The sequence below is a fragment of the Vulpes vulpes genome, chromosome 4, assembly GCF_048418805.1.
Source record: "Vulpes vulpes isolate BD-2025 chromosome 4, VulVul3, whole genome shotgun sequence".
Lineage (NCBI taxonomy): Eukaryota > Metazoa > Chordata > Mammalia > Carnivora > Canidae > Vulpes > Vulpes vulpes.
The window spans coordinates 54,558,471-54,802,263 of NC_132783.1; the positions used below are offsets into that span (position 1 = coordinate 54,558,471).

General features: G+C 37.2%; 3 protein-coding genes, 2 long non-coding RNA genes, 1 other non-coding gene and 1 pseudogene across 29 annotated transcripts; 3 read left to right on the forward strand and 4 right to left on the reverse strand.

Annotated features, from left to right (window-relative positions):
• Positions 1–41,802: 41,802 nt before the first annotated feature.
• On the reverse strand, positions 41,803–42,532 carry LOC112919612 (large ribosomal subunit protein uL30-like; annotated as a pseudogene).
• Positions 42,533–83,454: 40,922 nt separating this feature from the next.
• Positions 83,455–97,102, reverse strand: DMP1 (dentin matrix acidic phosphoprotein 1). The gene is made up of 6 exons (XM_025998064.2): positions 96,671–97,102; positions 91,614–91,688; positions 90,895–90,942; positions 88,336–88,368; positions 88,098–88,145; positions 83,455–85,849 (listed from the first exon to the last, which is right to left on the reverse strand). Exons 2-6 carry the CDS (start codon positions 91,665–91,667, stop codon positions 84,482–84,484), a joined length of 1,551 nt encoding a protein of 516 aa, XP_025853849.1. The 5' UTR covers positions 91,668–91,688; positions 96,671–97,102; the 3' UTR covers positions 83,455–84,481.
• Positions 97,103–113,937: 16,835 nt separating this feature from the next.
• On the reverse strand, positions 113,938–178,060 carry DSPP (dentin sialophosphoprotein). Its single transcript, XM_025998065.2, has 5 exons — positions 177,833–178,060; positions 121,182–121,255; positions 119,844–119,930; positions 118,518–119,507; positions 113,938–118,111 (listed from the first exon to the last, which is right to left on the reverse strand). Exons 2-5 carry the CDS (start codon positions 121,230–121,232, stop codon positions 115,889–115,891), a joined length of 3,351 nt encoding a protein of 1,116 aa, XP_025853850.2. The 5' UTR covers positions 121,233–121,255; positions 177,833–178,060; the 3' UTR covers positions 113,938–115,888.
• Positions 120,619–120,724, reverse strand: LOC112919769 (U6 spliceosomal RNA). Its single transcript, XR_003234964.1, has one exon. It is a non-coding gene; the product is annotated as a U6 spliceosomal RNA (small nuclear RNA).
• A 9,714-nt stretch (positions 178,061–187,774) lies between the features above and the next one.
• SPARCL1 (SPARC like 1) lies at positions 187,775–231,694 on the forward strand. Of its 24 annotated transcripts, none has more exons than XM_072754963.1 (13): positions 187,974–188,365; positions 189,196–189,324; positions 199,659–199,759; positions 213,653–213,717; positions 216,543–216,716; positions 217,080–218,072; positions 219,673–219,745; positions 220,492–220,610; positions 221,090–221,210; positions 222,694–222,830; positions 224,876–225,024; positions 225,639–225,787; positions 231,233–231,694. In XM_072754963.1, the coding sequence occupies exons 3-13, from the start codon at positions 199,711–199,713 to the stop codon at positions 231,259–231,261; spliced, it is 2,058 nt and encodes a 685-aa protein (XP_072611064.1). In that variant the 5' UTR covers positions 187,974–188,365; positions 189,196–189,324; positions 199,659–199,710; the 3' UTR covers positions 231,262–231,694. The 24 variants fall into 24 exon arrangements, with proteins under 24 accessions (XP_025853901.2, XP_025853902.2, XP_072611066.1 ...); XM_072754961.1 differs by having other exon boundaries at positions 188,171–188,365; positions 231,036–231,324; XM_072754959.1 differs by lacking the exon at positions 231,233–231,694 and adding an exon at positions 226,151–226,177 and having other exon boundaries at positions 188,171–188,365; positions 225,639–225,816.
• A 3,788-nt stretch (positions 231,695–235,482) lies between these two features.
• On the forward strand, positions 235,483–241,141 carry LOC140598423 (uncharacterized). Its single transcript, XR_012000852.1, has 5 exons — positions 235,483–235,593; positions 237,325–237,369; positions 238,363–238,389; positions 240,889–240,918; positions 241,004–241,141. It is a non-coding gene; the product is annotated as an uncharacterized lncRNA (long non-coding RNA).
• Positions 241,142–241,818: 677 nt separating this feature from the next.
• LOC140598424 (uncharacterized) lies at positions 241,819–243,525 on the forward strand. Its single transcript, XR_012000853.1, has 2 exons — positions 241,819–241,936; positions 243,331–243,525. It is a non-coding gene; the product is annotated as an uncharacterized lncRNA (long non-coding RNA).
• The last annotated feature ends 268 nt before the right edge of the window (positions 243,526–243,793 follow it).

Genomic DNA, 243,793 nt, shown 5'->3' on the forward strand with positions numbered 1-243,793 from the left:
GTGTTTCCCCTCCCTCCTCTTCATCGCTCTGTACACTCACTCTCACATGGTCACACTGCCTTCTCGCCATATCTTGAAAATGTCAAACATGCCCTCACTGTTACTGTTCTCTTACTTTCAGTCTACCCTTCAATATGCTTTGTCTTGAGCCATCATTTCCTTCAGGTGTCTGTTCACTCTAACAGAAAAGCTTCTTCTGATCATGATCATCCTGTGAAAGAGCAGGCTTTTGTCTCAGTCATTCTTTAACAACACACCCATTTTATTTTTCTACATGGCATTTACCACCATCTGATATTATAAAATATTCATGCATGTAGATGCACACACACATTTGTTTACGAGTCGATTTCTGCCTCACTCTTCAATAGAGTGTGAACTCCAGAAGAGTAGGGACATGATTATTTTTGTTCACTGTTGGAACCCATAGAGTCTAGAACAGTGATTGGCATATAGAAATAAGTGAAAATGAAATCAGGAGATCAAACACTGTTAATGAATAGGGCTCTTTCCTTATAATAAGATAGATCTTTTTCTTGGCTTTCCTCTGTAGTTTGGCCCTATTTTTTTTTTCTATTGCTGACACACTTTCAACAATTGGCTGCCCAAAGTTTCATATTCAGATTCTCCCCTCTGAGGAAATCCATGCTGATTTGAACAGAATCACTTGGAGAAATTGAGGATAATTGCAAGAAAGGGAAAGCAGCATTTGGTCCCCTAAAGGCATGTTATCTCTAGTCTAGAGCATGAAGTTATTTAAAAAATCTTTACCAGGTTTTTGCTTTTGATAACTTGCAATTTCCTTTAGATTGGCTATAGTTTGTGATGTATGAATTCTTCAAGGAGACCTTGAAGGATGTATGTTTCCTGAATCTTTGTATTTTCCAAACCAACTCATCCTTTTTCTTTATACATGACATACATTTTGGCTATGTATGACATTTTTGGATCATATTTTCTTTATTTAAAAATTTTATAATTATCTTCTGACACAGTTTTGTTGTCAAGAAATCTGAGATCATTCTGATTTTTTTTTCATCTTGTAAGTTAACTTTTCTTGTTTGCCTAGATATCCAAAAGATTCTTTAGAAGTTTAGTAAACTTAATATTCTTTAGGGTTGACCATTTTTGATCAACTTTTTATATCATGGTGTCCCTTTCCAATACCTAGACCAAGTTTCCTTTGATATCAAAAAATGTTTCCTTACATATTTTTTCTGTTCCATACTTTGTTTTCTTCTTTGATACTCATGGTTATGTGTCTTGATGCTCTAATGCTTATTTTCTAGATCTACCATAGTCTCTCTAATCCTTTTAAATTCTCTACTTCTGGTCCAATTTGCCTCTTTTCTCATTTTTATCTTCTGTGTCACTTATTGTGGTTTTTTTTTTTTTTTTTTACAGTATCTCTTCTCTCTTTCTCTCTCTTTTTAAAAGATTTTATATATTTATGAGAGGCATGGAGAGAGAGGCAGAGACATAGGCAGAAGGAGAAGTAGGCTACCTGCAGGAGCCTGATGAGGGACTCGATCCCAGGACCCCCGGATCATGTCCTAAGCCGAAGGCAAATGCTCAACTGCTGAGTCACGTAGGCATTCCTATCTCTTCTCTTTTAATGTCCTTTCAATTTTGCCCTATGTTTGTGATGGTTTTTATTTTATTCTTTCACTTTTTTCCTGAGCACTGCCCTCTAAAGTTTCAAGTCCATAGGTTTTTGGGGTTTTCTTTTTGGTTTTATGGGTTTTTTTTTTTTAAGATTTTATTTTATTTACTCGTGAGAGAGAGAAGCAGAGACACAGGCAGAGGGAGAAGCAGGCTCCATGCAGGGGGCCCGACGTGGGACTCGATCCCAGGACTCCAGGATCACACACCCTGGGCTGCAGGTGGCGCTAAACCGCTGCGCCATTGGGGCTCCCACGTCCGCAGGTTTTTGTATGAATATTTTCTTTGTTGCTTTTAAAAGCAGTTACCTAATTACATTTATCTAGATTAATGGTAAAATATAGTTCATAATATTAATCTGCTTCCTTGTAGCAGTTTTCTGATGAGTATTCTTCATCTGTTATTTTCTTTGCTTTTTTGGGTTTTTTCCTCATGGAATCTTTGTATAGATTCCATGCTGGTCCAGGATCCCTGGGTGGTGCAGCGGTTTAGCGCCTGCCTTTGGCCCAGGGCGCGATCCTGGAGACCCGGGATTGAGTCCCACGTCGGGCTCCCGGTGCATGGAGCCTGCTTCTCCCTCTGCCTGTGTCTCTGCCTCTCTCTCTCTCTCTGTGACTATCATAAATAAATAAAAAATTTAAAAAAAAAAATTTAAAAAAAAAATAAAAAAATAATAAGATTCTGTACTGATCCTTTTCAACTATGCATTATTAAAGATATTTGTTTGTTGATTTTATGAACCAGCTCTTTGAAGAGTTTATGGGAAAGGTGGATGCCATAGCTTTATTCCAGGGTACTTGGGATTTTGTTTTTCTTTTTAGGATTTTATGAGAGCATTTATAAAGCCTTCACTATTTCCCAAACAATTGAGATAGGCAGTATTTTTTCCTTTACAGTTCATATGTTGTATTCTTCCCTGCTGCTATAGAGAAACACTACTTCCTTAAAACGTGGCTTATCTGTGTGACATTTCATTCAACCATACTTGGTCTGCTTCTGGAACCAAGTAAAGTAGATGAGGTCTCTGGCTTCTAGCTGTAGCCCAACTCTACCACCTACATTCCTGAAAACTAGGGATATTATTTTTGCATTTCAAGGTGTTAGTATCTGCTTTACAAAGTATTAAGTTTGCATTTTTTAAATGATATCTATAGTAAGTAGATGCTATCATCAATTAATTCTCTCACTGTGTTATCTTCTCCCAATTTCCTTCCTTGTGATACTGTTTTCCATTCATCTTGCGTTTTGGGGATGATGGAAAAATGCTGATTTCATATCAATATGTTTAATTTGAGATTCCTTGTACATTAACTTTCTTGAAGCATTCTAAAATGGCAGTACAATAAGGTGAAGATAAAAGTAAAATGTAGAATTAGTAGCTCTGTTTGTCACGTGCCTGATACTTCGCTAATATTGCTAATAAAACATTGAACAAGACAGACACAGTTCCATGGAGCTTATATTCTAGTTATAGAAATAAAAAAATTAGTAAAAGGGCTTAAATGAAGTGGTTGAAAGTTACAGTAAGTGCACTGAAGGAAAGAATATGCCAGTTACAACTTTGAATCTGACTGCCAATGTTGCCAGGTTCAGGTTAGATTGGTTTTGGTTTTGGTTTTGGTTTGGCTTTAGAAATATAGCTACAGTAGCCTTTAAAATTCTAGGCAACTTCTGTGTTTATTTGACAAATTTGGAAATTTATGTTCTATCCATTTACCAAGATTGGCTTTGTGGCTAGCCAGAAATTTAAGAGAAGGTTTGAGTAGCCCACAGTTTCTTTTCCATGGAATGCCACAACATTAATGAGTTATCTTTCTCTTTGTGGAAAGTTATTTCTGACTTAAAAAAAAATCGAAACATCATCTTTCTAGTTGGGTAAAAAATAAAAGGAAAAGATAACAAGCCTTAAAATCAAGAGCTCCCATGTCTATGATCCTTGTTAGGTTGTTTTAAATATATTTTCTTTTCCACTGTGAGGCACTCATTTTTTTAGAGGTTAGTTATATTTAAGGCATTTTATCAGTTCTTGATAGAGATTAGAGAAATGACATTATTTTGACCTATAGGTTAAGTAAGTAGCTCTGTTCTAGAAGATGTTTGGATGTTAGGAAGAATTTTAGAAAAATCAGTCAAAGACATTTGAAGGAAGTAATGTAAATATACTAAAGAATGCAAAGATGCAAATTCTAAATTAAGATCTGAGTATTTTCTCTTCTTCAATTAATTGCTTGGGGATTTTGTAAATTTATGTTCACTTGTATTGAGTTCTTCCACAAAAGCAAATAATTAAGGATATGTTTCTTAGCATACTAGTTCTAGGAAAGAATTTATAGATTACTAGAGTATCAGTTTTCATGTACTTTCTATTAACGTTAGTCTATTTTGGGAAGAAAAATGTTCTAGAAAATAATAAAAACATTTTGCATACCTATTGTATCCTCTTTTAATAAAGCAAATTCATTTTCACTTTACTAGTATATGGTGACATTTAAAGCCACTGAAATTATCCACTGAAGTTTAGTGTCAGAGCACTGAATAGTAAACACTTCAGGGGACTATCAAAACTAGTTAAGCTAAAGGATTCCAAAGAAATTGGGCTGTATTCTAACACTTATATTATTCTCTTAACCTTCTTACCTGCAGACTTCTTCATTATATATCATATGATTAATTAAAATATTTTCAACTTAGTTTCACATTGTTAACAACCAATTATATCTCAAGCTCGGAAGTATAATTCACAAGGGATACCTCCTTAAACTTAAATCACTGATGTGCTCTCACTATAGTCTTATGAACTTAGTGCTATTGTTTATTTTTCTTACATTCTTAAAGAAATTTAGTTTTCATTAGGTTAGATGGCATAAGGGGCAAATCTTTCTTGACTTTATGAAAACCCAATTTAACTTTTATTTTTCCCTAGAATATTTATTCTTTTTCTGACATCATAACACATCTGTGATGATGTTTTTATTTCCACTGTATTACATTCAAACCTCACCACCCATATTAGTGCTAAAAAGAAGAGCTTCTGGTTGCTCTTAGAAACTGGAAAACGACAAATGTTGGAGAGGTTGTGGAGGAAGGGGTACCCTCTTGCACTATTGGTGGGAATGTTGGGAATGTGAACTGGTACAGCCACTCTGGAAAACTCTGTGGAGGTTCCTCAAAGAGTTAAAAATAGATCTGCCCTATGACCCAGCAATTGCACTGCTGGGGATTTACCCCAAGGATACAGATGCAATGAAACGCTGGGACACCTGAACCCCAATGTTTATAGCAACAATGTCCACAATAGCCAAACTGTGGAAGGAGCCTTGGTGTCCATCGAAAGATGAATGGATAAAGAAGATGTGGTCTATGTATACAATGGAATATTCCTCAGCCATTGGAAACAACAAACACCCACCATTTGCTTCAACGTGGATGGACCTGGAGGGTATTATGCTGAGTGAAATAAGTTAATGAGAGAAGGACAAACATTATATGGTCTCATTCATTTGGGGAATATGAAAAATAGTGAAAGGGAATAAAGGGGAAAGGGGTGAAAATGAGTGAAAAATATCAGAGAGGGTGACAGAACATGAGAGACTCCTAACTCTGGGAAATGAACAAGGGGTGGTAGAAGGGGAGGGGGGCGAGGGGTTGCGGTGACTGGGTGATGGGCACTGAGGGGGGGCACTTTACGGGATGAGCCCTGGGTGTTATGATATATGTTGGCAAATCTAACTCCAATAAAAAGTATATACAAAAAAAAAAAAACTGGAAAACGTTGTACTGTAAAATATGACTGGAATAGAGTTATCTTATGGTCTTCCTGGGCAAGGAAACAAAATGATTTTAATTGTCACTAATTTTAGGAAGTTTTACAATTTCATTTAGTTTTGCCTCACACAATTCCAATTAAATTTAGTTGGGATGGAACTAGAAGGAAAATAGCATATGCAATGGACCTTTATATCAGTTGGGACATGTTTAGTCAGTCCAGACTGCCATAGACTAACAAATACCATAGACTAGATGGCTTAAACAACGGGAGTTTATTTATCATAGTTCTGTAGATTGGAAGACCATGATCACAGTGCCAGCAGGGTTGATGTCTGATGAGAGCTCGTTTGCAGATGGTTGCCTTCTCACTGTGTCCTCACATGGTCTTTCTTCAATGGATGTGGGTAAAAACAGAGAGAAAGGAAGTAAATGCTAGCGTTTCTTCTTATAAGGGCACTAATCCCATCATGAGAACTCCCATTCTCATGACCTCATTTAGTTGCCCCCAAAGGTCACATCTCCAAATACCATTACATTGGGAATTAGGGTTTCAATATGGGTTTGAGAGAACATAATTTGGCCCATAGCAAGATTTATGCAGATAATCAAGCAGTCATAAGAATATGTACACCCAGTCTCTTTCTGATTGTATGATTAATGATGCAAGGTATTTTTGTTTATAACCTATACGTTTTAATCTGATCTTAAAATCATCTAGAAAAGGTGAAAGGGCATTTTCTCTTATTTATGGCATGAAGATATTTTAAAATGTGGACTTTCCCTTTCATATTTCCTCTCTTTTGCTTCTGTTTGAGGAGCTAAGTTTTTTCTGAGCTTATTTCCTTGCAGATGGAAACATATGAGGTTGCAGGAAAAAGGGGAGTCTTCCTTGTTTTGGTTTTCAAAAGCCAAAATCTTAAGGAGAAACAAGAATATTTCTGGTATAGAAAGATAGTTTGAAGACTATTTCACAAGCCACATGTAGAGAAGAGATCCAGAGTCAGATCTAGGAGAATTAAATTATGCATGGGAATCAGAATTGAGCCTTGTTTTCACCCATTTTATGGAGGTGTGTCCCTGAAAGGTATAAGATCCTTGAGAGACTTTGGAGAGACTGAGTGAGAAACTCTTTCCCACCTTCTGGTTTAAAGCCCTGGTGAGGTGGGAAGACTGAAGAAATTAGAGGTACCTGGGAGCAGAGGGCATGTATTACCTACTTTCCATAGTACAAGTCCTGATGAGGTAACAGAGCTGAATGTTGAGTCTAGGTCCAGTGAGCCAAAGAGAAAATTAGATTCCCATGCTGCAGACCATGACAGAAGCAGTGGAATAGTCTTTGTTTCTTAAGTATGATGAGGGAAAAGAAAAAAGAGTTGCTATACCTGAAAGATTCATGTGGACAGCACGAGTAACATCCCATTACAACCTGGCAGATTGAGGACTAAGGACTAGAGAAAGAAGCAAGGTGTCTGTGGATAGTCGTGTAGAAAGATGATGTTGAAGAACATATGCCTCCCCACAGCAGGACCTGATACCACTCAAGCCCCTTGTTTCAACACAGATCTGGAAAAATTTCCAGGTTTCTGACTATAGTTAAGTTTGGACCACCCAGTGGATTGGACACTCAAATTAGAAATTTTAAGGGAAGAAAGTATGATGCATTAGGCCAGTTAGTCCATCTTTTCCCAGAGACAAGCTCTGAAATCCAAGAAGTATTGTCAGCCCACAAAATATTCTGTTAGATTTTTCCCTCAGTGCAATAGATGCCTGACTGCCTCATGGTTACATAACTGCACCATAAATTCATATGTCCAGCAGACCATTGAACATTTTTAAGTCTCAATGGAATCTAATACTCAATATATTCAAAATTACACTCATAATCTTCCCCAGGCTCTCCTCAGTGTGCCCCGTCTCTGTCAATGGGACCCTTTTTAACCTTAGGGCAAGCTACCAACCTCATTCCTGCTCCCTGACAGCTCATTCTCCGTCACCACCCATCTTCACCCTTGTGCCTCTCTCCATTTCTATTTGAGCGCATGCTACCATCATCTCTTCCTCTAGTGGAGTCTACCTGCATTTACACAGTTCCCCCTTAGTCATTCTCCGCACTGCAATCTGAATGGTTTTCAAAGTAAAAATGATCCTATTCTCTGCAACTCACTCCCAACACCTCACACAGTTCCATTGTGCTAGTAACTAACAGGGTAACAGAGTCCATGTGAACTGGCTGCTATGTTTTTATACAACCTCATCTTAAACCATGCTGCTCTTACTTTCTGTACCCCAGGTACACGGGCCTTCTTTCCCTTCCTTAAACGTATAACACCCTTACTGCCTCGGGACCTTTGAATGTCTGTTCCTTCAGCCTGGAATGCTGTTCTTCACATCTGAACTAGCCAGTGTCTACTGACACCTCAGATCTTAGTTCCTTATCCCTGATCCTGCCAACCAGTTAAACCCCGCATTTGTGGTCTCAAACTACTGGATGTTCCTCCTTTATAGTAATGAGCACAGTTGAACTGTTCATTTATTTTGTGATTATTTTATTACCCTCTGTTTTCTGCATTAGGCTCTCAATTCAATGAACAGTGAGAGTAAATCTGTACCCTCACCTTATCCACAGTGACCTGGGCACATAGTAGACATTCAATAAATTATTGAATGACATTTGAAGTCTTCTCAAGTGACACTTCACCACAATACCAGTTGGCACTCTGCTTAGTTTGTGCCAAGCACTATTAGAAGCACTTGCTACATGTGTTAGCTCATTTAACTCCCACAACAACCCTGTGAAGTAGGCAGTGCTATTATCATCTCTAGTTTTCAAATTGATAAACAGGCACAAGCCTTTGTGAACAGCTGGCATGAGGCCCAGGGACTGTGCTCCCCATGGCCAGCCTGCACTGCCTTGGAAGTCTGTTCCACAGTGAGCTGCTATGCTCACCTAAGAGAGGCAGCTGCTGACATTCTATTTATTTTTTTTAAGATTTTTAAATTTATTTACTCATGATAGACACAGAGAGGGAGGCAGAGACACAGGCAGAGGGAGAAGCGGGTTCCTTGTAGGGAGCCCGATGTGGAACTTAATCCTGGAACTCCAGGATCATGCCCTGAGCTGAAGGCAGGCGCTCAACCACTGAGCCACCCAGGAGTCCCTGACATTCTATGTCATGACAAATGATGGAGTCAATCTATACCAAATTATATTAATTATAAGACCATAGAAGACTTGTATACATTAAAGTCTCATTGAATTAGGTTCATTCTCTATTCATTTGTTTAATTAGTGTATATTCAAGACTTAGCAAGTGACAGAATTTGTGCTAGCCTTTAAGAAATATAAAGGAGAATGAGGTGGCCTTTGTACTTTAGGTGCTCCAGGACTGGTGAGCTAATTGAAGACAGAAATAAATCATTTGGGGACACCTGGATGGCTCAGCACGTCTGCCTTCGGCTCAGGCTATGATCCTGGAGTGCCAGGATCAAGTCCCACATCGGGTTCCCTGCATGGGGCCTGCTTCTCCCTCTGCCTGTGTCTCTGCCTCTCTCTTTCTGTGTCTCTCATGGATGAATAAATAAAATCTTTAAAAAAAAAGAAATAATTTGGTACAATTTGATGAGAACTGTTGCGAAGAGGTCTACAGAGTGCTAGGGAAAGAAAGGGAAGGACAAACAAAACTTGGTGCTTCTTCTGAGGATAACCTCCTTCAGGAGGTGGGATGGTCAAGAAAATAATTTGTTACCTCTTAGATTTCCTATATGGAAAGTGACTAGAGTGAGATAATAAGCCCTTGTCAAGGATTCCTAATATCACTTAACTCTCATCTATTTTTCTGTAGCTCCAGAATGTTTGCTAGGGCTGCCAGAACAAAATACCATAAACTAAGTGCCTTAACTAACAGAAATTTATTATCTCACAGTTCTAGAGGCTGGAAGTCTGAGATCAAGGTGTTAGCAGGGTTGGTTCCTTCTGAGAAGTGTGAAGGTGAATCTGCTCCATGCCTTTCTCTTAGTTTGTGGTGGTTTGCTGGCAATCTTAAACCCTTCAAAGAGTCAAAAGCATCATTTTACTTTACTCTCTTCAAGGTTGTCTTGCTTTAATAGTTGCATTTTATGAGGCATAAATTTATTCACTCTTGTTATAGTCTTTTTATAAAAATTGCTTTTTGGTGTTATAATGTAAATAGTACTTTTAAATATATATATATAAAATTCTGTTTTATAGGTTCATCCCCACCCCAGAAATGCAGTCATTCATGCCTAATTAGAATACCTGGTTACTGTGCCCCTAAAATAAAATAGGCAAAACCTGCCATAGTGTACGTCTCATGCATTTGTATCCTTCTACTGAAATATGACCAGACTATACTATTCTTTGGGAATAGTCTGCACAATGTGTATTTCTTTAGCTGATTGCAACCCTGATTCTCACATTTACTCTCTTGCATTTATCAGAAATAACTATGTTCTCTTCAAAGAATCGTTTGTGTATATTCCCTCCGTCTCTCTGCCCTATCTCTTCATGTTTTCAATCCGTGCCTAAACCCAAAACCCACCCTAACATGGCTGATCTGCTTCAGGCTACTTTTATTAATATATCTGTAAAATGAAAGAGATAAGCTATCAGGGAGCATCGGTTCAAACCCTACTAAGTGCCAGTGGTCTGCGGCAGTGGTGGGCTCTCAGAGGCTAGGTCTGTAGTCCAGGTGCCATCCTGAGGGTCCTGGACTGATTGCCTGCTACCTCTGCTGGGATGAGTATGTGCCTAGAATTACCACCTGTGGAGCCTCAGCATTAAGATCCAAGGCCACAGCAGCAGTCAGCCTTTGTGCTGGTAACCCCACCACTGTTCTTTTGAGTGGCACCACACTCTTGTGTTTTGGTTTCCCTCTCCTGGTCATCAGACCTTGCCCAGGTAAGGGGTCCACTCAAAAGGCACTTTAAGCTTTTTACTTTTTAACTAAATTTTAACAATTTATTTGAGAGAGAGAGTGAGTGGGGGTGGGGCAGAGAGAGATGCTTTTCAAGCAGACTCCCCACTGAGCACAGAGGCTACCAGGAGTTCAGTCTCACAACCCATGAGATCATGACCTGAGCTGAAACCAAGAGTCAGAAGTTTAACCACCTGAGCCACCCAGGTGACTCCACCTGAAGCTTTTTAAAATGTCAGTCTTATTAAGGCAAAACTTATATCCAGTAACATGCAACTGGATATTTTGATAAATGCATTCTATCCTGGAACCATCACCACAATCTAGATATAGTATTTTTATCACCCTGAAAAGTTTCATCAAGCTCTTTTGCAGTCAATCCTCTTCCCTACTCCTGGGCATCTAGTAGGTAATGAATAATTGATGAGCAGTTTTTAGTTACCTACTGCACATGGTGAATTCTAACCTCCAATAACTAGAACTCAGTCCAAATACCACAATAACAAAGAAACCAGTCATTTAATCCAGGAAACACAAAATATATTGGAAAAAAAGAACAGCACCACCACCAACAATAACAACAAATACCAAGAGGCTAACAAATGTTCCAGTGAAATGGTTATTTTACATATTTTACATAACCATAAACTTCTACAGTTCTTGAAAAAATCTGGAAGTTCAGTTTAGAGTATCCAAAGAAGGGCCTCTCTACTTTTTTTTTTAATCATACTCTGATTATAACTGTTTTTTCCTAAGCAGCAATATTTACAATAAAATTTTTTAAAAGTTATTGATTTGAGGAGTTAATAACCAGTGTAGTTGGTATTCAATTTTCAAATGGGTTGTGGTTCACAAGTTCAGTTGTAAGTCAGATGTTTCTATCTCAGCAGGTATTTTTTTAAGTAAACATAATATTCCAAAAAATGAGTATTCATATATTATCTAGCTATGGTATTTTAATATTTATTACTTGCCTGAATTTTAGATTCTAGAACCTAAGGACCAAGAAATACAAAATCAAGGTAGAGATAAAATAAATATTTAGAGAAAATGATCAGGACTTGAAATATCAAGTTGGAATATAGAAGATGAAATTTATGGAAGAATAAAACAGTGGCTCCTATGATTCAGATTTCAAAACTTAGGTGGATGGCGGTGCTGCCAATGAAGAGAGGGAACACAGAGAATGAGGAGCAGAGCTGGAGTGAGAGTTGCATTTGATGTGTCTGTGAAACATCCCATAAGGTCTAGTTGCAGTTGGATAGGGAAATCTAAAGTTTGGGGAAGAGGTCATCTGCATATAGGTGGTCACTGAAACCATGAGATTTAATAAGATTTGCTGAGAGTCTGGAGAGTGAAAGATGTAATTCACCAAAATTCCAAGGAAACTTTGATATATAAGACATGGCAAATAAGAGAAACCCATAGAAAGAAAAATCAGAGATACTTTTTGGAATATCATATTATTCTCAAAAGAAGAACAATTTAAAATACTCTAAATAAATCTGATTTAAATGCCACATAAACCTAAATTTCAGGTCATGAGACAGAGGTGTCAAGTGCTATCCAGTCTTCATTGAACACTACAGTCTGCCAATCTCCAGCCAGTTCACCATAATCACCTGGAAAGCTTTTCAAATATTTCAAGTCCCTTGCCTATATACTTTGGAGGTGTTTCATGAGGCAGGGGTATTTTTAAAAGCTTCCCAAGCCTAACATTCTACCAGTTTTGGAAATTTCTTCATAATACCTTCAATCCTCACCACCTCAAGTTGCACACTTAACATTTTTTTCTTAGAGAAGAAAATAAAGATCAGTGTATTTCTCGAACTTGAAGGTGTATGGCTGAAGGCAGAAAGTACCTTCCATACTCCTTGTAGTCACGAACTTTTGTGACTAAGAGAAACGTATAATTGTCAAGCTCAGAAACACCTGGAAATAAAAAAGGTGGTTATTATAAAAATAAGCACCTGTAGACAGTATTTATTTTATTGAAAAAATAATGGTTTAGAGGAAGAATCCAAGCTATAATAAAATTAAATATTATTCTGCAAACCATCTTAAAGGAGGGTTTCCAATGAAGAGGGTTCATTGTCACCATTCAGCTATGCACATGGATGCCCGTATACTAACTACTGCAGCTGCTTTTGACCTGAATTATCTGATAATCTGAATGGTTCCAAACAGTTTCACTCATCCAGGGGTCCACAGAATGCTGATTTTTCTCAAGATGTTACTAGATGGTCCACTAAGTTACTATTTGTCACATAATTTTAAAAACTATTCACTCGTCCCTTTTGGAGTTTCACAGTGAATATTAGCATATTAAAGGCCCTGTATAGTCCTATAGCTGAAAGCTCATTAATGTTTTTTTATTCTGTTGTTTATTAAGTTTATTTGACACACTTTGGTTTCTATATAAAATACAGTCTTAGAAATTGGTATTGTACTCTAGGCGATACCATGACAAACTTCAAAATTGCAATGAGATCAGGAAAAAAGTAAATTAGTGATCAGCTCTTGATCTGTTTGGGCCCATGTGGAGATCTAAAATAGTTTGTTGAATCCTGGCCATAAAACATTGAGGAGGTTCAAAATGTAAATCCTCTAGACAAAATAGGGTTCGTTAGGGATGCAAAAACTTTTGGCCTAGCAATAACACTTTCTGTCAATGAAGAACATAAAATTTGACAGCAATGTAAATGCAATAACACAGTAGCAGTGCTCAACACTATGTATTTATTCATACAATTCTCAAAATTATGCCCAGGAGATAGTTACTATTATTATCCTTACCATTCCATGGAGATGACACTGAGGCACAGAGAGGTTTAGTAGTTTGTCCAGTGTTAATACATCTTGAGTAGTAGAACCAGAATCCAACTTCTAGATTCATCTTGAGGGTCAAAATAGAACCAGCAGCTGCTATGGGTGTGGAGCTTATGGGACTAGATTACCTGTTTTCATAGCCCAGTATTAGGTAAGATATTTTCTTCTTTCTGTCTGTGTTCCCATTTCTAAAAATATCCTATAGCAGTTTCAATTATCATGTTCTTTGTTGAGCCAATCTGGCCGCCTCAGGCTCTACTTGCTAGAATGAGTTCTTTTGTCCAGTCTTTCAAGGTAATTTGAAAGTAGAGAAGGATTTACTTTGTGGAGGGCCATTCCACCTTAACAATTGGTCCCTGGAGGTTGCTTTTCATTTGAGGATTCCCAGTCCTCTATGTGCAAGGTGTGATGTTTCTTGCAATACAACTCCCATAAAACTGCAGTCAGCCACTTGTTTATCTTGTTTTTAGGATACAAATCAACATAAGAAAGGTTTCTCGGGAGGGGTGCAGGGCAAGATGGCGGAAGAGTAGGGTCCCCAAGTCACCTGTGCCCCCAGCTGTGCAGATCCGTGCCCCCCGCCCCCGGCTCCCAGAGCATCCAGGCCCCTGCGGACTGAGACCAGCAGTAGTGACTGCGGGAGCTGACTCCAAGGCTGGAGAGCTGGCCGCTGCCACTGTTGTTCCTCCTGGTGTCACCTTGTACCTGGAACTGGGCAGGGGCCTCACAGGATAAACAGCTCCCACTGACCCATGCACCTGGCAGGAGGCTGGGCAGTTCCCCCAGGTGCACACACCTGAGAATCAGCACAGCAGCCCCTCCCCCAGAAGACCAGCTAGAAGGACAGGGGAAAAGCATGTTATTGACCAAGCAGCAATGGAAAGTTCCAGGGGAAGTCGAGGGATTTACAGTATATAGAATCAGAGGATACTCCCCCTTGTTTTTGTTTTCTGTTTGGCCCCCCACCTTTTTTTTTTCCTCTTTTTTCTCCTTTTCCCAGTACAGCTTGTTTTTGGCCACTCTGCACTGAGCAAAATAACTAGAAGGAAAAACTCACCACAAAAGAAAGAATCAGAAACAGTCCTCTCTCCCACAGAGTTACAAAATTTGGATTACAATTCAATGTCAGAAAGCCAATTCAGAAGCACAATTATAAAGCTACTGGTGGCTCTTAAAAAAAATATAAAGGATTCAAGAAACTTCATGACTGCAGAATCTAGATAGAATCAAGCTGAAATTAAAAATCAATTAAATGAGATGCAATCCAAACTGGAGGTCCTAATCATGAAGGTTAACAAGGTAGAAGAACGAGTGAGTGACATAGAATACAAGTTGATGGCAAGGAAGGAAGCTGAGGAAAAAAGAGAAAACCAATTAAAAGATCATGAGGATAGGTTAAAGGAAATAAATGACAGCCTCAGAAGGAAAAAAATCTACATTTAATTGGGGTTTCTGGGGGTGCTGAAAGTGACAGAGGTCCAGAAACTGTATTTGAACAAATCATAGCTAAGAATTTCCCTAACTTGGGAAGGGAAACAGGCATTCAGATCCAGGAGATACATGCCCCCATCTAAAATCAATAAAAACCGCTCAACACCTCGACATTTAATAGTGAAACTTGCAAATTCCAGAGATAAAGAGAAGATCCTTAAAGCAGCAAGAGACAAGATATCCATAACCTTTATGGGGAGAAGTATTAGGATAACAGAGACCTCTTCACAGAGACCTGGCAGGCCAGAAAAGGCTGGCAAGATATATTCAGGGTCCTAAATGAGAAGAACCTGCAGCCAAGAATACTTTATCCAGCTCTCATTCAGAATAGAAGCAGAGATAAAGAGCTTCCAAGATAAGCGGAAACTGAAAGAATATTTGACCACCAAACTAGCTCTGCAAAATATTAAGGAGGGCCTTGTATAAGAAAGAGGAAGCCCAAAGAAATAATCCACAAAAACAGGGACTGAATAGGTATTACGATGATACTAAATTCATATCTTTTAATAGTAACTCTGAACATAAATGGGCTTAATGATCCCATCAAAAGACGCAGGGTTTCAGATTGGATAAAGAAAGCAAGACCCATCTATTTGCTGTCTACAAGAGACTGATTTTAGACCTAAGGACACCTAGAGCCAGAAAATGAAAGGTTGGAGAACCATTTACCAATCAAATGGTCCTCAAAAGAAAGCTGGAGTAGCCATCCTCCTATCAGATAAATTAAACTTTATCCCAAAGACTGTAGTAAGAGATGAAGAGGGACACTATATCATACTTAAAGAGTCTATCCAACAAGAGGACCTAACAATCATGAATATTTATGCCCCTAATGTGGGAGCTGCCAAGTATATCAATCAATTAATAACCAAAGTTAAGACATACTTAGATAATAATACACTTATACTTGGTGACTTGAATGTAGCACTTTCTACAATCGACAGGTCTTCTAAGTACATCTCCCAAGACACAAGAGCTTTAAATGATACACTGGACCAGATGGATTTCACAGATAATTACAGAACTTCACATCCAAATGCAGCTGAATACACATTCTTCTCAAGTGCACATGGAACTTTCTCCAGAATAGACCACATACTGGGTCACAAATCAGGTCTTAACCAATACCAAAAGATTGAGATCGTCCCCTGCATATTTTCAGACCATAATGCTTTGAAACTAGAACTAAATCACAAGAAGAAGTTTGGAGGGATTTCAAACACGTGGAGGTTAAGGACCATCCTGCTAAAAGATGAAAGGGTCAACCAGGAAATTAAGGAAGAGTTAAAAAGATTCATGGAAACTAATGAGAATGAAGATACAACCGTTCAAAATCTTTGGAATACAGCAAAAACAGTCCTGAGGGGGGGAATGCATAGCAATGCAAGCATCCATCAAAAAACTGGGAAGAACTCAAATACAAAAACTAACCTTGCACCTATAGGAGCTGGAGAAAAAACAGCAAATAGATCCTACACCCAGCAGAAGAAGAGAGTTAATAAAGATTCGAGCAGAACTCAATCAAATAGAGACCAGAAGAACTGTGGAACAGATCAACAAAACCAGGAGTTGGTTCTTTGAAAGAATTAATAAGAGAGATAAACCATTATCCAGCCTTATTAAAAAGAAAAGAAAAAAGACTCGAATTAATAAAATCATGAATGAGAAAGGAGAGATCACCACCAATACCAAGGAAATACAAACAATTTTAAAAACATATTATAAGTAGCTCTACACCACTAAATTAGGCAATCTAGAAGAAATGGACGCATTTCTGGAAAACCACAAACTACCAAAATTGGAACAGGAAGAAATAGAAAACCTGAACAGGCTGATAACCAGGGAGGAAGTTGAATCAGTCATCAAAAACCTCCCAAGACACAAAAGTCCAGGGCCAGATGGCTTCCCAGGGGAATTCTATCAAACGTTTAAGGAGAAACCATATCTATTCTACTAAAGCTGTTCAGAAAGATAGAAAAAGATGGAGTACTTCCAAACTCGTTCTATGAGGTCAACATCACCTTAATTCCAAAACTAGACAAAGACCCCACCAAAAAGGAGAATTATAGAACAATATCCCTGATGAACACAGATGCAAAAATTCTCAACAAGATACTAGCCAATAGGATCCAACAGTACATTAAGAGGATTATTCACCATGACCAAGTGGGATTTATCCTTGGGATGCAAGGCTGGTTCAACACTCATAAAGCAATAAGTGTGATTGATCAAATCAGCAAGAGAAAAAACAAGAACCATATGATCCTCTCAATAGATGCAGAGAAAGCATTTGACAAATACAGCATCCATTCCTGATCAAAACTCTTGAGAATGTAGGAATAGAGGCAACATTCCTCATCATCTTAAAAGCCATCTATGAAAAGCTCACAGCAAATATCATTCTCAGTGGGGAAACACTGGGAGTCTTTCCCCTAAGATCAGGAACAAGACATGGATGTCTACTCTCACCACTGCTATTCAACATAGTATTAGAAGTCCTAGCCTCAGCAATCAAGCAACAAAAAGAAATAAAAGGCATTCAAATTGGCAAAGAAGAAGTCAAACTCTCCCTCATTGCAGATGACATGATACTGTACATAGAAAACCCAAAAGCCTCCGCCCCAAGATTGCTAGAACTCATACAGCAATTCGGCAGTGTGGCAGGATACAAAATCAATGCCCAGAAAGTAGTGGCATTTTTATACACTAACAATGAGACTGCAAAAGAGAAATTAAGGAATTAAGAAGTCAATCCCATTTACAATTGCACCCAAAAGCATAAGATACCTAGGAATAAACCTAACCAAAGAGGTAAAGGATCTATACCCTAAAAACTATAGAACACTTCTGAAAGAAATTGAGGAAGACACAAAGAGATGGAAAAATATTCCATGCTCATGGATTGGCAGAATTAATATTGTAAAAATGTCAATGTTACCCAGGGCAATTTACACGTTTAATGCAATCCCTATCAAAATACCATGGACTTTCTTCAGAGAGTTAGAACAAATTATTTTAAGATTTGTGTGGAATCAGAAAAGACCCCGAATAGCCAGGGGAATTTTCAAAAAGAAAACCATAGCTGGGGGCATCACAATGCCAGATTTCAGGTTGGACTACAAAGCTTGGTCATCAAGACAGTGTGGTACTGGCACAAAAACAGACACATAGATCAATGGAACAGAATAGAGAATCCAGAAGTGGACCCTCAACTTTATGGTCAACTAATATTAACAAAGCAGGAAAGAATATCCACTGGGAAAAAGACAGTATCTTCAATAAATGGTGCTGGGAAAATTGGCAGAAGAATGAAACTAGACCACTCTCTTGAACCATACACAAAGATAAACTCAAAATGGATGAAAGATCTAAATGTGAGACAAGATTCCATCAAAATCCTAGAGGAGAACACAGGCAACACCTTTTTTGAACTTGGCCTCAGCAACTTCTTGCAAGATGCATCCATGAAGGTAACAGAAACAAAAGCAAAAGTGAAATATTGGGACTTAATCAAGATAAAAAGCTTTTGCACAGTAAAAGAAACAGTCAACAAAACTAAAAGACAACCTACAGAATGGGAGAAGATGTTTGCAAATGACATATCAGATAAAGGGCTAGTATCCAAGAGCAATAGAGAACTTATTAAACTCAACAGCAAAGGAACAAACATGCCCAATCATGAAATGGACAAAAGACATGCACAGAAATCTCACAGAGGAAGACATAGACATGGCCAGCAAGCACAGAGAAAATGCTCATCACTTGCCAACAGGGAAATACAAATCAAAACCACAATGAGATACCACCTCACCCCCAGTGAATGGGGAAAATTAACAAGACAGGAAACAACACATGTTGGAGAGGATGTGGAGAAGGGGGAACCCTCTTGCACTGTTGGTGGGAATGTGAACTGGTGCAGCCACTCTGGAAAACTGTGTGGAAGTTCCTCAGAGCAATTGTACTGCTGGGGATTTACCCCAAGGATACAGATGCAATGAAACGCTGGGACACCTGCACCCCGATGTTTCTAGCAGCAATGTCCACAATAGCCAGACTGTGGAAAGAGCCTCGGTGTCCATCGAAAGATGAATGGATAAAGAAGATGTGGTCGATGTATAAATGGAATATTACTCAGCCATTAGAAACGACAAATACCCACCATTTGCTTCAATGTGGATGGAACTGGAGGGTATTATGCTGAGTGAAATAAGTCAATTGGAGAAGGACAAACATTATATGGTCTCATTCATTTGGGGAATATAAAAGATAGTGAAAGGGAATAAAGGGGAAAGGAGGAAAAATGGGTGGGAAATATCAGAAAGGGAGACAGAACATAAAGACCTCTATGTCTTCCTCTGTGAGATTTCTGTGCAGATGTTGACAAAAATTCTTGCACCTATAAATTCAGGAATCTACTATGGTATCCCTCACATTCCATACCTCTCCTTCTTCCACCCTGCTTTAAGAATGAGTGTGAAATTTCTCACCTGTTACAGACAGACACATGGGAATGAAATTCATTTTCAGCATGCTTTGTAACATCAGAGACTTCTTTAGCTATTCAAAGTGAAAATGCTGTTCAGATTGGAGCTCAGTTAGAAATCTGAGCTCTTGCCTGGTTTGGCTGTATGGTCCCTTACTAAAGGTACAATGATGCTCTATGTGGGACTACCAACATCAAGGAGAGAGCCTTTGAAAGGAAAAGAGAGTGAATAAATTTTATACAATTTTATCTTAATTTTTTGATCATTTAATTTTTTTAAAGAAACTCATATTTAACAATCTCAGACTTGCAGATGAGTTATAAAATGCTGCAAAAAAAACTCTTTTATGCTGAACCATTTGAGAGTAAGTTGCCAAAATGCCCCATCACTCTTTTTTTTTTTTAAGATTTTATTTATTTATTCATAGAGATGCAGAGAGAGAGAGAGAGAGAGAGAGAGAGAGGCAGAGACACAGGCAGAGGGAGAAGCAGGCTCCATGCAGAGAACCCGATGTGGGACTCGATCTAGGGTCTCCAGATCATGCCCTGGGCTGCAGGCGGCGCTAAACCGCTGTGCCACCAGGGCTGCCCCCCATCACTCTTGAATACTTGGGTATGTAATTCCTACCAAGATTACTTTCCTATAACTACAAAGTGCCATCAATATTAGGAAATTAGCACTGATATAATACAACGTCTAATCTCCAGAGTCCATTAGAACTTCCCAATTGTCCCAGTAATGTCTTTATAAAGAAAGTATCCAGGCTAAAGTCCCATGTTACATTTAGTTGTCACATCTCTGTAGACAGCTTCCATTTGGAACAGTTCTTTAGTTTTTCCTTGATTTTCATTACTTTAATACTTTTAAAGGTTACAGAGCAGGTTATATATTGTAGAATGCCCTTCAAGGTGAGTTTCTCTAATGTTCCTTCAGGATTAGAGTCAGATCATAGAAGTGATGCTATGTTCCTATTGCCTGTCAGGTGGCATATAGTTTTTTTTTTTTTAAGATTTTATTTATTCATGAGAGACACACACACACAGAGAGAGAGAGAGAGAGAGAGAGAGAGGCAGAGACACAGACAGAGGAAGAAGCAGACTCCATGCAGAGCCTGATGTGGGACTTGATCCCAGGACTCCAGGATCAGGCCCTGGGCTGAAGGCAGCACTAAACTGCTGAGCCACCTGGGCTGCCCAGTTGGCGTATAGTTTTGATTTATCTCCACTATATGAAACTCCAACAAAACTGGTGTGGGTTTTTTTTTAAGTATTTTTAAAATTGAAGTATAATTGACACACAGGGATACTCAGTTTCAAGTGTACAACATAATGAAACCACTAGTCTGTACATTATGCCATACTCACAAGAAGTGTAGCTTCCATCCATCACCATACAATGCTATTACAGTACCTTTGACAATATTCTCTATGTGCCTTTTATCTTAGTAATTTATTCATTCTATAATTAGTAGCCCACCCTCCTTCACCCATATTGCCCATCTCCCTACTCCCCAGCTCTCTGGCAGCCATCAGTTCTTTGCATTTATGGGTCTGTTTCTGCTTTTTATTTGTTTGTTTTATAGTTTAGATTCCATGTGTAAGTAAAATCACATGGTATTTGTCTTTCTTGATTTGGCTTATTTCACTTGGCAGAATACCCTCTAGGTCTACCTATATTGTTGCAAATAGTAAAGTGTCATCTTTTTCATGACTAAGTAATATTCCATTGCATACATATATACTACAGCTTCTTTATCCATTCATCTATCAATGGACACTTGGGTTGCTTCCATATCTTGGCTATTGTAAATAATGCTGCAGTACACATAGAGATGTATGTATCTTTTCAAGTTACTGTTTTTATTTTCTTTGGATAAATACCTAGTAGTGGAACTACTAGATCATATTGTATTTATATTTTTAATATTTTGAGGAACCTCCATACTGTATTCCACAACAGCTGCACCAGTTTACATTTCCACCAACAGTGCATGAGAGTTCCTTTTTCTCCACATCTCGTCAATGCTTGTTATTTCTTATCTTTTGATATGAGTCATTCTGATAGCTAATTGTTGTTTTGATTTGTATTTTCCTGATGATGAAAGATGTTGAGCATATTTTCATGTATCTAATTGCCATCTGTATCTCTTCTTTGGAAAAATGTTTATTTAGGTCCTTTAATTTTTTTTTTTTTTTTTTGGTGTTGAGTTAGATGATTTCTTTATATATTTTGGATATTAACCCCTATCAGATATATCACTTGAAAATATCTTCTCCCATTCCAAAGATTGACTTTTCATTTTGTTGATTGTTTCCTTCATTGTAGAAAACTTTTTATTTTTGATGTAGCCCCAGTAGTTTATTTTTGCTTTTGCTTCCCTTGGCTAAGGAGACATATTTAGAAAAATGTTGCAATGGCCAATGTCAAAGAAATCACTGCCTATGTTTTCTTCTAAGAATTTTATGGTTTCAGGTCTCACATTTAGGTCTTTCATCCATTTTGAGTTTATTTTTACGTGGCATTAGGCAGTGGTCTAGTTTTATTTATTTATTTATTTTTTTTGCATGTATCTGTACAGTTTTCCCAGCACCGTTTGTTGAAGAGACTGTCTTTTCCCTATTGTATATTCTTACCTCCTTTGTCATAGATTAACTGACCATATAAGTACAGTTTTATTTCTGGTCTCTCCATTCTGTTCTGCTGATCTGTTTGTTTTTGTGCCGGTAACACTTGTTTTGATTACTACAGCTTTGTAGTATATTTTTATTTTTTAATTTTTTATTTTTTTGTAGTATATTTTTAAATCTGAGAGCATGATACCTCTACCTCTAGCTTTGCTCTTTCTCAGGATGCTTTAGCTATTTGGAATCTTTCATGGTTCCATATAAATTTTAGGATTACTTGTTCTATTTCTGTGAAAAATGTTGGTATTTTGATAGGGATTGCATTAAATCTATAGATTGCTTCGGGTAGTGTGGACATTTTTTAAAAAGATTTATTTATTTATTTATTTATTTGAGAGGAGAGGGGCAGACAGAGAGCATCTCAAGCAGACTCCCTGCTGAGCACAGACCCCATTGTGGGACTAGATCTCATGACCCATGAGATCATGATGTGAGCTGAAACCAAAAGTTGGATGCTTAATGGACTAAGCTACCCAGGTGACCCAGGTAGTATGGACATTTTAACAATAGTTGGTCTTCCAATCCATGAATGTGGGATATCTTTTCATTTGTTTGTGTTGTCTTCAATTTCTTTCTTTTTTTTTTTTTTTTTTTAAATTTTTTTTTTTTAAATTTTTATTTATTTACGATAGTCACAGAGAGATAGAGAGAGAGGCAGAGACACAGGCAGAGGGAGAAGCAGGCTCCATGCACCGGGAGCCCGACGTGGGATTCGATCCCGGGTCTCCAGGATCGCGCCCTGGGCCAAAGGCAGGCGCCAAACCGCTGCGCCACCCAGGGATCCCTTCAATTTCTTTCATCAATGTTTTTATAGTTTTCAGAGTACCTGTCTTTCACCTCCTTAGTTAAGTTTATTTCCAGATATTTTATACTTTTTTGGTGCAGTTATGGAACTGTTTTCTTAATTTCTCTTTCTGCTACTTCACTAGTAGTATATAGAAATGCAACAGATTTTTATATTTTAATTTTGTATCTTGCAACTATACTGAAATCATTTACTACTTCTCATAGTGTTTTGTTGGTGTCCTTAGGGTTTTCTCTATCCAGTATCAATTCATCTGTAAATAGTGACAGTTTAACCTCTTCTTTTCTTTTCTTTTTCTTTTTTTTTTTTTTTTACCAATTTTGATGTGTTTTGCTTTTTTATCTTCTTTGGTAATAAGTTAGCATTCTATGACAGACACTATCTGCTCATAGCCCATCAACTACTCTGTTTCCTATACAAGCCAGAAGCAATGCAACTCTCCCTCTCTCGGGATCTTTTGGGCTGCAGGAGCATGGTGCCACCCTTGCTCAGGGCATAGGGGAGTAATACTGGGGAGTTAATGTTCCAGATGGCAATCTTCAGTCAGTGAAGGATGAAAATTTATTGGTCACAGCCTCTGCCAGCTTCCTTGCTCTGCAGGTTGAGTAACTCTGAGCATGTTCCACACTGTCTTCCAGAGTTTTTCAGAGGAATTGAGCCCAGTTACCTGCATTAGTACATTGCTGAGTAACATACCCTTTATTATTACTCCTTTCTTTTCTTGTCTGAATTTCCCAGCTCCTACCTCTGCTTCCTGGGATCACCTCCCAAAAAGCTACATTCACTCAAATCATTTTCTCAAGATCTGCTTCTAGAGTGCTTATCCTCAGACACATGTGATGAGTATATTATGCTAAGTGAAATAAGCCAGAGAAAGACAAATGATTTCACTCATATATGGAATTTAGGAAACAAGACAAAACAGAACATACAGGAAGGGGAAATAAAGAGAGAGAGGGAAACAAACCATAAGAGACTCTTAACTAGGAAGAACAAACTGAGGGTTGCTAGACAGAAGGTTGGGGGACGAATGGGTTGAATGGTTGATGGGTATAAGGAGGGCACTTGTTATGATGAGCACTGGGTGTTATATGTAAGTAAATAATCACTAAATTCTACTCCTGAAACCAATATTACAAATGTGTTATCTAGAATTTAAATAAAAATTTGAAACAAACAAACAAAAATACATGTCATTCCTACAGTACAAAAACTTTAAAGAGATTTTGCTGTGATGCACAAGGCCAACCTTGTGTTTGCAAAACATTGTTACAAGATGTGCACATGCCATCTAGTCAATCATCTCATTAAAGTTAGAATGCTATGCAATTATTTTCTTATTCTTTTAGTCAGTCCCTGAGTCTGACCAAAACATCTGTTTCCCCTCCTCCACACTGTGCTTCTACCGGGAATTACCATTTTTACTTCATAAAAGTAAATGCATACAGTGCGTGGCATTTTTTTGAAGAGAGGGCTGAAAATAATAATAATGTACTTGTACTTGCTATTCTTAACCCTCCTCAAAACCACTTAGTACAAACAACTTCTAGACCAACTCTGTCTGGGAAGAGCAGATTTAGAAAGAAGGGAGACACTATAGACAGTACCACATAGGAGAAAGAAAATATAATGTCTCGGCCTGATACATTGTGGGATGCTGCAGGATGTTGACTCACTTTGCAACTATAGTCCTTGCTGAGCATAGAAAAAAAAAAAACCTAGCCTTTTATGCAATAAGTTCAGCTCAGACAAATCTCTCTTGACCTGCATTGATACAAGAGTAGCTGCCACCAGTGTTAATATCTGTGTTAGATGCTCTTGGGTAGTTATTTTTCCAAAAGACCAGACCAAATAATTTCTCAAGTAAGGAAAACTCTCTGTACACGCAGTACTCTTCTGTACAAGTAACAAGGATAGTTGGACAAACAAACATGAAATATTGATGACATTCAAAAAATCACACATAGCTCCTCCCTAAAAAAAGAATATATTTGCAAATAGCACAACCTGCCTGTGAACTCTTGCTGGCAAATAGGGTAGATCAAAACAGCCCATCGGCCTCTCTTGAGGGAACTTTGAGTTTTCATGAAGTTCCATAGTTAAAAATAAATGTTCCAAACATCTCTATAATTACTTCTTCTAAAGTATTATCTGGGCAGAAATTCATTTTACCTAGAGTATATTTTATAATTGACTGGTTGTAAGGAATTTCATCCAAGAAAGGCACATTTTAATTTAGGTAGGAAAAATTAAAAACATGCCACCCCCTTCTGCAGGGTGGGGAGCATTTCCCACAGAGTTCCACCTCTTCATCAGAGCCAGCAGAGGTTGGCACGTAGGACCACAAATCAAATAAGTGCCCTCAACACCGTTCACTTCTCCACAAAATCTGCAATTGAAGGATACTTCCCACTCAAAAGTGCATTCCCCAAAGAAATAGTTTTGAAGAAACTAATACCCAAATCTTCAGCTCCTCATTCTTGGCTTGGGGGAAGATGTATGTATTTCCAATGAGGGAATCCTGGGAGGAAATAGAAGAGGATTTTTTTGTTTGTTTTCATGGTCTGAATAGTCTGGATGCTTCTACATTCATTCATACCAGGAATTCAGAGGGTGAATTGTTGGTTTTCCTGGACTTCTGGTTATATCTAAACTGCCAGTTCATATGATTTGGCTTTGTGAAAATATCCTCTCCCACAGATATCCTTTTTCCATAACATTAAAAGCAAGTGTGTGAAATGACTGAATCACACTTTTTAAAGAAAGTAAAAATGACTTTTTAAGAAAAGATTTTCTAGGTACTTGATAAAATTTAGGAAGATATTTCTGTAAGACAAACTTTAAAAATTTATAATGGAAAAATTAAGTTAATATAATAAATATTAAACATTTTTATGGAGTCATCTATATCTTCTCTTATAATAAATATTTTTGAAGATGAAGTTAGGGTCTGTAGTATTAGCTTTAGACCAGTACTGATTTAGAGGAAAGGAATATTTTCACTAAATATCATGCCATCTAATTAGACTCTACTTTGCAATTTGAAAAAAAGTAATTCTAATGAAAGTTGACAGAAAAATATATAACAGAACTATTATATATAATTTGCTTATTTGCCACTTGGCTATTTATTAAATACTCTTTTTGTCCACATTTATGCTGGAATAAGAAATAGAAAGAAGTACAAAAACTTCAGTGAACTTGCTGTGCAATTAGAGGAGGGATGCAAAACACATTTCTGATTGTATCACTTCAAAAGCTTCTTATGATCCCTCTCTTACCTACCCAATGACATCATTACACTCTCCCATAGTGTTAAGGGCCTCCACCGTGTACTTTACCCCCACATCTCTCTTTGACACACTCTGAAGTCCAGTCAAACCACAGCTTCTTGCTACTCTTTGACAGTGCCCTCACCAACCTCTATGTCTCAGGCAGTGCCTTCCAGTTAGAATACCCTTTCTGTCAGTACCTATTACCAGAATCTTATATCCCAGTTCAATGGAATCATCTCTCTTCATTTCCATCTAGAATGAATTAATTCTTCCCTTGTCTGAATTCTTTTAGCTGTTTCTCACAGTGCTTTTTTTATTCAACACAGTACTATAGATATTTGTGTACATTTCTTATTTGCCCTACTAAAATTATCTTAAATCATTTTAAGTAGGTCGTCTTTGTATCTCCATATGCATTGCCTAACTCATTGTCTAATTCATAATATGTATTCAAGTATATAGTAGTTGAATAAATGAGTGACTAAGTACTTGAAACAACTAGAGAATAATTAAGAATAATAATTGTGTGGCAATGGATGCAGAGTAATAGGAGAGGAAAAGGAATTTGGAAGAGGGAATAAAATAGCTTGAATAAGAGCTGGAATAGTCTAAGAAGGCTAAATGGAGGAGTTAAACTTGATTTGTCCCTTTAGGGATGATTATATCAAACAATGGAACCAGAGTTGCTAAGAACAACCTAGAGTAGAAGTCAGACTGACAGGTAAGAAAAAAAAAGAATGAATCAAAAGGTAAGATTGTAAGAGGAAAGTTTCAGAAAACTTCCAGGCTAAGCAGGAAATTTACAGGCTACAAGAAACACCTGATTAGCTGGAATCCTGGAAATTAAGCTCTGCTTCCAGGACCCAGATTTGCTTATTTGCCATTTGGCTATTTCTTTAAACATGTTAAAAAGTAACATGTTAAAAGTAACATATTCAGGGGCAAAAGATTGTGTTTTGAGTTAGGAAGAAGGGCTGGGTTTGATTTCAGTTTTACTGTCTATTGTTTTTGCTGGGCATGGGATTCTTGAACATTGTGTTTTCTCATTGATAAAATGGGAGTTATAATTCTCACCCAATTTGGTTGTAGTTAAGGGTTAAGTAAGATAATATTTGCAAAGTACTTGACATATAGAAAGAACTCAGTAAATGGCAACTATCATTTTGCCTGGGCTCCAATTTGAATACAGATCTTCCTTGATTTGCAGTGGGATTATATCCTGATAAACCCATCATCAATTGAAAATATCTTCACATTGATAATAATACTGTGCATTTCTGTGCTATGTTTTCTAGCTGAAATTTCCCCTCAGATAAAGCACATCTAATGCAGAGATGCCTTTAATTGGTGGTGATCTTCATTGTTTCCACTCTATGGAACAAGAAGAAACTCTAAAGCTTTGCTGTGGGTTATGGTATCCTCCAACCATATAACATGCAGTTATTTAGGTTAATTAAAATTAAATTAAAAATTAAATTATTTGGTTGTGCTAGCTACATTTTGGCTACAGTGGCTAGCAGCTCTGAGTGGACAGTGCAGAAATATAATATTAATATCATTGCACAGAAAGTTCTATTGCTCCAAGATGCCAGAGACATGAATGGAATGGTCTTTCCTTTAGCCAAATTATTATCTGGAAAATGATTATTCTAGTGCAGAGGAGTGGAAATTGCTTTGAATAAGTGTCATCTGATGGGCTGTATCACCCAGAGCCAATCCCTTCACATCTCTGTCATTTGAGAATGAGAGCCCTGGCGGTTCCACAGGGTCCCTTTCACAGCCAGCCACCGAGAGGGGGAGGAGCAGGGAGGCAACCAGTCAGTAGCACTTGGGGTTTCCCCAGGGCTGGCTCCAACCAGAACAGCTTTATATTGGGCTTCTCTGAAAGCTTTTGCTGAAAGAAGGGGTTCCTTGCCTAAAAAAGATGTGAAGACTACTGGTCTAGATAAGTTCCAAGTTTGTCTCCTTTTTTTCTTTAAAAAATATATCTATATAAAGATTATATATAAATGTTATAATTTATATATATTTAGTATATATATTTCCTACTGCTACATGTAATATGAGCTCAGAGAAAAGACATTTATAAGTTAAATTTCTGATTTAAAACAAAGTAATATGAAGACAATATAGATGAACAAAACAAACAGGTTAAACCCCCTAATAGTCATAATACAGATAACCAATTCATCTTCAGAGGTATCTCTTTGTAACTTTCCCGTATTTCCTACTAGCTCTAAATTTCTAGGTTTCTGGAAGGTTGAGCTCTTCACTTATCTCCTAAACATAATTTAATAATTTATACTGTCTTAACTTTATGGGCCATATTTATTCTATGTAAAGGACACCAATTCTTGCCTCAAATAGTGTGACCTCTATCTTTTTTTGGATAATGCTAATTTTTCTGGCTTATTATTGTGCTTCCGTATTTGTTTTCTCAAATCAATTGGAAGACAGACATGCCTATACACACCTACTTGCACACCCAAACACATGCAGCAAAACTTCTCCTAATGTCTTCATTAGACAATCTATTTTCAGACCCCAGAGAACACCAAGCAGGTCTTTATTCTGTTCATCTGGGATTGAACTCTGTGTATCTTTTAGCCTGTCTCCTCAGGACAATGCCCATTTGTTGTTTCGCTGGCACAGTTTTACCTATTTTGGAGGAGGAGCATGTACATCTATGGTGCTGGTCAAAGAGTTATAATAAAGGGTTTGATTTGGTCTTGTGTTTGGTTAGAAAATTGTTATCTAAAGTCAGCTGACAAGCATAATAGATCCTAAACAGCAAAAAATTTTCTTTTTATAATGAGTTTCTTAGCAAAATATCTTAGGATATATTATGAATATTATGGTCATACAAACTATCCAGTATGTGAGACAAATTTTAAACTTAGTAAAGCAATTCCATCTCAAAGGATGGAATTTTCTGTGTCTAGCATACTATGTTAACTCATGGAAAGAAAAAGTCACATGACTTCACAGAATTCATTTTACATAAATGATAATGGCCTAGAGCATTATTTTATTTTATAAAAAATATAATTTGGTGTTAAAAGCACATATTTACTGAAAACTATACAATTCTTCCTCAACTTGCAACAGGGTTATGTTCCAATAAACCCATTGCAAGTAGAAAATACAGTAGGTCAGTCGCGCCTATGTAGTGCAGTTGGTTAAACATCTGACCTTGATTTCAGCTCAGGTTGTGATCCCATGGTTGTGAGATTGAGCCCCATGTTGGGCTCTGCATTTAGCAATTTAGCAATTTAGCAGGGAGTCTGCTTAAGGTTCTCTGATTTTCTCTATCTCCCTCTCCCCCTCCATCCTGTTCGTTCCCCGCCACCTCATAAAAAAATCTTTAAAAAATATATGGTAGATCAAAGATGCATCTAACATACCTAACATACTGAGCATCATAACTTAGCCTAGCCTATCATAAACATACTCACGTTAGCTTGCAGTCGGGTGAAAGCATCTAACACAAAGCCTATTTTAAAATATGTTGAATATCTCATGTAATGTATTGACTGCTGTACTGAAAGTGAAAAACAGAAAGCTTGTGTGGATACAGAATAGTTGAAAGTATATCAGTGTTTACCCTCGTGATCATGTGGCTGATGGGGTGGTGTGACTCACTGTTGCTGCTCCCATCATAAGACAGTATTATACCACATATCACTAATCCACAAAAAGATCAAAATTCAAAGTATGGTTTCTAGTGAATGCATATCACTTTTGCATTATCATAAAGTCAACAAATCCTAATATAAACCATCTTAAGTCAGGGACCATCTTTACTTGTTAGGTATGTTTGTTACTAAGCCTGTTTGTGGCCAGAAGGTCTCTGAGACTTGAAGCCTATTCCTAATTGCTTCAGAAGAACTTCTCCTGGAATTGGGATGGAAATCTTAATAGAAGTGATGATGCTTATGATGATAACAGAATTTATAGCAGCTAATGTTTATTGATTGTGTGCTCTGTACGGGAGCCAAGCTAATTGCCTCATAAGAATTGCTGCATTTAATTCTAACAAAAATGCATAGAGTAAATAAAACAACTGGGACTGATATTTGGGTTTTCTTAGCAGGAATATTCTTGAAACAAAATGTGTCTGAGTCTCAGGAGTTCCGGTCACTGGGAATCAGAAGTCAGGGCAGGGTGACAAGGGACAGCACAAAGGCACACAGATGTGAAGCTTTTCTGACAATGGAATCCAGGATACAGTAGTTAAAAGGTGTGATAGTCCAAGATCTGATCCAGGCAAGCCTATATTCTAAGGACTCCAGCCAGCCTGGCAATATAAGTAAGGGTAAGGGAATTTCGAGCAGTGGGCCCTACTTAAAGCCAGACTGTGATTCTTAGAAAGACTCTTATTGGTAGCAAGGAGATACAGGATGCAAGATGCAGCCTCCCTGGGGAAGGAGTATGGCAAGAGCTGGGCAGGTTAGACAGATCCCATCATAAGAATTATGGCAAGGATGGCAACATTTTCTTCTCTTGCACATTTCTGAAAGGGCAAATGATTGCCTAAAACCTTGTGCTTAAGACCAAATCTAGGCTTATCAATAAAAAGTATTGTGATCAATTAGTGTGCTTCTCTTGAGCACTAAGGGAAGAAGTGGCAGCCAGACTGGTTGTGATTCTTGGGTTTAATGGAAGAATGAGGACAGACTTGAAGAAAAGAGAAGAGGAGCTATTACGTAAAGGGAGTATGCATGACTTTTAGGAGAATGTGAATTGGGGCCCATCAGTTCTGCTTAGAACTACACAGAGGGGAGTATACCCATGGTGATTATACATTGATTATACATACCTTCTTTCCCCAGTCTGTTGCCATCTTGGGAACTGACTGTAGCATTTTAACACCCCTACTGCCCATGTCTCCCAGAGTAAAGGCTTAAAGTTAGGTGTCCCATGGTGACAATTTGCTGTCTATAAAGATCCATGAGCCTCTCAGAAAAACTTCAATATTCATTCTCAGGAGAAAACTATATTGAAAAATAAATATTGATGGACAAAATAAATATTGTGGGTCTGATTCATTTTACATTTTTTATAATTCTCATAACAAAATTTGGTGGTGCTGTTTTGAAATACGTCAAAGGAACAATTGTATTTTGCTTAGAGTCCTATTTGAGAACTATATTTAAATTTCAAAGTTTTATTTAAATAAGAATGTTTATATTTAAATAAGAATGGACACAAATGCCAGCAGAAGGAAACTTCTTAAGATATTTCAATATATATTATAGCAAATTATTCTTAAGTGAGGAACTGGGAAGTAGATATTTGAACATTTTTTTCTTCTTGAAACCACATTGCTGTGGCATTACCCAAATTAAATCTTTCAGTCATTGAAAGTGGAAAGAGAAAATTACTATATTAAAACCCAACAGAAAATGAATCTGGATCTTTTTATTATATTTCTCTAGGTCTGTAACTTCCCAACCTGTTCTGTTTGTGAAAGTATACAAATATAACTCTCCACAAGAAGAAATAGCTGTCAGTCTTATAAGCTCTGTTTTTTAAAGTAGACTTTATTTTGAGGAACTGAGAGCAAGGTAACTATATGTAGAAATGCCTATTTGAAAACCCCTGTTCTATTTGTGTGGTAGCCTCTCAATTTATGTGTTACTTGAGGAGAGAGAAAGAGGGCCACGTATGAAATAGAGTTTTATTTTTTCAAAATTTTTAAGTATAGTCCACACACAATGTTATATTAGTTTCAGGTGTATAACATAGTGATTCAACATCTCTGTACATTATGCTGTGCTCGCAAGTATAGCTACGCTCTGTCATCATACAACACTATTGTAATATCATTGACTGCATTCCACATGCTCTACCGTTTATTCCTATGACTCATTCATTCCAAAGCCGGATGCCTTTATCTCCCACTCTCATCTACCCATTTTGCCTATGTGTCCTCTGGTGTCCATCAGTTTGTTCTCTGTGTTTGTGGGTCTGATTCTGTTTTTTGTTTGTTCATTCATTTGATTTTTAGATTTCACAAATGAGTGAAATCATGAAGTATTTTTCTTTCTCACTGACTTATTTCACTTAGCATAGTACCCTCTAGATCCACTCATATTGTCACAAATGACAAGATCTCATCCTTCTCATCCTTTTTATGACTGCATGATATTCCTGTGTGTATATGAATATTATATATATATTTATATACCATCTTCTTTGTCCAGTCACCTATCAGTGGACACTTGGATTGCTTCCATATCTTGGCTATGGTAAATAAATAATGCTTCAATAAACATGGGGATGCATGTATTTTTCAAATTAGTGTTTTCATTTTCTTTGTATAAATACCCAGTAGTAGAATTATTGGATTATATGGTATTTTAATTTTTTGAGGAGCATCCATACTTTTTCCACAGTGACTGTACCAATTTACATTCCCCTCAGCAGTGCACAAGAGTTTCTTATTCTCCACATCCTCACCAACATTTGTTATTTCTTGACTTTTTGATTCTAAGCATTTTAACAAGTGTGGGGTGGTATCTCATTGTGGTTTTGATTTGCATTTCCCTGATGTTTAGTGAATTTGAGCATCCTTTCATATGGCTGTTGGCCATCTGTAGGTCTTCTTAGAAAAATGTCTATTCAAGTCTTCTGTTCATTTTTTAATTGGATTGTTTCTGTTTTTGCTGTTGCGTTGTTTAAGTGCATTATATACTTTGGATATTAATCCCTCATCAGAATATAACTGCAAGCAAATATGTTCTCCCATTCAGTATGTTACCTTTTTGTTTTGTTGATGGCTTCTTTTGCTATGCAGAAGGTTTTTATTTTGATGTGATTGCAATGGTTTATTTTTGCTTTTGTTTCCCATGCTTTAGAAGACATATGTAGAAAAATGCTGCTATGGCTGATGTCAAAGAAATTACTGCCTATGTTTTCTTCTAATAGTTGTATAGTTTCAGGTCTCACATTTAGGTTCTCAATTTATTTTGAGTTTATTTTTGTGTATGGTATTAGAAAGTGGTCCAATTTTTATCCTTTTGCATGTAGCTGTCTAGTTTTCCCAGCAATGTTTATTAGAAAGACTATCTTTTCCCTTTTGTATATTCTTGCCTCCTTTGTCATAGATTAATTGACCATATAATTGTGGATTTCATTCTGGGTTTTCTAGTCTGTTCTGTTGATCTGTGTGTCCATTGATCTGCTGTGCCAGTACCATAGTGTTTTGATTCCTACGGCTTTGGAGTATATCCTGAAATATGGAGTTGTGATGCCTCCATCTTTGTTCTTCTTCCTCAGGATTGCTTAGTTATTTGAGCTTTTTTGTAGTTTCATACATAAAATAAATTTTAAAGCATAATTTTTTTCAAAAATTTATGTCATTAAAAGAAAGTAGTATAGTTATATAGATTATATAGATTTCTTAATGTGTCTTTTCATTTAACAACTTTAAGTTTTGAACTGCTGTGTTATTTAACATAACAGAATTCTGTCAACATGCAGAAAAGCAGCAAGCATGATGTATTATCTACAAAGTGAACTTACAAATAGAAGGTAACAAAGATATAAAAACAAAACATTTCTTATCATCTTTTGTGCAAACACATCTGTTCACAGAGTTCTTTTTTCTCTTGCACTCATTTAGTCATTCATTTTAAATACTTTTTGCTAATTGAAATTGTAGCCCCCACAAAATATATATCAACCCAGAACCTACGATTGTGACCTTATTTGGAAAAAGGTCTTTACTGATCATCTTGGATTGTCTGACTGGGCCCTAAATCCAATGACAGGTGTCCTTTTAAGACACAGAAGAGAAGACAAAGAGAGAAGAGGAGAAGGCTATATGAACTTGGAAGCAGAGATAGGAGTTACTTAAACACAAGCCAAGGAACTCAAGGAACCATCAGAAGCTAAAAGAAGCAAACAAGGATTCTCTACTAGAGCCTTCAGAAGGAATGGATTGATTTTAGACTTCTAGCCTTTAGAACTGTGAAAAATAATTTCTATTGTTGTACCCCGTTTGTAGTTACTTGTTATGGAAACCCTAGGAATTTAACACAGCATCTTTGAGCACCTTTCATGTGCAAGTATATTGCTAAGCAAGCATAATCTATGAACAGAAACTAAGCTATCATTTTGTCCTGGAGAGAATCATATCTGGTGCATGAAGCAGACATTTAACAATGTGTATTCTTTTTTTTCTCTCTTCAAATTTGTTTTAATTGAAGTATAGTTGACATACAATGCCCTATTTGTCTCATAGTGATTTGATAGTTACACATTATGAAGTGAGTCCCACAGTAATTCTACCTACCATCTGTCACCACACAAAGTTATTACAATCTTATTAGCTATATTCCTCATGTTGTATATTACATCCCCATGACTTACTTATTTTATAACTAGAAGTTTTTATATGTTGATCCCCTTCATGGATTTTGCCTGCCACTCAAACCCCACCTCATTCTGGTAACCAACAGTTTGCTTCCTATATCTATGAATCTGTTTCTGTTTTTTGTTTTCTGTGTTTTTTAGATTCCACATATAAGTGAAATCATACAGTATTTGTCTTTTTCTGTCTGACTTATTTCACTTTGCATGATATCCTTGAGGTCTTATCCATATTGTTGCAAATGGCAAGATTTCATTCTTCTTCATGGCTGGATAGGACTCCATTATATATATGTACCACATCCTCTTTATCCATTCATCTCTCCATGGACACTTTTAAGTTGCTTTCAGATCTTGGCAATTGTAAATAATTGTTTCTTAATTTCTCTTTTTGACAGTTCATTAGTGTATAGAAGTGCAACTGACTATCACTGACGTCTTTTCTCTTATGTCTGTTAATATTTGCTTACATATTTAGGTGCTCCTATGTTGGGTACATAAATATCTATGAATGTTATATACTCTTCTTGGATTAACCCCTTTATCATTATGTGCTGCCCTTCTGTATTTTTTGTTACAGTCTGTTGTAAAGTCTGTTTTGTCTGATATGAGTGTTGTTACTCCAGTTTTCATTTCCATTTGCATGGAATATCTTTTCCATCCTTTCACTTTCATTCTCCATGTGTCTTTAAATCTGAAGTGATCTCTTGTAGGCAGTGTATAGATAGGTCTTGTTTTTTATTGATTCAGCCACCCTATGTCTTTTGATTAAAGCATTTAGTCCATTTACATATAAAGTAGTGATAGGTATAAATATATGTATTTTAAATGAAGCTTAAACCAAAGGATGGTGGGTGTCTGAAATGGGAAGGGAGGGTGGGTCTCAGTTACTGAGAGCTTTCTGTTGTATATGAGCACATTGTAGAGGTTAGGTATCTTAAAAAGTACACCAAGACACCTGAGATTGTAGGGGAAGCTTCCTGGGAAATACTGTATCTCAGCATTCTATCTAGTCTTGAAGAGCAAACAGGAATTTTCATGATGAAAAGTTAGAAGTTGTTTAGAAGATACCAAGCTGAAGGAATTGAAAGTATTAAAGGCACAAAAATATGTCAAGGTAAAATAGAGAAGTTCAGCCTTGGCATAAGGTAAGTAAATGCATTGGTTGAATCCAACTTGCAAGAGGTATGTCGCCCTGTTAAGGAGTAATGGCATTGAGTGAAGGGGGACTGAGGTGTTTGCTGGAATGTCATGGGTTAGAGAGATGGCATGGGGAGACAGTGGAGAATTATAATTAGTCAAAAGGATGTGACCCAGGTTAATTTTAGGAAAGTAACTCTAGTGGGATTTTTCTCTTAGTTATTAATTTATGTTTTCACCCATATTTTCCTCTTTATTTCTTCCCCTATTCATGTAGATCAAGGCATCTTCCTTGCCTTGAGGAAGGTGTGGGGCATGCCTCCATGGCTATTGTTTTCAAAATCTTAAATCTACTGAGAGAATAGAGTGTGGGAAAGGTGCCTCTTGGAAAACGAGACATGAAGATAGATGATTGATTCATTGGTAGTAGGTAGGTTGTTAGGTTTCCCAGGCTAAAAAGTTTTTCTACCAGTTTGGAGAATTAGAATGAGACTGATGATTTGAGAGCAGTACAGAACAAATGAACATATGTTGCACTTGGGATGTTGAGTCCTGGGTTTGAATCTCCAGCTTCACTGGATACTGCATGCCAGTAAAGGCAAGGAGCAGGGCAGCAGAGTATCAGATTGAAGGATCCCTGCAGGCTGGGATGGCAGTGTCAGCAGGAACCAGCATGATCTGATGACTGACAGTCAGAGGGACCTTGTCAAGCTTTGGCATTACGTAAGACAAGATCCTAAATGCTTGGTGCAAATCCAAGAGAAGCGAATGCTAAGAATGAGTAAGGTTGAATTTTCCACAAGCCCAACCAGATGGAGGCTTTGCAGCTAATTTAAATGAAAAGTAAAATATGATATTTTACTGAGTCTGTAGACCAAAATTATGTCCAGTAATTGGCAACAGATTTATGACAGAGACTACTAATTGAATCTAATATCTCTTCTTTTCCTTTCCCTTACAATTATAGAACTCCTGAGTGTGGCTAGGTCCATGGGCACTCAGAATAAAAAGTCGATTTCCCAGCCCACATTGTGGCCCTGTATGGGCATCTGAATAAATTCTTGGATTTGAGTAGGATAATTTGTTCTGCTTATGGCTTATGTCTTGTGTACTCTTTCCTTTCCATAAATTTGAGTCAGAGCAAGGCAGAAAGATGGTGGGGAAAATAATCAGAGGAGTTATAGAGCCACAGGACAGAAGGACTCCAGACCTCTAGCAACTTTGCAGAATGGAAGTCTCATACAAGCTAAGAATTTATGTGAAATAGAAATAAAATTCTGTCTTGTAGACCACTGATTTTCATGTCCTGGTCAAATAAACTGACCTAAATTCTTACTAACACTAGTCTGAAAAAAGGAACAGAAATGGGGCAAGATTGCTGGTAGGGAAAATTGTTAATTGGCTGTTATTGTAGTGAGAGACTTAGTGGCCTGAATTAAGATAATATGAGAAGGAGAACAGGGCTGGAATGAAGACAGAGCTCGCAAGACTTGAGCACTAAAGTATGTGCAGAAGACAAGAAAGAGGGAAAAAATGTAATTCTGGTATTTCAACATGGGGACTTGAGGTTAGTGGTGATGGCATGTGTTGAGATAGAAAACAATAAAAAGGTAAGTCTTGAAAAGAAGGTGCATGAAATAAGACAAAACAAGAAGGCATGGGGCCTAGCAGTGAAGAAAGCCTATTTTCTGCTGGTTTGCTTCTTTCTACTAAGGAAAAAAGTTACTGGAAGTGAGTACATAGTAATAACAATAGTCACTGACAATCTGTTCAATATTAAGTGGATGTTTTCACAGTTTCTTTACTTTCTGATAGTTTTTGTCAAAGACTGCAGTCACTTTTCCTGTTTTGCTCCATAATTGAGCTCCCACAGTGCTTTCAATGTAAGGCATAAGTGAGCCTTGTATGAAGTTAAGTATATAGAGCCACTTACTTGTTTCACTAATATAGAAAATTATGATATGGTAATGGTAGATATATGTTGTTACACATTCTTTCAAAACTCATAGAATATACAGCACAAAGAGTGAACACAAATGTAAACTATGGACTTTGGGTGATAATGATGTGTGGATTTTGGCACATTGACTATAACAAATTTACCACAATGGTGTAGGATGTTGATGATTGGGGAGGCTTCCTGTATATGAGGAGGGAGTATGTGAGAACTCTGTAATTTTATGTTCAAATTTTGCAGTGAACCTAAAACTACTCTAAAAAAATCAAGTATTAATTTATAAAATGTATCTGTACTTTTATTTAACAAATAGCAAATTACATTTATTTTCCTTCCTTCCTATTCCAGTTTAAGGAAATCAATTTATTTTCCCTTTAGAAAAAAATCTAATGCAAGACTTTCAGTTTCCCCATTCTTGGGTTTGAGGATATAATAAAGATGACTTTAGAGCCATTACATACATCCACCAGGCTTTTCAGAGGTAGTGAGCCCATAAAGATTGCTGTATTTTCTGTTATGGAAAATAATTATCACGGGAAGAAATAGCTTTAGTTATATAAGCAGTTTGTTTAAGTACAAAACAATCAAACTAGCATGGTTTTTAAGTTTGCTCTGGAGTTTTAATCCGGAGTTCAATTTCTGGCTCAACCAATCATCAGATTCTTGGGCAAGACTTTGTTACACTCTAAATTTTATTTTCTTCATTTCTCAAATGGTATTAATAGGAATATCCATTCTTAATTGATTTATTTGCAAATTAAGTGAGAAAATACATGTAAAGCATGTAGTATAAGTCCTGGCATAAGAAACTGCTCAATAAACATGTATTTTTGTGATGGAGGATATCGTCCAGTCACCAAATAACTGTCTTGGGGAATATCCAATTATTTAGTGAGCAAGAAATGAACTGAGTTTTAACATCTTAACTTCTGGCTCTACCTATAATTGGCCTGGGGTAATGGAGCCTGAAGAGACAGCAGCAATATGAAATAGCTGGCCATGTGAAACAGAGTGTGAGGTTTGGGACTACTGGAGGAGCCCGATTTTGATATCAGAAATAAGAGAGCTTAGCAGAAAGGGAGCCCCATTAATCTACATAGGTGTCCTTGTGAATCTTTGACTTAGTACCTGTGCATGCATATAGTCAAACTGGGAGAAGCCTAGTAAGGAGCAGCTACTTCAGGAATGTGAGCTGAGTGTAAATACCAGAGAATACATAGTGCTGAGAGATAGCCCACTTCTCTCATGACCAGAAAAGTCATGATTTAGGAGGAGGACTACTATAACCCAAGCATAAAGGATACTCTGGACCCATTCTAACAAAATTTAAAACCAAGCCTTAGGAGAAACATGTGGAACTACCAGTAAATTAATTCTCTGTCAGAATAAAGTCCAACATTCTTTATAAGAAGACAAATTTTAAAAAAAGATAAATTCAGACTTTAGACAATAGTACTCCATTTCCAGCATAAAAATGTTTAGGCAGTTGAAAAATCAGAAAAATATGACCAAAATAGGAGGAGGGTGAAAACAGAAAAAGACTCAAGGGATGATAGACATATTGGAATTAGTAGACAAAGATTTTGGGCAGCTATAATAAATATGATCAAAAAACTAAGAACAGGGGATCCCTGGGTGGCTCAGCGGTTTGGAGCCTGCCTTTGGCCCAGGGCACGATCCTGGAGTCCCGGGATCGAGTCTCACGTCAGGCTCCCTGCATGGAGCCGGCTTCTCCCTCTGCCTGTGTCTCTGCCTCTCTCTCTCTCTCTCTGTGTCAATCATAAATAAATAAATAAATAAATAAATCTTTTTAAAAAAATCTAAGAACAAAGGTGAATAAATGAGTGAACAGGTAGAGGAAACTCAGCAAATAAAAGGAAACGGAGGAAAGTAAATGAAAATTGTAGAACTAAAAAATATCTGGAATTTTAAAAATTAGCATAATTAGACTTCAAAAGTAGTTTGTGTACTGCAAAAGAAAAGCTCTGTAAGATAGGTAAATGGGAACTATGCAAACTGAAACAGTGAAAGAAAAAAAGAGTGGCAAAAAAAAAATGATCAGAACTTCAATGACTAGTTGAGTATTATAAAGTCCCACATCTAACATATGTGCAATAAAAATTCAAACAGGAGAAGAAAAATTTTGGCAGGGGAAAAATGTTATAAGAGTATTAGTCAAAGAAGTCTCCAAATTTAATGAAAAACAATCTTCAGACAACATTGTTTATTACCAAATAACTAATGTCCCCAAGGATATTTATATTCATCCCCTCAGCAAGAAATGAACATTTAAAAACTTGGTTTTGAAAATCTCAACTCTCATTCTGGTCATGATGGAGGAATGAACCACAGCAAGATAAACACAAAGAAAACCACATCTGGGTATAATTGCTTTAAACCAAATTAAAAATAAAAATCTCAAAACATACATAAGAAAAAGACATACTACATACAGGAAAGGAACAATGGAACATCCACTGGATTCTCATCAGAAAAATGTAAATCAGAAAACAATGGAATGACAGTTTTTTTAATTTCATAACCTCTTATTTATTTACATAGAATTCTAAGTTTAAAACTATTATTTTGCTTAAAACCCTTGAACAATTATATGAGTGAGGCACACATGCTGGACTATATTAGCCCCAATTTGTGGGCAAGAATGGAAACATTATTCTTGTATTTAGTATGAAACAGATCTGGGATAGAAACTCTAGGCTTTCACATTTACAGCTGCTCTTTTTCTGTACATCATTTTAAAGAGATTTCACAGTGTTTTAAAGTATAGGAATAAGCTCTAACATCTATTCCTGGCAAGTTAACTCTTGAGCCAACCAACTTAATTACCCCATAAGCTGGTACATTTTAAAGCATTGTTATACTTCTAACTCAACCTCAAGGCTTCGTTTGAGGGCCACATGAGCCAAAAGTGCAGCAAAGCTTACGGGACCAAGGGACACACTGGTTAAGTATATTTTCAAGTCTTTTATGCCTGGCATACCCTCACCAGCTACTCAGATGGCAGTTGAGGCAACAAAGTGACAGGAGCAGAGGAAGGCCCACCTAAAAAGGCCCATGTATCATCATCCACCTGATAATAACACAGGCAGGATCACATCCCCTTTTTAGGTCTCATGTTTCCAGGAGCTCTAGTGTTAGTCTAGTATATCATTATCAGAAGGGTAGAGGGAAATACTTTTGGAGTCTAGGCTATGCAAGGAGAGTCCAATTAAACCTATTTGGGGCCTAAAAGACCTAATAGTACTAACTTCATCCATGCCAAACCAAGAAAATCCCATCTTAAAACCCAGCAGGAATGCATGGTGGGTATTTTCCTTAGTTAGATGATTAGGGGAATTGGGAATCAAACACTGTGTTCCTAATAGGAAACACTCAATTGACTCCAAGGAAAGAACAATCTTGGTAAACTTTGGTCTTCCACAGACATAGAACCACAGGAGACTAACAAGGTCAGGACTCAGGGGACCACTCCTGATAGTGCAGGACTTCCTCACATAAGATGCATAGGTTCCTAAGAAGAGTCTATAAACAGGGAATCCCTGAGGGGCTCGGTGGTTTGGCACCTGCCTTTGGCCCAGGGCGCCATCCTGGAGACCTGGGATCGAGTCCCACATCGGGCTCCCTGCATGGAGCCTGCTTCTCCCTCCTCCTGTCTCTCTCTCTCTGTCTATCATAAATAAATCTTAAAAAAAAAAGAGAAGAGTCTATAAACATATAACTTCCAAGTAAAAATTTGAGTGTATGCTTTTTCCTGGGAAAAGGATCCTTCCCTTCCCATAAACCCAAGAATAGGTTAAAATCCTGAGCTAGAAAAAGGAACTGATCCAAGTATGGGCTAGGATAAGGAAGCCACCAGATACACTTAGGAGCCAGCCAAGCCTGAGAACCCATAAAGCCATCACTGAAAAAAGTTAGAACAATAGACTTATAGCAGAGACAACTGAGCACTATTTTGTGCTCCTCTTTGTAATTGTATTTCAAGTTCCTTCCAAAACAAAACCCAAGGAACCCCCAGGTTCAAGTATGTCCCTGGTCTTGGTCCTCTACTGTCTTGTATTCATGCTTGGGTATTCATTCACCAACACTAAACCCCAGGATAGAAGATATGACATAGCAGGACTCCCTCCTCCATAGCATGAGTCCTCTGCTGATTTCAGAGGCGGTAGTGGCAGACAATATGGAAAACACACTGGAACTTTTCATTGGAACTGGGCTGTAATGAGAAGTGCCACCAGAAACATCATCATCTTTTTCCCGACCCTTCTATCTAGTTTCTGAAGATACAGCAGAAAATAATCTTTTCTGAAGATACTGGATAACAATTCCAAAAGACAAAACACATGCCTCCACTGCACTGTGCTTTCAGAGTTCTCAGTTTAGTTCAGCAGCCAAATGAGTTGATTGGTGCATTCACCTCCATAGCCAAGTAAGCCCACCTCTTTGAGAAGGCCCACTCTCTTCTTGGTAGCATGAGAGATGGAAAGGCATTAAGAACTCAGAAATTGCCTGGAAATTCTTCCCCAGAAAGGCAATTTCATGAATGAGGTCTTCCAGCACATAACACCATACTTCTCTAGGTGCTTCTCAATCACTGTGTTGTCTGTCAAAAGGATGATTTTGTTCTTGATCTTGCTTTGTCCATGTTTCAAGATGAGTTCCCAGACAGACTTCAGATTTGGAAATCCTCAGATAATATAAGGTTCCAATATACACAGTATTTTTATGGTCTGGGGAGTAACTTTGACAAAGACACCACTGAAAAATCTTTAGGCTAACCTTGCAGTGGTCCTCTGCACTAGTAAACTCATCCCATTAATACTTTGGGTGTATACAGTAAAGACCAAGAAATGTTTATCTGGCACTTCCTAGCCATGAGGTTTCACTTCTTTCTAGTTGTCTGAGTTGGGCCCTGTCATGTTGTTGCTTCCAGGAATCACTTAGGAACCTTTACAGTTGCTGAAACTTGAGTTCTTTTCCTTTCTTTGGCTCCTTCTTGTTTAAAAGTGCCTGCTTTGTTTGAATGGCTTTGAGGGTCTGATAAGCCTTCCTCTTTTTCAGGAGATTTTCTAGAACCAAAGAGATCTTTTTTCTTTGCTCTTGCTTCATCTTTCCAAAACTGTGGCTACTGCTATGCACAGTCCTACCACCTAGGGAAGAGAAAACCACTTTATGTTTACTTAACAATAGAGACGTCCCTTCTAGCTCACTACTAGCCAGCCAGCCAGCCAGTGCCCAGTTAGTTGAGGTCTTGCTAACACTGATTCCTGCCAAAAGTTACACAAAGGTTCCTTCACACTGCTTCCATGCACTTTAGAGCCATCTTCAAAATGCCAACCTCTTCATTTTCACTATATTGACTTAATACTGGTGACTGGGCTATAAACAAAGAAATGCTTCAGATAATGCACCTATGACTTCTGGTGTGGAATGACAATGTTAAAATGCTAGGAAATAAACTGTGAATTTAGAATTAAAATCAACCAAAATTTTCTTCAAAACTTAAACCCCAAAATATCTTTTAGATATCTGAAAGATCTTCTTTTGCTACAAGAAATGTTAAGTGAACTTATTCAGGTTAAAGGGGAAAACTCAAATATAAGTGAATAGAGAACAGTCAATATTTTTCTACTTAATTTCTTTAAAAAGCAGTTGACTATTTGAAGAAAAAGTAACAATGTGTTGTGGAATTTATGATATGTAGAATACACATGATGAATAGCACAAAGGGAAGGTAAATGGAAGTATATTTATATATGGTTTTTATATTATATGTGAAATGTTATACTATTAATTCAAGGTATATACTATGATAGGTTAAAGATGTATATTGTGACCACTAAAAGGAATCACTAAAAAAATAGAACAATGAGATAATAAGCCAAAAGAGGAGTTATTATGTAATACTGAAAAATACTTAATTTAAAAGGAAACATGAAAAGATGGAATAAGAAAAAGAATAGATGGGAAAAATGGAAAACCAATAGTAGACTTAAACCTAACCAAATCAATAATTATGTTAAGTGTAAAAGTACAAGACAACCAATTAAAAGAGAAGAAGATCCAAGTATATGTTGTTTTCAAGATACATAGATATGGGTAAGTTAAAAAATGAAAGTATAGAAAAACTATATACCATGACACAATAATTATAAGAAGGCTGGAATAACTGTATTAATATCAGACAAAGTATACCATTTGCAATAGCATCATAAAGAATAAAATACTTGGGAATAAATTTAATCAAGGAGATAAAAGATCTAAACATTGAAAAGTATAAGAAACTGATGAAAAAATTGAGGAAGACACAAATAAATGGAAAGATATTCTGTGCTTATGGATTAGAAGAATTGATATTGTTTTTTTTTTTTTTTTAATTTTTATTTATTTATGATAGGCACACAGTGAGAGAGAGAGAAGCAGAGACATAGGCAGAGGGAGAAGCAGGCTCCATGCACCGGGAGCCCGACGTGGGATTCGATCCCGGGTCTCCAGGATCGCGCCCCGGGCCAAAGACAGGCGCCAAACCGCTGCGCCACCCAGGGATCCCAAGAATTGATATTGTTAAGTGTCAATACTACTTAAAGAAACCTACAGATTCAGTGCAATCCCTATCAAATTCTAATAGAATTTTCACAGAAATAGAACAAATAATTCTAAAATTCGTATGGAACAACAAAAGACCCCTAATAGCCAAAGCAATCACTTTCAGAAAGAACAAAACTAAAGATATTATGTTTCCTGAGTTCAAATTATATTACAAAGCTATAGTAATAAAAACAGCATGGCATTAGCATAAAAACAAACACACAAATCAGGGAAATAGAACAGACAGCCCAGGAATAAACCCACACATATACAGTAAACTAATTTTCAACAAAGTCACCAAGAACACACAACGGAGGAAGGATAGCTTCTTCAATAGTGTTGGGAAACTATATATCCACGAAAGAAAAAAAAAACAAAACAAAAAACTGGACCCCTATCTCACACCACTCACAAAAATGAACTTGGAATGGATTAAAGACAAGTGACTTCAGGTCTTACATTTAAGTCTTTAATCTATTCCTTGGAATCTTGTATTTTCTTTATAAATTATTTATAGGAACATATATATTCAATATATATAATATAGTATATATATTCAAATCATTTTCATTCATTATTTTATTTATTCAACAACTGAATATTTTCTATTACCTTAGTTTTCAGATAATATATTGATAACAAGAATGAAGAAGGAATTATATGGTTGATTTGGCAAGTCTACATGTTACTGAAATGATTAATTAAAAGAATACTAAAGAAAAATAATCCTTATATTTTCACTTCATTTATTAAGAAAAATATTTTTTAAATTGGGGTCTTTTTTTCACTTAAAAATAGTAGAAATAAAAGTAATATTTAAAACTTCTTAAAAAGAATTTCATAAAAAAGAAAACTTCTTGGCTAAAAATTATGAAATCCTGCTAAGAGGAATTAAAATTTTTAAAAATCAGGGAGATAATCTATGTTGATGGATTACAAAATACAGATGTCAAGCAGATGCATGCTGCTAGTGTCAAATGTCCCCAAATTAACCTATTGACTCAATGCACTCCAAAAGTCCCAGATGATTCTAAATTATATATAAAAATACAAATAATATAGTATAGTTCAAAACATCTTGTAGTAGAAGAATAAAATTAAGGGCTTTTATTACTTAATTTCAAGATTCACTTATCAAAAGATAGCCTTAGATGAGAGAAGAGAGCAAGAGAAGAACAGAGAACTACAAAAACACCAAAAACAAGTAACAGAAAAGCAATATGTACATATTTGTCGGTAATTACTTTGAATGTAAACAAACTAAATACTCCAATCAAAAGACAAAGGGTGATGGATTAAAAAAAATCAGATCCTTGGGGCACTTGCATAGTTTAGCCCCTAAGCATCCAACTCTTGATCTCACTCAGATCTTGATCTCAGGGCTGTTTTTTGTTTTGTTTTGTTTTAAGATTTTATTTACTTATTCATAAGAGACACACAGAGAGAGGCAGAGATGCAGGCAGAAGGAGAAGCAGGTTCCATGCTGGGAGCCTGATGTGGGACTCCATCCCAAGATCCCTGGGATTAGGACAGGAGCCAAAGGCAGACACTCAATCACTGAGCCACCCAGGCTCAAGGCTGTTTGAAAAAAAAGGGGGGGGGGGGCAAGACTGCCTACAAGAGACTCATTCTCAAACCTAAAGATAAATGCACATTGAAAGTAAAGGAATGGAAAGCATTTATCATGCAAATTGAAGTGAAAAAAAAAAGGTGCAGTAGCAATAGTTATATTGAACAGAATAGACTTCAAAACAAAGATTGTAACAAGAGACAAAGAAGGACACTATCTAATCATAAAGGGAAGAATCCAACAAGAAGATATAACAACTGTAAAATGGGAACTCCCAAATATATAAAACAGCTACTAACAAACATAAAGGAAGTAATCAATAGTAATACAATAATAGTAGGGGACTTTCACACCCACATATATCACTGGATAGATGATCTAAACAGAAAATCAGCAAGGAAACAATGGCTTTAAATGACACATTGGACCAGATGTATCTAACAGATATATTCAGAACATTCCATCTTGAAACAGTGGAATACAAATTTTTCTCAAGTGTATTATGGAATATTCTCCAGAATAAATCACATATTAGCCCACAAAACAAGTCTCAACAAATTAAAAAGGATGGAAGTCATACCATGCATCTTATCCAATCACAATGCTATGAAACTAAAAATCAATCACAAGAAAAAAAATCTAGAAAGAACACAAAAACATGGAGATTAAATATCATATTATTAAGCAATGAATGAATGGGTCAATCAAGAATTCAAAGAGGAAATAAAGAAATACATGGAGACAAATGAAAGCAAAACCACAGTGGCCCAAAATTTGGGGGATACCACAAAACTTTTCTAAGGGAAGTTTATAACAATACAGGCTATCTCAAGAAGCCAGAAAATTTTCACACAACCTAACCTTATACCTAAGGGAGCTAGCAAAAGAAGAACAAACAAAACCCAAAACCAGTAGAAAGAAGGAAATCATAATGATTAGAACAGAAGTAAATGAAATAGAAACAAACAAAAACAAAACAAAAACCCCCAATGAAACATATTAATGAAATCAGGAGCTGAGTCTTTGAAAAGATAACAAAATTGATAAACTTTTTGTCACATTCATCAAAAAAAAAAAAAAAGAGAGAGAGAGAGAGGATGGACTCAAATAAACAAAATCAGAAACAAAAGAGGAGAAATAACAACCAACACCAGAGAAGTACAAAGAATTATAAAAGAATATTATGAAAATTATAGGCCAATAAATTGGACAATCTAGATGAAATGGATAAACTAGAAATATGCAACTTCCCAAAACTGAATCAAGAACTAAAAAATTTGAACAGACCAATTACCAGCAAAAAATTTGAGTCAGTAATCAAAAACTCCCAACAAACAAAAGTCTCAGACCAGACAGCTTCACAGATGAATTTTAGCATTTAAAGAGTTAATACCTATTTTTTCAAACAATTCCAAAAAATAGAAGAGAAATGAAAGCTTCCAAATCCATTCTATGGGGCCAGCATCACCCTGATACCAAAACCAGATAAACATACTACCAAAAAAAAAAAGAGAACTGTGGGTGAGTATCTCTGTTGAACATGAAAAATCCTCAACAAAATATTTGCAAACCAAATCCAACAATACATTAAAAAAAAGCATTCATCATGATCAAGTGGGATTTATTACTGAAATACAAGGGTGGTTCAATCTTTGCAAATCAATGTGATACATCACATCCATAAGAAAAGGAATAGATTTTGGAAACTAGCTCTTTATCTGATATGTCATTTGCAAATATCTTCTCCCATTCTGTAGGTTGTCTTTTAGTTTTGTTGACTGTATCCTTTGCTGTGCAAAAGCTTCTTATCTTGATGAAGTCCCAATAGTTCATTTTTGCTTTTGTTTCTTTTGCCTTTGCGGATGTATCTTGCAAGAAGTTACTGTGGCCGAGTTCAAAAAGGGTGTTGCCTGTGTTCTCTTCTATGATTTTGATGGACTCTTGTCTCACATTTAGACCTCTCATCCATTTTGAGTTTATCTTTGTGTATGGTGAAAGAGAGTGGTTCAGTTTCATTCTTCCGCATGTGGATGTCCAATTTTCCCAACACCATTTATTGAAGAGACTGTCTTTCTTCCAATGGATAGTCTTTCCTCCTTTATCGAATATTAGATGACCATACATTTCAGGGTCCACTTCTGGGTTCTCTATTCTGTTCCATTGATCTATGTGTCTGTTTTTGTGCCAGTACCACACTGTCTTGATGACCACAGCTTTGTAGTACAACCTGAAATCTGGCATTGTGATGCCCCCAGCTATGGTTTTCTTTTTTAAAATTCCCCTGGCTATTCGGGGTCTTTTCTGATTCCACACAAATCTTCAAATAATTTGTTCTAACTCTCTGAAGAAAGTCCATGGTATTTTGATAGGGATTGCATATTATTAAACTCAACACCAAAGAAACAAACAATCCAATCATGAAATGGGCAAAAGACATGAAGAGAAATCTCACAGAGGAAGACATGGACATGGCCAACATGCACATGAGAAAATGCTCTGCATCACTTGCCATCAGAGAAATACAAATCAAAACCACAATGAGATACCACCTCACACCAGTGAGAATGGGGAAAATTAACAAGGCAGGAAACAACAAATGTTGGAGAGGATGCGGAGAAAAGGGAACCCTCTTACACTGTTGGTGGGAATGTGAACTGGTGCAGCCACTCTGGAAAACTGTGTGGAGGTTCCTCAAATAGTTAAAAATAGACCTGCCCTACGACCCAGCAATTGCACTGTTGGGGATTTACCCCAAGGATTCAGATGCAATGAAACGTCGGGACACCTGCACCCCGATGTTTCTAGCAGCAATGGCCACAATAGCCAAACTGTGGAAGGAGCCTCGGTGTCCATCGAAAGATGAATGGATAAAGAAGATGTGGTTTATGTATACAATGGAATATTACTCAGCCATTAGAAACAACAAATACCCACCATTTGCTTCAACGTGGATGGAACTGGAGGGTTATTATGCTGAGTGAAATAAGTCAATCGGAGAAGGACAAACAGTGTATGTTCTCATTCATTTGGGGAATATAAATAATAGTGAAAGGGAATATAAAGGAAGGGAAAAGAAATGTTGGGAAATATCAGGAAGGGAGACAGAACATAAAGACTCCTAACCCTGGGAAACGAACTAGGGGTGGTGGAAGGGGAGGAGGGCGGGTGTTGGAGGGGAAAGGGTGACGGGCACTGAGGTGGACACTTGACGGAATGAGCACTGGGTGTTTTTCTGTATGTTGGTAAATTGAACACCAATAAAAATTAATTTTAAAAAAAGGAATAAAAACCATTTCAACAGGTGAAGAAGAAGCATTTGACAATGTACAACATCCATTCATGATAACCCACAACAGAGTGGGTTTAGAGGGAATATACCTCAACATAATTAAGTCTATATATGAAAAACCAACAGCTAATATTATACTCAATGGTGAAAACCTGAGAGCTTTTCCTGTAAGATCAAGAACAAGGGAAGAATGTCCACTCTCACCACTTTTATTCAACATAATACTGGAACCCCTAGCCACAACAAATCAGACAGGAAAAAAGAACTAAAAGGCACCCACATTGGTAAATAACAAGTAAAACTATCACTATTTGCAGATGACATGATACTATATATAGAAAACCTGAAAGATTCCACCAAAAAACTACTAGAACTGACAAATAAATTCAATAATGTTGCAGAATACAAAATCAATATACAGAAATCCCTTTCATTTCTATACACTAATAATGAAGCAGCAGAAAACAAAATTAAGAAAGCAATCCCATTTACAATTGCATCAAGGAGAATAAAATGCCTAGGAATATACTTAACCAAGGAAGTGAAAGACCTGTACTTTGAAAACTATAAAACATTGGTGAAAGAAATTGAAGATGACACAAAGAAATGGAACGATATTTCATGCTCACGGATTGGAAGAACTAATATTGTTAAAATGTCCATGCTGTGAAAAGCAGTCTACAGATTTAAAGCAATCTCTATCAAAATACCAACAGCATTTTTCACTGATGAGAACAAATAACCCTAACATTTGTATGGTGCTGCAAAAGATACCAAGTAGCCAAAGTGATCTTGAAAAAGAGGAACAAAACTGGAGGTACTACAATTCCAGATTTCAAGATATAACACAAACCTGTAGAAATCAAAACAGTATGATACATGGACAAAAACAGACACGTAGATCAATAGAACTGAATAGAGAGCCCAGAAATAAACCTACAATTATGTGGTCAATTAATCTTCAATAAAGGAAGAAAGAATATGCAATGGGAAAAAGTCTCTTTAACAAATGGTGTTGAGAAAACTGGTCACTTACATGCAAAAGAATGAACCTGGACCACTTTCTTATACCACACCATACGCAAAAATAAACTCAAAATGGATTAAGAGCCTAAATGCGAGACCTGAAACTCAAAATTCCATAAAAGAGCTAAGGCAGCAACTTCTCTGACATCAGCCATAGGAACATTTTTCTAGATATGTCTGCTGAGGCAAGGGAAACAAAAGCAAAAATAAATTGGGACCAAGTCAAAATAAAAGGCTTTTGCACAGCAAAGGAAAAAAATCAACAAAACAAGAAGATAACCTACTTAATGGGAGGAGATATTTGCAAGTGACATATCTGATAAAGTATCTTAAATATATAAAGAACTTACAGAACTCAACACAAAAGAACACAAATATTCCAATTTAAAAATGAGCAGGGGCAGCTGGGTGACTCAGTCAGTAAAGTGTTTTATTCTTGATAAAGCGTTTTACTCTTATTTTACTCTTTCAGCTCAGGTCTTAAGCTCAAGGTTGTAAGATGAAGCCCTGCATTGGGCTGCCTGCTCAGCGTGGAATCTCCCTGGGATTCTCAGTCTCTCTTCTTCTGTCCCTCCCCACGTATGTTCTCTCTTTCTTTTTCCCTCTCTCTCAAATAAATATATCTTTAAAATAAAATAAAATAAAATAAAATAAAATAAAATAAAATAAAATAAAAATGGCAGAAGACATGAACAGACATTTCACCAAAAAAGACAGACGGATGGCCAATAGACATGAAAAGATGCTCAACATCATCCACCATCAGGGAAATGCAAATCAAAACCACAACAAGATATCACCTCATCACCTGTCAGAATGGCTGATAATCAAAAACTCAAAAAAACAAGTTTTGATGAAGATGTGGAGAAAAAGGAATTCTTATGCAGTATTGGTAGAATGCAAACTGGTGCAGTCACTTTGGAAAACAATATGAAGTTTCCTCCAAAAATTAAAAATAGAATGATCATATTATCTAGTAATTCCACTACTGGGTATTTACCCAAAGAATATGAAAACACTAATTTGAAAAGATATGTGTATTCCTGTGTTCAATTCATCATTATTTATAATAGCCAAACTATGCAAGCAGTCCATGTGTCCATCAACAGATGAATGGATAGGGATGCCTGGGTGGCTCAGCGGTTGAGCGTCTGCCTTGGCTCAGGGCATGATCCCAGGATCCGAGATCGAGTCCCGCATTGGGCTCCCTGCAAGGAGCCTGCTTCTCCCTCTGCCTATGTCTCTGCCTCTCTCTCTCTCTCTGTCTCTCATGAATAAATAAATAAATAAATATTTAAAAAAACAGATGAATGGATAAAGAAGCTGTGAGATATATATAGATATAGATATGGAATATCACTTGGTCATAAAAATAAATGAAATCTTGCCATTTGCAGCAACATGGATTGATCTAGAGAGTATAATGTTGAGTGAAATAAGTCAGAGAAAGACAAATACCATATGATTTTACTCATATGTGGAATTTAGAAACAAACAACAACAAAAAAGACAAACTAAAAAAAACAGGCTCTTAACTATAGAGAATAAACTGATGGTTAGGAGAGGAGGTTGGTAGGGAAATGGGGGATATAAGTGAAGGGGATTAACAGTACACTTATAATGATGAACACTGTGTAATGTACAGAATTGCTGTATCACTATGTTGTACACCCAAAACTAATGTAACACTGTATGTTAACTATACTGGAATTAAAATTTTTTTAAAAAAGAATTAAATGAAATGAAGATAGTGCTAGAATATAAAAAAATAAGAAAGTATTCACAAGACTTAAACCCAATAATGATTTGTATCCAGCATATATATATATATATATATATATATCTTAATGATACAAAGCATCTAATAAAATTAATGAGTAAAGGACTTGAACAGAGAGTTGCCAAAAGGTATGTGCTGACCAATATGCACAAAAAAAGTACTGAACGTAATAATAGTCATTGGTGAGATACAAATAAAACCACAGTGAGGTATCACTTAAGCACCTGCTAGAATGACACCACCAAATGCTGGCAATGATGTGGAACAATTATAACTTTCATACATTGTTGGAGAAAGTGCAAAATGGTACAACTGCTTTGAAAAACTAGCAACTTATAAACTGGAATATATGACTCAGGAATTCCACTCCTTGGTGTCTACCCCAAGAAAGAAAGCATATATTTGGTAAAATGCTAGTAAATGTTTAGACATTATCTCTAAAAGAAATCAATAAAAATCTAAAAATTTTAAAGCTCTGTTTTGTACCATATGCACTACGTACTATTTATATATGCAAGAATATAGGGGAATTTCATAGACATTATACTGTGAAAAAAAGACGTAAAAGAGTTTACTATATGATTCTATTAATTTGAAGTTCTAAATTTGGTGAAACTAATTTATAATAGTAATCAGAACAGCAATTATCTCTAGTGATGGGGTGGGCAGTTGACGTTGACTGGCAAGGGAGCACAAGAGAGATTTCTGGGGTAATGTGAAATATGTTCTATCTTAATGTCAATGTGGGTTATATGTGTGTATATATTTGTCAAATTTCATCAAACTATACACTTAAGATATGTGCATTTATTGTACAACACTTAAGATATGTGCATTTATTGTACATAAAGTGTACTTAAGAAAAATATTTTTAAACTTTAGTTTTGCTTTTGTTATCCTTTCTCAACCAAGATTTCCATTAAAAGTTGTAAAATATATCTCTGGTAAGATAATATGTGAAAATGTTTGTAAATATAATAAAACACAAAGGACTGGCTTTGGGTACAATGTTAGAAGTGGTAACTAGGCAATTGGAATATGTGAAAATTTTAAATTGCTTTGGAAATTTTAAGGTTTAGTTATTTTAAAGAAGGGGAGAAAATGAGAAGAGATTTTTCCAGAGTTTCTAATACTATCCATTTTTTAATGCTCAGTGTTTTTATTTTATGACTGGGTAGGATAATACTACTATTTTAAGTAACCTCACAAATATTAAAATATTGAATCATAAAACAAAATGTAATTTTGGGTTTCCCAATTGATCTATCCCTTTAATACATTTGATCTTAGCCAAAAGGCTGAGAAGCAATGATCTATTATTTTAAATAGACATTACTTTGTTAATAGATGTAATTTTTACATTTATAAAGTGGAAGAACAAAATGGAAATATACTCTCATCATCGGCCTGAGACCCTTGGCTACCCTAGATTTACATTTTCTCTTTAATCTTTTCCAAATCTCTTTCTTTCGACCTCATCAAAATGTATCTGTCAGTCAACGTTTAGGAAAACAGCACAGATCTATATTTAGATGAGAGACTTAAAAGAGGTACTTGCAATAAGCTATTATAATTACTATTGTTACAAGTGGTTTTGTTGGATTACAGAGGGTGACCTTGAAGTGTTTTTCAAACACGAATCAAATTCAAAACATGTTTTCTCCCAACTGGTGTATCTTAACTCCCTTAAACATGGGAGCATTTTTTAAATGCAATACAAAAGGCTTTCAAGTTGTTTTATGTTCATTTATGCTTGTCAAAACATTATTTTCAAGTAATTACTTAAATGCAAATATTCTTCTAAGCTTTTTTCCTTAAGGAAGTAAAAGTAAAAAAGTCAAAGTTGTAGTCAGATTGTTTAATTCAGAGTTGTAACCTGATCAAATCTCACTTTAAAATAGATTTTTTCCTAGAACTTTAGAATATATATTTACTTTCTCCTATCTATTCTATATTGTTTTTCAAGATTATGTTAATCTATAAATATTGCAAATTTTTGACTAAAGACTATTTAATAGGCTTTGGTGAAAATATATCAGGTTTTGTAATTTGAAAGTGTGCCTAAAATATGTTCCACATATATAATGGGAGATTTTGCCTTAGGAAAATATTTCAGGTGGACATAGTCTCCATTTCATCTTACCTGTAAGTGGAAGAAAGATGAGTTGCCTATAATGATAGTCTCTGCATCATCCTTGCTCTGTTACCATCTATTTTTGATCAATGGAAAGCAGCATATCAGGAAATCAGATGGTGAGAGAAGAGAGAGGTCAGGGTATTAGCATTCCCATTCCCTCCTTGTCTTGCTGTGGTCACCAACCGACTAGGCAGCCCCTATCAGAGACCCTGATAGTTTAATCTCTTCCCAGGTTTGGCAATACTATTTCCTCCTCTGAGCATTCAAGTCCATGAATGGTAACAACTCCTCACTATTGTAACAACCTGACTGCCTCACCATCCCTTGTATTTTACGCATGCCCATTCCCCTGTAAAAAAAAAAAAAAAAATCTTTTCATTAGATTTTTTTTTTTAGATGCATATTTGTAAGGTGCCATCTGTTTCCTCCTTGACCACCAGCTGGCACAGTGATTGGTACTAGGTATGACCCCAGGAAACAGACCCTCAAGGTAGAATCAAGTTTTGAGGGAAGAATCAGAATGCCTCTATGATGTCTTTTTTTTTTTAAATTCATGTTTCATGTAACTGTAAGAAAAACACGGTTAAGGGTCTTACCGAAAACCTGATTGAGGCTGCAGAGGTTATAAAACTATTTATATAAGCAATTTTATGAAGGTATACTAAGGTAAGAGCCTCGAGTGGGAAGAAATGGATCTCTGAAACAGAATGGGAACATTTAGGCAGAAACAGACCATGCTGAGAACTCAAAAAAACCCAAATCTCTCTGAATCTTCCTTGCTAACTGAAGCAGCCTTTCACTTTCTCTAAGAGAACAAACCTCCCCTGCATAAAATAATTCAAAGAATTTACCTCTGGCATTTTCTTTCAAGAAGAGGTACTAATTCTCTTCAGATACTCCCTACCACCCCACCTTGCTTCCAAATCCATAGTAGAAATCAGCATAGTCCAAAGAGAGTCTGCTCTAGGAGGAGATAACACAGACACTGATGAAATTGTAGAGTCTTTTGTAGAAAGTCTGTAGGGTCTACTAATTTGTTGTGGTGATTCCATAGACCTTGCATTGAAGTGGACTCCTAGGATGTCAGAAAATGAGAATGAAATATGCATTGGATTGGACCAAATTTGTCAATATGGATGCACATGTCTTGATATTTGGAATGTAATGTGTTGCTTCAAGCGTTTGGCAATGATGCCAGCAATTTTCTATTGTTAAATGAAACCTTGTCTCAATGGCTATTGCTAATATGGTTGAGATGCCAGATTTTCTCTGACTTACTTTAAAGAAAGGAGTGCAAGGCTTATGAGAATATTGGAATGTACCTATTATGTCCAATTTTATGTCCAATATGAGAATATTGGAATGTACCTATTATGTTTAATCTGCTCACCCACTAATGATACTCTCCAGAAGGACTGATAGACCTTTCTGCATCAAGACATTCATTGGTGAAAGTAGCACTAGCATCTTTGAAGAGCAGGTCTGGTTTGCCACCAGGACTGAAAGAGATCAAATGCCTAAGCCTGGCATACCACGCAACCATGTAACCTGGTCTTCCTGTCATGAACTGATGTTAACTGTTTCACAAATCATAAAGTTAGACTTGTAGAGCATCATTCTCTTATTATATGGAAATGATGTATGAGACCAGGCATAAGCAAATCCATAAAGAACAAATAAATTACATAAGCAAGTGGCTCAGGATCTCATTAGGCTCTGATAACAAAACTCTCTCCCTTGGAGCTTTCAGACCTAAGAGTGATGATGATGTCCTGTTGTTGCTAGTACCTGGATACCTCACCACCTTCTTGGGATCCTTAACCCTACCTATCCCTGTAGGTAATTTCTTTATTATATTCTTTTCAATTAAATTCTTTTGAGTCAATGAGCTTTCTGCTACTTGCTGGGACTCTGATTGAGTCACTGCATAAAATACACACACCACACACACACACACACACACACACACACACACAGAAATCCCATTATCCAGGATTATTTATAGCCAGAAGGAGGAAAGGAACCTGGATGAGTTGAGAGAAATAATGTGCTGTTGTGGGAAGGAGATCATCTCTGGAATTACATAATCTGAAACATAAATCATTATCTAATTTTGGGTAAATTCCTTTCCTCTTTGCACCTCATTTATTAATCTGTAATGAAGAATAGTATCTCATTGATTCATTGTGATGATTACATGAAAAAAATGTGTTATATAAAGTACCTAGAATACTGAGTGTGTAATAAATTTTTTTTCCTCTATAAAGGACTAGGTTTTTTTTCTACCTTTATTTTTTTATTATAAAAAAAGTGTCCCTCTTTTATTTTTTTATTATAGTTCAATTTGCCAACATATAGCATAACACCCAGTGCTCAACCCACCAAGTATCCCGCTCAGTGCCCATCACCCAGTCACCCCAACCCATTCCCACCTCCCCTTTCACTACCCTTTGTTCATTCCTAGAGTTAGGTGTCTCTCATGTTTTGTCACCCTCACTGATATTTTCATCCCTTTCCCCTTTATTCCCTTTCACTATTTTTTATATTCCCCAAATGAATGAGACCATGTAATGTTTGTCCTTCTCTCATTGACTTACTTCACTCAGCATAATACCCTCCAGTTCCATCCATGTGAAGCAAATGGTGGGTATTTGTCATTTCTAATGGCTGAGTAATATTCCATGGATTCTCTATTCTTTTCCATTGATCTACGTGTCTGTTTTTGTGCCAGTACCACACTGTCTTGATGACCACGGCTTTGTAGTACAACCTGAAATCTGGCATTGTGATTCCCCTAGCTCTGGTTTTCTTTTTTAATATTCCCCTGACTATTCAGGGTCTTTTCTAATTGCACACAAATCTTAAGATGATTTGTTCCAACTCTCTGAAGAAAGTCCATGGTATTTTGATAGGGATTGCATTATGTGTGTAAATTGCCCTGGGTAACATTGACATTTTCACAATATTAATTCTGCCAATCCATGAGCATGAAATATTTTTCCATCTCTTTGTGTCTTCCTCAATTTCTTTCAGAAGTGTTCTGCAGTTTTTAGGGTATAGATCCTTCACCTCTTTGGTTAGGTTTATTCCTAGGTATCTTATGCTTTTGGGTGCAATTGTAAATGGGATTGACTCCTTAATTTCTCTTTCTTCAGTCTCATTGTTAGTGTATAGAAATGCCACTGATTTCTGGGCATTGATTTTGTATCCTGCCACATTTGCTGAATTGCTGTATGAGTTCTAGCAATCTTGGGGTGGAGGCTTTTGGGTTTTCTATGTAGAGTATCATGTCATCGGTGAAGAGGGAGAGTTTGACTTCTTCTTTGCCAATTTGAATGCCTTTTATTTCTTTTTGTTGCCTAATTGCTGAGGCTAGGACTTCTAGTACTATGTTAAATAGCATTGGTGAGAGTGGACATCCCTGTCATGTTCCTGATCTTAGGGGAAAGGCTCCCAGTGTTTCCCCATTGAGAATGATATTTTCTGTGAGCTTTTCATAGATGGCTTTTAAGATGCTGAGAAATGTTCCCTCTATCCCTACACCCTGAAGAGTTTTGATCAAGAATGGATGCTGTATTTTGTCAATGGATGCCATGGATGCTTTCTCTGCATCTATTGAGAGGATCATATGGTTCTTGTTTTTTCTCTTGTTGATGTGATCTATCACATTGATCGCTTTACGAGTGTTGAACCAGCTTTGCATCCTGGGTATAAATCCCACTTGGTCAAGCTGAATAATCTTCTTAATGTACTGTTGGATCCTACTGGCTAGTATCTTGTTGAGAATTTTTGCATCTGTGTTCATCAGGGATACTTGTCTATGATTCTCCATTATGGGTGGGTCTTTGGTTTTGGAATTAAGGTGATGCTGGCCTCATAGAATGAATTTGGAAGTATTCCATTTCTTTCTATTTTTCCAAACAGCTTTAGTAGAATAGGTATTATTCCTTCTTTAAACGTTTGATAGAATTCCCTTGAGAAGCATCTGGCCCTGGACTTTGGTGTCTTGGGAGGTTTTTGATGACTGCTTCAATTTCCTCCCTGGTTATTGGCCTGTTCAGGTTTTCTGTTTCTTCCTGTTCCAATTTTGGTAGTTTGTGTTTTTCCAGAAATATGTCCATTTCTTCTAGATTGCCTAATTTATTGGCATATAGCCGCTCATAATAAGTTTTTTAAATAATTTGTATTTCCTTGGTATTGGTGGTGATCTCTCCTTTTTTCATTCGTGATTTTATTAATTTGAGTCTTTTCTCTTTTGTTTTTAATAGGGCTGGCTAATGGTTTATCTGTCTTATTAATTCTTTCAAAGAACCTACTCCTGGTTTTGTTGATCTGTTCCATAGTTCTTCTGGTCTCTATTTGATTGAGTTTGGCTCGAATCTTTATTAACTTCTTCTGCTGGGTGCAGGATCTATTTGCTGTTCTTTCTCCAGCTCCTATAGCTTTTGTATTTGAGTTCTTTCCAGTTTTTTGATGGATGCTTGTATTGCGATGTATTTCCCCCTTTGCTGTGTCCCAAAGATTTTGAACGGTTGTATCTTCATTCTCATTAGTTTCCATGAATCTTTTAAATTATTCTCTAATTTCCTGGTTAACCCTTTCATCTTTTAGCAGGATGGTATTTAATCTCCACGTGTTTGAATTCCTTCCAAACTTCCTCTTGTAATTTAGTTCTAGTTTCAAAGCATTATGGTCTGAAAATATGCAGGGGAGGATCCCAATCTTTTGGTACTGGTTAAGACCTGATTTGTGACCCAGTATGTGGTCTATTCTGGAGAAAGTTCCATGTGCACTTGAGAAGAATGTGTATTCAGTTCTGTAGATATCTATGAAATCCATCTGGTCCAATGTATCATTTAAAGCTCTTGTTTCTTGGGAGATGTTGTGCTTAGAAAATCTATCAATTGCAGAAAGTGCCATGTTCAAGTCTCCCAGTATACGTGTATTATTATCTAAGTATGTCTTAACTTTGGTTATTAATTGATTGATATCTTGCAGCTCCCACATTCGGGACATAAATATTCATGATTGTTAGGTCCTCTTGTTGGATAGACCCTTTAAGTATGATATAGTCTCCCTCTTCATCTCTTACTACAGTCTTTGGGATAAACTTTATCTGATATGAGGATGGCTACCCCAGTTTTCTTTTGGGGACCATTTGAATGGTAAATGGTTCTCCAACTTTTTATTTTCAAGCTTTAGGTGTCCTTAGGTCTAAAATGAGTCTCTCATAGACAGCATATAGATGGGTCTTGTTTTTTTATCCAGTGTGAAACCCTGCACCTTTTGATGGGATCATAAAACCCATTCACGTTCAGAGTTACTACTGAAAGATATGAATTTAGTGTCATCATGATACCTGTTCAGTCCCTGTTTTTGTGGCTTGTTTCCTTGGACTTCCTCTTTCTTTTACAGAGTCCCCCTTAATATTTCTTGCAGAGCCGGTTTGGTGGTCAAATATTCTTTCAGTTTCTGCCTATCTTGGAAGTTCTTTATCTCTCTTTCTATTCTGAATGAGAGCCTTGCTGGATAGAGTATTCTTAGCTGCATGTTCTTCTCATTTAGGACCCTGAATATATCTTGCCAGCCCTTTATGGCCTGCCAGGTCTTTGTGGAGAGGTCCACTGTTAACCTAATATTTCTCCCCATATAAGCTGGGGATCTCTTGTCTCTTGCTGCTTTAAGGATCTTCTCTTTATCTTTGGAATTTGCAAGCTTCACTATTAGATGTAGAGGTGTTGAATGGTTTTTATTGATTTTAGCAGGGCATCTCTCTATCTCCTTGTTCTGAATGCCTGTTTCCCTTCCCAAGTTAGGGAAGTTCTCAGCTAGGATTTGTTCAAATACCCTTTCTGGTCCTCTGTCCCTCTAGGCGCCCTTGGGAACCCCAATTAAATGTATATTTTTCCTTCTGAGGCTGTCATTTATTTCCCCTAACCTTTCCTCGTGATCTTTTGTTTTTCTTTTTTCCTCAGCTTCCTTCCTTGCCATCAACTTGTCTTCTATGTCACTCACTCATTCTACCTCATTAACCCTCGTCATTAGGACTTCCAGTTTGGATTGCATCTCATTTCATTGATTTTTAATTATAGCCTGATTAGATCTAAATTCTGCAGTCATGAAGCCTCTTCAATCCTTTATGCTTTTTTCCAGAGACACCAGTAGGTTTATAATTGTGCTTCTGAATTGGCTTTCTGACAATGAATTGTAATCCAAATTCTGTAACTCTGTGGGAGAGAGGACTGTTTCTGAATCTTTCTTTTGTGGTGAGTTTTTCTAGTCATTTTGCTCAGTGCAGAGTGGCCAAAAACAACAAGTTGTACTGGAAAAAGAGAGAAAAAAGAGGGGGAAAAAAAGGTGTGTGGGGGGAGAGTAAACAGAAAACAAAAAACAAGGGGGAGTATCCTCTGATTCTATATACTGTAAGTCCCTCGACTTTCCCCTGGTGCTTTCCAGTGCTGCTTGGTCAATAACTTGCTTTTCCCCTGTCCTTTTAGCTGGTCTTCTGGGGGAGGGGCTGCTGTGCTGATTCTCAGGTGTGTGCACCTGGGGGAGCTGCCCAGCCCCCTGCCAGGTGCACGGCTCAGTGAGAGCTGTTTATCCTGTGAGGCCCCTGTTCCTTGGCGGCCCGCTCAGTCCCAGGCACAGGATGACACCAGGAGGAACACCACCACTGGCGGCGTGCAGCTCTCCAGGCCTGGAGTCAGCTCCCACAGTAACTACCGCAGGTCCCAGTCCACGCTGGCCTAGATGCTCCGTGGGCGGGGGGGCGCTGATCTGCACAGCTTGGGGCGCCCAGCGGCAGGAGCGTCCTCGCTGCCCTGTGTCCTCCCAGCCTCGGCCTGTCCTGTGGGGAGTGCGGGATCTTGGACTCCAGGGCCTGCACCGCTGGAACCGTGCTTCGGGGCGTGCAGCCCCCTCCGTGGAGCCACCGCCTGAGCTGCTCCAGCTCTTTAGGGAGCTCGGCCCGCGGTGTGTGGGGCGCTCCCCCCTGGGGCACAACTCCCCTGTTAGTGACCCCGGGGACCTGGGGGCTCCACCGCCCCTCCTGGGATCCTGCCCGAGTTCCCTGCGACTGCCTTTCCGTCCAGGAAGATTGGTAAAGCTCCTGCTTTTCCAGGCCTGGACTTTTCTGTCCTGGAGGCTCTCCCCGCCCCCACCCCCACCTTAGCCTGGCTCCTCGCAGGGCCCCTCCCCCTTGGATGCTTTTTTATTTCTTTATTTTTTTTCCCCATCTTCCTACCTTGATAGGGCTCCTTCTCTCTGTACCGTTCCAGCTGTTCTCTCTTTAAATATCAGGCCGAATTCATAGGTTTTCAGGATGATTTGAAAGTTATCTAGGTAAGTTGGTGGGGACAGATGACTTGGGGAAGCTACTCCTCTGCCAGCTTGCCCCGCCTCCCTGAGTGTGTAATAAATTTTATTTCATTAGTTGTAGAAGTACAGTAGAGGATAATTTATGCAGGAATCTAAACACTGGAAACCCTCAAACTGTGGAATCTTTGTCAAAGCATTTGCTTTATGATCACTTATTTTTTAAAACATCACATCAGTCTAATAACTGAAGAACAGGTTGCTGTGATTCATTTCACAAGGTAACAGTAAATTTCTTCCAGACTGAGGAGGATCATCCAGTGTTATAACCTATGCTACCCTTGCAACGTGGTGGAAATCACAGTGGTAGAAATCAGTGACATTTTGGTTATCTGGCTAGTACAACATGATTTATGAGAGAGTTTGTAAAGAAGATGGTTGTTCTTTTACATGTTTTTCCAAGTCATTTTATGATCATTCTTTTTGGATATAAAATATCAAAATTCTGGCAAAAACTAATTGCGAAAATGTTGGGTCCTTGGCTTTCTAGATAACCTCATGTGCTTTGCAGTTGGCTGGCTGCTGGTAAAGTCTATACTCACTTTGAAGTAGGGGATTATTTTCCCCCTAAAAGAACCATAAATGCCCAGTAAGATAATTGTATTATTATTTAATTGGGTTTCGCTCTGTCTTTATAAAAGGGTTTGAGACAGTTTACAAAAGTACACAAATGGGGAAAAACTAACTAGATGAGAGAATCTGAGTAAAGGGGAAATATGGGTAGGAAAATAAAATAAAGCCAAGTAAAAGTTTCATGTATTAAAAAATCTGTGTCATGACGTGCCTGGGTAGCTTAGTCAGTTAAGTGGCCAACTCTTGATTTTGGCTCAGGTCATGATCTCATGGTCTTGGGATCAAGCCCCATGTCTGGCTCCACACTCAGCAGGAAGTCTGCTTGAGATTCTCTCTTTCCTCTCCGTCTCCCATTGCCCCTCCCCACCACTGCATGCACAAATGCACTCATTCACTCTTTCTCTCTCTCTCAAAAATAAATAAATGTTAAAAAAAATCTAAGTCCTAAATTACTATGCACTTATTAATATTGGGCCCTAAGTATTTCTCTAAACGTTCTAGTAGCAGAAAAGGGAGAGAAACATTACTGGTTATGGGATTCACAGAGTGGATGAGTTAAAAATAAATCAGTTGCCCAGGAGAGACAGCACTTTCTGATAATGAAAACCAAGAGCATTTTCTCTGTGTTATCAATGTAAGGGAGACTATAGAAAATTGTATCTTTCACAACATTCATTACAATAAATATAAGAGTTAGTGTCATTTCATGTAATTATTTCATGTAAATTTCCATATATATATTCAGTAGAAGTTATTCTTCCAAGGTCAAATGATACAGTCAATGTTCATAAGATATGTGTGGTCTTGTTTATTAGTAGGAGAGCAAAATTAGAACACATAGAAAAAGCTAATGTAATACATATACACCCTTAAGAATTAGCAAAAAATTCAAGTTGATATTTTTTAGGATCTAATCTAACAACTTAGAGGGTAGACATTTGTTTTTTTGTTTTTTGTTTTTTTTAGATTTTATTCACTTATTCATAGAGACAGAGAGAGAGAGAGAGGCAGAGACACAGGCAGAGGGAGAAGCAGGCATCATACAGAGAGCCTGACGTGGGACTCGATCCAGGGTCTCGAGGATCACGCCCCGGGCTGCAGGCGGCACTAAACCGCTGCGCTGAGCCACAGGGGCTGCCCGAGGGTAGATGTTGGGTGTTGCTGAACTAAACCCATATGCTTTTATTATCAATTAAATGGTGGCAAATAGGTTTTTTTTAACATTTGTGAATGTTCATAAGCCCAGCCAAAGCATGTGACTGACCAGTTGACGATCCTGCCTTTATAAGAGAGGATTTACAAGGAAGAGCAAATTTAACACAAGAAATCTTTTAATGAGAGAATTGCTACACATATTCTATTGCTCTTTTCCTTTATTTCCAATTTATACTCTTTTAAGTAGCTTTTTGAGTAGAGGCTGAACTTACACAATAGGTTTCCAGGAGATGTAGTATTTCCTTTCTTCTTTCTTTCCTCTGACATTAATTAATTATTATAAGTTAAGCACTGTTTTGGGTAGTGGGAATATAATGATGAGGAGACATAATTAGTGCCCAGAAAGCCTAGATATACAGACATATGTATAAACAGTTCTTCCAATATAGTCTGATACTATACAAGTCAACAAAAACACTTTTTTTTGCAAAAAGAAATTCAGGGAAAACTGGTCATAGAAAAAGATGATGACTATGATGAATTTTGAAAGATAGTTGAGAGTTTGCTGAGTGGAAAAGAAGGAGTACTGAGTAATAGAAAATAGCCCGTGGAAAAACACAAAGTGAGACTACAGTGCTTCAAACATATTATGGAAAGGCACAAAACTGAGAAATACACAACAAATTTGGCAATAGCAACAAATTCAGAGAAGAGGATGTACAAGGACAGGAAAGGAAAGAATAAGGACTGAAAGTTGCCTCCAGCCAACAGCCAGCAAGGAACTAAGAATTCTAGAAACTTCTAGAATTCTAGAGCAACAGTGAGGGACTGAATCTTACCCATAAGCACATGAGTGAACTTGGAAGCCGAGCTCTCTCCCCAGCTCAGGTTTGTATCATGGCCAGCAAGAGCCCCTAAAGTAGACAACTCAGCTTAGCCAAGCCCAGGTTCCTGACCCGCAGAAACTGTGAGATAATAACTATTTTTGTGGCAAGCCTCTACATTTGGGGTGATTTGTTAACCAGCAATAGTTAACACTCAGAGGTTTTTAATTTCTTATTCTGAAGTCTAAAGCAATTTCTGCTTCTGAAGTTTCAAATAATAAAAAATTATCCCATGTTCCCAAGTATTTTCTGTAATGATAACAATATAAATACATTGTTTAGGATGGTCAAGGACAGGATGGAAAATGAAAGAGCAGTTCAAAGGAAAATTAAGTGGTACAAATCAGAAATCTCACCTGTATGGGAACCAATATAGGATATAAAATAACCCATAGCAGCAGAGTAAAGGAGAAAAATAGGACGGTTTTGAATGAAAGAAATGTAAGCATGATAGGACCAAACCCTCCCCAACTTGCTAGATACTTAATGCTTTTTGAAGGAAGAGCTGCATGAGTAATGCTTGCCATATATCAGGCAAGATTCCACAATGAAGACACTATGTGATTTTATAGACTGTAAAATAGTAAATTATGAGGTAGAAGCAAGTCAGTTGCTCAAGATAGTTCAGTGCCCTTCTACTGGAGTAGAGCACTGAATTAAGTTTTTAGATTTAGTGCCTTTGCTCTGGTAAACCACAAGATCTTTTAGTGCAAATTTAATAGAATACATGGGGCATTTACTATAGCTACACATTGCATATAGTTATGATTCCTTTCTATCTTTTATTGCTCAGTCTGAGTAATACTGGTAATGTTTCTTGTTTTTTCTTTATTTCCTTTTATTCCAGTTTTATTGAGAAATAATTTACATATATATCACTGTATAAGTTTAAGGTATAAAGCATGATAGTTTTTTGGGTTCCAGATATAAGCAAGATCATGCAGCATTTGTCTTTCTCCAACTTATTTCACTTAATGTAGTTTCTTCAAGGTCCATTCATATTGTTGCAGATGGTAGGATTTCCTTGCTTTTTTATGACTGAATAATAATCCATTGTGTATATTACCACAACTTCTTTATCCATCCATCAAGGCAATGTTTCTTAAATAAATAAAGGGTTCAGAGTTCAGTAGAGCCAAATTAGACCTGAATAAAGAACTCTTTGATTTAGCCCTCTAGGCTGTCTGTATTTATGCAAGTAAAAGGACATAATATTGGACTGAAATCCTGACTTCATTATATTTTCTATATTTAAAGGGACCCCATTCATCTCCTTTCTTTTTTTTTCTTTTTTTTTGTCTCCCTCTGAGTGATAATTATCTTTATGATTTATTTTATGGTTTGTGACATTGAGTTTGGGAAAAAATGCCTATTAGAAATAGAACTAATGCTCCTGGAAAGAAAATTGCCACTCTTAGGTTCTTTTTAAGATTATATGATTCACTATGATGCTTCTGATATATGAAGCCAGTTCATATATGACTTTAAGAAAAATAGGTTTCAAAATTTAAAGCAATTTCTCAAGTTATTAATATGAGTAAAACTAAATTAAATCTCTTCTTGACCATTTTCAAATCTTCCACAGTGATCCTAGTGGACTTTCCAAGTCGGTTCAAATGGTCTGTGTCAAGTCACTATCATGATCACCATCTTCCCCCATACCTCCCACATCTTTATCTTCTTGTGTGGATTTATTGAACTTGGAGATTTTTTTTTGATGCTTCCTTTTACCTTCTATCAATCATTTTCCATCTCCTACAGATTATTTCTTATCTATACCCCTTTTTGTTGTTTCCTCAACATTACCATGGTTATATTCTACTATTACTTTATGCCTAGGACGCACCATGTACTACCCACCTTGTGGGATCTGTGCAGCCCAACCCCATTTTCCAGAAACTGACCTGCTTCTCTTATTTACATGATTAAGGCATGTCTATTTTATACAATTTGATCCTATCCCACTGGGTACAGGTGCTAGATCTAGACTAGGCCAATAAATCTTTCTCTATGGCTGACAAAAAGTCAGTTTCTGTGGTGGCAGAAAATGTAGGGCCAGGCTATGTTTCTCCCACATATACAAAAGAGAGAGCCCCTGTCTTCAAGAGGGAGACAGAGAGTCAAATACACAGACAGAAGCTGAGACAAAAGTCAGAGGCAAAAGTCTGATAGTGGCCACCTTCCTAGTTTACATAGTTCCTTAGGCCTGCTGCATTCCGGTCCTTTGACTTTCTTTCTTTCTTTTTTTTTTTTTTAATTAATTTTTATTGGTGTTCAATTTACCAACATACAGAAAAACACCCAGTGCTCATCCCGTCAAGTGTCCACCTCAGTGCCCGTCACCCATTCCCCTCCAACACCCGCTTTTTAGAGAAGGAGTAAGGGAGGGCCAGAGAGAGAATCTTTTTTTTTTTTTAATTTTTATTTATTTATGATAGTCACACAGAGAGAGAGAGAGAGGCAGAGACATAGGCAGAGGGAGAAGCAGGCTCCATGCACTGGGAGCCCGACATGGGATTCGATCCCGGGTCTCCAGGATCGCGCCCTGGGCCAAAGGCAGGCACTAAACCGCTGTGCCACCCAGGGATCCCCTCCTTTGACTTTCTTATAGTGAATTCCTTTAAACATTTCTTGAATAATTTAAATAGTCCTAACTAAAACTGTGGGAGTCCCCTAACTATTCTCCCTGTGTCCTGTCTTTTCCTGTTCTTATCCATCTCACATCTCACTGACAGACAAAGGGAACTACTGTATAGTTGTGAAAGGTGCAGGGGAGGGGAGGAGTTACATTTTTCAGTAACAAACTGCAGTATGAGAAATAGTTTGAAAAATTATTAGTGGCAAACAAGGGACTGCATCTCTGTAATGCAAGGGCTGCACACGTTTCTGTCTGAGTTGTCCTAGGTTCTGAATTCCACCGTTCCAGCCAGACGGTGACCACAACAACAAGCGACATTGCCACCTGCTGGGAGTTAGAGAAATTACAGACCTGGGTTATCTATTCAAATATTCTTGAACTCCAGGGTTTGAAACTATCTTACAGAATCCTGTTTTGTTTTTTTTTTAAATGTAAATACAAATTCTAATTGTGTTTAATGATAATACATATCATCTAGGTCATAATGCTATTGTTCAATTATGACTCTCAGATCTGAACTCTGGAAAGGCTGCAATTTAGGAATTAAGGTTCTTGTTGAATAATTTACATTTTTACTCTAGTTGGTGCCACTAAATTACAAACATTAAATCAAGCAACTTATAGCCTAGTTATGTGTGTATTGCAATAGAGGGAGGTTAAAAAGACACATGTGATTCTCCATTCAGACTGAATGGAAAGATATATGTAGTTAAATTAAAAGACATCTAGTCAAAAAGAAAGATTTTTCACTGCTACTCTGGTAAGGATTGGTCTTTTCTGTAGTAAATTGAAAGTGGGTAATCTAAGGTTGATAAGTAACAAAATAATATATTCATAAACTTGTTCAGTGTTTCATTTCCATTAATAAAAGGCAAAAAGAAAAAATGAAGATGTATAGGCAATTTAGGTAATTTATGATAACTTGAAAACTGTAAAATATTAAAAATATGTAAGGTGAGAAAATTATAAGTCACTGTAACTATGGAAAAATATTCATTCTTACAGTGTGGTGACCAGGAGGTCAGGCTATGAAACCACTGATGGAACTCATCATGCCAAGTCATGTTAGGGTGAGCTTCTGAGGCTAGTGAACATTTTCATTTTCTTTGTGGTACTGCTCTTCTGTATCAGATTCTGAACTACATGAATCTAGTTTTGGCCACGGTGTGAAGTGTTCTGTCCCACTTTCTTGAATAGAACCTTTCCTTGCCCTGTGACCCTAATGGATTGGACTTCAGTTTGCCATAATCCCTCAGAATTGCTGCAGTCCCCTTAATCCTCTCTTTAATATTTGAAAAGTCAGGAAGGTACAATCTACTGCCAGAAAGAAAATCTTAACATTGCCCCTTCAAGTACACATGTAATTTCTAGGAGACAGTGAAAACAGTTCTTTACTTTGCTCCTCAGGACAATTATCAACAGATATGGAATCCAATTCTCATGGTCATAAGGGGATCCTTTCTCTCTGGTCTCCCTTCTCTGTCTTCCTCTTTCTCCTCTTCTCTCCATTTATCCTTCCTCTCCATTACTTTAGTCTTTTTTTTTTTTTCCCCATGGAGTCATTTGATTCCTTCACGCTTTCCCTTTAGTGAAGCTGGAGCTAAGATAAGTGGAGAGAATAATTCAGATTCTTTGAGTCTTGTGTAGGGCAGGATACAAATAATACTTTGAGGTTCATCCTCAGAGTGGAACATCTAAAGGGCAAACAAAACTTTCTTTTACTAATATTGTCACTGTTTTAAAGCATAGCAAAGTTTATCCTTTATCTACTTATGTGAACTCCATATTTATTACCCTAGTTTAGTATCAACTTGGAGAGGGGCAGGATGGGATAGGGAAACAACCACCCCAGGGAGGAGATGAGTGAGCTTTGAAGTTCTGTTTGAGGCGGACATGGATCTGACTCAACCATATCCCAGTCAGACTTCCTGCACCCTCCCTGCTGCTATTCCCTTCTTCCCCAGAGGGGACTTCCAGACAATCTGCTACACCTACCATATATAGAGGATGGCTTGTGTTACAGAAAAGAAGGGTAATGGTCTCTTTCATATAAGTTACAAAGTAAAGTCTTTGACCAAACACTACGTTTATATTCAGTTGCTTAAAATGATAGTTATAATCTGTGCCAAAAAGGGAAAGCCAGGATTTCTGTTTTGTGTGTCTCACCATGAGATCTACAGTCTGTAGATATTTCTCCTGCTATAATTTCTTCCATCTGTTATATCTGTTAAATTGCCATGCAAGCACAGACGGAAACCATTCATGAGCTTAAGCAAGATTTATTTTAATGGCAAGACACATGCTGATAGAAAGCGAATGAGAGTAAAACTCAAGAGATGCTGTATTCTGACTGACCTTGGGATAAGCAGTTGCCCAAAAAGCAAAAATATCCATATATTTTTTAGGATAACTCATCTTAACTAGTTACCATCTGGGAGCTGATGATAATTATATGTTCCAGTTACTCAAATGTTGTGCCTACTTATGTGTTGACAGAGGAAGCAGAGAATCCTGATGTAAGAATTCAACTCATTATATAAAATAGGGTTGAAATTTGGTTAGTGTTTTGTTTCCAAAATTAGACCTACAACTGGACCCCAAGAATGGCCTAAAGTTTCCAGAATTAACTATTATATTATTGTAGGGGTTCTCAATGTTGGCTACATTTTAGAATTATTTTGGAGTTTAAGAAACTAACAGTTCCAAAGGCCAAACCTAGACCAATTATGTCAGACTAGACTTAATAGACTAGGATAGAGCCTGGGCAAAGACTTAAAAAAAAAAAAAAAAAAAACCTCCTCAAGTAATATACAGCCAGGGCTGAGCACCAGTACTATCAGACAGTTTACAGTAGAATAGAAGCAGGTCTACATACTTCCTTCATTTTCAATACATTCATCCATAATGACCAGGTTTGTAAATTGTACTTGAATAATGAAATGAATTTTCAAAATGAAAGTTTGACCAATAATTTTAGTCCTTGTTGTAGACCAAATGGTGTCTAGCAGTTTCATGAAATATTGGTATAATCATCATTTATTTTCAAGGAATAGTTTATATGCAGAGGCATTTTCTTCATTTCCATATAGGCAAAGGCTAAGTATTTCATTTATTTTGACAGGCTCCATAGTGTATTTTTTTCTGTAGCACACTAATAATTTGAGTCTAAAAATTAATTTCACTTAAAGGATACTAAAGCCTATGAGGGGGCAGCGCAAGTGGCTCAGCAGTTTAGCTCCGCCTTCAGCCCAGAGCGTATCCTGGAGACCCAGGATCAAGTCCCACATCAGGCTCCGTGCATGGAGCCTGTTTCTCCCTCTGCCTGTGTCTCTGCCTCTCTCTCTCTCTCTTCTCTCTCTCTCTGTGTCTCTCATGAATAAATACATAAAATCTTTATTTAAAAAAAGCCTATGAAGTACACATAAAAATATTATGAGAACATAATTGTAAAACACTTTTTCAGTTATTAGGAAAGAAAAGGTGACTCAATGTTTATGGTTAGAAATCTAAAATATTATGTGGTTAGGGATCCCTGGGTGGCGCAGTGGTTTGGCGCTTGCCTTTGGCCCAGGGCGCGATCCTGGAGACCCGGGATCGAATCCCACATCGGGCTCCCGGTGCATGGAGCCTGTTTCTCCCTCTGCCTATGTCTCTGCCTCTCTCTCGGTCTCTCTGTGACTATCATAAATAAATAAAAAATAAAAAATTTAAAAAAAAAAATAAAAAATAAAATAAAATATTATGTGGTTAAAATTATTTTCACATGGTCTCTAAATGTATATATACATGAGTTAGTGAGAATATGGATTAAGCTGCTATAATAAGGAGACCCCCCAAATATAATGGATTAAATAAGATTGAACTTTATTTTCTTCTCATGAAACAACCAAGATGAGGGCGCCTTTTGTTACAAGGAGGCTATTTCAATAGTTGCCAGTTTCCAGCGGGTGGGAAGAATAGAAAGGAAAGGGGCAGAGTACCCCACTGCTGTTCACTTCCCATTGGCCAGAACCTAGCCACATGTGCATGCCTAGCTGCAAGGAGGCTGAGAAGGAAATGGAGTCTTCTGAGCAGCTATGTACCCAACTGAAAACCAAAGATTTCTGTTACTAACACAAAGAAGAGAAGAGTGGACACTGGGACAATTCTCAATCTCTGTAATATCTACAGACAACACGGAATCTAAATATACTTGGAAAACAAAGGAACTTTATTGTCTAAAAATTTTATTTTGATAATATTTATTTTCATTATGTATCTTATTAACATTTAAGAAATTCAAAATTTGTGTTCTTTTGAGGGAAGGCAGTCCAAGATGGTGGCATAGGAAGACTCTAAAATATTTCCTCCCACAGACATACCAAATTTATAGCTACCTATGGAACAATTCCCTCTGAAAAAGACCTGAAAAGTAGCCGAAAGCTCCTTCACAATGAACAATAGAAGGGCCACATTGAGACAGGTAGAAGCAAAGATGCAGTCTGACCAAATATCCTACTTCTCATCACAATTAAGGAGGGATCACACAAATCCAGAACTTCTCACTGAGGAGTGTGGGGTTCATGCCCCACATCAGGCACCCCAGTCTTTGGGACCTGCACCAGAAAGACATGTGGGTTTGAAAAGCAATGAAGCTGATGTCCAGTTTCGGGCACTGAGATACTGTTCTTAAAGAGCTTGCATTGGAGGAGGGGCGAGATGGCGGAAGAGTAGGGTCCCCAAGTCACCTGTCCCCACCAAATTACCTAGAAAACCTTCAAATCATCCGGAAAATCTACGATTTCGGCCTGAGATTTAAAGAGACACCAGCTGGAACGCTACAGTGAGAAGAGTTCGCGCTTCTATCAAGGTAGGAAGACGGGGGAAAAAGGAATAAAGAAACAAAAGGCCTCCAAGGGGGAGGGGCCCCGCGAGGAGCCGGGCTGAGGCCGGGGCGAGTGTCCCCAGGACAGGAGAGCCCCGTCCCGGAGAAGCAGGAGCTGCACCAACCTTCCCCGCGGAAAGGCCTCCCGGGGAATTGGAACAGGATCCCCAGAAAGGCAGGGATGCCCTCGGGCTCCCTGGGACAGTAACAGGCACCTGCGCCCCGGGAGAGTGCGCCGAGCTCCCTAAGGGCTGCAGCGCATGGTGGGACCCGGAGCAGCTCGGAGGGGCTCGGGCGGCGGCTCCGCGGAGGGGGCTGCGGGGCGGGAGCACGAATCCAACAGTGCAGGCCCCGGAGCACAGGGCACCGGGAAACAGCCCAGGATCCGGCCTCCCCCTGGACAGGCAGAGGCCGGGAGGGCCCAGGACAGCGAGGACGCTCCTGCCCCGAGCTGAGCAGATCAGCGGCCCCGCCCGGGAGCCTCCAGGCCCTGCAGACGGAGAGCCCCGGAGTTACTGCGGGAGCTGACTCCAGGGCTGCAGAGCTGGCCCCGCCACTGCGGTTGTTCCTCCTGGGGCCTCACGGGGTAAACAACCCCCACTGGGCCCTGCACCAGGCAGGGGGCAGAGCAGCTCCCCCAAGTGCTAACACCTGAGAATCAGCACAGCAGGCCCCTCCCCCAGAAGACCAGCTAGAAGGACAAGTTCCAGGGGAAGTCAAGGGACTTACAGTATACAGAATCAGAAGATACTCCCCCGTGGTTTGTTTGTTTTGTTTTTTTTCTTTTTGATTTGTTTGCTTCCCCCACCCCTTTTTTTCCTTTCTTTCTTTTTCTTTCTCTTTTTCTTCTCTTTTTTCTTTTTTCTTTTTCTCTTTTCTTTCCTTCTTTCTCTCCTCTCTTTTTCTCCTTTTCCCAATACAACTTGTTTTTGGCCATTCTGCACTGAGCAAAATGACTAGAAGAAAAACCTTACCTCAAAGAAAGAATCAGAAACAGTCCTCTCTCCCACAGAGTTACAAAATCTGGATTACAATTCAATGTCAGAAAGCCAAATCAGAAGCACTATTATACAGCTCCTGGTGGCTCTAGAAAAAAGCATAAAGGACTCAAGAGAATTCAAGACTTCAGAATTTAGATCCAATCAGGCAGAAATTAAAAATCAATTGAATGAGATGCAATCCAAACTAGAAATCCTAACGACCAGGGTTAACAAGGTGGAAGAACGAGTGAGTGACATAGAAGACAAGTTGATGGCAAAGAGGGAAACTGAGGAAAAAAGAGACAACAATTAAAAGACCATGAAGACAGATTAAGGGAAATAAACGACAGCCTGAGGAAGAAAAACCGGTGTTTAATTGGGGTTCCTGAGGGCACCAAAAGGGCCAGAGGGCCAGAATAGGTATTTGAACAAATCATAGCTGAAAACTTTCCAAATCTGGGAAGGGAAACAGGCATTCAGATCCAGGAAATAGAGAGATCCCCCCCTAAAATCAACAAAAACCGTACAACACCTCGACATTTAATAGTGAAGCTTGCAAATTCCGAAGATAAAGAGAAGATCCTTAAAGCAGTAAGAGACAAGAAATCCCTGACTTTTATGGGGAGAAGTATTAGGGTAACAGCAGATCTCTCCACAGAGACCTGGCAGGCCAGAAAGGGCTGGCAGGATATATTCAGGGTCCTAAACGGAAAGACATGCAACCAAGAATACTTTATTCAGCAAGGCTCTCATTCAAAATGGAAGGAGAGATAAAAAGCTTCCAAGACAGGCAGGAACTGAAAGAATATGTGACCTCCAAACCAGCTCTGCAAGAAATTTTAAGGGGGACTCTTAAAATTCCCCTTTAAGAAGAAGTTCAGTGGAACAATCCACAAAAACAAGGACTGAATAGATATCATGGTGACACTAAACTCATATCTCTCAATAGTAACTCTGAATGTGAACAGGCTTAATAACCCCATCAAAAGGCGCAGGGTTTCAGACTGGATAAAAAAGCAGGACCCATCTATTTACTGTCTACAAGAGACTCATTTTAGACAGAAGGACCCCTACAACCTGAAAATAAAAGGTTGGAGAACCATTTACCATTCAAATGGTCCTCAAAAGAAAGCAGGGGTAGCCATCCTTATATCAGATAAACTAAAATTTACCCCGAAGACTGTAGTGAGAGATGAAGAGGGACACTATATCATTCTTAAAGGATCTATCCAACAAGAGGACTTAACAATCCTCAATATATATGCCCTGAATGTGGGAGCTGCCAAATATATAAATCAGTTAATAATCAAAGTGAAGAAATATTTAGATAATAATACACTTATACTTGGTGACTTCAATCTAGCTCTTTCTACCCTCTATAGGTCTTCTAAGCACAGCATCTCCAAAGAAACGAGAGCTTTAGATATATCTTTTTTTTTTAATTTTTTATTTATTATTTATGATAGTCACACAGAGAGAGAGAGGCAGAGACATAGGCAGAGGGAGAAACAGGCTCCATGCAGCGGGAGCCCGACGTGGGATTCGATCCCGGGTCTCCAGGATCGCGCCCCGGGCCAAAGGCAGGCGCCAAACCTCTGCGCCACCCAGGGATCCCAGAAACGAGAGCTTTAAATGATACACTGGACCAGATGGATTTCACAGATATCTACAGAACTTTACATCCAAACTCAACTGAATACACATTCTTCTCAAGTGCACATGGAACTTTCTCCAGAATAGACCACATACTGGGTCACAAATCGGGTCTGAACCGATACCAAAAGATTGGGATAGTCCCCTGTATATTCTCAGACCATAATGCCTTGAAATTAAAACTAAATCACAACAAGAAGTTTGGAAGGACGTCAAACACGTGGAGGTAAGGACCATCCTGCTAAAAGATGAAAGGGTCAACCAGGAAATTAAGGAAGAATTATAAAGATTCATGGAAACTAATGAGAATGAAGATACAACCGTTCAAAATCTTTGGGATGCAGCAAAAGCAGTCCTGAGGGGGAAATACATCGCAATACAAGCATCCATTCAAAAACTGGAAAGAACTCAAATACAAAAGCTAACCTTACACATAAAGGAGCTAGAGAAAAAAACAGCAAATAGAACCCACACCCAGCAGAAGAAGAGAGTTAATAAAAAGTCGAGCAGAACTCCACGAAATCGAGACCAGAAGAACTGTGGAACAGATCAACAGAACCAGGAGTTGGTTCTTTGAAAGAATTAATAAGATAGATAAACCATTAGCCAGCCTTATTAAAAAGAAGAGAGAGAAGACTCAAATTAATAAAATCATGAATGAGAAAGGAGAGATCACTACCAACACCAAGGAAATACAAACGATTTTAAAAACATATTATGAACAGCTGTACGCCAATAAATTAGGCAATCTAGAAGAAATGGACACATTCCTGGAAAGCCACAAACTACCAAAACCAGAACAGGAAGAAATAGAAAACCTGAACAGGCCAATAACCAGGGAGGAAATTGAAGCAGTCATCAAAAACCTCCCAAGACACAAGAGTCCAGGGCCAGATGGCTTCCCAGGGGAATTCTATCAAATGTTTAAAGAAGAAATCATACCTATTCTACTAAAGCTGATTGGAAAGATAGAAAGAGATGGAGTACTTCCAAATTCGTTCTATGAGGCCAGCATCACCTTAATTCCGAAACCAGACAAAGACCCCACCAAAAAGGAGAATTACAGACCAATATCCCTGATGAACATGGATGCAAAAATTCTCAACAAGATACTAGCCAATAGGATCCAACAGTACATTAAGAAGATTATTTACCATGACCAAGTAGGATTTATCCCCGGGGCACAAGGCTGGTTCAACACTCGTAAAACAATCAATGTGATTCATGATATCAGCAAGAGAAAAACCAAGAACCATATGATCTTCCCATTAGATGCAGAGAAAGCATTTGACAAAATACAGCATCCATTCCTGATCAAAACTCTTCAGAGTGTAGGGATAGAGGGAACATTCCTCAACATCTTAAAAGCCATCTACAAAAAGCCCACAGCAAATATCATTCTCAATGGGGAAGCACTGGGAGCCTTTCCCCTAAGATCAGGAACAAGACAGGGATGTCCACTGTCACCACTGCTATTCAACATAGTACTGGAAGTCCTAGCCTCAGCAATCAAGCAACAAAAAGAAATAAAAGGCATTCAAATTGGCAAAGAAGAAGTCAAACTCTCCCTCTTCACCGATGACATGATACTCTACATAGAAAACCCAAAAGCCTCCACCCCAAGATTGCTAGAACTCATACAACAATTTGGTAGCATGGCAGGATACAAAATCAATGCCCAGTAATCAGTGGCATTTCTATACACTAACAATGAGACTGAAGAAAGAGAAATTAAGGAGTCAATCCCATTTACAATTGCACCCAAAAGCATAAGATACCTAGGAATAAACCTAACCAAAGAGGTGAAGGATCTATACCCTAAAAACTATAGAACACTTCTGAAAGAAATTGAGGAAGACACAAAGAGATGGAAAAATATTCCATGCTCATGGATTGGCAGAATTAATATTGTGAAAATGTCAATGTTACTCAGGGCAATTTACACATTTTATGCGATCCCTATCAAAATACCATGGATTTTCTTCAGAGAGTTAGAACAAATTGTTTTAAGATTTGTGTGGAATCAGAAAAGACCCCGAATCGCCAGGGGAATTTTAAAAAAGAAAACCATAGCTGGGGGCATCACAATGCCAGATTTCAGGTTGTACTACAAAGCTGTGGTCATCAAGACAGTGTGGTACTGGCACAAAAACAGACACATAGATCAATGGAACAGAATAGAGAACCCAGAAGTGGACCCTGAACTTTATGGTCAACCTATATTTGATAAAGGAGGAAAGACTATCCACTGGAAGAAAGACAGTCTCTTCAATAAATGGTGCTGGGAAAATTGGACATCCACATGCAGAAGAATGAAACTGGACCACTCTCTTTCACCATACACAAAGATAAACTCAAAATGGACAAGAGATCTAAATGTGAGACAAGAGTCCATCAAAATCATAGAAGAGAACACAGGCAACACCCTTTTTGAACTCGGCCACAATAACTTCTTGCAAGATCCATCCATGAAGGCAAAAGAAAGAAAAGCAAAAATGAACTATTGGGACTTCATCAAGATAAGAAGCTTTTGCACAGCAAAGGATACAGTCAACAAAACTAAAAGACAACCTACAGAATGGGAGAAGATATTTGCAAATGATGTATCAGATAAAGGGCTAGTTTCCAAGATCTATAAAGAACTTATTAAACTCAACACCAAAGAAACAAACAATCCAGTCATGAAATGGCAAAGACATGAAGAGAAATCTCACAGAGGAAGACATAGACATGGCCAACATGCACATGAGAAAATTCATCACTTTCCATCAGGGAAATACAAATCAAAACCACAATGAGATACCACCTCACACCAGTGAGAATGGGGAAAATTAACAAGGCAGAAAACCACAAATGTTGGAGAGGATGCGGAGAAAAGGGAACCCTTTTGCACTGTTGGTGGGAATGTGAACTGGTGCAGCCACTCTGGGAAACTGTGTGGAGGTTCCTCAAAGAGTTAAAAATAGACCTGCCCTACGACCCAGCAACTGCACTGTTGGGGATTTACCTCAAAGATACAGTGCAGGGGATCCCTGGGTGGCGCAGCGGTTTGGCGCCTGCCTTTGGCCCAGGGCGCGATCCTGGAGACCCGGGATCGAATCCCACGTCGGGCTCCCGGTGCATGGAGCCTGCTTCTCCCTCTGCCTGTGACTCTCTGCCTCTCTCTCTCTCTGTGTGTGTGTGACTATCATAAATAAATAAAAATTTAAAAAAAAATTTAAAAAAAATTAAAAAAAAAAAAAGATACAGATGCAATGAAACGCCGGGACACCTGCACCCCGATGTTTATAGCAGCAATGTCCACAATAGCCAAACTGTGGAAGGAGCCTCGGTGTCCATCGAAAGATGAATGGATAAAGAAGATGTGGTTTATGTATACAATGGAATATTATGGAATATTCCTCAGCCATTAGAAACGACAAATACCCACCATTTGCTTCAACGTGGATGGAACTGGAGGGTATTATGCTGAGTGCAGTAAGTCAGTCGGAGAAGGACAAACATTATATGGTCTCATTCATTTGGGGAATATAAAAGATAGTGAAAGGGAATAAAGGGGAAAGGAGGAAAAATGGGTGGGAAATATCAGAAAGGGAGACAGAACATAAAGACTCCTAACTCCGGGAAACGAACTAGGGGTGGTGGAAGGGGAGGAGGGCGGGGCGTCGGGGTGAATGGGTGACGGGCACTGAGGGGGGCACTTGACGGGATGAGCACTAGGTGTTATTCTGTATGTTGGTAAATTGAACACCAATAAAAAATAAATTTATTTAAAAAAATAAAAGCTTGCATTGAAGATTCACTTGCCTGGCGTCCAATGCAAAAGAAGCAGTTTGAAAAGCTCCCTAGATGAGGGAGCTTTGACGTTTGACGTTCTGTTTGAAAAGCAACCAGACTATATGTGAAGGAGATTCATTTGCTAATCTTTAAGTATCTATTGGACAGGCAGGGGTCTGTTGGGACTCTCCAGGTATGGAGGTAATGGTGAGCACCAGTTCTGCACTGTTCTACATTATTGGCACTTGTAGACATGCACAGTCACTGCATTCTCCTGCTACTCTGCTAAATAGAGTGGAAGCACCCCAGCCCTATGCTCTTCCACTACCACACTAAAGCTAGCAAACACACACAGTCCACACAGAGGGTGATCTTTAATCACCTGGCTCTGGTTGCCCAATTAGTAGAAGAAAGGAAATAATAAAGATCAGAGAGGAAATAGGTTAAATATGGACTAAAAAGACAATAGAAAATATCAATGGAACTAGAGCTGGTTCTTTGAAAAATTGATAAACTTCAGCTAGACTTACCAAGAAAAAGAAAGAGAAGACTCAAAATCAGAAATGAAAGAGAAGTTACAACTGATACTACATAAATACAAAGGATCACAAGAGACTGCTATAAACAATTATACACCTACATATTGGACAACCTAGAAGAAACAGATGAATCTGTAGAAACATACAATTGTCTAAGACTGAATCATGAGGAAAAGAAAATCTGAACAGATTGATAACTAGTAAGGAAATTAAATCAGTAATCAAAAACCTCCCATCAAACAAAAGTCCAGGGGACCAGATGGCTTCACTGATAAATTCTACTAAACATTCAAAGAAGCTGTAATACCTACCCTTCTTAAACTTCCAAGTAATTGAAGAGGAGGGAATACTTCCAACTTCATTTCATGAGGCCAGCATTACCCTAACACCAAAACCGGACAAGGACAAAAAAAGAAAATTACAGCAAATATCCCTGATGAACATATATGCAAAAATCCTCAATAAAATATTAGTAAACCAAATTCAATAATACATTAAAAGGATCATACACCATAATAAAGTGGGATTTATTCCAAGGATGCAAGGATGGCTCAACATTTGCAAATCAATCAATATGATACACCACACTGACAAAATGAAAGATAAAAATCATATGGTCATTTCAATGGACATAAAAAAGCATTTGACAAAAATAGTATCCATTTATGATAAAAACCCTCAACAAAGTGGGTATAGAGGGAATGCACTGTAACATAATAAAGGCCATATATTACAAGCCCACAAGAATTAAATAAGGATGCCCATTCATGCCACTTTTATTAAACATAATATTGGAAGTCCTAGCCAGAGGACTAGAAAAAGAAAATAAAAGCCACCCAAATTAGGAAGAAGTTAAACTATTTGTAGATGACATGATTTTATGTACAGAAAACCCTAAAGACTCCACCAAAAAAACTGTTAGAACTAATGAATTCAGTAGAATTTCAGGACAAAAATCATTATACAAAAATCTGTTGTTTCTATATCTTAATAGCAAACTATCAGAAAGACAAATTAAGAAAACAATTTCATTTACAATTGCATCAAAAAGAATTTAAAAAGCTAAGAATAAATTTAATAAGGGAGGTGAAAGACCTGTACTCTGTAAACTATAAGACACTGATGAAATACATTGAAAATGATACAAAGATTGTATTCATGGATTGGAAGTATTAATGCCAAAATGTCCATAGTACTAAAAGAAATCTATAGATTCAATACAATCTCTATTAAAATACCAATAGGATTTTTCAGAGAACTAGAACCAAAAAAACCCCTAAAATTTGCATGGAACCATGAAAGATCCTGAATAACCAAAGCAACCTTGAGAAATGCATCCTTGTGCATTATGTATCCTGATTTCAAGCTATATTACAAAGCTATAGCAATCAAAACAGTATGGTATTGGCATAAAAAATAGATACACATAGATCAACGAAACAGAAGAGAGCCCAGAAATAAACCCAGGCATAGATGGTCAATTAATTTATGACAGAAACGCAAGAATATTCAATGGAGAAAGGACAGGAAGTTGCAAGTGTTGACAGGGATATGGGAAAAGAGAATCCTCATACACTACTAGTGGGAATGTAATTAGTGCAACCACTATGGAAAACAGTATAGAGGTTCCTCAAAATGTAAAAATACAACTGCCACATGATTCAGCAATTCCTCTTCTGGATATTTATGTGAAAAAAGATGAAAATGCTAATTCAAAAAGATATATGCATCCCTTTGCTCATCACAGCATTTTTTTTATTACCCAAGATATTGAAATAAATCTCCATCAGTTGATGAGTGGATTAACAAGATATGGTGTATATATACAGCGGCATACTACTTGACATAAAAAAAATGAAAGCTTGCCATTTGCAACAACATAGATGGACCTAGAAGTTTAGGTTAAATAAAAAGTCAGACAGAGAAAGACAAATAACATATGATTTTAGTTATATATGGAATCTAAACAAAACAAAACAAAATACATTGATGCAGAGAACAGAATGGTGGTTACCAGAGGGTGGAGGACTTGTGGGGTGGGAAAATAGGTGAAGGGGGTCAGGAGGTACAGACTTTCAATTTTAAAATAAATAACTCCTGTGATGTAATAAACAGTGTGGTGACTACAGTCGGTAGTATTGTAGTACACATTTGAAAGTTGCCAAAATTTTCAGTAGCTCATCATTGAACAAAAATGGAATCAGACTCTGCTATTTCTTGGATTATCAGGTAGGATACTTAACTTAGCTTTTCTGTGTTTCATTTGCTATTATTATATATTTTTAAATGAGGTAGAGAACTTATAATATCCATATCAAAGGTGTTTATGATATGTTTATCATATATGAAAACTTGGCTCCAGGAAGGTACTTACTAACAGTGAAGGCTCTTCTCCTTAATCTGGCATTCAGAGACTTCACATATCACTTCCCCTTTCTCTTTCTCTCTTACCAATGCTTTGGCAACACACGATTTTTTTAATAATACATTAACTTGCCATAAACAATTTTTGTACATTTACTTCTCTGTTCCCTGTGATTGGAGTATGCTTCTCTGTTTTCTTACTCATTTCCCAAGGTTTACATCAGTTTTCCCAGTACGTCTTCAACTATCTAAACAGATTAATTATTCCCTTCATGTACACTCATGGAAACTTAATTAGAGCCTTATAACTGCTCTGTAACAGTTCATATACTTTTATCTCCTTTTATTCTTAAGGGCAGAAATCATATCTCATTCATCCTTCTATAGATATAAGATGTGCTCCATAAATGTTTGAATGACTCAGTGAGTAAATGGGAAAAATTAGAAATCATCAATTTGTGTTTATTTTGGAGTCATAGAGAATGCCCACATCACTTCAGGAACTAGGAACAATAAAGTAAGATTGTAGTTTAGGAACTAAATTTTTAGATCTACATAAATATGCAAAATCATCTGGAGAAGACAGAATGGCTCCCAAGCCAGCAGGACTCCACAGAAACCAACTTGACTGTTGTACTAATACTCTATGTAAAGAAAGAATGGGCCATTTAAAGAAGAGTGGATTAACCCTAGTAAATTTAGAAAATAAGGATTACTGTGGCAAGACTTGATCATGGCTCTTGGAGTACTTTCCAGGAAAGCTTCAGCTTTCTAGAGTTTAAGTCCCAACTGTAAGGTTTTTCATGGGGCATCATAGAAACATCATCTTATTTTAGTCCAGTGCTATTAAGCATTCATGTCACATAGCTCTCATTTATGTTTTCATTTATACTCACCTCATAGCCTTTAATTCTTCTCATTATAGATTTAAAATTGATTTCTGATTGTGATTTGGCTTCTCTATCTATTATAGACTTCAGTGAGGAACTCCATGAGAAAATTTATACACCTTCAAAGCTAAAGCCCCAGTCTGGCCAACTTTCCTTTGAATAATATTTCTATACCATTTTTTATTGCAAAATAGACCACTGTCTATACCAAGTACATAAAATGAGTTGATGAGAACTTAAAACTCTCCCACATCTAAGATGATTTCTATCAATAACAAAGCTAAAATTCTTATCATTGTTCTTCCTTCTAAAAGTCCTGTTAATTAACTTGGTAAAGGAGTTATATGACCTAGGAATACTGGCTGAACTTAATAGCTAAGGTTATGAGTCTGAATTCATTAGGCATTTTGTTCACAAGTAACAAAGACTGACTCAGTTTATCTCAAGAAAGGTGAGTGTATTGTAAGGATACAGATAGCACTTAAAAGGAAGGAACATCATAGGAATCCAAGAAGGCCTGGTGAGCAATAGGAGAGTCAAGATCCAAGTATGAGAACAAGAAGGTTATGATTTTACTTCTCAGCATTGAGAGTTCAATAATTTTCAGTTCTGTGCTTCACCATTAACAGACTCTTTTTAATGCTGTTTTAATCTCTCTGTATTCCTTTCTATTTCTGTTCTGATTACTTGTCGATATCTGTCTTCATAAATATTCAAATATTCAGAGAGGGAAATTCATATTAGCCCCCAAGCCACTGTTATTTATGTTCAGGCAAAACCTTTGTGACATGTCTCATCTGAGGCTGCTGGCCAGCCTATAGGCAAGTCCCCTGAGGTCAGGTTCTCATCAAGATAGTCACTGTGGTGAGGCAGGGCAGTTGAATGGTTAGAGCCTGATAGCCTGTACCTCAGGTCCAAACATGAGGCAGTTCTCCTTACAAGAAGCTGTGGTTGGTAGGAACCTACAGGTTAATACAGGTAGATAGTTAGTCCATAGAGCCAGAGAACTCAAATGTGAGTATGTGGATGGGCTACATCAGAATCTCCTGGGATCCTTCTAAAAATAGAGAATTTGGGGTTTCACTTTAGACCTACTAAATTAAAATCTCAAGGGGTAGGATTACAGACTATATATTTATTCTCCAAGTGATGACAGCTTTGACATTGTGAGGGAATGGAACTGTGAGAAGGATGGGAAGGATCAGACTGAAAATCTTCCTGGGGGTGCCCGGGTGGCTCAATCGGTTAAGCTTCAGCTTCTGACTCTTGATTTTGGCTCAGGTCATGATCTCAAGGTCATGATATAGAGCCCCGCTTTGGGCTCTGCATTGGGAGTGAATCCTGCTTGAGATTCTCTCTCTCCCTCTCCCTTTGCTCTTCCCTCACCTCAAGCACTCACACACATGCACATGCTGCACACTCTCTCAAAAAATAAAAATAAAAAATATGAATGAATGAAAGTTTTCCTGATTCTCTTAATAAATTTGTAGGGGAATTCTGATGTACTCTACAGTGGTGGCTGTAGAATGGTGGCTAAAAACAAATTTGAAAAGTAAAAGTGCTGAGGTGCAGTAGTTTCTCACAAAGAATTAAGAATGTAAGGAATATGTTTCCCTATAGATTCCAGAGTTTACACAAATGACAGACCAGCAAGAACTATTGTTAAAGCCAAGAGCTGTAACTTTTGGCAAGGCCTTCAGCAATGTTGAGAGCTTGCTTCATTTTCTTTTTTCCTTATCTATAACAGGTATATTTAGTGAAATAGCGTAAGCAACACATAAAGTAATTTTATCAAAATGCTACCTGAATTATACACAAAATTTTCATGAATAATTTAAGAACATCTTTTAATGGAAGAAAGGAAACTATTCTTTAAGGTTTTAAAGGAAAGGTTACTTAATACAGATATTTCCTAATAATATTACTATAAAAATAAGCACATACTTCTTCTAGATATTATTATCTTTATTACAAAACATTTTTTATGTTGAGGTAACATTTCAAAGGATATTTGGCAAAAATCAATTGAATTCTATAAACAGAATTCTACTATGTGCAACATATGTAAAGGACTCAGAGAATAGTTTTTCTAGCATGCACATAGACTGATTTTGGAAAAAAAATAAAGCTAAAAGTTATCTATTTAAAGAGAGATTTCTTTCTACTACCCACCCCCACCCAGTCTTCCGTATCATATCTCCAGTGGTGCGTGAGGCAGTGTTCATGGGAGTTCCACAGAAAACATCAAAAAGGGTGTTTGAAAACCAAGTTTTGTTTTTCAAAATACCTCACTGTGCCATAATTTGAAAGTGCTTTCAAAAACTAAATATTTTTATCATATAGGATTCACTATTGCTTATCCCAAGAATGAATAGAATTCTCTTGTCTTCAATGGAGAAATCTTATGCAGTGCTCCAACTCTATTGTCTTTTCTGCTGGGAAGTCCTCCTTGATTTATGCAAGACAAAATTGGTCCCATCTTCTGTGCTCCCATATATTTTGTTCATACCTCTTTCGGCACTTACCACACTGCATTGTAATAATTCTTGTTTCTCTCATATGTATCCCTGTTTAGCTTTTTAACTTTATTTAACCATCTATAAGCTCCTCAGGAGCAAGAAACAAGCCTTAAGCTTCTTTATATCCCAGCACCTAGCACAGTGCCTGGTACATAATAGAACCTCAATAACTGTAATGTTAATGAGTTAGTAACTATTTCAGTTGTGAAACTATAATGCACATCTTTCCTTGCTTCCAGTCTCATTGAGTGTGTTCTGGTGTCATCTGACAGTATTTAAACCCCTATAAATTGGTGACACCCTAGAAACAAATACATCCAGCATTTCCTTTCAGGAAGAAATGGCCTCTTGTTGTCCTTCTGATAAAAAACATCAATAAATTATAGTTGTAATTATTTCTCTATTCTCCAACCCCCAAGCCTCCTTTAGGTGAGAGCCACTTCGTAGGAAAGCTGATTCTAATAGCCATCTTGGCAGTCATTGTCATCTTGATCCCCAATGGGTTTGTTGTGATAAGTGTCAACTATTAATTTTCTGCTTTCTATCTCAGTGTTTTTTGACTGGCCATCTTCCTCACTGCTTGATTTGCTCTCAGTTGAGTTGCTGTCTTCTTTTAATTTGCTGCTGTCCTGAGAATCACTGGCATCATCTTCCTCAGACTGGCTGTCCTGCTCAGACTGGCTTTCTTCACTCTGGCTCTCTGCTGAGGCACTGTGAGACTGCAGGTCCTCCTGGCTAGAACTGTTCTCCTCAGTGGACTCTGGGCTTTCCTCTGAGGATCTGAGGCTTTCGTTGGATTCACTGTCAGCCTGCTCCTCTGTGGATTCACTTTCTGAACTGGAGGGTTTATTCAAGCTGTTCTCTTCACTGGAGTCACTATCTTCCTGATCTGAGTGGCTGGTGGTGTTATCTGGGTTGTCACCCCTGGACTCAGTCACTACCTCTTCCTGAGATTCACTACTATTTTCTTGAGATGGGAGATCGACCTCTTGACTAGACTCACTACTGGGGTCTTGTATATTTTGACTGTCTTCTTGGGACTGATTCTCCTCACTCTCTTCTACAGATTCGCTCTCACTGTTTTCCCTGGATTGGCTGAGGCCAGTTTCTTTGGAGTTGGCGTTTTCTGTTGAGTCACTCTTGACGTCTTCCATTGTGTTGCTATCATCAAGCTCACCTATGTCATCTTCTTCAGAAATGCGGGATTTTCTGAAAATTTTCCTCCTGGGATACTCCATTGATTGGCTGTCACCTGAATCCTGAGTGCTTGCTTGCTCATCACTGTTTCCTTTTGATTCTTCTGATTTGACACTGGCACTATTCATTCTGGAGTTGCCTCTCTCATTCCTGATAGTATCTGGATCATCATTCTGCATTTCTTCATCACCAAACTCAGAGCCATCCCCATGGCTACTATCCCCTTCACTGCCACCTCCTACCCAGTGTTCCTTACTCTCACTCTCTTGAACAGAGTCACCTCTCTCAGGCCTGCTGTTCATCTCATCCTCATTGTCAAGGTCCCTGCTTTCACTGGTGGTATCTTGGGCACTATCTTCCCCTAGTGGGGGACTATCTTCCCTGGATTGTGTGGAGTCAGCTGAGTCTTCATTACTTTTGAGTCTGGATTTTCCTCCTTGTCTTTCTTCAGGTCCTGGGCCATTGTCATCATCTCCAAAAGTGTCATCTCCACTGTCATCTTCATCATCATCTTTATCATCTCCTTCTTTTCCTCCACTCCTAGAAAGGCCACCAGCTGGTCTATGCATATATTGATGATCATCAAGGCTGTCCTCCGATTCAGCACTGTCACTGGAGTCTTCATTTGCCTGGAGTTTGGGGTTAACAAACATAGTCAGTACTCCAGGGGCTGATATAGAGGGTGTTATCTGGGCTTTCCTACTTTTTTCTTATGTCTCTCCTTCTAATCCATGATCAGTTTTACTGCTCAATAACATCTCTGCCAGGGTTAAAGAAGGAAGGAAGAGGAGTTGTAACTCAAGTCATTCCATTTTGTATAGGCACAATTTACTCAGTGCTACAGAAACTTTCTTAAAAAGTTATATAGAGGGGTACCTGGGTGGCTCAGTTGGTTAAATGTCTGCCTTCGGCTCAGGTCATGATCCCAGGGTCCTGGGCTTGAGCCCTGCATCAGGCTTCCTGCTCAGCAGGGAGTCTGCTTTCCCTCTCCCTCTGCCAGTCTCTCTCTCTCTCTCATAAATAATAAATAAATAAATAAATAAATAAATAAATAAATAAATCTTTTTTTAAAAAAGCTCTATAGAAATCATATTTATGAAACTCAAATTATATTGTAAGTCTGATTCCTGGAAGAAACTCTCAGAGATTTTTTTTTTTTTGTATGTTTAAAGAGATAGTTTGAAATACTCATCAAATTGTTTGGCTTTTAGTTTTAAAAAATATTGGGTGAATTTTGAAATGACCCAAATATTTTTTCTTTTCTTTTCTTTTTAAGATTTTATTTATTCATGAAAGACAAAAAGAGAGGCAGAAGCACAGGGAGAAGCAGGCTCCCCGCAGAGCAGGGAGCCCAATACATGACTCCGTCCCAGGATCCCAGGGATCACGACCCCAGCTGAAGGCAGATGCCTTCAACATCTGAGCCACCCAAGCGCCCCCAATTTTTTTTTCTCTGGCGGGGGGGTGGGGGGGGGAATGTACTAGGGCAGTAGAATGAAACCTTTAGCTAAAATGAAAGTAACATATTGTGGTAACATATACATCTCACCCAAACCATATTTACACCTCATTCACATAGGCAGAGGGTTGCCTGTAGAAGGCTTAGCTAGAAGACTACAACTTTTAGGACTATAGGGAGGCTTAGTTCTAAGTGTGAGTCCAGAGAGATTATCCTCATAAGTCAAACAATTGGATGCTCTACACAGATAAGGAAAGATAAATGAGTCTTCATTCATTATGCTCTGGAAAAATATGCTCTCTTTACCATACCCTAAAGCAGAGCATTCTTGCCAAGTTTGTTTTCATTTTTCCACTTGTCCCTATAGATCAATGTCTGACTTTCCAGTTGAGAGTACAGAATGATGACATCTCTTCCCATTGCTAGAGTTTACACTGGTATTGCTGGAACAAAGCATCTTTTTAGCTCCCCATACCTCAATAGGCACATATTGCATCCTTCTCAGCAGGTACAATTACTCTCATTTGAGACCTCAGAGAATATTGAAGCAATAAATCAAACATCTCCAAAAAACATACCCCAAATCTATGCTTATAAATTTCTAGAATGTTCCTCAGACAAACCCTTAGTAAATAGTGAAAAAGACTAATAATTCAACTTCCAACTTGTTAAGTATAGAATACAACATGGATCAAAGCTTCAGTGAGAAATGTGATTCCTGGATCTCTGGAGCCCCAAGGTTTTGGTTTGGTTAAAATGATAGGACAGTCAAGAAAGTAATGACATTTAGCTTTAGGAAAATGAATAAAAAAGAGTACATACATAAGAGAATGAAAGCGAGTTTTTTATTAACAGGAATATAATTATAAGCCAGTTTTTCTCGTTACCCGGGTCACCACTGAGACTATTTTAAAGACAAATCATTATTAAAGGAACTGTTTCATTAAAGTTTCTTCAGGGCTTTCCTGTTCCCTCCTCCATCAAGATCCTTAACATGGAGGAGGTCCATAGGCCCAGCAGGTACTTCTTGTTAACCATAAAGTTTTCTCTGCCTGATCTGAAACACTCTAATTGTAAAAGCAACATTTTAGAATGATAAATGAGCTATTATTTGTCTAACATAGTCTATGACCATGTGTGTGTGTGTGTGTGTGTGTGTGTGTATTCTTTTTAACTAGAGGACATCTGGGGCTACAATGTCTACCAATCTGGCCCCAGTGATAAATATGGAATGAACAGCATGTCCACATCTGAACTCTCCCACTCATTTTTCTCTTCTTACTTTTTGGGATGATTTAGCTAGCATAACCAATGGTTAGCAAGTATTACATTTAGCCTGGTTGCAGGTAATTTAATCTAACATCATTTCCTTCAATTCCTAAGTAGCCTGAAAAGTTAAGAAAGGTCTGTTTAATTACCTGTTCCTCTGAGCTAACTTTACTTTCTTCCGATGACTCACTGTTCTCCTAAAAGGAAAAAAAAAGTTGTTTGTTTCCCTTTTAGAAATTACCAAGGAAAGAAAAATACATGATATATACATCAATTGCTTGTGGTTTGGATTTACTGCTGTCCAAATGGCCTAAAGTGATGAGAAGAGTGTTAAAGTAAATTTACTGTATAAGATGTCTAGGACAGAAAAATGAATGAGATAGTTACCAAAGGTGGTGTTGGCGTCTGAGCCAAGTGACCCTGTAAAAAAAGGAAGGAAAATAAGTTACTCCTTCACAGATGGATATCTTGCAGATATTTAAAATAATTTTAGATGATTTGTTTTTAGTTTCTTGATATATATTTTATATTTACATGAGTAATGATGACATTTTTATGGTGAAATGGCTAAAAAGAGAAAGTGAGATGGCCTGATGGCCTGGAAAGATCTGTGATCTAACAGACCTAAAAGATTTTTGGGTTTCTGATACTTGACTCAGAGAAAAATATACTTTCTTTGAAGCTGGTTGTTTATACAACCTAAACAAAATGTGACATAGGAAAAAAAACAGCATTGGAATTTAGAACCCAGGTTTAAGTCTCAATTAGCTCTTTTGTTTTTGTTTTTTTTTAAAAAAAGATTTTATTAATTTATTCACGAGAGACACAGAGAGAGAAGAGACATAGAGGCAGAGACACAGAGGGAGAAGCAGGCTCCATGCAGGGAGCCCGACGTGGGACTCAATCCCGGGTCCCCAGGATCACACCCCGGGCCGAAGGCAGGCACCAAACCGCTGAGCCACCAGGGCTGCCCCTCGGTTTTGGTTTTAGCCCTGAAAACCAACTGTCTTGGTTTTAGTGCTGAAATTCGTATGTTCCAAGAAAACCCTAAGTCTTGGATAAACTGTGATGTTTGGTCACTCTATGTGAATCTGGGCAATTCACTTCACCTTTCCAATGTCAATAAGAATATTAGTAACCACTGTGCATACTCCACAGAGTTGCTGTGAGGATGAAATTGGAAACATTTTGAGAACAGTTCAATATGATAAAACTAAAGAAATAATCCATTTTGAGGGATCCCTGGGTGGCTCAGTGGTTTAGTGTCTGCCTTTGGCCCAGAGCGTGATCTTGGAGACCGGGATCAAGTCCCACTTTGGGCTCCCTGCGTGGAGCCTGCTTCTCCCTCTGCCTGTGTCTCTGCCTCTCTCTCTCTCTCTCTCTCTCTCTCTCTGTCTCTCATGAATAAATAAATAAAATCTTTAAAAAAAAGAAAAGAATCCATTTTGAAAATACCACTTTATAAAATTCAGTGGTAGATAAAACTGAATTGAGAAGGCCATTATACCTTTCTTGAATCACATAAGATCACACACACACACACACACACACACACACACACACAAAATAAACCCGAAACTAATTAGGCATAGTTCTGATTTATTTCACTTTTTTTATCTAATAACTCTAAGATTGCCTGAGCCACCTCTGGTGACTTCTCTTCATCTACAATGCCTCTTCCTCTTGAGCACAGCAAAATCCCAAAATCCCTGCTAAGCCATGGGTGTGAAGATGCATAGAGTAAAGCAGGAAGGAGCTGCTATCAACATGTCTTCAACAAGCCTCTCAGCAATGCTAGGCAGCGCTATGTCCCCAGAGGAAAAAGCTATAATCACTTTAAGTCTTTGCCCTGTGACACTACAGGCAGGCACAATGGCAGACCTTCAGAAATAACTCTGTCAGTTATCATTTGGAATTAAGGGATGGAAGGGAACAAGACATTGGTATTTTTCTCATGCCAAAGCTAAACTTGAGAACCTAACATATTTGTGGTACTCTTAGAGTCTATGGTTGAATGAAAGACAGGATCTATAGTGGCTGCTTTACAATTAATCAGCCTAAGGACATCTCTGATGCAAGTTCATATAAGAAATCCTGCAGTGCCAATTCCATCCGCAGGCAGGAGCAGAACCTCATCTCAAGCCTTGACATTATCTGGCAACCACTAATAATGTTGTTCCCAAGCTGTATCATATGCAAAAGCCAGCAGGTAACAATGTCATTACCAAAACACTCTGACTTAGCATAAAATTTTAAGCCTTACTTGTAGTTTCAGTCTTGAGAACCTGTTGCCCTCTTAGACTTAGCCGCTTCCTAAAAAAGTTATAATACCCTGATAGAGAATGTGGATTCTGGAGCCAGAGTGACCTGGGTTTAAAGTCTGGCTTTAACACTTATTTATTATGTAACCGAGACAGACTAGGTTATTCTCTGTGTCTCAGTGTTCTCATGTAAAGCACATAGAACAGCCTGGCAATGATTCTTGAGTTCTTGAGAATTAATCACTATTGAGTTATTCAGAGTCAACACTAACAATTATTCCACAGACTCTAATATTCTCTCCTTCTGTCTTTTTTCACTTTCCAGGACTTGACCTCCTGCCTACCAGACATCTCCTGGTAAAACAGATTTGTAGTCCTAATCCTTTAATAACATTCTTGGTTCACTGTCATTCATCCCCTTCTACTGTGCACATCCATTATAAAAGTAAACTTAAAGGGAAAAAATGCCTCCTCACCAAATTATACTATTAAGTTGAAGTTGAAGCATTATATGAACTAAATTTTTTCACATGAACTAGAAATTATAGCCCTTACTACCTATATCTTAGGTTATTAATGTGTTCATTAAATCATTAACAGTTTAAACATTTGCAGCAGAGCCAAATTGGTTATACTAATAATATATTAAATTAAAAATATTTTTTAAAACTTTATTTCTACTCACCTTCCATTCTTCAGAGCTCTCAGATTCAGTATTTTGATACCTGGCTACCTAGAAAATTTAGTACACATGATTAGCCCACAGAGAAAATTCCAAGGCAATAGCTATTAGCACTATACATACTTAGGAGCAGTGGTAGTCAAATTTTAGCATGAATCAGAATCAGCTGGAAGCCTTTTATTTTATTTTTTAAAAGATTTTATTTATTTATTCATAAGAGACGCAGAGATAAGGAGTGGCAGAGACACAGGCAGAGGGAGAAGCAGGCTCCATGCAGAAAGCCCGATGTGGGACTCCATCCCAGGTCTCCAGGATCACACCCTGGGCTGAAGGCAGGCGCTAAACCACTGAGCCACCCAGGCTGCCCAGCTGGAAGCCTTTTAAACCACAGATTGCCCCATCCCTAGAAAGTCCTGCTCAGTAGGTCTGAGGTAGGACCCAAGAATTTACATTTCTAACAAAATCCTAGCTGATGCTGATGCTGCAAGTTGGGGGATGGCACTTTCAGAACCACTGGTGATGAAGAAAAATGAGAATCATAGCTATATGAATAAAGAGAGTAAGGAATAACTCGGATGATGTTGTAAAGAAAACAGCTTCCTAAGAAACTACTATTTTCATCTGACCAGAACGTATACAGCCAACTTGGCTTATAGTCAGTGAAAATTGTGGAATTTGGGATATAAAAGGTTTATTTCATATATCCTTATTCTGATACTTACTGGGAGTGCACAGGACAACCCCCAAAGGAACATAAGCAGGATGCTGGTCTTCATAGCCGGGTCTGACCCCTTTACCTGTGATGAAGAACAGAAGATGTTTTCCTCTGTGCTAAAGAAATATAGGAGCTTTAACTTTTTAACAGTTTCTTCTATTAAAAAGCACAACTCATCCAAATGTCCATCAACTAGTGAATAAATAAAAGATACTGTATCCATACAATGGAATATCATTCAGTCATAAAAAGGCATGAAATACTGATACATGGCTACAAAGTAGAGAAACCCTGAAGACATTATACTGAGGGAAAGAAGCCAGACACAAAGACCACATATTGTATGATTCCACTTATATGAATTGTCCAAAACAGGCAAATCTAGAGGGAAAGTAGGTAAGTGCCCAGGGCTGGAAGAGATGGGAGTTTGGGAGTGCCAGTTAAGGGGTGAATTTTGGAGGTCATGAAAATGTTCTAAAATTGATTTAGGTGAAGATTGCACAACTTTGTGCAGTGGCTAAAAATTATTTAACTGTACACTTCAAGTGTGTAAAGTATGTATTGAATTATATCTCAATAAACAAGTTAAAAAGAAATCTTACTTCTAAGAGATTAAGAGATAAATTGGAAACATGTCAATGAGGATGCCTATAAACACTTCTTCCCTAATACATAAAATATGTTAAATAGAGGAAAACCTAAAGAAAGAAGAATAGAGAAATTTCTGACCTTTCACTTTTATGATAATTATGCACCTTAGTATGGCATAGCAACCTGGCAAATATACACATAAAACAAAATTTAATGATACCATTGATGGTCATCAACATTTGTCTACACACACACACACACGCACACAAATTGCTTCTCAGTCACATTTATAACTTCATAATAACATTTAGATAAAATAGACTGATTTTAAAGTTTTTTTCTTAATCTGAAGAAGTATACTACGGCAGGCTTCATATTACAATTCCAGAAAACTCTTAATGTCTACTGTGCTACAATTGGTCATGCATTATAGATAGATTATGCTAAATCCTTTTAAATGTCATTTGTGTTACTGAAGGATCTCAGGAAGATTAGAGGTTTGGGATATACTTGTGAATCACACTGAGTGAAACATGCCAAATCAAACTGTATTTTCCTGGATGGTGGTTTCATTTCACACTTCAAGAACTGGTGATTTGAAAAACAACTTGTTCTATATCTAAAAATAGATGTACTACATGCTAATATAAAAAGTTGAAATGATTTAAACGGAAAATTATTTGCCCTGCACTTGTAAGCCCTGTGGCTGCCCTAACAATTTGTCAGATGGACTTCCATACACTTTGTGGAAAATCCTGCAAGTTTATTTCAGACTTCACTTTGGTTTTTAAGGTGCTCCAAATGATTTTAACCGCTGATCTAGAAAATAAGAATACATAGCTCACTAATGTCTGAATATGCTGAATAGTGCCTGCAACATGGCATCAAAAGTCATTTAATATTTTTTTTAATTTATTCAAGAAAACAGTAGAATTCCTAATAAGACTAAGAATGTTCCTCATTTCTATGTTGATACAGCTCAAATAGTCCATAGATCTTCTCATTTTATATCATCGACATTATCCCACTTCAACAGTTTATTCTTCATTTGTATTTTCTTTATTCTAATTCAGCATAGTTCATATTAGTCCTTATATTTTGATATTTTCTTTTTCAAATCTGCCTATATTAACAAAGAAAACATAAAAATTCTCAACTACATCTAAAACAAGCCTAATTCAAAAAGATATTACTTCTGAAAGAAACCAGAATATCTTACATCCCAAAATATGCCTCTTTCAAATAAAATTATTTTGAGCTAAAGGCCCTTGAGAAACAGCAGATGCAAGAAAGATCTATGATCCTCCTTTTTCTTTCTAAAAACAGGAAACTCTCATGTGAAAGGTGTACTCAGAGGAGGGAAGACATCTCATCCTCAAAGATGAAGGGTCAAGGCTGAGAGAAATCTGTACAAACAAACCTTGTTAAACTAATTCTATCTTCCCAATCACTTCCCTACAATTTACTGCCCCAACCTAAGCCCCTTTGTTTTGTCAGTTCTTCACAGAAGTATTGTTTCTTTATCTAAAAGGTAGAAAAGCTTTCTGCTCTGGTCACTCCTTCAGGTCTTCATTCTCTTATGAAGGCTAACATGTACATGTAAAAATTTTAATAAAACTTTCATGCTCTTCTCCTGTTAACATGACTATGTCAGTTTAATTCTTAGGCCAAATGGAGATGCTACAAGAGCAGAAGAAAAATTTTCCTCCCCTCTATTTCCCTTAGTTCCCATAATCAAAACTTTTTGCTTTAAGTTCTTAAGTTTATTTCTTAAGGAAAGGAAAGTTTCCCCTAAATATGATACTCTCAAAATAATTACATGTCTATGGTTTTGGTGTCATGGGTCAAAGGAAAATTAGGCTGTTTTTAATTTTCAAAGTGAAATTTGAATAGGGTGATAATCTCATGATGTTCTGAAAGCTAGCAGTATCCCGGAATCAATACAAGGCCAGTAAATACTGAGTTCTCCTCTTGTTTTTTTGTCTTGTTTTAGTTTTTTGCTTCTCTTTTATCTAAATAACAAAAAAAAATTAAATGATGCACTACACTAATGAATGTTGGACTTTTTACAAAGGAAATGTGTGCTTCCAAGTTTCTTAGGGATGTGAATGAAATATTATGAAACATAAGAGAGATGCAGTAACTTACTTGTGCTTCTAGAAATACCATTTAGCACCCTAACCTACAGCAGTAATTTCCCAAACAAAAATAAAAGACACCTTGGGGTCCTGAAAGAGCTAAAGTTGCCTCTCATAGAATATAGTCTGCCATCAAGCATTAAAGGAAGTCAGATCTTAAACCCTATATTAGGCTCTCAATTAGTATTTTTATAGAATACAAAATATGTATACATGTATTAGAATTAAACTGACATAGTCATGTTAACAGGAGAAGAGCATGAAAGTTTTATTAAAATTTTTACATGTACATGTTAGCCTTCATAAGAGAATGAAGACCTGAAGGAGTGACCAGAGCAGAAAGCTTTTGTGAAGTGTATTCCAAATGAGAGCTGCAAACTTTCATAAACTTTTTAGCTACCATCCTGAAAAGGGTAGAAGCAGTTATGCAGTAACTCTATTCTGAGTAATTAATTAGCAAAATAGCTACAAGCCTGAAAGAGACAAGTCCAGAACCTCAGGTTCTTTTTTGGTGCTTAGTAAAATGTCATTTCTACATTGTACATGCTGTCATCCTACAATGAAAGCATGTGACAAAAGGAAATCAATAACCTCTACTTGTGTTCCATCTGCTTGAAGGGCAATGTATCTAAGAGATTTTCAACCTTTTTCATTTTTTTCCCCAGAGTTGAAAAGACTCATAATGTTTGAGATCTGGAGTAGGGAACTACAGTCCCTCTCTGGCTACTCTCAAGTATAGCCAGAAATTCTTTGTGCTTTCAAGAAAGGAAACTTGTTCTGAAATTTCCTCCAAGTTAAGATTCACTTATAAAGTATATAGTTTCTTTTATGTAAACCGAGATAAAAAAGGCACATCAAATGAAGGAAATAAAAAATTGAAAATCATAGGCTCAATTTATTATGTTGAATTTGCTTATTTTTGACTTAGTGTTGTTAGCTTCAATAATACAATAAACAATACATCCATCCATTAGCAATCAAGAAATACTATTGATAATATCCTGTGAGCCAGGCACTGCTCTAGGTGCTGAGTATACAATAGTGTGTAATAATGATAATTAGCTAGTCTTACAAAAGTAAAATTATCCAAACCCAACCAACGAGAACTTCCATTAGCTAGGACTTATTTCATTATTAGTCTTTGAAAATAAAATGGAATTTGGCCAGGATATGAATTCTATGAGGAATTCAGAACACCAAACAAATAAGGCAATAGAAGTATCCAATCATTCCTATTATATTTGTCTTACGTCAGTTATAATCAATCCCACATCTTATGCCTTCAACCACAGTAAAATAACTCCAAGGTGCCCTAAAATTCAACATAGATTTGGAAGGTCTCTAAGCATCTGAGGCACATTGATCTACATTACCATTTTGGGGTAGGTAAGTGACTAATGCCTTCAGAAAATTGTTCATACATTTTAACCAACCACATCAAAGTAGGATAGTCTGTTTGACCCCCAGATACACAGAAAGTTATAGTTCACTAGAAGTTAGTACTCCTAAAGAAGACAGATTGAAGTATTACTATTACACATGGGATTTTCTAGATGTCATAGAAAATGCATTACCTGACCACAATTCCCATTTTCTGTTATGGAAGACAGACACTTCTGATACAGATGAAGTGGAATTAATGCATCAAATAGAAATACATACAGATTGGAGTATATATATTTTTTAGTCTTCGATACTGAAAAGACAGTTATGTTCAACATTTTATTGAATTCTGTTTGTGAGGCATCATGCTAGCATGAATAAATGATAGAAAAGCACTGTAATTATCACATCTTTGGTTTCTTTCAATGGTCTTAGCATCTTCTTTCAGTTATTCAGTTCATAATGAATATTAGGATACTATCTAGATGAATAGCATTAAATGGTTTTTAATTTAAAAGACCGTATTTTGGAAGTCCTGCCAGTCTAGTTTAGATTCTTTCATAATGTTTTGTAGGCTATGAACATCACCATATCTGTGAAATCTAAATGTAAAAGTTTTATTTGTTTTGCTAATTAAAGCTAACCTTCAAAATGACTTTCCATCTGCCTCCTGTTCAGTAAACTTTCCCTTTCAGGAGTACTATGCAGAGATCTAATTAAAGTAGTGCTGAGAAAAACATCTGGCTCTATTGACTTAACCTGTCATCTCTATATCATTATTTGCTGTAGCATAAACAACAGGCACAAAAATGGGAATCATTTTAACCCAAGGTTTAGCTCTCTCCATCTTTTTCTGCATGGCATAAAACCTCTCAACATGTGTACATGTTTAATTTTCTCCAAGCGTAGCAGAAGTCATTTAAAAAAATTTTTTTTAATGAAAATTTCTTACCCTCTTCAGTTCACAAAGACTTTTCCTCAGAAGTCTCAACAATGAGGCGGAAGTTCTCAGAGAGGAAATTTATGCCCAGTGAAGCCACTCTTGTGTTGATGTTCTGATGTTCACTCCTCTGATGGTGCAGGAATTTAAACTCTACTTCAGCTCTTCATAGCCAATCAACCTCAGGCTGGGGGTGACTGACATCACAAGGTGTCACCGGGACTCCAGTACACCCACACTTCCTCCAACTTGCAGAGGCAGATTTTCCCTAAAAAGCTCTTGTGGTTCTCAAATGACTAGACTAGTTTCCATTAAATTGAAGATCTTCCTAAAGCTTTATTTTGATTTCTAAATATATGTCATTCACATCCATGCAGGCTTATGAGCATTATAAACAATGACACTGTCTTCCACCCACTGATAGATCCCAGCAGACACATGGATGGGAAAAGGAGAGTCAAGGAGTGGGTAGCAAGTTTCCTGTTAATGTACATTTCCGGGTTGTACATGAAGAACCTCCTAAAATACTAGATTTGCCTAAATTGTTAGTGTTGAGAATATGAGCTTTTATCCTTTCCCTTCTCATCCTTTAACAACCTCTACTATTTATCTCATTTTCCTCTCATCTCCCTACCCCCATATACACACAAAGTTCTAAAATTCTTAGTAATCTAATGAAGTATTACTTACAGAATTCTGTGGTGATTGGAAATATTAAAGCACCACCCTAAATAACTTTTGTTTTTAACCAAAAAATAATTTAAATCTAACACTCCATTATTGCTTCCAACTGCTTGCCATATTTTGGATTTAACTCTGGTGACTCTTTGAAATCAGAACTGGATTAAGGGGAAGCTTAGTTGGGTGGCACACAGAGAAACCAATTTCCAAAAGACTCTCTGCCATCCCTGAAAATGTAATGAAACAGATAACATAGTCTTTGCCAGGGTTCTTAAGGGAGTGTACTGAAGATTGTAGGGAGTCAGAAGTGAGGTGGCATCTCCCAAGGAGCATGATCAAGTAACAAAAGAATGACCACTGAGTAACTGGTTGAAGAACATCAGGGGTGCCTAGGTACCTCAGTTGTTTAAGCATCTGACTTCTGATTTTGGGTCAGGTCATGATCTCAGGGTTGTGGAATTGAGCCCCACCTTGGGCTCCATGCTGTGGATGGAACCATGCTGAAGACCTTCTACCTCTCCCTCTGCCCCTCCCCCTCCGTTAAAAAATAAAGACTATATTACCAGAATTTAACTTCCTGGAGAGTGGGGATGTTTGCTTTGTTTACTGGTATATACCCAGGACTGTAATACCCAGGTTCCTGAATCATAATAAGCATTCAACAAATACTTTTATGAATATCTGAAAAGATTGACTTTAAAATGGGCCAATTTATTAGTTTGTGCAATACCTATATGACTCACTCTATTTTGAATGCATTAATTATTGTTGAAATTTTTAATAGATACTCCTATTCACCTGGTTTTAGAGAACTGGGGTATCCAGCTTTATTCAGAAAACAAATATAAACTATATGGATTTTTAACTTATTCAGTGTGAACTGCAGTGAGGGGGAGGGGGCAAAAATGAAGAGAAAGGAGTCTACTTCTGTATAAGGTTTATCAGAAAACCGGGGTTCATATGAGGAGCTACACATTCCTGATGTTCTGTTCTGGTTCTCAATTACACTGCCAGGTGGTTTTATAGGTTTTTGACTGAGGTCTCTCATAGAGGAATCTTTTAATCTTATGCAGAGTGGATTCTGGGAAAGTTTTGGTGGAAGATGTCACAGGACATCATTTTAGAATCTTTCTCTAAATCCTTACATAAAAATAGCGCAACTAGGGGCACCTAAGTGGCTCAGTCATTCAAGCATCCACCTCTTGATTTCAGCTCAGGTCATGATCTCAGGGTCTTGAGATGGAGCCACATGTGGGCTCCGTGCTCAGCAGGAAGTTTAGTTGAGATACCCTCTCCATCCCCTTTTGCATCTCCCCCCACTCACATGCACATGCTGCTCTCTCGCTCTCTCCCACAAATAAATAAATCTTTAAAAAGAGTGCAACTAGGTAATACAGCTAAAAACGATGGACAACATTTATAGCAAATGTAAATGTTGTAGTTACCCATTGTTACATTAAAGAACATTCCAATACTTTATGTCTTAAAACAATAATTTTATTATAGCCAAGGCTGCAGTAATCTGGGGACTCCATTGGAATAGAATAGTCAAGATAGCTCTCTTATATGGTTGCTGTCTGGGAGTTCAGCTGATACGGTTATTCTGAACACTTCAGTTCTTTATATGGCCTCTTTTTGTGGCTTGGCCTTTTTATATGGTGGCTGCAGCCAAGAGCTGCCCCAAATGTCACTGTCTACATTCTATGGTCACAGTCACAGGGCCATCTCAGACTCAGAAGGAGAAAAAAATCTCTGCATTTTGATGTGAGGATCAGAATGAATGTACAGGGAACAGAGGAAATGATGAGGCCATTTTGGAGATGGGTTACAACACTACATGACAGGTTATACCCACAAACTTCAAACAAAGTGGCTGAGGACAAACTGCCAACTGCCACAAGACCTACATCATCTATGTAGGAGTAAGCAGAGGGAAGCATTCATAAGGATACCAAAACCAAACAATACAAAAAAAAAAAAAAACCCTAATTGCCCAACATTGGAAGATGCTAACAATTCATTATTTTTTTAATTAAAGTGTACTTGACATACAATATTATATTAGTTTCAGGTGTACAACATAGTGATTCAACATTTTATATACATTATGAAGTCATCACCATAATCTAGCTACCACCGGTCCCCATACAAAGTTGCTACATATTATTAACTATATTCCCTATGCTGTACATTGTATCTCCATGTCTTACTTATTTTATAACTGGAAGTGTGTTCTTTTTATTCATCTTCCTACCCTGGCAATCTCCAGATTGTTCTATTTATGAGTCTATTTCTTTTTTATTTTATTTGCTATGCTTCTTTTAGATTTCACATATAAGTGAAATCATATGATATTTGTTTTTTTTGTATGATTTATTTCACTTAGCATAATACCTTCTAGGTGCATCCATGTTACTGGAAATGGCAAGATTTCATGGCTGAGTAATATTCCATTGTGTATATACACCACATCTTTATCCATTCATCTATTGATGGACACTAAGGTTGCTTCCATACTTTGCTATTATAAATAATGCTGCAGTGAATATAATGATGGATATATATTTTCAAATCGGTGTTTTCATTTTCTTTCAAGTAAATACCCAGAAGTGGAGTTGCTGGATCATGTATTTCTATTTTTAATTTTTTGAGGAACCTCCATACTCCATTCCATTGTGGCTTTATCATTTTGTTCCCACCAACATTGTGTCAGTGCTCTCTCTTCTCCATATCCTTGCCAACAATTGCTGTTTCTTGGGTTTTTGTTTTGGGAGTTGTTTGGGGTTCTTTGTGTTTGGTTTGTTTGATTTTTTTTTTTTTTTGGTACTAGCCATTCCAACAGGTATGAGATGATATCTCACTGTGATTGTGATTTGCATTTCCCCAATGATGAGTGATATTGAGCATCTTTGCATGTGTCTGTTGGCCATTTGTATTTCTTCCTTGGAGAAATGTCTATTTAGGATATCTGCCCACTTTTTAATTGAATTTTTTATATTGAGCTATGTGAGTTCTTTATAATTTTGGATATTAACCCCTTAATAGATGTATTATTTGCCCATATCTTCTCCCATTCAGCAGGTACCTTTTGTTTTACTGGTTTCCTTCTCTGTGCAAAAGCTTTTTTAGTTTGATGTAGTCCTACTTGTTTATTTTTGCTTTTGTTGCCTTTGCCTAAGGAGACGGGTCCAAAAAATATTGCTAAGACTCATGTCTAAGAGCCTACTACCTATGTTTTCTACGATTTTTATGATTTCTAGTTCTGTGTATAAGTAATCCACTTTGAGTGTATTTTTTTATATGGTAAGAAAGTCATTCTTTTGTATTGCAGCTGCCTAATTGAGTGTATAAGCATGGGGTTTATTTCTAGACTCTATTCTATTCCATTGAACTATGTGTCTGATTTCACACAAATACCATACTGTTTTGATTACTATAGCTGTGTAATATTGTTTGAAATCAGAGAACATGATAACTCCAGCATTGTTCTTCTTTCTCAAGATTGCTTTAGCTATTTAGGGTATTTTTTGATTACACACAAATTTTAGGATTATTTGTGCTAGTTCTGTGAAAAATGCCATTGGTATTTTGCTAGGGCTTGCATTGACTCTAAGTTGCTTTGAGCACCATGGACATTTTAGCAATATTAATTATTCCATTTCATGAGCATAGTATATTTTACCATTTATTTGTGTTGTCCTCAATTTCTTTCATCAGTGTTCTGTAGTTTTCAGAGCACAGGACTTTTGCCTTTATGCTTAAACTTACTCTTAGGTATTTTATTCTTTTTGATGCATTGTGAGTGGCATTATTTTCTTAATTTCTCTTCCCAATAGTTTACTATAAACTCATTATTTTGAAACTATATAAAAAAAATAATTAAGCACTTATTATGTGTTTCCTTAGGAACTATACCACTGAGTAATAGATAAGGAGGTTTCTCTTTATAGACATGAATGAAGAGAAATAATATAATTACAATACCGTCATTTTGCAAAAACCAAATCAAACCACAAACTCTGTCAGCAGAGCCCAGACTGGGAAAATGTATAGAACAGACAACCTGGTTTCATCAAGAAATTAATTGTAAATAAGAGAGTGAGAAAGAGAAATCTGTAGATTCAAATAGACTTCCAAGAGACATAGCAACCACTATGTGTAGTATTATGTGAATTTTATTTGTATCCTAATTCCAAAAAACATGCTGAAAAGAAAACAATTTATTAAATAATTAGAGATGTGAACACTACTTGAAATCTTATTATTTTATTATTTTAATAATTATTATTAGCAGTATGATAATGGGATTTTAGTATTTGAGTGTTCTTCACTTAAAGAGGCCAAAATGCTATGATGTCTAGAATCTGCTTCAAAGTAAATGAGAGAAGCTAAGTGGATAGGGAAATAGAAGAAACCAATTCTGTGATGAGTTAATCACTGCTGAAGCTATGGATAATAATTGTATTATACTATTTTCTCTAATTTTATATATTTTGAAATTTTCCACTATAAAAAATTATGCACAAAAATTCTGTCTGATATTTAACCAGGCCTTCAGTATGGATAGGGTTATCAAGTGTTACACTGTCTAGAGAAACTACTTTTTTATTTCATAAAATTAATATGAAGTTCAGAATCTTTAAAGGGTAACTTTATAAAAAAAAATAAAGGGTAACTTTATAAAAATTATAAAATTGTGATCATTAGAAGCATTACTTAAGATTTTTTTTTACTTTTTATTTATTATTTATGATGGTCACACAGAGAGAGAGAGGGGCAGAGACATAGGCAGAGGGAGAAGCAGGCTCCATGCACCGGGAGCCCGATGTGGGATTCGATCCCAGGTCTCCATGATCGCGCCCTGGGCCAAAGGCAAACACTAAACCGCTGCGCCACCCAGGGATCCCACTACTTAAGCTTTTAAAGTAGAATCTATACAACTTAAGTATATGAAATGCATATGAAATAATTCATTTTATTGTATATGTATTATATTTATTAAAATGCAAACAATAAACATTCAATAAGATGAACTGATAAGAAAATACATATATTAAAGATTAATTGCAGTTTTAATTTCTTCCTTATTCATGTGATATTATAGTTTTCAATTTAAGTGGGTGAAATAAGACATCAAATAGTGTGGGATCTTTCTCTAGGCAATATTCTTATGAATTAGTGTCTTATTTTCATTTTAAAACATGTAATTTAGATAAAGTAAGGTTAGTTTCTAGAGAAAAATGAAACCAGTTTTTTTTTAATTCCAATATAGTTAACATTTAGTGTTACATTAGTTTTAGGTGTACAATATAGTGATTTGACAATTTTATACATTACTCAGTGCTCATCATGATAAGAGTACTCTTAATCCCCTTTACCTAGGGATCCCTGGGTGGTGCAGTGGTTTAGCACCTGCTTTTGGCCCAGGGCGCGATCCTGGAAACCCGGGATCGAATCCCACGTCGGGCGCCCGGTGCATGGAGCCTGCTTCTCCCTCTGCCTATGTCTCTGCCTCTCTCTCTCTCTCTCTCTCTGTGTGTGTGTGTGTGTGACTACCATAAATAAATTTAAAAAGAAAAAAACATTAAAAAAAAATCCCCTTTACCTATTTTATTCATTCCCCACCCCCCTCGGACGCTCCTCCCCCCCGTGGTAACCATCAGTTTGTTCTCTATAGTTAAGAGTCTGTTTTTTGGTTTGCCTCTTGTTTCTCTTTGTTCATTTCTTTTGTTTCTTAAATTCCACGAGTGAGTGAAATCATATGGTATTTGTCCTTCTCTGACTTATTTCACTTAGCATTACTTCTCTAGATCTATCCATGTTGCAAATGACAAGATTTCATTCTTTTTTATGGTTGAATAATATTTCATTGTGTGTATATGTGCGTGTGTGTGTGTGTGCATGTGTGTGTATGTATATATATACCACAGCTGCTTCATCCATTCATCTATCAATGGACACTTGGGCTGCTTCCATAATTTGGCTATTGTAAATAATAATGCATAAACATAGGAGTGCATATATCTTTTCAAATTAATGTTTTTGTATTCTTTGAAACAATTAAGCTTTTTTAAGTTTGTGTTTACATATTTGTCATTTACTCAGCTATTGATTTTTGAATCTTCTTTGTGTTAGAAATTGTTATAGGCACTGGTGACAGACACAGCCTCTCTAATTTAGATTCTACCAATAGAAAAATACAAAGTATTAGTACAGTATAACATCACATCTTAAAAAAATTAATAGTCTGTGGTAGATAATAGTTCCCTAATCCCTGCCTATGACACATACCCAAAACAACACAATAGAGTTTTCTAAGTTATATGTAAAGATATACACTAAAATATGAGATTTCAGCTGCCTTCAGAATATGGGAAATGGAGAAGAAGAGAAAGACAGTGGGAATTGAAGCTAAAGAGAAAAAATAGGGATCCCTGGGTGGCACAGCGGTTTGGCGCCTGCCTTTGGCCCAGGGCGCGATCCTGGAGACCTGGGATCGAATCCCACGTCGGGCTCCCGGTGCATGGAGCCTGCTTCTCCCTCTGCCTGTGTCTCTGCCTCTCTCTCTCTCTCCGTGACTATCATAAATAAATAAAAATTTAAAAAATAAAAAAATAATAAAGAGAAAAAATAAAATAATAGCATGTCATGAACTGAAAATAGTTAATAACTCAATTATCTGCTACCTAAGGCCAAACATCAGTGGATAAGCTGGAATATGCAAAGAAAGAAAAAAGGAAAATTTTGCCTAGAATTATTACATATCATTTCTACTAATATTCCATTCGTGATGATTTGTGATATGGCCATATCTGAATGCAAAGAGGAAGAAGACGTGGCTTTGAGCTAGGCAAGTGCCTCCAAGAGACAATTATCCACACTGGGGAAGAAGAAGCACACGTGTTTACTGGATGGCTAGATTTTCTGCTTGCCTGCTAAAAATCTGCTGAGCCTAAGAACATGTTCAAAGGTATATAGTAAATAGGAATTTGCCAACCAGCACATCCACTTAAGTAAGCACTTACTTAAGTAAGTTGCTATTATGGGTACCTTGTATTACTCATTTAATTCTTACATTAATCCTATGAAATAAGTACTCTCATTATTCAAAAAAAAAAAAAAACGAAGAAACAAATTTCAAGAAGTTATGTAGCTTGCTAATTGTCCCGCAGCCAGCAAACGGCAGAGGAGGAATTTTATGTACTTTGAAGTCTTTAGGTTCCCCCAGCAAGCTGTTAGAATCATCTTAATATCTTTCTCACTTGGCTATGTTGAGGAGAAAGCAACTGTCTCCTTATCCCCCCTTTACATTGTGAATAGGGAAGGGGGAGTAATGCAAGCATGTTGCAACTCTCTCCAGAAAAAAATCTTTCCTCCCCTCTCCTCTCTCTCTCCCATTCTCCCTCCTTTATAAGCTGGAAGTGGGTCATCTTGTTTCACAGTTTCTAGGCCTGCCTTGCATAGATGAGCTGCCCCTTCCATCTTTAGGCTATTAGGGAACTATTGTATCCGCCCCTATGGTAGTATTCTCAGCCTTTGGAACCTCATTTAACATCCTCTTCTGTTTTCTGCTTTCACTACGGGACCGTAAACCTCCTTGGGAGCAGTCTAGTTCAACAAACATTTGTCAAGAGCCTGGTGTGTCAGGCACTATGGTGGGCATAAGATATGAGATGAATAAGTTATAGCCTGGGCTCTGGAGGAACTAGCATTCTAGAGCAGAATATTTAATAATAGAACATGTAAATGTTTTATATTTGGATGATTCAGTGTGGTAGCCAGAAGCCATACATGGGCTATTGAGCTTAAAATATGGGCAGGGGATCTGTGGAACTGAATGTTTAATCTTATTTAATTTTAATTAATTAAACTTTACATGGTAACACATGGCTAGTGGCTGCCATATGGGGTAGCACAGATTTAGAGCAAGAGTTAGCAATTCTTTGATTCTCTGATAAGAGCAGTGATACAGGTATGCACAGATGCTTCAAGAGCATAGAGGAGAAGCATTTACCTCAGCCTTAGTAGAGAAAAGCAGAAGCCTTCCAAAAAGAAGTGATAGTCAGAATGTTAAATGTCTGCAAATGTGTAACTCAGCAATTTCATTTCTAGTCATACACCCTTGAGAAATGTATGCTTCTATGCACTCAAAGACATATACATAAATATTCCTAGCAGCATTTTTCATAATAGCCAAAAATGGAAAAAAACATAATGCCCATCAACAGTAGAATGGATAAACAAATTGTCATATATTTATATAATAAAAAGTGTACATCAGTGAAAGTGAAAAAAATAAAAACAATATATATAGCAATATGTATAATGAAAAATATAATGTTGAATTAAGCAGTACAAAAACAGAAGAAACGAAATTGTATGATATCATTTATCATACAGAAGCTCACAAGTAGGTAAAACTAAAACAGTAGTATTTTAGAATGCATATTTAAGTGGTAGAAGCAAAAAGAAAAACAAGAAAGCAATTACATAGTTAGGCTAAGAGTTGCCTTTGGAAGCAGGGAGGGGATAGAGGCAGAGAAGAGGTGTGGATGTGGCTCCTGGGAAGCTAAGCTGTATTGTTTTGTAAGTTGGTAGCTACATTCACATTTGCTTCATAAATTTTGTTAAAATTGTACATTTGTTTTATAGTAAATATATTTTATATTTATATATATTGTATATTTGTTTTAAGCAAATATATTTTATATTTATATATATAAACAATAATGTAATAGTAAATAGTATAGTAAGTATATATATAATAAAGGTCTTTATATAAATATTGTTTTTAGAAAATTAATATTGAATGTGATCATTACGATGAGCACCTCTGTGTGCTCACAATGTAATTTCACCATTCTAATCTTAAGTAAACAAGTGCTTATAATTTTTTTTTACACCAGGATTTTTTGAGTTCTTAAAAGTATTTCTATCTCTTCTCTGTAATGGTAGTTAAATTCTTTGTTTTGAGGTTTGAGAATGGATAAAGTTTTTTTTTTTTTAATTTTCCTATTTGTGAGAACGTTTGAAAATTGCATCTTGCTATTTGGAGACTGTTTGGAAATTTACAATACCACAGCTGAGTTATCTGAAAAAGGTTGATTTTAGTCTGTCACAGAAATTGATTCTTTTCCAATCTGGAAACCTCAGGATGTTCTGATCTTGGAGAAAATTGCTAGTAGAATAAAAATGGTTAGCACTGAGTACATCATGTCCTTCCTTTTTCTTTGCCAATCTTAAATAATGCTTAGAGTAGACCACAGCATCAGTTCTCCAAGTTGTCTTACTTGGGACTTTCTTTTTACAACTCTCCATGAACCAAGGAAAGAATTCCAAAAGAGTTAACTCTTAATTGCAAAAGAAAAAAGGTTGGCCTGGAAAAGAGTGGCTGAATCTGAAAGTCTTTTAAAATACATCTATTGTCAGTGACAGGCTAGTGGCAATCATGACAGAAATCTATGAAAACCTTCATTGACACCAACTCATAAGACAAGAGACAACAGGTGCTGGCAAGAATGTGGTGAAGAGAACTCTTAAACATTGTTGGTGGGAATGTGAATTGGTCCAATCACTATGAAAAACAATATGGAAGTTCCTCAAATAATTAAGAATAGACCTACTGTACTATCCAGCAGTTCTACTTTGGGGCATATATCCAGAGGAATCAAAACAGGATTTTGAAAATATATATGCATTTCCATGTTTATCACAGCATTATTCATAATAGCTAAGATATGGAAACAACCCAAATGACCATCAGTGGATGAATGGATAAAAAGAATGTGGAAAAGATTCCATATACACATGGAATATTATTTAGCCATGAAAAAAGAAGGTATCCTCCCATTTGTGACAACGTAGATATACTTTGAGCACATTATGCTAAACAAGATAAATCAAACAGAGAAAGAAGGATTTGGTGCTTGTCCTTTGTAGTCCTGTCTTGATTAGGTGTTTCTAATTTTCCACTGACCTTAATCTCAGGGCCTGATGATACTAAGGAGACACCCTAACAGATATCTTATATTCCAGACATAGTCTTCGCTTCCTCCATTGTGGAATAATAATTCAATTTCTCTTTGGTGATCATTATCAGTCACCCAAACCAACATCATAACTCTCTCCATACCTGCTGTTTCAGAGGCATGAGAAGCTCCAAGTGGCCAGGCAGCAGTATTTCTAGATCAATGGAAAAATTATGTCTCCTTGAAGATAGCATTCCTCCCTCTGGAACTAAGACCTCTAGGCCAGCAAAGCATAAAGTCACAGGAACAAGAAGCAAAAATTTTGCAAGTAGGTTACTAGGAATAATAGCAAATGGTGCTGCTCCAATTTCCACTTGAATGATTCATAGACTCATGAATCCTACAGTAGAAATAGTACCATATATTGGACACTGATTCAGAGCACATGCAGCTTTCTGTGGAACCTTGCCCTACGGCAAAGTATTGCCACCTGGCTGGCATTTTACTGGGTCTTCAAAAGGCCATTTCGCCATTCTATCAAGCAATCATATATATACCACTTCCATTTAATGATGGAATATGACTGTGCATGCCTAACTTTAGGGCTTCATGGGTCAGATAACACCCAGTTCATGATACGAAGCTAATGTCACATGGTAACCCACAGTCAAGTGTTCAGTCTCTACGAAGGACCAGTAAGCAGGCCAAGAGCTGTTTCTCAACAGTGGAGTAGTTATATGTAGGTGATTTCAGGGCTTTGCTTCCAAATCCGAAAGGCCTGTGCTGCAGTTCACCTATAGGGGCCTCTCAAAAGCTCCAAATATCATCCCGTCTGCCACTGCTACTTCAAGTACCATTGGATCTGCTGGATCATATGGACCATGTAGCAAAGCATCTTGCACTGCAGCCTGATCCTGTTGCAGAGCCTTCTCTTATTTGGGGCCCCATTCAAAACTAGCAGTTTTTTGGTCCACTCAGTATATGGGCTAGAATAACACCCAAATGAGAAATATATTGTCTCTAAAATCCAAAGAGGCCTACTAGGCCTTGTGCCTCTTTCTTAGTGAGATGGATCTGAGCTGAAACTCAGTTGTTCACCTGACTTCCACTCGCCCCTGCTCTGACTGCTGGGCCATAGTGACATTTTGGGTCTCCTAGAATTTATGTCAGTTCAGAATCAGTGTCCAGTGGTCCTCACAATGTCTCATTGCTTTATTTTCCACAATGATGTACAGTTACTCTGGTAAAAGGCCATCAGTTCCTTTGGGGAAAGCTAGGAAAAATATGTTTTCAATAGTGTCTTCCTCAAGGGGTTCTGAGTCTATAAACTATTTCAAGTCTGGGAATTGATTTAGGGACTGTAAATCTCTTTTTTTTTATTATTTGAATTAGACTTTTAACATAGGACTTTTCTGCTTATACAGATAAAGAATTTATTAGGCTCACCATCAATTTCACTTCCACGAGTACCATGGTTAACTAATGCCATAGGTCTTCACAAGTCAGACTATTTCAGTTGTTATTTTGATTTTGCTATCCAATACAGTAACCATACCCACCTTGCCTTTGGCAGTTGAGTGCCACCTCTTAGCCTCTGTCACCTTTGGGATCCAATTGTCTTCATTGCATTAGGTTTCAAATTGAATGGTTGGGATTCCCACTATAAGGTCTGGCCTACAGAGAAGAATGTTCATGGAGTTTTTCAGTGATGCTAGGGCTCCTCTCACAAATTTATTTCTTAAAGTATTGATGAAAGATACGTCTTCTAGACCCTCCCAGTATAGATGAGTAGTCTTAAATGACAAATCCACTTCAAAATTCCAATCTCCTTAAATTTTTTAATCTCTCCCTCTACATCAAGTTGAAGGAGGTCAAACATTTACAATTTACTCACTGGGAGCCACCTTTTGGTCCATGTTTCAGTCAGTCATCCAGCTGGACTCTTAGAGCCCTTTCTAACTCCTTAAACTACAAGATTAAATGCAGAATGTCTGCTTAGTGAACCCATATCAATAACTTCCTCCTGATCCAACTTTATGTTCCTTCCACTGTTATCCCACATCCATAGTATCCATTCCCAGATATTTCCTGGATTTATGCTTATGCTTGTATAAATACAATGAAAATAAGTTACCAGAAAAATGATCACACTTAGATTTCATGGCAATGTCAAGTTACTATAAAAGCTATAAATGTTCATTCTCAATTCCTATACTTCTGAACTCTAACAGTTTATGGGATGTCGCTGCTCCATTGGTCACATTTTGATTAGCATTGCTGTGGATACTGTAAACACCTATAAGTGGATAAGATTATCTCAAAGTTCTAAAAAGTTAGAATTGACAATGGTGTCACCAAAGCTCTAGCCATAGGCATCTTGGATTGGGACATTTCTCCATCAAATACTCATTTGAAGATAGGTAAGTGAGATAAGGAAGAAAACATTTGACATAAATTTATGTATTCACAACTCTAATATGATTGAGCTGTTGTTTACCTATCTGATAAATATAGGGTAAATTTACTTATCAAAAGCATTTTGTTTCAAGATGGCAGTCTTTTTCTAAAGTGTAGAGCCATGAAGGATACTGGGGATTTTCTTTTCTGGTTGTTTCTCATTGTTTTGATAGGGGTTGTCTTATCTTGTTTATCCTCGGTCTAGTCGGAATGGAAAAGAAGACTATAATAAGATTCCTTGGTTGAACAAAATGGCTACATTTCCTTATTTACTTTCTTGAAAATGAAATTCAATCCTAACAATTGGCAGATAATAACAAATGGCAATTTAAGCTTACCAAAAGATAAAAGCCAGAAACCCTTATAAATGTCAAGCTCTTAACTATACTTAAGACTAACCAAAAAAGGTGAGGAGGAGAAATATATAAAAATTAAGAATCAAACTTCAGAAACCGGGAATCAGATTCCTGAGAAAGAAAACATAAAGTTAGTGCACAACAACTTGACTTCCAGAAGAGGCCTCAAATTCAGTTAGAGATGGAAACTGTTCAATACCAGAACTTGACCAGTTTTTGTGGGCTCCTAGTAGCTGAATGAAGTAGACAGAAAGGAGACAGAACATGGAGCTCCCTAGCTCCCTGTCTCCATGAGGCTGTGAGAAATGGCAGCGGAGAAGTGCCATGCTGCAGGGTTTAAAAAGAGAAATTTGTGTGCAAAATCCTGGGACTAAGAGGAAATGACATTGTGTGTCCAGAGGACAGAGAGTAATCAACAAAAAAGAAACAGAAATCATGGGAGTGCATCAAAGTCCAACGGTGGTGATGTGGAATGGGCAATATTTAAAGAACAGGCAGCCATTGAGAGCTCTGCCAGATTTGAAGGAAAAGGCTAGCAAGGTAAGCAGAGTCTTGGTTTTAGCAGAAACAATCCTCCTGGGGAAGTAAAAAAATTAGCTTAAACTGAAAGAGTAGAAATCTGAATTAACAGACTGGAATAACAGACACAGATAAAGCCAGATGAAAAACTAATAGAAAATAATCTTCACTCTCAAGGACACGGGAAAGTATCATAATAACCCCCTACTTTGAATGACTCCTGCTTTATTAATCACTGCGAAACTTTGTTCTCTAAAATCATAGATTATCAGGACTCTGCTGTTTAAAAATATATCAAAAAATAGTAATAAAACACCCTAATCTTGCTGAAAGATTAGGTCCTTGGCCAGAGAGAATCAGTCTCAATTTATAGCCCCAATGCAGAGATGCATATAAGGGATTTCTGAGTACAACAGTCCACACCCATCTTAACTTTGCACTTTACAAGGACATGGGAACCCGAGTCTACTTCACAGTCCAAACCTGATGATGGGTCCATTAGCCACAGTACTGCTTTGCTTTGAGCCTCCTGAACACTGTTTCATTTAAATATTGCCTAAATTTTACCCTTTCCCAAAATCCTGTAATAATTCTTTCTTTTTCTTTGTTTGCCAAGATATCTGAGGCTGCTCTTACATACAGTCTATTTCACTGAGTCAGTAAACCCAATTGTATCAGACAACAGGTTTGCTGGTGATCTTAGGCTGACTGGGCTGGGACAGTTCTAATCAGTATACGAGATCATGAGGAGAAAGCTATACAGAAGCCAATTAGAAGGATTAAAGGGGATTGTCATTTGGGGACAGCATAAGGTTCTACTTACTGGAATTAGGATAAGACAAGAAGTAAATATGCCAAGCCTAAATGTTGGTCTGTTACAGCCTAAGTATCTTCTGCCTTCTTCAGATTGGTCTGAGGATAAGGAGATGGAGTTGGGATAGCAGGGAAAAATTCAGTGGTTTCAACTAAGGAGAACACTAAAGAGTGGGAGTTGGGTCCCAGCTAGTTGCAACTGAAACCTGGGAGCAGGAGAAAGGGCCAGTGATACAAACTCAAGCCTAGCAGTCCTGACCATGTGGTTTGTCTGGGACCTCAGACAGGAAGACACCCAGGAATTAAATTCTGCCAAGGACAAAGCATTGCCTTGCCACAATTTCTTCATCTCTTTGAAGGTAAAAATACTAGGGAGGAAAAGAAGAAAAGGGTAAAGGAGGGAGGAGGTTGGCTAGTGTCAAAGCCCAAAATAATGGACTTGGGAGTAAGAGAAGCACCTTCTGATAAAGCTCTCTGTAAATACAGTGTTTCAGCAGAGTTGGGACTGTGCAAACTAATAGAAAACACACAGAGTCTAACATGTTGGGGATCTTTAGACTTTACACCATTTTTCTAAGCTACATGAGAGCCCTGTAGGGATTAACTTTTATTTTTGACCATATGAACCCAAGATCCCTGTTGGGAACATTGTGTTGTTGACTTGCTTCATTCTCTAGAGGATTTGCTTGCTAGCAGCAGTGAATGGACCACTGTGAGAACACAATGATATTTTCATCTATGACTGAACTATTCTATTCTATTCCTACTCCTTTTAGGGAAAGGAAAATTGTTCCTAGCTATTTTGGTCTAAAGTTTTTCAAAACTTCCATTACAAACCGTAAAGCAATCTTGACTTCTGGGAAATCCCATTTCAGTTAATAATTTAAAATGTGTTCATATGGTTAAGTTGGACTCTCTAAAGGTTATCTTTTTATAACCTTTTTTTAAGAAATATATTTTATAAATAAACAAACAAAGCCCTTACTACATTTCCTGATTTGTGGTATGAGCAGGTGTGGAAGGAATTCCTGGGTTAAGTGGAAAGGATAATACAACTGATGAGAGTCCATTTGAAGATCATTCATCTTCAGCCAGATACGGAGTAACCCATGCAGCCAAAAAGAAATCTGAATCCCCAGCAAAGTCACCAGCACCACAATGACAGCTTCTTGTTCAAAAGATGACAGTGTTACCTAGGCTCTTCCACTGTAGCACAAATAAATGCAGAAACCCATCCCCCACCACCACTTTTCCCACTCCTCTACAAGTACACTACTTTTTCTTTTTTTTTAAACTACCGCTTCAAAAGTGGGAAATTTATAGGTTTGTAAAGAGGAAAGTTAATGTGGAAAGTAAATATGAAATGACTACTAACAGCAATAATGTTTTATAATGCTTTCTAAATCAATGGCTTTCGAATCTTTTTTTTTTTTTTTACTATACTGAGTCAGAACAATATTTTACATCATGTCTTAGAATATGCAAACTTAGACATACTATGTATGTATGTATGTATGTAGAGGTAAATATTGTCAGGTTTCATAAAATGTTACATATGATACACCAAGATTTTTCCTTTTTATTCTTTCATTTTACAAAATGTAGGGCATGAGCCACTAAATTGATATCATGACCTACTAAATGAGTGGCAACCTACAGTTCAAAAAATACTGCTACCATGGGCAATGTTAGCGGATAGCTTACTAATCTTATTCCAGAAAATAACACGAAGTAGATTTTGTTTTCTAATACCAGACTTCTTAGATTTGAAGGATCTACTCTTGAGATGTCCTTGAAGAGGTCACTTTTATTTTCCCCTCAAAGAACCAAAGGTCAATGTAGGTATTATATAAGAAAATCAGGATCATAGTCTTCTTTCATTGTTTCTGACATTTAACCCCAGTTTCTGAGCATCTCCTTTATCCCTCCAAATGCTTCTTAAGATGAAGTCTTTATAAGAACTGGTTGGGAATTTATCCAACTTGGGCTATTGACTCATGCTTTTTACCTACAGAGTCTCTCAGTGGAACAGAAATGGCTTAGAAAGTGATGGAAAAAAAGAGGACAGATTAAATACCTATGTTCATAGAATAAAATACAACACAACTGTGGCGGGGGCGGGGGATGTCAGTCTTTGTGCTATAAACCAGTATTCAAGGCATATTCTTGGTTAAAAAGAGTAAGATAAGCACATGGTGTATAGTAAACTTCCATGTGTTTTTAAAAGGGAAATACATGTGCTTATATGTACATAGAATATTTCTGGAAAGTTTCACAACATATTAGTAATGAGAACTCCTTCTGTGGAAGAGAAATAGAAGATTGGAAATCTGGGATGATGAAGATTTAATATTTTTAATACCTTTTCATACTATTTGATTTTTTTGTAATATAAAAATATTATCTTTTTGGTTAAAAACAGCTAAATTTTTAAAATGTGATGGAAGGAATAATTACTTGCAAAAACCCATTTAGAGTAAGGGAATTTTTCTTGTGAATAGTCACATAAATAGATGTTTATTATAACACCAAAATTCATATCCCTTTAAATTACATATCTTGTACAATTTACAAAGAGTTTCATATCCATTGCCTGATTTAAGCTCATAACAACCTCTTAAAATAGGTGAGACAGGTACTAGAAGCCACACTTTACAAATTAAAAAAGACAAAAACAAACATCCTGAAGCCTAAAGGAGTTAAAAATCTAGAGCATATTTTAAGGAAAGAAGTTTGGAGTCATTTGCATGATTATGATATAGTAGAAACCTGAAATGTTACAGTTTTATGAGTTACCAGATAGTTTATGAATAGTATCTTTAAAGCCTTCAGTAATATTCTTTGTAATATTGATTTCAACTAAGAAATTCTTGTATTAAAGGAGAAAGAAGATGGGGGGAAAACCCTACTAAAACTCTGTATAAAATATGCATAATATTAGAAAATAAATTGTCAACTGATGACTGGTTGATATTAGCATCAAAGAAGTCGCATTCAAAACTTTCCTACACAGATTTTTACATTTGAATTAAAATAAATCTAAAATAATTGCCTAAATAGGAAAAGAGGGAAATTACAAATCATCTCTACTAAATTTTTGAAAAATACCTTAAAGGTTTATGGCAACATTTATTGTATCTCTCGTGATCCCTGAACAATCTCAGTTTACACCTGCTGTCCCCAAGTAATTATCGATAGCACCCCCCTTCACTCTCAAAAGTATATTAGTTTGGATATTAAATTTTACCTCCACCCTATTAAATATCTAGTTGCATACACCTTTAAGATCCTCATGTTCTAGGGTTTGGGCTTCATCTCAAAATTAAGAATTACCCTCATTCATGCAAACGCAGAATAATCAATGCTCAGATTTCAGCTGCATTATATGACTCCCAAAAAAGAGTAATTTCCAAAGCATTACCTACCAGCAACTGTTGGCTTTATTAAGGCAATTGACAGTGAAAAGGGTGTCTCAGAGTCTGATTTGGAAGTTTGGGCATGTGGGTGTTTACAAGGGAAATGGGAGCCAAGTTTGACATGTGGTGGAAAACAAATACTGATTCCACTTAACAGAACTCTGAACATAGAGTTCAAAGAGTAACCCCGCCCTAAGAATCCTTCATTTGTGTATCATTTCTTTGTTCATATTTGGAAAGTGGCTGCTGGAGGCAAGATACTGTTCTAAGCGCTGCATCGATTTGTCGGTAGCTTTAGGGACGTTATGCAAAATTCCCAGTGCTTTGCAGGAATGTCATACTATACACCAGATTTTGTTATTTAAACCAGCCCTGAATTATTTTCTGACTAGCACTCTTCAAATTTTTTTCTAATTTGAAATTATTCTATTCAATAATTACAAAGATTATCCCCATGGTCCATTTAGGTTCCGTTGTTGCCGCATTTCTTTTTCATGTGACAAGTTTATTTCCTCCTTAGAACAAGCAAATGAATCAGTGGCGGAGCTGGGTATCATGGTAACAGCATCCTTTGCCTCGGCAGTAAGCAGACCATCTATCCGGAATGTGTGATCACTGAAAGGTGAAGGCAACAGGTTGTTGCCACAGGTTGTTTCTAAGCTACAATTCCCTAAAGCACTTGGCATTTAAGGCAAAGTTATATAGTACGTGATTACTTGAGGTTTCTGCGTAAAGTATTAAAGAGTATTTTAACTGTTCTTTATGTTTCGATGTACGCTTTATAAACGAATCTTTTCACCACGTGTTTTCACACGCACACACCAAAGGGCCTGCATTCAGATTCTCTCCTGAGGGTGTGGGGACTCGGTTCCAAATCTGGCAGTTTGTTGCTCTCATTGCCCCTATAAATGTAGGCGTCTCGGGTCGATGTCTCCCCTTCCTTTCCTTCCTTGGGAATCGTCACTTCCTATCAATTACTCACTAGACTTAAAAAAAAATCTTGTGGGTTTTTCTTCTGTTCTAATCATCACTGGTTGAGTGATTACTGTCACTGTCCTCACTGTCACTCTCACTGTCATTTCCATTTTTGCTACTACCAGACTTGCTCTTGCTGTGACTCTCATCATTGTCAGATGCACTGTCGCTACTGTCACTGCTGTCATTGTCGCTGCTGTCACTATTGCTGTCACTACTGTCACTGCTATTGCTGTCACTGTCGCTGTCGCTGTCACTGCTGTCACTATCACTGCTGTCACTGCTATTGTTGCTGTCGCTGTCACTGTCACTGCTGTCACTATCACTGCTATCACTGCTATTGCTGCTGTCGCTGCTGTCACTGTCGCTGTCACTGCTGTCACTATCACTGCTGTCACTGCTATTGCTGCTGTCGCTGTCACTGTCACTGCTGTCACTATCACTGCTATCACTGCTATTGCTGCTGTCGCTGCTGTCACTGTCGCTGTCACTGCTGTCACTATCACTGCTGTCACTGCTATTGCTGCTGTCGCTGTCACTGTCACTGCTGTCACTATCACTGCTATCACTGCTATTGCTGCTGTCACTGTCACTGCTGTCACTGTCACTACTGTCACTGCTGTCACTATCACTGCTGTCACTGCTATTGCTGCTGTCACTGCTATTGCTACTGTCACTGCTGTTGCTACTGTCACTACTGTCACTGCTGTCACTGCTGTCACTATCACTGCTGTCACTACTATTGCTGCTATCGCTACTGTCACTACTGTCACTGTCACTGCTGTCACTGCTATCGCTACTGTCGCTGCTGTCGCTGCTATCACTGTCACTGTTACTGCTGTCACTGCTATCTGATTTGCTGCTGCTGCTGCTGTCACTGCTGTCTGATTTACTGTCACTATCACTGCTGTCACTACTGTCACTATCTGATTTGCTATTGCTGCTGTCACTGCTGTCACTACTGTCACTGCTGTCACTGCTATCTGATTTGCTGCTGCTGCTGCTGTCACTGCTGTCTGATTTACTGTCACTATCACTGCTGTCACTACTGTCATTATCTGATTTGCTATTGCTGCTGTCACTGCTGTCACTACTGTCACTGCTGTCACTGCTATCTGATTTGCTGCTGCTGCTGCTGTCACTGCTGTCTGATTTACTGTTGCTGTCACTATTACTATTGTCACTGCTTTCACTACTGTCTGATTTGCTGTCACTGTCACTATTACTGCTGTCACTACTGTCATTGCTATCACTACTGTCACTGCTGTCTGATTTACTGTCACTATCACTGCTGTCACTACTGTCACTGCTGTCACTATTACTGCTGTCACTGCTGTCACTACTGTCACTGCTGTCACTACTGTCACTGCTGTCTGATTTACTGTCACTGTCACTGCTGTCACTGCTGTCACTGCTGTCACTACTGTCACTGCTGTCACTGCTGTCACTGCTGTCACTGCTATCACTGCTGTCACTACTGTCACTGCTGTCACTGCTGTCACTATTACTACTATCACTGCTGTCACTACTGTCACTGCTGTCACTGTCACTGCTGTCACTGCTGTCACTGCTGTCTGATTTACTGTCACTGTCACTGCTGTCACTGTCACTGCTGTCACTGTCTGACTTGCTGCCACTGCTATCACTGCTGTTACTGCTGTCACTGCTGTCACTGCTGTCTGACTTGCTGTCACTACTGTCACTGCTGTCACTACTGTCACTGCTGTCACTGCTGTCACTCCTATCTGATTTATCTTTGCTGCTCTCTGATTTGCCATTGTCATCACTCCCATTGTTACCATTGCCATTACTATCACTGTCATTAGAATCTGATGTGCTATCACTGTCATCATCACCTCCTCCATTTGAGTCACTGTCATTGCCATTATCTTTTGATTCATCAGAGTTATAACCATTATCTCCTTGGCTATTGCTGTTATTGTCACCTTCAGAATCAGCATCATCATTGCCATTAGATTCATCACTGCTGTTGGGATCATCTCCTTGCATAGATTTGTCATCAAACTCATAACTGTCATATCCGTCACTATTACTTTCACTACCTGTTTTGCTGTGTGCAACCTTATTCCCAGGTTCTGATTTCTGACTAGACCCTTGAATGTTGTCGGTCTCTCCTGGTGTCTTGACATTTCCTTTGCCCATGGCCATTCCAGGTTGTCTTTTACTCTCTTTATCTTCACTGACTTTCCCAGATTCTTTGGTAATATTGTTTCTGTTGCCACTTCTGGGACCTTCCATTTCTATTGCCTGTGGAAGGATGGAGAAAAGAATGATTAGTTACTGGATGTTGTGCTGAAAAATTGCATTGGTCTAAGGATGACTGGGGAAGGTGACCAGAGAAACAGAAATTCAGCTTCTGAATTTCTCTTTATTAAGAGAAACTTACTAAACTTCTGATTGTAAAAATGTGCTTTATTCACTTGACAGAACTCTGGTGGCTAGATTATATAACAACCCATTCATGTTTTTACTTGGTTGGAACTTGTGTGAGCAGTTATATTGTACATCAGTTATTAACTTTCCCACTAATACTCAAGTAATTTGGGTGCAAAAATACATGAATGCTTAACATGATTTATTTTCGTGTTACCATCAGTGAATGAAGGGCGAGAATTTAAACTGCCATGGAAAGAAATCAGCTTCACAAACTAACCTTATCTTGGCTCTTCCCAATAGCTACTGGCTCTGATTCATCAGTGATTTTCTTTTCCACAGCTTTGTTTTCTCTGTAATTGAGCTTTTGCACATCCTCTATTATTGGGCTCTCTTTGTCTTTGGGAATACCATCAGAATCCTCCTCACTCTTGGAGGTGTTGTCTCCACCGATGTCATGGAGATCTTTGTCTTCAGGGCCATCATCTTCACTACTAATTGAATTTTGACCTAAGCTATTGTCATTGTCATCTTTTCCATGAGGCTGACCCTCTTGGCCCTTACGGTTATCAGTGCCCTCTTTTCCATTCCCTGTTTCTTCACCTTCATCATCACCAGAGCCCTTGTCTTCATCTTCATCTGCTCCATTCCCACTAGGACTCCCATCTGAATTATCCAGGCCAGCATCTTCTCCATTGCCAGCTCCACTTTCCCCTGGTGTTACTCCTGCCTCCTGGTTTGCATTTTTTTCGCTTTCTCTCTGAGTTGTTATTTCACTTGTATCACCTTCATTTCTACAATAATTCCTATTTATTTCATCCTCATGGCCTGTACTGTTATTGCTTCCAGCTATTTGATGGCCATCTTCTTGGACAACAGTGGCATCCTCACTCTGACTTGCATCTCCAACATTTCCTCCCTTATTTGAATTCTTATCAGTATTTCTATTAATATTGCTCCCATTTGCTATTCCAGCATTGTTGGTGATGCTTACCTGTCCCCTGATACCGTTTGCTGTGATGTTACCTTCTTTTCCATCTATCCCATCATAACCATATGTTTCTGGCTTTCCTGTGACCCCATTTTGACCCTCACTATTCCCCTCCTCATTTACTAACAAGGAATGTGTGGAAGTTTTCCCTCCTATTTGTGCCCACTCAGAGCCATTTCTTTCTTCTTTGTAACCATCTTTGATATATTGTTGCCTTCCTCTTTCATTTTCATGCAGGACACCACTTTCTTTGGTGATGTCACTGGCATTTAACTCATCCTGGAAAAGAGAAACAATTGAAAATAATTTGTAGATACCATCTCGAAGTAAAACGAACTGAAAAGACAAGCCATCAAGTTTCTGGAAGTTAATAGAATTTAGAGGCACCTGGGTGGCACAGTTGGTTAAGCGTCTGCCTTCAGCTCAGGTCATGATCCCAGGGTTCTGGGATCAAATCCTGCATTGGGCTCCCTGCTCAGCAGGGAGTCTGTTTCTCCCTCTGCCCCTCACACCGCTCATGCTCTCTCACGCGATGTCTCTCTCAAATAAATAAATAAATTCCCCCTCCCCCCCAAAAAAAGAATTTAAAAAACAGCTTGAAAACACATCCTATACCTGTATTGGCAATTTCACTTTTTCTGGAAGATTTAAATTTGCAGACTGGTCAACAGCATGTCTGTCCAATGGCTTGATTTGAGGAACCTACCAAAATGAAAATATTAGAAATTGAAAGCATTCTAATTTTGTGTACACAGCTTCTGTAGAATTTAAACTGGGCATACAGATACTTTTCACAATGGTATTATCAATTTTATTGAAGTGTTAACCAGACCACTTATCTCAAGGAGAATTGTCTTTTATAAAAAGGAGGAGATAGACTTTTGGTGTTTCTGTACAAGCCTCCTGCACTAGTGCAAGACCCACCTCAAGTATAATCGTGGCCAAACCCCTAAGAAAATAGCAGGTGTGACCAGATCCAGTGCAGAAACAAAATCAAGTAATATGCTACTTCTGTGTCCTTCAGGAATACATTTGAAAGAGTTGAGAAAATTCCCAGCTGCATAAATAACAAAGTGTTTGATATTATGAAAACATACCAAATGTTATCCATAGCAGCTGGATAATATAATTACAAATGGTTTAATTTTCCTAAATTTTTCTTTGTTGGTGTTTATCTATATATTTCAAATTTTCCCCAGTGAGCATTAAAAAAACTATTATCCGAGGGAAGCATTAACTTTCTCCTATGTTAGAAAAATATTATTTTTTCCTATTTTTATCCCTTGAAAACTTCATTTAAAATGTAGGCTTCGTTGAAATTATAATGAAATTCACAGGGCATGAGCAAAGATGGCTAAAGTCTCCAGGAATTTTGGACATTGAATGTAAATTAATATCAATGAATTTTACAAATTTGTGTGTCATCTTGTGCAGGGGCAATGCTAATCTTCTTGGTATTAGTCCAGTTTTAGTATATGTGCTGCCAAAGCAAGCACAGCCTGAATGAATTTTATTTTTTTAAAGAACCGTATAAATTTTTATTCAAGTATAATTAGCATGTTAATTAATTCTATATTAGTTTCAGGTGCAAAATATAGTGATTCAATAATTCTATGTGTTACTCAGTGTTCATCATGATCAGTATACTCTTTTTTCTATTAATTTTTTATTTAAAGTCAATTAATTAACCATGTACCTCTAAAACTAATAGCCTGAATAAATTTTAAAGGTCATAATCCATCTAACAAGACACACATTTCAGTTAGAGGAATGGGAGCATGAACTAGAGTGCATATTTGGGTTGCTGAAACCCCCAAAGATATTTTGTGAAGTCTTTCATGTATATCTAAATGTTTAGGCACAGCTTATCTTCAGTTTTAAGGAAATATATATTATTTAATATTAGGTTAAAAGAGATAGCAAAGTGAGATTTTCTGAGGAATACATACTTACTGGAATAGCCCATGCTGCTGCCCAAATGCAAAAATATATAATTATCTTCATTTTCCTTAGGAAGATTAATCAGTCTGTTTTTAAAGAAAAAAGAACAGCACAAAATTACTTATAAAGCGAAAGAAATAACCATGGTAAGGTATTATTTTGGTCAGTAAGCATTTGCCTTATTCCTGGGCAAGGAATATACATCCAACATGAGAAGAAGGCTATCAAGACTCAGTGTTCCAGAACATACGTGGAGGGCTCACAGAGACATATAGGGGGCATCATCAGGCTCAGTAATGAGGTGGCTAACTAGACTTTCCTGCCTATGTCAATGAAGGGGCATAGTCATGTGGTTAAAAAGGACATAACCATAACTTTGTCTTACTATTATTGATGATGATAACATTTCTTCTAAATAATTCTCATCAATATTAACTAATTCTAAGGTTATTGTTAAAAGATGAATCATTTATCATCCCCACCTCACATCTACACAAGCTGGGCTACAGTACACTGTAAAGGAAAGAAATTATTAGCATCAAGGATCCTCAGTGAGTAGAAGGAACTTGAAGTTTGTATTGAGAGACCCAGGTTCAAGTTCTGCCTTTGCTACTTGATGGGTGAACTTGAGAAATTTAAGTAGTTTTATTAAGCTTTTGTTTCTTCCATCTAGGATAATACCTATACTTTAAGATTATCCCAATTACCTTACCAAAGAATCTTCTCTAAGCAGCATCCTCTGATTCCTTGTCAAAGGGTATTTGGTGTTGTGTCTCTATCCTTTTTATGCCTGGCAACTTCTGCAAACCTCACCGGTAGCATATTGCACTGTTTAACATAGCCTGGTTACTTCTATGTTCCCCTGACCTACTGAGAGATCCTGAAGCCTAGGAGAATGTGTTGGTGATCACTGTATCCCACTACATAGCACAGAAAGAAATGTTTTATGAATATTGTTGGTGAATAAATACTTATTAATATAAGCACACCTAGCACTGTTCTGGATATTTAGCAATCCCTTAATAAATGATAGCAAATATTATGTGGAGCTACTAAAAATATGATCCTTTATTCCTGTTAGAATTCACATTCAGAAATGGCAAAATCTATATTTTGATACATTGGAACAGACATTGTATAGTCCATGTGAATCAAAATTTAAGTTGCTGTTACTGAAAATTGGATTTCTTGATATAATGGTACAATTACTACAGAAAGGAAGAAAGTTTTACTCCTATTTCATGCACTCCCACTGAGTTTATAGATTACAATAATGCATGTCATAAAAAAAACCTTTGATTGAAGTTAATGTTGATAATGGAAATTTAATAAAATCTCAGTGAATATCAACTGTCATAGAATCATTGGCATTTCCTCACAGGAAAAAAAGACATGCTTTCTAAGAGGGAAAAAAAGGCTTACTCTGATGGCTATTCAGTAGAAAGCCAAGAATAGCTAAACCTCCTTCAAAAATCCTATGGATTAAAAATGAAGCTGAAGTGACCTCAGGACAAATATAATGCAGAGCTCTGGGGCATAGATATTGAAGAGCAGCTGTTTAGTAAGCAGAGGTTTTATGGTACTTGGCACACCAAACCTAATTATTACATAGACTCTGCCATAGGGTGGTCTACATGGATTTGAAGGAACCATGGTGTCCTGGAAAGGTACCTGTAGTGAAGGTCATGGATATGTTCATCCCATTTCTAAACTGCAATCCAGCAATCTGACTACTTTGGCTCTCTTTCAGATCCACTCCAGAACAAGTGCACAATACACCATGATACTTGCCACTGTATTCACAGATAGGTAAATAGCTAAAAAGACTGCTATAGAAATGGCCCCAGTTTTGTCAGTCTGAAACCTCTTTCATTTTCCAAATCTGTTATGATATCATGAAAGAGAAAAGGTATGTGATAGAAGTCAGAATCTCCAGATATCCTAAGTAGAAGTATTTTTTTTATCACTTATATGAGGAATATTTATTTTTTTATTTTTTTTAATTAATTTTTATTGGTGTTCAATTTACCAACATACAGAAAAACATCCAGTGCTCATCCCGTCAAGTGTCCACCTCAATGCCCGTCACCCATTCCCCTCCAACACCCGCCCTCCTCCCCTTCCACCACCCCTAGTTCGTTTCCCCGAGTTAGGAGTCTTTATAAAGGAAGGGAAAAGAAATGTTGGGAAATATCAGGAAGGGAGACAGAACATAAAGTAGAAGTATTTTAATCTAGCTTTAAAAATGCTCATCTCAGTTGGCAAAAAAAAAAAAAACCCTGATTTTTAGGCTGAAGGTTGATTTTCCAGGGACCAAAAAATAAATGTAAACTGAGATGCAGTCATTCATTCAACATTTGAAGACCTAACTAATGTGGACCAGATACTGGAAATAGACATGAGTCCTACCCTCATGGAGCTTATCACTGAGTGGATTAGCCAGACTTTGAAATAATTGTACCATAATGTACTGAATAAAATTCTCAAATCCATGTTTATTTTCTAACAGAGTTAGTGTTTAAATGTCACTATTGTTACTATTTGAGAGTAAGATATTATTTTTTTCCTTTTTTATTAAATGCCATCACATCTTATATTACAACGATGAGACTAAAATAATGTCTTTAACTAGATTCAAGACTCTTAAAGATGGTTTTTGTAGATAAAAATAACAGTAATGGAGCTTTCATGAATAATGTGTAAAATATTCTAACCACTCATCTCATTATTAATATTTTAGATTTAAAATATTTGCTTCATCTTACATATACTTTTTCTGACTATTAGCAATTGATATTTAAACATAGTGTCTATAAAAAAAATTCCTATTCTTCAGTGATCCAACATTTTGCTAGATGGAATCAGCATCCTTTACCATATTATTTTCTGTTATCCTTTAATACATAGTCTTGATTTGCCAAGTCAAAAGGGAAAGAAAAAAATCTAATAATAAAGGTTATTCACTTCTTAAAATCAAGTCAGCTTCTTCTCTGAAATTCAAATTTCTACAGGAATCATTTGGTTCTGAGTAAAGAGGATGTTTCATCTTACCTTAAAAGCCTTCAAAGAGACTTTGAAAATCCAGGATTTCTTATCTTTCTCTTTGAAAACTGAGAGTGGCTCACTGTCCTGGACTTTTGGGTGACAGTTTTGTACCTGCTGAAATTTAAACTCAGTTTGATAATTTTCCCAACCAATCACTGTTTAGGATCCCTGATATGGGGTTATAAAGTGTCACCATGTCTATGAAGCACATAATAACTTCCCCCACTTCCTTCACTTACTGATATGTATTTGCTCACTGAACCATTCGGTTCCAAAGGGACTAGACTTACTTTCACTTAATTAAATAGCTCCTGGAAGGCTGTTTTGCGTCTTAAATATAGAGAATCAGTGTAACATATCTGAAAAGAGCCACTTAAACTCTATCACCCTGACATTTCTTGTCTTACTAAGGTTGGCAATCTAAGAAAACTCTAGGTTTCTTTAGTAAATATGACTGCCTATTTAAGACTCCTATTATTCCTGAGGTAGGTATTAAAGTTTCTGTGCTATAATTCAAGAAACTGTCCACATGCAACAGCCTGACATTGCCTGAGGGATCTTTAGCACATATAAATAGTAACTCACATGAAATCTCTCTGACCTAAATAAACAATTTTGTGAGGCTTAAAAATGTATCAATTTAGTATTCAAACTAAATTTTTAAAATAGGTATTCAAAATAACAAAAATTATTTTGAATAATTTTAGCTAGATGTGTAGAAGTGCAAACAGACAATAGATTTAGCTCTCAATCATCTCTCAGTTCTTTATGTCAACTGTGGGGGACAAAATAGAAAACCAGATGGTATTTTTAGCAAAGAGTTTTGCTACCCTGAACTTAACCATTCTCCTGAACCTCAGATGTATGTCAGAATGCAGGTAATCCCTAGACCATTTGTCTAATTTGTGTATTCAAAAACTTGACAATCAATGTCTCTCCATGCAGTTCTTCAGAACTTTCAGAAATATTTTAATCTGTTTTTAATATTATAATACCAAAGGATATGAACCCCATAAAAGCACCATACCATTACCCAACAGTGGAAACCCCAAAATTTATAGATAGAACTATTACAGGGAACTCAGTAAGGTTGAAGAGGAATGAAGGGAATGGAAAGAGAATTTTCCAGGAAGCTGTGTTTTCATAGCAAGCCCTTCATTTTTATTTAGACAGCATGTTTATGTGGGTGCCTTAAAGGGCCTCACCAAATTTTAAGGAGTCCTAAGACACTCCTGGGAACAATGCTGCACCTTCTCTCACACAGAGACAGTGGGGGAGATTAGTGAACTAAACCGGTCTTCCTTTACATTTAACTTGAATTAATAAGATTTCAATAACTGATAGAACTAGTAAGCAGAAAATCATTGCAGATAACAAGATTTAAAAAGCCAACTTGATCTAATGGACATTTATTGAACACTTCATCCAACTATAGCAGAATAAACATTTTTTTTCTAATACAGATGGAATATTTACCAAGATAGGCCATATTCTAGCCCCCCCCCAATCTCAATAAATTTAAAATAATTTGAGTTATACAGGCTATGCTTACTGACCACAGAAAAATTAAATTAGAAGTCAATAACAGAAAAAATAAAAGGAGTAGTCAATATCAGAAAGATCTCTGTGGAAAACCCAAGTATATGGAAGCTAAATTATCTACTTCTCAGTTACTAATAGGTAACGAGGAAACCAAAGAGAAATTCAAAATATATTGGCTTAAATAAAAATGAAAACACAACAATTTATCAAAATTTGCAGGATGTCACTGACGTACTTCTTATGGGCAAATTTATAGCACTAAATACCTATATTAGAAAAGAAAAAGTTCTCAAAACAGTGACTATGGCTTCCACCTTAAATAACTACAAAAATTTTTAATTAAATTCAAATTAAGTAAAAGAAGGGAAATAATAAAAATCAGAACTAAAATCAACAAAATACAGAAAACAATAGAGAGAATCAATGAAACCGAGAGCTGGATTTTTGAGAAGTTCAATAAAATTTATAAGACTGTAGTCAGATTAATCACAGTAATATAAAAGAAGACTTTTATATTATCAATATATTGAATTATCAATATAAGGAATGAGAGAGATGAAATACTACAGATTCTATAGACATTAAAAGATACTAAGGGAATACCATAAACCACTTTATGACAATAAATTCAACAACTACGGAAATGGATGGACTCCTTGAAACCACCAAAGTTCACTCAAGAGGAAATAGATAACTATTTCTAGATAATAAGAATAGCCCTATATCTTTTAAAGAAGTTAAATTCACAGTTAAACCTTCCCACAGGAGCCCTTTTTCATTTCATACTCTCTCTGCCACTTTTAATCTAAGTTGTCAGCATCTCCACTGATAGACATTTTTTTAAAAGGCTTCCAAAGATTTCACAAGAGTTCCCTCAGTCATACAAAAGTCATATCCACAGGTCTTTCCCCATAATCCTTTCTGTACCTTTGGCTTTTCCTCAGATGGCTGAAGGACAATGCCCTGAAACTACTTAGAAGAAGTCTGATTTGAATAAAAAGATCTGTGAGGAACACTTAGTCTCTTATGAATAAATATTCTGATCTTTGGATAACTTTCCCAGGTTTCAGCAAAGGGTTATATAGTCACATCCTTAGCCTGTTTTCTAGATTATGCTTTCCTGGCAGTGTATCTCTTAATTTTTAGCATCTTTTGTTATTGGAGAGGTAAAGAACTTTCAGTTATTGTCAGATACTGGTTCCTTTTCATTTAACACTTCTCAATGTGTTTCTTTCTTCTTGCATTTTACTGTAAGCAGCAAGAAGCCAGGCTGCATCTTCAACATGTTGCTTAGAAATTTCCTTAACTTTTTACCCAAGTTCATCGGTTACAAATTCTGCTTCCCATATAACTGAGGGACACAATTCTGCTAAGCTTTTTGCTAAGCTTTATGCCATGGAGATCATGAGAATTCTCATTCTTCCAAATCCCAGTAATGCCTCTCTCACTTCTTTCTAAGACCATACCAGCAGCATCTTTAACATCTTTATTTCTACTAACAGTCCTCCAGCCTCTACCCACTGGCAAATTCTAAAGCCAATCCCACATTTCAGGAATTTTTTGTGGCAGCACCACCCTTCCATGTACCAAAATCTATACTAGTTTTCTATTGCTGCCTAACAAGTTGCCAGAAATATCTCTGCTTATAGAGGGCTTATTTTGCTAGATTAGCCTCATCCATATAATCTCTTTACCATAAGGTCAACTGATTAGTAAACTTAATTATATTTACCAAATATCTTTTGCCACATAATGAGACATAATCATGGAAATGATTCATGATCATATTTATACATTTCCTCACACTCAAAGGAGAGGGGATTATATAAGCATGTGGGTTATTAGGAGTCATCTTAAAATTCTGCCTACTATACATTTTAGTCTATAGTAAAAGAAAACAGATCAGTGGCTTCATGGGCCAGGGGAGAAGGTGCAAGGAAGGGACTATAAAAGGTCATGAGGAAATTTTGATAGATACATTTTACTATCTTAATTGTGGCGATGGTTTCATACGTATATACATATGTCAGAATTTATCAAAATGTATACTTTAAATATATATAGGTTTTTGTGTCAATTATACCTCAGTAAAGTTGTTAAGGAGGGGGAAAAAGTAATTAACACATTTCAAATCCTGTTAATTGAGAAGTTAAAGCGGTGGCTTTAGTAAGGGCTTCCCAAAGGGAAACATAAACCCCAATTTATTGTGGAAACCAAACAATTAATTAAAAGTTAAGATCTGGCCAGCCTCAGAAAGCTACATCAGTTCAATAACTAAGCAAGTCACCTAAAAACCCTTAATTAGGAATATTCTATTCCCAAGAATTTGCAATGGAAGTCTTAACCTAAGACTGGAGGTTCCTCAAAAAAATTAAAAAGAGTGTTACCACCTGACCTAGTAGTTCCCCTAGTGGGTATTTTCGCAAAGAAAATGAAAACAGTAATTTGAAAAGATATATTCACCCCTATGTTTATTGTAGCATTATTTAAAATAGCTAAGATATGGAAGTAACCCAAGTATCCATCCATAGTTATGAATGGATAAAAAAGATGTGAGATATACACACACACACACACACACACACACACAATGGAATATTATTCAGCTATAAAAAAAGAATGAAATTTGGCCATTTGTGACTATATGGATGGACCTAGAGAGTATAGTGCTAAGTAAATCAAATCAGAGGAAAAATAAATATCATATGATTTCATTCATAATTGGAATTTAAGAAACAAAACAAATGAACAAATAAAAAGAGACAAACAAAAGAACAAACTCTTAAATACAGAGAACAAATTACTAGTTGCCAGAAGAGAGATGGGGGTGGGGGTGGGGGAATAGGTGAAACAGATAAAGGGGGTTAAGAGTACACTTACTATGATGAGCACTGAGTAATGTATAGATTTATTGAATCATTATATTGTACACTTGAAACTAACATAACACTGTATATTAATTATACTTTAATTTCAAAAACATCTTTTTAAAAAGTGGTAACCTTTTTTTTTTGATTCCTTAATTCCATTTTCATAAGTCCACAATTGGCATAATGTACTCAGAACAATTACTAGGTCCCATCATCTTTTCTTCTCATAAAAAATAAAACTTCAGTTTTTCTTTTTTCATAGGTATATTTTATTACCTCTAGACCTGTATCTCAGATATTGAGAGCTAGTAGAAAGTAATGATTAAGATCAGAGTGTTTGAAGTCTAGGTCAAACCCCCGCCTGTCACTTACTGGGTGACTATGGAAAAGTAACCTAGTTTTTCTAAGATTCAGTTTTCTTTTCTGTAAAATTATGTTACAATACCTAACACTTACTGAGCACTTATAACAGAATGCACCCTATACACAACTTAAGCCCGTTATCTCATGTAGTCCATAATGATCATACATGATAACACTGTTTTTTCTTCATCATAGGGATTAAGAAAGTGGGTCCTGTGGTGACACAACCAACAAGTGACAGAGCCAAGGTTTGAACCTCAGAACTCTGACCTTTGAACCTGGCTCTTTGTCACTGCACTAAATTAATTGCCTATTTCATGATGACATTATGGAAATAATTTGTGGAAAACCGCTCAGTATCCAGCACACACACACACACAAAATCTAATAAGGGGAGCTATTACAAATTTCACAGTTCTTTATCAAGACGGAGTCCTTTACTTGTCACTGCCCAAAGAATTTGGGCAAAGTGACAAAGGATTATTGGCAAAGTGATTCCTTTTAAATAAGACCTCAAAACTTTGGCACTTATTTTAATCAATACTATAAGTTAATTAATAATATTTGATGAAAACAAGTCTTGTGGCCTTCAATCTTTCTCTCCTACTGAGTGCTGAGTCTTTTAACAGGTTCACCTGCTTCCCAGTCTCTGGGTCCTACTCCTAAATCTCTCACGCAGATTCCATAATTATCTTTCTTTTTTAAAAATTTAAATTCAATTTAGTTAACATATACTCTATTGTTAGTTTCAGGGGTAGAATTCAGTGATTCATCAGTTGCATATAACACCCAGTGTTCATTATATCAAGTGCCCTTCTTAATGGCCATCACCCAGTTACCCCATCCCCCACCCACCTCCCTTCCAGCAACCTTCAGTTTGTTTCCTAGACTTAAGAGTCTCTTAGGGTTTGCTTCCCTCTCTATTGTCATCTTACTTAATGATCTTTCTAAAATGCAACTTCTTTCTAGATATGTCTCCTGACGCAAGGACACAAAAGCAAAAATAAACTATTAGGACTTCACCAAAATAAAAAGCTTCTGCACAGCAAAGAAAGCAATCAACAAAACTAAAAAGCAACCTACAGAATAGGAGAAGCTATTTGCAAATGACTTATCTGGTAAAGTGTTAGTATCCAAAATATATAAAGAACATAAAACTCAATACCTCAAAAACTAATAATCCAATTAAAATGGGCAGAAGACATTAATAAACCTTTTTACAAAGAAGACATATGAATGGCCAACAGACACGTAAAAAAATGCTCCACATCAGTGATTATCAGGGAAATACAAATTAAAACTACAATGAGATATCATCTCACACTTGTCAGAACGACTAACATCAACAACACAAGAAACAAACAGATGTTAGTGAGGATGTGAAGAAAAGGGAACCCTCCTGCACTGTTAGTAGGAATGCAAAATGGTGCAGCCATTCTGGAAAACAGTATGGAGGTTCCTCAAAAAGTTAAAAATAGAGCTACCCTATGATATTATTGATTATACTGCCTGTGCTATACTTTGCATCTTCAAGACTTACTTATTTTGTAACTGAAAGTTTGTACCTCTAAATCCCCCTTCTGCATCTTGCCCATCCCCTACCCACCTCCCCTTTGGCAACAACCAATTTGTTCTCTGTATTTGAGGCTATTTTTTGTCTGTTTGCATTGTTTTTTGTTTTTTGTTTTTTTTAGATTCCATATATAAATGAAATCATATGGTATTTGTACTTCTCTGTCTTATTTGACTTACTTAGCATTGTACCCTCTAGGTCCACCCATGTTGTCACAAATGGCCAAATTTCATTCTTTTTATGGCTAAAATATTTCATTGTGTGTGTGCATATATGTATATATCTCACGTCTTCTTATCCATTCATCTATGGATGGACACTTGGGTTGCTTCCACATCTTAGGTTATTATAAATAATGCTGCAATAAATATAGGGGTGCATATATCTTTTTGAATCACTGTTTTCATTTTCTTTTTTTTTAAAGATTTTATTTATTTGACAGAGAGAGCACAAGCATGGAAAGCAGCAGTCAGAAGGAGAGGGAGAAGGAGGCTCCCCACTGAGCAGAGAGCCTGACAAGGAACTCAATCTCAAGACCCTGGGATCATGACCTGAGCTGAAGGCAGACCCTTAATCAATGGAGCCATTCAGGCACCTCTGTTTTCACTTTCTTTGGGTATATACCCACTAGTGGAATTACTAGATCATGTGGTAATTCTGTTTTTAACTTTTTGAGGAACCTCCATACTGTTTTCCATAGCAGTTGCACCAATTTACGTTCCCCCAACTGTGCCCAAGTGTTCCTTTTCTCCACATCTTGCCAACACTTGTTGTTTCTTGTCTTCTTAATACTAGCCATTCTGACAAGTGTGTGGTAATATCTCATTGTGGTTTTGCATTTCCCTGATGATTAATGATGTTGAGCGTCTTTTCATGTGCCTATTGGCCATCTGTATGTCTCCATCGGGAAAATGTCTGTTCAGGTCCTCTGCTCATTTTTTAATCACATTGTTTGGCTTTCTTGGTGTTAAACATATAAATTCTTGATATATCCAAGATATTATCCCTGTGTCCAGTATATCATTTGCAAATATCTTCTATTCAGTAGGTTGCCTTTTTGTTTTGCTGATGGTTTACATTGCTATGCAAAAGCCTTACTATCTAACAGCTTTGATAGCAATCCTGATTATTGAAAGATTCCATGTTTGGTAATTCACCAACTCACTAATGTTTATCTGTAACCCCAAATCAATATTACAGTCATTTTGTGGTCAATTGAGGACATGAGCATACATAAGGCAGCAAAAAATTTGAGTTGTCTTGTATGCAACCCCAGCTACCTGAGGCCAAAGTAATACTTAGCCTTGTTTCAGCTGTCATACTGTAAACAAATGTCCTTTTTGTGCTCTAATTTGTGCCAAACTTTTGTATTTTTTGCTTTTTGTTGGTGATTTTGCTGTTTAAAATCACCATCAAGGAGAGTACTAAAATGGTATCTAGTGTTCCACAGTACAAGAAGGATATGATATATTAACGTGGAGAAAATACATGTTGATAAGTTTCACTAAGGCATGAGGTATAGTGCTGTTGGTTATGAGTTCAATGTTAATGAGTCAATATACATTAATGAGATGTCTTTAAACAGATACAAAGGGAAAACAAGGTTATGTATTGATCAGTGGATGAAAATATTGTGACCAAAGACTCATAGGAACCTCTCCCAGTATTTTCACTAGAAACAATGGTTCAGTGCTCAGGACAACTGAATAGAACATAACTACCTTGATAAGAAGAATCAACTTTGTGTATGTGTGTATGTTTATATCAGAGTCAATTTTCATGAAATATATTATTAACCCTTACTATGTGTGGCACACTTTGATAATTTCTTATATTTCCTTTTAATGCTGCTTACAAATTAAGCAACTCCCTAAATTAATTTATGACCCATTAATAGGTCATGATTAGCAGTTGCAAACACAGTTCTTTTTTTAATTTTTTATTTAAATTCAGTTTGCCAGCATATAGTATAACACCCAGTGCTCATCCCATCAAGTGCCCTCCTCAGTGCCCATCACCCAGTCACCCCATCCCCCCACCCACCTCCCTTTCTGCAACCCTTTGTTTGTTTCCCAGAGTTAGGAGTCTCTCATGATTTGTCTTCCTCTTTAATTTTTCCCCACTCAGTTTCTCTCCTTTCCCTTAAGTCCCTTTCACTATTTCTTATATTCCACGTATGAGTGAAACCATATAATGATTGTCCTTCTATGACCGACTTATTTCACTCAGCATAATACCCTCCAGTTCCATCCGTGTTGAAGCAAATGGTGGGTATTCATCATATCTAATGGCTGAGTAATATTCCATTGTATACATAGACCACATCTTCTTTATCCATTCACCTGTCAAAGGACATCGTAGCTCATAGACAGTTTGGCTCTTGTGGACATTGCTTCTATGAACATTGGGGTGTTGGTGTCCCAGCATTTCACTACATCAGTATCTTTGGGGTAAATACCCAATAGTGCAATTGCTAGGTCATAGGGTAACTCTATTTTTAACTTCGTTTTGAGGAACCTCCACACTGTTTTCCAGAGTGGCTATACCAGTTTGCATTCCCACCAACAGTGCCAGAGGGTTCCCCCTTCTCCACATCCTCCCAACATTTGTTGTTTCCTGTCTTATTAATTTTAGCCATTCTTACTGTTGTGAAGTGGTATCTCATTGTGGTTTTGATTTGTATTTCCCTGATGGCAAGTGATGTGGAACATATTTTCATTGGCTTGTTGGCTATGTGTAGGTCTTCTTTGGAGAAATGTCTCCTCATGCCTTCTGACCATTTCATAACTGGATTGTTGTTTCTTGGGTATTGAGTTTGATAAGTTCTCTATAGATCTTGGATCTCTATAGACTTTTATCTGATACATCATTTGTGAGTATCTTCTCCCATTCTGTAAGTTATCTTTTAGTTTTGTTGATTGTTTCCTTCACTGTGCAGAAGCTTTTTATCTTGATTAAGTCCCAATGGTTCATTTTTGCTTTTCTTTCCCTTGCCTTCATAGATGTATCTTGCAAGAACTTGCTGTGGCCAGGTTCAAAAAGGGTGTTGCATGTGTTCTCTTCTAGGATTTTTATGGATTCTTGTCTCACATTTAGATCTTCCAACCATTTCGAGTTTATCTTTGTGTATGGTGTAAGAGAATGGTCTAGTTTCATTCTTCTACACGTGGCTGTCCAATTTTCCCAGCACCCTTTATTGAAGAGAGTGTCCTTTTTCCAGTGGATATTGTTTCCTGCTTTGTCAAAGATTAGTGGACCATAGATTGAGGATCTATTTGTGGGTTCTCTATTCTGCTCCCCTGATTTATGTGTCTGTTTTTGTGCCAGTACCATACAGTTTTGATGATCACAGCTTTGTAATACAGCTTGAAGTCAGGAATTGTGATATCCCCAGCTTTGGTTTTCTTTTTTCAACATTCCTCTGGCTACTCAGGGTCTTTTCTGGTTTCATACAGATCTTAAGATTATTTATGCCAACTCTTGCAGAAAGTCCACGGTATTTTGATAGGGATTGCATTGAACGTAGGTTGCTCTGGGTAGCATAGACATTTTCACAATGTTTATTCTTCCAATTCATGAGCATGGGATGTTTTTCCACCTCTTTAAATCTTCCTCAATTCCTTTCAGAAGTGTTCTGTAGTTTTTAGAGTATAGATCCTTTACCTCTTTGGTTAAGTTTATTCCTAGGTATCTCATGCTTTTGGGTGCAATTATAAATGGGATTGACTCCTTAATTTCTCTCTCTTCAGTTTCATTGTTAGTTTATAGAAATGCCACTGATTTCTGTGTATTGATTTTGTATCCTTCCAATTTGCTGAATTGCTGTATGAGTTCTAGCAATCTTGAGGTGGAATCCTTTGGGTTTTCTATATACAATATCATGTCATCTGCGAAGAGGGAGATTTTACTTCTTTGCCAATTTGAATGTCTTTTATTTCTTTTTGTTGTGTGATTGCTGAGGCTAGGACTTTTAGTACTATGTTGAACAACAGCGGTGAGAGTGGACATCCCTGTTGTGTTCCTGATCTTAGGGGAAAGGCTCTCAGATTTCCCCCACTGAGAATGATATTCGCTGTGGGCTTTTCATAAATGCCCTTTATGATATTGAGGAATGTTCCTTCTATCCCTACACTTTGAAGAGTTTTAATCAGGAATGGATGCTGTATTTTGTCAAATGTTTTCTCTGCATCAATTGAGAGGATCATATGGTTCTTGTCTTTTCTCTTTTTGATGGGATTTATCATGTTGATTGTTTTAAGAGTGTTGAAACACCCTTGGTGAATGATTCACCGGTGGTGAATAATTCTCTTAATGTACTGTTGGATCCTACTGGCTAGTATCTTGTTGAGAATTTTTGCATCCATGTTCATCAGGAATATTGGTCTGTAATTCTTTTTGGTGGGGGTCTTCGTCTGGTTTTGGGATCAAGGTAATTTGGGCTTCATAGAACAAGTTTGGAAGTATTCCCTCCACTTCTATCCTTTGAAACAGCTTTAGTAGAATAGATATTATTCTTTAATTGTTTGGTAGAATTCCCCTGGGAAGCCATCTGGCCCTGGATTTTTATGTTTGGGAGGTTTTTGATGACTGCTTCAATTTCCTCGCTGGTTATTGGCCTGTTCAGGTTTTCTATTTCCTCCTGTTTCAGTTTTGGTAATTTGTAGTTTTCCAGAAATGCATCCATTTCCTCCAGATCACCTAATTTGTTGGCATATAGTTGCTCATGATACGTTTTTAAAATCATTTTTATTTCCTTGATATTGGTTGTGATCTCTCCTCTTTTGTTTGTGATTTTATTAATTTGAGTATTTTTTCTTTTTAATAAGGCTGGCTAGGGGTTTATCTATCTTATTAATTCTTTCAGAGAACCAGCTCCTGGTTTCATTGATCTGTCCTACAGTTCTTCTAGTCTCTATTTCATTGAGTTCTGCTCTAATCTTTATTGTCTCTCTTCTACTGCTTGGTTTAGGTTTTATTTGCTGTTCTTTCTCCAATTCCTTCAGTTGCAAAGTTAGCTTGTGTGTTTGAGTTTTTTCCAGTTTTTTGAAGGAGGCTTGTATTGCAATGTATTTCCTTCGTAGGATCACTTTTCCTGTATCCCAAAGATTTTTAATAGTTGTACTTTCATTTGCATTAGTTGGAAACACTGTACTAGCACAGAAAAAAAGCAGTTTTTCTAATATTAGTAAATAGGGTCAATACTCAATGTTTCTGGGAAAGATAATGGGACAAGGTAAATGCATTTTAAAGAAATTTGAAAAGTTGTACCAGTACCTTTTGAGGTTCTTACTATTTTTCATCCTTTAAGATACCATGTTAGTTTCTACTTTCCCAATGGGTATATAACAGCTGTTGAATGTAATAGCTGTTTAATTCATAGGTATAATTTCTTTTTGACATTCAAGGGAGTTCATAATCTTTTATAAATGAAACAGTAAAGAAAAGGTTGATTTGTGATCAAGCTTAAGGTAGAAGGCCAGAAATTTTCCTTGGATGAGTAAGTGGATATTTATTCCTTGCATGCTAAACAAGATTGGATTATACCTTTCAGAAAATATTTGGTTGGAATAGTTGTGTGGGATATTGGTTTAAGGGGCAATGGCAAGATTGCCCAGGCTTTGTTCTCCTTGGTTATTGACCCAATTCAGTTCAAATTAAGTCTATTTTGATATAATAAAGGAAGAATTTCCATCATTATTTTTAATTAGTTCTTAATAACATAACAGTGGTATAAGGATATGATAAACTATGCTGCCAAAATAAAGAAGTTGCAATAAATAAGCAGCTTAGTACATAGAAGCTTATTCTTGTTCATGTCAGAATTCAGTGCAGGCCAGGTAGCTCTCCTGTGGGCAGTGATTCATGAATCTAGGCTGTTTCCATTTTGTTCTACCAATCTTCAACTTCAAGGTCACCCTGGCATTACTTCTCTGAAGATGAGGAAGAGAAAACAAAGAACATAAAGACTATTCTGGGTGTTTTAGAGATCAAGTCTGAAAGTGGTTTTTTACTTTTGTCCATGTTGCATTGGCCAGGACCCAGTCACAGGGCCAGCCAAACTCCAAGGGAAGCCAGGAAATATGGAGGAGCATTCAGATATGGAAGAGCACTAATAGTCTCTACCACAGGCAGCAGTTTATCCAGTCTCCAGGTTGATCTTCACATTTGTGCAGGAAACCTGTATCTTGGCTGATTATGTGGCTGAAGACACTTTTAGATAGCTGTTTGTATTGATGGTTGTTATTAATAAACATTATTGTTATTGTTTTTAATAAAAATATTTGAGATCCTTATGACTATTGTAAAATGGGAATACAAAGGAGGCAGGCCCATGAAGTAGATTACTTGTACATGTGTTTTATAATATCTGGAATTCGCATTTTTCACAATATGGGTCCTAGATGACTTGAATCTGAATCACCTTGATTCAAATCGCTAACTCTAAATTTTTTTTAATGTAGATTTCAGGGAACCACCTCTGACCTATCAAATCAGAATTTATCTTCATGAAGCTCGGGAGTCTGCATTTTAAGGCGCTTCTTAGATTATTCCTGTGTGCACCAGTATTTGAGAACCACTGCCCAACAAAAGAAGTAAAATCTCTTCCGCTTGAAGGCTTAATCTGCCTGTGATTACAAAATAAGCTCAGATCTGAGAGCCAATTTCAATCTTCTTTACTAAATCAGGAAAGCCAAGGATAGAAAATTCTAGGATTTAAACTGTTATAATGTTTGGCTGAAACAGATGATAACAGAGCCCAGACAATCAAAGCCAGAAAAAGAAGAAAGCAGGACAGAATTAACTTGGACACCAAAACCCCTCAAAAGTTTATTTTTGATGCGTTTGTACGTGTGTGCGTGTAAACCTCATTTCTACTACTTCCTTTCTCATCTCGTTCTCTATTCAACCCTCTCCTACCCTTCTAAGTGTCTCCTGAACTAAAGCCACCTGCAAACCTAGCCTTTTTGCTAATATAAAATGTAATAACATTCTCATCACAAGGTTGCTCTGAGATTCAATAAGAGAATGTGTGTGAGAAGGCTAAATGAATGCCAGCAATTATCAAAATCTAACATAACCATTGACAGACTGATGGTGTTTAAATTTCATGTTGAAAGCTCTGATAGACCGTTACCCAAAGAAGAGTTGTGAATGGTTGCTATAGATGACCTAATTGGTACACAGTGGCATCCACCAGAAAATAAGTTAGGGATGCCAGCTCACCCAAGCACACGTTGTCCCAAGGAATATTGCCAGGGTAAATGATACATAGCCCAATCCCACCTCTACCACTACCCAATCCACCCACTCAGAGAAGATTTTAAGCCAAATGTAAATCAGAGGATAACTTGCCTACATTTGCCTCTTATAGACATGGCCTTGGAGTCTCCTCAAACAACAAACTGCTCATCGGTTCAGAAAATGACAGGGTTCGATTTTAATGGGTCTCTCTGCCCCCTCACAGGGATGTGGTCAGGAAGAGAAAGAGAGAGAAGGGGGAGGAGGTAGGGAGCCTAAAGTGCCTAAGACCACAGGAAGAATCATGCTACAATATTTTGCATGAGCTATTATGAATTTAAAGACACAAAGTCTAAGATGACATCTCATTTAATTTCGGTACTTAAGGTCTAAGCAAAGCTGAAAAGAAGACTCTTGGTTATCAATGAAGAGAAAGATTCTTCCAAAGTATTAATGGAATGGTGACAGAAAAGGGAACACAGGGTGCTGTGTTTTTTGAACTGTAGGTCACAACCCATTAATGAATCATAAAATCAATTTTAGTGCATTTTTAATGGAAAAACAGAATAGAATAAGACATCACACATAGTAAGGATATTTGACAAAGTTTTGTTTCAATTTATGGTGACTGTATTTGGGTTACAGTGTTATATTTATTTTTAACACTGGATTGATTGCAGTGGGAAAAGTTTGAAAATGTGTAGAAGAAAGCTACCGGCTTTGGAATCAAAAGGAGTTTGAATCTAGGCTCTATCACTTTTTAATTTTATGGCTTAAGACAAGCCTCAATTTCCTCAGATGCAAAACGGGAATAATATCTATAAGAATTCTTGGGAAATCAATGGGATCATGTATATAAACTGCTTTAATACAATGTCTGCCACAAAATAGTCACTTAATAAATGTCTCTCTTTCCACTTACAGTATTTTTTAAGGATGGATTCTAGTCACCAGAAAGACCGGAGCACGATTAGACGGTTGGAACCTTTTTTAACTTATTTTAGTTCCAAGTAGTTAACATACAGTGTTACATTTGTTTCAGGTGTACAATATAGTGATTGAACAATTCCAGACATCACCAGGTGCTCATCATGACCTGTGCACTTCTTAATCCCCATCACCTATATATTAAACCCATCCCCTGACCACCTCCCTTCTGGTAGTCATCAGTTTGCTCTCTCTCTAATTAAAAATCTGCTCCTTGATTTCTCTCTCTCTTTCTCTCTCTCTCTCTCTCTTATTTTTTCCCTTTCTTTGTTTTGTTTCTTAAATTCCACATATCAATGAAATCATATGGTATTTGTCTTTCTTTGAATGATTTGTTTCACTTAGCATTATACTTTCCAGCTCCATCCATGTATTGCCAATGGTAAGATTTCATTTTTTTTTTTCCTGGCTGAGTAATGTTCTGTTGCATATTATACCACATCTTCTTTATCTGTTCATCAATTGATAAGCATTTGGGTTGCTTCCATTTCTTGGCTATTGTAAATAATTCTGCTATAAATTTAGGGGTGCATATATTTCTTTGAATTAGTGTTCTTATATTCTTTCCCATGATTGCCTTCTTAGGTTTGATAGTTTGCTAGAACTGTTCACAGAATTTTAGGAAGGCACTTTACTTACTAGTTTATTATAAACCATTCCTACACCCTGAACTCTAAGGAGGGGACAGGGGCCGGAGATTGATTCAATCACCGATGGCCAGTGATCTCATTAATAATGCCTACATAATGGAACCTCCATAAATATCACTAAGCGACAAGGTTCAGAGACATTCCAGGTTAGTGAACAAATTAAGGTACTAGGAGGATGGTGCACCAGAAAGGACATGGAAGCTCCAGCATCTCTCCCCTCTATATCTTCTCCTATGCATCTCTTCCGTTTGGCCATTATTATGTTGTGTCCTTTATAATAAAACAGTAAGTAAGTTCCTTCCTAAAGTTCTGTGAATAGTTCTAGCAAATTATCAAACCTGAAGAGGAGATCATGGGAACCCCTGATTTATTTATAGCCAGTCAGCCAGAAGTGTGGGAGGCCTGGAACTTGCAGTTGGCATCTGAAATGAGGGCAGTCCTATATTTCATCAGTATCTAAAATCACAGTACTGGGCCCTATACTTTTAAGATCTAATGCTAACTCCATTTAACTTTTCTGAACCTCTGTCATTTCACTGGCAAAGACGTGAGTATAATAATGCCTTTTATGCCTATCTCAAGGGTTATTGTAAGAATCGAACAAAATTATGCTTGTGAAAATACTTTGTAAACAGAAAGAACTGTAAGTGCATTAGTTATTATGATGGATATAATATTTTTCCCTTTCCCTACAGAAAAGGTAATTACACCTAAATATCCTAGATCCTAGTTCTGATATAGTTCACGTGGTAGATACTGCTGAGTGAAAGCACATGGTAGTATTTTCCAGTTTGCTGACTCCACGCTCTTCTTTCAACCTTTGCCTCCTGCGGCTATTCTTTTTTTTTTTTTTTTTTTAAGAGAGAGAGAGAGAGCGCAGGCACATGGAAGCTGGTGGGAGGAACCAGGCAGAGGAAAAGGAAGAGAAAGAATCTCAAGCAGGCTCCATGCCCAGCATGGGGTCAGGGCGGGGCTTGATCTCCTGACCCTGAGACCAGGATCTGAACTGAAATCAAGAGTCAGAAGCTTAACTGTTTGAGCCACCCAGGTGCTGCTCCTGCTGCTGCTACTCCTTCTACTACCACCTTCAGAGCATTAGTGAGTTGTCTACCTCTGCTGGGACTGCAGCCCTCCTCTGTTCTGGTGTGGGGGTGGTAATAAGAGAAGGTTGGCAAAGAGAGAATAGATGAAGGCACCAAATCAGTGGACAGGGAAAATTATAGCAAATTGACATCACAAGCACAGAATGTTTAGAAGAGACTATACAATACCAAAGAATATTGCAAAGTAAATTATTCCTGTTTAAAATTAAAACACTGTCAAATTAGAAAACATAAATCATTATCTCAGTGATAACATGTAGTCAAAGAAGGGATTAATTTACAAAGCTAAGCTAATGCTGGGACCTTTTGCTATAGAATACCTTCTCTCTGATGTCAAAGGATAGAGACAGAATGGGACAAGGATCAGCCCCCACAGAGAAAGTTATTTAAGTTTGGTAGGCCTAGGTCTTCATTTGAAGTATTGTCCAAGTGCTCAGTCATAAGGGAAATTTACCATCCTTTCTGGTTGTCAGGGCCATAATTATATCTGTATTTTGTCTAAATTGTTGGCTACTATGTTGGAAAAGGCAGGAAGCTATACCACAGTCATCTTCAGAGTTTGAAGATACATGATAATTAATGTCACCAACATGCCCAAGTTGCAAATCAGGACAGGATTGATTCATTATTCAGAAATGTTGATGCTGTTTTCAGCAAGGCTATATTTCATCAGTATCTAAAATCATGTCAGAGGATAAAGATAGTAAAAGGATGCAAGATCATAGTGTAGAGTTTGACTTAATCAGCACAACATAAAATCACATTTCTAAAATAATTCTGATTTGCAAAGATGCTGGCAAGTCAAAAAACTTTTAAACAGGCGTACTACAAAATAGAAAAGAATATCTTCATAAATAATTTTATAAACTTTAAGTTTGAATTATGTTTAATCACAAAAAAAAAAAGCTTCATAAGGAGCACCTGGGTGGCTCAATCAGTTGAGCATTCAACTCTTGGTTTCTGCTCAAAATCCTGAGATCAAGCCCTGCATTGGGCCTCGCGACTCAGTGGGAAGTCTGCTTCTCTCCCTCTCCCTCTGCCCTTCCCCTGGGGTCATGCTCCTCCTCTCTAAAATAAATAAATCTTTTTAAACATAGCTTCATAAAAATAAGAAAACAAACTTTTCTATATATATTATGTGTATTAAATGTTCGATATTGTGTAAAGAAGAGCAGTTTTAAGGTAAAACCAGATTTCTTCATTAGTCACTGCCCAGATGAAAAGGTAAAACAGAAATTTGATAGACATCATCCAAGGTACAAGTGAATGATACCAAGAGACCCTATGCAATAGGTCACTTCATTCAGCTACTTGGAACAAAATCCAAGCAGGCCTTCATTCAGATGCTCTCCTCAGACTCTGAGCCATTGTTTCTTTCATGGATGAGGCAGACAATTGGTATAATTATCCTTCAGCCTCTCTGATGTGGATTTGTCACATTTGGATATGGGACTCTGTGGTCTCCATCAAGTTTTTGTGCAGACATTTATGCATATGCATAGGTTCTTTTCTGAGAAAAAAGGCTTTCTGCTATATCTGCTGACGTAGATAAGAAAATTGTCTAGATCTTCAATTTTCTTTTTTTTTAATATTTTATTTATTTATTCATGAGATACACAGAGAGAAAGAGAGGCAGAGACATAGGCAGGGGGAGAAGCAGGCTCCATGCAGGGAGCCCGACGTGGGACTCGATCCTGGAACTCTAGGATCATACCGGGGGCCAAAGGCAGGTGCTAAACTGCTGAGCCACCCAGGGATCTCCTTCAATTTTCTTAATAATTGTTTTACCCGAGTGCCTGGGTGGCTCAGTTGGTTAAGCATCTGCCTTTGGCTCAGGTCATGATCCCAGAGTCCTGGAATCAAGCCTGGGTTGGGCTCCCTGCTCAGCGGGGAGTCTATTTCTCCCTCATACCCTGCCCCTCCCCCTACTCCTGCTCTCTTTTGCTCTCTTTCTCTCAAATAAATAAATAAAACATTAAAAAAAAAAGAATTGTCTTTACCTTTGCCCCTTTTTACTTGATAGCTAAACGATACAGATCTTTAATCAATTTTGCACAATAGCTACATTTCAAAATTGAGAACAAAAGCCTCAATTTAGAAATAACTATGACTACCTGTTCTCTAGTTGAGAAGGTGATACTGAGGAAGTCTGAGAAGCATATTAAATTTTCAGGCCTCTGGGGGCACCTGGGTGGCTCAGATGGTTAAGCATCTGACTTTAGTTCAGGTCATGATCTCAGGGTCCTCGGATTGAGCCTCACATCAAGCTCCCAGCTCAGCTGGAAGTCTGCTTCTCCCTCTGCCTCTGCCCCTTCCCCTGCTGATGTTCTCTCTCTGTCAAATAAATAAATAAAATCATTTTAAAAAATTTCCAAGCCTCTGAGTTGTTTTACCCTTCTATAAACTGGAGAAAGTAACCCTACCTCAACTAATAACAATAGCTAGACTTTTTGAGGATTTAAATACATGCTAAGCACCAAGACTTTACATAGATTAGTTTATTTAATTCTCACACCAATCCAATGAGGTAATTAATAATTATTTGTATCCTTACTTCACCAACGAGGAAACTGAGGCACAGGAAGGTTTAGTGCTTTGCCCAGAACCTAATCTACTGAATAGTGGAGTCAAGATCCAGACATTTGGCAGAGTGGGTAAGAAAACCTAGAGTTACATTTCTGACTCAATCTGAAACACTTTGTCACTCTCATTTTTGGCTCAATTTTATGGCCCTATTCTTATTTTTCCTTTCTTTCATCATTACTTCCAACATCTTGATTGTATGTATTTTTGTATGTCTCTCAGTTTTTTTCTCCTTAATCAAGGTGTTCATAAATAAAGTGCCAATTAGGACTTTTATTCCAAAATATTGTTATCTATGATTAACCATAACCATCATTATCAACAATATGCAACATGTATATTTATTCAAAATATCCTGGACTCTAACTAAAAATACTGAACTTTAGTCAATGGAAATTGAATGGGATTTGGCCGGACTGATACCATGTAACACTGAAAGTATTGTAAATGAATTTTTTTTCTTTTTCTTTTTTCTTTTCTTTCTTTCTTTCTTTCTTCTTTCTTTCTTTCTTTCTTTCTTCTTCTTCTTTTTTTTTTTTTTTTTGAGAGACAGAGGTGGAGGAGGGGCAGAGGGAGAGAGAGAATCTTAAGCAGGTATGATGCTTAGTACAGAGCCCAATGTGGGGCTCAATCTCACAACCCTGAGATCATGACCTGAACCAAAATCGAGATTGGGCACTTAACCCACTGAGCCAGCCAGGCACTCCTGTTAAATGAAATTTAAAAAACAGTATCTTGTCCCTTCCCCTTCCTTTTCCCGGTATGGGGAAGTCAGCAAGATGGCAGAAGGCGTTAGTGCAGCAGCAAAGGGTTGGGAGCACCATGGGGAGGCACAGGCCGGCAGGTGTATTAGCCAAGGATATGAGACAATAGGGAATAGGGAGACTAAAGTAGCAATAGGAGGAAATGACTGATTTAGTCAGGAATTGATTACACTGAGTAAACAAGTTGGGGAAAATGAGAGCCACATTCCTTAGTGCCAGAAAAGCTATTTAAACCATAGGCAGGAGGAAATGCTAGAAGAACCTTAAGATACGGGATTTAAATCAGAGGTAACAACGTGAACTCATGGTTTTAAAATACATAAATATGAAAAAAAAAGAAAATAAAATACATAAATATGCATGGAAATGGAAATAGTTATGGATGTATATATGTGTATTTATATGCCTGCTTATATACCCTAGTTCTGTCTACTAAGAAAGCCTGGGAGTAATGATACTAAAGTAGTAATGAGTACTCCATGGACCCATATTTTGGTTTCTAAATGCCATTCTCCTCTGAAAGGAATCAGAGCACTTTGGAAAAGTGGCTGATACTAAGACTGAGGCAAATAAAATACAAGATGAGCCTGAAATATCTTTTTATATCAGAAAGTATATAAATACTTCAAGAATGAAGAGGACATGTCAAAGGGGGACAGGACCCAGTCTGACAATTTGAACATCAGAAATAAATTAATGATAATGGAGTGTGATTGATGCAGCAAATATTATATAGTAATATTGTGCAGTAAAATAGAAACATTGGGGAAATGTAGGTGAAAGATATTATAGTTCTTTATCTGTTCTGGCAACTTTCCTATAAGATTGGGGTTATTTCACAATAAATTATTTAAAATTTTTAAAAGTATCTTCATTATATTGATAGAATCTTAAGAAAATTGGGTAAAAAGCAAAAAAACCAACTAGTTATTTTGCCATACACACTATTTTAACAAATGTTTTTCTACCGAAGTGATCAGTAGCGCATAGCTACTTACTCCCTGCCACAGAAAGTAACAGCAGGTTAGATTTAGTTTTGTGTGATTACCTCTTGACATCTCTAACTTGGAGTCAAATGCTGTGTCTAGTTTTGAAAGACAATGCAAAAATTATAATTATCTGCCTATGAAAACACTGTTTTTCTATGAAAATACTATTTTTATGGAAAGCAGTTTATGTGATGCCCATCTTAAAACACATAAACTAGGGGCATAAAACACAAAAAGGCCCTTTTACAGCAAGTGATTCTGGAGTTCAGACATAACAAGAAAAATTACTGTCAAAATATATAATGTGAACCTGCTGTTTCTTCGGATACTAATACTTTTATGATACACATGACCACGTTATATGATCTGTCTTTTTAATGTGTATTTATTTATTTGAGTATAGTTGACACACAATGTTACATTAGTTTCAACTGTACAACTTGGCGACTTGACAAGTTTATACATCATGCTACGTTCAGCGCGGATATAGCCATTATCTATCCCATTACATCGCTATTATAGTATCGTTGACTATATTCCTTACACTCTGCTTTTTATTCCTGTGACTTAGTAACTCCATGGCTGGAGGCTTGTATCTCCTTCTCCCCTTTACCCATTTTACCCCCCCCCCCCCAGCACCTCAAGCCCAGTAACCATTACTTTGTTCTCTGTATTTACATTTCTGATTCTACTTTTGTTTGTTTATTCATTTTTTTTAGACTCCATTTCTGAGTAGAATCATATAGTATTTGTCTTTCTCAGTCTGATTTATTTCACTTGGCATAATACCCTCTAGATGTACCCATGTTGCCTCAAATGGTGCAATCTCATCCTTTCTTGTGACTGAGTGATTTTCCATTGTGTATATATACTACATTCTCCTTATCCATTTGTTTACTAATGGACATTTACATACCTCCATGTCTTGGATAGTGTAAATAATGCCACAGTAAACATACAGGTATATATATCTTTTTGAATAAGTTTTAATTTTTCCTGGGTTAATACCCAATAGTGGATTATTGAATTATATGGTATTTCTATTTTTACTTCTTTTGAGGAACCTCCATACTGTCTTCCAAGGTAGCCATGCCAATTTACATTCCCACCAACAGTGCACAAGAGTTCCTTTTCCCCCCATCCTTACCAACATTTGTTGTTTCTTGTCTTCCTGATTTTAGCCATTCTAACAGGCATTAGATGATATCTCATTGTGGTTTTGATTTGCATTTACCTGATGATTAGTGATGTTGAGCATCTTTCCATGTGTCTGTTGACCATGAGTATGTCTTCTTTGGAAAAATGTCTATTTAGGTGTTCTGTCCATTTTTTAATCAGATTGTTTGTATTTTTGGTGTTGAGTTGTGTTTTTATATTTTGGATATTAACCCTTTATTGGATATATCACTTGAAAATATCTTTGATTCAGTAGGTTGTCTTTTTTTTTTTTTGTTGATGGTTTCATTTGCTGTACAAAAGCTTTTTATTTTGATATTCCTAATTGTTTATTTTTGCTTTTGTTTCCCTTCCCTTGGGATATGTATCTAGAAAAATGTTGCTGTGCTGATGTCAGAGCAATTACTGCCTAAATATTGAACCACATTGTGTTCTCCTCTAGGATTTTTATGGCTTCAGGTCTCACATTTAGGTCTTTAATCCATTTTTTAGTTTATTTTTGTGTGTGGTGTAAGAAAGTATTTCAGTTTCATCCTTTTACATATAGCTGTCCAGTTTTCCCAGAACCATTTATTAAAAGATTGTCTTTTCCCCATTGTATTCCAGCCTCCTTTGTTATAGATTAATTGACCATATAAATGTGGGGTGTCTATCCTATTCTGTTGATCTTTGTATCTGTTTTTGTGTCAGTACCATACTGTTTTGATTATTATAGGTCTATAGTACATCTTGAAATCTGGAATTATGATACCTCCAGCTTTGTTCTTCTTTCCCAGAATTGCTCTGGCTATTCAGGGTCTTCTGCAGTTCCATACAAATTTTAGTATTATTTGTTTTAGTTTTATGAAAAATGCTATTGGGAGTATTTTTATAAAGATTGTATTGAATCTGTAGATTGCTTTGAGTAATATGGACATTTTGACAATAATAATCCTTCTAATCCATAAGCATGGAATATCTTTTCATTTGTATATGTCATCTTTAATTTCTTTCATCAGTGTTTTAGTTTTCAGAGTACAAGTGTTTAAACTCTTTGGTTTATTCCTAAATACATAGGAATTGTACTAGTTCTTTTTTGTACAATTGTAAATGGTGGATGGTGTTTTAATTTTTCTTTCTGCAACTTCATTGTTAGTGTATAGAAATGCTACTGATTTTGGGATATTTATTCTGTATCTTGCCACTTTACTAAATTTGTTTATTATTTCTAGTAGTTTTTTGGTGGAATATTTAGGATTATATATGTATATTGTTAGGTTGTCCGTGAATAGTGACAGTTTGACTTCTTTATCAATATGGATGCCTCTTATTTCTTTTTCTTGTCTGATTGCTGTGGCTAGGACTTCTAGTACTATGTTAAATAAAAGTAGCAAGAGTGGACATCCTTGTCTTATTCCTGACCTTAGAGGGAAAGCTCTCATATTTTCACCATTGAAGATAATGTTAGCTGTGGGATTTTCATATATGGCCTTTATTATGGTGAGCTATGTTCCCTCTGACCCCATTTTGTTGAGAGTTTTTATCATTAATGGATATTTTACTCCTGTCAAATGCTTTTTCTGCATCTTTTGAGTTGATCATATGATCTTTATCTTTCATTTTCTTGATGTGGTATATGACATTGATTTGTGAATATTGAACCACAATCCCAAGATGATGATAAATGGTCTTTTTGATGTATTGTTGAAGTATGGCCTACTAATATTTTGTTGAGGATTTTTACATCTGTGCTCTTCAGGCATATTTGGTATAGTTTTGTCTGTGTGTGGTGTCTTTATCTGGTTTTAGTGTCAGAATAATGCTGGCCTCATATAATATATTTGGTAGTTTTCCTTCTGCATCTACTTTTTTGGAATAGTTTGAGGAGAATAGTTAATTATTTTTTAAAAGTCTGATAGAATTTACTTGTGACTCCATCTGGTCTTAGTCTTTTATTTTGGGGGTAGTTTTTTTGGTTACTAATTCAATTTCATTACTTATTATATACTTAACTCTTAGAATTCCTTTTGCTGTGTCCCAGAGATTTTGGACTATTGTGTTTTCATCTTTATTTGTCTCCATGTATTTTTTTATTTCTTCTTTGATTGCTTCATTGATTTATTGGTTGTTTAGTATCATGTTATTTAGTCTCCATGTGTTTGTGGGGTTTTTTCCAGTTTTTTTCTTGTGATTTATTTGTAGCTTCATACCACTGTGGTTGGGAAAATGCATGATATAGTTTTGATCTTCTTAGATGTACTGAGGCTTGTTTTATAGCCCAATATGTGATCTGTTCTGGAGAGTGTTTCATTTGTGCTTGAAAAGAATGCATGCTGTTGTTTTGGACAGCATGTTTTGTATATATCTATTATGTCTGGTCCAATGTCATTGAAAGATATTGTTTCCTTATTGATTTTCTGTCTGAATGATCCATCCTTTGATGTAAGTGGAATATTAAAGTTCCCTACTATTATTGTATTACCATCAGTTTCTCTCTTTATGTCTGTTAGTATTTGCTTTATTTATTTAGGTGCTGCAATGTTGGTTGTGTAGATATTTGCAATTATTATATCCTCTTATTAGATTGATCCTTTTATCATTATGTAACTCCCTTCTTTGTCTCTTGTTACAGTCTTTATTTTAAAGTCTTTAATTTGATATAAGTATTGCCACTCCGGGCCTTTTCTTTCTTTTTCACTTCCAGTTGCATAGTGAAAAAAATTATTTTTCCATCCCTTCACTTTGTATGCATCTTTAGGTCTGAGGTGAATCTCTTATAGACAGACCCACGTAGATGGGTCTTATTTTTCTCTCCATTCTACCACTCTGTGGTCTATTAATTAGGCATTTAAGTCATTTGCATTTATTTATTTATTTTTATTTATTTTAGTCACAGAGAGAGAGAGAGAGGCAGAGACACAGGCAGAGGGAGAAGTAGGCTCCATGCACCGGGAGCCCGATGCGGGATTCGATCCCGAGTCTCCAGGATCGTGCCCTGGGCCAAAGGCAGGCGCTAAACCGCTGCGCCACACAGGGATCCCCAAGTCATTTGCCTTTAAAGTAATTATTGAGGGCAGCCCGGGTGGCGCAGCGGTTTCGCGCTGCCTTCAGCCCAGGGCCTGATCCGGGAGACCCGGGATTGAGTCCCGCGTCGGGCTCCCTGCATGGAGCCTGCTTCTCCCTCTGCCTGTGTCTCTGCCTCTCTCTCTGTGTCTGTGTCTCTCATGAGTAAATAAATTAAATCTTTTAAAAAATAAAAATGAAAATAAATAAAGTAATTATTGATAAGCTTGTACTTATTGCCATTTTAAAGATTTGTTTTCTGGCAGTTTTTGTAACTCTTCTTTGTTCCTTTCTTCTTCTCTCACTTCCTTTCTTTATGACCAATATCTATAGTGTTTTATTTGTCTTCTCTTTATTTTTTGTGGCTCTATCATGGGTTTTTGGTTTGTGGTTACCATGAGGTTTATATATAACATCCTAAGTAAATAGCAGTCCATATTAATTTGATGGTCATTTAAGTTCAAACACATATGTTGTCATATTTTACATATCTTTTTCATATTTTTCTTATAATTATGTCTAATTATGCCATTTCTTTTCACTTAAAGAACTCCTTTTCGGTGTCCATCGAAAGATGAATGGATAAAGAAGCTGTGGTCTACGTATACACTGGAATATTACTCAGCCATTAGAAATGACAAAGACCCACCATTTGCTTCAACGTGGATGGAACTGGAGGGTGTTATGCTGAGTGAAATGAGTCAATCCGAGAAGGACAAACATTATATGGTCTCATTCATTTGGGGAATATAAATAATAGTGAAAGGGAATAGAAGAGAAGGGAGAAGAAATGGGTAGGAAATATCAGAAAGGGAGACAGAACGTAAAGACTCCTAACTCTGGGAAACGAACTAGGAGTGGTGGAAGGGGAGGTGGGCGGGGGGTGGAGGTGAGTGGGTGACGGGCACTGAGGGGGGCACTTGACGGGATGAGCACTGGGTGTTATTCTGTATGTTGGTAAATTGAACACCAATAAAAAATAAATTTATTATTTAAAAAAATAAGTCCTTTTAACATTCTTGTAAGGCTGCTGGTTTAGTGATGATAAATTCCCTTGTTTTTTGTTTGAGAAACTCTCTATCTCTTCTTCAAATCTGAATAAAAACCTTACTGGGTAGAATATTCTTGGCTGTAAGTTTTTTCCTTTCAGCACTTTAAATATGTCATACCACTGCCTTCTGGCTTGCAAAATTTCTGCTGAAAAATCAATTAATAGCCTTATAGGTTTTCCCTTGTAGGTAAATTTTTGTTTCTCTCCTACTACTTTTAGGATTCTCTCTTTATCTTTAACCTTTGGCGTTTTATTATTTTGTGCCATGCTGTGGACTTCCTTCAGTTCATCTATTTCAAACTCTCTGTGCCTCTTGGATTTAGATGAGTGTTTCCCTCCTTAGATTGGGACATTTTCAGGTATTCTTTCTTTTTTTTATTCAGGTATTATTTCTTGAAATAAGTTTTTTATACCTCTCTTTCTCTCTTCTACCTTTTCTGGGACCCCAAATGTTTGTTCACTTGATGTTTTCCAAGAAATCTATTAATCTTTCCTCATTTCTAAAAATTCTTTTTTTCTTTTGCTGTTCAGCTTGTGTGCTTTCCATTGACACCTTCCAGATCACTGATATTTATTTTGAATCCTCTAATCAGTTAATTCCCTCTAGTGTGCTTTTTATTTTAGTTATTACAGTCTTTAGTTCTAATTTGTTCTTTTTAATATTTTTTTATCTCTTTGTTGAAGGTCTCACTGAGTTCTTTCTTTCTTTTCTCCAGCCCAGTGAAGGTCTTTAGATTAAGAACATTACTTTAGATTCTTTTTCAGACATATTACTCATCTCTGTTTCATTTCCTTCTCTTTTTTTTCTTATTCTTTATTTTGGTTCATAGTCTTCTGTCTCCCCATTTTGCTTGACTTTCTGTGTTTGTTTCTATGAACTAGTCAAAATAGCTACTTCTCCTCAACTTGAAAGAGTGGTCTCATGTATGGTTACCATTATGAAGACCTTGTGCTTGGTGTCTTGCTAGCTAGCTACAGCTGTAGGTATTCTTTTAAACCATAGTTTTTTATAGGAAGAATCAAAAAGAGAAAAATAATAAAAGAAAAAGAGAGAGAGAAAGAGCACAAGAAAGAAAAGAACAAAACTAAAAAGAAAAAAAAAGACAAATTTTAAGAAGTAAAATAAATAAAATAGTAAACATTAAAACACAGACACACATACCCCCAAACCACATCTTATTGTTTTTGCCTTAGCACCACAAGGCAGCTGTTACAGGCTTATGGACTCTGGGCTTGCTGAGGTCACAAGCTCAACATGAATCAGACCCTGCTCTGGTCTGGACTTTTAAGGTGGAGGGGGAGAGAGCATTCCCACAGTTCCTTAGCCCTTTTAAACTGTGGCACTTTTTTTGTGTGCCCCAGTGCAACCAAGGCTGTGTGGGCCTAAGGACACTGGGTGAGGTCACAAGCTCCCTATGACAATCTGATTCACCAGTTATAGTATCTAGACCCTCCAATTATGGCATTCAAACCCACCCCTTATGGCTGCCAGACCTTGCTTCAGTCTCAGCTTTTGAGGTGGAGGGAGAGAGAGCATTCCTCCACTCTTTTAAGCTACATTGTTTTGTGTCTGTGTGCCCCAGTGCATCCAGGGCTGGTTTGGGCTTGTGGACCCCAGGCTCACCATAGTCATGAGCTACCTGAGACAACAGGATCCCAGACCCACCTATTATGGTGTCTGGACCCTCCTCCAGTCTAGGCTTTTAAATGGGATGAAAACATAAACCTGTCATACCTCTGACCTAGAGACCTTTCCTGTAGCTTCTCCACTGCTTGGCAGAGTTCTAGTGTTGTCTCTTTTACATGCCAGTTGCTCTTATAAACTGTGGGGGTGTTTTTGTGCCCAAGGACAAAAGGATCTGTTCCCAGTCCCTAGTGCTATCACTCCTCACTGCCATTTGAAGTGCTGGGAATGGGGGTTCTTTTGTTAGCATGTCTCTGTTTTTATTGGTGTTTTATTGCAGTCTTTCTGTCTTTGATTGTTTAGTAGCTGTTCAGTCAGCCCTTAGTTCTTTCTCAGAAGGAATTGCTCTACTAAGAGGAATAATCTGGTGTGTTCTGTGGAGGATGTGAGTCCATAGTCTTACTATGTCACCATCTTGAGCCAGAACTCTCTATGATCTGTCTTTTTAAAATTTTATTTGCTGATACTGTTGCAATGGTTGAAGTATACTTTACTGAGTTTTATTCATTCATTCATTCATTCTTTCAACAAAAATTCAGTAGATTGCTAAACTAGGCAGTTTGGAAAGCTCCTTGAAAATTACAAAGAAGTTTGTAACATGTTCTTGCTTATGAGTACTGTAAATTGCTTAATCAGCTTGCTTTGAAACGTGGGAAATGTGTACCTCATGCACCTTCTGCATAGGAATGGACTTGGAGAGAGGAGAAAAATCAATGATATTCACTACCTTGGACTGTGAGATTTGCAAGTTACTGCAGATCTCAGGATCTGAATGTATATGGAACATGAGTTGTTTTGTGTGTGTGTGTGTGTGTGTGTGTGTGTGTGTGTGTTAAAGAATTCCTGGAATTGTCTTTTCTAGTATAAGCAAAAGAGTTTTTATTTTTGGATTTTTTTATTTTTTGTTAATGTCATAACCCTATGGGTAAGGATGAGAATGTAATTAAAAATGTAGCAGCTCCATAGCACAATATGTTTTCTTTTTAGAATAGGGAAGAATCATTAGTGCCCGCTCATTTATAACACCAGACCTCTTCCCATCCCTCCAGTGCCCTCTACACCCAGCCAGACAGTAATGATACACACTTGCCCACTCCTCTGTATACACCTGTAATTGAACAGGGGAGAAAACCTGATGACATTTGGTATTTTAGGCTTCAAGGTTGGCAAGGTACTTGAAGTCTCTTGTGACCTAGTGTACTTAGAAAATGAATAAAAGGTGAAGGAAACCTAAGCCTGCAAGATACTCTTAGTGTGGTAAGCAAAATGTTGGCTCCTATGGCCTTTGCCCCCTGGTGTTATATCCACGAATATACTACCTTACATGGCAAAAGAGACTTTGCATATATAACTGAGATTATGAATCAGTTGATTTTATTTTTTTTGTAAATATTTTATTTATTTATTCATAAGAGACACAGAGAGGCAGAAACACAGACAGAGAGAGAAGCAGGTTCCCCGGGGGGACCCCAATGTGGAACTTGATCCTGGATCTCAGGGGTCTCGTCCTGAGCTGAAGGCAGACTCTCAACCACTGAGCCACCCAGGGGTCCCAAATCGGTTGACTTTAAATAGGGAGATTATCTTGGATGACTTGGGTGGATCCAGGGTAATCACTGAGACCTTAAAAGCAGAAGTGGCAGAGAGATTTAAAGCATGAGAAGTATTTGATGTACAATTGCTGGCTTGAAGATGGAGGAAGCCACCAAGTCAATGAAATCAGAACCTCAGTCCTATAGGTGTAAGGAACTGATTTTTGTGAACAACTTAAATGAGTTTGGAAGTGAGTAATTCCTCAAAGCCTCCAGAAAAATGTACATACCTGCCAATACCTTGATTTTGGCATATAACACCCTGAGTAGAGAATCCAGCCAAGCCCATGGAACTGTGAGGTAATAATTGGGTGTTATTTTAAACCATTAAGTTTGTGATATTTGTTACACAACTGAAAACTAATACACTAGGTATTGAGGTTGTTATGTGGTAAAAGATAATGACATAGACTAATGGCCTAGAAACACGATTGTGTCTTACTCTTACTGCTTAAAACTTTATCAGAATCCAGGAAAAGAGGGGTGCCTGGGTGGTTCAGTCAGGCATTTGCCTTCAGCTCAGGTCATGATCCCAGGATTCTGGAATCCATCCCTACATCGGGCTCCCTGCTCAGCGGAGAGCCTGCTTCTACCTCTCCCTCTGCTGCTCCCCCTATTTGTGTGCTTGCCCATACTCTCTTTCTCTGTCAAATAAATAAGATCTTAAAAAGAATCCAGGAAAAGACATTCTGATATAGAAAATGCTATGATTCACTGATGCATTCCCTTCCTGTGCATACATTTTCCAGGAATTCATGCATCTAGGGTGGGACCATAGGACTGAATTCTGATCAAAGGAATATAGGCGGGCAGCCCGGGTGGCTCAGCGGTTTAGTGCTGCCTTCAGCCCAGGGCCTGATCCGGGAGACCTGGGATTGAGTCCCGCGTCAGGCTCCCCGCATGGAGCCTGCTTCTCCCTCTGCCTGTGTCTCTGTCTCGCTCTCTCTCTCTCTCTCCCTCTCTCTCATGAAAAAATAATAAAATCTTTTTAAAAAGGAATATAGGCAAAACAGGTAAATGCTCTTCTAAACCTGGCCGCCAATTGTCCAATGCAATCTTTCATTTTCTTTCTCTCTCCCTGTCTACATATGCTGAAAGTGAAGGAATTTATGATAGCAGAGCCAGGGACTGATATAAGTTGGCAAACTTAAAATGTACTCTCTATTGTCACCAGTATTTCAAATAAAGAAGGATGTATTCTCATTAAAAAATGACCATCCTGGGCAGCCGGGATGGCTCAGCAGTTTAGCGCCACCTTCAGCCCAGGATCTGATCCTGGAGACGTGGGATCAAGTCCCATGTCAGGCTCCCTGCATGGAGCCTGCTTCTCCCTCTGCCTATGTCTCTGCCTCTGTGTGTGTGTGTGTCTCTCATGAATAAATAAGTAAAATATCAAAAAAAAAAATGACCATCCTTCTCAAGAGAGAACAGTTGACAATTCTATGTGATATCTAGATGTCAATCTTTAACCTTTTCATTTTATTTTATAATAATGAAACCTTTGTTATGGACTAGCACTAATCTGAACGCAAGCCTTAGGGAACCACTGTACCAGGTAGAAATCTCAAATGACATTCGTGGCATGGGGACAGCAGAGCTCCTGCATATTTGACCAGGGTTAGATTTCCACAAGACAATGAAGCTTAAGGTTCAAAGTCATTACCTGTACAAACCCTTCCAGTACCCTGACCATATTTATATGGTCATATGATTTTGTAAAATCTGCAAAAGTAAGAAATTTTAACCACAATCAATAAAGACTTCTCTTTCTTTCTTTTTTTTTTTTCAATATTTTATTTATTCATGAGAGACATAGAGAGAGAGGCAGAGACATAGGCAGAGCGAAAAGCAGCCTCCCCAGGGGGAGCCTGATGCAAGACTCGATCCCAGAACCCGGGATCATGCCCTGAGCCACCCAGGTGCTCCAAGATTTCTCTTTCTACTCCAACTTCTTATGTTGACTGATGCAGGCACTTTTCAAGTCTAAAGTGAAAGGTAAAATGGGGATGCATTCATTTTGAGTTGAGTGGGATATATTTATGTGGTTCACAGTCATTTCCATATATAGTGAAGTTATTGCTAGTTGTCTCTGTAAAAATGGCTTCCAGGAATACCCCTACCATCTTCTGTGCCAGCTCACCTGGCATCATGGAGCTTCAGGACAGAGCCAGTTTAAGAAATGCACCTCTCATATTGCAGTCGGCACTGGAAGCATGTGGGTTGTCAACGAGAAAGAGAGTTGAAATGTGCGGAGGCAGAATTTAGTTTGTAAAAGTACTTCCAATATCAGATATGCAAAATGGTAGTGGGGGATTCAGTTCTCATCTATATCTTGTCAAAATGGAAGTTCTCTCCTATCAAGATTATATACACAATGATGCAGCATATATAGTTATTGAAACATCATACATTATTTTTTTCTTTTTTGAGGGGGGAAATGTCATACTTGATAAAGCTCAATTTCAATCTGGCAAAAAGTTTAGTTTTTTAAAAACAGTAAGGAATTCCAAGCTCCTGATTTAGTTTTATATAAAACACAGCTTCTATTATAATTTAAACTTATTTAATAAATTTTTTAAAGTTTAATAAAAATTAATGGACTATAAAACAAAAGCAGAGAAGATGAGAGTAAAATAAATTAAAATTAATATTGAGAAGGGAACTATAAATCATTTTTAGAATATACCAAAAACAATAATTAAGGGAATGTGATAAATTTCAGAAAATAGTAATATGTAGATGCTTAGATTGTTTGAAAATCTAATAATGAAGAGATATGAATCATTAGGAAATGTTTTTAATTTTCTTTTTTGCTGATTTGACATCTACAAAGATATAGCAATAAATCAGTGTAATGAGGACAGAGACACCAAACTAGTTAATGTGTCACCAATTCAGAGTATTGACAATCAGTCATTGCACAGGAAAAAAATTAATGTACTTAAATCTTTTGGTTCATAAATGAAAGAAATTGAGAGACATTTCCCCAAATCTGACGTTATAAGCAGGAGTGTGTTCCCTCAAAATTCATATAGAGTGTCTAATCCCAGTGTCTTGAAATGTGACTATATTTGAAAATAGGGCATTTGTAGAGATAATTAAACTTAAAATGGAGTCCTTAGGGTGGGTCCTAATTCAGTATGAATGGTCCTCTCCTAAGAAGAAGACATTAGGACATAGCAGAGGGGCAACCACATGAGCATAGAGAGAGAAGGAAGCCATCCATGTGTGAGCCAAGAAGAGAGGTCTCAGAAGAAAACAAACCTACTAACACCTTGATGTTAAACTTCTAGCCTCCAGAATTTTGTGAAAACAAATTTTTGTTGTTTAAGCCCCCCAGTCTGTGGTATTTGTTATGGCAGCCCTAGTAAACTAATACAGACAACAATCAAATATTTTTATATGACATTTTCAACAACAAACTGTGAAGCTGGAAGAAACTTCTCAACTATCATCAATAAAAAATAAGCTTCAATCAACTATACTGAAGGAAAGACCAAACAGTTGTTATATTCTCTCTTAACATAAGTTAGAGTATAAATCTGCTAAATATAATGTAGAAAATATTAAAGAGACTATGTAAGGCAGTTAATTAATGCAAATATTTTTATGGATTTGTTTATGAGTTCTGTCAACCTTTTAAAATTTGAAATATAACTTGAAGTCTGGAATGGTAATGCCTCCGGCTTTGCTTTTCTTTTTCAAGATTGCTTTTGACTATTTGGGACTTTTGTGGTTCCATACAAATTTGAGGATTGTTTGTTCTAGCTCTGTGAAAAATGCTGGTGGTGTTTCGATAGGGATTGCATTAAATATGTAGGTTGCTTTGGGAAGTATAGACATTTTAACAATATTCTTCCAATCCATGAGCATGGAAAGTTTTTCCATTTCTTTGTCATCTTCAATTTCTTTCATCAGTGTTCGATAGTTTTCAGAGTATAGATCTTTTACCTCTTTGGTTAGGTTTACTCCTAGGTGTCATATGGTTTTTGGTACCATTGTAAATGGGATTGATTCCTTGATTTCTCCTTCTGCTGCTTCGTTATTGGTGTATAGAAATGCAATAGATTTCTGTATGTTGATTTTGTATCCAGAAACTTTATTTAGTTTGTATGTTAGTTCTAGAAATTTTTCATTGGAATCTTTTGAGTTTTATATATTTATTTGTCATCTGCAAATAGTGAAAGTTTGACTTCTTCCTTGCCAATTTGGATGCCTTTTATTTCTTTTTGTTGTCTGATTGCAGAGGCTAAGACTTCCAGTACTATATTAAATAACAGTTGTGAGAGTGGACATCCCTGTCTTGTTCCTGACCATAGAGGAGAAACTCTGTTTTTCCCCTTTGAGGATGGTATTGGCTGTGAGTTTTTCATATATGGCTTTTATAATGTCTAGCTATGTTCCCTCTCTCTCCCTACTTTGCTGAGGGTTTTTATCATGAATGGATGTTGTACTTTGTCAAATGCTTTTTCTGCATCTATTGAAATGACCATATTATTTTTATCCTTGATGTGATTTATCACATTGATTGATTTGAGATTATTAAACCACCCTTGCAACCCAAGAATAAATCCTACTTGACCACTATGAGTGATTATTTTAATGCACTGTTGGATTTGATTTGCTAGTATATTGTTGAGAATTTTTGCATCCACACTCATCAGGAATATTGGCCTATAGTTTTCTGTTTTAGTGGAGTCTTTGTCTGGTTTTAGAATCAGAGTAATGCTGGCCTCATAGAATGAGTTTGAAAGTTTTCCTTCCTTTTCTATTTTTGGAATGGTTTGAGAAGAAGAGGCATTAACTCTTCTTTAAACGTCTGGTAGACTTCCCCTGGGAGGCCATCTGGCCCTGGTCTTCTGTTTGTTGGGAGATTTTTGATTACTGATTCCATTTCTTTGCTGGTTTTCAGTCAATTCAGGTTTTCTGTTTCTTCCTGTTTTAGTTTTGGTAGTTTATATGTTTCTAGGATTTATCCATTTCTTCCAAATTGTCCAATTTTTTGGATATAATTTTTCATAATATTCTCTTATAATTGCTTGTATTTCTGTAGTGTTGGTTGTTATTTCTCCTCTCTCATTGGTGATTTAATTTTTGGGGTCCTTTCTCTTTTCTTTTTGATAAGTCTGGCTAGGGGTTTAATAATTTTATTAATTATGTAAAGAACCGAAATGTCCATTGATTAATAAATGGATAAAGAAGATATAGTATGTGTGTATACACACACACACACACACATACACACACACAATGGAATAGTACTCAGCCATTAAAAAGAAAGAAATCTTGCTAAGTGATATAAGTCATAGAAAGATACCACATGATTTCACTCATATGTAGAATTTAAGAAACAAAACAGATTAACGTAGGGGGAGAAAAGAGACAAATCAAGAAACAGACTCTTAACTATAGAGAACAAACTGATGGTTACCGGGGTGGGAGGGTGGAATGGGTTAAACAGGTCATGGGGATTAGGGAAAGCACTTGTGATGAGCACTGGGTGTTGTATGTAAGTGATGAATCACTAAATTCTACGCCTGAAACTAATACTACCCTGTACATTAACTAATTGGAATTTGGATAAAAACTTTAAAACTATATAAAATTAAAATTTATATTATAAATTACAATTACAAATTGTGCTTTATTTTATCCTTCTACAGAAATATTTCTTACCTAATTTATGTTTCTTAAGCAGAACTCCAAAATTATATAAGCTTCAGGCTCCACAAACCTGGATCCACCCCTTCACTTCATTTATCTCAATTCTCAGTGACAAGTGAACACATTCTTGTCACTCCCCCAGTCCAACTGTGTTCCCAGATCTGTCAAGTAAAAAGTTTCAGAAACTTCTCCCTTAACTCCCTGGCTCTTCTGACTTAATAAATCTTATGTGAAATCTGGGCATTTGTACCTCTGCAGAGTTCTTTTTTTTTTTTTTTTTTTTTTTTTTCTCTCCTCTGCAGAGTTCTGCAAGTAGTTCTCCTGTGTGGCTCTGGTTTTGAAACCCCTGTCCTGCAATGTCAGAGGCACTTGCTTGACAAAGTGTGGGTCATCACTCATTATTTGTGAAATCAATTTAGTTGGCCAGTCAGCATTGTTTTAACAGAATAAAATTACGTTAGCTTGCATCACAGGGTTAGTGGGTTTTGTCAAATTTTTGTTTTGTTTCAGAACAAAACAAAATCTGCAATATCTACATTGCTTTGCAAGACCCAATTCTTAATGTTATTATGGTCATTAAAAGTTTCAGAGCATCGATGTCAGGGATACTAGAAACTGTTTATGACAAAACAGAATGATCTGGATTTAACTAATCATAAACAGCCTCTCTTGCATATGCCGTTAAGGATAACCTTTTTTTAATAATAAATTTATTTTTTATTGGTGTTCAATTTACCAACATACAGAATAACACCCAGTGCTCATCCTGTCAAGTGCCCCCCTCAGTGCCAATCACCCATTCACCCCCACCCCCCACCTTCCTCCCCTTCCACCACCCCTAGTTCGTTTCCCAGAGTTAGGAGTCTTTATGTTCTGTCTCCCTTTCTGATATTTTTACAAGACTTAAGGGGAAAGCTCCAGAATAGAGAAATTATGAGCTCACAAAACTTTAAAAAAAAGAGAGAGAGAGAGATAGGGATTGTGGAAAGCACACACACGTGCTTTCAAATCCTGGAAATACTAAAATATCTGTAGAAAGAGGAAAAGCAACTTGAGATTTTTTTAAATTATTGTTTTACTATGGAATGTGGTAAGGAAAGGAAATGGGAGCTTGGAAAAGTTTCATTCCATGCTAGCAAAAGTTTCTATCTGTGTACCTAAGAAGTAAGTAATAACTAAGACGAGAGAACATGGTTTGAAAGCAAACTGTATGACATTTGTAGGGCACGAAGACCGAGTTCTTTCTACTAAAAATAAAATGCTTAACTTATGCTGTCTGGCAAAACCGGCTGAGAGTTTGTCATGTTCTGGTACCTGGATATCTTTATTTCCTGCAGCCCTAAAAATAAAAGGACATATTCTATGTGGCATTTAGATTCAGTCATTAACTAACCCTGGACTTAAGTTTTCGCTAAGAATCTGCTGCACTTCATTTGGGCGGTAATGAATCATCCTTTGTTCTGTCATTTATGAGCTGATAATTATGAACTTGGAGGACCTTGAAAATTCAAGCTATCATGTTTTTCAAAGCATTTTAACAAGAAAGTTTAAAATGATGGGTCAATAAGAACTAAACTTCATTGGGACACCTGGGTGGCTCAGCGGTTGGGTGGCTGCCTTCGGCTCAGGTTGTGATCCTGGGATCTGGGACCTGAGATCGAGTCCCGCATCAGGCTCCTGCGAAGAGCCTGCTTCTTCCTCTGCCTGTGTCTCTGCCTCTCTCTTTCTCCGTCTCTCGTAAATAAATAAATATTTTTTTTAAAACTTTCTTGTGAGAAAAAGCGTTTTATGTGTCCTAGTTTGACTACTGTTGAGTGACATTAGGACATTATCCTATTAAATGTGTTGGTATTTAATGAAGATAGTATTGCAAATGAATTAAAGCCATGGGCTCAGAAGTCAGGCCACCTTGGTGACAAAAAGAGCACTGTACTTAGCTGCATGAGCCTGTGCCTTAGTTTCTCCCCTTGTAAATGGGAATACAAACAAATATAACTCATGGGAATATTGTGAACAGTAAATGAATACATACAATATGCTTTAAATGATCCCTGGCATATAGTAACCATTCAATAAATTAACTTTTTTTCAAGATTTTTATTTGTTTATTTTTGCAAGAGGGAGGGAGAGAGAGAGAGAGAGAGAGAGAGAGAGAGAGAAAATGAGCCAGAGGAGGGGCAGCGGGAGAAGCAGACTCCCCGCTGAGCAGAGAGCCTGATTCAGGACTCAATCCCAGGACCCTGAGATCATGACCTGAGCCGAAGGCAAACACTTAACCAATTAAGCCACCCAGCACCCTCAATAAATTAACATTAAATACACAAATACAGAGAAAGATCAAAGAAGAGATTTTTTATGTTAATTCAGCATTCCTCTAACTATTTTGTCCAGTTTCAGTTCCAATATATTGGAAACAATGTCAGGAAAATGGAGCTATTTTTAAAGAGGATCAAAAACTGATTTTTAAAATGGACTCTAGCTGAGTGATTCTCAAATTAAGGCAATGAGGATTCTCACATCTCATTTAACAATACTATTGTTTTTAAACAAAGTCTCTGTAGGGTTTTTTTTTTAATTAAATGTGTTATCAATAAAAAAAAATTTATTTATTACTTTGTTAAAATTTTGTGACCTGGGATTATTTGAGCTAGGATAACCAAACTAGGAATCACTGTGGTATGTAAGAAATGTTCACCAGTGGAGATTGGAGGGATTAGGGGAGGGAGTTATCCAGAGGCAGAATTACATGGAAAACTTTTTCAAAGTGCAAATGCCCACTCCACTCTACTGCTCCTCTAGAGTGAACCACTGATACAAAAGAAGTTAGAGAAACAACTTAGTAGTTGAAGAGTTGGAAGTATAATGGCAGTGGACTCAAGTTCTCCAGCCTTTAGAATTAACTTTTTCTTTAATTATAAACCAAATGATGCAAACCACATTCCACATACAATGGGAAATCCAAGGCCTCCGTTTCCTATGTTCCTGCAATTTGCTCTGAAAGAGATTTTTGTTCTCCTAAGCATCTGTCACTGCAGATTCCTGCTTCTGCAGAATTCTGAGTCCCCGCTAGCCATCCCTGTGATATTCTCACCCCACTGTGTGAGTGGTCCTCTCTGTGCTTACTTTCTCTTCATTCACTCCAAATACCACTAATATATTTCACCTCCACTTTTGGCTCTCCCTCTCTTTTACTCTGCTTCATTTTTTGCCCTAGAATTTATCAGCCTTTGGATGATAATATGTTGATTTCATGAGGACAGAGACTTGGTCTGCTGTGTTGCTGCAGTATCCCTAGCACCTTACCACATGCAGTAAGAACTCAATAAATATGCATATGATGAAAGAGTGATTGAAGACCTTATGATTATTACTATTTATCTTATTAATGCAGCAGACTTTTATTGTGAGCTTTGGATAATGATGGTTACTTACATCAAAGCTCAGGACAGGAAAACAGTTTAAAATGGACCCCTAAACTTATGTCTTGTTTACCAAGGTCCTGGACCATCCTCCACAGAGACTTCTCACAAGCTTTTCTCCTTAGGCCATGTTCTTGAGCATTTGGGGCCTTCTTTTCCTGTATCTTTCAGACCTAATCTTGTCTCTCCTCCTGTCTCAGGTCCAGTGCTCTTCCTGCTTCCAGTGTTGATTCGACCAGAATGTATCTACACAGTCAAAAGTCCAGATGTTGTGTTTCCAATACGGGGTGCCTAAAATTTCATTAATCATAATCTTTGGCACATGACACAGTCTCAACTTTAGTTCTGGCCTGGCCTATATATATATATATATATTTTTTTTTTTTTTTTGCTTAGTTACATCTTTGTTTATTAAACAATAAATACCTGTGTAAATCCTACCCAGCATGCAAATGAAAACATTCAAACTTTCTAACATTTACCTATGTTTTCCTTCCTATTTTATACCGACTCTTTCCAGTGGAAGAAAACACTATCCTGCAAATTTTACTATTATTCTCTTAACTTTTTAGAATGTTAGCTTTATCACAATATAAATATTTCTTAAAAACATATTGAGCAGTTTTAGTTTGTAACTGTTTTCAGGGGATATGGAGTATTATGGTATATCTAATCTTTGGGAGCTTGTTTTTTACTTAAATTATAGTTTAGGATAAATTTACATTCACTTTAAGTTTATACTTGTGTAAGTAAAATTACTAATATAAGGTATATGAATTTCCAATTTTAAAAGATAATGCCAAAGTATTTTCCAAAGTAGTTGAACTAATTTGTGCTCCCACCATCAAAGTATAAGCTAGCCTATTTATCCACATATTCTCCAATATTTGATGATATTAGACTTCTTCAATTAACTGATTTGGTTTAAAATGGTATCTCATTGTGGTCTTCTTATTAGCTTATAAATGTCTTTTATATATTTTTGCTATCAGTTCTTTGCCAAGGTGTTGCAAATATTTTGTCTTCATTTATTTTTTCACTTTATTAAAAATATCTTTTAATATACAGAAGTTTTTCGTTTAATATGTCAAATTTATTATATGAGAGAAATCAGCTATCATAAATGTTTCAGCAATAGCCTTGAAGGATAGTGATAAGGGAAATCACCACAATAGGTAAGACTTCAGGCTATGTACTTAATCATACATTTTGTATGAAGAGAGAAAAGACCTAAAGTTAGAATATACATGGACTCTTGGATAGTAGCTAATACTTGGCCAGCTAGTCAGGAACCGTGCTCATCTCCTAGAGCTGTCATACAAATTAGGCAGCTTAAATTTATTCTCTCATAGTTCAAGGAAGCCAGAAGTTTGAAATCAAGATGTTAATAGGGTTAGTTCTCCTGGAGGCTCTAAGGAAGAAATCATTTCAAACCTTTTTCCTAGCATCCAGTGATTGCCAGTAATCCTTAGCATTCCTTGACTTGTGGATTTATCATTCCAATCTCTGCCTTTATCGTCCACACTGCCTCTTCTCCATGTACCTATCAGTATCCTTCCCTCTTCTTATAAGAGCCCCAGTCATTGGATTTAGGGCCCATCCTAAATCCCAGGATGATTTTATCTCAAGATTGTTAACTCATTACATTTATAAAAATACTAATTCCAAATAAGGTCACAATCTGAAGTTCCAGGGAGGCATGAATTTAGGACAAACGCTGTTAAACCACTGCAGGGGTTTAAAAGCAGAAAGATTGGAATATCAGGAAAAAGGAAATCTGGGAAAGAGGCATATAACTGAACATTAGAGAATGAGCATAAAGTATGAAGAGCTTTAAAACAAGTAATACCTACTCAAGATTACCAACATGGAAGAGACATCGAACAACCAGGTAGACACAAATGACTTGGCCAGTTAACATTATTCATCCTCTACCATCAGCCAGTCACTGCTAGCACAATGGGAAATGATTGAAATAGCTTTGTCTCTGAGAGACTGTGCATGTGCTCAACATATGCTCCCATTCACCAACGCTAATTTAACTATTGCACCTGCAAAATGTACAACCTGCAAGCAAGAGAGACCAATGCTGAGTACCCCACATAGTATCACACTCTGCATCCTGTATTCCTCACTCAATAATGATTTGTGATAATTGCTGGAAATCATTTGGATTTGCTCTAATTCATTATTTTTAATGGCCACATAATATCCCATGGCATTCCAGAGCTTTTCCTGCTATGGCTTCCTTTTACATTATAACTCCCTATTAAATTCCTCTTATGATAGGAAAATGGGACAAATACCCAATGACAATAGATGGTGAGGACACCTGAGAAGACCCTATCTGACCTGCCCCCTCCACACACTCCATCAAACAACATGCTCCTGCTCTAGTTTCACAGTACAAATCCAAATTTAACAATTCAGAGAAGAGTTCCTTCAGCTGGTAAGTTTAATTCTGGGAATTAATTCTATTTTTTAAATCCATTTTTGGCCATAAGCTAATAAAGCTACTATTATCTCAAATGATGAAAGCAGAGAAACTCTTTGAAGAATTTTCCAGGAGACTTGGCAGGAAGATTATAGTGTCGAAAAAGTAAGCTGAAAAAATATTCTGAGTCCGTATAAGTAGAGGAAGGTCAAAAGCAACTATCCAGTGTAGATCCTTTTGAGGATCACCGTATACGTGCAAATTTTTCTTGATGACAAGCCTCAGATTGATTTAGGAAGGGGAAGCGGAGATGGTGAAAGAGAACATGTCTACCTTCCAGCTGCCAAAAAGCAGCAGCTGCTGCAGGATGCCCTTATATGGCATTTGTTTCCTGTTGTCCTCTAGTGAAGTCTGCCGGGACAAACTAAGGCAAGTGGTATTTGCCATTTCCTGGAAGACAACCACAAAGCCAACTCTATAATTACCCAGAGGCCCTGTCTAAGCACTACAGCCGTAATCAGGCACCAGTCACTGGGAGAAGAGACTGACTGGGGCTCTGGTTAGGTATGCTGGGCATGTAGAGTGAAGGGTCCAAACCACATCTGGTCAGATCCTACCAGGAAAGCTTTGCCTTTACAGATGCTGCAAGAAACATCTCTGCATGAGGCAGCCGACAACCACCTCAGACTGCTCTGCTGTCCAAAATATCTGCTTGAGGGCAAAATTTCATGCAAGCAAGTGAAGATTTTTTGGGGAGAATATTTAGAGATGCAGTTTATATTGGCAACAAATCCTATGTTAGACCAAGCTGAGTAGTTTTGTAGCTGTTCTTGTCTTGCCTAACTGGATCTCAGATTGAATAATCACTGCTCTACCAGCTAACTGCTAGTTTTAAATGACTTCTAGGAAAAGTCCACTGACAATTTCATTTCCTTGCAATGCAACAAGCAGTATGTTAGCTATGGTTAACATCAGCATCTACAATTTCATAACAAACCCATTCATGTTCCATGTCTAAAATACGTGGCTATTTGTAATCACTTCCCTTGGAAGCTATAACCCTGTGTTACCATAAATAATAATCGAATTGCCTTCTGGAGCATACCTATTTTTCTTGATTAAAAACTAAATTTTTGCACATGGTTTGATTTTTATTGTCTCAAGAAATTTCTATAACCTTTTAGAAGTAGTTTTCAGACTATATCCCAAGAATTCTGTCTTCATTAGAAATCTTTCCAGATGGATAAACAGATAAAAGCAGAACTGTTCTGAATAAAGTAGTTGAGCATTCTCACCCTTCCTTGCGTTACCTCCCATAAAACAAAATAAATAGATTACAAAATAGACTGTAATAGTTAATGAGTTAATATAATCATTATTTTTAATTTTTTTATTTTGAAATAATTACAGATACACAAGAAGTTGCAAAAATAGCATAGAGAGGTCCTGTCACTCCTTCACCCAGCTTCTCCTAAAGTAACATCTCACTTAACTATAGTGCATTATCAAAACTAGGAAAACTATTAACTATAGACCATACTCAAATTTCACTAGTTTTCACACACACTCCCATTGTATGGTTCTATGAAATTTTATCAGCATATAGATTTCCTCACCGCTGAACTCTCTCATGATAGCCCTTTATATACCTCCTTCCACCCTCATACCTAACCCCATTGATCTGTTTTCCACTGATCTGATCCCTATACCTTTACTATTTCAAGAGTATAATATACATGGAATCATACAGTAGGTAATTTCAGATCGTTTTTTTTTTCACTTAGCATAATGCCTTGAATTTTATCCAAGTTGATATGTGTGTAAACAATGCCTTTGTATTTCAAAATAGTATTCCATTGTACAGATTTACCTTATTTTCTGTATTCATTCAGCTTTTGAAGGACATTTGGGTTGTTTCCAATTAGGTCTTCTACAGTTAAAGTTGCTAAGAGAATTTGTATACAGATTATTGTAAGAATAAGTTTTCTTTTTCTAGGATAAATGTCTAGGAGTGCAATTGCCAGGTTGAATGATAAGTATATGTTTAATTCTATAAGAAACTGCAAAAAATTTTCTAAACTAATTGTCCAATTTTATATTTCTACCAAAGATCCATATGAAAGATCTAGTTTCTCTGTCTTCTTGTCAGCATTTAGTATTATCAGTATTTTCCTTCTGGCTACTTGGTATGTAGTGAAGTGATCATTTATTTTAAAGATCAATATTACCTTTCTTTTCTTTGTGCAATTTAAAATTGAGAACTATTTAAATTATTAAGAATAGTGTTCCCCAAGAATAAAATTAACATAAAAATGCATGTGATGATATGAACTCAAAGTAGCTATTCCAGACCACACCTCAATGGATGAGATTAATGATCTGGTCCACTTCTAAAGATTCAGGAATTTTCATTTATTCACTGACCTAGAAATAAAAAGATACATAGGCATTGAGCCATGTCAAACAAATTTCTAAGAGATTTTTCTGCAGGCTAGATATGTTAGGTATAACAATATCGTACCCATTTACTCTGGTATGGTGGGTCTACCCAAGGGCCCAAACCTCAGAGCATATGTTTACAGAAGGAAAGCACAGGATGTAGATGTTCTTATAGGCATTTTTATAAAGCTACACTAGCCTGATGAAAGGCTACCTTCATTTCCCAAATGAATCACAATCAGTATGTAGGATGAAATCATCCTTTGGCCATGATTGTGCTGAAGAAAAGTCTACTTTTAATCCCCTTTCTACAGCAGGGTCACTTACCTTCTTTTGGATTTTACACTTCAAAATGAACCTGCTTATTTCAATTTCCATTAACATACTAATTCCCAAGTGTACTAATTTTCACTTACTACATTCTATAACATGGACTTTCTTATAGTCAGTGGTATCATAAAGTGCTATATGGAGATAGATGGCAGCTACCCTGTGGTGACCATAGCATAGTGTACAGAGTTGTTAAATCACTATATTGTACACTTGAAATTAGTGTAGCATTGTGGGTTAGCTATACTTTAGTAAATATATATATAAATAGATTTAAAAAAATACAGACTTCCTAAGGATGCTTAAACTCACTCTTCACACAACAGTAAACTACCTCCAAATTGTAGGATAATTCTAAACTTGCAAATAATCAATCACAACCTTAGCTTGTAATTTTTTAAAAGATTTTTAAATGTAAAAGCAGTACATACAGTAAATAATTCAGACTTGCAAATCTTGAGCATGTCATTCCCTTATGTGATTGTGTTGACCTCTTGCTGACATTTTAATATACTTAGCTTTGATCCTAAATTTTAGGGTCTGTTTTACCTTGGTGTCTACATCACTCTAATTCATGGATTGAATACATTAAAACCCTAAATAAAGGCTATGTAGATAAACATTGATATTTGCTTGAATTCTAGTCATACAAAATAGTATCTAACCACACACCCAAAGAGCTCTGCTAATTGTTACCATGGCACACATAACTGTGAGTTACTCCTGATCACTAATGCTGGACTTTCAGCAGGGCACTAAGTATGAGAAAAGGGCTTGGAAAATGCTTTGAAGTTCAAAACTTAATTTAGTCTCTTAAATTTAAAATGATCTACCGCAAAAGCTGAGGTATTTCCTTTCTGAAAATGTCCGCATTCAAAATTTTTGACATTGTCTTCCATTATGATTGTGGTTGACTAGAGTGCCATTTTGGGGGGTTATTTTGGCTGTATTAGTTACAGGCTAAGAGATCCCAAAGTTTAGCAGCTAATACAATATAGAAGTTTATTACTGTCTCATATATGAAAGTCCAAAAATAGACACTCCAAGGTTGGTAGGGCATCTCTGCCATCTGCATTAAGAACTTTCCATCTCTTTGTCTAAAATAGCTGCCCTTACAAAAATAAATAAATAAATAAATAAATAAATAAATAAATAAATAAATAAAATAGCTGCCCTCTTGACAGGATGAGCACTGGGTGATATGCTATATGTTGACAAATTGAACTAAAAAAATAAAATATAAAATATAAAATAAAATAATAAAATAAAATAAAATAACTGCCCTAATACCTTCCATCATAAGTACATCACAAGTAGTGAGAAGAAAGAAAAGAAAAGAAATGTGTATTGCTCATTAAAGTATAACCTGAAAAAAAAAAAAGGTATAACCTGAAAGGGGTACATATCACTTCTATTGTCATTATCTTGTCAAGAACTTAGTCAAAAGGGCACAGCTAGCTGCAAGTGAATCTGAGAAAAAGAGTCTCCAACTAAAAATCAGAGTGCCCAACTATGGCCCAGGAATTTTAATATTAGAGGAAAAAAAGATGAACTACAGTGACCAGTTATTCTCCAGGGATAGCGAACTCCTCCTCCCTCCCATTATTTCCAATTGTCAAAGTCCACATACAAATGGAATCAGCTGGAAAATAGGGAAATTTGTACTCAAAACATTGTTCAAATTACAACCCATGGAACTCCATGACTGTTTCTAGAGTCAAGAATTTGAAGTGCATCCCTTACTCTAATATCTTGATATCATTCACCAATTTCTATTGAGAAATGATTGCACTTTAGTGGTAAATAAAAGAATATGGATAAGAAGGTGAGAGAAAATGTTTTCAAAAACTGTAAACAAGAGTCTCTTTGAGAATAAAATATTGTGGGTTTTTTTCAACCTTCTCACATTGCCTGGTAATATAGCAGTGGCGGCAGCAGCACGGTGGGTGCAATAATAGTAATAGTAGTAGCAGTAATTGTAATGGTAAGAGGCATAGAAGGGGCCTTTTATGGCACACTTGCTATGTGTCAAGTCTTTCCTAAGTTATTTCTCTAAACTATTTTGTTGGCTTTTCATAACAATCCTTTGCGGTAAGTAATTTGTCTCTTGAAAATGAAGTTGAAGCAAAGTGATATGAAGTATCTTGCCCCCAGTTGCACAGCAAATAAGTAGCAAAGCCAGAATTTTAATATAGACAAACTGACTGCCTGTGTTATCCGATATGCCTGAGATACCCTTAATGGGGTTACTGTACTAGACACTTCATATGTATATCTGCTCACTTTATCCTCACAGTAATCACACAGAACTATTTACAGATGGGAAAACTGGGGATTTAAAAAAAGTAGATAGTTTTCCTTTAATCAGAGCCATTAAGTAATAGAGCAAGATTCAGACCCAGGCAGTCTGATTCCTGTTCTCCAAACTAATACAGAGCTCATGCTCAGAACTTGCTCACTAGCAGAATCCTCATACTGGGGAAGAAAGCATAAACTAGTATGACCTTATTGTTTTCTAATAAGCTTTCCATTTTGCCTCTGATTCAGCTGAAGAACACTGGAATACCAAGTTAAAACAGCTTCCCAGGAGTGAACAGGTGGATTTGTAAAACTAGATTTGTTTTGTCTGATGAGTCATCTTTGTCTTGTGTCTGGTAAAAATGAAGTTGTTTTGTCTCACTGTGGCCCTGAGAGGTATTTAAGGTTATATCCAGAGACATTTTGAGTTTGTCATCTTTGTCTGACTATAAAAATAAAACCAGATGGCATACTGCAGGTATGAGTATGATGATTGGGTATATGGAGGTGGAAGGTATGAGCGGTCAAGTGAGTGACAGGAAGTTTCTTAACCATACTATTGTAGTGCCTTTCCTACACACACACACACACTTTCTCTCTCTCTCTCTCTCTCTCTCTCTCTCTCTCTCTCTCTCTCTCTCAAATCTACTGGAAACAGCTGCCTATCAGCATCTATACCAAGCATGTTCCTATTCCTCAGATACCCATCAGCAAAGTCAACCCTAGAAAAAATTGTAAAATACATACATATCACCCCCTCTCCACCATCTCTTTTTGTCTTCCTTCTGTCCTTGTTTTGTGGTGTCTACAAGCTTCCCTCTTGAGAGCTGTAAATCCCTCACAGAGGCTCCTGCCCTAACTACAGCTCTCTGTGCCTGCTTATGCTTAATCAGCCCATTCACTTATTCAACAAATAGGGATAGAGTGGCTACTATGAGCCAGTCACTGTTCTAGGCTCTTGAGATACTTTGGTGAGCAAAACAAAAATGTTTGCCTTTTAAAAGCTTACATTCTAGCAAAGGCAAGCAAAAAATAAAAATAGGTCACATTATAAATGAATATATTATTTAGTCTATTAGTTCGTTATTGATACTATGATTAATACTATGTAAAACCAGAGAAAGGTTGAATAGGGAAGAAGGATCAAGAGAGCTGAGGGGAGAAGGCAAAGATGTGGTTTGAAATATTCCATAGTGTGATCAGAAGACATCTCACTGAGAAGAAATTGGAGCAAAGACTTGAGTTTGGGAGAGAGTGAACAAATGGATAAACTAGGAAAAAACATTCCATGCATAAGAAGGAATAAGTACAAAGGCCCTGGGCAGAATGTATCTGAAGGGTTTGAGGAGCTGCAAAGAGGCAGAGAGTTCTGGAGCAGAATGAAGTGAGGGGAGAGTAGCAGAAGATAAATTTACCAAGACCAAGGCAGCCATAGATGCTAGACCTTATAGACCAATGCAAGGACTTCAGATATTAAATTGGGTACAAATGGAAAGTCGGTTACATTTTCTCTTCAGTTTAACTGATATAGACAAAATATTTCTCCTCTTTTAAGAAAACATATAGAAACTTAAGAAGTAACATAATGGGGGAGGACCAATGGATATGCAATTCAGTCTTCTACAGTTAAAGTGTTTCCATCTTCTTGAGTGGAAGAGCCTTGTAATATTTCCTCCCCTTAAAAATATATTAGATATTTATGTAGAAATGCACATAGTACCATCTTTTATTTCCTTGGTCAAAAGGTGAGCTTATCCCTTCCCCTTTTCTTTTAAGTGAAATAAAGACATAGTTTGAAAATGCACCTACCCATTTGGCTCAATAGTTAAGTCTTGTCTGGCTTTAGTGTAAAAATAGACATTCTTCTGTCTGAACATGAAAATAGTACTTCCCCAACAAAAGCCAAATGTCTTAGAGCTGCAAAAGATGTTTACTTTTATAAAAAAGCCTTTTCCTCTATGTTTATTTTCAGATCGTGTAGGTGTCCTAGTAGAAGTAAGCAGGTATATAAAGCTTAAAGAAAACCCATAAGAGCATGCTTCCCGCTGTAGGTGAGGGAGTCTTGTGGTAGTCACAACTTTCCACATGATAGGTTGGGAATATATGCTGGTGTAATATTTATCCCCCCCTCTTCAAAAGTTGTGGATATATTAAAGTAACAATAATGACCATAACTGTCTAATCTTTCTGGAACACTGTATATTCATTCATTCCTTCACTCATTCATTCAACAAGCAATTATTAAAGACCTACCATGCACTTTTCAGGTCACAGTGTCTCTCAACTCTGTAGTTATACAGCAGAATTGGCCACAGTCAAGATATTAAAAAGTGAATATGGTTGTGTTCCAATAAAACTTTTGTTTGCAAAAAGGGGGCTATTAGGGTGCGTGGGTGTCTCAGTCAGTTAAGCGTCTGCCTTCAGCTCAAGTCATAATCTCAGAGTCCTGAGATAGAGCCCTACATCAGGCTTCCTGCTCAGCAGAGAGCCTGCTTCTCCCTCTCCCTCTGCCTCCCACTCCCCTTGCTTGTACTGTCTCTCTGTCTGTGTCAAACAAATAAATCTTTTTGAAAACAAGAGGAACATAGTTTGTCAACCCCTGAAATAAGAAAAAGGAATCAGGAATTCAGGTCAGCATTTTTAAATAGGATGATCAAGGTGAGGTTAATGGAGAAGGTAACATTCAGTCAAAAACTAGAAGGAGGTGAACAAGTCAAGACTTGTGGTTATGTGGATGAAAGCATTCCAGGTAGAGGGAGCTGCGAGTGCTAAAATCCTGTGGCAGCAGTGTGTCTGGTGTGTTTTGAAGCATCAGGAGGGAGCTCTGTCTGGTTAAGGCACAGTGAGTGAGTGACCCTACTTGTAACCACTCTCACTAAATGAAAACATGTTTTACTACAATGAGTAAGGGCTCAGAATTAGGCCTTTCCCTGACATAGGAAAGATAAGCAGCATTGATATATTTTGTTTTGTCCTCATTAAGGCCTTGGTTCAACTTAATACTGGGAACAAAGGTGACAGGATGATGGTAAGAATGCTTAACCATAGAGGTTTCCTCTAGGAATCTGTTACCAACACATTCTAATCCTCAGCAAAGCTGGACGAATAAAGGTCTATAATCAAAAAGCAGCTATAAAATACTGCCTTTTTATTCACTTGCCTGTTTATTCCTGAAGTGCTTTTAAGAGGCAACTAATGGTAGTATTTACAGAACCAGAAGGCAGGACTGTTATTTCTAAACTGTCAATAAACCTAACTTCTAAGAAGAACTCTCTAACTCTTGGTGTGGATGTGGTGTGAAGGAAGAATAATGTGAGTCTCCAGATGTCATGAGAGCAAACCAGTCTATGTTCTCAAGTCCACAGATGGGCTCCCGCAGAGCAGGCCAGAATACCTGGGTCTGTGAGTGAGAACCTGTGGACATGAGCAAGCCTTGGCTCATGTGATATATGTGTAAAATGGTTTTCATGTAGTGTCTGATACACCCAGCTTGTAATGCAACTTGGAAGAATAACTTTTCATTTATACCCCATCTTGTTCCACAAAAATATGTTTGTTATGAAAAGATAACAGACAAGAGATTAAACAAGAGATTTACAAGAGAGTAAACCAGAAGCCTCAGTAAAGCCACCAAAAGCTCACTGTCCTCTCAAGCCTTGCCCCCCTACCTTCCTCATTTTTCCCTGTATTTTAGCCCCACTGGAATTCTTCCAATGGCAGAATGTACAATGCTGTCCCCTTCTGGTGAGGAATGTCTGTGCCCCACCCCTGTCACTCAGGTAACATATTTATCCTTGTGTTCAAAGAGTACTTTTGCCCAATTAAGTCCACACCTCCTGTTATGCACTATCATGCTATGAAGCTTCCTTTCCTTCATAGCACTTTTCAGTTTGTAGTTTATACATTCATCTGAGTGATTATATCAAAGTGTGATTTGGCATGTTGTTCTAGGCCTATCAAAATTCATTATAAACAATTCTAAATGGAGCAAAACAAGGTAATCCAAGAACACGGTTTTCTCAGGGTTCTGGTTTAATGCAAAGGTAAAATGACATCAGTGGAAATGAGGGAGAAGAACTGCATGTCCTTCAGGCCCTTTCCATAAGTCTCTTTCCAATCAGCATTATGGTATGATTGGACAGCTGAGATTTGAAGGCTGTATTTTCCATGAATACTTAAAGAGCAAACCCATGTTCATTCTTTGACAATCAGCTGGGAGGAATATGATTATTCAATTGACTGTTGTTCAGAATTGAGCATGCATTCAGCTGAAGAAGGAATGATTCATCAGTTCATGCATTTGTGAAAGATGACTATGGTTCATACTCCCCTCTTGTGGCCACTTTCAAGGATTCTGGTGTACATAGGAGTGTAGTAAGGCAAATGAGAAATCAGATTCCTTTATTCAAGTCAGGAACCTGAGACTCACTTACTCTTTAGCCCTTCTCAATGTCAGACCAATTTTTAAAAATTGGTAAGATGTTTAAAAGCATCTCCAAACAAGCGTCAGTAGAGTTTGTGTTAAATCTTTAATGATTAAGATTTTAAAAAGTTTTTAAAACTCAACATTTAAACTGGTGGAGGGTTTGATATGATCGTTTCTTGCAAATTACCTTTCCTTAATTAGATATGCCTTATCTGTTTGTTCCTCTTCAAATAGGACAGTAGTAGATTTAGAACTTTTAGGGAGTGTGGGAAGGAATGATGTGGTAGATGAAGCAATCAATAATAGCACAAATGCCCATTTTACAAATATTTATTGAGTATTTGCCACTATAGGGAATCATAGTTAATAAAAATTATTCTATCTTAAAATATTACCCAAGAGGGGTAAGGGGACCTGTATATATATCTACATTACATGATGAAAAATGATGAATGCAATAGAAAAAAATAATGATATGCTCTTTCACTATGACATGAGACAAAGTCAGAGACAGGAAGTGAAAAGGGATGGCAGATGAGCTGCTTCTTCTAAACCAACATGTTCTAGTGCAGGACAATTATGGATAAAGCATTTATTCTGCATCAAGTGTTCTAAGCACCTTATCAAAGACAATATAATATTTACCTCACACCCATCAGGATGGCTATGACGCAAAAAGAAAATAACAAATGTTAGCAAGGATGTGGGAAAATCAGAATCCTTGTGCACTATTAGTGGGAATGTAAAATGGTACAGCTGCTATAGAAAACAGGATGACTATTCCTCAAAAAAATTTAAAATAAAATTACAGTATGATCCAGCAACTCCACTTCTAAGTATCTACCAAAAGAATTGAAGGCAAGATTTCCAGGAGATATTTATATATCTGTGTTCAGAGTAGCATTATTTCCAACAGCTAAAACATAGAAGCAACCCAAGACTCCATTGACAAATGAATGGATAAACAAAATGTGGCCTATACATACATAAAACAGAATATAATTCAGTCTTAAAAAGGAAGGAAATTCTGACACATGCTACAACATGGATTAACCTTGAGGACATTATGCAAAGTGAAATAAGCCAGTCACAAAAAGACAATTAGTGTATGATCCATTCATATGAGGTGCTTAGAATAGTCAAAATCGTAGAGACAGGAAGTAGAATGATGGTTGCCAGGGATAGATGGAGGGAGGGATGGAAGTTATTGTTTAACAGGTACAGAGTTTCAGTTTTACACGATGATGAGCTCTAGAGACAGATGGTGGTGATGGTTACACACTAAAATGCATTTAATATCACTGAACTGTATATTCAAAATGGTTAATTAAGTAGGTAAATTTCATCTTACATGTATTTTAACCACAATAAAAAAAACTCTTTTAAAAAATATGCTATTGAAGTTCCAAGCATAACTTCCTTCCAAAGACAGCAGAGAAAGCTTCTTGGAAAAGAAGCAGCTAAGTTCAACCTTGAAGAATTGGTAGGGTTTAAGCATGGAGTTTCAGGCAGAGGAAGCCACCTAAGCAAAAGCATGGAGGCAGAAAATTACAAGGCAAGGAAGAGAAGATGTTGGTGTTCATTTAAGTAAATGGAAGATAATATATAAGATGACATATAGCTTTAAACGCCTGGCTCATGAGTTTACAATCAACTTGGTAAGCAGTGAGAAGCTATTGAAAGCTTTTAGGCAGAAGAGGGATATGATGTGAGTTGCACTTTGAGAGGGTTAAATTTTTAAAATACCATTTAAGATGGATTGGATTGGAGAGACAGGAAGAATCTGGAACTGATGTCAAAAACGTGTTCTGTGGCTCAATCCAGCTCATAGACCTCCTTTATATGAATTAAAGGGTATTGAGCAATATTTAATGATCACATAAAATTTCAGGTTTCTGGCTTCTCTTTGAAATGCTAAAATGATCTAGTGACGCTGGCTGTAGTTTCCTCATGACAATAAGACTGCAAAAGTTGAGTAGCAGCTACTATCTTTCCATGAACCACATATTTTCCAGCTCCCAAGTCCCAAGCACTCCCTCGTCTTCCTGACAGAAAGGCCTAGTGTCAGCTACCAACCATCATTGTCCTACGTGTGTTGTTTTCCTACCTCAGACCTTTCTGATTTATGTGACCTTCCTGCCCTGTGGAGGAAATTGCATTTGTGAATGTGAGTCCAAAGGACACAAGAGTTGGATGTGAGGTGACCAGAGCTTTTTTCAGGAATATGATCATAGGAATGAAGATGAAAGGCATTTGCAAGAGATCTTGGTCCTGCTGTTTTTTCTAAATCTGAACTAACTATTTGTTAACAGACAATATGAGAACTGCTGACTTAGATGAAAAAAATTATAATTATGAACAGTTTGACTAGATCTCCTCAAAAAGTCAAGTGTAATGTCTCCAAAGGGTTATTTTGCCTCGTTTCTTTATAAAAAGATTTTAGAGTGGGACACCTGGGTAGCTCAGTAGTTGAGGATCTGCCTTTGGCTCAGGGCATGATCCTGGAGTCCTGGGATTGAGTCCTGGGATGAAGTCCCACATCGGGCTCCTGCATGGAGCCTGCTTCTCCCTCTGCCTATATCTCTGCCTCTCTCTGTCTCTCTCATGAAAAAGTAAATAAAATCTTTTTAAAAAATAAAATATTTTAGAGTAATGAATGTTGTTATTATATAGAATTCAACAGAAATGACTCAGTTTCTCCCACCATAGAGTATGATAGTCAATTGATTACACCACAGTAAACTGTATTTTTAAGTATGAGATATGTTTCAATCATTTGGTGAGGTTCGTTAGTCAGAGGCAAAACTGGTTCATGGGAGGAACAAAAAAAATACTATTTTTTTAAATAAAACATAGCTATGGATATAGTATAATAAATGGATATACAGAATATCTGTGGTATTACAATTGCATAGGGAGGGGACGCTTAGGGAAAAATAACTTCAAAGGGCCCCTGGGAGAGTGATATTGAAAAGAATATTTGAGAAAAACTGGAGAAAATATTGAGCAAATCATTGTTTTGTCTCCATCTGACCTGCCTTCCAGTTAATGCCAGTGTAGACTCTAACCAGTTCAAATCTGCTTGCTTATCATTTGTGAAAGATCAGGGCTCAGTCATAGCACTGCCAGTGCTCATGTATAAAGACAACATGAAACCTCTGTAACAAACTCAGTACTGTTCACAACTGAAATACTGACAAAAACACAAATGCTCTTACCCAAAACCAAGAAGAAAACACAACCACTGGAACAAATTTCCAGAGTAGGATCACTTCATTACACAAACAGTACTTCTTAGTCCAAAACATCTTGCTCTGGGAACTTAACACTACAGCCAAAGAAACATCAGACAGATTTGGAGGAGGGCGGCTTTTGGCTAATAACAGCAAAGTGACCTCACCCGTGAGATGGCCTGAGTGCAAACTCCAGTGTTGGTGAACAAGACACATCTGCAAATCAAATGCACAGAAGTATGAAGAAGTCCAGCTGTACCTCACTTGGACAAGATATCCAAACACCAGGCTATGTGATAGATTGGGCTCTGTGTCTCTCCTCAGGGGAGGTCAGAGCAAGAGAGCAGCTAACATGGCTCACATTGCTAGTGCACAGCCAACCCGAATTTCCCCAAACTCAATGCGGGTTCTGTCTGAGAAAAGACAATGGCACGGGACTCCAGGGATTGATGTGAGCAGCTGCTGTGTTTTCAGAGCTTGACTAAAAGGATGTGTTTCATCCCTCGCTGAGGATATTAGCAATTTATGTGAAAAGAGGAGATGTGCTAATTCTTATTACAGAAGGCTCCATGACAGTCTCCAGTAATGTCTAGCTTGTTAATTGGTGACTGTCATCATCATTATCTTTATTATTATTATTATTTATTAAGCGCTTGTCCAATCACACATTATACAAAGCACTATGTAAACATTATCTCTTTTCCTTGAAACTACCCTATGAGGTAGGCATTATTATCATCCTCATCTTTTAAGATGAGGACATGGAAACCCAGAGAAGCTAAGTAAAGTGCCCAAATGACACAACAGTAAAGCATCAGAGCTAGGGCTCAAATTCAGGTCTCTCTGACTCATCAATTCTCTGCTACTTCTTCCAGGGAAAAGAACGATTTTGAATGTGTTCCATTTTCTGAGGGTTTGATCGGTGTAGTTTAGATTGAGAGGTAGTAGAATTTATTTCTGGTAGTGTTCAATGGCATCAGTGATTAGCAAGATCCTATCGAGCCATTCTGATATCCTTTGATAATCTGGCACCTGATAGGGAGGTAGGCACAAAAGATTGGAGGTACAAGGAAACAGCAGGCATTTTAAAATTTACCAATTCTGAATCAAAGCAATGGATATATGTACCTATATGTGACTTTTTGGGCTGGAACTCAGAATATGTGTCTTGCACCTTGGTAATGAATTTGACAGTCCATATTTATGGCCAAGTACCATCAGACTAAGTCCTTTGGAATCTTTCAATGCTGATTAAAATTTCTCAGAGGAAAGAAAGAAGGAAAGAAAAGGAATGAAGAGAAGGAGGGAGGAAGGAAGGAAATGTTTCTTGCTATTGTGATGAAGGATTTCAAGAATACTAAAAGATAAGGGCACCTGGGTGGCTCAGTCAGTTAAACACCTGCCTTCAGTTCAGGTCATGATCCCAGGGTCCTGGAATTGTGCCCTGCGAGAGGCTCCCTGCTCAGCAGAGAGCCTGCTTCTCCCTCTCCCTCTGCCCCTCCTCCCCACTCGTTCTCTCTCTCTCTCAAATAAATAAAATTTTAAAATCTTTTTTAAAAAATACAAAACAACAGAACTCACAACTACTAAATGAAAATCTGCTACACACAGGTGCAAAAATATCATGAACTGGGCCATATAAAAACAGTTATAGATTTTTATTGAGCTAAGAATGATCATAAACAATTTCAGAAGGAATCTATTTCCTTTTTCAGGCCACTGCAGCTTTACTTCTTTTACTTTCAACTTTACTCTTTAAACTTAGCTCTCCAACTCAAAGTTATGCTCAAAGATATCTCATGTGTTCCTAGATTCCCGGTTATCACATGATCTCTTCCATTTCATAATCTCTTGCCATGACTCCTCTGGGGTTATTCATTGCCTGGAAAGCTACATAATATCAGCAGCCCTGATCTGAGGCCCATGATAGGGCCACTTCTCACCAGCCATGCCTCTACCAACTTTGGGTTCCAATATGTTTGCCAGCACCACTACCTCTAGAGGGCACCACTATCATTGCCTAATGCCACTGACCTCATCAGGCACTCTGCCTCTGCTGAGCACCTTCGCTCAGTCAACATCACTTACCATCATCCCCTCAAGAGTCTACACTGTGCACTTTTGCCTGTGGCTGGTACCACTGAGATGCCAGAGTAATTCTTTGTGCTCTGGAGTCCTCCTTACAAGGTATGCCATGGCATGCCTGCTGTACTTTCACTGCACATGGATATGAAAGCAAACCACCTAAGCCCTGGTTTTTTCAAGAGATTTGATAAAATGACTTATTCCGTTAAACCCAGAGCCCTCCTCTTTCCAAGATGGACTTGCATTCATTGAGAGCGGGGCTAAGGTCAAAACTAAGGTCAAAAATATAATACAGGCATGCCTTATTTTACTGTACTTCACTTTATTGTGCTTTGCAGATATTGCATTTTTTATAAATCGAAGGTTTGTGGCAACCCTGTGTTGAGCAAGTCTGTCAGCATTTTTTTTTAATTGAGGTATAGTTGGCACACAGTGTTACATTAATTTTAGGCACACATCATAGTGATTCCACAAGTCTGTGCATTACCATGCTCATGAAACATAAGCTACCATCTATCACATCAGCACCATCTTTGCAATAATTGCTCACTTTGTGTCTCTGTGTCACATTTTGGTAATTTTCATAAGATTTCAAACTTTTTCATTATTATTATATTTGAATTGCTGCAATCTCATAATAAAGCTTTCATGAAGGAGGAATTGCTTCTTACAGATGAGCAAAGAAAGTGGTTTCTTGAGATGGAATATACTCCAGGTGAAGATACTGTGAAGATTTTTGAAATGACAACAAAGGAGTTAGTTTATTACATAAACCTAGTTGATAAATCAGTGTCAGGGTTTAGAGGATTGATTCCAATTTTGAAAGAAGCTCTACTGTGATTAGAATGTTATCAAACAGTATCACATGCTACAGAGAAATCTTTCATCAAAGGAGGAGTTAATCACAGCAAACTTTATTGTCATTTTATTTTAAGAAATTGCCACAGCCATCCCAACTCTCAGCAACCACCACCCTGATCAATCAGCAGCCATCAACACTGAGGCAGACCCCCCACCAGCAAAAAGATTACAACTCACCAAAAGCTCAGATGATGGTTAGCATTTTTTAGCCATAAAGTATTTATTAATTAAGGTATATACATTGTTTTTTGTTTTGTTTTGTTGTGTTTTTATGATAGTCACACACAGAGAGAGGCAGAGACACAGGCAGAGGGAGAAGCAGGCTCCATGCACCGGGAGCCTGACGTGGGATTCGATCCCGGGTCTCCAGGATCGCGCCCTAGGCCAAAGGCGGGCGCTAAACCACTGTGCCACCCAGGGATCCCTATACATTGTTTTTTAAGACATAGTTATTACTTAATAGACAGCAGCATGAGATAAATATAACTTTTATATCCACTGGGAAACCAAAAAATTTGTTTAACTCGCTTTACTAAGCAATATTTGCTCTACTGTGGTGGTCTGGAACAAACTCCAATATCTCTATGGTATGCCTATGTCCCACTGCTCCACTGGCTACATAGTTAAGCTGATCTTGTCTGCCTAGCTTCCTGTTCCCTTACTTAGAATGAGTCTTCCCAAAAACTCCTTGGCTCCTTCTAAAGGGCCCACCCACTCATCTCTCAATATATGTCCAAATTTTTTTCAATGGTGCATGAAACTAAATTCAAACTGAACCCACAGAACAGAGATTAGAATTTAATTGCAAATACATTTGTGATTTGTTACATTTGTCTTTGCAGATTTGTTAATGTAAACATTAAAGAGTAAAACCAAACTATCACTGAGCATTTGTTACTGTCTTATAGAATTTATTTTATTTAATTGGACTTTAGCCTTTTTCTATTACCTATCCACCCAGGGGTGTTGTAGACACCAGCAAAAAGAAATGTGATGTTGGGGGCACCTCAGTGGCTCAGTCCATTAAGCATCTGCCTTCAGCTTGGTTCATGATCCCAGGGTCCTGGGATTGTGCCCTGCATGGGGCTCCCTCTTCGGTGACAAGTCTGTTTCTTCCTTTTCCTCTGCTCCTCCGCCTACTTGTGCCTGCTTGTGCGCTCTCTCTCTCTCTCTCTCTCTTTGTCAAATAAATAAATAAAATAATTTTTTAATTAAAAAAAGGAAATGTAAAAAAATAAATAAAATTTTAAAACATTAAAAAAAGAAATGTGATATTGCAAGGATGCTGTAAGGGTACTTTTGAGGCTTTACATAGTATCTCGTATGTTTTGTTCTAAAATTATTTTACAATATGAATTTTAACACTAATCATATTTTCTTCCTTCTTTTGGGTGCCTAGTTTAGTGGCTTGAATTGTGTGCCTCAAAAAAATATGTTCAAGTCTCAACATCTGGTGCCTGTGAATGGGACCTTATTTGGAAAAAGGGTCTTTGCAGATGTAATTAAGATGAAGTAATACTGGATTTGTATTGGCCTTGGATCCAATGACTGGCATCCCTTTTTTTAAATTTATTTATTCATGAGAGAGACAGAGAGGTAGGCAGAGAGAAAAGCAGGCTCCCTGCAGAGAGCCGGATGTGGGACTCAATTCCAGGACTCTGGGATCACGCCCTGAGCCAAAGGCAGACGCTCAACGGTTGAGCAACCCAGGTGTCCCCAGTGACTGGCATCCTTATAAGAAAATAGGACACACAGTGATTCGGAGGAGACACACAGGGACAAAGGTCATGTGAAGATGGATGCACAGATTGGTATAATGTTGCTGCAAGCCAAGGAATGCCAAGAGTTTCTGGGAGCCATTAGAAGCAAGGAAGAGGCGGGACACCTGGGTGGCTCAGTGGTTGAGCATCTGCCTTTGGCTCAGGGTGTGATCCCAGGGTCTGGGATCAAGTCCCTCATCAGGTTCCTTGCATGGAGCCTGCTTCTCCCTTGCCTATGTCTCTGCATCTCTCTCATTCTCTCTCTCTCTCTGTCTCTCATGAATAAATATAAAATATTTTTTAAAAAGAAGAAGCTAGGAAGAGGCAAGGAAGAATTCTTCCCTAAAGCCTTCTTAAGGAGCATGTGCCTGGGACACCTGGGTGGCTCAGTAGTTGAGCGTCTGCTTTCAGCTCAGGTCATGATCCCAGGGTCCAGACAGGAAGCCTGCTTCTCCCTCTGCCTGTGTCTCTGCCTCCCTCTGTGTTTCTCATGAATAAATAAATAAAACCCTAAAAAAAAAAATAAAAAAAAAAAAGGCATGTGCCTGCTGACATCTTGATTTCAGACATTTAGCCTCCAAAACTTTGAGGAAAGAAAGTTCTGTTGTTTAAAGCCACTCAAATTGTGGTAATTTGTTATGACAGCCCTAAGAAACTACTGCATGATTCTTACTGCTGCATGGAGTTATCTGGTTGGTATTGCTCTAACCTAATCTAACCCATTATATTTCTGTTACCCAGTTTCTCAATTATTTACTTGTATCTCCTATAGACCTGCATCTTATTTTTCCCTCTCTTTTCCACCTGCCTTCCCCTTTTTATCCTCCCTGTTTTCTCTAACTTTGCTTCTTCCCTTTTATTTTCTTCTCTTCCTTTTTCCTAATACTTTTTTCAATGGGCTATCCTATTTTCTGGTTTTCTTGCATGTGGTCTCTTGTCTCTGGAGAAGGAATATACGTCCCAACCCTGTTGAACTCAGGTATGACCATATGACCTGTTTTGGTCAATGAATTATGATCAGAAGTGGTGTGTGTCACACTCAGGCAAAAGCTTTGAAACTATGCATAGTTTGCCATATATCTTTTCCTTCGGCCAAGGGAACTGGTTGGTCAGCCTGGATCCCACAGTGAAGACAACGTATAGCACAATTATAGTAGACCTACAGTAAACATGTAGCATGAATGAAGAATAAACCTTTGTTGTAAGTCCCTAATGTTTTGGGGATATTTATTATTACAGTTTAACTTGCCCTGATAGATACAGGGTTTTTTAAAAGATTTTAAGTAACTCTGCAACCAATATGGGGCTTGAACTCACAACCCTGAGATCAAGAATCACGTGCTCCACCCACTGAACCAGTCAGGTACCCCTTACATACAATATTTTATGTTCATTCCTTCTTCTTCTTCCTAACCTTCAATGGGAAAACCTTCCAGAGCTCCCTTTTACCTAAGAAATAAAAGCCAGACTTCTTAGACTGACCTATAAAATTCATCTCACTCTAACCAGTCTTTCTCCTTTTTTTTTTTTTTGTTTGTTTGTTTGTTTTGAAAGTTATTACTAGGGAATCCCTGGGTGGCTCAGCGGTTTAGCACCTGCCTTTGGCCCAGGGCGTGATCTTGGGGTCCTGGAATCAAGTCCCACATCAGGCTCCCTGTATGGAGCCTGCTTCTCCCTCTGCCTGTGTCTCTGCCTGTGTCTCTGCCTTTCTCTCTGTGTCTCTCATGAATAAATAAATAAATTCTTTAAAAAAAAAAAAAAGAAAGAAAGAAAGTTATTACTAGAAAAATAGTTAATTACATTAACCACATTATATTTAGCAAAATATTATGCATATTTTTGTACTCTCTTATTAATTATTTCCATAAGTCAGGCCTCTGCTTAAAACCAACTAGGGAGTATCTGACTAAGCCACAGAAGAACCAGGCTAGCCTAGGAAAGGATGGCTGGACTAAAGTCGTGTAAGAACCCATCATCAGAAATTGACCCAGTGGGTTGATGACTGAGACAGAGCTGAGAGATCTTAAAAGGTTCAGGGCCAGGATATGATGCTGGGAGGTGGGGGAGATTGTATGAGTAGAAGTCAGTAGCTAAGCCAGAACTGAGAAATAAGTGTGGATCCCAGGTGTAAGACCCACAGGGAATTAAATATCAAGGTATGACAGATAATGAGATGTTATTGATTGAATTGTATCTCCCCCAACCCCCTAAAAATTCATATGTTGAAGATGTGCCCTAATCCCTAATGTAACTGAATGTGGAGATAAAGCCCTTAAAGAGGTATTTTGGGTTAAATGCGGTCATAAGGGTGGGGCTCTAATCCAATATGACTGGTGTTCTTTTAAGAAAAGGAAAAGACACCGGGAATGTATGAGCATAGAGAAAATTCCATGTGAGGACATAGTGAGTAGATAGACATCTACAAGACGAAGAGAGAAGCCTCAGGAGAAACCAGCCCAGCTAGCACCTTGATCCTGGACTTTCAGCCTCCAGAACTGTGAGAAAATAAATTTGTTTTAGGTAAGTAAGCCACCCATTCTGTAGCATTTTGTTAATGATAGCCCTAGCAAACTAATACATAGCATAGCAAGGAGGAAGGTCCCACAGGCCAAGCCCTGGACAAGATAATTATTGAAACTGCTTTTACCACACGTTTCCTTCATCCATACTCCCTTCCTACCTGTAGCTCTCCACTATTTCAAGGAAATCATGCCCCTTCTGATAATGAGTATATGTCTTGTGTCTTAAGACTCCTAATAGGCAAGAACTATGACATTTCTCTCATATCACCCAGCGATTTGTGCTATGTATAACAAAAAGGCTTATTCAATGCTTGAGGATTGATTAATGTGTTCTCTGTGTTTACCTAAATCAGAGGTTCTTAACTTCATGGAACCCCTGAGTGAGGGGGTAATTTATGGACTTTAGATGGACTTTAGGAGCTTTCCCACAGCTTTTGTCAGATTCTTAAAAGGAATCCTAGCCCTCAAGGGTTAAAAAAAAATACTTCAGCTTTGATATTGGCTTTTGTTAGATCCTTTTGACCAATGCTAATGTTATGTGGGTCAGTTCATATGCAGTAATGTAATAAGCACTTTATTTGTCAGGGTTCTCCAATCACATTTGGACACTGGGTAAGTTTCTAAATCTGATCTGTAGCTCCATCTGTTAGGTAGTTATTATAGGTTTATTGTCCTCAGCTTCATGAGCTGTAAACTATTTTAGAAATGACAACCTTAGAAACAATAAGAGTTTGGATATCTGCCCATGAACATTCCCAAAATAAAACCATACTTAAAAGACATTGTAGATTAAAGTTTTTTTAATTTTAAAAACATGGTTATCTAGTTATAAGAAATACAGTAGATCTTTTTAATCATATTATAGGTCAATAAGATCCAGAGAAAACACCAAATATAACAGTCAAAATTCTCTAGCTTTACCACCTACAAATGAACTGTGTAGCTACATATTTACTTTTAAGAGATAAATCATATACTTTACTTAAGAGATAAATTCAGTTTGCTTTAACCAAGTTATTTCTATGTTAATGTAAATTTCCATAAGAAATTTCACTTGATAATGTCATAGACACATAAAATACCAATTTTAGTATTAGAATATTTTATTGGTCAAGTCTTTTTTTCCATAGTCCTCCAGCTAAAACTTTCTCTACATTTTCATTGAATTAATGTGATTACCTGCAATTGGTCTCATAACGCTATCTCAAATAAATGAGGAATATGGTTACAATAAGAAGTCAGTATTTCAGGTTCCAGAGAAAATCCATAGCCAAACCAGGCAAAATCTTCAGAAATGCTTGTCCTACATCCCCTGCAATAAATAGTACCACCATACCTGTGGCCCTCAGAAGCTGTCAGAAAAATGGTGCCTGTGTGCCCTGCACTTCTCAGACCTAGATGTGCACAGACACAGAGGAGAAGCAAAGTCAAACACAGCCCACTCCTTTGATCCTGCCTCTGAGGAGATGGCGCACACCCTGGACCTTGGCTAAGGAAAAACATCCCATTGTCTGGGGCAAAAGGACATCACGTCATTCCATCCTGTGCCTGGAAAGACCGTTCAGAACAAGTAATCCTGATTCTGGAGACGTGAGACAGTTCCCAGCTGCACTGTGACTTGTTTTCCGTTCCTAGGCAAATTGCCCAGTTTCCTCTGCTTCCAAATTTCCCCAACTGCAAAATAGAGATAATTATTGTTACCTTTCTCTTGTGGTGTTCTGACAAATAAATAGGGTGTTTCTAACATGGTTGGAGACAATTGTCTAAGGACATACTTGCCTAAAACTATAGGTGGGGGTTTTGTTTATTTTGGTTGTTGTTATTTTGCTTTGGGCCTGACTTTGGCATAAGTGTAGAAAATCTAAATTAAATTATAACCATTCATCTAATCTCAGTGGAGCATTTACAGTCAACAAAGCGCTGTGCCAGACAGAAGGAACACATCCTTACCCTCAAGCAACTCAGAGCTCCCTCAGAAGGAGGTATTATATATAGCCTGGAGGTCGAGCAACATAAGCATAGCAGTTGACCAAGATAGCTAGGTTGGAATCCCACTCTATAACTTATGAGCTAGAGACCCTGGAAAAATCACTCAGCTTTATTAAGCCTTGATTTCCTCATGCGCACCACAGTAGCTACCATTCGAGGGCCTGCTGGTGACAGGAGATGTTCTGTGCACTTGCATTCACATGAAACCCAGAACAACTGCCTGAGATAGATATTGTTATCATCTCCATATTTGTATCCCCACCTTATAGATAAGGATACTGAAGCTTAGAGAGGTTACATCATTTGTCCCAGGTTATACAGTTAGGAAGCGGTAAAATTAGGACGCAAACCCAAGGTATGTGCCTCAAAGCATGCAGCCCTTACCACTTACACTATATACCGTCCAGTGGGAGCATAGTTCTACTCAGCTCATACAGACTTGTGAGGATCAACTGAAGTCATGCATAAAAAACTGTTAGCACGGTGTCCGACACATAATAAATGTACAATGAATGTGGAAGTAGCAGTAGAGCAGATCAGACACATATATAAATAACCAGAATGCCAGGTCAAAAATAAACGCGTAACACCAGTGTGTTTCATAAGAAAACTTCTTCTCATAGACCAGGTTATACAGGGGGTTCAGTTAAGGAGTTGTGATGGGAGGATAATAGTCTGTGAACCGCAACATTTCTACATCGGCATCCGAGGGATCTATAGTATGAATGAGTGATGCTTCATATATACATAAGTTTCTGAAGGTTATTTAAGGAATGTTTAAAGTATCTGAGGTACCCCGCCCTTACTACTCAATTTACTAAAATTGAGACTGTACTCACAAGAACAATTTCCAATTAAGCAAGTAAAAATGCGTCTGCTGCAATTATTCTTTTCCCCTTCCTTCACCCCCACTTCCCAATTTCCTTTAATAAGAAACAACAGTGGAGTTTCTTTTCAGAGCCTTAAAATAAAAACCCCCAAAAAAGGGATCCTGCTTGCTTTAGAGTTGTTTGAAAAAGGGAAAAAAATGCATAAAGAACCACGTGCTTATGTTCTGGCCAAGTTATTAGCCTCTGAGAACAAGAGCTAGAGGAGAGGACTGTTAACTCCATCGTCTCAGGCAGAATGAGCTCTTTCCCTGTTGGCTTGCGCTGCCTGGAAAGCATCTCGCGCCCTCCGAGAGGCCAGCCTGCTGGAGAACTGCAGGAATCTGCAACAAAAACGATGACAGCCTGAAATACACCCCGGTGCCAACCTCCACATTTGTCTGTCACCTCAGACCCTGACTAGTTGACAGAGCAGCAGAATTTCAACTCCAACAGACTCGAATGTGTTTCTGGGCAGAGAAGCAGAGCTAAAGAGGGAAGAGATTTTTTTAAAGAGTATTGAGTATTTACCAAACTTTTATTTCCTGGCTGTGTGCAAAGAGGGGATCCAACTCCAATTTTGTATCAAGGCTCTGAGTCCAGTCACATACCTGAAGGTAAATTTTAATACATTTACTGTATTATCTAATTGCATTTGTTATGCTAATTTGCATGATCTGATGAAGATGTCTAATATTTTTTTCCTAGTACAAAGCCATTTATTTACCAAAAAAAAAATAAAAAATAAAAAAAACAAACCACCACAAACCTTTTGTGTGATTTACAGAAAAGCTACTTAATAGGAAAGTTTAACCGTCATATTCATGTTTCCTTTTCTTTTCCAAGATGAAATAGTAAGTAGTAATAAATGATGGTTTTTAATGTAGACCACGAACACAAATGTAGAACTGTTGTCAGCCTGATTAGCATTCAGATCTTGGTGAAGTCTGAATCCAGAATGGGTTTTATAGAAATATTTAACTAAATATATTAAATCATAAGGGAAATAGGTTTTAAAAAAATAAATTTTCAAATCAAAGTGTTTTCCGTGTTTAAATTACCTAAAATTATCTTATCACCATCATTGTCCTAATCTGTACCTAACAGCAATGTAGAAGTGGAACATTTGCTTTTCCAAAAGATTAGGAAAATTATACTACTATACATAACCTTCTATTATGTTTTAGTAATTATAACCATTATTCCTTTCCTAACTCCCTTTTGTACTTTTATTACTAATTGTCTGTTGTCTCCTTCTACCATTTCTTAAGATGCACACACAGAAAATTTCTCTAATTCCTAATGATGTCTTATTTGGGGAGGGAAAGGGGAGACAGAGAAACTAAAGAGCTAAGATTATAACAACTCCTATACTGTAAGGTACTATCATTTCTGTTTCTACCAGAATAAAACAATAATGCAAGTCATGCTCACTCATTCCTCCTAGATATTAGAGGTCCCCCTGCAGGAGAAAACCATGCTTTCAGCTGCAGACTGATGCTGTTAATACTCTAACCAAGAAGTATTGCCGAAAGAGTATCTCTTTTTCACTGCCTTCAATCTACAAAGAGGTTAAGTATGTCACCTTGGCATTGTATCTGAGCTTTTCCCTGGCCCATGGCCTAAGTACACTGAATAGAAATGTTCCCTCAATCCAACTAAGCAGAAATCTTTTAAAAATCCCCCCCTTTCTCTAGGATACCAACTTTTTTTTCAGTTCAGAGCTTATTCACCGAAACTTTGATGGTAATGACTATTGTTAACTATGACTATTTAAAAGAAAAGGGCACCCCCCTTAGGAAAGATTTAAGTTTTTATTTCTGTTCATTCAACAACATCTAGCAAAGCAGTACAGTCTGTTTCATCCAGTTATCATCCAGTTAACTAATGCTGCTTTCCACAGTTTTGAAAAGAATATGTACATGTTATTAATGAATCATGCTTTTTTTTTTCTTTTATGAAATCTCTGTACAGCCATTCAGAAATTACTGAGGCTTTCTTTCCAGCTCTTTTGGGATTCAATTCCCAATACTTTCCCATGGGCAGCTCCACTTATCAACTACATAAAAATTAAAGGTGATGACAGAAAGGAAGTGAAAGGCCATGTATCTAGACAATGCCCAACCATTATTCATTTCATTTCCTTTTGACAGTTTGTCATTTTTATTCCATTAATGTGTAACCATAGATCAGCATTGCTGTTTTAGTTAAGTTTAGCACAACGTCCAGAACATGTTAGGGATCTTTTTTCCACCAAGAGGAACAAAAACAACTACTGTTGAAAGATTTCAGGTGCCCTTTTCCCCTCACATATCCTTCTGGAACAACTTTCAGTGAAGGAGAAGGGGGCCCATAAACCCAAGAGAACTTCCCCAGTAGGCTTGGCAGTCCAAGAGATGCCCAGAGAAACTGGGGTCTCATTCATATGACCCACAGGGCCTCTTCCACCAAAGGCTGAGCTTGCTGTGGTAGTGCCAGCTGGGGCCAGCCTGTTTTTGTCTTGGGTATCAGAATATGGACAGAACAGAGCGTGTGGTCTTGATTGTAAGGAGATGGTGTAAGAAAGTGAGTGAGATCATGAGCTCTGGAAACATCCAGACCTAGTTTTTATCTGGACTTTACCAGGCTCTGTGACTTTGGGCAAATGACTCTTTGAGCCTCAGTCGTAGAAATGAGAATCATAAAATTAGGTGCCACCTCAGAAATTTGTGGTGATATTAAGTCAAGAAAACAGCTAACCCTGGTGCATATGAAGTAATCAATCACAGCTAATATGAAAACACTACTCTACTGATATGTCCTAACTAGAACTCTGTAAGAAGGGAATTCGCTGTAGGTTTTCCCTCAAGGCCTTAGTTTATCCATCTATTAAGCAAGTAGTGGTAATAATACCCACAGATGCGGCTGTCGGTGGAATTATATGAGATGGTTTTTGGTATTTATTTATTTATTTGTTTGTTTGTTTATTTATTTATGAGAGACATAGAGAGAGAGGCAGAAACATAGGCAGAGGGAGAAACAGGTCCTGTGGGGAGCCTGATGCGGGACTTGATCCCAGGATCCCGTAATCATGACCTGAGCCAAAGGCAAACGCTTAACCACTGAGCCACCCTGGTGCCCACATGAGATGTTTTTTAAATACCAAGTATAGCATCTGACAAAGTGGCATGCCATGAGAAAGTATTTGGTTATGCACTGGAAATTATTTTTCTGGTAACAAATTTGGGGATCAGGAGTAAATATTCTTTGAATTGTCTTTTTTTATCCAAAGAAATGGAAAAATAAATCTGACTCTATTCTACTCCCCAGGAGGCCTCAACATGAGGTATTTATTACTGTGAGTCTTTTACTCCTTCATCAATTAGTTGCCTCTTAATGGCCAAGTCAGATGAAACCAAAGGGAGTTTTCTGTCTCAGATTGCCATTAAGAGAGAGAGACGAAATGCTGCTTTGCAGTCAATTCTGTTTTATTGGCCTAGTTGGACAGGGGAGAAGGTCCCCAGCATTTCTCCTTTCTTATCTTTTCTAAAGGCAAGAATAGGGGTTTTGACTTGCTTTGGGAGTATTTTTTTCCTTTCTAACTGAAATTCAAATGAAAGGGTTTGGGCTTTGTTTTTTGTTTTTGTAAACCTCTCCCCTACTCTCCTGGCATTGAAATGTCAGCTGCTTTTTCTGGCTACATGTAGCAGGAGCAGCCTGTCGTCATAGCAATGAAAGGGTATAGAGAGACTCGAGTTTCATGACCCACTCTGTGAAATAACTCTTAGTCTGCTCTAAAATCCTTCTTTAGAAATGAAGTCTCCAGCCTGGCTTGTTTCCTTCCTATTATGCAACCAACTTATGTACACCAACTGCAGTAGCTAAATGTTTCCTTTAGAGATTCAATGAATAGATGTTAAGAAAATGAACAGAAAGCTACTAAAACAGTGACCAGTTTACTCGGGAGTGCAGGGGGAAAACAACTGAGAAGGCAAAGAAGGAAAGATAGAAATAACCTCCCTTCATAGCACATACCGCACAACCCAGAATAAATCCTTTCTCAAAGTTCCCACTGGCTCCTCCCATCTTCACCATGCACCGCAGTGTCGGGGTTATCCAGGGGGATTCTGGGGCAGGCTGCCTAGACTCACATCCTAGAACTCTCTCGGTTCTCTCTCGGTTTTTGTCTTACCCACTCCTTGCCTCTGTCCTCTCATATGTAAAATAGAGATAGTAATGGTCATAAAACTGTTATGGGAATTGAGTGAGACAGTGCATATAAGGCTCTTATTACAGTATCTGACCAGTGACCAACGTTGACTATTAGGCTTGCCAGGCCTCAATTTCCCCTATTTGTTAAATGAAGATAACAGCTAATTCATAAGATCATTGTAGGATTAACGGAAATAATGTGTGTAAGTGCTAATAAGTAGTAGTTCTTTTAATACCGTTCATCATTATGTCTAACTTTGATGGAAATAGCTTTTTTGAATTTGGAATATTCCAGTGAGGGAACTAATGAATACAGTCCTCGGAATTATCATGGTATAAATGTGAACCACTGAATTTCGAAAAAGAGAAGAAATAGGGTTTTTACATTTTTAAAGAATAAAGAAAATTCTCATCTTGGTTAATGATAAAAAGTTATTAAAACATCTTATCTTTCATTAAGATGCTTTATGTGAAAATTTGTTTTAGTTTCTTCAGTGTTGTCCATGCCATGCAATTATGTAACTAATTAACCTTATGTCTCAAACTCATGTATTCAATGTTCTGTACCTGAAAAATGCCAGAGATGCTGCAGGAGGAGCGGGGCTGTGCTCTGCTGGCTCTTACTGTGTAGTTAGGGAGATTGTTATTAAACAGATCATCACATTAATAAAAAGTGCTTATGCCCAAACACAAGGTGACCTCGATTACAAAGCCATCTTTATTTTTCTAATGAAAAGATCCTTAGCCAAAGTCTTTGGCTAACCTAAATGCACAAATGGATAGTTTATTGTAACGTATACTTAGGATGCCTAAGATCGACTCACTGAATCGATCAGTGAGGGGTAGCAATAAAGAAGTTTCCAAAGAATTTTTACACGTTAAAGTAGACTTACAGGATCCCGGGAGTCAGGCTAAGATTGCCTTTTGCCCTTAGCAAAGCACTAACCTCAAGGCAGCTGAGTTCCTAGAGGAATGAATGTCACTCTGCCTGTTTCAAGAACTTGTCAATGGGCTGTAAGTAGTAAGGAAATTTAATTTCTCTTTTGTCTTTGTTTCCCACATCACAAGAACTTATTTGAAACCACCTGAGTCTATAAAGTGTGGTTTTTCTGAGACTGTGCAATTCCAACACTTGGGATAATGAAGGCATATCTCAAGAATAATTACTAAATCTGCTTGAAATATCTTCATCTCCGTTTTTATTGTCAAGATGACCATCTTGGGGTACCTGGGTGGCTCAGTGGTTGAGCATCTGCCTTCGGCTCAGGTCATGATCTGAGGATCCTGGGATCCAGTTCCACATCAGGCTCCCCCTAGGGAGCCTGCTTCTCCCTCTGCCTATGTCTCTGCCTCTCTCGCTCTCTGTCTCTCATGAATAAATAAATAAAATCTTTAAAAAAAAAAAAAAGATGACCATCTTAAGCATGACAAAAATAAGTATTGCTTGGGATCATTTTAGGCTGTTTTCTTGAAATGGTATTTTATTGTTCAAAATTAAGTCATTGAGACAATGGTCTTTAATGTGAGAGATTTCAGAAGCACTAGAATATAAGGCAAGCCGCTCCTTTTCATAGCATAATTTTGGGGGGTGAAAAATTCACAGTATATTTGAATATGTATTATATAAAATTATATACTAAAGTAAATGTTAAGAGGGCAAAGCACCTTTGTTCTAAGAAAGTATGTAAGGAGACTGACCCCTGCCGAAGGTCAGTGATGGCTTTGATTTGAAGCTAAATCAATGTTACTCTCTGGTGTGTGTGTGTGTGTGTGTGTGTGTGTGTGTGTGTGTGTGTTGGTGGTGGTGGTTAGGGTGAGTTGGTGCTGGCAAGAGAATTCTGAGTGTCACACATTGTACAAAGACCCTGTAGCAGGTGGGATCATGGGCTCTTTGAGGAACATTGAGAACAAAGAGCAGAACAATGGGAGATGCAAATCCTAAGCAACTCTCCCCACAATGCTCTCTTCTTTGAGCACGAAGTGTTTATCCTCTGCTTGACTCACGTTTAATGTGTATCTTTAACATCTCTATCAAATGCTGGTTAGACTCAGTGCCCCAACTGGCATTAACCATGTTTATCCCTCACTCAGTCTCACATGGTAGTAGGTTCAGTTAGGAAGAATGACAGCAAATTGAAGGTCAGAGTTCCAGAAGGTCTGTATCATTCACAGGACTGGGACACCTTGATGTCAGATGGTGACTCAGCTGAGAACTCAAAATAGAAGAGCATCTTTTTTTAATCCTTCAGGGTAACTGTAAAGTCAAGCTACAGAGCTCTCCCAAGAGACTCATTAACACTTTAAAAACCCTGAAACATCACTGTTAACTCTGGATCAGGTAACAACAAGCATACATCAACCGAAATGTGACTAAAAGGTTGCCTCTCTAATAACAAAGCCTTTAGCTATCACGTAAAGACAGAGTGAGGGAAAATGGTCTGTTTGAGTTTGATTATGAAATACCTATGATAACCATTTTGTTTACTGCATTTCTCTGAAAGGAAATTTTTCCATAGTTATAATAATTACTAAAAATAGCAGCCTACAGTCTTCCTCTGATATAAATGAATTCAGCAGAGGATATATCTAACCTTATTTAGAAGCATGGAAGTACATGGTCTAAGAAATGATATGCCAATAGTAAGAAGAAAAATAAAATAGAGAAAACAGTCGGTGCAAATTTCTCTTTTTTCTAGGGTATATGGTGTATCTTTCTCAGTTTGTTGGAATTTAGACAAGGTGAGATGAACAGAGCAATAGTTGTAACCTGCGTTGAAAACCAAAAACATTAAAGGAAGGTTTGTTTAGTTTCCTTGGCCTAGAAGGAAGGGGGAGGACTTGTATTTTGGCTGAGGCTGCCTCTGAAGGAGCCAACATCTAAGGGGAGAGGGGGCAGTTCAGCTGCCTGGGGAACTCCAGGCAACAAGACGGAAATCCACTTCAAACAATAACTGCCAGCACTAAAATTTCCAAGGAGTTATTTACATAGCCAATAGAAGAGCTGGAAAACAAAAGACTCCAAGCCTGTTCCTCCCTTTAGAGGAATGGGTAACTATGTTTGCTCTAGTTCAGTGGTCAGACAGCTTGTTAATGCTTAAGAGAAAAGAAAAGAGAAGGGAGATAAAAAGAGAGAAGAGGTATGGTGACCTAAGAAGTGCCCAGTGGAGCGAGATGGTTAGAATAAGTAGATTAAAGCGACAAGAGGACAAACAGAACTCCAAAAATAAAAATCCTCTTTTTAAGTTTAAATTAGTGCTTCAAATTAATAAACTGAACAAATGTCCTATGAAACTTCAGAAACTGAAAAGAAATCCAATACAAGGGTCTACTCTGACCCAATCGAATTCTAATTTAGTCTTCCAGAAAATATCCTAGAAACTGAAATGCAACCAATTATAAATAAGGACTCAAAATGAATCAGAGTACCCAAAATATATTCTGGTAGTTTGTGTAAGACCACTCCTAAATCTGGATCGATGATGATGCTCTAAGGAGTGCCAAACTTTAGGCTCTCTTCCCTTCTCTAGGATACAGAAATTTCAGGAGAGAGAGAGAGAGAGAGAGAGACCAAAAGTCAGAAGGTTCCTTTCAGAAACGTCTCCTACCAAAGCAACATCCAAACCATATTTAGGTATTACATGCACGGCTTTCCACCCTCCATCTGAAGGACGAGGCACTGGTCATAGAGGCCAGAGTGGACGTAGCTCCATCAATCAGGGATGGCTGACACAGGCATAGCTTACTTTGCCTGCCTTTGAGTCCAATCCCTTTGGGCTCAGCTGGGCTCCCTTCCCAGCTAGAGGAAAGGATATCCAGGCCCTTTTCCTTGTTTTTCCAGGGACAGAGTTTGTAGACCTGCTGAGAAATCTAATTACAACCTCCTTTCATGCTAAAATCCAATTACAACCTCTCCCAGGGTGAAAGCCAATCCTTTTGATAAAAAGGAAGCCAAACAAAGAGGCTTCAGGCAGGGGGTGTGCCTGTGTTCGGCCCTCCCTTAGGCAACTATGCAGAAAGGTTGCAGTGACCTTCTCCTGCCTTGAGTAGGAACAGCGGTCCTAACCTATTACTACTCCCATCCTCATAAGAAGGAAAAATATTTTCATATCTGATGCTAGAGTTTCTGGGGATTTTTTCAAGCATCCATTAGCTGGGCAAAGCAAATTTTGAGCCACTCTCCACACACACGTTTTCGATTGACCAAGATGACTTTTTTTTAAATCAAATTTGGAATATGTTAAACAAGAAAAAAGTGAGTTATTAAATCCAATATCCTTCTATACTCTATTCCTGACGTCTTTGATGTCCTGTGCCACCCATTCAGCTACCCATTCATTTGAGGATAATTAATTCATTTGAGGAAACTGCATTGTTCCTTGAAAAAGGGTCACCCCAAATTCTTGAAACCTAAATAAGCTAAACAGAGACAGTTCTCAAAATAGCCATTTATGGAAACAACATGTTTTCCGAATACCTGGCATAAGTGTATAGTTGCTGAAACAATAAAATTCTAACCACATTCTAATCAAATATCTATCACTTCTACATAACCACTGTAGTCATAGAATATGTATAAAATCCAGATTTGCAGCTTAGCAAAAAAAAAAAAAATGGACAAAATTTTTAGAAAGAGCATCCAGTTATCTTTTTTTTTTAAGATTTATTTACTTATTTATTTATTTGTGATAGACACACAGAGAGAGAGAGGCAGAGACACAGGAGGGAGAAGCAGGCTCCATGCAGGGAGCCCGACATGGGACTCGATCCCAGGACTCTAGGATCGCGCTCTGGGCCAAAGGCAGGCACTAAACCGCTGAGCCACTAGGGACCCCCAACATCCAGTTATCTAATAAGTTTTTAATTGGATATGAGCGGAACATTGTTGTTTTTTTTTTTTAATAGGATAAAGTTTACCCTAGGTTCAAAAAAGGTGTGTTACACCCATAAAGTTAATATAAATATATAAATAAGAATAAGATCAACCATTTAATGACTCTCAAATACCTCCAAAAGCAAAACATTTTTACATACTTGACTCAACCTCCATTACCTAATCATCTATATAATATGATAGGGACCCAGTCACAAAGATGACTGAAATTTACAAAAGTCAGAAGAATTGATCCTGATTGTAGGTCAATGAAAACCTGTAACTAGTTTTAAGACACCGTGTTTGCTCATCATGCTCTCTTAGCCCACTGGAATCATTTTTAACTCTCAAGCCATTAGTTCAGAGGGTTTCCTCAACCTTTTATTGAGAACCAAACAACTCTGAACGAACTCTTAATTCATGCAGCATTCTATTGGAATTCAGTAGAATCAAGTATATAGGTAAAGGGAGATACTAGAAGCTTTTGTTTTAAACTGGGAAGACTTCTGGTTTAAACCTTGGTACTCCCAGTGATCTTGCATTTAATAGCTTCTTAGATAGGTATGGAGGTGTGGGAGGAGTATGGCATTAGCTCACTGACAAAAGAAAAAAAAACAACAACAACAGCTGATTGATGTTGCTTTGTAATCTGAATGTTGCTTTGTAATCTGAAAACAATTTAAAGTGATTTCAAAAGCTTTCTTATAATTTGAAAAATACTCTGGTAGGAACATTGAAGTTTACTATAGTCTGAGCTGTGGATATGATTAACTTTTCTTTTCCCAAGAGGTGACAGACAAAAATCTAGCCCATACCTATTCTATATTTGGTTCTTTGGTGTGGTTTTTTTTTTTTTTTTGTATATTTCTTTATTGGAGTTCGATTTGCCAACATATAGTATAACAACCAGTGCCCGTCACCCAGTCACCCCATCCCCTCTCCCAAATCCTCTGTATTTGGATGGTGGCCACAATAAGGTCTCCTGTTGTAGTCATGGCTGGAGGTAGCTGACTTACCTCACACTTCCCAGCATCTTGATAACAGGGCTAATAATGCCTAGAGATCCATAGCATAGTTATTGAATATGGTATGTACATTTTAGTGCCATGAAACTATCAAAAATAGTCATTGTCCAAAAAGAATTAGCAGATTCCCTTATACAGTATCATTCATCCAGAGTACAACTTTGTTTTAATGTGGCTCATTAGACCACTCTTGATTAGGCAAATCTCCACGTGTTCAGTAGTTTTAGAACAGTTTACAGTGTTTAGTCAGACTGAGCTAATGAGTTGGATTTCCTTTGGTATAGACTGCAAAATGGAGGGGAAAGAAACAGAGACAGTAATTTACTTCCTGAGGTTCCAGATTAATCCTGGTGTCATAACATTCTAGAGATTGCATGAAAAGCAAAATGAGAGAGTATTTTAAAGTGAAAAAAGCCATGTTCTAACACAAAATACTCCCATAGCTTGCCCATATTTCTTTCTAAAATTCTTCAGTTCACCCTTCAGATCTTATGATTAAATCAGCAAAATCATCTTTATTGAGTGCTAATCCATATTTGAATACCTTGTAGCTTTGGATTCTCTCCAAAGTGAGGACTGCTGTGTCCCAATTTAAAAAGAAAAAAGTCGGGCAGCCCCGGTGGCTCAGCGGTTTAGCGCCACCTTCAGCCCAGGGTGTGATCCTGGAGACCCGGGATGGAGTCACACATCAGGCTCCCTGCATGGGGCCTGCTTGTGTCTCTGCCTCTGTGTGTGTGTGTGTCTCTCACGAATAAATAAATGAAATCTTTTAAAAATAAATTAATTAAATTTAATTAAATTTAAAAAGAAAAATGTGCCCCAGCTAAGGCAATACAGAAGAGGAAAAACTCTTTCCTGAGCTCTTAGGTTCAGTATTTGGGGCCTGCAAATTAAACTGACAAAAGACAGGTTAACAGGACAAAAAGGTTTATTTATATACATGCAGGAACTAGCTCCTTGAATGGTTAAAGTTTAAGGTTTACATACCTAACTTAGTAGGGGAAAGGAAGGACTAGGGAAAGAAACAGCTTCTGTGGAAAGGACAAAAGATTTCTTTAGGAAAGATAAATGGGTTTTTAAAACAAACGAGATAAGAGATTTTGTGAAAATGTTTATTTATTCAAGTACAGTGGTCTTTCTTCTTTAGAGCTACAAAATTCCTGGAGAGGAATTTATGGTAGGTTTACTCTCAGTCTCTCTCCTGGGTGTAGAAGGTACCCTGGGAGTAGAAGAGGGAATTTATGGCATTTCTTATTTCTCAGAAGGTTCTGCTTTTAGTCCAATAAGGAAGGCTCCAAGAAGACTTCTTTCTGCATCTGTTGAATCTCAAATATCCTTTGCTTAAAATAACCTTCATACCAACTCAAGGGGTCCAAGTGGGTCCCCACAGCAACTATTAGACAGACCTGAAACAGGGCAGCACTGGGGAACAGGAGGCAGCTTCATTGGCAGAGGATCTGAAAATATTCAAACCCATGTATCCTAAATTTTGAATCAAGTGTTGTTTGGTCAAGGTTCCAGCAAGAAAATGATAGATCCAGGCAGAAAAAATTGAATTTGGGGATTTGAGATAATGTATTAAAGGATTATCTATCAGGCTCTGGGCAGGGTATAGAGAAGTCACAAAAGCCTCTGAGAACAGGCTAATAAGTAAGCTTGTACATTCCAGGGGAGAGAGGATTTTCCAAACTCAGACAGAAAACACTGCCTAGAGAGGGTCACTGGGGGGAGCTATGGCCTCTAGGAGAGGGCCACAGTCACAGAGAGGGAGCTAAGAAAATATATACCCTGATTTTACACTCTTCCCTCAAATTTCTCCTGCAGTGTACCCCACTGGCTGAACCCAACAGAAACCATCAGGCAAGAGAGCCTGAAGATGCAATTCACACAGACTCTGGGACAGCTCAGGTTGGAGAGTAAATGTGGTATGGATCTGGAATAGATGGAAGGTTTCTAGATACTCAGTAGGAGTGGGGGAGTAAATCTTTTCCCAGTATGGGAGAAGTAGAATTAACAGCTGTAGACCAGCTGCGTCCTCTCCTTGCTTTAAAGAATCTTCTGGAGCTTCCCCTTGGAAGGCATAAATATGCCTAGGTTTTTCACCCTGTTTTCAAAGAACTGCTCAAACCTTAGCTGTAAAATTCATTAGGGTTATTGTATATCTGCTTCTTTTAGAGAAGGCGGGTAATGTGTAACATCGCACTACTAGGAAAAGCAGTTGTTCTCCCTGCTTATTGTGTTGGCCCTCACCAAGGCACATGAGAGGCTTCAACCATGTGCTGAACCCTGGAGGGATTTCTGCTGGAGTAAGTCTTTTCATTAGTGGTTCACACAGGAACTACTCATCAAAGCCCACCATTGTTCCCCAGCAGATCCAACACCATGAGAATGAGGCTACTTGGAACTGTTCTTAGGTATGATTTGCTGTTTTTCTTAATCCTGGAAGAGAACGACCTCAGTGAATAGTCCTTGGTACATTCACAGAGCTGAAAGCACTTGAAATTCCTCTCCCAACTAGCAGAGCTCAACAACAGACTTACTCTATTGACAAAAGAGAGACAATTTCCATTGAATCCAAAGAGGTTTTCTATTGTGCTGGTAGAGTTTAACTAATAAGGGAAATTCAAAGAACAGTCAGAGCAGAAAGCTAAGAACCTGGCATTCAGGGGAAAGAAATTCCAGGGAGGTAGGGAATGAAATAAATTAGGAGATGTAGAGAAAAGAGCTAAAGGCAAAGAAAGAATAGGAGTAATATATCTGATCATATCATGGGCTAGGCTTCAAAAGTTGAATTGTCATGCCGTTAATATCATGAAGCAAATCATTCAGGTATTATTATGTCCCACAACATAACAAATGCCACAGGTCTTCAGGCAAGCCATACTCAGGGGTAGATTAGAATTTGTAAACCAAAAGTTTACTGTATGTATGGGGCCTTCTTTTTTTAAATAGAAAAATCAAAATTAGGTACAGGGCTTTGTAAGGAATGAGGAGCTCTAAAGCTTAAGCTTCTTAGCTTTGTAGTACATCTACCTCTGACTATACTCAAGTATCTGTTGCCCCAAAGAATATGCAAAAAGATGGGAGGAGAAAAAAATAAATGTAAAAATGTAAATATGAGAAAACCCTGCAGATAGAGAAAAAGAGGAAATAAAAGAACAGATACCACATTATGATTTGAACAAAGAAAAACAAATAGGGCCAAAATAATTTTTCACACTATACCATTCTCACATAGTTCCAAAATAAAAGCATTTTTACTATCCTTGATTCAACTTTAGTTACCTAATCATCTATGTAATATGATAGGAACCAGTGGGATCATAGCATGAGATTTACAAAAGTCAGAAGAATTGACCTTGTCTATAGGTCAGTGAAAACCTGTAACTGACTTTAGGACACCATGTTTGCAGGGTGCCTGGTTGGCTCATTCGATGGACCATGTGACTTTTGATCTTGGCGTTTGAGTTTGAGCCCCATGTTGGGGGTAGAGATTGCCCAAAAATAAAATCTTAAAAAAAAAAAAAAAGGCACCATGTTTGCTCAGATCTTCATACTCTTTTAGTCCATTGGAATAATTTTTAGCACAGGCAGTAGTGGAAATTTTCAGAAGGGCTGGCAAATGCCTGAGGGAAAGAACAGAACATTGCCTTCATGGGCCCATCCTATATAGAGTTGTGAAATGAGACTCAATGAGATTAGTGAATGGCAAGTCATACAATCAGATGAGGAACCCTGAGAGGAATGATGAAGAGGTGTGGAAACATGGCTATTGCACAGTCTTGCCTAAGATAAGCCTGTGGGATCCTCTAAATATAATTAAAGTAATCCTGTAATTACACATTATAGAAGAGGGAGAATGTACTAATTTCTCCCAAGATGGAGAGACAGAACAATATTTGAGAATGTTCCTGAAAAACAATTCTTTTTGAAATCTTGCATGCTCCTCATTCATGACTGGGCACAGTGGCACAGAACTCAGGAAGCTCTCACTGAATGGATACTCTATGAACTGGAAGTGAGGCTATAGGTAGGAATATGCAGATGGTTCATAGATGAAGTGCTTAGCATAGTACCTGGCATATAGTAAAATCTCAAAAAATACAAGCCATTATATTACCTATTATATATGTTAATGATAAAAACTTACTTTTTCAATAAAACTATAGTTGGATGAAGATAAGTCAAAACTCTAAAGCTTCTTATGAGCTAAACTCCAGAGTCCTAGGCCATCATGTCTATCTAATCATTTGAGCAAGTAACTAAAGCCAGTCCAGATTGAAGTGGCAGAGAATTTTAGACCTCTCAATAGGAGAAGCAGCAAAGAATCTACAGCCATCTGTACTCTCCTATAAGTTTATGTGTGTTAAATAAGAAATGTTACAAATTGTCTCAAGACAGCTACCCAAGCAAGTTGGAATAGAGTTGATTTTTGTGAATGTTTTGGTTCTTAAAGGGGAGACCTGTTTCTGTCATGCCAAATGTTTCATCTGGATGTTTGTTTTGATGCTATGTGGGCTGGCCAGTAGAAGAACTTTAGGCATTTGAAATTTCAAATCCTGGGTTTCTCTCAAAAGACCATTCCTAGCAAATGCAGTCTAGCTCTCATCTTTTAAAACTCCTGATGAGGTTCTCCCAAAAGTTTGGGAACGAGACACTCTAACAGAAGGAAAAGGCTCTCCTCAAAGTTCCCCACCATCTCTCATCTCTAACCTCTCGAGACCCATGAAAAGAAAGAGTGGTACAAAGGAAAGAAAGAACTTAAGAACTCAAAAGAGATGAATTAAAGTCTCTGTGAAGTATTAATTATTGGACTTAGTAAGCCATTTTTGCTTTATGAATGTTTCAAAGAAATGATATCTTTCATTTCATTTTTGCAGGTGAAATCACACATGATTATATAATCATATTTGAGTCTCAAAATAATGCTAGAAGATAAATAGAAAAGGTACTATAATTTTTCCTGTTTTGTAGATGAAGAAACCAGTGACTTGACAAAAAGTCTCTTGGCTGGCAAAGACAGTTCAGTTCTGGAACTCAGTTCTTCCAACCCTGTTCCAAATGTTCTTTAAGCTATGCTGACGCCTCTGAATAGACTCATCCATTTGGGTAAAATAACATGATCTAATTTCACATCAACACCCCATATTTAAGTCTTCAGACTATTAACTTTGCATTCAAAAATTTGTCTCATTTCTTCATTTTTCACCAAGAGTTTTATTTGTTCTTTTTATGAAAAGAACAATCTGCATTTTGTAGAGCACACACACCAGATTTGAATGTCTCAAAATATATGACTTTTTACTTACCCAAGACATCATGCTTAGCAAGGACATCATGGGTTTCATTTTCAAAGTACTTTGCAAGCATCAGCTAATTAAGGCTCCCTGTCATCGTCAGTATGACACTTGTTTTCAAAATATCTCTCATTTCCCAGGAAAGTTCTCCACTCTGTCTTATTTATACAAATCAGCACATTTGTTCAGGTCTTAAAATAAGCTAAAGGCTGTGAAATTATTTTGATCAGTGTGCGGCAATACAATTAGCTCAGTGAAGCAGAAATGCCCAGTGACTGGTCTGAAGGACAAAGTGGAACACAGCACGAGAACTCAAGGTCTTCTACATTCTGAACACTGGATTTTTCCACAAGGTCCAGTCTTTAAAAGTATAGCACAGTCATCTGCTTTATAAGTGAAAGCTTGAGGTAGTTTCCTACTTGGGTCATTCTAAATGACACAGTCCTATTCTGTCTTTAAATTTTGTTTTTTATTTCAAGATGGAAATAAACATGAGACCCCTAAAAAATAGTTCCATCCTGGACACACTAAATAATCAGGGAACAAGCAGGAAATATTGGGTTGACTTTTTCAGACGAATCGCCTGCACGATTGGTCACAAGCACTATACTTCTTTCAAGCCTTAGAATGTCTTCCTACAGCTATGCCAGGATTCTCAGCATTGTAGTAGCTCCTTTGGGCTAAGACCAATGTGAAGATACCTCTTCCCTGAGACTAGAAAAGCATTAGTCCAGGAATATCCTTATCTCCTAAATATGGATTAGATGCATTTAGAAAAATAGAATTTAAATGTGTGGAATAGAAGACAAGTCTGTTTGAGTTTGTTTTTAATGAGTGAACTAAATGTAAAAATGTTCTAGAACTAGGACTCCTGGGCACCTTGAGATCACCAAGGGGAAGAAGACATGGAAGGATGGAGGGGGAAAAAAGTAAAGGAACACTAAAGATTCATTTTCTTTGAAACACACTTAAAACAGGACAAAAATGACTACAACAATGACAATGATGAGATGCACCAAGCAGAGCGATAGAAATAATAATCAATTACATGTGTATATTACTTCAGAGTTTGCAAAGAGCTTCTTCATCTCAGTGGCTCCCTTTGACATTGCAAGAAATTGTTATTTTCATCCTGTACGTGAAGTTTGGAAAGATGAAGTAATTTGCTCAAAGTAGTATTTAGTACTTGGCAGAGCCAGGGGCCCAAAGCCAGGATCTCTGATTTCTAGTTTGCAGCCTGTTCTGCAGCCATGAGAGAATCTTGGACTCAGAGTCCAAAGCACTGTACTCTAATCCTTGCTCACCTCTTAAGCCTTGCACATGTAGCCAAGTACTTTAGATTCTTCAGGTTTCGATTTCTTTGCATTGGATCAAATGAGACTGTATACAAAAAAGAATTTTATAACTGTGAAATGTTACATACATGTAAAAAAGATATAGCTAAGTGCAACTTAATTCCTGAGGTTTGCCTCAACATATCCTTATTGTCAAGCTTCCTCCCTTCTCTCTAAAAGAACAAAAAAATCCCTCTCCTCTTCAACGTGTAACCTTCCACCTGTGCTTTAATATTACACCAGCAGATATTTATCAGGTTCTGTTGTCTCACTTCATATTCATCATCATTGTATGGATAAACACTGAGCATCAAAAAAGCTAAATAATTTATCCAAAATTCTGCAAATTAAGTAGTAGATCCCAGAAGTCCTGTATCAGAGCTTTTGTCTTTAACACTGCACTATTGCCTTCACAACGACTCAGGCAACTTCTCTGTTTCTATTAATGCATAACAATCCACCCCAAAATTAAATGCTTAAAATCAATCCCCTTATTTGCACATGAGTCTGCAGTCTGAAGTAGGCTCACTTGGGTAATTCTTCTGGTGATTTTTGTCTGGAGTCACTCATGTGGCTCCAGCAAGCTGGGAGCTCAGCTGTGGCTGAACCATCCCAGATAGTCTTCCATCTTCCACGGTTCTATGTGGCCACTTATAATTCAGCGGTCCAAACTAGCCTCTAGTCCAAATTTTCTTACAGCACAGTGAATGGCCTTCATAGGAAGACAAATCCCAATATGCAAGTGCTTACTAAGCTTCTGTTGGCATCATGCTTAATAATGTGCCATTAACCAAAACAAGTCAGAAGACCAAGGCCAAAATCACAAGGTATAAAGCCCAAAAGTTATAGCTTATTAGGGGTTATCATTGTTTACCACATCTCCTCTTTATCTTCTCACTCATTACTTATGCTTTCCCTTCAGCATAGAAAATGCTTTAATGACCACATTTAAATAAAAATAAAAATTACCTGTGACCACATGCTCCTCCTTAACTCCTCCTTAGCTCTTACCTTCCTTTCAGAGGCAACCATCTTAAGTGAATGGTCTACATTCATTGTCTTCGTTCCTTATTCTACTCCCCAGTCATTGCAGACTGGCCTACACCAACACTATTGCACCATACCTAGTTTCCCTTAACTCTCCAGCAACCTCTGTATTTCCAAAGGCAATGGATAATTCATTGGCCTTGTTTACTTTGACCCGTCTGTGACATTGAACATTTTATTTTTCTTATGTGACTCTCCTTTCTCTCATCCTTTGTATCTTTAGCTTTTCTCATCCTCTAATGGCACCTCCTGGTCTTCACTCACCAGGGTTGTGGCTCCTGCTCTCTACTCTACTCACTGTATGGCTTCTCATGCTAATAGCATCCAAAACTATAGCTTTAGCCCAACTCTATGTTTACCTCTAGACCTATTTATTGAAGTATGTCTCTTCTCAAATTAGTTTAAAACTAATTTGTCGTCTTTCTTCTAAAACCATATCAGCCTTTTATAATCCCTTATCTTGGTGGATGAATGCCAGCATTAACCCTGTTGCCCAAATTAGAAATGTGTCAAGCCAAGACTTTTCCTTTTCTTCTTCCCATAGTATCCAACTGGTCATTAACTCTTATCTGTTCTGACTTTAAATAGTTTTCCGAACTATCCAGTGGCAAATGTTTAACAACCAGCTTTTGGCAGGATGGTGGGGGCAATAGGGGCTGTTGAGTGGCATCATCTAATTTCAAATGCCTTTTTTTTTAAAAATATTTTTTAAAGATTTTATTTATTTATGAGAGAGAGAGAGAGAGAGAGAGAGAGAGGCAGAGACACAGGCAGAGGGAGAGGCAGGCTCCATGCCGGGAGTCCAATGCAGGACTCGATCCCGAGGCTCCAGGATGGCGCCCTGGGCCAAAGGCAGGTGCCAAACTGCTGAGCCACCAGGGATCCCCTCAAATGCTTTTTATCTCTATTTCTGTTGCACACATCACACTATATTAAATCATTGATTTACCTGACTTCCTCCTTTTTAACTCCTCAGACAGGAACTATGAGGCTTGTGCTTAGGTAGTGTCTAGTAAGTGCTTAATAAATAAATAAAAAAGGGATCCCTGGGTGGCGCAGCTGTTTAGCGCCTGCCTTTGGCCTAGGGCGCGGTCCTAGAGACCTGGCATCAAATCCCACGTCAGGCTCCCGGTGCATGGAGCTTGCTTCTCCCTCTGCCTGTGTTTCTGCCTCTCTCTCTCTCTCTCTCTCTCTCTCTCTGTGCGACTATCATAAATAAAAAAATAAATAAATAAAAGAGTGAACGAGTGATGCACACGCTGGCCAACTTGACATATGTTTCTTCTTGATCCATTCAGCTGCAATAAATTTAAGAAAACAAAAGGAATTTGTGAGATCCTATGATCAAGTTAAAGGGAAATATTTTCCCAAAGTTAGTTAGCTATGCATATTGCTATAAAAACTAAAATCAAAGGAAATTAGTCTTGCAACCCAGAATACTTTTGATGATTCTTGCTTCCTCCTTATGTTGCTACCATTTATAATAAAATGTGGTAACAGTCTCTTTGCCTAATGTCATTGTTATTTATGATAAATGTAGGAAAGATTCCTGAAATTAACTTTGGTAAATGTGTGGGCAAAAAGACGATAAATGTTCCATTGGAAAATTATATTGACCTCAATGCAAAACTTGTATTATTTTCTAAGGCTGTGAGTTGTTTATTTAATAATTACAATTTGACTTTTATGGAAGAAGAAATAAAAAAGGATAAAAATGTATTGAGTATCTCCTAGGTATCAGGCATTTTTACAACTATTATTTCCTCTAATCTCCACAAAACTGAATTAGATATTGTATTAGTCAAGGTTTTCCAGAGAAAGATAGGTGGTGGTGGGTGGGGGAAAAGAGAGATGGATTTATTATAAGGAATTAGCTCAGGAAGTTATGGATGCTGATAACTTCCATGATCTTCCTTCTGCAAGCTAGAGACCTAGGGAATATGTTGGTCTTACAAAATTCTCCAGTCTTAGTCCAAAAGTCAGAACACCACAAGCACTAATGGAGTATGTCCCAGTCTGAGGGCAGGAGAAGACTAATATCCCAGCTCAAACAGTGAGACTGAGAAAACAAATTTTTCCTTACTCCACCTTCTTGTTCTAGTCACACCCTCAAAAAATTAGTTGAAGCCAGTCCTCACTGGGAAGAGCAACCTGTTTTACACCACAGTCTACCAATTCAGATGCTAATCTCCCCTGGAAACATCCTCACAGGCATACTAGGTAATAATGTTTAACCAGATATCCGGGCATCCTGCAGCCCAGTCATGTTGTCGCATAAAATTAACCGTCACAGATGTTATCCCAATTCTAGGTGGGGAATCTGAGGCTCAGAGGGTTAAGTAATTTGCCAAAGATTACATAGCCAGCAACTGTTAGACCAAATTCAAATACATGTCTTACTAACCCCAGAGCACCATTCTTCTACTAAACTAGTAGTTCTCAACTGGAGCAGTTTTATCCTTCAGGAGATACTCGGCAATATCTGGAGACATTTTTGATTTTCATAACTGGTGGGGGGAATGGGAGACTTGCTATGACATCTAATGGGTAGAAGTCAGGGATGTTGTTACATATCCTACATGCATTAGAATGCTAAACATCCTACATACGACAATGAATTGCCCACCCCAAAATGTTAATAGTGCCAAGAAAAAGAAACCCAGCACTAAACTATACTTTTTTATATTTTTACGGTTTTCCAAAACTGTACTATCCTACTAGCAGTAGAATCATAATAATAGGCTGATCTAAAATATATATGACCATAGTTCCATGTCTAATAAACACTGGTTAAATGAATAAATGTTAAATTTTGAATATAGAGGAAGGAAACTGCATTTTTCAATGACTTTTTTACATTAGCATTCACTGAGAGAATAAAATATTTTAAATTATTATCAATAATAGAGATGGAAAATAGATACCATTTATGTGCTTGAAGCATTAAATACCATGATATAAAATGTTTCATTCTGATACAATAAAATCATACAATATATTTTCACTGGGTCTAGTAGTTTAAAGAAAAAAGATAGCAGCAGTTCGTGGTTCATGAGATTCATAGAATTATCTCCAGCTTTAGAATTGTAAAATATTAGAACTAAAGGATCATTAAGGTCATCTGCTTCATTGTTCATCATGTAAAAATTGTATCTAAGAAAGGATAAGTGACCTGTCCAAGGACTTTGGCCACTGAAGGACAGTGTTAGAGCCAGAATTCAGCTCTCCTGACACTTATATGCTTTTTTCATTCCAAAGTGTTTTTCAATATCCCTGAAGTGTTAGAATGTAGGGTGTGGGGGTGTTGCTACATATTTTTATTTAAACATGCTCTTCATTCAAAGGAAATTGAATTTCTATGTTTTTGCCTTCTTTAGACTATAAAAAACATTATTGAAAGGGACTTTTGATATCAAATAACCCAGCTAACATTCTATGATGACTTATTTTTCCTCAACAGAAAAGGAAAATGTTTGCTATGTATGCAAAATCTTAAACCTTAAAATATTGGAACTCTTTATTTAAAAATTCAAAGTGAGTTCTGAATTTTTCCCAATAAGGAGTTTTTTCCTCCTTCCCTACATCTTTGTGTATGAAGTAAATGGAGATCTTTATTTGCACAGGAGCTGGGAAAGCACCAGAACAGAAACCAGGATAGCTGGGTTCAAGGCCAGTTCCCTTTCCTAACAGCTGTCAGACCTCCAGCATGTCCTGTCAATAGCCTTTCTAGCCCTGTTCTTCATCTGCCACATCATGGGGTTATTGTAAAGGTCAAATAAGATAATATTCCATTTTTAAATCTGTTTGGTAAACCCAAGGCACTTTGATAATATAAATTTCCAGTATTTGTTATACACCTTTGCTAGTTCTAAATAATGTTAATTTAAAAATATAAATGGAACACACATTCCACTGTTAGTACTCTGAATTTCTGAAGTTATGTATAGTCATTTTCAGAGGAGTTCCTTAGAGGAATTAAATTTAAGTCTCCAAGATGAATACATGTTATTTTCATTAAAAATGGAATAGATCAGTTTATTTAAGGTGATACAAGTTCATAGGTGATTTCAGTTTTCCCTCACATTGAATCTTTAATCTCCATTCTTCCAATATACTATTCCCTAGTCCAAGTGGCCCACCCTGTGGGATTTGAATGTTGGGATAGGTGAAAGTGCATTCTTATTTTTTCTAATATGATAAGGAAGTCTGTTCTAGCAACTATAGGCTCCTTTTCTTCAATAAAAACTTTATTTGCTAATGAAATTAGAACCAAAGACCGACCCATAGTAATTCCTATTGTCCTAGAAGTAGTAATAGCAATGGGGATATAAAGCAGATGAAGAAATGATGTGGATTACAGACTGTTCATTAAATGGGGTGGATGAAAAAAAAATTTTTTTAAATTAAATAAATAAATAAATAAATGGGGTGGATGAAACATATGCATATATTGCCACTTCCTGCTAAATGTTCCAGTATAATGATAGGAAAGGAAAAATAATAATATAAACTCACAATGACAAAGAAAAAAGAGAGGGTGACAAGAGAAAAGATATAGGCAAATTTTTAGAAGGTAGCAAGCAACTAGAAGAACAGGGAAAGCTTAAATCTAAGGATTTTCAGAGAAGGGTGCCATAAACAGAAGCCAGTTTATACTGCAGAACCCAGAAAAATTTCCAAGATTGGAGATACCAGGTAATTTGGAAATTGAGGCAAGGGTAGAGGCTGAAATCAGGAGGATTGGTTGAAACCTGTTGTATAAACAGAGATGCCAGATTCTTCCTCATGCTGGTATTGCCAGACCCCCCATTTCACCCTAAACAGGAAAGGGAGGTAATTCTCTGGTCCTGGGCTTTAGATAGACACCATGGACATGGAGGGTGGGATGTGATGTCATACAGAAATCTGGGGACAAAATGAGAGTCAACATATGCCCTGAGAGATTTCCAGTCCCTTCATTCCATCTCACAAAATGTAGCAACCGGGTTTTTATCCCAACCCCTGGAGTAGGAAGTATGATCTTCCCTAGAAAAAAATTATCTTCAAGGATTAAAATCTGACAATGACATTTAGGGCATCATATCAAAAGTGTCTCCAAGGTGACAAGCCCTGCCTGTGAAATATCTAACTGGCTTTTTAGTGACTTGCTACTAAATATTACCATACAACCAAAGACATTGGCCATCCGAGAAAAGCTTACAACATAAAAATCAAAGACCAAAGTAAACAAACCAGAAAAATGGATAATATGGAAACAGAAAATATAGAGTTCAAAGGAAATTTTTAAAATATTTAATATCCTCAAAAACAGAAGAGTATATATATCACACTAATGAAAAAAGAAGATAAAATTTAAAAGGGGAACATCAGGAAATAAGAAACTAAAAGTGTATGAGAAAAATATTTTAAAAATCAACAGTAGAGAAAAAAGATGAAATTGAGGAAGTTTCCCAGAATAAAATAAACAAGATGGAAAAAAGGAGCAAAAACTAAGTAAATTAGACAACCAACCTCCAAAGTCTGACATTTAACTATTACAAATTCCAGAAAGAAATTTTTTTAAAAAGACAAAATTATCAAAGAAGGGGAATCTGCTTCTCCCTCTCTTTCTCTGCAGCTCCTCTTGCTTGTGTTCTCTCTCTGTCAAATAAGTAAATAAAATCTTTTAAAAAAATTATCAAAGAATTAGCATGTAAAAATATCTCAGAACTGAAATATATGAATTTTTAAATTCAATGGGCCTAATGAGGGCCTAAAGCAAATTAAAAAGTATCCAAACCGGGGTGTTCGGCTGACTTAGAAGAGTATGCAACTTTTGGTTTCTGTTCATGAGTTCAAGCCCTGCATTGGGTGTAGAAATTATTAAAACTAAAAAATATTTTATTATTTGGCAGAGAGAGTGAGAGAGCAAAGCACAAGCGAGGGGAGCGGCAGGCAGAGGGAACTGGAGAAGCAGGCTCCCCATTTAGCAGGGAGCCTAATGTGGGGCTGATCCAGGGCTTGTTCGGAGGATCAACCTGAGCCCAAGGCTGACTTAACCAACTGAGCCACGCAGGTGCCCTTATTTCCAAAAAAAAAGGAGAATCCAAACTAAGACAGAGATTGTAATATTTTAGAATGCTAGAAACAAATATTAAAACTTGAAAAAAAAACTTAGAAGCTTACATAAAGAATAAAAAAAAATTCACATTTAAAAAATTCTGGGGAAAACCAATTCTTACTAGCAACACTGGAAATTAAAAGAAAATGGAACATGGTTTAAAATTCTGAGAAAAAAATTTTTTGATCTAAAATTCTATGTCCATCCAAACCATCTATCAAGTGAAGGATAAAAAACTCATGTTTTCTTGAAATGCAAAGTCTCAAAACTTCTGTCCCCTATGTATTATTTCTCAGGAAGCCTCTGGAGGATGTGCTCCATGAAAATGAGGGAGAATATCAAAAAAGAAAAACATAGGAACAAGAAGCAAGAACTCAAACACAGGAAAAGAGCAAAGGGAATTCCCAGGGTGGTGGTGACTAGCAATCCCGGGAGGAAAGCAGGGCAGCTAGCTCCCTGGGGTACTTCAGTCATGTGGAACAAGACAGCCAGCACCTGGAAGGGACATCTCCAAGGGGAAAATGGGACTTAAGGATTCTTTTATGGGTTTGTTGTTGTTGTTCTGTCTTTGTCATTGTTACCATACTAAAAGGAATTTTTAAATTTTGTTGGAAAATTTGGGAAGAATAAGCATACTTGGAAAAGTACATCAAAAAAGGAGGCAATTTCTAGATCCAGACAAAGCAAAATATTGTTCAAGAAATAAATCTAAGTTTGATTCAACACAGGAAATTACTACTTGGCTCAGCTATGAAGAATATACACATTGTCATAAATGTTAGTGATTGAAATAACAATTGTGATGTAATTATTTTAGGAAGAGAAAGGAGGGGAAGGAGAAGAGTATGTTTGTGCATGTGTGTGCATGCATGTGGTGTGTGTGAAGCAATAGCTGTTACAGTATTAAATCAATAGAATAATTTTTAACATCAATATATTTTAATACATATTTATTTTAAATATTCATTCAAGCATTTGTTTAGAAATATTGAGGTAACCAGCAGAAGAAATTGCTTACATTATAAACCTCAAAATATTATTTAAAGCTCTATGGATACACTTATGAATAAAAGATGACAAAAATAATTTAAAAGAGTCACCTAACTATTCCTAGGAGATCCAGAGAATCTCTTTTAATGACTGAAAACTCTGTTCCTAATCCCAGTTGGAGGTAGATTGCCAGCCTTAGAGATACTCTGCAGGGCAATGCACACTGCCCACTCCTTTTAAGAGAATTCCCAGGAGGCTAATTTACTTCACCTCTTTGAGCCTCGCTTGCCTCATATCTCAACTGAAAAAGTTCATTTGGAACAAACTAAACTCATATTCAAAGCGAATAAGTGAAACAGACCAGTGGTAAGTGCCAGCATTTCTCGTAGAGGATAATCTTTACTAAGATCCAGTCAGGAAGACCATTTGTTGCTAAGAGGCCCAGTGGTTCAAGACAAATTGAAAATCTGGGTTTTTACATGAACACTTTGGACTTTAAAATGCTAGCTTGAAATACACAGTTGCCTACCAAACCAAACCCATCTGCGGCCACCACCCACCCCCAAATTGCCAGTGTGATACCTCTAAATAAGATGAACACTGATGACTGCTCTAGGCAAGACTAGGTCTTATTCCTAAAACTCTGCATTGAATGTATGGGTTTCTCCACCACCAAAGAAGTGGGTTGTTTTATCCCTTTCTGACACACTATATTACTTCACTTTGTCACTTTTATCTTCACTGTGAACACTGACAAATCTTAACACACAAATCTGCATAGTGCCTTTATTTAAGGAAACACAGGCATAAACAGAGGTACGTTCAACCAAACACAGCTGGGCCAGAAAATCGAGGAGTCATTCTTACAGAGACACAATTGGGTAAAAACTTTCATTAATCCATCTTTCCAGACATGTTAGTGCACAAAGACAATAATCTCCTTTAAGTACAAAGGCAATATCAAGCTGAATATTTGCTAGGAAGATTATCTTTTACTCTTTCAAAAGGAAACCTTTACCCACCACTGCTAATTATCTTCTTGGTTTACAGGCCTAGAAAACATGAAGACTGTGCTTTTTTTCCTATACATTTTGGGAACTGCGGCTGCAATCCCGGTAAATATCCTTTTTTTCCTGTTGTTATATCTCTCCTTCTTGACATTTAATTTAGGCATCTTCTATTTAAAAAGAGAATGTGTTCACGTAGTGCATATATAGTGGTTTGAAATTCTCTTTTTTAATATTTTTCTTTCCCAACTAGGGAATGAATGACTAGAAAAGTTGAAATAAAATACATTTGAAAAGAATTCTTTTAGAACTACCAGGTTCTCCAAGATACAATAAATCGAAAGCTGAAAATGTTGATTATCAGTTACTAGGAAGGGGATATGCCAGGGCCCAAATGTCAAGAGAATGAGAAGAAATAAATTTTCCTATGGAAGTTCATCACTTAGTATGAGAAACCTAAGAAATTAGTCTAAGAAGTCTTGAGAGTGAATACCCATACTCTTCAGCAGCATTTTCTTCAAGTTCAAATATAAACCAGCTGATCAGTTCTGAGTCTGTAATAAAACAAGAACCAATGGTTAGGGGCAGGAAATGGTATGGTAATCATAAATCAGCTCCTAACTCATCTTTGGGGGTGATAGGGTGAGGGGGTGTCTGAAAACAGACAGAACTAGAACTTTTTTTTTTCACAGTCAGATATACTGGCCCCACCATTCACCCAGCAATAAATCATCCGCGCACAAATCAGAGTCATTTGAGGCTATGTCAGCAGCCTTAAAATAACCTGAAAGTTTTTGTTGTTGTTAATGGAACCATGGCTTGGATGATCGTTCAGATGTCTCCCAAATGATCCATAACATCTATAATCAAACCAAAGGATTTGTGCCATTTTTTTCTTTTTTGCCAAATGGAGGAATCAATCTCCTTTAACTAGACAAAGTAATTTCTCTCATCCCTTTTCTTTCTCATTCTCTACTATGTCCAGGATTCTGTCCTTGCTTTTTAGATAGCTGCTGGTGAACATTTGGTTGACAGATGTGTCAGCAAAGATAAACATCATGCCACCCAGACCAAGCAGTTCTTAGAAAACAGAATTTATGACAACACTGCTAGGAATTATGCTTAACTAGCTGGAGCTACTCCAGCTGAAATTATACATTGTCCTCTGAAATTACAAAAGTGGGATAAATTACGTTCAGCACAGAAAGAAGCTTCCACAAACCCATTGTTTTCTCCTTAAAGTGTATTTTGCCCTTGCGGCTGTTGCCACTATGTAAACAGACATCAAAACTGTTTTTCAACCAAATGTTAGAATAACACATCTACATAGAGACACATTTTAGACGTTTTCTCTTTAGGACAATTTGTTACGTGGATCTAATCAAAAGCTAAAAAGCTAAATATCTTCTCACTGGGTTTACCTACTAAAAATCTTGTATCATTTTCCTCACTTGCCTAAATTCTACAGAAGTAAGTGGTTTCGTGTGGGTAGGAGATTCCACACACATTTCCAGAGGCTATAGCTGTGGGAATAATAATAAACCAGAATTTGATCTCAGAAAATTTCTGAAAGAAGAAAAGCTGCCATGCTTTTTGTGCATTTCTTCCAGCTTGAGGAGTCAAAGCAGAGGAAGAAGGGTGCAGAGAGAGGGAGCAGTTCTCTACTAATAAGCCTATAATCTCCTCCATTCATTGCTTCCCATGATGCCCCTGCCAGCAACCTGCCAGACTGGCCACCGTTCCTTTTTCTTTCCCTCTTATAAATCGCTTCTTTGGAAATTTTTTCAAATGCCATTACTCCTTTTAATTGAGAAGGTGATCAGAAGCAAGAGAACAAACAGTATCTAAAATGAGTACTGTACTCCATGTCTTTCCTTATATTAAGTAATTGATACAACAGAATGTACTAATAAAGACAAATCAGTGCAAATAGAATCTGAATTTTGTACTAACGCCTAGATTTGCCTGACATCTGAGCATCCATAGCATCTGTCTAATAAAGATTTGTGGTAAATACCTGCTTATGGTATCGGACAGTTCATAGTGTTACCACTGTATCATATTACTGCTAGCAATAGTCATTTTTCATTGGGGTAACTTAACAATTTACAAACTATTATATATTATATATGCATAAACTTATCTTGATATTTCTACTCAACTTCACCTTGATAGATTCACAATTTGTCAAATGACAGGTAGATAGTTAATAGCAGAGTCAAGGCTTAAAGAGAGATCTCTTATCTCTAAATCCAGTTGTTAAACTTCTCAGTCATTTATCACTGCCAGCTCTTCATCTATGCCTTCAGTCTTGCTAGAAATAGAGCCATCCCTCTAGTTGAAATAATACTCCATAGTTGTTCTTCTCTATCAGAATTAGTGTACTGTTTCACACAATTTTTGAATTAGTTCTACATTTAATTATCTTTGTATAAGATATTATGAGATTTTTTGATGGATATAAGGCTGCTACTGCCAAGAAAATAAACAAATATTAAATAAAGATTTATACCTTTTCTGTAACCATCAGTGAGTACTTAAAAGTTAACCTAAGAAAATGTGCAGTATTATATCCTTTGGCTAATTTGACTTTCTGTTAAGCAACAGTTTTCAAAATTATAAAGTATGGATGTTTTTTAAAAGTTTGAAAAGCACAGAAAGTAATTCTAAAACTCTCAAAGAAGACTTTATTATTGCTCTGTTTCCTGTCTCTGCATATATAACTTTTTCTTAAATATGTTTGGGATTCTGTTTTAATTTAACATTATAATCTGGACATTTGTTTGTATTCTTAAAAATTCTTGAGAATATCTTTTAAGTGATATTATGTATGAGGCGTATTGCTACTAATAATGATAATAAAAGAGTAACTAGAAATTTTAAACATTAACATCTAGACATGAATAATATGAGCCAATTTCTAATTTTTTCAGACAAATGCAAGGTTCCTGTCTGATCATTCCAAACCAACTGCTGATTCTTTGAGTTCCATCCAACAAGCTGAAATATTAGTAACACCTAACAACACTGCAATCCCTGTGTTAGGGGTTGAAGATGCAGAAAATGAAAAGGAAATTGCAGTATCTATAGACCATCCCAACCATGAGGTAAAAGTAACATGGTTACACCATTATAATTTTAAAAGTTTCCAATTTACTTCATTCTCACTCATCTCAGCTTAATTTTTAAAAGATGATGATCACATCAACTGTCTCCAATCACCAGAAAAACTGTGAGAATTAGCGAGTTTTACACCTTCGGCCAAGGTGCTATATAATCCTGTCAGTTCACAAAATTCAAATTCAGGTTAAACTTGTAGTTATAGAATATAAAGAACGTCCTATATGGGTTTGCCTGATATTACGTGAAGAAAAAGAATAATAAATATTAGGTATTGGCTTGTGAATTATAAATATGATGCAAATATTCCATTATAATTTGTTTCAAAAGCAAACTTCTTTTCTTTTAAGGCTGAAAAATCTTCAGTACTAAAGTCAAAGGAGGAAAATCATGACCAGTCAGCAGATCAGGGGCAGAGTTACAGCCAAGAGCTTGGATTACAGGATGAAGAAGAAAGTGAAAGTGACTTAAGCGAGAATTTGGAGTATATGCCATCTGAACGTACATTGGACCTAAAAGAAGATATGGGTGAGCCTCAAATGAAAAAACTCTCAGAGAACATTGATCTCCTTGCTCCTAATACTAGTTCCATTGTAGATCCTAACCATCAAGAAAGCATCACAAAAACAGAAAAAGAACAAGAACAACCAATAAATGATTTACATCCTCAGCTGAACAAGAGCAACAAGCATAGCCAAGATGTAAGTGATCAAGGAAACCAAGAGCAGGACTCAAATATTCCCAATGGAGAAGGGGAAGAAGACCCAGGTGAAGTTGGTACCCACAGCAATAACCAAGAAAGGGAGAGAATGTTTCCCAAGGAACATTCTAACATCAAGGAGGAGGAAGACCGTACCCAATCTGATGATGTTTTGGAAGAGTCCAATCAACCAACTCAAGTAAGCAAGATGCAGAAAGATGAATCTGAGCAGGGTAACCAAGAACAAGAAGAGGATAGTTCCAATGCAGAAATGGAAGATGAAACTGCATCAAAAATTAATAAACACAATCAAGATGCTGAATGGCAGAGCCAAGAAGAAAAACCTGAAGTTATCAGCAACCATGAGGAGATAGATAAAAAGACTGTTTCTGAGGCTCTGCTTGTGAAGCCTACTGAAGATGGTAACATCATGCCTAGAAATCATGGAGCTAATGATGATGGTGATGATGAGCCCAGACACGATGCAAGTGATGACTATGAATTCATCCCAAGTGAGGCCTTTATAGAGGCCGAAAGATCTCAGTCCATTTCCTATCACCTCAAATATGAAGAAGAAAGAGAAAGAGAAAGAGCACGTGAGAATGGAAATGTGGATGCCAGTGAACCTGGAGAATACCAAGGGGTGAGATTCTTTACAATGATGCTTTTCCAATAGAGTAGTTAGCTTTATCAAGAACTATCCATGACCTTTCTGTGTGCTCTCACAGTCTCCTATGCCTTTCTCTATCAGTACATTACTAAAATATATTAAAATTATTTATTTTCCTCTGCATCTTCATCACTAGGCTGAAAGTTCCTGTTTTATTTGGGTTCCCCTAGAAGCAGATCCTGGATTTTAGTACAGTTTATTTGAGAAGTTCAGGAAACAAAGAGGAGAGGAATATGATAAACAAGGAAAGGAAGCTAATCAAATGTACATCATTAAACCGACATAAAACACATTGCTCTGAATTACCCCATTTGGAGAGTGAGAGAGCTGGGATATTTATACAGACTGAGAATTGCTAGGAGAGGTGTTAATTCCCCAGCACTTTCGGTCTGTCCTTTGAGCAGGCCAAATATACTGCCATGGTTTTTCAGGCACATAGATGCAGATACAGGCAGTTGAAAGTGCCTGGAGCTCACTAGAATGATAAACTCTGACAGATATGAGGGATGGAAGACACTGATGACTACCGCTGTAATGTCTTGAGAGTAGATGCCATGTAATATTTAAGTTGAATCATCAATGTCTAGGAAAAAACCTCTAACATAATAAGAGATCGAGGAATATTTGTTGATTTAGCTATAAAGATTAAGAATAAAGACTTCAAAAAAAAAAAAAAAGAATAAAGACTTCAGCTACAACTTGATTAAGCAAACACACACCAAAATGATAATCAGGAAACTGCAGCAGAGTGGGAGTAGGGGAAAAGCATACTGTTATTGATTGTTTAATCATTTGGAGCTTTCATGCAAAACCCCAGCAGCCACCCACCAGGAGGACTTGACATAGCTTTTGGTGGCCAAGGTCAATAGTAACTTTGATTACCGAGAACTCTGCTGCCACTTTAAGGTAAGAGTTTTATTACACTTTAGAAACCTGGTAAGAAACCTGGGGCACCAGGGTGGCTCAGTTGGTTAAGCACCCAACTCGTGGTTTCAGTTAAGGTCCTGATCTCCGGATCGTGAGATCAAGCCCCATGTAGGAATCTGTGCTCAATGTGGATTGCGCTTGAGTTTCTTTCTCCCTCTCCTTCTGCCCCTCTCTCCCATGCTTGTTCTCTGTCTCTCTCCCTCTCTCTCTAAAATAAATAAATAAATAAATAAATAAATAAATAAATAAATAAATAAATCTTTTTTAAAAAGGGACCTGGTAAGAAACCTTTATCAACAGCTTCATAGAGATTACTGATGGAATTGTGTCTTAACTATGGAATCACATGATAATAGTACATTTCTACTGTTTTCCCAAATCCAAAGGGAAGGTTCCAGCTTTGTTCCCAATGTTAGTTCCAACTTTTATTGAGTAATCCCCAGAGATATAGTGCTGAATCCAGTTCAAGATACAAATGGCTCCTGTTCTCAAAGAGTTACTATCTCCACAAGTTATATTTGTCTTTTTGATCTGAAATGATCTGGGTATGAAACGCTTTGTGAAGGTATAATACAAATACGTAATACAAGTTATGTAGTAGCTTTTCCCCTAACTAGACTTTAGCTTCTGCTCTTGTTATTCAAAGGCCAAGAAAGCAGAGAGCTCACTGAATGAAGACGAAAGTTCATATGAAAACAACAGAATGGTGCACGATGTTGGTGAGTAGAGACTAAGCAAGCGACTTGTGATTTATCAAGGAGGAAATGGAATGGCCACATTAGGCTCTCCTCAGTCCATCATTTGTCGTTGCTTCACAGAAATCTTTTCCCAAATCCTCCCTAAGGAAATGCTCTTGTAAATTGTTGACATTCTCTTGGACACATTTGATATACAACTATGGGAAAACGTGTTTACAAGCTGGAAATCTTGTAATATTAGTATGAAAGCTAGATTCTTTTTTTCCTAAATCCTTTTGCTTCCGAGAAGAATAATTCTACCTTATTCGATTTCAAGTCCATAACTTACTAATGAATTTAGACCCCATATTTAATTCAGACCTAATTCTGAATCGCATACCCCAATCACAAACATTTTTAATTTCACCACCATAAAATTCTCATGGCCTATTTAACTTATGATCAGTTTGGACAACCTTGAAGTGTGGACTCCAGATTATGGCCATTGTAAGCAGGCCACGAAGAGCTATTTGTTCTTTTTATGTTTTGTTTGTTTGTTTGTTCTTTTTAAATCCCCAATTCAAACTGCAGAGAAAATCTAAACTGTTGCGTAAAACAGTCTGATGCCAGAGGATCCCATTTGAACATTAACATATCCATTAAAACAGTTTTTAATATTTTCCCAAACTTTCTCTCCTTGATGAAAATGAATCTAATTATCTGGATGAATTTGAGATTCCATACTCAGTTTAGCTTTGCTCATGCTTCCTGACCAAATTTTTTGTTAGATTCTTGCATGAACTTCCAGTGTAAAAGGGGACACATTTGTAAGGCTGACCAACAGGGAAAACCCCACTGTGTTTGCCAAGATTCGGTGACTTGTCCTCCTACAAAACTCCTTGACCAAGTAAGTATTCTACAAAATGGTCTTGAAGGGGCCCCAAATAGTGATTTGAATGAAAGTGGTTTGCAATTGAAATATGTGGGGGGGGGGGGGGGAGACAGATACCCAGGTTATCACCTAAAACTTAAAATAATATTGAAGAGGAAAAAATGCCAGCAGAAACAAGGAATTTCAACTGTGCCCTGAAAAGGTAATAATGGCATTGATCTCCAGAACTCATTTTAAAACTCACTGTATACTTGGAACATCTGCAGTTTGCATTCTACTGAGCTTATCTAGAGCTAGATTGTCAACACTCGTGGTATAATTTAGTTGATTTTTTTTTTACCCAATAAGACAGTTATGATTTTAATACCTTCACTTACCTGACCACATCTTTGGCACGGCACGGTTGATCAGTCAACTAGGAGCTTTAAGGAGCAGGGTGTTTCCCCAATGTACATTCAGAAACATGAGCTTTTTGTCCTGCTTGTCTGTCCTAGGTTTGTGGCACTGACAATCAGACCTATGCTAGCTCCTGTCATCTGTTTGCTACTAAATGTAAACTGGAAGGGACCAAAAAAGGGCACCAACTACAGCTGGATTATTTTGGAGCCTGCAAATGTAAGAGTCTGCCTCTTTTGCCAACCACCATTGCTGAGAGGATTTGGGGTGAATCTCTGCATATCTGAATAATATATATACATACTCATACATGCAAACAGAAGAAGGCTAATGTAGTTCTGAACCTAGGATGCTCATTAAAATCTATTTGAGAGACTTAAAAAAAAAAGAAAAAGAATAACGCCCAGGCTTTAACTATAAGAGATAGATTTCACTGGACTGGGTTAGGGCTTTGGCGATGTTTTTTCATTTGTTTTTAAAGTAACCTAGACAATTCTAATGTGCAGCCAGGGTTCAGAACCACTATGATTATGTTACCACTTAATAATTGAGACGAATGATTGGAATTTTGCTAAATTACTTATCCTCTTCCAATGTACATTAAGTCTCTGCCAAGAAGTTTTATGACAATATATTCTCCCAGAAGTTTTTTGAATTGTTTTCCTTCCCCAAGATACTCTCAGTGGTGTTTGAATGTCCTTATCACTAAATAATTCTCCATATTAGCAGTGCTTACTAATATTTCCAGTTCTCCTCTCCTTCCTGACACACAGAGTATTGAACTTCTCAGCCCTCTGGACATTAAATGTGGCCATATGAGTTGCTTCATCCGATGAAATTTCAGCAAAAACCATCCATTTGAGTTCTAGTTAGATGTATTTGAGAACTAGTATATGGTCCTCTCTGCTCCCTCCACTTTATGTTGAGATGGTGGTGTCTTCAACATCCTGAGCCTGGGAGAAACTGCCGTGAGCAGGACCTTCCTGCCAGCTTGTATTGGACTTGAATGTACAACACAATGACTGTAGTTAACACTGCTGAGTAGTATATCTGAAAGTTGCTAAAAGACTAGATCCTAAAAGTTCTCATCCTGAGGCAAAATAAAAATTTTTGTGACTTGATGAGGTGATAGCATTAACTAAACTTATTGTGGTAGTCATAGCACAATATATGGATGTCAGGTCATTTTGCTGTGCACCTTAGACTTAGACACAGTGCTGTATGTCAATTATATCTCAATAAAACTTAAAAAAAACCCTTTTGTTCATTTAAGCCACTGAGATTTAACATTATTTGTTACTGCAGCATAACCTAACTTCCACTTTTGTCTCTATTCTCCTAATAAATAGTTCTTGTGTCCTCCACCTCTAAATTCCAACTTTCTGATTCTAGAATAGTGGTTCTCAGTCCTGTTTGCATTATCAAGTTATCTTTGGAACTTTTAAAACATCCTGATGCCAAAGCTCCACCCCAAACTAATCAAATTAGAATTTATTTGAATGGAACCTGATATCTGGTATGTTTTTAGAACTCCCTAGGCAGTTCTGTTGTACCACCAGGGTTAAGGACCACTGTTGTGATGGTAGGACAGTCTGCGTGCACCAATCACGAGATGTTGTTAAGTTTACTGTTATGAAGACTTGCCACATAGGATAGGAGTAAGACTCAAAGATTAAAATCTGTTTTCCTTCCTCTGGAACAGCTATTCCTATTTGTACAGACTTTGAAGTGACTCAGTTTCCCCTAAGGATGAGAGATTGGCTCAAGAATATTCTCATGCAACTTTATGAGCAAAACCCTGAACATGCTGGATATCTAAATGAAAAGCAAAGAAATAAAGTAAGTTATCCACAGGTTAACTACCTAAGTGTCTATCTACAGGTTCTGAGGAAAAAGGATGTGTGTGTTGTGGGGAAGAGGAGGCCTACCTCCCACTGCGTATTAGCAAGAGCCCACTTTGCCGCTCTATACCTGCTAAGTTCATACATACTAACAGATTAGTAGTGGTCACCGTTCATGCCACAAGATTTGAGACATGGCCAAACCACCCAACTCCTACTCGAAGGGCAGCAGCCTGAGCAAGGACTCTTTAACTCATACCCTAGAGCAAGTCCTAGTTGAGCAAAGTGAACCTCAATTCCACATTTATATATTCAGGTACAGATATATGATTTAAATTGGAACATCTCTTTTTCCCCCATTGGCCAGGCAGATTATGATATAAGAGAAGTCCCCTACTTGCAAAGTCAGTAGTATATTAAGATTCAAAAGTGCAGAATATTTATTCCAGAAGTTCTCAGGGAAAATTCATTCATCAAATAGCTATTAAGTGCACCTTAGGTATCTAGAATTGATTTACATGCTGGATATAAAGCAATGAACCAAACAAAAATCTCTGCCTTTAGAAGCTCACATTCTTTTTTTTTTTTTTTTAGAAGCTCACATTCTAAGCAAAGAGACTCTGAACAAACACTGTACAGTTTAAAAACAAATCTTACATAGCCTTACATTTCAATTTTTTTCTTTAAAAGGAGTGAGTTGTGTACAAGGGGGTTAAATGCTTTATAGACAAGAAAAAAAACTGCGCTAGAACCAACTAATTCATGTATATATCTACATATGCAAATATGAGATACATGTAAATATATAAACATGTAAATAAATATGAGATACATGTAAATATATAAACATGTAAATAAATATGTAAATATATGTACAAAATATGTCTGATGGGATGAAACATGCTATGAAGAAAAAATTAACAAGAAGGAAGCTGTGCATTAACTGTGTCAGATGCTGTTTACAGATGTAGGATGAGGACTGAGTTGGCCACTGATTTGCCATGTGGTCATGGTCTGTGGTGACCACAGAGTTGATCTTGACAGAAGCTGTTTCTGCAGAATGGAAAGGAGAAAAGCATGAATGGATAGGGTTCAAAAGAGAATTAGGAGGAAGGATGTAGAAGCAGCAAGTATAGACAGTATTTTCATGACATCTTGAAAAGTGAGATGGGTAGCAGCTGGAGGAGAATGTGAGTTCAAGAGTCCCATCTACCAATGGGAGATGGTAGAGGATGTTTGTATGCTTCTGGTAGTAACCAAGTAAAGAAAGAAAAACTGATGATGAGTAGAAAAGGTGCCCAACTGCCATTGGGTGCTCTTGAGGAGATAGGAAGGGTTAGGCTCCTGAGCACCAGTGAAAGGTTGGGCTTATATTCAGAGCACAGGAAGTTCATCCATGATAACAAGGAGAGTAGTTGGTGGATATGGCCGTGAGAATGGGTAGAAGTTCATTCTAATTGCTTCCAATTAGTTCATGAGTCACATCAGAAGCCAAGAGTTTTATATGCATTGCCCAGAAATAATTTCTGTCCTCTCTCTTTAATACATCATCATGAAGGCCTTGAGAACATTAGATACAAAACAGGGAAATTTTAATGGGGGTGGCCAAGTGGTGTTACACCATGACTAAACTGATCCTGAGCAGACCCTGGACAGAAATACACAGAGAATTAAGAATAGAGTATGCCAATGGGGGAAAAGCAAGACTTTTTTTTTTTTTTTTACTAACTAATAATTTTGCTTAGGTCAGTTTAGCTCCTTTCATTAAAACATTCTCATACTATGACGAATAGTACCTGGTTAAAAGAAAAATCAAAAAAGACTTAAACCTCTTCTGAAAACCACACTTTTTTTAAATGTTAGCTGTTATTCTAGGTAGAAATAAGAAAGTCTATTGTGTTGATTAGAAAGTATTTCATTTGGCCTTATATGATGGCCTGGGCTTATTTTACTCTGTCATGTCGCTATTACTCAAGTAAAGTTTAGCAAATGATAATTTCATTACCCTGATTCCCTGATGATATTCTCCCTTCCTAATCCCAGGTCAAGAAAATTTACCTGGATGAAAAGAGGCTCTTGGCTGGGGACCATTCCATTGACCTTCTCTTAAGGGACTTTAAGAAAAACTACCACATGTATGTATATCCTGTGCACTGGCAGTTTGGTGAACTTGACCAACATCCTATGGACAGGTAAAAACTCTTTGCCTTCCCATTACTAGATCATCTCCCTCATATAATGTCTTAGTTATCTATACAAAGATAATTCTAAACAAATTTAGGAAGTTTTCCAGCTCTGATTTAGAACACTGAGATCCCAAACAAATGTGGGTAGGTGTCTAAACACAAAACTGCTTTGAAAATAACAGAATATGGCCACATCATCATTCCCAAGTTTAGATGTTAGGACCCAGAGACTCCTTCAATTTTTTCTCATCCTTGATGCTAAATTCCTAAGATAATCCAATTGGCCCAACTTGGGTCAAGTGCCTACATCAGGAACAACTGGGTTTGGTCAGTGGATAAGAGCCAGGTTGTACAAACATAATTGCTGGTGGGAGCATCCCTATAAATTTAAGATGGTGGGAGGATACTTCCCAGTGAGGAAGAAAACTTTGTGACATCCTAAGTGCTATCTATCTTACCCATAAATAGTTTATTTCATTTGCAAGTTTTCATGAGTGTACTATTTATTTGGCATACTTAGCAATAATCTTGTGGAAGAGAAATGCCTTGGTTATCCTAAAAGTTAACTTTGATATACAAGCTACTCATTAACATACTGCACTTTATTCACTTTATTGCAGAGTCTTGACTCATTCTGAGCTTGCTCCTTTACGAGCTTCTCTGGTGCCCATGGAACACTGCATAACTCGCTTCTTTGAGGAGTGTGACCCCAACAAGGATAAGCACATCACCCTGGAGGAGTGGGGCCACTGCTTTGGAATTAAAGAAGGTAAATTCATCATCAGCCCAAGAAGAGGGGTATCCTTTTCTCCCAGAGATCCCTAAGCTCTGCAGCCCTCCTAGGGAGGTCCTGCTGTGTGCTCAGATTGAAACCTCAAGACAGCAAGGGGGCAGCATCCCAAGTAGGACTCCTTCAGTGCACATGCTGTCATTGCAAGGTTATTTCATTTTTTCCTTATGATATTCTGTTTTCAAAGGGTAACAGGTGGGAATATTTAGAGGATACTACATTGAGGTCTTAGCAGTTGGCTAAGCCTAAGAAAATGTCAATCCAGAGAGCTGTGCCAGATGTCAGAAGGCTACCCTTATGACGAATGAGGGATTTTATATACTTTCTTAACCTCAGTATTAGTCCACACTTTAAAAAAATCATATATGAAGAGTAAAACAGCAAGTCTGATTCTGCCAGTGGAAGATATCAGAAAAATCTTAGAATTCATTACTAACTCATTAAAGATTGAGCCTCTTATCACAAGTTTTACCCAGGTATTATGCCTTTAATCCACACTGCACCTTCAGTGACAAAAATCATCATCATCATTATCATCATCATCATCATCATCATCATCATCATCATCGGGTTCTTTATTTACTCCTGCAGTACAAGAACTAAAATTTAGACATTTGTTTTGCTAGGTTATGTCTTAATATATTTCCTTTTATTTTCCTAAGTTAAAGTTGATTTTTGTGAGCAGGCGTGTTTTTAACAAGCATGTTTTTTGAAAGATGTTCAAAAATAAGCAATCAGAACTGCTTGCACAATGTAAATCAACAGTAGACATCAAAAGCAGAGGTTTCATATTTATGTTCACAACATACAAGTAGGATGAATGTACAGCCAATCAATAAAGAAAAATAAGTTCATCAAAGATCAGAGTTTCCCAGAAAGAGGCAACCTATGTGACTTCACTTTTAAATTATTCTTTACGGTATGTAGAATGCCTTGAAATTAAAGAGAAAGAGCTAAGAGTAGGAGGATTACTTACTTATTGATAGTTAAGCAGAAAAGGTTAGTTCTTTTCCTCTGCAATATCATTTTGTGAAATAACCACAATGGTAATGAACAAAGAATGTGTATTTTTGCAAGCATTGAGTGCTGTACATTGGTTACCTATTGCTGCATAACCCATTACTCTAAAGCTTAGAAGCTTAAAATCTCACAGTTTCCAAGAATCAGGAATCTAGGAGTAGTTTACTTGGATGGTTCTGGCTTGGGATCTGCTCTAAGGCTGCTCACCTGGCTACTGTTGGGAGGTTTCATTTCCCCACTATGTGGTCCTCTCCATGGGATTGTTCACAGCATGGCATCTGGTTTCCTCCAGAGAAGTGATCAGAGAGAAAATTAAGAGGAAGCAAGAGAATCCAAGACTGAAGCTAAATGTCTTTTATAACCTGATCGCAGAAGTGACATACATCATTTCTGCCACATTCTGTTGGCCGGACAACCCTGCTGTAATGTGGGAGGAGCTCTTGGAGGCTGGCTATGACATACTGTGTGTACCCTCTTAGCACTGATAGGAAATTAATGAGCTATTGAGACCCAGACCTGCATAAATAATACCACTTTTCTTCCTAACATCTATTCTATAAACTCAAATATATTCCTAAAAATGGCTAAAACTATCTTCTCTAATTCCCATGTTAAAAAGGACAAAGTTTGAGATCTAGCAATTTCTGGGTGGAGTCTTTTGGGTTTTCCACATAAAGTATCATGTCATCTGTGAAGAGTAAGTTTGACTTATTTTTTGCCAATCTGATTGCCTTTTATTTCTTTCTGATGTCTGATTATTGAGGCTAGGACTTCTAGTACTATGTTGAACAGCAGTGGTGAGAATGAACATCCCTGTCGTGTTCCTGACAGGGGAAAAGCTTTCAGTTTTTCCCCCATTGAGAATGATATTCACTGTGGGCTTTTCATACAGCCACTCTGGAAAACACTATGGAGATTCCTCAAGAAGTTAAAAATAGAGCTACTCTATGAGAGGTATTTACCCAAAAGATACAAATGTAGAGATCTGAAGGGGCACCTGCACCCCAGTGTTTATAGCAGAAACATCCACAGTAGTCAAATTATGGAAAGAGCCCAGATGTCCATCAAAAGATGAATGGATAAAGATGTGGCATATATATAAAGATATATATAAAGAATATTGTATATATATTATACAATATTCATATATAGTATATATACAATTATAGAAAATGTATATATACATTGGAATATTGTATATATATGTATTACATATATATCATGTCAAATATCTGTTTGACATGAATGAATAGAACTGGAGGGTATTATGCTGAGTGAAATAAGTCAATCAGAAAAAGGCAATTATCACATGGTTTCACTCATATGTAGAATATAAGAAATAGCACAGAGGATCGTAGAGGAAGGGAGGGGAAACTGAATGGGAAGAAATCAGAGAGGGAGACACATCATGAAGGACTCTTAATTCTAGGAAACAAACTGAAGGTTGCTGGAGGGGCAGCAGGTGGGGAAATGGGATAACTGGGAGATGGGCATTAAGGAGGGCACATGATGGGATGAATACTGGGTATTATATGCAACTGATCATTGAACTCTACATCTGAAACTAATGATGTAGTATATGTTGGCTAATTGAATTTAAATTTTTAAAAAAGGACAAAATATACTGAAGTACAGCCCCCCACTCCGTCTACTCCACCATTATCAAAAGGCAGGAAACTTAGCTAGGACAAGACATATTTAATGCCCTTTTATAAAGCTTGATTTTAAGAGAGTGATATTGGAATAGAGGCCATTTATTTAAGGAAACCAGTTGTGCTTCACTATTCTGAAACTTCTGGCAACTTCTCAGCATGTAGTCTCCCTCAGGCTCTGTCTGGGAGGAGCAGGAAAAGCTTAAAGTTCAGTGACTCGGAAAGCTCCTAATGATCTTGTTTGTTCACTGTGGTTTGGCCATGATGACATTTTGAAGAAGGGAAAGAATTATCACATAGTAAACCAATAAAACAGATATTTAATATTCAGTCAGAATAAGTAAACAAGTTACTGCTTTGGGATGTAGCTAGGGAAAACAAAACAAAACAAAATATTTCTAAGTATGCCCCTCCTTCCCTCATGGCTGAGAAATCCACAGAAAGACCAGATAAATTTTAGCCAGTGTTTTCCTGAATTTTAACAGACTTTTATCTGAGCTAGATGTGCTCAAATATTTTAGCTCTGTCATTAACTAGCTATGTGAATTAGGGCATACCACTTAACCTCAACAGGTCTCATCTTCCTTAGGTGTAAAAATGAGTTTAATTAAAAGGTGGAGGAGTCTTATTTATTTAGTGCCTGTGACATACCATGTATTGACATATATCCATGTTAATCGTTAGAAAGACCTTCCAAGTGAGACCAACAGGGCAAACAAGTCAGATCATCCTACTAAACCAATTAAAGGCATTATCCTAAGAGTACTGGAAGATCATTAAAGTATTTTAAACAAGGGAGCAATTTCACTGTATTTGTATTTTAAGAAAGATTCTTTTGGTTATATTGTGGAGTAGCCAGAGAAGAGTTGAGAGGACGTGTGGTAAGTTCAGGCACAGCTGATGAGTACTTGAACTAGGGCAGTTACAGTGGGGAAAAAGAAAAGGAAACCTATTCAATATATATTTAAAAATATAAACAAATTCAAGATATATTCAAGAATATAAACATATTCAAGATGTATAGAAATAATAAGACAGTGTTTGCTAGGAAATGTGTAGGGGCAGGGAACAGACAGTAGAGAGATTGAGAGAAAGAGAAGTATGACACCCAGGTTCCCTGCTCAGGCCAGGCGGGTAAACAGAGGGATGAAGATAGAAAACACAAGAACAGAAGCAGATTTGGGGAAGATGATAACTTCTGCTTATGACGTGTTGAACTTTTAAGTACTTGGGAGACAATGTACAGTTGAGAGTTGAGTATGTGGGTCAACTTTTCAAGACAGCATTTCGGAATTTAAGTACATATTTGAGGATTATGAGCGTACAGAAAGTAGTTAGCACCACAGAAGGGAATTACTTCCCTAAGAAAAAAGTGTTGAGTTACGTGGAAAAGGCCCCAGGGTTGAACACCAAGGAACAACATCTGGCTGGTAGCTAGAGGAGGAAGAAGGAGTTTATGAAGAAGAATAAAAAGTCTACTGAAAGGAAGGAAGAAAACAGCATAAGGCCGTGTCAAAGGAGGTGTTCAAAGAGGAGGAAGAGAACAGAGTGCCAGATGCTGCTGAGATGCCAAGTAAGATAAAAGACTCAGAATATTCCTTTTACATAGAACTAAGGATATCCTGGGTGGCCTTTGTAAGAGCAGTTTTAGTGGAATGGTAGAGATAGAAGCCAGATTCTATAGGCTGAGAAAGAATAGATGAGAAATGGTAAAGAGTGGCTGTTTGAAAGCAAGGTAGAACTAAAGAGGAATATAAAGTTGAGGGAAAAATCTATGAGGATAAAATAAGGTTGAGCATTCATTCATTCCTTCATTCAACAGAGGTTTACTGATGGTCCACCTAGTGCCAGGCACTGTTCTCAAGACTAGATATGCAACATATTTAAATGCTAATAGGAAGGTCCCAGTGAGGAAGGAAAGGTTGAAGATGTAAAAAAGAAAAGCAAAAGAGGAAAATTAGAGGAGAATTTCTTAGGACGGAAGACATCCTGGGCACAAGCAGGATTAGCCTAAAGACAACAGGAAGGACATTTCTCATCCGAACAACAGAAACAAGGCAAAAATATGAGCACAACCATAAGTAAATTTACAAATAATGAGACTAAAATGTCCATTTTATAAATGAAGCCATTGTTCAAAAGAAATATGCCAAAGTTCATAATCTTTCCAACTCTTGGGCAGAGACTTATATAGGGCAGGAAAATTACCTGGTGTCCCAGACAGGGTAGTAGTTAATATGAAAAAGAAGTATGACTTGAAGTTTCCTTCAAGTTAATCTGCTTAAGTATTTGTTCAACAATTATTGAGTGAGGGTGGGCCATACTGGTAGGAGTGGTCTTATATCTGCATACAGTGCTACTACAATACCATTGACTGTGTTCCTTACTCCTTAACTTTTATCCCTGTGACTTATTCATTCCATAACTGGAGGCCAATCTGTACCTCCCACTCTCCTTCACCCATTTTGCCCATCTCCCCACCCCCTCCCTTCTGGCAACCATCAGTCTGTTCTCTATATCTGCTTTTTGTTTGCTTATTTGTTTTGTTTTTTTAGATTCTGCGTATAAGCGAAACCAAATGGCATCTTCTTAAAAGCTTCACAGGTGATGCTGATACCGTACCAGGGTTGAGAACCATCCTACAGTATAATTAGATGGTTTCTCTAATCCTCTAGCTCTGACATTATTTGTTTATATTACTACTCTGGCTATTTTCTAAAAGTGTGTTTTGTTTTGTTTTTGTTTTTTACAGAAGACATAGATGAAAATCTCCTGTTTTGAATTAAGATTTGAAAGAATTCAAACATTCCAGCATCCTCCTCCATTTCTGACCACTCCTGAAAACATATGCAGCCACAATACTTGTAGATTTATATTTAGCAAAATGTTTGCATGTCTGAGAAGACAATGAGGGTAATTGCTTGCTAACAGTGTATGCACCAAGCATTTAACATTAGCTTTGAAAATAAAACTTTAAAATTAAATAAAGTCAACATACGCAAAATACTGTGTGCTCTTTGTGAACAAGAGTTTTAACTCATCCCTCTCTGCATCCATTTATGAAATACTAATTATAAAACTTGAAGAAAACACTACACTCATTTTGTTCATAATATCATGTACACTTCAAGAAAATGGAATAATGTTCTTTTGTTTTTAATGTGCATTATTTTCAGTATCTTAATGTCCTAATAAAAATCTAAATCTAACTCAAGTTTATTTCCAGTCATTTATTTAAACAACTGCATGTGAAAAACCAACTCAGGACTCACACTTCAAATGAAATTAAAACTACACTTCCTAGACCCTACTATAAAAAAAAAAGAAAAAAGAAAAAAAAGAACGTGGTTGGGGGAGATGTTTCCTATGGGAAACAAATATTCAGCTCTTAAATGGTAGATGCTTATTAATGCCCTTTGTTGAGATGTAAATTTAAATAGAAAAAAATTCAAGTGCTTCCTACTAAGTTAAAATAGGGTGATTATTACGCACTGCTTAATACAACTAATTCTAACTTTGGTGCAGCTCTCTATGTATGTTGGGGGAAAGGGAGGTCGTGCAAAATTTTTACACATTTCATGTCCTCAAAATAAAGATCATATAAAGACAACACAGACAACATAAAGTTCTGAAGTGTCTTAATGTCCAGTGTAGTCAGAGGTAAATATTATTACTGTAAATTGATAGCAATAAATCATTTCATAAGAGAAAATTTGTGTTTTCATTTGAACTCTTTCTTCTTTCATAACTATTATAAGGCTAGATAGCAAAAATAATAAAAAATAATAAAACTTCATAATAGAGCTTTTTCCAAGATCTGAAGCAAGGCAATGAAAGAAGCTGTCGCCTTCTGTACGCTACTTAACAATTATTTAAATGAAAGTAAAACAGTTTTGTGTTACATATTTTCTTATCTGAAATGAAAGATGTCAATGCAATTTTGTTAATTTTTTAAAATAATAAAAAATGTGTTGTTGTGGTTGTTAAGAGCCTTGGTTGTGATGCCCCAGGGAATTTCATCTGCAGGAACTTATGGAAAAGTTGCTTTTTATCAGAATAATTTTCTCTGATTAACTTCAAAATTGTATTATCTCTTTTCTTAGCTCTGTGAGTCACTTGTTCTTAACCAGATCACATCACATCAGTTATTTCTAAATAATTGAGTTCAATTCAATTAATCAAAATCTAAGTATTATATATAATTTTTTCCAACTAAGGATATAATTTTAACTATTCCAAAATTCAGAATGTTTTACGTGTGACTCCAAAGATATGTCATGAGAAATCTTAACTAATGACAGTTATAAATTTATGAATTTGTTAGTTGGAGGTATTAAATTACCATTTTGAATGTTTTGTAATAGTGAAAAGTGATTTTAATTCTAAAGACATTACCTGTTTATTTAAAATGTTTTTTTTTGTTTATTTTAAAATGTTTTATTTGAAAATTAAGATCATTTTGGAGTAACAAACAATATTTAATAATAGAAAATTTTAGAACCTTAAATCTTTCTGTCCACTGTCTCCCTTGTATATTGCTGTCCTAGATGATATGTTATAGATGTAATTTAATATTCTTGGTAGTCACAACTTTTAATTGTGGTGTATTTGTGATAAAGACATTGCTCTAATCCCAACCAAGGAGATGAAATTATTCTGTCAGTCACCAGTCTTTAAGCCCTATCTCTGTGAGATACTTTAGAAGTTGGAGTTCTAGTCTGAAACCAGTTATTCAGTTTAGCTTTAAATCTTGTGACTCATATTGCTCATGACCATAAAGGCATTAGTAATATGCCTTAAATACTAGATGGGCATACAGATTCTAGAAGATCACACTGCTCCTTGACTTCGTTGCTCCGAGGGCCATTTGAAGCAAAGGTAATTAAAAAAACATACGGTATAATCTGGGCTGATTCTATTGAACTAGGTAAAAGAATGTAAAATTTTTTCATGTTGGGTAACTTCATGATTTCTAACAAGCCCACTTATGAAAAAAGAAAATTCAAAGGTTTGGATCCAAAAGGAAGAAAAATATGAAAAAGAAACCTGAAAAAAAAGAGAAAGGGAGATAAGTTGCCTAATTCAGGCAAAGTAAAATTACATGAAGCTAAATCATAGTTGAGTATAAAACACATATAAAGTAGTTGAAGAGTGACTTTTATAAAGAGATATACCTTGCTTCGGATGCTGGGGGCAAGTCTTGATAAAAATGTAATGAATTTGATTATTCTTCCAAAATTCAATTTCAGTGGTTTGGTTTGAAACCCACATGGCAAGTTAATTTGAATTAAATGTGATTTAAGACCATAAAAATGTTTGCTTTCAGAATCTTCTGGCCAGTAAATACCACATTGATTTGCTTTTTTGAATGTATTCATATTTACTCATATTGTGCTATTCTCTGCCAACCCATTATGCCTTACAAGATTTTTTCTCTATTGTTTTCTTCTTGAGGAATAATTGTCAATAACAGCATCCAGACTATGTGAAGGTCTCTAAGTTTCACGTGGGTAGAAGCTCAAGGTGGATTTATTTATTTATACATGCTTAGTCCCCAATATTAAGCATGATGCAACACTCGTGTTTAAAGATTGGTGGGTAGAGGTCACAAATTCAAATAACTTCAGGGCCTAAACAGGTATAGGTTGAACTGTGAGATTATAAGGAAGAAGAGGAATTGTATGCAATGTTATGAGCCAGAGAATGCATGTCTTGTCTAAAGGCATTCAAAGTTTTTTAAAGCACTGTTCTAGGCTTTCAAAACCTGAATCTGGAGGCAGAATTTAGCCTGACACTATTGCAACACTGTAAACAGCTTATTTACAACAAGAATAGGACTTAGAAAAAACTAAAAATAATCTTCTAATCCTTCGATTCCAGACTCTTCCTTCAGAATGAAATTTCTCATTTTAGCTGGCCTTTTGAGCACTGCCACTGCTCTGCCCATTCCTGTGAGTACACCTCCTCCATTTTCCACTCTATTTCCGTTCTAGGGACGGTATTTCTGGGCTAGGAGGCCTTTCCTGTATCTTTTCACTTCACAAAAGAGAAAGGTATAGTCCAGGAAAGTTGTAGAATCAGGAATTCATCACTGGTCCTTAGCCCTTGCTCTTCCCAGTACAAATCGCAGTCCTACATGCCATCTGCCAATTGGGTGACCTTGAGCAAGAAGCTAACCCATGGCTTCCCAGTCTGTAAAATGAGTCATAAGAATGACCTCAGAGTAGTGCAAAGATAATAAAAAAGCACATAAGTCCTAACTGGAAAATAGGAAGCTCTCAAACTTAGCAAAATAGAACTCCCATTCCACAGTGACCTAGGATTTAATTATGCAGTTTGAATTGAGTTTCATTTACAGTATCCTTACCCCAAACTGTCTCCTGTTGACAGCAGCCATGCCTTCTACATCTATACAAATGAGATCTAGGAGTGTCATCTGTGTCAGTTATAGTCTGACTAAGTAGGACACCAAGTAGACAATAAATCCTCTTTCTAGCACATTGTGTAACCAAAGAGCTTTCAAAGTTTGTGTTTGGGGAAAAAAATTAAATTTACAGTTCTATAACTCCCTTCACTTTGAACTTGTAGATATTGAGAGCTAAACTGAGAACACTGTTGATTCAGAGATAAAGAGGCATGGAACATGTAGTTACTCTTAAGAAATATAAATAAAACCAGTATTTGGAAGTAAGTTTAAATGCAAGAAGTACACCTTCTGAATCACTGGACAAAATTAATTTGACCTTTCCCCATTAGATATTCAACTGTTTTTCATTTCAGAAGTGAAGCTACCCCACTGGCAGGTGTACTGCTCAGTAGTGGTCTGTTACCTATTCTCATAAAATGTCTTTGTAATGAACACTGTATTGCCATACGTTGCTTCACCTTGTTGCTGTTGTCGTTTTACAAGCTTGAACAATACGGAGGAAGTTCCAGTGAACAGGTAAATTTCTAGTTGTATTTTCAAATGCCGTATTCATCTTTTTAAAAGTTTATCGTTGTCTGAAATGACTGACATCACGTTTCTTTTTACAGAGATTGGGCTTTTACCCGCCACAAGGACCACCGTTATTTCCTCAGATCCTGTTTCCGCCTCCTCCACAACTGCCCTTGGTAAACATGGGTTTGAAGAATCTCAAATTACAAAAATATTTATTATTTAGATGATGGATATTAAATTTCCCAAATTTTCAGACCTGAATATGAGCTTTAAGAGGTTGCTAGGCATCAGCTATTCACACCCCCACCCTGCACAGCTTGTGATGGAATGTGAGAAGGGGCTAACAAGTTTTCTCCTTTGAATATTCAGTGACTTCTTCCAATGTCTCTCTACACCTGCCATCAAAAAGGTGTCCACACTGAGTTCCTTTGACTATAATGAGCCTAGTTGCTCTTCATGAAGAAAATACTAACCTCTTTTTACTATCTTTTTCAAAATCATCTTGCTGCTTTTTTTCTCAAAAGTTTTTTTTTTTTTTTTCAGCTTTCTGTAACATTTTCTCACAGGTCAAACAATACAATTATTTTGCTCTTCCTGTTAGATACTCTCCAGTCTCTCCTAATATCTGGATTCTTATAACATTTTTAAATAAAGGCCAGAAGAGTGCTAAATACATAATAGAATTTCCTTCACTCTCTATGTAATAGTTAATTGGTACAGACAAATAACATTCATTCAATTAATATTCACTGAATGTCTACTGCATGATGGGGTCTCTAATGACTGCTTGAAATACAGAGACATGAGATAAGTTCACAGTCAGATGAGAGATATTCATAAATGTAAAAATGTAACTTGATGAGTGCTTCTAGATGCAAATACAAAGTTGGCTTAGGCTGTGGGCCAAAGATGTCTTTCCCAGAGGAGACATTATCTGAGCCGGGTCACAAGGGATGAGGAGTGAGTGAGGTACTACAGACAGAGGGAACTGCAAATGGATGGGATGGACCTGAGAATGACAGGACCATTTGGGAAAATGATCCGTACCATGAGGTTGAAACACAGATTGGAGACATGTTAAACTTGGACAGTCCTTAAGCAATGATATTTTGAAAAGTTCACACACATTTTAAAACAGCATTTTGCTTAACTTCTTGTCTACCACCTATCCTTAAAATAAACATGATTTTGCCTAATTTGAGTTTTATATCTAAATGTAATAAACACCTACCATTCGCTTGTATTTAATTTCAAACTGTTATTTCTCAATGGTAAGTAGGCTTTTGGAAATTTGTCACTGAAGTTACAGTTGTTAATGGAACAGTCTTTCTTTTTAATGTTTTCACATATCCTACTTGAATAGCCACTAAATTTCTACCTGCATTTATCATTAATTGCTAATTTTGGTTCTAGTCAAGGCTAGAAGCATTGTTTACCTTTGTTTTTGTTTTTTTGGCTTAAATTCAGTAAGATTTGGTAATGCAAAATCCTGAAGTTTTGGGTTATAATTAGAATGTAGGAACCTCTGTTAACATCTTATATAAATAAGTCTGTATGGCAACAAAGAATCACTAGAATTTGAAATGGAAACTCTTCCTTCCACTAGATGGCAGAGTTGTATTAAAAAGCCGGCAAAGAGTAACCTACTGTTGAGGAACTGGCTTTGCAAGAACTATCAAATACATAAGACAGATTCTTTGATTTTAAATTAATTTAAAATCCATTAGTATCTAAAGCTCCACCAAGTAGAAAGTGGGCTCCCTAAAAGCTTATATAATTGCTCAATAAATACTGGATGGATGGAAGGATGGATGGATGGATGGATGGATAAATCAGTTAATGAGGGAAAAAAGCTAAACTAAACTTCATTTACTCCTCCCCTTTTCCTCCCCTTTTCTTTATAGGTTCCAATTCCTATTCCTTTGCCTTTTCCTTTTGATCCAAATCAGGTAAGTATACTTAAGTGTGCTTTAAGAAAGTACTTAAATGAATGCAAAACAAAACTTGAAAACTCTTTAGATTTAATTGGAGAGAAACCTGATACCAAGGATTAATAGCCATCATTCTCTTTTGGACCTTCAGTTATTGATATTTTTTCTATTTTGAGTCATTTACTGTACAAATCTCATATACCCTTGCAAACTGAACGACCTAAGACCTAAAACTTTCCTTGATCATGTGGAAGGAGCCCAGGAAACTAGTAGAAAAAGCATTTAAAGACAAATAGTCTAGGGATGCAAACTGCCGTTTCATAGTTTGGAGTGATCTTGAATTCCTTTGAGACTTACTTTCTTCTAGAGTATAAAATAATGAAAATGAATGATTTATAAAGTCCATTTTGCCTCTAAAATCTTATGGTTATACCTGACATTAATGGGGGGGGGGGGGGGACAATCTTATTGAAATGGAATCTGTCCTAGAATCCTTTGAACTGGATTTAAGATAATGGTCATGTTATAAAAGGATTAAATTTCACTTTGACAGGATTTTGCTGAATGGAGGGAAAATTACATATGAGATTGACTTAATCACAAATCAAAAAATGTGTATAACATATTAATACTAAATTTTTTAATGATACTACTATTACAATGATGGGAAGTGACATTACTAAAGTTTTCTCTCATAAGAAGTCATCCTAAAATATAGTCTTTTTTCCAACCTAGTAAGCATAAGTTTAATGATCTTTTCAAGAAGTCCCTACTTTGTTCGGAGACCACAAAAGAAAATGTGGACTGTATGCTTCTAGAGATAGTAGGTTTGTGGAAGGAGTTACTTCAAATATTAGTGAATATGATTCTTAATGACATAATTTTAGAAATATAAGAATTCTAAAAAGCATGTTTTCATTAATCAGGTTAATATAAAATGTATGAAGACAAGATAAACAAAATGCTAAATTACAACTCTTTGATTATGTTATTGTGCTTCCTTTATTCTAGGTCCTGACACTTAATGATCTTATAACGGTAAATATATCTGCCCTGTTAATCTAAGTTCATAAAAATACATTTAACTTCCTATGTAAGATAGGCCAGTTCATCATGAAAATTAGTATCTTTATTCGTCTACATTTGGAAACAAAATCAAGCACAGCTGTTAAATTCAAAGCAAAAAAACAATCTCAATGCATGTAGACAGTTCTACATTCATTATTCAATTCATCCAAACTATAAATTGACAACCTCTTCCATCACTGATGAGGCTGAAAATGAAGAGTCAAAAGACTTAGACTACAGAATAAATTGCTTTAGGAGAAATAAAATAGACTTGATTATTTGTTCACTAACAAAGCATTAGCATAAACACATAATAGATTAAAAATTATCCAATCTAAATTCCAACAGGTAATATTTTTTTAACTGAAATGCACACAATTCGACTTTTTAATGAAGCCTTTTAGCGGTACATTATTCAGAAACTTAGTTTATAAAAACAGGAAAAATACTTGAGTGGAGTTACAAAAGAGAACACTAAAAAATTCCATTTCCTCTAAAAACATGCTTTTCATAAACATTTTCTGAAATCAAGACACATCTCACAATAGATACACATATTTATTTAAAGATATAATTTTTATTTAACTAAATGGTACATTTTACAATTGGTGATAACTTAGAATCAAGGATATGCATATTTTGTAAAAATGTCAGAAACTTAGACCTAAATCATTTGTATGCCTGAGAAAAATTTTCAGAATTTGAGACTATTTAAAGCCAACTATCTTAAGGTATACTTATATGTCCCAGAACCTTGAGGTCAAATAGTTTCTGACTCTACTCAATAAGAACTTAAGTCTCTTGAGTTCAAGTGCCAGTGCTCTCCCCACAATCCACTCTATTTCAGCAACATTATTGTCCATTTCCAAATGGCAAACAATAAAAATTCTTGCGTATTTCTAACTAAACATGTTTTAGGAAACTATCTTCAACAATTAATTACTGATGACTATAAAATTAGCAAGTTCACCTCTACATCAAAACATGGTTGAAAGACCACTGGCCTGTGGTGGGAAAGTTTAGATTCTAAACTCACCTTTACAATTAAATTAACTGTGTGACTGTGGGTAAAGGTATAGTTTACCTTCAAGGTCTCTTCCAGTGAAAATATTGCTCCTCAGACACAGAACCCATTCAGATGACCAGATCTGAAGACTTACTTATACTTTCTTTTACTGAACTTCTTAAAAGTACTATTGGCTGGGGCGTCTGGCTGGCTTGGTCACTAGAGCATGTGACTTGATCTTCAGGTCATGAATTTGAACCCCATGTTGAGTGAAGAGATTAAAAATAAAATCTTAAAAAAAAAAAAAAAAGTGCTGTTGGCCGCAACCCATACTGGGAAGAATTCTGAAAGAATAACTTATAATAGAATTGCCTTATCTTCATAGTCATAAGAATTTTTTTTCTCCCAGTGATCCTCGTTAAGTCAGAAAGCAGGAAGAGGCATCCTAAAAGAACAAACACTACCTCACGTATTGTTCTTACCTAAGAAAAAAATGGCAGTGTTTAGACATGTTCTTGCATATGTGCTGGGATGGACAGCTCTACAAATAGAGGGATTCACCTTCTTTCAATGGTCAATTCCTTGAGCAAGCTGCCAATCAGTTAAAATGGAACTGTGCAAACTACAAAGCAATACTTTTCCAGTGAAACTGCTTGTCTAAGCAGACCCTTGAAGCAGAGTATTCATAGTTGTCCTAAAATTTTGGTTCAAGTATCATTCACATAGGGAGTTTGCATAATTTAAGAAATACAACACTTGCATGGATGTGTACACAGTGAGTTTTTTAACCACTCACATCAAATTCCTATCTTTCAAATATAGTGAATAGTTATAAGAAAATATTTTTTTGAATTAAGGGAATTTAGATATTGCATATTCATTTTAAAATCTTATATCATGTAAATAAAGCACTAAACAATAAAATGGAATTAATTTTTCAACAAAAAGAGATTCATTTTTTTTTTAAAGATTTTATTTATTTGGGATCCCTGGGTGGCGCAGCGGTTTAGCGCCTGCCTTTGGCCCAGGGCGCGATCCTGGAGACCCGGGATCGAATCCCACGTCGGGCTCCCGGTGCATGGAGCCTGCTTCTCCCTCTGCCTGTGTCTCTGCCTCTCTCTCTCTCTCTCTCTCTCTCTCTCTGACTATCATAAATAAATAAAAATTTAAAAAAATTTTTTTAAATTTAAAAAAAAAGATTTTACTTATTTATTCATGAGAGACACACACACACACACAGAGGCAGAGAGACACAGGCAGAGGGAGAAGCAGGCTCCATGCAGGGAGCCCAACGTGGGACTCGATCCGGGGCATCCAGGATCACGCCCTGAGCTGAAGGTGGCGCCAAACCGTTGAGCCACCCGGGCTGCCCCAAAGAGATTCATATAGAAAATATTTTAGTTTCTATGTGGACTGAAAAATAAACCCTCTAGCACTGATCATTGACTTTTCTTCTTTCACAGTTAATCACTTCTATTTTGAACCAACTCGGGGTAAGTGCATATAAATTTTTAAGCCAGTGTAAATTACAAGCCTATTTAATGGACTGAAGATAGTATCTTTTTTTTTTTTTTTTAGGGTTTCTTTGGGGTAAGACTTTATTTCTATGATTTTACTGATAAAAGCAAGTGACATTTAATCTCAAGAAAGGTAAGAACAATTCTCAACTATAAAAACATCTGACAGAGTCAAACCCAACTGACTTACCCAAATTAGAGCTCCTGAACTATAAACTCTGGCTCTTTAGATCAGAATTTCTGCAAGTCTAAAAAAGGTACTATTTTCATAATGTCCATGGTATGTGACAAAATTTCAGCTTACAGAAATATATGTAGTATTAGGTTGAAATTTCAAACAGTAAATTTTACCTCAAGCTTGTTTTTGTTTTATGGACAATTCCTGTAAGTAGTGAGAAAAGTCAGCGTGAAACTATCACATCTAGAAATGGCTTGATTTCCAGGCAAGGCAATACATCTCAACACAAATGCATCAGCTTACTGGATGGCAAGGCTACAAACCTTGAAACTTTGACTCTCATCCAAGTTTGTTTTCATTTAAAATATATACAAAAAATATATATTTTTAAAGATTTTATTTATTAATAAGAGAGACACAGAGAGAGAGGCAGAGAGAGAAGCAGACTCCATGCAGGGAGCCCGGTGTGGGATTCCAGGATCATGCCCTGATCATTCCAATGATCAGGCGCTAAACCACTGAGCTACCCAGGCGTCCCCGTATATTCCTTACTTAAGTATCTGAATTAATATCAATCAAAAGTATATTTGGTATGTATTTATTTTAATCCACCCTGAGAGAAGCTAATGAGTCAAAATATTCTCAATCTCAATTTTGAGAAAGAAATTGGATTTCACTCAATGAAATGAGCAGGATGAGAGACATGAGTGGAAACAAAGAAGAAATTATGGCAAAAATACCTTCATATAATAAAACTATAATTTGTGTTTATTTTGGCAGAAATAATTCTCTCACTACTATCAGAAATTATATACGGTGAGTAAAATCTCCAAATACCTTCCAAGCACTATTATGTACGTTAAAAATATTTTTATCTTAGGAGTTTACTAGTCTCAGGTCATGTCCATATGGATAAATTAATAGAATGATGAAAGGTGTACTGATGAAAGCAGGTAGATTAACCTACTTAAATTACAAATGCTCCCTTCAAAGGATGGGTTTTTATTTTTATTTTTTTTAATTTATTTTTATTTTTATTCATTTATGATAGTCACAGAGAGAGAGAGAGAGGCAGAGACACAGGCAGAGGGAGAAGCAGGCTCCATGCACCGGGAGCCCGACGTGGGATTCGATCCCGGGTCTCCAGGATCGTGCCCTGGGCCAAAGGCAGGCGCTAAACCGCTGCGCCACCCAGGGATCCCAAAGGATGGATTTTTAAATCAGTTTATTAAAACTTCACAAATATGTTGAGTATAAAACCAATGACCACTTCTTATACTGTAAGAAAATATAGCATTTAGCCCTAAAAGTAGTTAGAATTTTCAAGTGCCCTCTTTAGCTACCAAATATTTAGGTTTTAGGTAATTACAGTCTCATGTAGGTTCAGTTTCCATTTAAATTTGAATGCTTTCAAAAGCTCAAGAACACCTGCTAGCAAGAAAAATACTGGTTGCTGCCACTTATCCTTAAGATATTATCAAATAAACTCTTTGGGCCAAAATTTCAATTTCAACCACACTAGCTAAATCACATGCGGCCCTAAAGTCATAAACTATAACTGTATTGCTATGGATAATTTGAGTACTGCTTCATATCTTTTTTTTTTTTATTGGAGTTAACTTTGCTAACATATAGTATATCATCCAGTGTGCTGCTTCATATCTAATCTTCCGAACTGCATACTTAAAGTGACAAATCATAAAAACTTAATAACCTTAGTAGGGAATAAAATACAGAATAGGTTTAAGAACCAGGCAGACCAGGATTCAAATCCCAGCTCTCTCCCTTACTGAATTAACCTTGGGACAATCTTTCTAAATATCATATTTTTTCTATTATTTAAATTAAATTAGCCAACATATAATACTTCATTAGTTTCTGTTGTAGTGTTCAGTAATTTATCAGTTGCGGATAACACCTAATGCTCATATCATGTGCCCTCCTTAATTTTCATCTATGAAATGGAAATAATACCACCTAACTTCATAGGACTGTTGCTGAGGATTGAGTGATATAATGTAGATTATGCAGTACATGGCATCTATTATTACTATTTTACTAAATATCTTTTAGACAAAAGTATTCCAGAAGTGTTCCTTAAACCTAAAATATAAGAAAAGCAAATATGAAGGCAATATCACCTAGTGATATAGGAGCAGATATTCCTCCAGAAATGTCTTAAACTATTAATCTGGTTTTTCTTATTATAGATGATGCTGGATTATCAGAAGATTATCTACTTCTGTCCCATCTATAGTTTATAGTTTTATAATTTTGCACACTTTATATATGTTCCAGAGAAAACTCCAAAATGCCATGAAGAATTTATTATATATTTTCTTTAGTTCTTCTTTAAATAAAATGCTTTAGTTCTTCTTTAAATAAAATGTTAATATTACCTAATATTTTTTCTAATGTCAATGTGAATGTTTTGATACTATTAGACTTAAGTAAATGTCAAACTTCAGGGAATTGCTCAAACTTTCTCAAGAGCTTTAGTAAGCAGCTTCAGTTTAAGGAATTCTGTTCAGTGCTCTGTTCAGTGCCAAGAAAAAGCAATCTCTTCCTGCCAAACATTAAAAGTAGAATCCAACTCTTTCATTGTAGGAGAAGGTCATCCTACCCATCACCTAATGAGCAGGTCATCCTGGTCAGCACAAGTCCCTTATTATA

Coding starts and splice junctions, on each gene's coding strand:
- SPARCL1 (XM_072754960.1), top strand. CDS start 199,711: ATGCAATTCACACAGACTCTGGGACAGCTCAGGTTGGAGAGTAAATGT. Junction 216,717..217,079: donor TAGACCATCCCAACCATGAG/GTAAAAGTAACA, acceptor TTTTCTTTTAAG/GCTGAAAAATCTTCAGTACT. Junction 218,073..219,672: donor AACCTGGAGAATACCAAGGG/GTGAGATTCTTT, acceptor TGTTATTCAAAG/GCCAAGAAAGCAGAGAGCTC.
- DMP1 (XM_025998064.2), bottom strand. CDS start 91,667: ATGAAGACCAGCATCCTGCTTATGTTCCTTTGGGGGTTGTCCTGTGCA. Junction 90,943..91,613: donor GGTTGTCCTGTGCACTCCCA/GTAAGTATCAGA, acceptor TAAATTTTCTAG/GTAGCCAGGTATCAAAATAC. Junction 88,369..90,894: donor AGAGCTCTGAAGAATGGAAG/GTGAGTAGAAAT, acceptor CTTTTTTTACAG/GGTCACTTGGCTCAGACGCC.
- DSPP (XM_025998065.2), bottom strand. CDS start 121,232: ATGAAGATAATTATATATTTTTGCATTTGGGCAGCAGCATGGGCTATT. Junction 119,931..121,181: donor CAGCAGCATGGGCTATTCCA/GTAAGTATGTAT, acceptor TCATTTTGGTAG/GTTCCTCAAATCAAGCCATT. Junction 118,112..118,517: donor TTGGGAAGAGCCAAGATAAG/GTTAGTTTGTGA, acceptor ATCCTTCCACAG/GCAATAGAAATGGAAGGTCC.